Genomic DNA, 282,683 nt, shown 5'->3' with positions numbered 1-282,683 from the left:
CCCTGTTTATAAGCAGTGAGTGACCCTAAAAGGAGCTTCTCCACATGAGAGCGTGTTCACAGTGCCAGGCATGTCAGCTCCCTCAGTGGCCCCGCATTCCCAGGTCCGCCAGCTCATTTGGGAGGGATGGGCCAACAGCCGGGCTGTGATACAGGAAGACTCACAGCTCTAGCAAAGCTATTTTCGTGTGGCACAGGAAAATATTTCTTGTGGATTTATGAAAGGGAGTGAAGCCGCTGCACCGGAGCCACACCGACCCCGTGTGGCTGAGCCTGGGCTCCAGGGAGCGCCGGGCTGAGGGAAGGCGGGGCTGAGGGAGGGCCGGGAACCAGCCGGGCCGAGGCGGGGCCGGGGCCGAGGCGGGGCCGGGGCCGAGGCGGGGCCGGGGCCGAGGCGGGGCCGGGGCCGAGGCGGGGCCGGGGCCGAGGCGGGGCCGGGGCCGAGGCGGGGCCGGGGCCGAGGCGGGGCCGGGGCCGAGGCGGGGCCGGGGCCGAGGCGGGGCCGGGGCCGAGGCGGGGCCGGGGCCGAGGCGGGGCCGGGGCCGAGGCGGGGCCGGGGCCGAGGCGGGGCCGGGGCCGAGGCGGGGCCGGGGCCGAGGCGGGGCCGGGGCCGAGGGAGGACCGGGCCGGGGCCGTCCGTCCCGCGCGTGCGCGGAGCGGCGCGCGGTGTCCCGGAAGTGGAGGCGCGGCCGTGACACGTCGCAGGGGCCGCGGCGGCGGGAGCGGGGCCGGGCCGGGGCCGCAGGTGAGGCCGGGACCCGGGCAGGGAGCGGGACCCGGGCAGGGAGCGCGGGGCACGGACGGCCCGGGGCCCAGGGAACGGGGCGCGGGGCGCAGCGCGAGGTCCCGGGCCCGCGGCGGGGCCGAGCGGCGGGAGGGACAGCGGGCAGCGCCGCGCGGGGCCGCTCGGGCCGGCCGCAACCCGCCTCGCCGGTCTCTTGCAGAGGGGGCGATGTCCGGGTTCGACGGCTTCAACACCGAATTCTTCCAGACCAGTTACAGCATCGAGGACCAGGCGCAGCCCTACGACTACAGCGGGCGGCCGTACAGCAAGTAACTCGTGTGCCCTGCCGGGCACGGCATCCCGGAGCTCGGCTTGGGGCACCCCAGACCTTATCCCGTCCCCCCCTGCCATGGCAGACACCCCTCCTGCTGCCCCAGGCGCTCCCAGTCCTGTCCAGCCTGGCCTGGGGCACTGCCAGGGATCCAGGGGCAGCCGCAGCTGCTCTGGGCACCCTGTGCCAGGGCCTGCCACCCTCCCAGGGAGCAGTTCTTTCCCAATATCCCATCCAGCCCTGCCCTCTGGTACTGGGGAGCCATTCCTCTTGTTCTGGCACTCCAGGCCCTTGTTCAAAGTCCCTCTCCAGCTCTCCTCTAGGCTTCCTTAGGGTACTTCTGGGACAGTCTGTGTCTCCAGGAAAGTTTTGGCACTTCAGCCAGCTGCTGGTTTCTGGAAATGAGTCCCGGTTGTTCTGTTGGATGGAGAGCTGAGCTCTCTGTAAATGGAGATCTGAAGGAATTTTGTGTTCAATTCTCTGTCTGGTAGATTTAGAGCAAGTGTTAGAAGATTAAAGGACAAGCCCAATGAACAGTTTTAATTATATGAGTGATCTGCATGTCCTTGGGAGAAGAAATACTGTTCTTCTGCAGCTCCATCTCCAGCCACTCACTTGGGAACTAGGAATTAGTGTCACCTTAGTGAGCCTGCAGTGTCCTGGTGGCTCCCAGGCTGCAGCAGGGAGGTGTGGAGGGTGTTCCTGGGGCAGGGGGATCCTGGCAGCCCCGTGTGAACATCCAGCCTCGGGCTGAGGGCTTTGCTCCCTCCGTGTGATCCCTGAGATGGGTGAGCAGGTCAGTGCCATTTGTGACCTGAACAAATGTGCCCCTGTGCTGGACTCTACTGACACGAGGAGTTCTGCATTTTCCTTCTGTTTCCTAGTTAAAGATTTTGGAAGTGTTTATGGAAATCTCTGTGGTGAGACTTGGGATAGATTAGCGGCAGGAATACCTGAAGAGTTGTTTAGGGCAGAGGGTGGCTTTGATTGGGGTTTTTTGTGGAGGACCTATGGGACCACGTTGTGGAACTTTTTAACAGAGATGGAAGGGTTGGCTGTGACGTACTGACTGGAAGAAGCTTTGCCTTGCAGGAGGTGTTTCAGCAGCAGCTCTGGGTGTCCCTAACGTGGGGTTGTGCTTTGCAGGCCCTATGGAGGCTACGAGTACCCCCAGCAGGCTGGCTTTGTGCCCCACGACATGATGCAGCAGCCCTACACGGGGCAGATCTACCAGCCCACGCAGGGCTACACCCCAGCCTCAGCACAGTCTTTTTATGGAAGCAACTTTGAGGACGAGCCTCCGCTATTAGAAGGTATAACTTTGCTGTGGCCTAAATCCAGAACTCCTCCTAGTTTGGGGGTAAGTTGGTAGCAGTGTGTGCATTCCCTGCTGCTGCGACTGCTCGGTGCGTTTGTAATTCTCATTGAATTTTTTTAACCTGTATTTTGGCATGTGAAATCCTTGTTCTTGTGGGAACTTCTGCAGTTGGGAATTTGTGCTTTCTTGCTTCACACCAGATTAAATCATTTAACTGGGAGACCTGACTTTGTGGCAAAACACTCAATATTCCTCACGTTGCAAATAATAATTGTAACTGCCCACTTTGTAAAGTAAGTGCCTGCAGGTGCTGTGAGTTGATTCTTGGTTAGAATGGGAATGTTTTGTTGCTAACAAGGAGTGCTAAACACTGCAGAAACGCCTGTGTGGAGTACAGCCTGTGCAGAGTGCCAGGCTGGATATTCAGCTAAGGCTGGCTTGCTGGGATCAGATTCCAGCTTATTTCTGTTATTTTTCACTTCCAGCAACTGAATAAACTGTCCCTGTTACAGGGTGGAGAGACAGGCATCTGTCACACCTGTCACCTGTCCCCTGGCATGATACCTTCCACCCCTAGGGCTTTTTTATTAATTTATTTGCATCAATAAAACAGGATCAGGGAACTGGGCTGAAAGCACCTCTGTGAGCCCAGAGCTCTGTGCTTGGGCTCTTCCCTGCTCCTTCAGAAACCACCTGGGCCCTTCCTGGCACCTGAGACTGGGCCTGTGTGCAGGCAGCAGGAGGAGAGAGGGGAGGGCTCAATGCCCTGGTGCCCACCATGGATCTGGGGGAGATGGCAACTGGAGAGGCAGGGAACACAAAGAGGGGAGCAAGTGTGGCAGCCAGGAAGGGAAGAAATGAAATCCGTGTTGTGTTCCCTTGCAGAATTGGGGATCAATTTCGACCACATCTGGCAGAAAACACTAACGGTGCTGCACCCCCTGAAGGTGGCTGATGGCACCATCATGAACGAGACGGACCTGGCGGGGCCCATGGTGTTCTGCCTGGCCTTTGGGGCCACCCTGCTGCTGGTGAGGCACTGCCACGGGGGCTGCTGGGCACAGCTCTGCTGGGAAGGGCTCCTGGGGCTGGGCACGGGGCCAGGAAAGCTCCTCCTGCCCATGCAGTGTCCTGAGTGGGAAGGGACCCCCAGGGATCATCACGGGCCAGCTCCTCGCCCTGCACAGCACAGAAATTTGTGTGTGCATGGGAGAAGTGCTGGGGCCTCACACTGCTGGGGTGGGTGAGCTCTGTCACACCAGGTGGGATTTCAGTGTCAGCTCCCTCTGGAGCAAACCTGCTCCCACACTGCTTGTGTTGCTCCATGGGGTTGGCACTGCTGGAGTCTGGTCAGTTTTTCTAACTGAGCTTAATTGGAATAATTGTGCTTTAATGGCTCAAAGCTGACAGCAAACAGTGTTCCTTGGCATTGAAAGCTTCAGGGGTTTTAATCAGTTCTAGCTTTAAATGCTTCAGGCACTGCTTGTCATTTCTGCCTGAAATTTCACATTGCTGTGACAGTTAAAACACACTCTGGTACCAAGGGGCCTTCAAGCCTACTTTAATAAGTAACTTCTATTTATGGAAAGTAGGCCAGTCAAATTAATGAACATGTTTAGAATAGATACGTTTCGATTTTCTTTTCCTAAAAATTTATTTCTCCTGTGTGCTTTTTAAAAAAATCCATGGAATGTTGTGGAAGGAAGTGGGCTGAGCCTGGCTCAGAGGTTGCACAGTTGTGCTTGTTTCCTGTGCTGCTTGGGAAGGAGGAGAGCTGGGTCTAAGCACATCCAGTGAGAAGTTGTTGGAGGGGGACACTGGAAGCTGCACAGCCCCCTGTCCTGCAGGGTGCCTCGGGCAGGTGCTGGAGGGGAGGCAGCAGTCTCAGCCTGGGAAAACCAGGAGATGCCCTGAATACATGGACATAAGCCACCTGTGCGTCCCCTGTGCTTCTGAACAAGCAAATTTGGGTTTGGCTTTTTAAAATCTCCCTCAGCTAACCCCAAGTTCACACGCAGTGCTTGGCAGCTCAGCCTCAGCTGTTCCTGGGATTTTTAAAATAGTTCTCTTTGTGCCATAACTTTGTGCATTCTACCACAAATTAAAGGGCTTCAGCTCTGGGTTTGTCAAGAAGTTCCTGAATTACAGTTTTGTTGTTTTTACATACCAGTTCTGTAGAGATCATTATTGCAAATAATCAATCAGCATGAGAAGTCCTTGATAAACCCTAAACAGTTCCTGGGCTGAGATCAGGGAACAATAACCAGATCAGAACCTGTTCATTAAGGTCCACAGAGTCAGGAGGAATTCCAGGCTCCTGGAGCATGAGCTGTCTGGGACGCTGGGGGGAAACACTCCCTGTGGGATGGGAGTGAGGGAGCTGGGGCTGGGGAGCAGTGCCTGTGCCCACCCCTGCTGCGTTCCAGGGTGGGTGGGTCTGCTTCCCTGGGCCGGTTCCGTCCTGACCCCAGTCCTGTGCTGGGTCCGTCCCGACCCCATCCCAGACCCCGTCCTGTGCTGACCCCGTGCTGACCCGGAGCTGTGCCCGTGCAGGCTGGCAAGATCCAGTTCGGGTACGTGTACGGGATCAGCGCCATCGGCTGCCTGGGCATGTTCTGCCTGCTGAACCTGATGAGCATCACCGGCGTGTCCTTCGGCTGCGTGGCCAGCGTGCTGGGCTACTGCCTGCTGCCCATGATCCTGCTCTCCTCCTTCGCCATCGTCTTCTCTCTGCAGTAAGTGCTGCCGCGTGCCCCTGGGCACGGGGCCCTGCTGCCACGGGAGGGAATCTCTGCCAGGGGTTTGCAGCTCAGTGCTGCAGCTGTGTGTCGTTTGAGTGTGGCAGGAATCTTCAGTAAGGGCAAGAATTAATTATCAATGCCTTCAGGTATTTACTGGGGGAAGGGGGTGAATCCTGCCTTGACCTCTAAGTCATTAAACAGCTTTTGAATACCTAGGCTCCAAGAGCAAGCTCAGGTTTGTTTTCAGCTAGCTCTGAATCTGACAGGTCTCAGCACCTGTAAAGTCTGAAAATAATTGTTATTGAAGACACAAATTAGGATTATACAAATACAAGAAAATGAGAGTGATTTGTCTTGGCTTTGCAAATTTAGGGACTGAAAAGAAACAGCTTGGCACAGTTCTTGTACTCAGTGCTTTGAAATTTTCATATGCATAGAGTTAATTTTGAGGGGGCTTTCTACCGTCATAACTGACTGATACTCTTCTAAAATTCTAGAATCCCAGAATGGTTTGGGTTGGGAAAGCCCATCCAGTGCCACCCCTGCCATGGCAGGGACACCTCCCACCGTCCCAGGTGCTCCAAGCCCTGCCCAGCTTGGCCTTGGGCACTGCCAGGGATGCAGGGGCAGCCCCAGCTGCTCTGGGCACCTGTGCCAGGGCTTTCCCAGTGCTTTTAGTGGGAATATTTCATTTAATGCCAAATGCTGAAATTCATCCCAGAACCTACACAAGGTGTTGGCTGAGTCCAGGTGTGACTCCTGCAGGTGGACATTCCCAGGGCTCACAGGAATTCTGTTCTTTCTGCCTTTGCAGGGGGATGATGGGGATTATTCTCACAGCTGGAATTATTGGCTGGTGCAGCTTTTCTGCTTCCAAGATCTTTATCTCTGCCTTAGCCATGGAGGGCCAGCAGCTGCTCGTGGCCTACCCCTGCGCGTTGCTGTACGGAGTCTTCGCCCTCATCTCCGTCTTCTGAACAGACTCTGGGGGCCAAAAGGAAAATCCCAGCGTGGAACGTGGACTTGGACCAGAAACAGCTGCAAACAACTGTCTCGTGTTGCTATCATGAAACTTAGACCTGTTTGAATCACCTGGAACAATGGAAAATGTCTCGTGTTCACTTTTTTAGGACCTTGAATACTGTTTTCAATGACCTGGAGATTCCAGAGCTTTAATACGTGTTCATGCTTATCAAGTTCCTGTGATTTCTTTCCCATTCCTAGATATTTAGAAAAAGTAACTTTCAGTTGTTTATTTGAGGGTTGTGATTTTTGTTCGTTTTGTTTTGTTTTGTTTTGTAGGGGAGGGCGAAGGGTTGCAGTTGCAAATTGGTAGATTTTTATCCAAAACAGTTAAAGGAGCTGCCGTGGATTTGGGGGACTCTGGATAAATCTGCAGGAAAGATGAACCTGTTTCCTGACCCCTCTCACCAAAAATGCACAAATGAACAAAAGTAATTAGAGTATTTCCTGTATTTTAACCAATATCCTCCTAAGCTCTCCAGTCTCAATTATTTGTTCATTTGCTGTGAGAGTATTTCAGGATTTAAGATACTTAAATTATGAAGTAGAAAACAGATGCTTAAAAGTGAAAGGGATCTGTGATTCTGTCACACTTGAAACATGACCACATTGGGATGTCTGTAGCTTTATGTTAACTGGGGTTTCTGAAGGACGTGGGCAGAGGTTCCTTCCCTCATGGTGCATATTCTGCTGGGTAGATGAAGAGGAATCTCTCTCACAGTGCTTCCAAGGAAAACACCATTTGGAAAACGTTATGCTTGTCAGTATTGTAGTTATTGTAAAATAATTTAAGGTATATTGATTAAATTTTCCTTAAATTTTGAAAAAGGTGTTTGATTTTCCTAACCTTTATTTTTGATGTTTGCTTACTAAAATAGAGACTTTCTTGTTGAAACAAAATCGCATTTAAAATTGAATTCATTGGGTGGCTTTGGTGTTTGCTACAGTGAGTGAAGAGCAGGAGGGAGCTCCTGTCCTGTGTCTGTGCAATTCAATAGCATTGATTGCCAATGAGCCTAATTAAACACAGTTCTAGGGCGCAGAAGAGCTTCCTCAGCTGCTTGAGCAAGTCAGGTTCTAGCACTCTAATATTGTACTTTGAGAACAGCTAATTCAGCTTAGCCTGCGCATTCCAGAGGGAAAGTTCTTACAGCCTTGCAGTGATTCCATAGGTGCCTTCCAGGGTGATCACCTGGGTAATAAAATACTATAAATAATGTTTTCTTTCACCACAGCATGAGCAAACTTCAGTGCACAGGAAGAACAACACAGTGTTGCCCTGGCAATAGAGCTGCTGAGTTTGGAGGAACCATAGGAAAAGGGATTTATTTAGATTTAAATGTTCACAAAGTCAGCAGTGGAGGACACTGCACGTTCTCCTCCAGCAGTGAGGGCTGACCCAGGAGTTTCCTCTCACAGAATTTAGCAGTTTGTAACTGAATTTCTAAGTGGTCTCTGGGGAGCAGAGAGAAGCAGATGAGGGCAGGAAGTCAAACACTTGGCTTCGTGGAGGACTTGATAAAAACCAGTTATGTCTAGAGTGGTTGTCTTAAAGATCCCAAACTTCTGGTTCAGTAATTAATGTGATTGCCTCGACTCTTTATTGCCTTTCCAAAATCAATTCCATCGATTTTCCGTAATGAAGTTTTGTCCTAGTTCTTGCTTCAATTTTAGTTACATTTCAGATGATTCAGTCTCCCAGTCCCATAGAAAGGCAAGAGTGGAAGCTGGAGCTCTGCACTCCCACATTTGCCTTTCTCAGTTAGGACTTCTCTTTCCACGTCTGAGCTCCCCCACAGTCTGTCCCCACCCTTCTCACCTGGCTTTCAGCACTGCCTTATCCTGCTTTGGCTCCCTTTGTGTCGCTCAGGTTATAGCACCAAACAAATGCTGCAGTTGCCTTTTCAAACCCCTTTTGTTACTCTGCCAATACTGAAATCATGCCCTGCCCTGCAAGAGCTGTGAGTTGCCTTTCCCAGTCTGTCCGTGGTCGCCCTGGGCTGTTGGTGACAGTGACAGTGGCAGTGGCTGTGTTTTTCAGGTCCCCTGTGCTGTGGGGCTGCTGCTGCCCCCGGTTCCGTTCGGTTCCGTTCGGTTCCGTTCTTGTCCCAAATTCCCAGGCCCGTCCCGTGCCAGCCTGCGTTGTTAACGTGCTGCTGTGTCTGTCACCGCCGTGGGTGTGGAGCTGCGGAGGGCCGGCTGCAGGGACAGCGCCGGAGCGTTCCCCGGGGCTCTGTGTGCTGGCACCGGGCTGGCACCGTGCCCTGTGGGCGAGGGCTGGGCTGGCACGGCCGGGAGGGGTCACCTGCAGCTGCTGTCACCCGGGGCCGGCCCTGCCAGCAGCAGCGTTCAGGCTTGGTACCGGGTTTGGGGACTGCGGTGGCGACAGAGCCGCCCGAGCCTTGGCGCCACGGCCCGGCTGCTGCCCGGACACGGGGCAAAGCGAGAGCGGCTGTCCCGGGCTGGCCCGGGCTGCTCTGGGCCGGGCCGTGCGGAGCCGGGCGCTGCTGTTTGCAGCCTCTCCACTGGGTGGGTCTGCAGCACTCCCGATGTGCTCCGAGCCGGCACAGAGCCCTGGCATGGCTGGGGAAAACCTTCCCGGCCCATCAGCCCCAGCTGTGCCCGACCCCCGGCACAGAACCCCGGCACAGAGCTCTGGCACCGCTGGAAAAGCCCTTCCAGCCCATGGAGCCCCAGCTGTGCCTGACCCAGCCCATGGAGCCCCAGCTGTGCCTGACCCCATTGCAGAACCCCGGCACAGGGCCCTGGCATCGCTGGGAAACCCTCCCAGCACATCAAGCCCCAGCTGTGCCTGACCCCTTTGCAGAACCCCGGCACAGAGCTCTGGCACCGCTGGAAAAGCCCTTCCAGCCCATGGAGCCCCAGCTGTGCCTGACCCCTTTGCAGAACCCCGGCACAGAGCCCTGGCATGGCTGGGGAAAACCTTCCCAGCCCATCAGCCCCAGCTGTGCCTGACCCCTTTGCAGAACCCTGGCACAGGGCCCTGGCATCGCTGGGAAACCCTCCCAGCACATCAAGCCCCAGCTTTGTGCCTGACCCCCGCCTTGTCCCGGCCCCGAGCAGCGGGCACCACGGCCAGGAATTCCTTGGGCACTCCAGGGATGGGGATCCAAACCCCCTGCCGGTGTTAACACACTGTCCCTGCAGAAATCCCTGCTGGATGCAGGTCCGGGCAGTGCTGTGCAAACACCCGAGCACCACGGTCCCACTGCTGCACCCAAAGCTGCTGCTGGGCTGCAGCAAGACCTGGGGAGCCTTTCCCTCCTCCTGCCCTCCCTGTCCCACATCAGCAGCAGTGATTCCCCGTGGTCACAGCCCTGATCCAGGGGCTCTCTGTCCCTGGCAGGGGAAGGGATCCATTCCAGCCACGATGGGGATGCTGCAGGGCCGGGATCCCTCCCCATTCATGGGGAACCTTTGCTGTGTTTCATTCCTTGGGTAACAGGGAATTTCAGCACCTTCAGTCAGAATGCACTGATGCATTCACATGTCTGCACAGTCAAGATGACAATTCCAACACCATGGGGTAGTTTATTTCCATTCATTTATTTAATTATCTGCTTTAAATATCAAAGTCTGTGTGTGGGTTTTGTTGGTTTTTAATTGCACAGGCCTCTCCTCATTTCACTTCTTCATCCCTGGTGATTTCCCTGTCATTGCTGGATACACCATCAGAATTAAGTTTCCAGTGTGCCTATTGACAAAAGAGAAGATAATAATTACAAATGATTGATCAGTGCAAGCCCACATCATTGGATTAATTCTTCCCTCCTTCCCACCACTGTTAATTCAGAATAAATTTGTAGCAATCAAGAGATCTTCACTCGTGTGCTGATGATCTTCATGTTCTGCCTGAGCTTTAATTGAGCTTAAAAGGCCTAATTCTGCCTCAATTCTATTCTTAGTGCTGTTTCAGACCTGATGTAGAGTTTGAATTTGAAGATGATTCTCCTGCCTACACCTAGCTGGGGTTAGTTCCCCCCCCAGTCAGTGTTTCCATTAATTCCCCCATTCCTGGGGGGGGTGGGAGGATGTGGGGTGGCTGTGCTGGGATGGAGCCCACGGATGGAATGGGATGGGATTGCATCCCCCACTCCTCAGACCCACTGCAGGACACAGGGGCTTGGCCAGAGCGTGCCAGGGGGAGACAAAGCCCCAGGGCTGGCACAGGGGCCCGAGGGAGTCCTCAGTGAGCCCGGGGAGCTGTGGGGGTCACCCAGAGCACAGAGGCAGGCTCCCGTTGGGGAACAGCAGGGTTTGCCATCAGCTCTCTCCCTGCTTCTGCCTCTGCACATTCCCTGTTTGCTGCCTGGATTGCTGAGCAGGGGATGGAATAACCACGGGCTCCCTTTCTTGGACCCCTGTTATTTCAAACACAGGCACAATCCTAGACCCCAGAGGAAAGGCAGCAAACCGAGTTTTGGACCTGTAAAGCACTGGCAGCAGCAAGATAACACCCATTAAAGCCATCAGGCTGGAGCTCTGAAACCTCTGCAGTTTACCCAGTAATTTGTCTGGAAGGCTGTTCTGAGGGAGCGTTTTCCATGGAAACCTGCAGTGTGATCCCCCAAACAAGCCCGAGCGCTCTGCCGGCGCCGGGCTGGTGTTTAGATCCCAGCCAGCTCTGTTGGCCTGGTTGCCATGGCCCCGTTGTCTCCCCAGCCCCGCTGGATGGAGCCCTGCGGGGAGCTGGGGCTGGGCAGTGCCCGTTCCGAGGGGATTGGGCTGGGCAGGGGTGGGCTGCGGCTGCTGCAGGTGCAGGAACGCTGCCAGCCCGTGCCCAGCCCGTGCCAGCCCGTGCCAGTCCATGCCCAGCCCCTGCAGCCCCTCAGGCACTGACCCCTCTCCCTGCGGAGCAGCTCACAAAGGTGTTGGTTAATTATTGTTATAATTTCTGCACGCCAGGGGGAGGACAGGGGCACAGAGAAGGGGAATGTTTGTTGGGAGCTCACAGAGCAGGACCCTGGCCCGGGCCCCCAGGTCTGCTGGGAAACACCCCCAGCACAACAGCAGTGTCTTTGCCTTGTGCTCATCAATCCTGGTCTCAGCAATGCACCCGCATCATTCTCTGAACCAGGAGCTCCTGACTGCTTTGTTATTGCTGTGGTTCTCGATGCTCCTCACCGCTCCCAGGCTTTATCTCAGCACATCTCCAAGGGATTCCCTGCTCAGGCACAGATCCCTAGGGCACATGTCCCTATGTGAGTAACTCACCCCAGGCTTTACAGACGGCTCCTTCCTCGCCCTAAAGCCACGATGCCAGCTGGGCACCCCCTGTGCCCGAGCAGGGGAGCCCTGAGCACCCCTGCGGGCAGGAGGGGGCACGGGCTGGCAGCAGGGACAGCCCGGGCACTGTGGATGGCAGCGGCGGGGTCACGGCTCCGAGCAGCCCTGCAGGGGCACGGACCGGCCAGGGCCACCAAGGCTGGGGACAGAGCTGGGAGGGCGGCTCTGGGTGCCACTAGATGGCAACCGGCTCCTTGCGATGGGGCATGGCAGCCCGAGCGTGCCGGGGGGATGCGGGATGCTGCGGGGGGATGCGGGGGGATGCGGGTGCCATCGCTCCCGGCTGCGGGACTTGTGCGGGCTGGCACAGGAGCTGGCACAGCAGCGGGACCCGGTGCCCGGCAGGAGCTGGTCCCGGAGCTGGCACAGGAGCTGGCACAGCAGCGGGACCCGGTGCCCGGCAGGAGCTGGTCCCAGCCTGGCAAACCCAGCCGGGGCTGGGGCTGCTTTTGGATACGCCTTGGTGATGCGTTTGAGACATCTAACGTGTCAGAGCACAAGAGAGAAACCTCGCCTGCCTTTGATCTGCGAATTATCCAGAGCTTCCCCCAATGCACAGAACTCAGAATGACCAGGTTGGAGCTGGAAGAGACCTTCAGGATCACCAAGCCCAGCCCGCGGCCCAGCAGCTCAGCTGGTGCAGGGACTCATTGTGAGGAGAAGGAAGGAAAGGTCGGGGTTTCTGTTCCCAGGCTCTGTGCCTGATGAGCAAGCCCACGAGGCCTCTGGGTGCCCTGCAGCCCGCCCAGTGCCACCCCAGGTGCCACCCGGGGCACAGGACATGCGTGCACCCCGCTCCTCCTCATCCTCCCCACAGAGGCTCCCAATCCTCTGCAGCCACGCTAAAATAACCAGAAAGGGGTGGGGAGGATAATGGGTTCTGGCCAAGTGCCACTTCCCTTAGCAGGGAAAAGTTACTGGCTGTTCTAGTGACCTCCACAGTCATTTAACCAGCTACACTTAATTATGCTGAGTAATAGAAAAAATTCCTTAATTCTGCAAGAAAATTCCTCCTTGGTCGATGGAAACCAGAAATCCAACGGAGCAGGAAAATGCCTCTGCCTGACAGCGCTGCCTTATAATCTATTTTTAACTGAATTTCTCCATCTCCTTTGTAAAGAAATAACACTTCTTCATTGCCTCTGGCCATAATTAATGTGCCGTAACTCAAGTCCAAGAGACATATAAAACCAGACTTTAAACAGAGCATTAGCTTTCAAGCAGAGCAAATAATTCTGGAGAAAATAGTGTTTTCTGTACTTAAAACTTTTCCCCCTGGTTTTCATTAAGGCCCTTCAGCTGCTCAAACACAGAACGTGCTTCCCCAGCCCCGTGCTGGTCTGAGAACGTCCCTGCCCAGGGCTGAGGGATCGTCCCCGCTGCAGGGGCAGCCAGGGGGGCTCACCTGCTGCCCTGCCCTGCCCTGCCTTGTGGGGCTGGGAGGGATCTCTGCCATTGTCACTGCAGAGAGGGGACGAGCAGGGAACGAGGGGCACTGCCATCCTCACTGCAGAGAGGGGACGAGCAGGGAATGAGGAGCACTGCCATTGTCACTGCAGAGAGGGGACAAGCAGGGAACGAGGGGCACTGCCATTGTCACTGCAGAGAGGGGACAAGCAGGGAACGAGGGGCACTGCCATTGTCACTGCAGAGAGGGGGGCTCAGCAGGGAGTGAACCCTTGGAGGGGTTTGAAGGCCGTGCTCAGCGACCACGGGGCTGAGCTGGGCCCAGCACCCTCAGCTCCCTGCTCTCAGTCACCAGTGACAGGCGGCTCCTGGGAGCCAGGTCCTGCTGGAGCAGGAGAAAAGCACCCCAGATGCAGCACGTTTTGAAGAAGACCCCCAGATCCAGCACACTTTGAAGGAGCCCCTCATGTCCAGCACATTCTGCAGGAGCCCCCATGCCCAGCCCAACTTGAAGGAGCCCCTCAGACGCAGCCTATTCAGAAGCAGTGACAGCTCCCGTGCAGGACTAACCCCAAGGAGCTCTCAGGGGTGCTGGCAGCAGCAGCCCCAGCCAATGCCATCCCTGCGGGCACCCCTGAGCCCTGGGTGCCACAGCAGCACCACGTTCACTGCCCAGGTTTGCATCCTAAAGGTGCCAGGGGATGGGGTGAGGCCTGGAGCCAAAGTGCCCACAGGTGTTCCCAATGTGCCCAAAGTGCCCACAGGTGTTCCCCATGTGCTTGATTTGCCCATCACCACAGATGTTCCCAATGTGTCCGTTACTACAGGTGTTCCCAATGCGCTTGATTTGCCCATCACCACAGGTGTGCCCAATGTGCCCAAAGTGCCCACAGGTGTGCCCAATGTGCCCAAAGTGCCAACAGGTGTTCCCAATGTGCCCATTCCCACAGGTGTGCCCAATGTGCTTGATTCTCACAGGTGTGCCCAATGTGCCCAAAGTGCCCACAGGTGTTCCCAATGTGCCCAAAGTGCCCACAGGTGTTCCCAATGTGCTTGATTCTCACAGGTGTGCCCAATGTGCCCAAAGTGCCCACAGGTGTTCCCCATGTGCTTGATTTGCCCATCCCCACAGGTGTGCCCAATGTGCTCATTCCCACAGGTGCCCCTGCCCCGTGCCCCCTCTCCCTCTCCTGTTCCCCGGTGCATCCAGAGGGGCTCTGGCTGTTCTCTGAGGGTGCCTTTGCTGGCTGGGAGGGTCCTGGCTGCAGGTAAGGGCTGTGCTGGGCTGTGGGGGGCTCCAGGGGGCTGTGCAGTGACGGCTGCAGCGGGACAGAGCTGCTGGGGCTGTTTGTCTGTCTGTGTTCCCCATGTGCCTGGCCCCTGGCCCTGCTCTGAGTGACCCAGTGCTGGTGCTGGGGGTGCCCTGGGATGGGGAGCCCCCTCCCCTGGGGCTGGGCAGGTGGTCAGGGCTCTGCTGCACACCACGAGGGAGCCCAGACCCATTTCAGGATGTGCTATATGGTAAAATAAGTTGTTATGGCAACTCAAATTCTAAAAATAGACCAAGGAGAAAAAGATGATGTACATAAAAATGACCACATTTTATTTTAATTATGAGGGTTTTAAGTGCTTTCTGTGTGAGGAATTGTGAAGTGTCTGTGAGAGTTTTGCTGCAGCTCTGGGCCTGGAAGGGTCGGGCACTGTGGGGATGCTCCAGAGCCCCTGGGCAGCAGCTCTGGCCAGGCTGGGGCTGAGCAGAGAGAGGCTCAGACTGTGGGGGGTCCTGCCCAGAGACTGAATGTCCCAGTCCTGAAACTCCATCTGCGGGAAAACTTCATCTTTGGGCTGAGTTAACAATCTTCCTGAGCAAACCCTGCTGGTGGAAGCTGTTCCATGGCCTGGATTCTGTTACCCAGAGCAGCTGTGGTGCCCCTGCATCGCTGGCAGTGCCCAGGGCCAGGCGGGGAGCCCCTGGCACAGTGGGAGGTGTCCCTGCCACGGCAGGGGTGGCACTGGAGGGGCTTTGAGTCCCTTCCCACCCAAGCCAGTCTGGATTCTCTGATCTGCAAGTGCTGGGGCAGGACCTGGCTGTGGGCTGGTGCCTGTGTAGGCAAAGGGTGACAATCAATCATCTTTTGGCATCGTGGCTTCACAGGGAGCCTGCAGCCAGGGTTTGAGCTGCTCTGATGTGCCCCTGGCTGCCCTCGCCGTCCCTTTGTCACCCAGCTCAGGAGCTTTGACCCCTTTGCTTTTCCCACTCGTGCTGTGCTGGGAAAGGCAATGCTTGAGCCTGAGTCTGTTCTCTTAAACACAACGGCAGTGGCAGGACGGGCTCCCATCCTCACCCAGAGGGCAGAGCTGGGTCTGGCACTGCCGGGGCTGCCAGTTCCAGGGCAGGACGGGCGCCCATGCTCACCCAGGGACACAGGGCAGGGTCGGTGCCGTCCCTGCTGCCCCCTCCCTGCCCTGCACAGCTGGGGGAGCCCTGCACCCTCTGAACACAAACATCTGGCGAGGAAACCTCCCTGGGCACCGAGGGGAGCCGTGAGTGTCAGCTGCACGGCTGTGTGTACCAAATCGGTTTAATTAAATAACGATAATGTAAATAGAGATCTGCAGCGGCCCCGTGTGCCACGGCTGAGGGAGCTGCCAAGGAGCAGGAGCTCCCTGCCTGCTGCTCCACAGGAACAAACTGCCCGGCCGGGCTGAGCCCTCCCTGTGTGTGCAGACACAGAAATAGGCGTGTGTGTGTGTGCTGTAATTCCTCAGGTGCTGTAAACTTCGTGCCTCTTCCAAATATTTGAGCGCTCCTGTGACCTTCTAAGCAAAACAGGCAGAGTAAACTGTATGCAATCTATATGTGCAGGGGCTGTCAGGGAGAGCTAACATTTACCCACAGCTGGGGCTGTTTATACTGCAGCTGCATGAAAAATGGCAAAGCCAGAGAGAGAGGCTGCTCCGCCAGGAGGCCCGGGGGCTTCGGGGAGGGGATGGGCTGGGATGGGGACAGGATGGCCCAGGGAGTTTGGGGGTGATGGCCCGGGATGGGGAGAAACTGGCCAAGGAAAACAGGGAATGGGTAGGAATGGCTGCAGCTTTCCAAGCCCTGGTCTCAGTGCAGTGCCTGGAAGTGCTGGGCTCACTGGAATCTGCTCCCCCTGGACAGGAGAACTGATTCCTTCCCCTCCCTCAACTGTCAATGTACACATCTTGTCCTTTCTTATACATCTAACATCCAATTTACTGCCTATAAAGTGTCCTGGATCAGGCACCACCTCTGGCACTGCACAGGGGCAGAGCCACATCCAACCCAGCTCAGGGAGAGCCCCAGAGCTCCTGGGGGCTCCCGCAGAGCCCCCTCTGCCCCGGGGGCAGGGGGCACCCAAAATGCCCCTCGGGCAGCGCTTGGGACATAAAACTCCAATGTCACGCTTTTCCTTTGACTCAGCACTGGGTAATTGCCAGGGGCTCACCCTGGGGAGCCACGCTGGCCTTGCCTGAGCTGCCCAGTAAGCAGCACTGGGAGCACTGGGGGGCTTGGTGGCCACAGCACCAGCCCAGCCCTGGGGGCTCCTGAGGGACAGCACACGGGAGGGGAGCTTGGGTGGGCACAGCCCCTTCCCCAGGGTGGGCACAGCTCTGGGACCATCCTCCCCAATTCCCTGCGCCATCCAGCTCTTTCTTCCCCTCCTTGTGCTCCAGGCCCCCTCTGAGCTGCAATCCCTGGGGATACGGAGGTTCAGGTGCAGTGAGGAGCTGTACCCTGGTGCCCTGTGATGCCAGGGAAGCAGCCTGCCTGGAGTGCAGCTGCCAGCAGTGCTGGCCAGCACGGTGCTGAAATTAAGGACAAATAGGCAGGAGTACATTTTGTGCATGTGGTGTCTGCTGTTGACTCAATATTTCAGCCAAACATATTTACCTGAATATTCATAGTCACTCAGAGGTGCCTGCATCTCCTGAGCTCAGCTAATCATTTGAATTCTGGCAGTGGCCCTGCTTTGCTGCAGCCCCCAGCATTGTTCACGGGGTCCCTTTGGCTTCCAAAGCCCCAAACAGCAGCGTGCCTGCCCCAGCCCCAGCAGCCTGGCTGAGCCTCCCCTTTCCCAGGGCAGGGCCCAGATCCCGCCTGGAGCCTGGAGCTCCTGCGGGCTCAGGCCAGGAGCTGGCAGTGGGAGCTGGGACAGAGGCACCAAGGGCAGGGCTGGCACTGGGCTCCCCTGGGAGGGCCCATCAGGAGCTGATGGTGCTGCTGGCCCTCGGTGCCACCTCAGCCCTGGGGCTCCCGGGGGCTGTGGCAGCTCAGCCTGCTCTGGGGGCAGAGAGCCAGAGCCAGTGGGGCTCTGCAGGGACACACACAGCCCCAGGGCTCACTGCGGTGCTTTGTGCTGGGAAGGGAGCTCAGCTTCCTCAGAAAGCAAGAGGGAAAGTTCGAAATGAAAAACAAAGATAAAAGAAACCTTTCCCCCTCAAGTGAGCTTTTCCATTTTCTACACTAAGGAACAGGAGGATGTAGTCAGGTGGGGCTTGGCCTCTTCCCCAAGGCCAGCAGGGACAGGAGCAGAGGGAACGGCCTCAGGCTGGGCCAGGGCAGCTCAGGGTGGGCACAGCAGGAATTTCCCCATGGAAAGGGGGCTCAGGGCAGGCTCAGGGTGGGCACAGCAGGAATTTCCCCATGGAAAGGGGGCTCAGGGCAGGCTCAGGGTGGGCACAGCAGGAATTTCCCCATGGAAAGGGGGCTCAGGCACTGGCACTGCCCAGGGAGGGTTGGAGTGCCCATCCCTGGAGTGTCCCTGGAGGTGGCACTGGGGGCCCTGGGAGCAGTATGGGGATGGGCACAGGTCGGGTGTGATGCTCCTGGAGCTGCTTTCCAGCCCTGGGGATCTGGGATCCTGCTGTGTGCCCGGGCACAGCTCTGAGGGCGCATTCCTGCCCTGCAGCCCTGTGTGTGCTGCCGGCACAGCCACCCCTGGCAGGGTGGCACACCCAGCCCTGGGTCCCTGCTCTGTGTCCTGTGCACTGCACAGCTCAAGAGAATCCCTGAGAAGCCCGCAGGAAAGCTGGGCTTGGGCTTTCTCCTGCAGTGATATGGGATATGGCCGGAGGTGCGGGGTGTGGGGAGGGAAAAGGAGCATCATCTCCTCTCCATTTGCATGAATCACCCGTGTACCAGCACTGCGTTCTTCCTGCCCAGGCTGTGCCACCAAGGCAGATTTCCTTGGCTCAGGACTGGGCTTCCAGGTGTGTGCCCAGCATTTCCTAGAATTTAAACCCAAGGCTGATGAGCTGTCAAATAAACAATAATGCTGCTGTTTTAAACCTCTGTTCAGTGCTTGAATAGGGGCTGATTTCCACTGGTGCTGCTGACTCCAATCATCCCAGCTGGACCTCAGGCCCTCCCAAACCTCAAAATTAGAGATAAAATTTTCATTCTTCCACCTATAGTTAAAAGCTGTGAAAATCTTTGTGATTTCTGTCACTAATGACACTTTAACTATTGGATTTTTTACTTTTTTTAGCTGGGGAGTCCATTTTTAAATCCTTGCCTTTTCAATAGCTTCATTGCAGTAATTGCCCAGGAAAATCGTGTTGTAGTCGATACCAAAGTGCTCCGGAGCAGAGAGGGAACAGAGTGTCTGTGCCCTGGCTCTCAGCAGCTCCCCAAGGGCAGCCCAGCCCTGCCAGGCTGGCTGTGCCCAGCTGGCGCTGCTGGTGGCCCTGGCTGTGCCCGGGTGCCAGCTGGGCTGTGGGGAGGCCATGCCAGCCCCCAGCACACCCCTCAGGCTGTGCCCAGCAGCCCAGACCCTGCCAGGGGCTCAGGGATCCTGGCATCTCGGGTTTTGTTGTTCATTGCTGCCCGAGATGAGCAGGGTGTCTCTGCTCTGGCCTGCGGGGCTGAAGAACGAGTCTGGGCTCTTCACTTTTCGCTCTTGAGGTTGTTTATTAATTCTTATCTATAAAATTTTCTTTCTGCGCAGCCGAGATCTGCTCAGCAGGGCAGCCACAGGCACTCTGTGTGGTCCTTTTATACTACAAACTGTGTATAACATATTTACACTTAATTCCCAATACCCATCACCTGTGTTAGACAGTGCACCTCTACTCCAAACAATCCCAAAGTGCCAACATCACTGCAGAAAACGGAGAACAAGGAGAAGAAAGGCTGGACACACCCAGATTCCTCCATCTTGTCCCCATAACCCCCGCACCAAAAATCCTAAAATCTACATTTTCACCCTGTGATCATTTTGTTATTGCACTATTCAAACCTGTGTGACTTTCAGGTCCTCATACAAAGCTGGTAACTTGCTCCAGGGGTCAAAATCAAATCCCCAGGTGCTGTGGGCTGTGTGCCAGGGTCTCCGAGCCCCCCCAACGGGGTCCTGGGCAACTCTGGACACCCAGAGGGATGTGCTGAGTCCTGACACTGACTCAGAGCCCAGAATGCCCCTGTGGGTTTGATTATGACCCATGGAGCAAATTACCAACCTTAGATGAGGAACTGCAAGCCATGGCAAATTAAGCCGAATGGTATCACAGGGTGGAAAAGTAGATTTTGGGGTTTTTGAAATGGAGGTTCAGGGGGCAAGATGGAGGGATCTGGGTGTGTCCAGCCTTTCTCCTTCTTCTTCTTGGCCTCCATCTCCTGCTGTGATGGTGGCACTTTGGGATTGGTTTAGAGTAGAAGCTCACTGTCTAACATAGGTGATGGGTATTGGGAAGTAATTGAAACAGTGTACAAGTAGTTTTTAGTATAAAAATATAACAGAACCCTGGGGCAGGCAGAGTGCCTGGAACTGTCCTGCTCAGTGGACCTCCACAGGGCAGGAGAAAGAATTTTATAGATAAAATACAATAAGCAACCTTGAGAATGAGAAATGAAGAGCCCTGACTCTTTATTCAAGGGCCGGGCTGGGAAAAGAGACTTTGTGACACATCTGGGGGTCACTGTGAGCAGCAGAGCCCCCACCCCTGTGGGCAGGTCCCTGCTGGGAAGGCAAAGCCCCTGAGCCAGGGCAGGGGCTGGCTGTGGTTGGGCACTGGGATAGGCAAATACTTCCCTCCTGTGCACACTGAGCAGCTGTGATGAGCTCCTGTTAAACCCTGGCCACTCTGGTGAGGCCCTGGGTTGATCTCCATGTACAACCCATTCCCCAGCTCTGCTCTGAATGAGCTTAAACATTTGGTGAGGTCTTCAACTGCAAATATCTAATTTCTTATTCAATATTCAGAAATCCAAATGAAATAAATGATCTGTTTACATGCATCAGTCAGACCATCTGGTTCCATAGGAGAATTCAACAAAGAATCCATTAATTGTCACACATGTTTATTCATCGTTCTTAATTCATAATTCTTATAAATAATTAAATCAGAAAATCTTCTGCAAATAAACAAGCCAAGTGATTATTTTGAAGCTCCGACTTCCATACCTAAAAGAAAACAAAATTAATAGCTCATGTGAACATCCAAGAAAAGGAAAACATTCAATTTGGTGAGTACATAAAGCGCTAGGATTTTCTGCAACCAGCTCATCCCTTTCATCTTGCATTTAAAACCATAATTACCACTGCCAGCAGAACATGGAGAAGGCAGCAGAGGGAGAAAACAAAGTATGGAGAGAAAGTGGGAAAGGAAATGATGTGAGAGCACCAAGAAAAGACAATTTGTGTTCCTCTGCCTGGGCTCTCTCTCCCCATCTCTACCTCTGGGTATTTATAACCCTCTGCTGAGTTGGGAAAAGAATGAGCACAAATGTCCTCTTCTAAAGACCTGGGGGATTAAAAATAGAGGGATGGTCATGGTCTTTGGAGGAGATTTTGAGGCACATCTGCATAGTGTCCCTGCATCCCTACAGCCTCTGCATCTGGGCCTTTCCCTGCCACTCCAAGCATTATTTCTGGAAATAAAGAGTCCTTGGGCACAAAGTGCTTTCACTGTGAGTGACTTCAAGCTGGAAAATGTGATTCATTGGAGCTAAAATGTAATTTTCAGAGTAGTCATCTCTCTCAGCTTATCTTTGGGGAAAGAGACATCCTGGTGTGCCGGGGTGAAAGGCTGGGACCTGCTCTGCTGTACACAGAGTGTTTTATTACTTTCACATCTCCTATTTTAACTTCATTGTCTGACACAGCCATTACCTCTTCAAGGACAGGGTTTTTAAAGGTATTGGGAGTCTTGTACCTGGAGAATGCTGCAATGTCAGGCACAAAGGCACCTAATGCATCTCTGCCTCTCCTGCCAGTGACACGGCCGGGGCCATTGTGGCCTCTTGGTCTGGCTCAATTCTCCTGCCAGCCTGCTGCAGGTTCAGAAACTGGGGTCTTTATTCCCACAGCCAAGAGGGGCACAAAACTGGTGATGGTTAATGGCTGTGCTGCTCTGCTTTAATAACCTGAATGAGCACAGTGCCACACGGGTGTGACTGGAGGGGTCTAATTCTCACTAACCAATCTAGTACAAGATACAAATCCTATAGCATTTACATACAGCCTATAAGAATCATTACATTACCACACTGGGTTACATTTTAAACCCTAAAATCTCCTCTTTGGGCCCCTTCTGCCAAGCTGTAGGGTCTGCTCTGACCCTTGGGCCTGTCTGCAAGCAGAGGGTGTTGTTCCATCAAAGGGGGATCACCTTCAGCTGGCCATGCCATTGTTTTCCAGTTGTTCAGTAACTGAGGGATCTCAAAGCTTGCTTTCATTTCAGTCTCGATTATAGTTTCCATATTCTCAAAATCTTTTGCCAGACAATCATATTGATAAGGCTCTCCTGTTTCACCTTCCCCAACACCGGGGCTGTCCCGCTCCCAAGAGCCAGCAGTGATGTTGGCCTGCCGATCATCATCCTCCTCCTCCTCCTCCTCCTGCTGCTGCTGCTGCTCCCCCAGCCCGGCTGTGGCTGAGCCACTCGGGGTTCCTGTGCTATCATCGCTGCTCTCGGGGTGACTCATCCCGGGGCCATGTCGGCTCTTTACTCACCCTGCTGTTACTGGAAAGTTCTTTCTGCAGAGGCCGGGGATATAAAACTGAAAGCATTCTGGTTGTAAAGTGCCTCAGATAGCACAGAGCCCGCTGTCAAAGCAGGGCCTGCCTGTGCAACAGCAATCCCACAACTGCAGCGAGTGCTGAACTCCTCCTGCTCCCATGTCGGTGCTCTTGGTACTGCCAAAACTGATTGCCACCACAGAGGAGAGGGGAGGCTGCCTTCTCCTCACCTCCAATTCCTTTCCAGTTGAAAAACAGACTTTTAATGCGCTACTGCTGGGAGGTTTGGGTGCTTTCTCCAAGATTATGACAATCCCAGAATTTCAGGGATGTGGGTGGTTGTAAACTCTCCCTTGAAATGTGCCATAAAGCAGCAAAGGGAGCCAGAATTCACATTATTTCCTTGTTACACCCTACAGGAGCTGTCATCCAAGGGGTATGTGGCTGTTGAATTAAAGTTTAGCTGAAGAGATTTCAGCAGTGCTGGGGGTTTCTTTTTGTGGCTTTTGCATTGATTTTTCTCTTTTACCCCATTATGTTTCTGAGCTTTCCATCTTTGGCTGGCTGCACCCTCCTCCTCACGGACCCAGCTCCAAATGGGGCATTTTCCTTTAAGAAGGATTTCCCTGAGGAGCAGGTTTCTCTCTCAGGATTCCCCGACTGTACTTTTAATGTCTGGAGTGTTTTCCTTCTCCCTGCGAGCTCCTGGCAGAGCGAGCAGCTCTAAAACACAAATATTTATGGACGAGGCAGTGTTCAGATCAGGGAACGAAGACTCTGGATCAGCTGCTTTGCTTATCTGCTTCAGAGAAAGGCTCTGAGGAGCCCTGGGCGTGCTCTGGGACACCAAGCCAGCCTTGGTCCCTAAAGAGCAGCCCAGAGGCACAGAGGCTCGTTTTTCAGGAGGAATTTCTCCATGGCAGGGAGTGTCAGGCCCTGGGGCTGCCCAGGAGGGTTGGATGCCATCCCTGGAGATGGCACCCAGAGCTCTGGGCTGGGCACGGGCACAGCTGGGGCTGGTGGGCAGGCAGGGCTGTTCCAGCCCCAGGGGCTCTGGGATTCAGGGATTTCACAGCTTCCTGCAGAGATGCAGCATTTGGCACCATTTCCCAGCTGCTTGGCAACGTGGGCCTGCCTGGGAGACGAGGTTATTAGCGCAGGGAATGGTGAGGGAGTGATGGATTGAGGAGCTCTGGGCACAGCTGGGCACAGCAGGGCAATGGTGCTGCATCCCACCAGGGCCCAGCCAAAGCCTCTGGGCTTTAGGAGCTGATTTCTGCTTTTTCCCTGGGTAAACAGAGAGCCCAACCAGGCTCTGCCAGCCCAGCACCTTTCAGGCACAGTTAAATTAACTTTTAGAGAAATAATAAAAATAATGGCCCAGCCTAATGAATGCCTGAGGAATTCTATAGAAGGCCTTGTGACACCTGCATTAATAGCAAATGAGTTCATTGTGATTAATGTTATTAAAATAAATGTCATGGCGGTGAATAATGGCCTGGCCATTATTTTAAAGTGTTGCCACTGGATCTCTAAAAGCTCATGAGTCAACCCTGGAGAAGGAATTCTGCACTTTCATGTCTAAAACTGTGGGGAATTCAAACTTTTCTGCAGGAACAGCCCCAGAAGCCCCCGAGAGAGCTCTGTGAAGGACAGAGTGGGCCCTGGCTGGGGCTGCTTCTCCTGGGCCTCTGAGGTGGGGTGGGAGCGTTCCTCACCTGGGAATTTCTTGGTGCCTGAGGATGATGCTGGAATTCTCTGTGCTGGGTTGTGTTTGGGCTTTTATCCAGCCAGATTTGTTTTATTCTGCTGTTTTTAGAGGGGGATTTGTATTCTTGGCTTTCAAAGCACAGCAGAGCAGCTTTACAAACATTACAAACTTGTCCTTTCAAAAAAGAAAAGGCTAAGAATGAGAATATTTATATTAGTGACAGGTACAAATAACTATTTTCAGTGGGTTTTACCTATGTAAATCTTCTCAGCAACTTGTGAAGCTTTGGAGAGATGTTCTTTAGACTCCTGATTAAAATCTCAGCTGGAATAAAATATTTAGCAAAAAGCTGTTTCTCTACTCTTCAATTGCTCCTTAATTAATCATCTTTGTTAACTGGCTAGAAGACATCCTGCTTCATTTTTCCTTTTTGGCTTAGGATAATGTATGCAAATTAATTTGGTGTTGTATAATCCAATCATAAAACACCCCAAACAACCTTGGTGCCACTGGTGTTGCTGTCAGCAGGACAAAGGGAGCAGTGCTGGTCCTGGTGCTGGGGACAGTGACAGGCAGAGGGGTGGCACTGGGCTGGGACAGAGGGGCCTTAAACTGTGCAATGGAACCAATGAAACATGAGGAAAAATATTGATGAATTAATTGATTGATTGATTGATTGATTGATTGATTGATTGATTGATTGATTGATTGGTATCTGACCCCAGGCATTGCCAAAGCAGCACAGCAAAGTTTCTGAGGTGTGTTTTGCCAGGCAGTTAAAATCACCAGGGGTGCAAGGAAGGTAATGGGGGGAAATCTCTGTAATTCCTATAATTGTTTTTGAAGCAATGCATGTGCCCAGTCACAGAACTATTTTAGGTGCAGTGATGTAAGGTCCAATTAGCAGAATGACATTGGGAAGAGGTGTAAATCTCCAGGGTTAACATTTTATTGCTGCTGCTGCTGCAGGGCCAGAGGCAGGGCTGGGTCTGGGCTTTGTTCCCTGCAGGACCTCGAGGTGGACGTGGTGGGGCTGAGCTGACAATTGGCCCTGATGCTCTCCAAGGTCTTTTCCAACCTTGCCAATCCTGGATTCTGTCTCAGGGCTACACAAGGTCATTCCCAGCAATGCCACCTCAGAGGTGCCCACAAACCCCGCAGAGGTTGGGAGTGGGAAACCAGGACAGGATGAGGATGGAGCCCAACGTTGCTTTAACATCCAAACACACGTGTGCACTTTGTTGTTGCTAGGGCCTCCAACCTCCTAATTTCTGAGGAGGTGTTTAATTTATTTTCCTTTTAAATGAAGGCTGTAATGGGAATGAGTCATGCAGCCCTGTTTACCACGGGGCTTTGCTCTGGGCTGTGTTCTGGGGATGTCTGAGCTGTTACTGGTGGTGAGGGGATGCTGTCCCTGCTCTCACTGCTCTCACTGCTCTTTGGGACAGGGTGCTGTGAGGCAGCCTGAGCAAACCAATTGATTGCTGTGCACACCACAGGAGGAGTCCCAGCCTGAGCTGCTGTGAGAGAGCAGCAGGATGAGCCCAGGCTGGCCTGGGGCTGCGATGCAGGGATGTGTTTGCTGCACAGGGGTGCTGCCAGATCTGAGTCTCAGCTCCTCTCCTCCTGCTCCCTTGACTCTGCAGGAACGTTCAGCACAGCTCGAGGATGTGGCACCCCCCTGCTGTTGCTGCTGGGGTGTCCTGGTGCAGCAGAGGGGCCGTGCAGATGCAGCCAGCTGTGTGCGTGCCGTGCCCCGGCCGCGCTGGGAGCCAGGACAGCACAGGAACAAACCCTCACGTTCCTGGGGCAGGGCCAGGAGCAGAGGTTGATAATTTAATCTGTGGGCTCACAGCTTGAGAGCCTGCACAAACATCCCCCTCCCTGCACACAGGACGGATCACGCTGCCATGGGTGCTGGGAGAGCCCAGGGAATAAATGGGCTCCCTGCAGTTATTAAATGTGATGGTTGGCATTCAAACCCAGGTCAAGTATCTCATTCCTCAGCTTCAGCATTGTAGTAAATATCCCCAGTTATTTCTGATTTATGCAGCTGCCATAAGCACTCCTGCCCATGGGAACGTGCAGGAGTCACACCGAGCCCTTTGGCCAGAGCCATGGGTATTGCTTCAAGCTGGAGCTCTTGATGGAACACCAGGTCCCTTTGTGCCTCCTCTGGGAGCCATTTGTCAGCAGACCTGCTGTGAGGGTGCCAAGCCAGGGCTGGCAGGGCTGGTGGCAGCAGGTGACACCCCAGTGACCCCCAGTGTCCCCTGCCTGCCCTGCTGTGTGCCTGGGGACAGGGGGCAAAGGAAAGGGCTCCTTCCAGCCCAAATACAGCAGGGACAGAGCTGCTCTCTGCACAGCTGCACCTTGCAGGGAAATGCGCAGGAAACCTTGCACAGGGACAGAGCTGTGCCTTGCACAGGGACAGAGCTGCACCTTGCAGGGGGCACAGCTTCTAGGGCCAGAGCTGCACCTTGCAGGGAGTACAAATGCACCTTGCACAGGGCCAGAGCTGCACCTTGCAGGGGCAGCAGGAGGTGCCTGCAGGGCTGTGCCCAGGACCTGCTCCTGCCCTGAGTCCTCTGCTGGAATCAGATCAAACAAAGTTTTCCTGCCTTAACCCAGGGTATAAAATCTGGGGCTGCTTTTGTGCGTTCAGGGCTGCCTGGCTGCCTTTACATGGGTTTCTTTACAGTTTCTGGTCACGCAAGGAGCTGCATCATTTCCAGGCAGGATTGGCAGGAATGCGGCTCCGCCGCTGCCGAGCAGCTGGAGGACACCCTTAAATACAGCAGGATCCTCCCCACGAGCTGCTTCACGTTCTCACGAGGGCTGGGAGACAGAGAGAAATCATTTCTGACCCTGTGACCCTGCTGGCAAGCAGTGACAGCTCCCTGCTGGGCCTGGACAGGTTCTTTCAATGTCTCTGGACCTTGGGAGCATCCCTCCCTCCCTCCTTCCCTCCTGCGCACATGGCTGAGTACAAAGGGAATTCATCTCCCCTCACAGCTCCATCTCCAGGCTCTGGCTTTCATCTTCTCTTCACAGGCTGCTCCTGCAAGAGGCAGAGTGCTCTGCAGCCCCGGAGTGCCCCCAAAGGCACCCCCGGCGCTGCCTGCCAAGCCTGGAGCTGGCACAGCGGGACACGCGGTGGCATTCACCTGGAGCAGCTGGTTCTGAGCTGCCACCTCCCAGCTCCCAGGCGTCCTCAGCCAGGAAAGGGCATTTCCATGGCTCAGGGCAGTGCCCTGCACGAGTGCTGTGCCAGGCCTGCTCTTGTGCACCTCTGGGCTGCTGTGAGCCCAAGAGCCCCCCTCACCTGGGGTTCCCTCAGCCCCAGCTGGGCAGGGGGAGATGATGGGGTGCACTGAGAGCAGCTCTGGGGAGGTTTTGGTTGCCCCAGCCCCGATGTGTCCTCCTGGTTCCTCGGTGCTGGCTTTAGAGCTGCTCTTGTAGGGAACAACGGGATTTCCTCTGCAGCCTGGGCAGCACACAGAGCACAGCCCCTGGGATCCCTTCATTTGCTCACAGCTGCCTTAAGATGCTTTTTCAGAGGCAGTTTTGGGATTGTATTTCCCTTTTCAGGGCCCCCAAACTGGATGTGTCTAACCTCATATTCCAGCTATTGAACATTTAAAGGGTGCACAAAGACACTTTACAGGGGCAGAATGAGAGGAGACATTAACAAATCCATCCCCCAATGTTCTCCAAAGTGTGTCAAACTGTGGGAGCAGCTCTGCACGGGCTCAGCTCTCAGCTCTGCTACTGACAGGAGATAATGAAGAAATCATTGAGCTCCAGGTGGAAATTGAGGAAGGGGAATATTCTGCTGTAAGAGCTGGAAGTTAAAGATAAGCAAAACTAACTTTGAAATGAAGGTGTCCAGGCAGAATGAAGGCAAAAGCAGAGTGAGAAAAGGCTCCCACTCCAACAGCATGTGCAGCTTTGGGGCTGGTTTGACTAAATTGAGTTGAACAGGCTCTTCCAGACTCAGTAATTCAACACAGGCTGCTGCTGGTGCTTGGTAAGAATCCTGCCCTGAGCTGAGTAGGATGGGGATGCAGGGAAGGTGTGGAATGAATCACTCTGTATGCTGCACGTGGATAAGCAAAGAACAGCAGGGCTGGGAGGGCCTGGGTGAGGCACCCCTGCTCATCCCCTGCTCCTCCCCTGCTCCTCCTGTGCCCCAGCCAGCTCCTGGGACACCAGCAGGGCTGGATCTGGGCACGGGCAGCTCCTGGTGCCTCCTTCCTAAAACACTTCTGCTCCCAGAGCAGCCAGAGACCTTCCTCACGCCTCATCTTTGCCAAATTCAGTCAAGGATGGACGGCAAGTGTTCTGCTGCTCGCAAACCCTTTCACATACCTCTCCTTTTAGCTCTGCAGGGCTCTTAATGAAGTGCAATAGCAGAGTTCAAGCTTTTTGGAGGAGGTTTGGAGGTGCTGCTGCCAGCACGGAGCGCTCGCAGCGTGTGAGTTCGGCGATGCTGGGATCACATCTCTGAGGAGCTGCCCCAACAGCTGGGGGGGCACAGGGGGCTCTGCTCCCCCAGCACAGCCCCTGGGGGCTGGGGATCAGGAAAGGTTCTGATTTCCCCAGGGTGCTGGCACTGCCCAGGCTGCCCAGGGATGGGCACAGCCTCAGGCTGCCAGAGCTCCAGGAGCCTTTGTGCACCAGGGATGCACAGGGTGGAATTTGGGGGTCTGGGCAGGGCAGGGGCTGCACTGGGGGATCCTGGGGGTCCCTTGCAGCCCCTGTGATCCCCAGGGCTGAGCAGGGCACGGCCCAGGAGGGCTGGGACAGCCCCGCAGCTGCCACGGCCCCACTGTGGTTTGGCTGCTGCTGGGCTGTCTAGACAAGCCTTGGAGAGAGCCCTGCTCTGGTTCCTATTTGATTGAGACAGGCTTTTCATCTCTAATGTAAACATGCCCCAATAACAGAACTCTGCCGTGGCATTTCTTGTACAAAAGCCCCTTTTTTGGAAGGAGCCATTGGATTAATGCAGTTCCATTCCCCACTCCGGATATAATTTCATGTTTCCCATTTAGGCATTAGGTTTCCTGAAAAAAAAAAAAGGGTGAGGTGGAAATGCTGAGCCCCTCAGAAAGTGCTGGTGGGTAGCAGAGAGCTGCAGCTGTGCAAACACGGGGCTGTGCCTGGAGCAAGGGAACTGAGATCCACCTGGTGCCATCCACAGAGCAGCCCTGGGTGTGCCCTCGGGGGCACCAGAGAGCCCTGCAGGAGGGAGGGAGGGACAGACAGACGGACGGACGGACGGGTGGATGGATGGATGATGGATGGATGGATGGATGGATGGATGGATGGATGGATGGATGGATGGATGGATGGATGGATGGATGAGGGATGGATGATGGATGGATGGATGGATGGATGATGGATGGATGGATGGATGGATGGATGGATGGATGGATGGATGGATGGATGGATGGATGGATGATGGATGGATGATGGATGGATGGATGGATGGATGGATGGATGGATGGATGATGGATGGATGGATGGATGGATGGATGGATGGATGGATGGATGGATGGGTGGATGGATGGATGGATGGATGAGGGATGGATGATGGATGGATGGATGGATGGATGGATGGATGGATGGATGGATGGATGGATGAGGGATGGATGATGGATGGATGGATGGATGGATGGATGGATGGATGGATGGATGGATGGATGATGGATGGATGGACGATGGATGGATGATGGATGGATGGATGGATGGATGGATGGATGGATGGATGATGGATGGATGGATGGATGGATGGATGGATGGATGGATGATGGATGGATGATGGATGGATGGATGATGGATGGATGGATGGATGGATGGATGGATGGATGGATGGACGGACGGATGACGGATGGATGGATGATGGATGGATGGATGGATGGATGGATGCAGGGATGGATGGATGGATGGATGATGGATGGATGGATGGATGATGGATGGACGGATGGATGGATGGATGGATGGATGGATGGATGGATGGATGATGGATGGATGGATGATGGATGGATGGATGGATGGATGATGGATGGATGATGGATGGATGGATGGATGGATGGATGGATGGATGGATGGATGGACGGACGGATGGATGACGGATGGATGGATGATGGATGGATGGATGGATGGATGGATGGATGGATGCAGGGATGGATGGATGGATGGATGATGGATGGATGGATGATGGATGGATGGATGGATGATGGATGGATGATGGATGGATGGATGGATGCAGGGATGGATGGATGGATGGATGATGGATGGATGGATGGATGGATGATGGATGGATGATGGATGGATGGATGGATGCAGGGATGGATGGATGGATGGATGATGGATGGATGGATGGATGGATGGATGGATGGATGGATGGATGGATGATGGATGGATGGATGATGGATGAGGGATGGATGGATGATGGGTGGATGGATGGATGGATGGATGGATGATATTTATCCAACCTAGAATACAGAAAGAATTCTGTGAGATAGCTATAAATCCAAACAGAAAGACTTTTGTTGAGCAAGAAAGAGGAATTAAGGTTATGAAAGATCAGAATGAAAATTTTAAAACGTCTGTGGCATCACTGCAGGACAAGGAGCTGCTTCTCAGCTTCCTCACTCATAACTCAGAAATTGGTTTGAGGATTGAGATGCAGCACAACAGCAAATTTGCTGCAGGTGCTGTTTGTAAAAGCAACATTTAGTTACACAATTATTGGATCTTACCTGAAAGGGCTTTTACAGTATTTGTTACCCAGTCCTACCTGTAACAGTGTTGTCAATGTGCTTAAGTATCTTTTTCCATTAGATTACCCATGTTCATGTCAACAAACCCCAGAAATTGAAATTATTCATTGCACAGAATCCCAGGATGGTTTGGGTGGGGAGGGAGCTCAGAGCCCAGCCAGTGCCACCCCTGCCATGGCAGGGACACCTCCCTCTGTCCCAGGTGCCCCAACGGGGCCTTGGGCACTGCCAGGGCTCCAGGAGCAGCCACAGCTGGACAGAACAAGAACAGTTAATCTGTTTCTGGCCACTCACAAGAAAGGGTTTCAAGTAATAATAATAATAATAATAATAATAATAATAATAATAATAGTAATAATAATGATGATGATGGTGATGATGCAAAGCATTTCTCATCAGCAGGGCAGGAAATGGAGCTGTGTTCTGTCAACAGCAGCAATGCTCCAAGTGAGGAAATAACTCCCCAAGTGCCCCTGGGCTCTGAGCTTAATCCCTGTATTTGTATCAGGTTTAATAAGGAGATTTATATTGGGCACCAAATGTTAAAATTACCTAAACTTGAAAGGCCTGCCTATGAAATGAGTCGGAACAGATTCTCCGTGGAAGTTACTGCAGTGCCAATAAGGATTAATTAAAACTCAAATGTTCTTCATTGTGTGTTAATTGAGGAATTGTTATTCAGTCAACCTTCTTGGTTTTTCTCTGTGTTAAATAATCATGGCAGTATTTCACCTAGTCTCACTGTTTATTTAACCAATTAATTAAGGGAGGGGATATTCTGCATTTATTAGTATTTTAATTGGAGAATTTTATTCCCGGTGGCCTAAACATCTACATATGCTCAGGTTTGGTGTTTAGCTTTTTTATCTTTTAAATGACCAGTGTTCCTGGTTGTACACACTGCAGACTGGAGGGAAAAAGCTTTCAAGTGCTCTGCACAATTGAACTTCATTAGAGCAGGCAAAGCAGGGGCCAGGTTTCCATCTCAGCTGTGCTCATGTCAGACAGAGTAATTCCCCACTAAATAATGGATTTGCTTTGAGCTGGTGCTGGTGTGGAGAGGAGGGTTTGGCCTCTGTCACTTAAATAATTAGAGTGCACGCTGTGTAATGCTGTTTAGCAGTTCAAAGCATTTTATTTAATGATTATTAATTTATACAGGGTCACTTCATAATGTATTCACAGTTAAGTTGGGGCTACAAAATTCAAAGCTCCACAGAGAGCTCTCTTGTATGCAAAACGTGAGAGAATCCGCACCTTAGAGGGATAAAATTCCCAGGTTTGTGGGGTTTTTCCTGTGTGACCCTGCTCTAAGTGGCATCACCACTTGCACTGCATCCCTGGCAGTGCCCAGGGCCAGGCTGGACATTGGGGCTGGGACCCCTGGGACAGGGGACATGTCCCTGCCATGGCAGGGCTGGCACTGGGAGGGCTTTGGGGTCCTTCAACCCCAACCAGTCTGGGATTCTGGGATGTTATCAAAAAACAAAAAAACAAAAAAACAAAAAAAAAAAAAAAAAAAAAATCCCAACCTGTGGGGTCCTGCAAGATCACAGATATTTGCAAATCTGAAACGAATCCAAGTCCTTCAACATTCCTGTCTCCTTCCTTGCCTGCCTCTGCTGGGAGGCAGAAGGCAGCAGAGCCCAGCCCAGCTCCTGCTGACACTCCTTATTCTTTGTGCTCTTCCTTCCATTGCCAGCTGCACTCACCCCACAAACACATTTCTCCTCCTGACTTCACCGAGCCTCTTTATTTCACTGGGGAGATCAAGGCAGAGATATTACAAATAGAGTAAACCTTATCTTGCACAGGATAATATGAAAAACACAAAAGCATGTCCAGTATCTCTTTGTTTCTCCCCACCAATGCTGAGTGATTTATAGCCTCAATTCTTATTTCCCTGACGTGTGAAGTGCCTTTAGATTAAAAATTTGGCAAAACAAATGTATTTTTTCTGTAAAGTTAAAGATTGATGCAGATTTTTTAAAGCCCATGTTCCACTCATAGCGCCTGGTTTAACAACTGGGATGCAGTTCCATTAGAAAATCTGAGCCAGCCCCTGAGTGAGGCAGCCCTGAGGCGAGTGCTCAGCTCCCTCTGGATTTACTGCCTTGGGAGTGCTTGGTAGAAGCCAGATCAGTGTGATAAATACAAAAATTCAGATCAGAGGCGCTGCCCTGGTGGCATCCCAGGGGGAGGATGGCACTAGAGGTGCTGTCCAGGGCAGGAGATGGCACTGATGGGATTCTCCTCCCCTCAGCAGAGGGGTCAGGGCAGCCTTTCCCAGCCTGTCCCAGCTGGATCTCTGTGGAAAGCTTGTTCCTTTCCCCCCTGGCTGATGAGTGCCCACCCAGCAGCTCTGCAGTGTGAAAAATGTCTGCAATAATGCCGAGGGGGCTCGTGCCAGGCAGGGGAAGCCAAAGGGCAGAACGGACCTGGTGACAGACCAGGCAAAGGAGCAGAGAACAATTCCTGGCAAAATCTGGGAGTGCTTGGCTCTGCTCTGCTGCTCACGGCACCGTGGGGAGTCAAGAGCTGACACTGAGCCCTGGCAGAGAACCAGAGCTGAGCATCAGGGTGGGTCAGAATTGGAGGTTTTAAAAGAAAAGGAAGAAATAAATCATGTTCTATCCATCTCCCGGTGCCCATCCATCCAGATCTGCTCCTTGGAGACCACTCTCACTGCCTGGGTAATGGCTTTCCCTAAAAAACCCTCTTCCATGGAAACACTGCCAAAACAAGGACAAGTTTTGGGTCCATCAACCTTGACAATGTCCTCTGACATTATTAGCTGGATTCATCAGCTATTAATGACAGCAAGATATAGAGAATATACTCTGGTAGCACTGGGGAAGACTTTCAATTCTCTCCCAGCTCTATTTATTCATTTAGGCTAAATGGAGTTATTAAAGGTCATGACTTCATTTCCAGAGTATCAGGTGAAAATACTTCCCAGTGTGACAAATAGAGGACGCCACTTGCAATAAAATTAACTACTATCTATCAACTTTGATTTTAAAATATACTTCCTCAAAGTTTTACATGTATGAACTCAGAGCAGGTGGGGCCTGGAGAAGTGAATTAGTGCTTAGTGCCCAAAGGAGAGGAGTGGATGGCAGTAATGAATTCAGGGACTTTGGGTTTTCAGCAAAGGGCAATGAGATTTCCTCAGCCCTGAGTGACAGGGAAAACCTGGAGCACAAACCCCCTGTGCAGAGGCTTTCACAGGAGGCTGTGATTTCATTTCTGCTCTGAGATTTCACTGTGAAACATCATTGAGGGAACCTCCTGTGCCCTTCAGCTCCCTCAGGAGGGTCTGCCCTGGCTGCCCTTCCCTGTGGTGCCCCTGCCAGGGCTGGGCACGGGGCACTGCAGGGCAGGGCACACACACAGGGTTAAAGTTGATCCAAGCTGTTCAGGGCACACTCAGGGTGATGCTAAAGTTGATCCAAGCTGTTCAGGGCACACACACACACAGAGTGATGTTAAAGTCTGATCCAAGCTGTTTTCCCCCAGCAGGAACCTGGGAAGCCATCTGCAGCCTTGACTGCTGCCAGAGCAGGGGTCACCTCTGCTGGCCTCAACGGAGCTCCCAGCACCTGAATGCAGCCCTAAACCCAGCCAGAGTGGTGCTGCTGCCCTGGTGAAGATCCCAGCACCCAAACGAAACCCTAAATCCAGCCAGGCTGCTGCCAGGACTCCCAAAAGGAGATGGAGCAAGAACAGAGGGCTTGGTGTGCTGACCTTGCCAGGACAGACCTGGCCCCGGTGAGGATGATCTGCACAGGAGGAAATAACCCCTGTGGCCAGGAGGAGATGGAACAGCTGCAGCAGGACCCTGGCAGCACCGAGCTCATGGGTTTCACAGGATCCCTGAGGGATGGCAGACGATGTGCCTCCAGGTGTGATCAGGCAGTCAGGTAGGATTGATCTTAGTCCTGTTTTTGTGCTGAAAAGTGGATGAAGAACACAAAATGCTCCTGGGTCGCAGCTGGGTGAGGGTCACTCCTCACAGCCCCTTGGAGGGCTGGGAGAGCAGCCCAGGCTGGCAGGAGCAGCATTCCAGGGTGGCCACGTGCTGCACTGCCCGCGGCTCCCAGGGGCATCGCTGGGATGAATCCCTGCCAACCTGACCAGCACAGCCCCAGGATCCCCCTCTGCTGCTGTGAAAGCTCCAAACGTTCCCTGAAGAGTTTTGCTCGGGTCGTGTGAGAAAACCCTGGGTCCCCCAAAGGGAATGTGGAAGGATTGTGGTTTAACTCCAGTTCCTGCCCTGCTCAGGTGGTGCAGGTTGGACTGCAGGGTCCCCACCCCAGGCAGGCTCCTCCAGGGCTCACCCACTGCCCTCGGAGCTGCACAGCAAAAGTGTCTGTGTAAAACTGCTCTGGGAACACCCAGGCATGTGGGCAAAGCCAGATGTTGTGTGTGCTGCATCAGATTGGGATAAAAGGTGCTTTAGACACAAAACAGGTCTGAGATGAGCAGAATGCCAGAATAGCACAAAGGGCCCTTTGTGAGCCTTTATCCAGCAGGCTGGGGCTCTGTGCACCTCCATTGTGCTGGAGCTGTGTGTTCAGTTCTCCAAACACTGCCGAACAGAAATCAAGCTGTAATCAACCAGATCATCCTCCTGTAGCTGCTGCTCCCCATGGGGCATCCTCAGTTACTGAAGCAAGGAATTAATTGGGGAGGAGGCTGAGGGCTGGGGCTGTGCCTGGGCACCACGGGCACCTCACCGGGCAAGGCTGGTCAAAACCAAAAGCCTAGCAAGGGTGTCCTGCCAACAATGTCCTACCCACTGCTGGCAAAACCAGGCTCCCTCTGTTAGGAATGATGAGTTTAAATCCAGTAATATCCAGATGTTTACCTGGAAATAAGGCTGAAAGTGAAAAGGGAGGAGTAACAAATCTGTGGGGGTTTTCAGTAATTTCTCTGGCACAATAGGCAGTAACGTGTAAGGAAAAATGAGCTGAAAAGAAAATCTGGGGTAATTGATTTTTACCCCAGAAAAAGTAGGAGCTGCTATTTCTAGAGAAAACCCCAAAAGTTCAGGCTGAACTTGGCATTTTGAGATTTTTGTTCCGTGTGAGACTTTGAGGAGTAATTATTGCAAAGGCAGTGGTGGCATTACTGCACCACTGCTCCGAGGTCAGAACGCTTCATCAGATTAAGGGATCACAGGACTTCCAGAAGATTGGTTAGGGTCAGGTCAAAGGTTTAGTGATTGGATTTTATTTCAGGGATTGCTAAAATGAACCAAGAAGTGCTGGTGCTCCTGCACGGGGCAGCACTGGGATTTGTGGGGCTGCACAGATCCCACCTTGGGGTGTCCCACAGGGCCCTGGAGCCAGGGGGCACAGCCAGGGATGGTGGGGATCCAGGGGGGACAACTGGGACCCCTCTGGATCCTGCTCCATCCAAGGACAAGGGGGTGGCACCAACCCGAGTGGGTGAGAGGGCAGAGCCCCGGGGGGAACCGACTGCTCCCCATTCGGGGATTACTCTCCAATTCCCGCTTTCGCGTTCGGCCACGTAGTCCCTAATTAAAGTCAATAAGCGCATGAAAGGCGCGTTGAAAGGTGTGTGAGCGGCTGCCAAGGGGATGTGTGAGATCAGGGGCAGCAGTGCGAGCGCGCCGTGCTGGCATTCCTGTGGTTCCCCTGTGCACAGACTGGTTCGGGCAGTCGGGAGAGGAAACGGCCCGAGAGGGGCCGGGAGTGTGGGAAAATCCCCCCAGAGGGGCCTGGGCCGGGCTGTGCCGAGCTGTGCTGGGCCGGGCTGTGCCATGCTGGGCTGGGCTGGGCTGGGCTGGGCTGGGCTGTGCTGGGCTGTGCTGGGCTGGGCTGTGCTGGGCTGGGCTGGGCTGGGCTGGGCTGTGCTGGGCTGGGCTGTGCTGGGCTGGGCTGGGCTGGGCTGGGCTGGGCTGTGCCATGCTGGGCTTTGCTGGGCTGGGCTGGGCCGAGCTGTGCTGGGCCGGGCTGTGCTGGGCCAGGCTGCGCCATGCTGGGCTGTGCTGGGCTGTGCCATGCTGGCTTTGCTGGGCTGGGCTGGGCCGAGCTGTGCTGGGCCGGGCTGTGCCATGCTGGGCTGGGCTGTGCCATGCTGGGCTGGGCTGTGCTGGGCTGGGCTGTGCTGGGCTGTGCCATGCTGGCTTTGCTGGGCTGTGCTGGGCTGTGCCATGCTGGGCTTTGCTGGGCTGGGCTGGGCCGAGCTGTGCTGGGCCGGGCTGTGCTGGGCCAGGCTGCGCCATGCTGGGCTGTGCTGGGCTGTGCCATGCTGGCTTTGCTGGGCTGGGCTGGGCCGAGCTGTGCTGGGCCGGGCTGCGCCATGCTGGGCTGTGCTGGGCTGTGCCATGCTGGCTTTGCTGGGCTGGGCTGGGCTGGGCCGAACTGGGCTGGGCCGGGCTGCACCGGGCTGTGCCATGCTGGGCTTTGCTGGGCTGGGCTGGGCCTGGCCGGGCCGGGCTGAGCTGGGTTTTGCTGTGCTGTGCTGGGCTGTGCCGGGCTGAGCTGGGCTGCTGTGCCCCCGGGAGAGCCCAGGCTGAGGGCAGGGAGCTGCAGGGCAGTGCAGTGAGGTGCAGTGAGGTGCCAGCATTGGCGCTGGCTGTGCCCAGCTGTGCAGGGACAGGTCTGTCCCGCTGGGGCTGCAGGAATTCTGCCTGCCCTGCACGACTGTGCCGCACGGTAATTTACCTGTAATTTACGGCTTTTGGACAAAACCCAGAGAGGAAGAAAATGGCCCTTGGGACTGAAATGACAAAGCAATAAGAAGGGGTGGATGTGTGGGGTTGAAAGCTCCGTGATGGATCTGCAGAGAAATGAGCGCTGACCCGGGTCAGTAAATCCCTGCCAGCCCAAGGGAGCTGAGCTCAGCCCAGCCCAGCAGGAAGGACTCTGGGCCGAGCCGAGCTTAGTCCCAGCCCTGCAGGAGGAACTCTGAGCCGAGCTCAGTCCCAGCTCTGTAAGGAGAGCTCTGAGCTGAGCCCAGTCTTAGCTCAGTAAGGAGAGCTCTGAGCCCAGTCCCAGCTCTGTAAGGAGAGCTCTGAGCCCAGTCCCAGCTCAGTAAGGAGAGCCCTGAGCCCAGTCCCAGCTCAGTAAGGAGAGCTCTGAGCCCAGTCCCAGCTCTGTAAGGAGAGCTCTGAGCCCAGTCCCAGCTCAGTAAGGAGAGCTCTGAGCCCAGTCCCAGCTCTGTAAGGAGAGCTCTGAGCCCAGTCCCAGCTCAGTAAGGAGAGCCCTGAGCCCAGTCCCAGCTCTGTAAGGAGAGCTCTGAGCCCAATCCCAGCTCTGTAAGGAGAGCCCTGAGCCCAGTCCCAGCTCTGTAAGGAGAGCTCTGAGCCCAGTCCCAGCTCTGTAAGGAGAGCTCTGAGCCCAATCCCAGCTCTGTAAGGAGAGCTCTGAGCCGAGCTCGGTAAGGAGAGCCCTGAGCCCAGTCCCAGCCCTGTAAGGAGAGCCCTGAGCCCAGTCCCAGCTCTGTAAGGAGAGCCCTGAGCCCAGTCCCAGCTCTGTAAGGAGAGCTCTGAGCCCAGTCCCAGCCCTGTAAGGAGAGCTCTGAGCTGAGCTCCATCCCAGCTCTGTAAGGAGAGCCCTGAGCTCAGTCCCGGCCTGGCAGGAGGCAGAGAGGGGCCGTGGCACCAGACAGGGACCGGGATCTGTGTCTGCAGAATTCCCAGAACTTTCTCCCCATGGTTTCTGTTGTGCTCGTGGTTGCTGGGCTGGGGAGCAGCTCAGGCTTGGCAGATCTCGGGAGCTGTCATCTCACTTTCAAGTGCTTCAGTGCTTTGTAATTTTGGCAGAAGGAAGGTGCTGAAGGGGGTCTGTTCTTAAGTTTCCAATTCCTGCCTTTCCAGTGTCAATTAAACAAGAAAATCTCCTGCAAGCCTCTTCTTGTCGGATTCTTCAGTCCTATTTCGAGATCAAATAGGCTTTAAAACAGGTCTGGATAAGCTCACAGACTTAATCTGCTCGGGAGGAACAGATTGGGCAAGAGCCTGACGTGACAGCGGCTCCTGCAGATCACAGGTGCCTGCTCTGCCTGCAAGGGCCTCCTGCTCCTCCTGGACATCCTGGGCTTTCGGGGCTTTCTGGTCATTCTGGGCATCCTGGGGCTGGCCTGGGTCCGCCCTGCTCCTCCTGGACATCCTGGGCTGGCCTGGGACCCCCTGCTCTGGCTGGAGGGACTCCAGCACAGCTCCTGCCCCCTGAAGGCAATGCTGTCATGAAACACTTTGCTTTTCTCTGCTAATACTTGAGAGGCATCGGCATTATTGAGGCTAATTAGAATTCAGAGGGAACTGATTGTTCACCAGAGAGGGGGGAAAATGTTCCGTGGAGCCCTGGGTTTGGTGGAACTATTGCACATAATTAAGCAATTCCACATCTTGGCATTTTATTGCTCTTGTTATCGTTGCACTTGGTTAATAAGTTTTTAATTGCAAATCATCTCTGTGACACAAATTACGCTGTGTTTACTGATCAGCAAAAACGCCATGAGAACCATCCTGGGGCCAAGCCTTGCAGGGCATTGCTGCCAGGCCCCTCTCTGGCATGCTGTGGCACCAAAGAAATCCATTGCCAGTCCCAGGTGTTGTGAGCAGCTCAGATCCGGGCTGAAAAGGCTTCCAGGGGCAGGGGTTTGTTTGTGTGCTTAGAGCCGGGTTTATCTGTGTGCTCCAGATGTTCTGTTGTATCCTGCCCTGCTGTGTGTGCCTCAGACTGGGGAGAGGTGGCTCCTCATGCCGCTGTTCAGGAGTTAAAGTCACAATTGCCTGTGCAGAATTCATGTCAGCCTGAGCAACTGCCATGTACCCTGAAATTGATATTATTTGTTTGTCTGCAATGGAGTGTTCAGGCTGAACTGCTGGAAAACATCTGCTTTGTGCTGACAAGGAAAAGCTCAAAAAGCTGAGTGGGAAAGATCCTTCCTTGCTCTTAAAATCCCCAGCTATCCCCTCCAGGACAAATGGACAAGCCTGGATTAATTTTAAGTCATTTCTTCTATAATATGTGAAGGAAATATGTGAAAACCTATTCACTCTCAGGTAGGAAGTTTCTATTCAAGAGAAAAACCTGTTTGGGACTTAAGCTAGCAATTATTTTCAGTTTTATAAAAGGGGGATAAAACTTTCAGAAAACCACAATGAGGCTTGTATTTGTTTTAGAGAAGGATTTATCTTTTGAGATTTAAGAAAAAAAGATGCAGAAATCTATTTGGAAGTGGTTTACTTCCAGAGTTTACATGGATTTAGCCCATCAATCAGCACCTGAAATGAAAGAGAATTCCAACGTTTGATGTCAAATGAAGTATTTAATTCAAATTATAGTAAAACCCATTACTCAGCAGTGGTGAGAATTCCAAAGGCAGGAGAGCAGAGGGGTCCCTGTGTGACTGCCCAGGTTTGGGGGTCCCTGGGGGTCCCTGTGTGTGACTGCCCAGGTTTGGGGGTCCCTGGGGGTCCCTGCCCCTGTGCAGTCCCTGCCCCAGCCCCAGGTGCCCGGGTTAATTGGCAGCACTCATTAGCTGGGAGCAGCAGCCCAGGCTGGGGTTCCTCTGATCCCAGAGCTGACAGTGCAAGGAGAGAAACCTGGATTTCTGTGGGCTTCTGTCCCGAGCTGTTGATTTTTCTTGAGATCTGGAGCAAACATTTATCCCTCCCGGTTAAGTGACTGCAGCTGTAAAATGTTAAACATCACTCCAGGAGCCCAGGAGTTTGGTGGCTCTTCTCCAGGTTCATCTGCCTCTGCTGCTGGTGCCTTGGTTAAATGGGGCACCCTGTGACACCTGGGGCTCCCCTTGAGCTTGTGCCTCACCTTTACAGCCTTTGGAAGCAAATGAAATCACTCCAGTTTAGGTAACCTACACGCACCAGGGAGGGCTCCTCAAGGCACCTCTGCCTTTGTGTCACCCCGAATTCCCTCTGGGTCCCTGCACCAAGGGGTTTCCCTGGCCAGGGCTGAAAACATCCCCTTGGGAAATGTCACTTCCCAAAGCTGTGTGCATGTAAACCGAGCACAGACTGCTCCAAAATCTAATTGTAATTATTGAACAGCAAGGGCAACAACATGAGCACAGATACAGTCTCACCTCGCCTAGAAATAAGTAATGTCTCTGGGTCCTCAGGCTGGAATATTCCCCATGGGTAATTCCTTTGAAATCCAGACTTTGAAATCCCAGCCACGGCCTGGGAGAAGAGCTCATGGCAGGTACAGACAGCCAGCTTAGCATTCCTAGAAGGCAAAATAACTGCAAAGTGCAGCTGCAGGGTTTGGGTCCATTTAACTGGGTGTGTTAATGGCACCAGCAGTGAGAACAGGGCTGAGTGTGGGGTGTTGAGGAGGGAGAGCCCCCAAACCATCACCATGTGCCCCAAGGGACCCTGAGCAGGGGCACTGTGAGAGCTGCCAGCACTGGCAGTGACACATCAGGAATTGTGTGTGCAACAGGAGAGGAACTGCCCACAGCCCATCTGAGAGGACAGCCTGGGTCTGTGCTGTGGGGAGACCACAGGGAATAAAACACTAAAAAACCTCCAGAGTCAGCACTGGGGAACGGGGCTGCTCACAGAAATCTTGTATTGAGGCAGAATTCATGAATATATGGGAGAGGAGAGGAGAGGAGAGGAGAGGAGAGGAGAGGAGAGGAGAGGAGAGGAGAGGAGAGGAGAGGAGAGGAGAGGAGAGGAGAGGAGAGGAGAGGAGAGGAGAGGAGAGGAGAGGAGAGGAGAGGAGAGGAGAGGAGAGGAGAGGAGAGGAGAGGAGAGGAGAGGAGAGGAGAGGAGAGGAGAGGAGAGGAGAGGAGAGGAGAGGAGAGGAGAGGAGAGGAGAGGAGAGGAGAGGAGAGGAGAGGAGAGGAGAGGAGAGGAGAGGAGGATCAGTGTCTTTCCCTGGGGCTGTGTTGTACCCCTGGAGTGCAATAATGTGACTCCTGCAAACATCTCCGTGCACTGGCAGCTCAGCTGAAAAGCAGAGTAGCAGGAAAAGCCCCTGCAAGGCACCTCTCCTCGGGGAAGGCCAGAGTGTGCATTTCCCAGCATGAATGGCAGCGTTATTTGCCCGTGTTAACACAGACAGCAGTTGTTGTTGGCACGGGGCTTGTTGTAGTTGCTGCAGGATTTTCCTCGCCGCCCCTGATGGATTGTCAGCTGGGAGCAGGGAACAGAACAGACACTTGAGCATGCAGCTTGGCAGCTGAGGTGCTAAGAGCAGAGCTCCTGGAGCAGGTTTGGGTTGCTCAGTGCCCAGAGGGGTTTCTGTCAGTGGTTCTGTGTGGGACCCTCTGCCCGGGGCTGGGTGAGCCCCCAGGGCTGGCGGGGTCCCAGCTCCCCACAGGGAGTGTGTTTCTGCTGCAGCCAGGGGAAGGCTCCCACTCTGGCTGCTGTATTTGGATGCTGTATTTTCCCTGGATCGATTGGCTTGCCAAGGCATGGAAATTTCAGAATGTTTCACCACGATGCAGTTGAAAGGAAAACGTTTTCTGCCTGCTCAGGCACAAGGATACAGGTACAGGCTGTTTCTTCAAGGAATGTTCTGGACTGAAATATTGAGTGAGTGCAGGCTCCCAGAGCCTCCCAGTGCTCAGGCTCTTGATTTCTTTGAATCTGCAGAGTTTTTCTGCCCAGTCCAACTGCGAATGGAGCAGCACAAACAGATGGTTCTGTGTGTGAATCAGAGCAATGCAGAATCTTGCTCCATGCAGAGAGAAGAGCTAACTTCAAATGGAAGTTAATAGCGAGGATACGTGGAAAGAATTCATTAATTGGTATTTAATGATGCATTAGTATTTATTTAAATTTTTGCATAGGGATTGTAGCCATAAACTGGAGCTTTAAATAACTGTGCTGTAACGAGAAGTGGAAGCAAAGCAGCAGCAGAGAGATTAAAAAATTAATGCTGTGCAAAAGGAAATGAGTTCACCTGAGCAAGTCTGTTAAATAAAATATTTTCTGTTATTTTTCATGCACTAGCACCTTATCTCCATCCAGGGCGTGTAGTCATTGTGATAATGGAGGCTGCTGCCATTTCTCACCATGGGGAGCTGCACTTCTGTCCCTGCTGCTCCTGAGAGAGCAGGCTGGGGAGAAAGCCCCGTCCTGTTTCATTTGTGCACACCCAGCCTGCTTTCCTCCCTGATTTCCCAGCTCGTGGCACTCAGCCTGTTTAAGCATTAAACAATCAGGAAGGTCTTGGAATGCCCTCAGGTTCCTTCCCCCCAGTCCCTCCTGTCCCTGTGGCTGGGCCACCCGCTCTGGGACGGCTCAGAGGCGTCCCTGATTTCAGTGAATGGACACCAGGAGCTCCACCAGAGGTGGGAACACTCTGATCAAACCTAGCCTGAGCATGAAATGCAAAATCTTCATTAACTTTCAAAGGAGTGAAACCATTTTTTTCAACTTCTCTCACAAAATTATGAGGCTGCAGCTTCAAAGGCAGTTCCTGGAGCTGGATGGTGCTCGTGCAGGATTCAGTGAGAATGAGATGCAGATGTACTTTGTGTTCCCCACAGGCTGCAGCTCTGAGAGCCTGGCAGGGCAGGTGACAAACCCAGGACAGAGCCTGGGGTGGCACGGTCCCTTCTCCCCCAGCACTGTGCCTGTCCCATGGGATGGGGATGCCCTTCTGCACCCTCTGCACCCCGGCGAGGGTGAGGGATGGCTTTGGGTGCTGTAAATGAGGCTGCACCACGTGGGGCTGCACAGAGCAGCGCATTAGATCATCCCTCCTTCTGCAGAATTGATGCTGTGCCCATTTATCACCTCCCACATTCACACTCAGCTCATCCCATTTGCCTTTTCTTATTCTTCAGATGTGCATTTTGCACCATTCAAGAGATGCAGTGCTGGGGGAAATGAATAAACATTTCAGTGAATCCCAGGGGTTTCACTGGCAGCCCTGAGCCCAGGGGGTGGGAGAGCAGCAGGAGCAGGGGCTCAAAGCCTCTGGCTCTGTGAATTGACATCTCTGGAGCTGGACGTGCTCCATTCTCCTCCTGCCTGAGAGTGCAGGGATTTCTCTGCAGAAACCAATGGAGCTTGGTCAAAGTAAAAATGGAAACAGCCTGTCTGAGTTATAAATGGCACTTGCTGCCAGGAGGATGGAAACCATGAGGAGAGAAGCTCCTGCCATGGAGAGCCAGGAGAGAGGAGTCTGTGGAGTGAGAATGGGGAGCAGCCACGGCTCTGCCATGGCACAGATTTGATCTCTGGGATGTTTATTGAACAATAATCCATTTCTGATCATTTCTCAGATCCCAGCAGGGTTTATGGAGAATTCCCTTTCCAGCCCTGCACGCTGGGTGCTCCTAGCCCAGAGAGGGGACAATGAACACAGGGCAGAGCAGGGCAGGGCAGGGCAGGGGACACTCCCTGGGGTGCCCTGAGCAGCTGACCTGGCCTGGGGGTGTTCTGGTGCTCAGGGGAGAGGCTGGGTGCTGGGGCTGGGTGCCCTCTCCTGAGGATGGCACCGTGGTGGGCAGGGATGGAGGACACGTCCCAGGGCAGCAGGACCAAGCTGCTCCTTCCTCCTCCTCTTGTTCCTCCCCCTGCTCTGAGGGTAAAATAACTGGGGTGGCAGCTCTGTTTGGTTTTGTCCCCCCTCCTAGTGAGCTGTTATTTCTAATTGTGGCCCTCAAAGAGTACTCAGTACCAGGAAAAGAGCAGGGTTTGTTTTGTCTGAGTGAAACAATGCCAGTCCCGTTCCTGCTCTGGCCTTGGGGCAGGTGAGGTCCTGCTCTGACGGGTCCCTGTGCCCCTCCAGGGGCTGTGCTTTTGCTGCTCTCCTGGACCATTTCCCTGGGTGCCTCCCCCTCCACAGCCTTTCCCAGACTGGGAATCTCTCCCTGCTGCCCTGGGACTGTGCCTGCCCTCCCAGCAGGGAAACCCCCAGAACCAGGGCCAAGGCACACACAGGGGCATCGGTGGGGAAACTGAGTGTGTGAGAGGCACCTCAGCTCTGCTGGAGCCATAGTGCACTGAACAGGACTTAAAAATGCATTTCATGAAAGGATTCGAGGTAATTCTGACTTTTGCTCTGTGTGTTCAGAGCTGGAGGGTTACAATGGGCACAGCCTGTGCTGTCAGAGGTGACTGTGCTGAAGGTTCGCCCATTTTGTTGCTGGATCCTTGGGTTGGAAAGGGACTTTCTGAAGGTGTTTTTGGTCCTTTGGGAAGAGGGGAAGGGAATTTGATGTTCCTGTGGAGCAGGCAGGGAGGAGGCTGGAACTCACTTCCAAAAACTCTCCAAGCTGCAGGACTTCCACCCTTCATGCTCCTGAGCACGTGTCTTGTCTTCATTAGCCCCAGATAAATGGCAAAGCGGGGTTCCTGGGATTGTTGGAGAGCTGCAGCCTCCAGGGCTCTGAGGGCTCTGCAGGGCCGGACCCTGCTGGGGTGCTCTGGTCCCAGACCAGGGGCTGCAATACTGAAACCCAGTGAAACAGAGAGCTGTAACCACCGCAGGAAATAACATTTTGCCGTAATGTACCTAAGTACAGGTATGGGGGAGTGCAATGGGATGATCTTTAAGGTCCCCTCCAGCCCAAACCCTTTGGGATTCATTGGGGAGCCTTTGAAGGGATGGTGCCGTCCCCGGTGAGGTCCCGGCTGTGGCTGGAGCCTTGCTGGGCTGCACTGGTGGAACTGCAGTGAGGCAGGCCGTGCAGTGCTGGGCCCTGTGAGGTGTGAGGAGCCTCTGCTGCAGCAGCAGCTCCCAGCAGCAGCCTCTGCAGGAGGGTTTATTTGAAGTTTAGAGGTGGTTTGGTGTGCCCACATGAGGGGCAGTGATGCTGGTATATTTGTATCCGTGTGGGATGGCTCCTGTTTTTAAAAATGCTGACATTTCCAGGGCTCCAGAACACTCAGCAAATGGAAACTCCATTGCCAGGGCTGACTGGAATCAGTACCGGGCTGTGACCAGACATTTGCCTGCTACAGAAGCACGTTTTGCCCAGCCTGCAATGAAAACCCTTGCAAATGGCCCAGATATGGTTATCAGGCATGAAAACAGAGCAAGAAGCTGCTAAGATAAAATTGACCTGAGGGGGCCCACAAAACTGTTCTGTTTGGGAAAAAAAGTGGCATTTTCAGCAATAGCTCTGAGCTGTGTCCCCCTCTCTGAAGGGAGCAGAGCTGCCCAGTGTGCAGAGCCTGCCTGCAGAGCCCAGCACAGTTGTTGTTCAGAGCTCTGGTTAATGCAGAGCTGTTAATTGTCTGACCATTAAATTACTTGGCTTCTACTTAGTCCCCACTGGGGACTAATTTTAAATTCAATTAGCACAGAATTTAAGGGATATAGTTGAGGGATTCCAGAAAGCTGTGGAGATATGAAATCGTGTTTGATAAGATGCAGCCGGGAAAGGGAAGCTTTTAATCTCCATTTCAAGCTTTTAAACCAGGAGAAACTCCAAAAGAGAAATTAAATTCTCTTTGAATACGTGTGCACAAGTGACATTCCTTTGTGTTAACGTGCTGTAATTTCTACCTATTTTGTTCTTTCTGTCCGACTATTGATCAGCCAGCATGTGAACAACCAGGGAAGCCTTTGGGAGCTGGAGTCACAGGGGAGTATTTGTGAGCTCAGGCGTTGTTGGATTCTTTAGGTGCTGGCTGAGACTTCACAGTGTCAAACACCATGCCAGGCTTTTCACTGCATCTGAAGCAAGAGGGATGAGAAATGGGAAATCCCACTTGGGGCTTGGATGTCTGTGGGGCTGTGTGTGTTGTGGGTGCTCTCCATGGGGCTGTGTGTGCTGTGCTCTCCATGGGGCTGTGTGTGTTGTGTGTGCTCTCCATGGGGCTGTGTGTGTTGTGCTCTCCATGGGGCTGTGTGTGCTGTGCTCTCCATGGGGCTGTGTGTGTTGTGCTCTCCATGGGGCTGTGGGTGCTGTGCTCTCCATGGGGCTGTGTGTGTTGTGGGTGCTCTCCATGGGGCTGTGTGTGTTGTGTGTGCTCTCCATGGGGCTGTGTGTGTTGTGCTCTCCATGGGGCTGTGTGTGCTGTGCTCTCCATGGGGCTGTGTGTGCTGTGCTCTCCGTGGGGCTGTGGGTGCTGTGCTCTCCATGGGGCTGTGTGTGTTGTGGGTGCTCTCCATGGGGCTGTGGGTGCTCTCCGTGGGGCTGTGTGTGTTGTGCTCTCCATGGGGCTGTGTGTGTTGTGCTCTCCATGGGGCTGTGTCTGCTGTGCTCTCCATGGGGCTGTGGGTGCTCTCCATGGGGCTGTGTGTGTTGTGGGTGCTCTCCATGGGGCTGTGGGTGCTCTCCATGGGGCTGTGTGTGCTGTGCTCTCCGTGGGGCTGTGTGTGTTGTGCTCTCCGTGGGGCTGTGTGTGTTGTGTGTGCTCTCCATGGGGCTGTGGGTGCTCTCCATGGGACTGTGTGTGCTGTGCTCTCCATGGGGCTGTGTGTGTTGTGCTCTCCATGGGGCTGTGGGATCTGTCCGAAGGGCTGCGGGCGCTGTCCATGGGGCTGTGTGTGTTGTGGGTGCTCTCCATGGGGCTGTGGGTGCTCTCCATGGGGCTGTGGGATCTGTCCGAAGGGCTGTGGGCGCTGTCCATGGGGCTGCCCAGGCTCAGCAGAGCTCCACGTGTGCCCTGCACAGCGACTCAGTCCCTGCCCTCTGCTCCTGCAGGACACAGAATATTCCCATTTTGGGGTAAATGTTGGCAGAGACAGAGGCTCTGCTGGGAATGGTGTGGTGGGAGCCCGAGGCTCTGCTGGGATGGAGCCTGTGCCCAGTGCAGCTCCCAGCCTGGGCAAGCAGCAGGGACAGGTCCCTGCCCTGTGCCAGGGCCAGCTCCTCAGAGGTGTCCCTGATTCTCCTTTATTCTCTTGCCTTTATTCTCCTTAACTCCTCTCCATTCCATTTCACTCGTGCTGTCCACTTTCTTTTCTATTTTGATGTCTGTGTATATTTTTGGTAATAGAGCCCTATATAAAAATAGTTCCAATTAAAAAGAATAGTTTTTAATAGTACATTAAAAAATATCAAAAACCAAACCGCAGAATAATTACAATTCAATTTAAAACTTTTTAAAGGATGGCAAGTTTATTTTTCTTCACTTTTCTGGCACAAATCCATTCGGAAACAGAGCCTGACAACCCATCTTAATTTTGGATAATTACATTTTTGCGATTTCTAATTTGCTAATCTATAGTAATTCTCCTGTGATTTTTAAAAGGCAGAAGGGGGAGTATGGAAAGCTGATTTCTGATCAGAGTTCTCCCTGCTATAATTAACTCCATCTAAAAACCCATAATTGATGCCTATATAGCTCCCCAATAGCATCCCTGGGACTGGAACAGGCTGCATTGTAAACTGTGCCTGTGCTCTGCAGAGATTGATTTGCAGCCACCACCAATCTGTTGCTAAGCACTGGGTGACGGCACACGCCGAAGTCCTCAAGGACAATACAGAACAGCCAGAATGTTTTTCTCAGTATCAAACCATTTTCCCCCTGTCTCCTGAAATATTGCATCAGTTGCTCCTTAATCAAAGCATAAAAAATGTTGCCAAGGCAATGCCAGGGCCGGGAGCTGCACATGTGGGGCTCTCAGCAGAGCAGCAGGGCCAGGGGTGCTGGAACCGGAGCTGGGCTCAGTCAGGGATGGAGGGATGGAGGGATGGAGGGATGGAGGGATGGAGGGATGGAGGGATGGAGGGATGGAGATGGGCTCTGGGGGCTTCACTTCTTCAGCTGAGGGTGGGCACCAAGAGCAGGAGGCCAGGCAGGTTCCTTTGGAAGCCAGGCAGGTTCCTTTGGAAGCCAGGCAGGTTCCTTTGGAAAGAAACAGGCAGGATCCTTTGGAAAAGCCCTTTAGGTTCCTTTGGAAGCCAGGTAGTTTCCTTGGGAAGGAGCAGGCAGGTTCATTTAGAAGCCAGGCACGTTCCTTTGGCAGGAGTGTCTGTGCTCAGCAGCAATATCCATCCCAAACAGCCCAGAAACAGAGAATTCTTCCCCAATCCTGCTGTTCCTTTGGGAGCATGGGGGACAGACAGTGGGAATGTGCATCTGCAGCAGAGACGTGATTCTTGCACACCAAAAACCCAAATCCCTGTGCCCATCCATCTGTGCATTTTCCTTATGTACAGATGCCAATTGAAAACCCATCCTTAAAAAGAGATCCTAAGCCATCAGGTCAGGAAAGGCTCCAAATGCTGAACTCTCTGCTTGCCTGTTCTACTTTGTTATGAGATTTTAATGAAAAGGCAGAGAAGAATGCCAGCTGAGCTGGCACAGCTGACATTTTGATAACCTCGTCAATAAAAGTTATTTTATTTTAAGCAGCTGCAGAACTTTGCCTTATTGTTTAGCTGTCTGTTCATTCTATTCCTGTCTTGTTGATAACAGTAAAAGGATGATGAGTAACGGTGGCAATCAATAGAAAGGCATGTTTCTTCCTCCATGGTCATGAACACAACTCTTCAAATTGCATCTTCAGATTCCAGGGTCTCTATTTCATCATAAATAGATACACAGGGGGAAAAAACATCTGAGTTTCTAGATGGTTTTATGAATGTTTGTTCCTAGGTTTTCACTCTTGTGCACCAACTTGAATTCTTTCAAAAGCCAAGCACAATGTTTGTTCATTGTGCAGGACAGGCGTTTAGGCTGCCTGGCAAACATCTGACGGGCAGGTGAGCACGGAGTGACCTCCCCGCAGTGCTGCAGCCCAGCCAGCCCTGCTCCTCCCCGGCCTCTCCTGCCAGGAGAGCTCCGCCTGAATCTGGGGTTGAAACTATCACGGCTGCAAAAGTCAAAATGAAACCAAATGCTGCTCTCATCAACACTTAATGGAAGTCTGGGTGTCGAGGGTGTGAAACTGCAGCTGGGAGCACAGAAATGGAGGTTCCTGAGCCACCAGCAGCTCCCAGCTTGGGGCAGCTCTTCCATGGCTATGCATGGTTAGTTGTGTTTTGTGGCTTTACACATGGAAGGCATCACACCAGAACAAAATCGGAATTATTGCTTTAAAGTGTTACCTTTTGCCTTCTGAAATAATTTTAGTAAAGTTTAAAGGCCCAGCAGCAGGATCGGGGATGGATAAATAATGCAGGGCCTGGCCCATCCTGGTGGGAATGGGAGCACAGGGTCCAGGCTGGGAGCTGGGGCTGGCAGCAGCAAACGGGGAACAGCTGTGAATGTTCCTTTCAAATGGAAAGGAATGGTTCTTCCCAAATCCCTCTGTGCCCCTGAGCCCTGCCCTCCCCAGGAAGAGACCCAGGAACAGACCCAGGCTCCCCTTGCAGCCACAGCTGGGCAGGCAGGGGGGCAGCAGGGCTGAGACCCTCGGTGGGCAGCACCAGCTCTGGGCACAGCTGGGTAAACAACTGAGTGAGGGCACAATGGGCACAGCTGGGTAAATAACTGAGTGAGGGCAGTTCTGGGCACACCTGGGGCACATCCCTGAGCCAGGGCACACCTGGGGTAAATAACTGAGTGAGGGCACACCGGGCACACCTGGTGCATATCTCTGAGCCAGGGCAGTTCTGGGCACACCTGGGGCACATCCCTGAGCCATTCTGGGCACAGCCAGCCAGGCTGAGGCACAGAAGGCTCTGGGCTGCCCTGGTGCTGCCCCGTGGCTCTGGGGGCAGCTCCCAGGTCCTGTGGTGGCACAGGAGCTCCAGCCCCACCACGGTCCCTCCTTTAGCCCAGCTCTTCCCCTTTTGGGGACCACGCTTCCCCGTGGGCCGCTGCAAAGGATGGTTTCTGAGAAGAGATGATCACAGTGCATCTCCACAGGAACATCATCGTTCAGCTCATCCTTGGGGGAATTTTTTGTCCCTGTTTGTGTGTAATTAGAAATTGAAAATACAGGCAGAAGGCTTGTTGTACATAAATTGATGTGCTCAGCTCCAGGAGCACATTTGAGTAGAACAAAAGGGACTGAAAAGAGTAAAACCATTCACCTTGTGTGGAATAAGGGCAGAATGTACTCAGTGAGAGGGAGAACCAACCAAACCAAACCAATGGGAAAGAAACCAACTGTTCCAACCTACACTGCTGGGTCCTTTGGAATTTAACAACTGGAAAGTGTCTTCTAGAACTAACCTATGGAACTTGATCTCTGTTGCTCCAATTTTTCCAATTTAGTCTATTTTCCTCCTCCTGTAATACCAGGATAATATTTTTCCCTATTTTTATTTCCTTGAGTTAATTCAGAGTATTTTTCCGTGGTTATTTAATATTTGCTATTCAGACTGTGACAGTTCTGCCTGTAGTTGAAAAAACTCATGTTGTGTTGCCAAAAGCAGCAAGAGAAGCCAGGCTGCTTGTGTTAATATTTGCATTTGAAAGTGCAAAACTGAATTTTCTCTAGCACCAGACACTTCTCTCCTGGTAAAAGTGCTGGAGAAAAACATTTGCTGGGTAGAGGGAAAGATGCAAAAAATACTTATGGAAAATACCACTTATTGAATGATATTTTCAAAATAGAGGGTCCTTGGAAATGTCAGCAATGTGTGGAGCAGCAGTTGTGGTTCTGTCCCCTAGAACAGTTTCCTATTTGCCTTTAATGCCACATTCAGCCCTTGGGAAGGAAATCCCCAGCTCCATAATGGCTTTGGGGACTCTGGGAGCCCACGTTGGTTGGGTTTGGGGTTTGGTTCCAGCCTTGCTGAGGGATGATGAGTTTGGACGTTTCACCCTCAGCCCCTCAGTGGCCTCCCCAGCCCATCCCACACTGGCCAAGGGGCTCTGCTGCCTGTTCAGGGCCCAGGTGTGCTCCTGGGGCTGGCCAGGGTGTCCCTGCACACAAACAGCAGCCCAGGATTGATGGAGAGCACCAGATCCTCCCCAGCCCGTCTCCAAACCCATCATCATTGGCCCCAAGTGTTTCTCACTGGGACTGGTAACATAATAATTGTTGCATGATTTGCTGAAATCCATGTTCTTTTTTAAAGATGTCATTTATTTGACAAATGCTTCTTTGCACGCTGTCACAATAACGAGAAGAAGAGACTTGCAGGGTGAAACTGTGCTCTGAGCAGCATTGATTTAGTGATTAGTGTCATGTTCGTCTTGGATTTTGTAATTCAGACTCATTAACCTGAAAACATTCTTGCAATTTTCTTCTCCTAGACTGGTTTGAAAGTACAAAAGCAGCCTCTATTCATTTCCAAGGAATTCAAGAGCAACTGTCTCTTGTAAGGCGCTGAACAAGGAGGGGGCAGGCTGAGAGGCACAAAATGGTATTTAAAGCATTACTTTCAGCATTTGGTTCAAATCCTGATCAAAATAGTATTTAGCTGCTTTGCTTTGGTAGTTTGAACAAATGAGACTAAATCATGTGTTGGGGGAAGCCCAGCCCCTCTGTCCTGCCCTTGCAGAGCTGGGGTCCCACTGGGACCTTCCCAGTCCCCAGGCTGGGGGGAAACTGCTCTGTGCTTCCCAGGGAGCAGAAATTCCCTTTGCTCTATCCCACCCCCTCTTTGGGGCCAGCTCATAGGCCTGTCTGTGCAAACAGAAACCCAGAACATTCCAGAGTGTGGAATGGAGCCCTTCCATTGTCACTTGTAAGCACTTTGGCTCCCTGGACCCTCAGCTCAGTCCTGGCATCAGCGGTGCAGCTCCCTGGTTCTGCACCGAGCAGCTGTGAACGCTTTTCCTGATGGAACAGTTTCCTACCAATGCAATCTGTAATTTGTGTATGCAGATCCCTTTTAATAGAATCAGGCTCTTTATTGAAGCGAGCAGATCTGATGAAACATCCCATTTCAGCGAGGGCAGTTTAGGCCAGACAGCAGGAAAACCTTGCTAATGATTAAAATGGTGAGGCAGGGCCTGGGCTGCCAGCAGAGCTTAAGGAAACTCCATCATGGGAAGTCTTTAAGAATAATTTTGGCAGTTATTATCAGGAATGATTTAACTATAATTGATCTTGACTTGGAGCAAGAGAATGGACTGCATGACTTCTTCTTTCTTGTTTTGCATGATTTCCAAGAAATTCTCAAAAAATAGAGTTGCATTTAGATGGTTCAGTATTTCCAAATGTTCCTTCCCCTCTTTCTAGGGGAATTTTTTACTACATTGCAACTGAGCGTGCTAATAGTTGGACACAATTTGTAATTTTGCACATGTCAAGGTCTGAACCTCTTGGAGATGTAGCTCCACCTCTCTAAACATTTAAATATTTAAGTATTTAAATCTTTTTCCCTCTCCTGTGTCTTGGTGGGTTTGTTGTGCTGCAAAGAGTGGCCTGGAGCTGGTGTTTCCCCAGAGACGCCAAACGTGGGGATGGGGGTGGAAGGAGGAGCTGCAGCCCCCGGGCAGAGCCAGCCAAACCCTTCAGTTCCACAAATGAGAGTTGGAACAGAGAGGGCTTCAAGCAAATACTGCTTAGGTTAGGTCAAAGGAAGAGCTGAGCATTCAGAAAATGACTCAGTGAGCAGCGAGGAGGGGGCTCTCCTTGAGCTCTTGTCTCAGGGCTGCTTCATTAACTCCTCAAGTGAAGTGACTAACAGCACAACTGATGCACAGTGCTGATAATGGGCTTGACCTTAAAAACCTCCATGGAACGTATCATTTGCTCATTTTCTAATTTAACAAAGCAATTATATTAGTCACCCTTTACATCTGCTTCCCCGGGCTCTAGGGAGATAGATGGTTGATATAGATATAGATATAGATATAGATATAGATATAGATATAGATATAGATATAGATATAGATATAGATATAGATATAGATATAGATATAGATATAGATATAGATATAGATTAGATGTAGATGTAGATGTAGATGTGGATGTGGATGTAGATGTAGATGTAGATGTAGATGTAGATGTAGATGTAGATGTGGATGTGGATGTGGATGTGGATGTGGATGTGGATGTGGATGTAGATGTAGATGTGGATGTAGATGTAGATGTAGATGTGGATGTAGATGTAGATGTCACATTTCCCATGTTCAGAATGGGTGTTTCAGCCTTGTGTATGAAGCTGTTGCACGCTGCTGGGGCTGACTGCAGGATGGCAGAGGACACCCAGCAGTCTGGAACAGCTCCTCACACCCAAAGCTGCAGGCACAGGGACTGAAGTGGTGGCAGTGGCCAGATAACCTCAGATCACAGCTGTGTGTCATCTCTCACACACTCTGTGACTCCTTTCAGACATCCCACTTCATTCAAGCTGCAATACTGCAGTGGCAGCAATCTGCAGCCCTGACAGCAGATACCCCAGTTCACATTCCCTGACAGAGGTGGGCCAAAGCTGGAGTTGCTTTCCAAATCCCTGTGACTTTGCAAGTTGGAATTAGAATATTTAGGCAAACCACACAAGTGATTTTGGCTTCGGGACGTGCAGAACTTGCCTGGTGAGCTTTAGCCAAATAAAACCACTCTGGGTTTTATTTCCCGGCAGCTTTTCCAGGCGAGGATGCTTTTCAGAAAATGAAACCCATTGAGCCAGGCCAGGCCAAGCAGAGAGGGAAGGGTGTGTAAAGGTTATAGCCAGTAACACTGGGAGGGTTCTGCTCCACTCCTCTGTGGCTGCACTGAGCCCAGCAGAACCCAGCCCTGAGAGCTCATTCCCACCTCAGACTGCCCCAGTCCTGACAGGCTGTGAAACACCTGAATGAGGTAAAATGTTCTGCACAAAACCATTGTGTCCTCTTTAGTGAATGGTTGTGCCCAGTTATTGCCGGAAAAGCTTTGTGCCCCTTTCCTTCTTTCTAGAGTGAACACAAAAAGGAAAAGGGGACTGGACATTTCAGTGCCCTTTCCCATTGCCAGGGGAAGAAGCAGGGGTGACCAAGGCCAGGTCAGCGCCCTGCCTCTCTGAGATGGGCTCAGGCATCCCAGCAGGGCTCAGGCACTCACATATGGGGACAGAAACGATGGAAGCAGGAGTGAGGGGATTGAAACCTGCCCTGACTCACACTGCTGATGGATTCTCAGCCCTGGTGTCCCAGCACTGTGTGTTTCCCCCTGGAATCCATCATTCCCTGTGTGTGTGACCTCTCAGCCCCCAGCTGTGGCAGTGGTTGTGCTCTCTGGACCCATAGGTGAGAAATGGGCCAAGGAAGAGAGAAAGAATTAAAGGACAGGAGTCTGTGCTCATTCAGTGAGCACACAAAGGAGTGAGACCCTACAGAACCACGGGCTGAGCTCCCAAGGGCCCTGCTCCATCCTGCTCTGAGGGATCAGCCCCTGCAGGGCACAGGGATCAGGGCAGAGGGATCAGGGCACAGGGATCAGGGCACAGGAATCAGGGCACAGGAATCAGCCCCTGCAGGGCACAGGGATCAGGGATCAGGGCACAGGGATGAGCCCCTGCAGGGCACAGGGATCAGGGCACAGGGATCAGAGCACAGGGATCAGGGCACAGGGATCAGAGCACAGGGATCAGGGCACAGGGATCAGAGCACAGGGATCAGGGCAGAGGGATCAGCCCCTGCAGGGCACAGGGATCAGGGATCAGGGCACAGGAATCAGCCCCTGCAGGGCACAGGGATCAGGGATCAGGGCACAGGAATCAGCCCCTGCAGGGCACAGGGATCAGGGCACAGGGATCAGCCCCTGCAGGGCACAGGGATCAGGGCAGAGGGATCAGAGCACAGGGATCAGGGCACAGGGATCAGAGCACAGGGATCAGAGCACAGGGATCAGGGCACAGGGATCAGGGCAGAGGGATCAGCCCCTGCAGGGCACAGGGATCAGGGCAGAGGGATCAGAGCACAGGGATCAGGGCACAGGGATCAGGGCACAGGGATCAGAGCACAGGGATCAGGGCACAGGGATCAGGGCACAGGGATCAGCCCCTGCAGGGCACACGGATCAGGGCACAGGGATCAGGGCACAGGGATCAGGGCACGGGGATCAGCCCCTGCAGGCTTTGCCCAAAGTCCTGCCCTGCAGGTCTGTCCAGCATCCCCTTGGGACGCTGAGCTGCAGGGGCAGAGGGGAGGCTGTGCAGAAGTGCTGAGCTGTTCCTCCCCGTCCTGGGCTCAGAGCTGCCCAGGCAGGCAGCATCCTGCAGGAATTCTCTCCTCTATGGCTGAGCTTGGCTGAAAACTTCACGAGCTGAGAGGAGTTTGGGTTGGTGATCATATCCAAAGTGGGAGATGTTTTGCCAGGGGGTTGCTATGAAAATTGCTCCCAGCTCCATTGACTGCCTGGGCTGCCTCTGCAGCATCAATTCTATCCCTGGCTGACACCTTGGATTTTGGAATTGTCTCCATTTTCCAGAGAAAAGTATGTACATCAGCTATTTTTGGATGGCGTATATTTAATCTCCTGCAAGAAATGGAGCAAGTCTCTTGTTCCTTATTTCCAGAGCCATTACATTTCTCTTGGTGACAGCTCCGAGGGGCAGAAACCCTTATCCTGGCTAATGCCTTCATGTGGGTGATGCAAGGGCACTGAACCAAAGATTCCCGGTGTGCCCCTGTGGGGTGAGCCCTGGGCAGCACCACGCAGGTGAGGCAGCTCCTCCTCAGCCTGGAGAAGGGCAGTGTTCCAGAGGAGCCAGGCTCTGGGTGGTTCTGGGCCTGCCTGGGAGCCAGTTCCAAATGCCACAGGCTGTTCATCATCTGCCCTGGCCATTCCTTCCCTTCATGCCCAGCTGAGGATAAGCTGTGCTCCCTGCACCATGCACAGTGTGCTTGGGCTCTGTGCTGGAGTGAGGAATGAGCTGTTATCTGTGCCAGCACTGGGGAGAAATGTGGGACAGCCCCGGGGCTGCCGACGGAAACAAGCTGTGGAAGATGTGACTGCTTTAATGGCAAACCCAGAGCAGAGGCTCTCACCGAGGGCTGCTCCTTGCCCAGGGCTCTGAGCAGCTCCAGAGGGGCTGAGGGACATCCTGGGGGCTCTCTGGGCTGTCCCTGCTTCTGTTCATGTGTGACAGGGGAGCTGGGCCGAGGAAATCAGGGAAGGGTCAGTGCTGCCAGGGCTGGGGGGATCACAGAGCCCCCCAAAGCTCTGCCTGTGGAGGGGCTGGGGGGATCACAGAGCCCCCAAAGCTCTGCTCTGCCCATGGAGGGGCTGGGGGGATCACAGAGCCCCCCAAAGCTCTGCCTGTGGAGGGGCTGGGGGGATCACAGAGCCCCCCAAAGCTCTGCCTGTGCTGCCCAGGGCTGGGGGGATCACAGAGCCCCCAAAGCTCTGCCCATGGAGGGGCTGGGGGAATCACAGAGCCCCCCAAAGCTCTGCCCGTGCTGCCCAGGCTGGGGGGGATCACAGAGCCCCCCAAAGCTCTGCCTGTGGAGGGGCTGGGGGAATCACAGAGCCCCCCAAAGCTCTGCCCGTGCTGCCCAGGGCTGGGGGGATCACAGAGCCCCCAGAGCTCTGCCCGTGCTGCCTCTCCTGCCGTGCCTGGCACAGAGTGAGGTGACTCCTAGAAAGGTGACCCAGCAGTGGGACAGGGCTGTCTGGGAGTTTTGATATTGAATCTTTTCCCAAAGGATGGAAAAGCACACCAAGGCATGCGTGGCATCCCTAGGGAGGTGCCATCACCTGTTCAGAGCTGTGTTCTGATGGGGACTCACAGGAGGGGACACCAGCACTGCAATGAGGAGGGCTTGGATAAACATTTACATTGCTAAATCCAGCCCAGCTGGCAGAGGGGTAAGTGCTGATAAATCGATTCTGTTTCTGACAGGACAGGTGTTCCTGCAAGGAACGTGGAGCTGGGCTCCTTATGGGTCCCTTTCAACTCCAGATATTCCACTGTTTTTCCTTCTGCCTGATCTCCGGTTTGCTCTAGGTGCACCTCATTGGGTAAAAGCTCCCCAGATCCATCAGGCTGCCATTTCCCTGGTGTTTGCCAGCCCAGCTGGCACAGCTCGAGGCTGGCCCACGTTGTTCTGTGAGGAGCAGCTGCTGGGCACACACGGGCAGAGCCCTCTCTCTGCTCACCCATAACACTTTCCTGTGCTCTGAGGGCACAAGTTCAGCGCTTTGGCCGTGACAGCTTTGCAAACTGTGCTGCTGAAGCTGCTTGCCTCTCACCTGCCAAGCTCCCAGCGTTGGGCCAGGAGCCTTGCCAGCCCCTAGGACAGGGTGAGATTTGTGCCCAATGCCAGCCCTTGTTTGCAGGGCTGGGCTCCATTCTCTGGGATTTCTGTCACTGAAAGGCACAAAAAAATTATTTCTTGCCAAGAGATGATTCTGAAGTCTCAGAGGAACAAAAGTTAATGGTCTGAATTTGTAATTTCCTCTCATGTAAAAAGCTACAGCTTATATGAACAATTTACAACAAAAGGAGAAAAGCATCACACACAAACTCTTATAAAAGACCCAGAACACCCAGAATTCGGACCTGAGTAAATTTTTGTTAATTTTACTCGCATAGCTTCTCCTGTGGCCTCAGTGTGGCTGTACCAAAGTGGTGGTGTTGAGGCTGGAGCAGATCCTGCTCAGAGAATCTGTCAGGTCACAGACACTTTCATTGTTGCCTTGCTGAAGGGCCATGGGAGGGTTTCACGGCCGGTCTGATCCTCAAGTGAAGAATTTTGGCCCAGAAATGAATGTTAAGTAGGAGAAAAGGCTGGCTCTGGAACAGGGATCATCTGCACAGGAAGGGAGGTCTGACCCTGCTTGGCTCGTGCCTCTGACAGTGAAATCTGGGGATGCAGAGGAGTGCAGGGCACAGCCCAGCACGGGGGAATCACTGCATGGAGAGGGGCTGCAGGGGAATCCCTGCATGGACAGGGGCTGCAGGGAGCTGGGGAATCAATCCCTGCCCGGACAGGGGCTGCAGAGGATGGAGAATGAATCCCTGCCCGGACAGGGGCTGCAGGGAGCTGGGGAATCAATCCCTGCATGGAGAGGGGCTGCAGGGGATGGAGAGGGGCTGCAGGAGCTGGGGAATCAATCCCTGCCCGGACAGGGGCTGCAGGGCAGTGGAGCAGCAGCTCCTGCATTGCCCTGCTGGGTCACAGGGATGTGGCTGCTCCTCCCCGTGCACAGAAGGGTTTGTCCAAGGCAGCACCTGGAATGTGTGGCCACGGTTCCATCCTCTGGAACTGCTGCAATTCACACACAAAGGTCAAATTAACAGCACCAACATCTCCCAGCCTCTGCTTTGACTTAATTAAAGGGAATCAGATACTAATTAGCATTCTTAATTGGGCTTGTCAATCCCAAATGAGCCCAATGGAAACCAATAAAATCTCAGTTCTGGCCTTCATTACCAGAATGAGAAGCTGTTTATTTTTCTTACAAAATAAAACAGCCTCTCAGAATTTCCATCTGTCTTTGCTGGAAGGAAGAGCTGTCTGAGAATCCCCCCAATGGTTTTGGGAGCCTTTAGGTGTTTTATCCTCAAGAGTCTGAACTGGTACTTCTGGGTGCTTTTGGGGTTTGCTTTCCCATCCTATTTTATTAGCAAATACATTTTTCATATCTTTGCTGAAAAATTACTTCACAAGTGACTTCCTTGTCATTTTTGACATTGAACAGTATTTATTTTTCAGGAAAAGCTGTTCTGCTTGTCCAGACAATGTTGAGGGTTCTTAAACAGATGTTTTATTCCCAAATAAATGCTTGTGTGGCATAGCATAAGCTGTGCAACTACAGGACAGAGCTTCCCTTGTGTAAATATTAATCTTTAGTTGTGACAGATGTCTTTTGTGACAGCAAAGCCAAACCCTGAGCCAGCTGTCTGTGTCCTGAGCACCACTGGCCACTCAGGTGTGCTCAGGTGTGTCTGGGGCAGCTGGAAACACCTCCCTTAGGTCCCCTGAGGAGACAAAGCTCTGGATAAGCCATTTGTCACTGGGTGCTGCAATCCTACAGTGCAAGAAGCTACAGCTGGGGATGGACCTGGGATCATGTGCAGGTGGATCTGGGTGATGTGCAGATGGATCTGGGATCTGGGATCATGTGCAGATGGATCTGGGATCATGAGCAGATGGATCTGGGATCATGAGCAGGTGGATCTGGGATCATGTGCAGATGGATCTGGGATCTGGGATCATGTGCAGGTGGATCTGGGTGATGTGCAGGTGGATCTGGGATCATGTGCAGGTGGATCTGGGATCATGTGCAGATGGATTTGGGATCTGAGATCATGTGCAGATGGATCTGAGGTGATGAGTGATTGCCAGAGCTCAGGGGACAAAGCCAAGCTCCTCACTGCTCCCCATGGACAGCCTGGAGCTGCTGGAAGGGGTGACCCTTTCCCTCCACCCTCCAGCTACATCTGCATGTATTGAGGAGTAAGAGAAGAGGAAAAATAAACTGACTGTTGAGTAATGATTTCTGTTCACCCTTTCTGGTTCAGACTCACACTTGAGGCTCAGCTGGGCTCTGCCTGACCCATGGGCACCCCAGGCACCCCCAGAACCCTGGGGCAGGCTCTGGGCCAGCCCGGCTCAGGGAGGGTGGCCAGGCTCTCTCACCAGCAGCGCTGGCCTAGCAGGAGCAGGGGGGTTGAAAATATGGAAGAAGAAATTGACTTTTATTTTCCTTGGAATCCTCTAAGTGTCTTTGACAACCGTGGCCATAAAGTTGTTTATACAAGCAGAGGTACCAATAGATGAAGGATGGAAATGTTGCCCCAGTGTAAACATAGGCTGGGCTGGGCTGAGACCCTCTCCATATCCATGGGATGCTGCCATGCTCCTGACATATGGTAATGCTTTCCCCAGTCATCTCCTGCAGAAGCAGTTCTGGGCCAACCACTCATACACTCAAATTCCATAAAATATCTAGCAGAGTTTATAAAGTTATTAGAACAGAAATGGCTTTGGAGCTCTCGTTTCAGTGTACAGTGTGCAGCTTCAGCAGAAGAAATCTGTAAACAGCTATTTTAGCTGACTACAAAACTCTCTTTAATATTTGCTCTGACAGTCTCCGTGGTGGAGCTCAGCCAATGTCTTTATGCAGCTCCATGCCTGAAGGTTTCTGCTCCAGCTTTGCAGCTGAATGTTTTCCTGTGTGATGGACACTGATTCCAAACTCTCCCCAGCCCTCACATCCAAGACAGTTTGTGTTGTGAGCTGTAATTTCAGTGCAGAGGCAGATTCCACACGGATTTAATGTCAGTGTTTTACATGAGGAGCAGAGCTTGGAGGTTCTCTCTGCAAAAGTGACAGAAGAACAGAATCAGGTCCCCCAGGGTTCGGTTAAAGAGTAATAAATAACATTGATGTGCATCCTCAAAATAATTATGTCTGCTAAAACAAACTGAAACACTGTGCCAGAATCTCTATGGCACTTAAAATTCAACATTAAAATTGCTTTTTGCAGTTGTTGCCTGGACACCCAGCACTGGATCAAGCCTGGGTAGAAGTCAAATGGAAACAGCTTTGTTTGGCTCTGAGTGCTTGTTACTGCCTCCCAAACCCAGGGATGCTTCAGCAGAGAGACACAAACAATTCCCCAGTAACTGGCTGGTCGATGCAGAGCTAATCAATGCAATTAGCTGAACTGGCTGAGTGATTGGCCTCGGCTTTGAGCAGACCCCTGTCACAAGCTGTGTTTGCAGCCCTCTGCCATCAGCAAACTCGTAACACCCACAGCTCTTGCCCATCCTTTGATGCCAGTATTAAATTACCTCCTCTTCCATCTGCACAAGCCAGGCCGATACAAAATGATGTGAGAAGTGTGCAAAGAAATAGGTTTTTAAAGGTAATTTAAACAGAGTACCCTGTGAAAGGCCTAAGGAAATGCTACTGAGCACTGGGGAGCAGTGGTGTGATAATGGAATAGAGGCAACATTATGGAAATTGCTGTTCATTGAGCATTTATTCTGAATATAAGCCAGCACTCTGCCCATCTGCAGGAGGTGTAAAGCAGAGTTCAGAGTGGCTGGGGCACCTGCACTGCTCCTGTTGCTTTAGTGACTGATGGTGAATTTAGACCGAGGCTGGAATTTCAAAAGGGCTCTCTTCCATTTGCCTGTTTATATTTAGTGTATGTCTAAATAGAGAAGCAATCAAATGATGAGATTAACACAAATTTTGGTGCACTTTTACTGATTGCCACTGTATGACCTTCTAATTATCCTGTGCCTCCAGCTTAGGCACCCTGAAAAACCCATGATGGTATTAATGGGGATCCTTCTCCTTTCAGAACATCGTTCCCTGAGCTCCTTCAGTTTCCTCCCAGTTCTGCAGCCCCTGGGGCTTGGCAGCCTTTGGTGCTCAGTGCCAATAAAGGTGACAAGAGTGGCAGCAAGGGCACTGCATAGAAATGATGGCCTGGGGAGGAGGACTCTCAGGGAAATCACACATCCCTCTGTGCAGAGCCTGTAGGAATCAGGAGGGAATAAAAAACCCCAATTATATGATGAATTCTCAGCTCTGCAACTCACATGTCAGTAGCTGCACTTTGACTGCAAACACCAAACTGCTCTAGGTGGAGGTTTTGCCTCCACGCTGTTGTGGACCAGCTGCAATTTTGGGCATTTGGACTTGACAGATGAAGGGCTCAGGTGAGCCCAGGGTGCCTGGGCTGGCCCATGGGGTGGCTCAGAGCTGAGGGCTTGGCAAGGGTGTCAGGAGAATGGGGCTCCAGGGGGTTCTTCCCTGGCATGACTGAATGCAGTTTATGTTCAGTGAATATCTTCGTGTGTTTTATCCCAGCCTCTGTAACCAAACTTCAACACGACCTTGCCCAAGAACATGTCTTTTGGTTTGGTTCCTAATTTTAACTCCTAGATAAAGCTGAAGAGGTTTGGCTTTTAGCACTGCTCCTCATTCCGAGCTGGCATCTGACCTGGGTGAGTGAGAGCGGCCTGGCTGCTCTCCAGGAGCTCCCTGATCCGGGCCAAGCTGAAACATCTGATTATTATTATGTGCCCTTATTGACACACTGCTTAGAGAGCCCCTGAACTGAATTGGAAGAGACAGTTTTAATATCCTCTGCAGGAGAATTTTCCAGGAACAGAGAGAGGTGTGTGTTTGGGCAGTGAGGGCTCTGCACATCACCCGACAGGAGGCTCCCAGAGCCCTCCTGCCAAGCAAGGCCAAGCCCGGCTGGGCAGCCCTGGCTGAGGAGGGGGCTCCATCCTCCTCGCCATAACCTGGGGTAACTTGGGCTCCTGGCACGGCTGGCAGCAGCCCGGGCTCCTGCTCCTGCCCTCTGACCTGCCTGTGTGCCCCTCTGGCCCTGGCACGGGGCTGGAGGCACCAGCAGCCAGTTCTGTGTGCAGTATGAAACACGGTTTGTGGTTCCAGGCATCTGAGCTGGAAATGTATTAACTTATGAGATTCTGGCTTTCATAAGTCTGAGGGTTTCTGATGTTTTGGGACTGTTGTCATCTTGATTTATTTTCTGGGCTTGAAAAGCTTGAACTTGGATATCCATCTTTAGGTCTGTGCCTGTCTGCTCAGCACTTCCCTGAGCTGCTCTGGTATTTCATCTTCCACGAGGATTACTCTGCTGGAGTAAATGTAAGGATGGCAAAACCCTCTGGAGGCAGTTTGGGCTGGTTTATTTAGAAAGAAAAATGTGGTGGATTTTCAAAAACGCTGCCGTGGGAAAGAAGGGAGCGGTGTGTGTTTTGGCAGTCTGTGCTCAGGTGATCTGAGGGGTGTGATCAGTACCCTGCTCCCGTGGTGTGCTGCTCCCACTGGAGCCTGCCCTGCTGGCACCTGGATGTGGGAAATCAGCACTGGAGCTGAGCTGGTTTGCAAAGGGGGAGAGATCCCTGCCCTCCATTGCCACAGGATTTCATCTGGAAAAGCAGGGAGGGGGCATGAGGGGGGCACGGCCCTGCTCGGGCACAGTCTGCAGCTGGGCATAGTCCTGTGCAGCCTCAGCTCTGCTTCCCAACCCTGCCCAGGGCACACAGAAGGTTCTGGAAGTGCTGGGCTGGGGCTCAGGGAAGGTTCTGGAAGCACTTGGTTGTGGCAGACAGAAGGTTCTGGAAGCTCTGGCCATGGCAGACAGAAGGTTCTGGAAGCTCTGGCCATGAGGGCTGACCCAGCGTGGCTGGGCTGTGGCTGCCATCACTCTCAGGGCACGTTTTAAACCCAGACTTTGGGACCTGGTTTGGAATTTTTGCAACTGTCAGATTTGCTTTAATCCCCGTCCTCTTTGACCAACAAAGACTGTAGAGAAAAATTTATTTCCTTGTCTTTTTCTCCGCAATGTGTTTGATGCTGCTCCAGCACCAAGCGATTCAGACAGGCCAGGCCGAGGGGGGAAGGAGCCAGATCTCCCTCCTTGTCTTCGCAGGAGCGTTTGGGGTCAGCTCTTGAGCTGTGCAGAAATGCAGCTCAGGAACACTGCCGGGCTCCTGCGCCAGGAGAGCTTTGTGGCAGTCACTTCAGAGAGCCGGGGGAACTTTTCTGTGAGATAAATCACCAGCACGGCTTTGACAGCAAATATCCATCTTCAGCCCAGAGCACTTAATGGCCATGAGCTAATCTTCGTCATAAATACCAGTTCCAATTTTGCTTCAAACAGGTGGAATGTCAAATGGTGAGTGTTGGCCAGCTGAAATTAGTTTGATCTTGATCAGAACTACAGTGGGAGCTCTGGCTGTGAGGGCAAACACAAAGATTAAGTGTCACCCTGCAGAAAAATGATGGATTTGCTGCAGGGGAAGAAAGAAACCAAACTCCTCATTTCCAAGACCCCTTGTTGGAATTGCTCCAAGCGGACTTTGCCTGCTCTGTGCTCAAAGGTTCTGAGCAGTTGAAGCAGAGATGTGCATTTTAGACAGATGAGAGAGGGATTTGCAGCTCTGGGGATGCAGACTGGGTGCCCAGCTCCTCACCCCAGCCTTGGTGCTGCCCTTGGCTCTGTGGGCACGGGCCTGGCAGGGACTGTCTGGGGGTGCTCAGTGCCACCAACATCACCCCTGCTCCCACCCCACAGCAGGGCACACAGCTCCTGCCTGCCCCTCGGGCAGCCCCTGGGCTGCTGCCTCAGTTTCCCTGCTGTGCCAGCTGTCCCTGCCTCAGTTTCCCTGCTGTGGAGGTTGGGGCAGCTCTGCATGGATCCAGCTCCAGCATGGAGGGGGCAGAGGTGCCCATGGTGCCCTCGGTGCCCACGGGGGACAGGGGGAGTCCCCAGGCTGGGCTGGGCACAGGCAGCTCTGCCATGGGGACACAAAGCCCCAGTGCCCAGCCCTGCCCTGCCCGAGGGTGCCCACAGCTGTGGAGGTGCTGCAGCTCCTCCAGCCCAGCCCAGCTTTGTGCCATTGCATTTTTATATCCTTTCCCCCAGTTCCCTGTGAACTCCTCCCAAATTAACCGGCTCTGTGTTTCCAGCCTTTCACCAGCTAGCAGAGTGGCTTTTTTCCCTTACTAAAAAAGACTTCAGAGCTTCCCAAACACCATCATGCGCTGGAAGCACAAAGGAAGGCGCAGGCTGTGCTAGGGGGACTTCACAGGCTGATGTCTTTGTACCAGTGAACAGCTTTGAATCGAGCTGCAACTGAGCAGTGACTAACACGGAGTGCAGAGATTTCTCCTCTTATTTAGATCTCGTGCATCACTTTTCAAATCGTGCTGAATAATATCACCAGTGCTGTACTGTGGCTTCTCCAAGGATTTCAGTGTGTTTATTGAAATTGCTGCACCAGTCTGTAGGGGCTCTTAGGAAGGCAGGATGCTCTGGGGGATCCAGCACTCGGGATTAGACGGTGTAAGGGAGAGCCGGTGGGACAGAGGGACAGAGGGACAGTGGGATAGAGGGATAGAGGGACAGAGGAACAGAGGGAGAGTGGGATAGAGGGATAGAGGGACAGAGGGACAGAGGGATAGAGGGACAGAGGAACAGAGGCAGAGTGGGATAGAGGGATAAAGGAACACAGGGACAGAGGGACAGAGGGTCAGCGGGACACAGGGACAGAGGGATGCTGCCCGAACAGGTAGCTATCTGTGCCCCTCCCCTGCCCGCTGTGCCCAGGTGTGCACCCCCAGCACCCCAGGGAAGGGAAGGGGAGCAGGGAAAGGACCAGGGGACAGAGCCATCCCCGGGCACCACCGGGACCGTGCATCCATCACCGCCCAGGGCGGGAGGGGAGCGCAGCGGCACCAGAGACCGCTCTGAGCCGAGCGAGGGGGCTCTGCTTCCCGCAGATGTGTTGTTTATAAATACGTGCTGTACTTAGGAAAGTGCCGTTCAATTTCCCAATATCGCCGGATTTATTTTTCCCAGTTGTCTCCAGTCTCCAAGCCGGAGCTGCGCAGCCGATTGGCTGCCGGGGATGGTTTCTCAGGAAACTGGCAATTAAGGAGCAGGAAAAACGTCTGTGAGTCACAGATACTTATAAACAAGGCGAGGGGATTGATCGGGCTGCTGGGGAGCCATCGGGCAGTGCCGGGTCCCGTCCCCAGCGCCGGCGGTGCCGCGGCGGGCTGCGGGCACCGCTGGCACCGCTGGCACTACTGGCACCGCTGGCACCGCTGGCTGCGAGCAGCGGCCGCTCCCCGTTCTGGTCCGGGGTTATCCGGCTGTGGTGCCCGGCTCAGCGATGTGCCCGGCAGCGGCAGCAGCACTGTGTGTGCCCTGTGCGTGCCCTGCACCCGCAGCTGGCACCGCTGGCTGCGAGCAGCGGCCGCTCCCCAGTGCGCTCTGGGTTATCCCGCTGTGCTCGGGTCCATCCGCACTCCCGGTGTGTTCACTCCGGGTGTCCCCAGCAGCAGCAGCAGCAGCAGCAGCAGCGCTCTGTGTGTGCCCTGGGCGTGCCCTGCACCCGCAGCTGGCACCGGCTATCCCAGCGCGAGGGGACACGGGCACACTCAGGGTCCCTCGGCCGTGGAGCTGCACTGGCAGGGCTGGGCTGGCTCTGGGTGCTGCCCTGGCACACCCGCTGCGGGGACACTGGGCAGGGAGCTGGCCTGACAATCCTCGTGTCTCTCCTCTCTCCAGGGCTGGGACCCCTCCGGGCTCAGCGCTCGGAGCTCCGATTTTGGGGATGGCCTGGGCTCGCTCTGTGCTCCTGCAGCCTCTGTTCCCAGCTCTGCAGGGCCTGTCTGTGGGGTGCCCCAGCTCCCCAGCACAGCCTGGGCACCAGCACCCTGCTCACAGCCCTGGCACAGCTTCCCTTGCTCCAGCCATGCCTTCTGCTCCCTCCACCCTGCTCCTGCTCCAGTGAGGGGCCAGGAGGGCACGAGCAAAGCCAGGGGCCTTGCAGAGTCACCCAAACCAGCAAACCCGAAAGGAGAGACAGAAAAGACAGATGTGAGACCTGTGCAGAGCCTGCCAGGGGAAGGGGCATCGTGGGCAGCCCCACCTAAGGGCTGGCCATTGGCACCTGGCATGGGTGGCCATTGGCTCCTGCAGGGGTGGCCATTGGCACCTGGCACGGGTGGCCATTGGCACCCTCTGGGCAGCACCTTTGGCACCGTTGGCAGTGGCCCCCAGACCCATGGGGTGGCCCCCAGCCCCTCGTGGAGCTGTGCTGGGCCAGGGGCACCCTGTGAGCAGTGAGGCACTGCAGAGGGTGAGACAGGAAACAGCGAGGGCTTCTCAACAGCTCTTTTTCTATTTATTCCGTATCCATTGGAAAAGCGATTGTGTCCTGAAATAATTCCTGTGCTGTCATACGGGGAGTTGATGATAGAACCAGAAATAGCTTCCCCCACGGTAATGCCTCGTGCTGTGCTGCTCTGGGCGGTGCTGCCGACACAGCCCTGCTCTCTTTTCTCCTCTCTTATCCCCCAGATCCACAGAAATATTCAGAAATTTGGGGAAATTTCTCCTTTTCCTCCTGAACCCGTCTCTCGGTGCCGCACAGAACTGAACTCCTGTCAGCGCTCCCATTATCGCTTTCGTGCATTCTGACATACATTAGTCTGGAATATAAAAATCTTCTTTCATATTAAAGCTAATCTAGAATTTTGATTTAATAAATTGGATCATGCTCAAGGAAATCAGAGTGAAATATCAGCTTGTTAAGTTTCATATCACCAGCTCTCTGATAGGTATAATACGGCAATTTCTGGTGAATAAATTATCAAAAAAGTTTTATGTGCTGTGTCTAATCTCAATTTCCATCAGATAGAAATAACCACCTACCTCCCAAAGGATTTTTATTATTATTCTTCTGTACAACAGCAAAATTAATTATGCTGTTTGGGGTGGGAGTTTATGAAAAAGACACAGAGGGTGGTTCTTAGGGAATTATCTTATTAATGTTACTTCAGCCATCCAAATAAACACGAGGGATTTGCTTGAGAGGGAGGCAGAGTCATCAACTGCTTTGATTCAGTGGATCAACTCTGTCCCACTTCAAAGTCCCATCTTCATTACTTGGCACCAGCTCTCAGCTTTATCAGTTTTTAAACGCCCTCCTCTGCTCAGCACTTTGCAGATATTTTCCTGAGCGGGTTGTTTTTTCCACTGGCCCTGGTTGAGCTGCATCATTATTCCACATCTTAACGGCGCTCTAATATTCCTCCTAATTACATGTAATGAGTATTTTGGAGTTGACAGAAGTACATCAAGACATAATAATAAAGAAAATTACTAAATTGAGTCTTCCAATTACATTCTATTAGCTCAGATGGTTGGCATCTAGTAGAAATAAAAATAGGCATTATTAAAATCCTTCAATTTTCCCTTGGTATTTTATCCTGGCCCCACATGGTGCTTCCACAGTCACATCAACAGCAGCTTCTCTGTCCAAGCCAGAGCCTTGCAGAGGCAGAGCAGGGTCCTGGCTGTGCTGGAGAGGCCAGAACACAACTGGCTGCCCTGGAGCAGCTCCATGCCTCACCTGGGAAGCTCTGGACCCATTAAATGCCCCAAAATGGGTGAGGGTGCTGTAAATGGTCACCCTCAGCACAGCAGGAGAGGGCACTCAGCCCTGCTTAGGATAAACTCCAATTTTTGCCTGTTGCTCATTGAAGGAAGCAAATTCTGTTCATTCTCTGACTGAAGGGTGGAGGTTTTGCTCTTGTTTTCTCACCACATCTTGTATTATTTATGGCCTCTTTCCACAGTGCTGATTTTAGTGTAAATAGAGGAAAGGTCTTAATTATCACAGCTCTTCCATCCCCGCAGCCCTTCTGAGTTTTCTCACCTGGTGCTGCAGCTGTGGGTCAGTGCAGGGCGAGCACTGCAGCATCTGCCCCTGGGACCTGCACAAACCCTGCAGCATCTTCATCCCAAATCCTTGATCTGATGCTGAGCCCAAGCCACAGCACCTGCACCCAAACTCTCTCAGGGTCGGTGGTTTGTGTTGAACTCCTCTGGCTTTGGGGTCTAAATGCAAACCCTAGGGTTTGTGTCACCCCAGGGTTACCTTTAGGGTTTGTGTCACCCCAGGGTTACCTTGAGCTCACCTTTGTCACAGCCTTTGCTTCTCTCCATGGGCATCCCACTACAGAGGGGTCGAAGTTTTGGAAAAGCCCTTCCCAACAGAGAGAGAAGAGCTAGAGAGGAAGATTTCAATATTTGATCATGTCCATAAGTGTGTCTGTGCTTTCAGGACAGTCTCGGGGTCTCCCGTCCCTTCCTAGCCAGGGGAAATCCTGCCAGGCTGCTTTCCCTGCTCCCCCCAGCGTGGCCTCAGCTCCGGTTTGGAACGGATTAGTTAAAGTCAGAGTTAAGCACAGTCAGGCTGCAGCTCTGTGTGTGCTACGGCGCAGCAAACCACGCAGACACGACGGGCTCTGGCCCCCCGAGCTGGCAGCTGAGCCCCCGCTGTCCCCAGCTGTTCGCTGGCTGTGCCCCACACAGAGGCACAGGCTGTGCCCCCACGGCCCGGGGTGCCAGCCCTGACACTCGCACTCGCTCAGCCCAGCAGCCCTCGCCTGTGAGAGCCATTCCCACAGCCGGGCTGCAGGAGCAGGCTGCATGGCAGGCGCTCCCTCGTGCAGGGCCATTTGGAAGCAGCAGTGTGATCAGACTGAGGGATTGCCCATTAAGTGCTGGAGTGGTGGAAATGAAACCTGTGAACAGCTCGGCTGTTCCTCCAGAAACGGCCCCGCTGCGGCTCAACCCAGCTGATCTTTCCCAAAGACAATTACAGCATGCAAATATTTATAAATCACCCTGTTCTTTTGTGCCCCTTGATATGTTAAACACAATCTCCCTTTTTCCAGTGAGGCCTGAACAAACTCTGCCCCTTATCCATCGTGCCTGAGCAGGGACACAGGTGCTGCTGGGGCCTCAGGTGTGTTCTGGGAGCCTGGGGAGCCAGGATCACATCTCCACATCCCCATGTACCCCTATCCCCACATCCCCACATCCCCATCCTGCTCAGCCTCTGGGATGGGGGCTGCAGTCCCCACTCTGCCTTTCAGAGGAGCACGATGACATCCTCCTAAAATTTCCTGTGATGCACTGGGAATGTGGAACTGACAAAAAGAAAAAATGTCCTTTCAGTGCTGCAGGTGTTTAAATGCAATGGAATCAGAGGCATTTGCCACTTCCCAGTGCCAGCAGTGCCATCCTCCCCCTCCCTCTGCCCACCCAGCCCTAACCCTGTCCCCCAGCCCCTTTTTGCTGCAGTTCCAGCCACCTCTCTCTCAGCCTGGACTGTGGTGTGGCCCTACGGGATGGGGTGGCTTTGCCTCTCCCCGCTCTGAAATGTCACCGTTGGCGGTGATTGTCAGGAGCTGGCTGTGGAAGCCAGAGCTGCAGCGGCAGCGTGTGACTCTGCTGCCGCTGCAGAAAGCCCCGGCCCCGGCTGAGAGCCCCCAGCCCCATCCCTGGCTTTGGCAATGACCCTTCCCTCCCTCCTCCTCCTCCCCAGCCCAGCTCCCGCCTCGGGGCCGGCAGCCAGGCCAGGGCTGGGCTCAGCCTCGGGCTGCGCTCATCACACACGCCGTGATTTACACATCCTGTCCCAAGTAATGGCTCCAGCAGAAGAGAAGCACCGACTGCAATTGCTGCTGTCACTTGTGCTTCCTGTTTATGAGGCAGGATTGGGTTACACAGATGTCAGCGGTGGCACCGCGAGCGCCGCATCTGCCCTGGCTCAGGTACGGGCAAAATGAGGGAACATGAGCTCTCAAATCGCATTTCGGTGCCAATATCTTCCTTAGCAGTAAGGCAAAGAAGAAAAACAATTTCAGGAAAAGGCAGTATATAAGGCCTGGTGGCTCCTGAAGCAGAACAATTATTGCTGCCATAAAGGAGCCTGTGATGCATCATCTGCTCCTCAACAACCGCTGCGAGAGAGGAGGGTGAGAGGGGGACTCGGGGGGCAGATCTCTAACCCCAGCCTTTAATAAAGAGCTGGAAAGAAGTCAGGAAATTATACACTTGTAGGGTTGATCTCAATGGTAAATGCGAGTCTACAGAAATTAATAAAGGATGAGGTCACCCAACAGCTGGAGGAGTTCGTGTTGGTTTGAAAAAAATGCTCCAGATGGCTTTTCTAATTTATTTTTTAAAGGAATAAGGCCTTACCTGACAGAGCTGTAAGAATGTTCTCAACAGCTGGCAGAGGGAACAAGGTGATTTGGGCAGTGACAGCCCCTGGATGCAAAGATCCTCAATGTTCCTGAGGGCAAGGGCAGAGCGGCATCCCCGCTGAGGGGGCACAGCTCAGGGCCACAGAGCCCTCCTCGAGCACTGCCACGGAGGTTTAACCAGCCAGGGGCAGTCACACAGCCATGGTAGGGTGACCACAAGGAAAAGCCCTTCAGTCATCCTTTTGGGGAGAAAACCCTCATTGCTGTCCCCATCCCTGCCTGTGGCAGCCAGCCCAGGCCGTGGTGGGCATGGCAGAGGGCACCCCCATCCCTCTGCAGAGCTGGCCGGGGAGCCAGGGGCTCCTGCACTGGGCTCTCAGGGGTTCATGCAGGGCCAGAGGACACCAGGGGCTGCCCAGACGTGGTGAGGAGCTCCTGGCTGGCTCCCAGCACAGTGCTGGGCTCCCACAGCCCATCCTCCTCTGGATCCCAACCCAGCACGGGCTGGCCTGTGAGGCTGGAGCCAGCTGGGCTGGGCTGGGCGCCTTCCACCAGGGCTGGGAGCAGCAGCAGCAGCCCCAAGCTCAGAGCACAGAGAGAAATCGGGGCTGGGGTCAGTGCTCTGCCTCCTCTGGGCACACTGGGACCCCGAGTGGGCATGGGCTGCTCCTGGGCAGGCCTCAGCTGCTCTTTGGGGCACATTAGAGGGGCACGGGACTGGGGATCAGCAGTGGAGACAGGAGGCTGCCTGGGACCTGCCTGGAACCCTCAAAGTCACTGCTGAATTCTGAGAATGAAGAGGAGAGAGAATGCTGAAAGAGAAGTGCCTGACCGCATGGTTTCATTGCCTGGGATGTCCCGTGGGATGTTCAGAGGGAAAGAGAGCTCTCAGCATGCAGGAACCGGATCTGCCCCGCGGCAGAGGCCCCTCTGAGAGCAGAGCTTGGCCCTGGGGCCGTGGGTCTGAGCAGGGACGGTGCCTGCAGCTGGGGAATGGTTTGGCAGCAAGGTGCACCTCTGTTCTGCAGCCTGACGCTGACCACGCTCAGCCTGGGGACGGCCAGCCTGGGAGATGCTATCAGGAATTTCATGGCAGGGTTTCCTCAGCTGACAAGACTTTCTTCAGCTCCCCTGCCAAGGCTCATGCAGCACAGGGATTTATTTTGGTTTTACTACAACGTACCATTTTAACCTATTACTTCAGCCCTTGAATAGCAGTAAAACCCCTGAGAGTGGGAAATGCACAGAGAAGAACCTGTGGGAAGTTTGCCCAGCTGGGTGGTCTGTCTGTCACTCCTGCAGCTCCCACGTTTTCCACAGAGACCTTCTGGTGAACTTTTAGCACTGAGCTAATCCTGAGCGGGTGGATGAGAACAGGGTTTTACAGGCCGGGGATTCTCTCACAGCACTCTGCTGCCCTTTCTCTGCTGAAGGACCATCTGACTGCTCAGGGCGCCAGAAGTGGGTCACCCTCACCTCCTCCTTGCTCAGCTATTGAAAGGGATGTGATAAGTAAATAAACATTTCAGCACTGAGTGAACAAGATGTCTCTGTGCTGGGGAATCATAGCAGCCCTGTGGTAAGTGCAGAGGCTGTAATTAGTCAGCAGGAACCACTGGAAACCAGCACCTGACACTCTGTGTGTGCAGGCCCTGACACGCTTCTGCCCACCCAGCTCTGCTGCTTTTGGAAAAAATGTGTTGTTTTTCATCAGGTTTCTAATGCCTTATTAACTTCTGCATCACTGCTGTGTGGGGAATGGGCTTTGTCCTCTGGCTGTGCTCAGCTGTTTGTGTGACTGGTGAGCTCTGAGCCACCAGCCCCACGCTCTGACACATTTCCTGGCCTGTGCACCAACACACGCACTAATCTGTTTACTAATTCATTCTCCAACACATTTGCTAATGTGTTTACTCATTTATTAACTAGATATTGGTAAATATTCTGACTGATTAGCTGGAAACTCCTTCTGCTGGGCTCCTTCTCAGTTCCAGAGTGCTCAATCTGCACATGGACAACAACCAGAGCTGGGAGCCACCAGCCCAGGAGCCACCCAGCCCTGGAGCCACTTTGGGTCTCCTTGTCACCCCTCCTGGAAAGATTCAGACTGTGTCCATGTTATGTTTTGTAATCAAAACCATAATGTTGGTCATTCATTTGGTCTTTGGCTCCTAATGCCTGGTAATGGATACATAGGGTGGGAAAAGGAGAAAACTTCAATATTTGAGCAGTCTCAGAGATTTCAAATCAGGGTGACTTTGATGCTTATAGGAAGAAACTTATTTAAGAGTTTTATCACTTTCATTTCCATTAAAAAGCTGACATGCAGGTGCATGTGTCCACCCATTGTCATCTTTCATGTCTTGGCTCTTTTTTATTTCCCTTTTATTTTTACCCCTGCTTTTATTCTTTCTCTACTTTATTCAACAGTGACAACTTAAACAACCTTTATTTGAAATGCATTGCCAGGTCAGTAAATCACAATACACACTTTTAAAAGTTAGGCTGCAATGTGCACGGCCATAAACAGCCAATAAATAAATTTATTGGCATCAAAAGGTGTCCTCTCCCAACAGACTTTCTTACAGTCATTTCCTAATTTTCCTGCTGACTGACTTACCAAAGTCGTTCTTTCCGTGCTTAGGAGGAAAAGGAGAAATCCTAAAGAATCATTTCTTTCCAGTGGCATCATCCATTGCTGCTAAATCAGTAGCAGGTCACGTTGGCTCAGGAAGAGCTCTCCTCATCCTTCCAGCCAAAATGAACCTTAGCTATGAAAAGCAGCGTGGTTACCGTGTGATTTGGGGATGCTGTTAAAAATAAACAGGGATCAGGGCAAGGTGGAGCCAGAGATGTGGCTCATCCCCCTTCGTGTGGCTGCAAATGCCTTTTTATCCGCCATTCTGGAGGAGATGGAACAAGGCAGGAGTTATTACAGTAATGTCCCTGCCACTCTGAATAAAACATGAACAAAACTAGTTACTCTTGCCTCAGATTGAAGCAATTATTCCATGTCTCCTTGCACGAGGCCATGTGTAAGGATTGCCAGGCGCTGCAGACGAGGCCGTGAAGGATGGAGAAATAACAGCTGGGACTAATTGGAATTGTGGTGGCTTGATTCACTCCATTTATTTATTTATTTATTTATTTATTTATTTATTTATTTATTTATTTATTTATTTATTTATTTATGTGTGTGCAGGGAGGGGAGGGAAGTTCCCCTCAGTTTGCAGAATATTTAAAGGGAAAGGAGCCGTGGCAGGTCTGCCGGTGAGCTTGGCTGCTTTAATTAACCTTTCCACAGAAGCTCCAGCTTATCACCTCGTTAACACCCGCTCTGTGCCCTGTCGGTGCTCCCCAGCCCTGCACCAGGCTGGCACTGCCAGCTTGTCCCCACGCCTGCTGGGATGGGCACACGGGGCAGCTTCCAGCTGGCACCCACGGGGCTGTTTGCAGGGAAAACCTGTTCCTGGGCAAGCTGAACCTCCTGCACTCCTTACCCTACTGTGCCTGATTATTCATGGCATGAGGAGGCAGCTCTGAGACTATTCAGGTAGCTCAGGCTGAAAATTCCGGGTGCCTTGGTGGAGCCCCATGCCCAGCCAGTCTTTGGGAGGTTTGGGGGGTCCCGTTCTCAGGGGAGCTCAGGGGAGAGGGCAAAGGGCTGAGGAGCGTGTGGAAAATGTCTCGAACCCAGCAGGTTCCCCCAGCCTGTTTGGGTTCTGACCCAGGGATGATTTCGGCCCAGGCTGTGCTGTTTGTCTGCAGCCCCAGCCCCGGGATCCATGAGGGGCACTTGGGCCCATCACGGTGGCACCTGGGGTCTCTGGGGTGTCTGTCTGGGGTGCCTGGGGTCTCTGGGGTCTCTGGGAATCAATCCCCATAGTCTGTAAACAGCAAAATGCTGCCTGGCAGCACTGGGGGAGTGCAGAGGTGGAACGTTTGCAGGATGTCTCAGAAATGCTGTAGCCTCCTGGCTATAGATAGGCACAGAACCCACCGAGGCTGTTGGGAGCAGAGCACAGCTCATTTTGGGACACTGTGGGTTAATCTGGTGGTTTTTCTGCCCTACTTTTTTTTTCTTAAGATGGGGCAGGATGCTGCTGAAAATGTGTAACTCAAGGCACTGGAAAGAATCCTGTGAGTTGCAGTGAATAAATGCAGAGCAGGGAGTATAAAATATATGTGTTTTTAATATTTATTCATAGATTAAAAAGCCAATATGGTGGCTGAGATGAATGCTAAAAACTTTAATTAAAACCAAAACAACAAGGCTTTATTTCAGTTACTGTGGCAGCAGAGAAAATGTAGGTAAACATCCTTCTTTCTGAAAAATGATCCTGTTCCTAGCAGAGCCCCCCACCTCCCTTTCCCAATAGGAATGTATCATCCTGCTGAACTGAACCATGAAATGACACCCTGCAAAGTCCTCAGAAGTCAACGTGAGGCTTTTTGCTGATCTTGCTGGACACCGGATCAGGAGGTGGAAAATTATCTCATTTCATTAATTAGTTGGGAGAAAATTAATCATCTTCTGGTGCATGAAATGTTGAATGCTGATTTCCCCTCTCCTGGGCTGTCTGTGCCAGGCTTTGGGGAGCTGTGGCTGCCTAAGGCCAAGCTCAGTTCAGCCTTTTCCAGGGGGCCGAGGGCTGGGACCCAGCCTGGGCCTGCAGGGACCAGAACCTGAACCCTGGTGTGCTCCACGGTCCCATGGAACCGGGGAACACTGAGACTCATACAAAAACCACATTCCACCAAATTGCAACTCCATGAACACTAATAATGTAGTTCAAGATGGGGACAAGCACAGAGCAGCATCTGCTAATTTGGGTTCCATTGCTGGGGGGCTTCTCCCACTGCCCAGGTCCATCTCCCACCACAGAGTGGATGGATGGATGGATGGATGGATGGATGGATGGATGGATGGATGGATGGATGGATGGATGGATGGATGGATGATGGATGGATGGATGGACGCAGGGATGGATGGATGGATGGATGGATGGATGGATGGATGGATGGATGGATGGATGGATGGATGGATGGATGATGGATGGATGGATGGATGGATGAGGGATGGATGGGATGGATGGATGGATGGATGGATGGATGGATGGATGGATGGATGGATGGATGGATGGATGATGGATGGATGGATGGATGGATGGACGCAGGGATGGATGGATGGATGGATGGATGGATGGATGATGGATGGATGGATGGATGGATGGATGGATGGATGGATGGATGGATGATGGATGGATGGATGGATGATGGATGGATGGATGGATGGATGGATGGATGGATGGATGGATGGATGGATGATGGATGGATGAGGGATGGATGATGGATGGATGAGGGATGATGGATGGATGGATGGATGGATGATGGATGGATGAGGGATGGATGATGGATGATGGATGGATGATGGATGCATGATGGATGGATGATGGATGATGGATGGATGAGGGATGGATGAGGGATGGATGGCTGGATAGATGCAGGGATGCAGGGATACAGGGATGGATGGAGCTCCCTGCAGAGCTGACACCCAGCCCAGCAGGTGCCTCTGGCTGCCCCTCTCCCACTTTGGGCACTTGCAGGGATGGGGATCCACAGCCTCTCTGGGCAGCTGGTGCCAGTATCCAAAACAGGAACTCCACTGAAGCTTTCACCAGCCTGTCCGGTGCCTTCAGGCCTGGCATGGGCACGGTGAGCCCTCGCCACCCCGAGGGTGCAGAGAGTAACTGACACCTGGATTGAAAGGTGCTTTATGAGCTGTGGGGGAGACCTGAGCTCCTGCATGTCAGAATTAGAAACCATTACTGCAGAGTTTGACAAAAATCAACTCAACCTTGACTGTTCATAAACATGGCCTGACATTTCCCTCGCTGCCTGTGCACACTGGGCAGGCTTTTAAAGACTCCAACCCTATATAAAGGCTCACTGTTATGAGAAATAATTTACATTGGTTCCTTTCCCAAATACATCAATTACAACCTCAATAAGAGCACACGGTGTTTGCATTTCCACTTCCCACCACGTGTTCCTGTGAGAGTGCACTGGAATAGCTGGAGCACTTTATTCCATCCACACACCTTGATAATCCAAGCCCACAGGGCCCTCCTTATGGAAAAATCACTTTCAAAATCAGTTTTCCTTCCCAAGAGGAGACAATACAAATAAAATAGTTCAAACACTGCTAATGTCACCCAGGATGTTGGCAACTAGAATGGAATAACAGAGCCACAGAATGGTAAGGGACCTTAAAGCCCATCCAGTGCCACCCCTGCCATGGCAGGGGCACCTTCCACTGTCCCAGGCTGCTCCCAGCTCCCAGCCTTGCCTTGGGCACTGCCAGGGATCCAGCAGCCACAGCTGCTCTGGGCATACAATATAATAATAATAATAATGTAATAATTTAGCTTTAGGTTGCATTACATATCAGCAGGTGAAATACCTATTTGCTCATTTTACCTTCAAGTCATGAAGAAATGAGCACTTAATTTACTTTCTTCATTTACTTGTCAGCTCTATTCATTATAGATGCACATTTTCTAAGTTAAGTATCCAGATTTCATGTCTATATTATAATCAGGACTGGGAAAATGTAATGGGTACAGGTATCATTTAGCCCTCCTATTCAAATTACTCCTATTTTCAGCCAGTGGTTCAGGGGGAGCATTTCCAGCAGGATCCAATTTGCTGCATTTTCCTGCATGCCCTGTAATGGTGCTAAAAGATATCTGGCCTTCTGCCTTCCACGGGCAACAGAAACTTGGCTGGCTAAAGCAAAAAATCCTTTAGGGCTCAGGTTTGTGTCCTGCTCTGTGAAATGGGAGGAGCTGGGGCTGCTGGAGCTGTGACCACAAGGAGCAACTCCCAAATAGTCATGGTGGAGGTGGGAGTGTGGAGGTGGAGGTGGGAGTGTGGAGGTGGCACTGTGGAGATGACAGAGTTATGATGGAGGTGACAGCATGGAGATGACAGTGTGGAGGTGACAGAGTCATGATGGAGGTGACAGCATGGAGGTGGAGGTGACAGTGTGGAGGTGGAGGTGGTACTATGGAGGTGGCACTGTGGGGTGGCAGGGTGAAGGTGGAGGTGGTACTATGGAGGTGGCACAGACGAGTGAGATGCTGTTCAGGTGGGTGAGATGATGTTCAGGTGGGTAAAATGATGCTCACATGAGTGGTATGATGTTCACCTGGATGAGATGATGCTCAGGTGGGTGAGATGGTGTTCAGATGGGTGAGAAAGATGCTCAGGTGGGTGAGATGGTGTTCAGATGGGTGAGAAAGATGCTCAGGTGGATGAGGTGCCATTCAGGTGGGTGAGGTGCCATTCAGGTGGGTGAGATGATGCTCAGGTGCGTGAGGTGCCATTCAGGTGGGTGAGGTGCCATTCAGGTGGGTGAGATGATGTTCAGGTGGGTGAGATGATGTTCAGGTGCGTGAGGTGCCGTTCAGGTGCGTGAGGTGCCGTTCAGGTGGGTGAGGTGCCGTTCAGGTGCATGAGGTGCCATTCAGGTGGGTGAGGTGCCATTCAGGTGCGTGAGGTGCCATTCAGGTGGGTGAGATGATGTTCAGGTGGGTGAGGTGCCGTTCAGGTGGGTGAGATGATGCTCAGGTGCATGAGGTGCCATTCAGGTGGGTGAGGTGCCGTTCAGGTGGGTGAGGTGCCATTCAGGTGCGTGAGGTGCCGTTCAGGTGGGTGAGATGATGCTCAGGTGCGTGAGGTGCCGTTCAGGTGGGTGAGGTGCCGTTCAGGTGGGTGAGGTGCTGTTCAGGTGCATGAGGTGCCATTCAGGTGGGTGAGATGATGTTCAGGTGGGTGAGGTGCCGTTCAGGTGCATGAGGTGCCGTTCAGGTGGGTGAGGTGCCATTCAGGTGCATGAGGTGCCGTTCAGGTGGGTGAGGTGCCGTTCAGGTGGGTGAGGTGCCGTTCAGGTGGGTGAGATGATGCTCAGGTGCGTGAGGTGCCGTTCAGGTGGGTGAGGTGCCGTTCAGGTGGGTGAGGTGCCATTCAGGTGGGTGAGGTGCCGTTCAGGTGGGTGTTTGGGTGGAGCAGCTTGGCTGATGTTGCTCCATGGGCCGCCTGAGGAGTCGCTGGTGCAGCCCAGCCCGGTGGTGGTGTTGAGGGGAGGTGGGAGCGCTCCCACCCTTCCCTGGCTGAGGGATGACTGAGGGACTGGCTGTGTGTGGCACAAGCCCCAGCTCTGCTGCCCCTCCCTGCCCAGCAGGCAGCACCTCTGCCTTACATCAAAGTCTTGCACGCAGCTCAATTACCACAAATGGTGCTGAGAAGGAATATCAAAGGAAAAACAGGATAACAGCCCTGAAATGATGTAAATAACTGATTGAGGAGTGTGCTAAAGATGAACTTTTTCCATTTGGGTATATTGAGTATTTGATTGTATTTATTGCTGCGGAATCGCGGCCTCTCCTGGGGCTTTTCTAACGCTGTGGTTTGTATGTGCTACACTCCAGCCTAACCAGCTGTCTGCATGCCAGGGACATTTTTTTTCCCATTATAAATGACAAGATTTTGATTTCACACCACAGTTATATCAATATTCCAGTCTCCCGAGAGCCTCTACATGCGATGACAATCGCAATATTAGTTCAGGCTGTTAATCCCAGGGCTCCTGTATTTCAGCATCTCCCCAGTCTCATCAGAGTTATATTCTTTCAAGAATATATTGTTGTGTTTATCTTCATATGTATGCCATAAATAATGCTGATGAGCATCCAAGCCCAGAAGTTTCCAGGGGAGTGTGAGGAGCTGTGGTGGTACATTGGCACCCTGCATCCATCCAGGACGGGCTGTTTCACAGGCCACCCCTACTCTGCTTCTCCATGTGGATTTCTGTTATTTTACACAGAGGAATTGCTTGGTGTTCTTTGCAGTCTCCAGAGGGAGCCTGAGGGGAAAATCCTCCCTGTGCTGCAGCCCCTCAGGTGGGAATGGTTTGGCTGCCTCCCTGAGAATTCCTGGGCACAGCAAAAGCATCCTGGTGTTATAAAACATGGGAGTTACTTTTGTGCTCTGCTTGTTGTGGTTTGGGGCTTCTTCCAAAAAGTGCTTTCTGTGAATACTTTGTGTAATTTTGAGTCTGCCCAAGGTGGGTTTGTGTGGCTGAGGCTGAGCCATGGAGAGGCTGAGGGCAAGGCTTTCCTGCCTGCTTGCTGTATTTCTTTCTCACAGGAATAGCTGTGATTTTATCATTAACCAGATAAGGTGGTGTTGCCTGAAGCTCTATGAATAATCTCACCTACCTTGCAGTGCCTTCTTGTCTGGTATTTAATTAGCCTGATTTTTTTATGCTTCAGGCAGAGTACAGATCTGGCTGTAACTTCAGGAATACTGTGTGTAACCCCGGGAATAACACTGCTGAGGCTGTTATGAGATGGTGCTGTGCCACAGCTCCTCTGTGCTTCTGGGAATTTCACCTCGACCTCATGAATTAGGCAATAGCTTGAGGAAGGTAGAGTAGATATTGCGGCATGTTGGCAAATCAGAACCAACACACACGGCTGTCAGTTCATGCTGTCTTCATTTTCTGGCTTCAAATAACTTGCTTGTCACTTAGCAGAAAAGAGGGAATGTCCCCAGAGGAGCAGGGTGGGCAGGAGCTGGCACTTGCCCTCTGTCCAGCCCTGCTGTGGTAACTCCAGGTGTGCTCCTCTCTCTTTCCCGCGGGTCATTCTGCAGGCTGGGTCCCCTCCCCATCCCCTGCAGCCCCCGGCTGCTCCTTTCTCACCCACGGCTCTCCCACAGCCCTGCTCATCTCCCGCTGCCCCCTGCAGCACCCAAGGGAAGCACAAAGCCACTCTCCTGGACAGACCGTGCCTCGGAGGGCTTCACTGTGTCTGTCAAGAGCAGGAGTGTTCCCTGAAGGGTCTGCTCTTCCTGCTGGTAATGGCCTTGCAGAGCTGGAAACAACTTTATTTATATCTATATATCTATATATACACATATACATACATATGTTTAAAGAAGACTGAAAACCTTCTCCCATACTCCTGCCTAGGTCTGTCAGAAACTCAAAATATTAACCATGCCCAGGGCCAGAGGAGCTTCCAGGGCTTCCTCAGCTGGATGTGGGGCCCTGGCAGGCAGGCAGGCAGCTGGGTTCCCTCTCCTGGGCAGGAATTTCACTGTATTTACAGCTCTGCACTGGCAAACAGGCTCTGGATGCATCGTCCTGAGCCCATGCATAGGAAGTGGCTCCTCTCTTTGCACACAATAAAAGCTGCAGCCTTCTGCTCAGACTGGAGTCTCCAGCACAGAACTGCATCTCTTTAGTTTAGAAAAAGGGATTGATGCCTCCACCAGAATGGTGATGCAGTGAAGCCTTTTGTCTGCAGAAAACCCCACAGAAATACTTGCAAAGCTCTTCAGAAATTCTGCAAGTGGCCCAGAGCTTGCTTTGTCAAAGAATTTAAACATGTAGTCCTGACATGTAAATATTTCCAGAAATATTTCCTGAATAAATAAGATTCCTTCCAAGATGACCTCAGCCCTTGGCAGCAGTGAGAGCTGTACTGTACATCTTCCAGAAGGTTTCATCTGCTGTGCTGGAGCCCCTGGAGCTGCTGCCAGGCGCTTGGCATCCCTGCTGGGATGGGCACGGCAGCCTGCAGTGTGTCACCCCTGTCGAGCTCGCGGCTCCAAAGTCTCCTTTTCTCTGCTAATCCCGTCCTCCTCCCCGGTCTGCAGCACCTCTGATCCCCACCATGTATAGCCAAATGTGGGGAGGCAGAACTGAGCATCCCTGGCCTTTATGGGCCATAAATCTTTTGGGTTTTACAGTTTCTATAACTCATCCTGCATTCCAGATAAGCAGGGCTGGGAGTTGGTTTGCCTCCAGTTTCTGGGGCAGGTTACTGGGGGCCCTGCAGAGCTGTTCCCACTGATCTGACCTTCCAAAGCCCATGTGGGCTTTTCTCCGTGGTATTTTTGGAGCTTTCCCTCTGGGTGAGCACCTGTCCTGCAGCCTGTGCCAGCTCCCACCTGGTGTGCTCACAGGTCCCTGAGGGGCAGGGACAGCGTTTCCCTCCAAACCTGGTGGGGATGTGGGGACAGAGCAGGCAATGAATAACTAAATAAATGTTCATCACAGGCCTCTCTTAGTGCTTAGAGCTATTTCCCACTTCTGCGGCTGGGAATTTCCCCCGCCCCTTCTTTTTCCCAGCCCATCTCCTCCCCAGCACTGGGATTTCCTCACACCCTGGCTGGGGCTCCACCTCACCTCTCTCCCTGTCTCCATATCTGTGACCTGCAGCCAATTTCTTGCTGAGCTGAGCAGAGCACAAACCATTCCTGCCAATTAAATCTTTATCCAGTGATCTTCAGTTACTTTTCAGTTGCCCAGAGAGCTGCAAAGCCTCAGTTCCCCCTCCTGTGGGAAGGCTGGTGAAGGAGCTCTGAGGGGAGCAGTTCTGCTCCATAAAACACTGGTTTTTCTCTCTGCTTGTCTAAAGTTATAAAAGTGATAAAAAACTCCACTAATTTCTTCAAGTTCTAGGAGCCCATAAAGAGTTTCCCAAAGGGCATCTCTTCAGAAAGGGGGATTTTTAAATCAGTTTCATTTCTTGGCCAATTTGTTGCTCAGCCCTCACTGTGTTATCAAAATACTGAATTTGCAGAAGTGAGCAGGGCTGGCTGGAACACAAGAATGTCATTTTTTTGGAAAGCTCTTAGACAGAAATTTGTTTGCAATGCACGTTGAACACAACCAAATGCTTTTTATGGGGGGGGGAAGGAAAATATGGAATCTGTGCCTCCTGGCTGGGCACAGGCATCCCAGACGGCAGAGTTTGTGCTGCTGTGCCCTGGCCTGGGTGAGAGCTGCTGGGTGAGAGCTGCTGCTCCTCGGCCCAGCCCGCGGCCAGGGGGGCTCTGTGCTGTCCCCGGCAGTGGGCGCAGCTCCCATCTGGGCACACAAACGCCCTGGGCAGGAGGGTGGCACTGTCCAGGCTGGCTGTGGCCCCGGGGACGTTGGGAGGGGACCCTGCCCTGCCCTGTTCACCCTCAGTGACTCCACACATGGGCCTAATCACGGCTGAGCCCATCCGCACGTGAACAGCTCCTGACATGTCGCTCGCTGAGCCCTGAAACTGTGCCTGGTGCTCCTGCAGAGCACGAGCAGGGCTGGTCCCTCCGAGGACACGGGCTCTGACGTTTGTTTTCCACCTAGGGCTCCGTGGCTTTTTCCCCTCTTGGCTAATTATTGCAGTTCTTTTTAAATGATGCATTTGGTATTGAACTATGGATTTTGAAAAGTTTTTATGCTTGTCTTAGCTGGAAATATGTTCTGGCCTGACTTGTAATTCCCTCTGCAGCCTTGTTGGAGTCAGGTAATATACCTCAAATATGAAGTCAATAAAATTGTACTGTAAGTCACTGCAGATTTAAAGATTCTTTTTTTTTTTTTTCCTTTTAATGAACAAGAATCCCAGGCAGCCAGAAATAATTTCAAAAAATTCCAAGCTCTAATTAAAAAAAATCATTTAAGAATATCTTGGGATTTGAAAATATGCCAAGGGCTTTGCCTGCACAGGGCTGTGATGGGCAGGGGGCTGAGCACAGGGGCTCTGGCCCCTTGTCCTGCTGGGGTGGGAGTGGAGCCAGGGCAGTGCTGAAACTGCTCTGGACACAGGTAAATGGGTGCAGTGGATTTTCCTGCCAGCAGGAAAGCAGAGGGGGAACATCCATCCCTTTTCATTAAAAAAAAAAAAATGGTTAATTCCACCTAATTCAAAGTTTCACTGACCTCAAGCACAGGTAAAGCCTTCCTAAGGAATGGACGACATTGGCTGTGGTTGGAAGCATCTCTCGTGTTATGTTTAACCTGGAAGTATTTGATTTTGGAGATAATTTGAAATCATGTATTTTGCTTTAGAAATAACTTGGAAATAATAATTCCAGTAAAAGGATCTGTGGTTACAGCACCAGGCTTGTTTCTTCACAGCTGATGATACTGATGGAGTCAAAGCTTATGCACTCTCATAAAGCAAATGAGTGATTCACAGGCTCCATCTCTGCACAGCGACTCTATTTATATGATCCCAGAAATTATATAAATACTGTGTTAATCATACATCTGCATTCGCTTTGATGGCAAGGCAATTATTTCTGCCTAGCACAGTCCCGTTCAGCGACTTCCTAATGCTCCAGAGAGTATTTATTTCAGAAAAAAATGCTAAATGCACTTTAAATGGTCAACACTGCGCTGCCCATGCTGTCCCTGTGACCCCCCAGGCAGGGACAGGCGTGTCCCTGCAGCTGGTGCTGCCAAGGGCTGGCACCTCCAGTTCTGCCAGCTCAGGGACAGCAGGGTCCCAGCACTGAGCTCACACTGAGGGCTGCACCTGGGCAGGACAAAGGCAGCCGGGGCCACACCTGCAGTTCATTGTCCTTTTTCTGCTGCCCCTGTCCCCTGAAAGCCCAAACACTGATTTAATGCCCCGTTTTCCCCCAGGCAAGGCTGTGACTGCAGTCTGGGCTGGCAGAGCCCCGCTCCCTGAGCAGCTGGGCGCTGCAGCCCTGGCAGGGACGCGGCTGCTGTCACTGCCGTTGTCACTGCCACTGCCACTGCCAATGCTGCAGCTGGCCCAGCACGGCTCCTCCTGTCCCTGTGTGCAGCCAGAGCAGCCCAGGCTGTGCTCCTGCCTCCCCTGTGCCGCAGGTGCTGCCAGGGCTGAGCTGCCTGCACGGCTCCATCACCCCCACACACGGGCTCTTCTTCCCTAAAGATGAAAAGAGCAGCTTCTTTAGAAGTTTCTCATTAAATGCATTATCTTGTTGAGCAAAACCATCTTGCTTTTAACTCGTTTTAAGGGCCTTGCATCGCATATTTGCTCATGCTTGATCTGCAAAGTGCTTTAACTCGTGCAGAATTCCGTGGGTGTTGAGGGTTGTTTTCTCAGGATTTTGTCTTGGGGAGATTGGAATGGGAATTATTGCAAAGACAAAGCAAAGTTCCCAGTGCCAGGCAGGTTCTTCAGGCGTTTGTGGCCTCAGACTTTGCTGTGTTTCCTCCTCACAGTAAATGGCTCAGGGCAGTCCCCAGAACCTGGGGTGCACATGGGACCCCATCTGTGCTGGACTCTGGTCAGGGAGGAGGACTGAGAGCTTCAGGCTGTGTTTTATTGGAAATTGAAATGTAGGATCTGGAAAAGTGTGGCTCCCAAGCAGTGAGGATTGCTCCTGCCTCCCCAGTGCCCCTCCAGGAGCGCCCCTTCCCCAGCTGAGGGCAAACCCCATTGCCCTGCTGTCCCTGGGCTGGCCGCATTCCTGAGCTAACTGCACAGCCATTAAACAGTGCCCTGTGCCTGAGATGTTGCAGTTGGAATTCTGTCTCTTCTCGTTCACCGTGCCAGGATTCATCCCAACTCCGTTTCTTGGAAAAGATCTCTGCAGGAGTGGGAGCCACGCACCGGGGCAGGCTCAGGCTCCCCATCACAGGGGATTTACTGACAGCATCCTGCTTTGGCAAACAGGAATTTCAGTCTTTGTAGCTCCTTAAAGGAAAAACAGAGCTGACGCTTAGATCAAATATCTAGGCTCTGTCAAATATTAAGTTTGTTCAGGTACTAACCTAAATTACTTAATCTTTATTCCTTTTTTAAATTTTTTCTCCAGCACTAATTAATATTTCCCTAAACCCTTGGAATTCATACAATTTCATATCTATTTTAGCCAGGCAAAAACCTTTAAAAATACTCTCCTGCTATGTTAGGGAAGAAAAAAAAAGAAAAAGAAAAAAGAAGAAAAACAATCTACCAAAGGAAGGCTGTTGTTGGATTACTTCTGCAGCCAGAGACCATCTTGCTCTTAAAATATATCAAAAGCCCCTCTCAGTGAACTGTGTACATTCCGTCCCCAAAGATCTCAGAGCAGCAGTGACCTCAGAGGGTCTCTGGAAGAGAAGCCCTTTATGTCTGAATGGGTGTCCTGACATATGATGAAGAGATTGCCATGGCAAATCTGCATTTCTTGCTGTAATCAGAGAAAATAAGTGAATAAACCACATAAGTCTGAGTCATAGTTATTGCTGCTCAAGGCTGTGGTAAGCCCTCGCTCCTGTTGCGTGGCCAGAGCTTTTCTAATTTAAAAAAAAAATAATAATAGATTGTTAAATTCAAATAAGGCCATTTCAATCCAGTTGTGCTCCCTTTGCCTTGCAGGTTTAGAAATGTTCAATTACAGCACAAAGGAGCCCAACCCCAAGAAGCTGCTCCTGCAGCTCCCAGCACACACAGAGCAACAGCCACAATGGGCCCCTGGTGCTGAGCCCCCTTTCCAGGGGGAGCAATCCCCCTTGTGCTGAGCCCCCTTTCCCAATCCCCTTTGTGCTGAGCCCCCTTTCCAGGGAAAGCAATCCCCTTTGTGCTGAGCCCCCTTTCCCAATCCCCTTTGTGCTGAACCCCCTTTTCCAATCCCCTTTGTGCTGAGCCCCCTTTCCAGGGAAAGCAATCCCCTTTGTGCTGAGCCCCCTTTTCCAATCCCCTTTGTGCTGAGCCCCCTTTCCCAATCCCCCTTGTGCTGAGCCCCCTTTCCCAATCCCCTTTGTGCTGAGCCCCCTTTCCCAATCCCCCTTGTGCTGAGCCCCCTTTCCCAATCCCCTTTGTGCTGAGCCCCCTTTCCCAATCCCCCTTGTGCTGAGCCCCCTTTCCCAATCCCCCTTGTGCTGAGCCCCCTTTCCAGGGAAAGCAATCCCCTCTCAGGATGAGAGCAGCCAGGGAGCACTTTGCCCTTGGCTCTGGTGTGTGATGGTACCCACAGCAATCTCCTGCTGGTGTCCCTGGGGGTGTCCTACCTCCACAGCACAGCCTGCTTGCAGCAATTTGCCCCCTCTGGGATGAGCCCCTGCAGAACTGCTGAAAACTGGTTAACCCTTGGAGCCCTGGGGCACCAGGTGGAGAGAATCCTTGTGGTTTTATCTAAAATGCTGGAGTTTTATTCCATTCTAATGGTCCAGTCCCAGGAAATGTTAAATCCAATATCCAGCTGAGGATACTCCATGATTCTGTGGTTCCAAGTGCTCCACAGCAGGGAAGGCACTGCTGCTCCCCCCTGACCTCAGAGCTGCCCCCAGTTCTGGCTGTCCCTCCCATCCTGGGGCTGCTGGGTGTCCCTGATTTCCCTGTGCACAGGGATCCTGCAGGATCCAGCTGCAGGGTTGCAGCTTCACCCTTCCCCTGCATGGTTGCAGTGGAAGTGCAGAGCTCTGCTCTCAGCTGGGACAGGGACCGAGGGATGGGGACGTGGGCAGGGGCTGGGCGAGCTCTGCCAGGCCAGAGGAGCAGCCTCACCTCATCCAGGAGCTGGGAAGGTCTCAGAGGGCACAAACATTCCCCAGTGAATGGCAAAAGTCAGCCCAGCAGAATGATTGGGAGGCTCTGGGTAGTGGCAGATTGTTTCTGGAAGCGGAGAAGTGGCAGTGGAATGGGAATGGCAGGTTTTCCTGGAATTCTGGATATTGTACAAAAACAGCTCCTTTCAGACCCAGCAGACAGAAGCAGAATAAAATAGGGGTTTGGAGTGGAAAACTGCCAATTATTCCAGATTGTTGTGATAGTTTAGTGATTCACACAAGACTTTCGTAGACTGCTAGAGAGAGCTCCTTCTCCAAATGCTCTTCAGGCTACAGAGCCTGTTTGGGAATAATGCACATTTGGAAAGAACTCTTCCATGCAGTTCTTCTGCTCCCAGAGGACTTTCAGTGCATCAGCAGGGTGGGCAGGGGGTGGCCACCAGTTCTGTGGGTAACCCCAGGGGACAGGACCAAGGTGGGGTTGTGGACAGCCCAGGTGTGCTACTCACACCCAAGGCAGGCTGGGAGGAGTTTTACCTGCAGCTCTGTGGGTAAATGAGGGTAGTAGCAAAAAAGAAGCACTATATTGGCTCATTTTTACCTTACTTAAACTTCTCACTAAAATATGTGAGTGATAGAATGTGCATGTGGCATCAATTCTGTTCTAAATGCCAAAAAATTTCTATACAGTTTATAGAAACCACAACAGATCTTTAAAACAAATGATTTTGGTGTTTTTTCTTTACAATTTTGCAGTGTTGGCAGTTTAAGGAATCTGAAAATTGAATCCATCCATCTGGCATTGGGAAAACAAACAACATATTTGTCTCTGTTCTCTCTTCACTCCAAAGCTTAAAAATGTGAAACACAACCAAGTAAATGTGACACGGGAGGGGAAGGGAGGGCTGAAATCCCTTACCCCTCAGGCTGTCAGCTTGAACAGGTTCTAAAGACAAGATTTGACTCATTTACCAAAATTCCTCCTTGCAACTGAGACATTTCAGAAGTTACAGAAGATCTGAGAAGGGCAGGGAGTGTAAATTCCCAGGAACTGATCCCACAGTGCTGGGGTCAGAGCTGTCCTCTCAAAGCAAAGCTGTGTTCCCTGGCATGGAGCCACAGGGGGCACATGCGCCCACCCTGGCAGCCTTGGGCTCCATGGAGGCTTTTCCAAGCAGGGCAAACAGCAGCAGAGCTGCTCCCAGGTAATGATGTGGGACACAGTGACCTGGAGCTGCTGGCTGAGGTGTCCTGGGTGCTCCACAGCAATGCCCTCGCTGCAGCATTCACCACTCTCCTCCCACACCACGCAGGAATGACAGGGGAGGAGTGATGGTGTCTCACCAGTGAGTCCAACTGGTCCCTCCACGAGTTGTGCTTATCAGGAAAATGCCACAAGCCACAGAGTCTCTTCTTCCATGCGCAGAATGATCCACTTCCAGAAATTCAGCTCCCCGTGAAGTGATAGCTCCCAGACTGCCTCAGGGCTTTGTGCACTTGGCTGTCCCTGCTTCCAGAGGTGATTTCTTTATTTTTTCTGCTCTGGGCTCTAACAGTTTAAGTCCATCAGGAAAGCTTTGGCTGTGGAGAGCAGGTCCTGGGGCTGTGTGTGCCCTGAGCTGGTGAGCTGGAAATCTCATGGACTGGGCTGAAGATGTAGCATCCTCTCAGGGTGAAGGATAGCCCCCATACTGCTTCCCTCTGGGAAGGTGTTCTGGCCTTCCACAGAAGGAATCACATCCTTCAGACCCTGATTACATTCCAAGGACATCAGGCGGAAACTGAGACTGTCAATTCTCCTTCCTGGGTTCAGGTCAGTCAGGAATGGATCTCTGGGCACTTGCTAAATGAGAGAAACTGCAAAGAGTTAATCTTTATCAGAAAAGCATAAGCACACTTAAGTACACATCATGGCCACATTATTTCCATTAAATTCCCTCCTCCCATCTATAACCTTGGTCACATAATCAGGAATGAAAATCATTATCTATTTCATTCACATCTGTTAGTAATTTTTTTGAAACCTACTTTTAATCTGATTAGAACGTCTCCTCTAAACCAAACAAATTCTAAACTCAAGGCTAAATATCAGGTTAGCTTAGTAATCCACGTAATATTTTCATTTTCTCTTCCTAATTGAATTTTCACATTGATCCACGTTACTGTTCTCCTGGCCATTGTTATCAGCTGTTTCCAAATGCCAGAGGTGTGTGATGCTCTGACTGACAGTACACTGCTTTTCCAGCCCCTGCATCCCTGCCCCTGCCCTGCTCTGCCACTCCTCAGCTCTCAGAGGATTCTTCTCTGTACCCCCTGGGAACCTTGTCTGAGGGCAGCTCTTGGGGTGAGCCTGGCTCAGGGCTGAGAAGGGACACCCCATCCCTGGCTGGGGGCTGAGAAGGGACACCCCATCCCTTCTCAGGGCTGTGAAGGTGCTGTGAACAAGGGACACCCCATCTCTTCTCAGGGCTGTGAAGGTGTTATGAACAAGGGACACCCCATCCCTTCTCAGGAATGTCAATGGACACCCCATCCCTGGCAGTGCTCAAGGCCAGGCTGGATAGGGCCATCTTGGGCCACCCTGGGACAGTGGCAGGTGCCCGTGGCAGGAGTGGAACAGGATGGGGTTTAAGGTCCCAAACCGTGCTGGGTTCCCTGGCTCTAACTTTGGGATTGTTCTGCCTGGCAGTGCCAGTACTGGTAGAAAGAGAAGGCAACTCAGGGCATTGTCTTGCCCTCCTCCGAGCGTCCCCATTGCTCCGCAGGGTCTCAGGCTCAGCAGGCAGCAGGACACTGAGGAGGAGCAGGCACAGGGACCGTGTCCATCCCCTCTGCAGGGCTGTGGTTTCCTGTTTTCCCTGCCGCTTATTTAGAGATGTCTCCCTCTCTCAACAAAAGCACCAGCTGTCCCTCTGGGGCTGCTCCTGGCCGGGCCTGGCCTGGGCTGGGCACCGCGGGGCCCGGGCGGCCGTGCCAGGGCCCGGGGGCACGGCCCGGAATCACCTGCGAGTTTCACTTTCGTTCCGCCTTGCAGAGCGGATGCTGCCAGGCGGTTTCGCTTTGTAGAAATGCCTCGGTAGAGCGGCTGAGGAGCCCGGTGGGAGCTGGTGCGGCCCTGGGAGGGCAGCCCCGAGCCCCGGGCTGCAGCTTGCTCTGCTCTGGCCTCCGTCCCGGCCCTTCGGGGGCTGCAGCCGTAGCAGAGGCTTGGCACGGAGACCGCGCTGTAAAGCTTTTATTTGCCTTTTGCAGTTGTTTCGGGTCCTGTTCCTTGTTAAGCAGTAATGGAAGAAGTCAAACACTGACCTTGCGTGTAAGCACTAAAGAGCCTTTTGGGGCACTGTAACAACCTCCGAGGACTTCTGTAGTTCTTCACAAGTCTCTATAAAGTTACTGTTCATAATCTGCTTTTCCCCTCCTCTCTGATGATGACTGAGTTATTTTAAATTAGTATTTACCAGTTTATTAGTAAATATTTCTCTGTCCCATCCATTCATTGGGGAATAGCCTCTGACACTGCTCATTTAAGGTGCAGGTGCCCTTGACTATGGCAGGGGTTGGATCAAAATCATCCTTTCTGGCCTCCCAGCCCAAACCAGTCTGGCATTCCCTAATTCCCCAAACATTTCCTTTGGCCTTCCCTAAAAGAAATGCACACTGTGGCACTCAGAACGCCCTGAGGAGGCTGTGCCCATGGACCTGGTGGCTGTGCCCATGGATGCAGGGCCATGGCAGGGATGCTGACACACAACAAACCCCCCTGTGATGGCAGACCCTCTCGTGCAGACAAACGATGCTGCAAGGCTCAATACTGGACTGCTCGCAGCACCCAGGGAGCTTCAGCTCCTGAGAGACGTGAGAAACTTTTGTAATAATTCCCAGCGAGTGCTGGGCCCCGAGTTCTCTTCATCTCTGCTAAACCCTATAAATCATCCCACCTGCAGGACTTCTGCCATCACGCAGCCCCTTCGGCTGTGACAGCAGGGGTGTGGTTGGCTCCTACCTGCAAATTAACGAGGAGTTCCACACCATACCTGAAAAACCAGAGAAGACTTGTTTCTCAGGAGAAACTTTTTTTTTTTAGGAAGTTTTGCATTGATACAGGAGAGTCCAAACCTGCAGCTTCATTAGTGCCTCTAAGCCAATTAACCTCGCTCGTGTTCTCCTGGGGAGAAGTTTGCAAACTGAGGAGTTTAAATCCTGCCAGCGAGTCTGTGCTTGGGCAAAAGCCCTGGCTCCTCCTCGCTGCTGCAGCTGAGGCTTTCTGTCTGCAGGGTGAGTCAGGCTCTTGCTCCTCTCAGCAGGAATCTCTGATTTCCTTGTGCTGACACCCACAGCACGGCTGGGCCTTCATCTCTCTTTGCTGGGTTTTAATAAAAGGTCAGGCTCCTTCTCTGCTTTCTCACCCCTTCAAGACAGCTTTTGTGTCACACAAATTGAGCTGCCCAGAGAAACAGAGAGGATCATTTATAGGGTCAAAAAGTGGTTAAAATGTGGAAGCAAAAGGTAGGAAGAAATAGATCATTTCACAGCTAAGTGGAGTCCCACAGAGATCTCTGCCATTCCAAATACTCATAAATGACTTGGAAAGGGAGAGGAGGTGGCAGGAGGTGGCAGGAAGTGACAAAGATGTCTGCTGAAAATAAATTATTCAAACCCAAAATGTAACTGTAAAGAGCTGCAGAAGTAGCTGACCAGTGTCCAAGAGAGCGAACAGGCTATCAAATGCCAGGCTGAATTTACTGAAGATTATAAGGCACACAAGGAAAAGCAAGAAAAACAAATGAGTGTGTGCCATGACAAGCTGTAAATTAGATATTGCCACCGGAGGTATGGAGCTCTTCTGAGACAAACTCCTCTCTGGCTTTCAGAAAAATCATCTGGAATGTTCAGAATGATGAGGGAAGGGAGAGAAAAGAGCTTTGTGTGACCATGTCTCATGTCGTGTGTGTGCTTCTGGTCGCCCCTCTCAGCAAGTGTATCTTCGATTTAAAAGGTGTGGAAAAGACCAGGTGATAGGATTGGGGTAAAACAGCAGCTTTGGAGAGCACACACTCCTGCTGGACTCGGTGGTGCTGGAGCCGGGGCTGAGGCTCCTGTCACCGTGCCCTGCCCCTGGGAGCTCTGTGACATGAGATGTGGCATGGGACACACATCCCCCTGCTCCCAGTCCTGAGCCCAGCCCCAGCGAGGGCTGCAGGGAGAGCAGGAGCTGCAGGGGCTGCCTCCAGGCCAGTTCTGAACAAGTGCGAGAGGCCCTGCTCCTTGAAATATTTTAAGTGAGGCTGTTTCTGACAGAGCTGCTGCTTATTTACACTGAAGTGCTTCAGAGCCACTCGCAAGTCTGGGTTTCAGCGCTGCTGGCAACACAGAAACTCTCAGGTGGCAAAATAACCACCTGTTCTGGAGAGCCTTGTGTTTCCAGACTGTTTGGGCTGTCTCTAAACTCATCTTTAAATAAGACAATATGATTTTCTTTTTGTTTGTTTTCTCTTTTCAGCTCCAATTTCTGTGATGTCAGTCTGATGACAAGCACAATCCCACAGAGGAAATACCTTAGTAAGTCTTTTGGTTTTTTATAATATCTCCCAACTAAATCACAGAAAATGCCCATTATAAAACAGCAGTGCTTTGAAAGTTATATCCATGTAAATATTGGAACAACAAAACACAGGGAGTAGAGAGGATGGAGCTCAAAGGATAAGGACAATTAAGCTCTTTTTCCATAAGAAATTAAAAGATCGAGACCTTGCATCAAATTAATTTCTACCATATTCCCTTCTTGTCTCCAGAAAAAGCATTTTAATTTTTTATGTCCCATCTCCTTACCTAACTCCCTTTGAATTCTCCCATTTTGGGTTTGTAATAGTTAGGAAAAGGTTTAAAAATCCTTTCTTCATACGGCACTCATGCTGCAAGCCCAAGAATCCTTCCCCTTGGCCCCAGGGATTGCCTCAGGCTCTAATTTAGGAGCCATCCAGGCTACTAAACATGGCAGAGTCTGGAATTATGGGTTCAGTTTGAAGAGGCACTATATCTCTTGCTGTAAAGGCAGATGTTTTAAAAGGCAAGTGGCGTTTCATAAAACATGCTTTTAGTGGTAACATTTTTGTTTTGTTCATACCTTTGCTTACATATTTCACTCCTGAGTCCGAGCTGAACACTCTGCCAGTGTCACAGCTGAATTTGTTTCATTAGTGAGCCCAGCTGCACATAACTCTGCTTTATTGCTGACAAGCCCTGGATTTATGGAACGTGCTTTGGAATCACCAGCATGGGGAAGTAGAACTTGCTTTAAAACAAGAGGTGTCAGCCTGCTGTGTGGTGAACTTCTGCACTGGCTCTGCCATGGTGGAATCAGGTGGGAATGCAGTTCCAGAGTCCCTGGGAGCACACAGCTGTGCCCACGCTGGTTCAGCACTGCCTTGGCACTGGTGGCAAACTGCCCCTTTGCAGCAGCAGCAGCACCACAACATTCCCAAACAAACAAAGGAGCTCCCAACACTGCTGTTCGTGGTTTCTGCTTGCCTGGGCTCTCTGCACGTGGCAATTCATGGAACTGCTGAGCCACATCAGGCCTTCACTTACCTGTCCAGGTAACTCCTCCCTGTCCCCAAGGACAGCTGAGCCGAGGTGACCCCAGGAGCTGCCTTTGGGTCTCAGTGACACAGGGAGCCCCTACAACCCCCCTGCACATGAGGGGCTGCCCTGGCAATGCCACAGAGCCCAGGCTCCACTCAAATCTCTGTGCCGCTGGCTACTGGATTTCAGCAGGCACTGTGCTGCAGGAAAAAAATAGGGCTGCAATCAAAGGTGGCTCTCTTCTTGCAGGCATCCTGTAATTAGCTCAAGTTTTCTTTTTTCATAGAGAGGTCTTGATGCATAAACCAAAGCTTTCCTTTTCCTTGCATGTTGTTGCCAGATGTTTCTGCAAAGCTCCAGAACAACAAAGTTGTTTGTGTGTACTTGCACATGACTTCACCCCATGCCTGTCACAAAGTGCTCCTCCTCCTCCTCCTCGTCAATTAACCCAGTTAATTCCTCTCCCATTCTCCCCTCCATTTCTGACCCAGCACCTTGGAGTGTCAGCCCTTTGTCACAGATCCCACAGGAATGGGTTGAGCTTCAAGGTCCCTTCCAAGCCAGGCCATTCCACGATCCTTTAGGGGAAGGAGCAAAGGGATTCAGGATGAAGCAGATCAATACATGATAAGAGGAAGGAGGTGGGAAGGAGAATGTCACAGGGGGAGAACTACAGAGTGGTTCATGTAGAAGTGAAGGACCTGGTGGGAAATCAAAGCACAAAATAGACCCCAGCAGACAAGGGCTACCCTGGGAAATACAGGAAAAAACATGGTAAAAATAGGAAAAATACAGGAGTTATTAATGCGAGGAGGAGTTAGGAGGGCATGGCCCAGCCCCTCTGTGCCTCTCTGTGTCTGACCACAGCTAATGGCAAAAGCACACAGAGTGAGCTGAGAGCCAGGAGCCTCCCCTGACAAGGAGGATGCTGTGATGTCCTGCTGGTAAAGCAGCAGCTCCTGAGCCGTGGGAGCCACAGCTGGGGAACATCCTTATCCCATTCTGGCTTCCCTGCAGAGCTATTGACAGGCTGCAGGCACTGCCTGAGCCACTTTGATGTATGCTCAAGAATTAAACAGAATTACTCTCAAGCTGATAGGAAACAAAATGCAGCTCCTTACAAGGCAACTGAGATCTTCAAAGATTTGGGCTTGAGAAGAGCCTTAGACACTGGGCATGTCACTGCCCTTGTGGGAGAGAGCAGATTGCAGAGGGAGGAGCAGGATGAAACTATAGAACTCTGCTTTACATGAGCTGTCTGAGGCACAGCTACGGAGCTGGCATTTCATAGGAAAAGGCAACACAACCCTTGCTTTTGCAAGTACTTCCAAGCAGGCTTAAGGACTTTAGGATTTATTATGTGTGGAGTCCATACAGCCTTCATTCTGTAAATGCAATCTCTGATCTTTCCCCGTGTGACTCCGCTCCGAGATGCTTCCTGTGGCCCGCGTTCTGCACGCTCCCTTCTGTCAGATGTGACAGGATCTGCTTATCTGCAGGTGCCCCCATTGTCCACGCTGACCCCAGGCAGATTTATGGCAGCATCTGGCAGCCATAGGAGTTCCCTTCAGATGTTCCTTCTGACCTTTGGAACGCTCCACACAAAGCTCAAAGTGCCTCCTGCTTCCATGAATTGCCTGATCTCCTCAATGAAAGCCGTAATTATGTTTTAATGATTTAATAATATTCTCCACTTCTATATTTTTAAGTCTATATTTAGTGTTTTTAAGGTCAAGGCTCATTATCTCTGCAGTATTATTACATTGTGGCATAGGAATGTGCAGCCATTTATAGATTTTTGAAATCTGTAGTATGACAATTGGCACCACTGTCTCTGTGATTCCCCAAAATTCCTGGGGCTCTGGGCTCCCACCAGACCTGCACTTACTTGAAAAAAAAAAAACCAAGACTTTTTAAAGCCTAACTTACTTCATGCATTTGTGTAAACTAGCAAAGATGAGTTGTATTTAACTCTGACCATCATCACATAACACGTTGGAAGTTGTTCTGCATTGGATTCACGTTAATGTGGTAAAACAGCCTGAACACACAGCCTATCAGCTTTTACATTACATTTATTTTTACAGTGTAGGAGTGTCCTAGGGAACACTTGTGTCCCAAGGAGAGCGAGGGGAGGTGGTTTGTGGGGTGGTTGAGCCCCAGAGGACTGTGTGAGAAAGGTCTGTGCAGCTCCAGGGGAGCCTGGGGCACAGGAGCATCCATCCATCCATCCATCCCCGGTCACTGTCACTGCCCCTGGGACGCTCCAGGCTGCCCCTGCCCCGGGAGCACCTGGAGAAGGGCAAGTCTGTAACATTCTTTATCCTGTGCCAGGGCCTACCCACCCTGCCAGGGTACAGTAAAATTCTGTGTAATAACTGAAATCGGGTTCTTTTGGATCAAAATGACATTAAGATAAAGGATTATTCATTAGAGAAGGAGCGTTCTCCCCATTACTGTACAAACCCAGCTGTAATTAAGCATCTGAACCGGTGTTTATAAACAGATGTTCTCATCTAAATGTCTTAGAAATAAACAGCTTGGTTATTCCAGTTTCCCCAGACTACAGAAGGAGCTACAGCTCTCCCCCAGGCTGGTGTTCTCCCACACGTACCCGAATATTTGAGTTCCCCAAATTGCAGGGGTAAGAGGCGTCCCCAAATGCAGGACAGTTTCTGCAGCAGGACATTCACAGAGCAATAGTGTAAATTTCCCAGGTCCCAGCAGCACTTTGGGATTTCATGCTTTGAGAGACGTCATTGCCTTTATTGAACAGCCAGAACCTCTGCAACAGCCTACACTGGTGACAGAGCTTTCACAGTCTCTGTGAACGCTCTGACTTCTGCTATTCCAGTTCCCTTGCATGGGAAGAAGCGTTTCCTGCGAGCTGTAAATCCATTGCATCATTCAAAATGCACCGCAAGACAGTTTTGAGGGCTGCTTTAAACACATCTTTCAAAAATGGGGAAAAGCTACAATTTTTAGAACCATTTTTCATAACTTGTGGGGGGAAAATAATGTTAATGTAACATTTTGTGCATGTGTTTTGCATTTTAAAAGTAAAACAACTGCTTCCAAAAGTCAATGTGGCTGAAAAAAACTTATAATTTAAAAAACACCAAGAAGGTATATAGTTGTGCTGTAAAATCTCAACCTTGTCCAAGCCTCTGCCAAGGCAGGGTCCCCTGGGGGTGACACAGGAACGTGTCCAGGTGGGTTTGGGGTGGGTTTCCCTCTCTTTAGAGAGGGAAACTCCAGCCCCTCCCTGGGCAGCTGTTCCAGTGAAGGAAGTTCTTCTTCATGTTGAGGTGGAACTTGTGTTCGAGTTTAATGCTCCTTGTCCTGTCACTGGCACCACTGAGCAGGGTCTGGCACCATCCTCAGCCAGCCCTTGGAGATGTTTGTATGGATTGATGGGATCCCTGTCAGTTTTCTCCAGACCAACCCAGCTCAGCTCCCACAGTCCCTCCTCGATCAGAAAGATGCTCCAGACCCCTCAACATATTCGCGGCCTCTGCCGGACCCTCCCCAGTCGTTCCTTGTCTCACCTATAGAGCAGAGCCCAGAGCTGGAAACGGGCTCCAGCTGTGCCATGCCAGGGCCGAGCAGGAGCATCTCCTCTTGCCCCGCTCTGCTGTGTCCTGCCCCATTCTGCCCAGCCCTGTCCACTCTGTCCTACCCAGCTCTGCCCTGTCGTGCCCGCTCCGCTGTGCCCGCTCGGGGCCGGGCCCGGCTGCACTTTCCCGTCTCGGCCAACAGGTCGCACCGTTCGCCCTCGGCTGGGGCTGCCCCGGAGCCGGGCGGCGGCGGCGGGGCCGGAGCGGGGCTGGGCACGGCACAGCAGAGCCGAGGCGAGCCGGGGCGCGGAGCAGCTCCGGCCGCGGCCGCCCCTCGCCGAGCCGCTGTCTCCACTCCCTCTCCACGTCGGGGAGGCGGAGGGAGGGAGGGAGAGAGGGAGGGGACGGGGAGGAGGCGGCCGCCGCCGTCCTCCATTTTGTGGCGGGGGCAGAACCGCCGAGCGCGGCGCTGCCCGGCGGAGGGACGGGGCGGGGAGCGAGGGGGGGCGAGGTCCGCCAAGGCAATTAGCGCTAATTAACGGAGGGGGCGCCGCGGCGGCGGGCGGGGACGGGTCAGGGTCTGGGGCCCGCGGGAGGAGCGGCGGCAGCGGCCGGAGCGGCATCAGCGGCGGCGGGGGGAGCGGTGCTGCCGCCGCCGCGGCCCCGAGGGGCGGCTGTTGACCCCCCCCAGCCGGCTGCCGCCCCCGCCGCGGGGCGCCATGGCCGTGGGCGGCTGAAGGAGCCCCAGCGCCCTCCCCCGGACGAGGTAAGGGCGGCGGGGGTCCCGCGGGGCTGCGCTTCCCCCCGGGAACTTGCCAGGGGGGTTGCGGCGGTGCCCGCAGGAATGCCCGGGGCGGGGGGAGCCGGGCCGAGCCGCCCCCAGAGGAGCTCCGGGCGGGACGGCAGCGGGAGCGGCGGCGGGGCCGCCCCGGCGGGGCGCGGGGACCCCCGGGCCGGGCCCCCGGTGTCCGTGTCCCGGGGGAGCGGGGGGCGCGGGCGGGGAGCGCGGCCGAGCCCCGCGCGGGGCTGCTGCTGCTGGAGTGGGTGTGCCAGGAGACGGCTCAACAGGTCCCGACACATTTCTCTGAAAACTGTACTTTGCAAAGGCGATTTTATTGCAATCCGGCGGTTTTAAGTATTTGCAGCGTTTTCCGCCCTTGGGCAGACTCTCGCAGCTGATTTTTGACACGTTTCCTACGCTGGATGATTCGCTGCCTTGTTTTTTTTGGGGCGTTGGGGGAATTGTCAAATGAAATAACTACCTTTTCCCTCCCCTCCGTGTAAAAAAGGAAGAAGGCAGCGCTGGAGGTATTCTTGTGTTTTCTGTGTTTTTTCCGGTCGCTGTGGGGTGTCCACCTTAAGCAGCGGCGGTTCGGGTGCCCCGCGGGCCGCGCTCCGGGCTGCGGCTCTGGGGCTGCGCTCGCCGGGCAGCGCGGACGGGACCCGCGGCCCCGCTGCCCGGAGCTCCCGGCGCTCCGCCGCTCCCGCCCGGCACCAGCTCGCCCGGGCCACCTTAAGGTTTTCCACGTGGGGCCTTTTTGCCGCTCGCAGCCTTAACTTTGCGCACAGAAATAGCGGCGGGGCCGCGGCTGTGGCGGTGCCCGGCGGGAGGGGACAGGCTGGCAGTGCCCCCCGGACTGCGGCAGTGCGGGCTGGGCGCTGCCGGGGCAAGGCCGGACACCGTGTCGGAAGTTTGCCCAAGAATTTACAGTATTTCTCCAAATATTTATGCTCTCCGCTGAAAAAAAAAGAAAAACGAAAACAAAACCAACAACCATGTAGCAAATACAAACATCTGAAACTTACGAGGTTTGTTTTCAGCGTCGGGTGTGTTTGGAGAGCAGCAGTGAACGGGTAGGGTGCTGTAAGCTAATATAAATCCTGCTTTATTTTTAGCTAGATTTTATTTATAAATTTGAGATGTATTTAAAGAATTATGCGGGGTTTACTGCGAGGTAGGTGGGTTCCTTTTTAAGACTGAACCCGTGCAAAGGTGGCAAACGCTGTGTTTTGTGGTGGGGAGGTTGAGTCCTGGGGAATGCCAAACCACAGAGGTGCCACCTCTGGGAGCTCCAGACCTGCTCTGCAAGGGGAGAGCTGCCTTGGAAAGGTGGCAAATGTCCTTTTCCCCTGCTCAAGCTGTAGTTACGTATCAGAGAAATTTACTTGGCAAAATTTGTAAACTGGGTCCTTTAACAATTCTTACACTTCCTTAGTGCTGGGATGGGTGACAGAGCTGGAGAGTGTGTGCACAGATGTCACGTGCTGTAGCTTGATTCCAAGTTGTGTGCAGGCAGACTTACCCCTTCCTCCAGGTTTAGCAAAGCTTTAAAATACAAAGTTCCTCCTCACTAGACAGAAACCAAAACCTAAAACCCCCTGAAAACAAGTGCAGTGTGTCTGAGAGACATGGCATGTGTCAGCCCAGAGCGTGGTGTGCCGTGCCTTTGCTCTCAGAGCAGCTGAGCCAGGTTTGCTAGGCAAAGGATTTAGACTTTTCATTTTAAAGCTTTTATTAATGTGTCCTTGCTGTGCTGACTTTGACTGCTTCTCATCTTTTTATAGTTAATGGTAAAGTAATGGATTCCAAAGAATTGCTTAACCCGTTGGATCAAGATGAAACCAGGAAAAATGCACTCATCAGTACCAAAGGAGGGATCGTGATGGACTTCCATCCACCCTTCAGGGGTGGAGCTACTGTCCAAGCCCCTGTGTCTACATCTCCTCTCCCTGCATCTTCTCAGTCAGATTCCAGTCAGCAACCTGCTTTGGCTGACTTTCCAAAAGGATTAGGAAACAATGTGCCTCCGCCAGACCTTTCCAAGGCAGTGTCGCTCTCGATGGGACTGTACATGGGTGAAACAGACGCAAAAGTGATGGGAAACGACCTTGGATTTCCGCACCAGGGCCAAATCGGCGTCTCTTCTGGAGACACGGACTTGAGGCTCCTGGAGGAAAGTATTGCGAGCTTGAACAAGTCCTCGGGCCTGGCCGAGGACGCCAAGGGAACCGCGTCCTCTGAGGTGCCGCTCGAGCCGGATTTCCCAGGCATGGCCGGGCGCAGCGTCCCCGCGGAGTTGGGAGCTGCGGTCCAAGGCCAGGTGGGCTCGAATGGCGGCAACTTGAAGTTGTTCTCTGAAGACCAAAGCACCCTGGATATCCTCCAGGATTTGGAATTGCCGCCGGTGTCGCCGGGCAAGGAGCCCAACGGGAGCCCGTGGCGGCTGGACCCGTTGCTCGACGACGGCGGCTTGCTGTCCCCCATATCCGCGGACGACGCCTTTCTCCTGGAAGGAAGTCTCGGCGAAGACTGCAAGCCTCCTCTTTTATCTGACACTAAACCTAAAATTAATGACCGTGGTGACCTTTTACCCAGTTCCAAAATGCCAATGCCTCAAGTGAAAACAGAAAAGGAAGACTTCATCGAACTGTGTACTCCCGGCATCAAGCAGGAAAACATGGGCCCGCTTTACTGCCAGGCCAACTTCTCCGGGTCGAACCTGCTGGGTACGAAAGTCTCGGCCATCTCCATCCACGGTGTCAGCACCTCTGGGGGACAGATGTACCACTATGATTTAAATACTGCATCGCTCTCTCAGCAGCAGGATCAGAAACCAATTTTTAATATCATTCCATCTCTTCCTGCCGGGTCAGAAAATTGGAATAGGTGCCAGGGATCAGGGGACGAGGCATTGGCTCCACTGGGAACGCTCAACCTCTCTGGCAGACCTGCTTTCTCTAATGGCTATTCAAGGTAATTAGTTTGTGTTGCTCTTTATTAAAACGCTACAAGCGTGTTTAGCACAGCTCCATGCATGCTGGTTTGTTGCCTGGGCTTTTTTTCCTTTTCCATTTGGTATGTGTGGATGATCAGAAATCACTGGGGAGTGTTTATCCCACAGTACATCAGCTTTAGGCAACTACTTAATTATTGGTATTAAAGGGAAGAAAACTTGAGGGGAGCTGGCATGGTCTAAAAAGTAAATAAATAAAAATAAAACTTCCAAGATACAGCCTAGAGGGAGAATCGAGTATGTGGTAGCAGGATCCGTACACAGGCAGTATGGGAGGAAGTATTTAAATGTATACAAAAGCCCCTTCGTTCCCAGGGGTCAGAGGATCAATCACTGTGGGCTTTTTTTCTTTCCTAGCATTACTTAAATGTTATGCACAAAAATAACTTGGTTGCTGGGTAAATTTCTAGAATTACATTTAAGCTGAACTCAAGTTTTTGCTGTGCTTAAATGTAAGGCATTTACCTTACATGGACAAGAAGATTCCGAGTGGGGAATACTCAGCAGCTTGTTCAATAACTGCCTTTAAAGAGATAAGAGTATTTGCAGTCGGGCTTAAACAGAGCTGGAATTTAACTCCAAGTGGAACGGCAGGAGGGGTGTGGGGAGCTGGGTCCTACCTGCGGCCGGTGCCTTGGTGGGTGTGTTTCCTGCAGTAATGCAGAGGTGCAGCTGTTGCAGGGGAGCGCTGCTGGAGGAGCAGCTCTGGGACAGTTCTGGGACAGCTCTGGGATAGGTGTGCTGCTGGAATGGTTCTGGTTCCAGGGGAACACCCAGCTGTGTGTCTCCCTCAGCTGCTCTGTGCTCAACAACTCTGCACGGGCAGCGTGTGGCTGCCACAGAAGAGGGGGATTTGTTAGAAAATGGCCCTGTAAGTGCCTATACAGAAACCTGGCCTTTGTAGGCTTTTCATGCAGGATCTGGTTTAACGTTGTGGGTTTTGCTGCTCTGCTGACCATCCACTCCCCAGGGTGTTCCGCCAGTCCCAGGGCTCTCCCTGCGCGATGTTTGCTCCATTTTCCCATGGCTGGAATGAAGTGTGCGAGGATTCCTTCTTTGTTTCAGGAAGACAACTTCTAGCTTGCTTTCATTCTCAGTTTCTTTTATAGGTTTTGATTTCTGTTGTAAGTGTTTTCTTTTTTCTTTGGAGTGTTCAAAGTTTTGGGTTTTTTTTCTTTAAAGTATTTAAATTTCTAATGTAAGAGATCCAGAAAAGAAAATCACAATCTGTGATTGGACTCCACTTTGATACGTGAATATTGAGCGTGTCTCACCATTTATTTCAACAAACTAGAAAAGCTTTTTGCTAACCTTTTGCATAATTTGTCCGATTCCGTGTTGTGTTCAGTTTGTTTCGTGGGCGTTTTTTTGAGTTTATTTCCTCTGTTCTCACTGTATCTTTAATGATAATCATAAACTTTGTGTCAAAGCAAGAAATGTCTCTGCTCTGGGGAGGAGGCTTTCAGGGACAGTTTAAATAAGCAGGTTCCCCCGAGGTGATGGAAATGTCACTAGTGAGGGTAAATCCGAGGAGGTGCTGCCCGGCTGTGCTGTGCAGGGCTGTGTGGGCAGAGCCCTGTGCCCTGGCGTGGGTGACAGGACATGTGTGCCCAGCCCTGGGGTTCAGCAGCGTGTCCTGTGTGTGATCCTGGAGGGATGGGCAGATCCTCCGGGCTGTGAGCGTGGCAGAGCTGTCCTGGAGGGATGGGGAGAGCAGGGGGAGATGTTTTGGGCTCTCTGGAGCAGTTTGGGGCAGTGCAGGGACCGTCCTGGAGCATCCCAGCACCAGCTGCCTCCTCCTCTGCCCAGGGTTATCCATGCTGGGGCTTCAGCACTGACGTTCTTGCTTCCTGCAAGGTCATCTTACATTTTATTGCTTCCTTTTTGCTGTAAGATAATGCCTTTTTATTTTTTTTTCTTTATGGAATGTGTAAAGAATTTCGAGGTGGCTCCTAGCTGAGCTTTGCATAAAAATGCATTATTCACAAGTTTGTGGAAGCTGTTCTTACTTCCCAAGGATTTTTATACACTTCAACTATGAAGTCCATTTCTAAAAACAGCATTGTTTGGGTTTGCTTTATTATTTTTGTTCTATAACATTCAGGCAAGTCCATCTTCCTTTTACAGTGTTTGAGGTATTAATGAGCCTTGGGTTTGAAGCAGGAATTTTTTTTCTTCTTGAACCTTGCCAGAAATATTTGGTCTAAACTGGGTTAGTTTAAGGTGATGTATTGTGGATTTGTTTGTTTTTCTTGCAGAAGGCTTAACAAAATTGGCATTTGTTTTAGAAACAAAGGAAGGACTCTCTTGCCAGGTTCCCGTGGTCTGTTTTTTTTTAGGTACTAAATGTGAGAGGTGGAGGCTGGGATTTTGAGAAGCTTCAGTTTCCAGGAGGAAGTACTTTCTGGTGTTTGTAGAATTATTTGTCTACTAATAACATATTAATTGTGGACTGAACATAGGGGAAGAAAGGCTGCAGTTCAGCCCTGGTGCTCAGGCTGTATTTAATCTGCCTGTTTAGTGCGAAACCTGGAATGTTGTTTTCTGTCCACCCAGGCTGGAACTGATGTCATGCCATTTCTGAGCGGTTCTGCTCCTCCAGGTAGCCCAGCACGCTGGCTTTAATGAGACAAGTGATGATCAGGCCCAAGCAAACCAGTCGATTGCAGTGAACTGCAGGAGGGATCCGGAAGTTAACGAGCAGAACGCAAACTTCAGGAGTTTGATTGATGGCAGTGAATTGGCAATAATCAATAGGCTGCTGTCGGTGGAAGAGCCAGCTGGGGCTTGTGCTGAGCAGTGAAGCTCTGAGCTGCAGCTCCTCTGGCTCCAGCTCTGAGCAGCAGGGAGGCTCTGGCCAGCAGGACGGCTTTGCCTGGGATCCCTCAGGGTCTCCCCTCTGAGCAGCGCAGCCCATGAAGAGGGTGGACAGAATAAAGGGGAGGAAGAAGTAGGATAACAGACATTTTACCTTAGATTGTCCTCAATGGCAGTGAGACAGCAGCTGGAAGAGGAGCAGATCGTGCTGCAGCGCTTCTCTGAGGAGCTGGAGGGTTTGCTGGCGTCTGTCTGCGATGGGATGTTGCTGTGATTTATTGCACAAACCCAGGGAAAACCGTTCCATTTCATGGAAATGGTTTTAGCAACGCACACTCGTGGGGCTCTTGCATGGTATATACATTAAATCCTTCCCTCAGCTCCTATTGCTCTGACTTCCTGGAGATGTGGCTTGTTGTGGGGGGAGTGAAGGATGCTGAGAAGCAGCCCAGCAGTGCAGGGTTTGCTCCCACAGCCAGAATTCACAGAAACTGGGCCCCACTGGCAGTGTTATGGCTTCTCTTATTACAGTTGAAATTGTTCCTAGTACTTAAGCTTGTGGGGGATAAGGATCATTAAGGAAGTTTAAGAAAGGGCAAGAGCTGAGAGAAGCCATTAAAGAGGAGGAGAGTCTGGAAGGAGAAGTTTCTCTGGTCGGTCCCAGTCCAAAGCCTTGCTTCCAGAAGTTACCCTTCTACCCCTGGCTCTTTAGCTGGGCTTCTTCTTGGGCTCAGGTGCTGTGGGAAGGAAGGGAAGGCCATGGTTGTTGCCAGCAGTGGTAAAGGTCACTTGTCCGTTTGTCTTGCCGCTTTGTTTCCCTCGGCTGCTGGCCAAGGCCGGTGGCTTGGCAGGGCTGGCTGCAGGGCTCTCAGTGCTGCCTGACTCAGCACGGGATAATGTATGGGACATCCGCAATCGGGGCTTTTTTCATCGTTCTGCTGTGATAGAAAACCCAGGCGTGGTGTTTGGAGTGCTCGGGGTTCCAGCGGGCTGTGTTGTGATTTGTCAGCTTAATGCAATACTGTGCTCGGGAAGCACATGGTGAAAAATCCAGTTGTTTTGGCAGAAAGGGGTGGATCAGGAATGTCCTGCAGAATGTGCTCTAAGGTGCTGTGGAAAGGTAACTAGATAAATGAGAGGTCATGTGAGATGTAATCCACTTTTCCCAGTTTTGGCTGATCATTCCGCCAGGCTCATAGCCAAGGAGGTTGCTGTAAGTCCAGTGCAAGTGGTTAACTTCTGCAAATTTAGTTCTCCTGACAATGATCTTTGTTTTAAACTTAATTCTGGCTTATAAAGCAACCTTATTTTTGTTATCCATACAATTTTTTTTAATTTATCTCTATGGTTAAACCCTTGTGCTCTCCTGCTGCCAGTGAAGGCAAAGCTGTGGTTGAATGAGTCCCACTCACGAATCTTCCCAGAAATGTGAAATACAGGTATTATCCAACTCCTACATTGTATATTTACCATGCTAAAGATTACTTTTACAGTGAGAGCAATTTATCTTGGGGGAAGCAAATTTCCCTTCTTCCCTTATTGCTGCTCATTTTGGAAGTGAGCAAGTGGTGCATATTCTGTGTGTATATGTAACTGCAAGCTGGAATTATTTCTGCACTGTAAAAGATTCCCAAGTCCTCTTTGGACTGGCATTCATTTTTGGGGTGGTTGGAGCCAGCCCAAGCTGCTCTCCCACCCCAAGGTGCTGCTGTAGTGTTGTGTGTGCGTTCTGCAAACAGTCCCCATGGCATCAGTCTGGGGGAAAACACCATCCCAATAAAATCCCGTTTTCAATCCAAGTTACAGGCGATGGGAAAAGCTTTGTAGAGCTGTAGTTACAATTACCTTGGGTTTGTGCTGTTAAAATAACTGAGCATCACCTCTGGTGTAGGGAAAGGAACCTGGAAATGCCTTTGTGAAGTGATCAGCTTGGAACTCGGGAGCACAGAACAAGTGTGTGTGCAGCAGGGTGGTTTCTGGGCAGAACACTTGGATGTGCTGAGTGCTGTGCACCCAACCCAGGCAGTTTGGGTTAAGCTCTCTTTGGTTTCCCAGCCTTTGTCTCCCAGAGTCTGAAGTATGCACAGATTGTAATCTTATTTGCTGAAGAATTAATGTGTGGCACTGTTGCGAGCACAGATGATTGTTCTCATCGCAGGGATTTTCCGGCTGATTCAGAGCAGTGTGAGATCCATTGATAACCATTAGTAACAGCCCCTGGAGAGTGAGCTCCAGTGATGCCCTTCTGCAGCACAGCCCTTGCTCAGCCAGCCCAGGCCCTGCAGAGCAGGAGTTAATGCTGCTGCCTCTGGAAACGCTGGTCAGATGCTGTCAGCGGATGGCCTCGTCCCCCGGGACAGGAGTGAACCAGTACAGCTGGAAGGGATGACACACGCAAAAAAAGAATAATTCCATCTCATTGTCTTGGCTCTGACTCCAGAGCAGCTCTGTTGGGCTATCTGTGGGAAAAAAACAAAACACAAAACTGGCTGTTTCTTTGCCCCTTTGTGAGGTGTGACCGTTGTGGCTGTGGCATTGCTGTCACCTGCAGAGGGATGTCAGCAGAGGGTCACCTGCACGGAGTGAGCTCCATCCTTGGGCTGGAGCGCTGGGTACCACAGCCTTGGGGGCAGCTGGGGGGCTCTGGCCGTGCAGCTCTTGCTGCCTGTGGGCAGGAGAAGCAGCAGGGGTGGGCTGCCCCCATGTGAAACCAGTGCAGCACCCAGCTCCTTACTGGGGTGTGAGGAGCTGTGTTCCCAGGAGTGCAGGGTTGGGCTGGGGGTACAGCTCAGTGCAATCACTGTGTCTCATCTGGGGATTTTCCTCCTTACTTCACCTTCACTCCAGAGAGGGTGTTGTGCCTGTGCCTCCCATGTCCTGGTCTGACTCAGCTCCCCAAACCTCTGCCATGGGGTTTCCTGCTGGGATTCCATCCCTGGCTGAGGCAGCGTCTCCCTCTGCTCAAGCCATGCCTGTATTGCTTGAAATAGAACTACAAAACACCTGAGAAAGGGATTTTCTCCCTGTCCCGTGGCCTGGCCTGCTGGCTGTGTCACCTCCGTGTCCCAGAGCTGGAGCAGCTGCAGCTCCTGGGGCTCAGGGAGCCTGGAGCTGGGCTTGCAGTGCAGGGGATGGACATGAGGTCAGGATTTCTCCCTGCTTTAGACTCCAGGACACGGTGTTACTTACCCAGGATATCATGTAGAGTTCTGTAGCCTGGTGCCTTAAATCAATAATCACCACAATTGTCTGGGTTTCTGGAGGAAGTTGTGCTCTTCAGAAGTCATCCTGACATGGTGTGTGGAGAATGTTTCTGTACCAGCCCAGTGTATTTCAATCCAGCCAGTGCCAGTGGGTCACCATTAAACCTCCAGGCTCCAGCTCTACCTGTGGAGCTGCCAGTCTGTGCTAAATCTTCCTAGAAAATGACAATCCTGATTAATTGGAAATTAATACCCCACAGACTGCTGATACTTGCTGTGGGGATGCAATATCATACACAAGTTCCCCTTTTTGATTAAATATGTTGGGTTTTGTGACATTGCAAATGCAAAAGTACTGTTGGGGAAGGAATTCTAAAATAATGATCATGTCTTTCTTGAATTCAGTTCACTGCTACTGTAATTTAGTAAAGAAAACTAGTTTCATATTGGATTTTACAGTAATACATTCTTCATACTATTTGTAATATGTTTGTACAGTTACTGTGTGTCAGAAAGCAGCTGGAGATCATCAAATTTCTGCACCACGGTCACACAAGATTTAATATGAAACTTGTGAGCAGCAGGGCACCATTTACTCTTGTCTTGCTTTATTCAGACACTTCTTATTTCTCATTACTTTTATTTGTGTAACTGAGTTTAAAGTTAGCAAGTGTTGCTCAGGATGGGAATTTTTTATGAGGAAATGAGGGCACAAATGAGTAGTTTGCCTCAAAATACTACTTGAGAAACTCCGAAATGCGCTGTAGAGTCAAGGAGGAGCAAATCATGAAGTATCATTGAAGTGTGTCATCTATTCTAGAAGCAAATAATGGAAGTGATTTCACAGCTCCCTGGCTTGGTTTTCTTTTTTCCAAGAAACCTGGAAGGGGTCCTGTCATTGTCCTTACCCAGAGGATCCCTTGTGGTGCACTTCTGGGTGCAGCAGGGACTTCAGTCTTTCCTTACGAGAAGCTTTGCAGGCAGGGGTGATTTGGGGGGTTTTGGTGTGTGTCCCTGTCCCCGAATGTTTGAATCCCTGTGTCTGCTGGCAGTTCCCATGGAGGAGAGGGGCTGGAAGGTGGGTGACCTCTCTGCTCACAAGTGGGCAGCAGCTTGGCTGCATCTCAGTGGTGAGGGGGGTGTGAAAACAGGATATCTGGGGTTAGACATTCTGTGAGAGTGTTACAAAGTGGGGTTCTGCTCTTAGATGAGAGTCCTGCAGGCATTGCGCAGCTCCTCTCCAGCTGTGTGAATCGGGTGTGACCAGAGGGTTTCCATGGATCTCTTCCTTCCCAGCTGCCTTTGGGAAGGACAGGGCTGCTGTGCGGTGTGTGCACCTGGCCTTGCTTTGGGCTTCAGCCTGCGTGGTGTCCCCTTGCCTTCCCCTGCCCTCCCCGCCTGCTCTGAGAGCACCACTTGGGCTCTGGGGCTTCTCAGGGCCCGCCCTGCCCTGAGCCAGGAGTCTGGAGTCTGTGACACAAACCAGCAGCTGATGCTGTTTATTTTCGCTGTCAGGGCTCGGAGAACCTGCTCCGAGGTGTGGTGGTGTGGAGGGATGTGGTAACGGGGTCTGGGAGGGCTCAGCGTGGCCGGGAGCTGTGCCAGGGCCAGGCTGCCCTGTGGGAGCACCTCTGGCCCTGGGGGGGCTGGATGGGCAGGGGGATCCGGGCTGGGCTGGGCTCAGGGGTCTGTGCCAAGCTGCTGTGCTGTGCTGAGCTCCTCGCTCATGCCCACAGAGCTGAGTCTCAGAGCAGTCTCGCTCAAAAATGAAGGGTGAGGGTGGCTGTGAGTACAGCTGTGATGTATTAAATTCAGCGTTTTATTTGGGATTTCAGCAGCTTTTCAGTTGGCCAGATACTGTCAATTCAGAATGATGTTTTAAACCAGCGCACCTATCCACAGGCATGCTGTCCATTGCTGTGTACCCATATATTATTTCTCTTATTTTTTCCCTCCCCTAAGAGTTTCTGTTACCTTTCTGCAACAACTTCCTAAAGCCATCAGCAAGGTTTTGGATAAATCCGTGCTGAAAACATGCACGTTCTGCATGCACATGTGTGGATTTGTTGTGCAAGAATGCACTTCAGGCTTGTTAACTTCAAAAACAAAAACCAAAACTAAATAAAGAAAAGAACTGACAGACTTGATAGTTTCATGTGGATTTCAGTTTGCATGTGGATTTCAGTTTCCTACCACCCGGCTGTTGTTTCCTCTCTTGTATTTTTCTTCTGTGGGTTACTTTTGCTACTAGGATGTTTGATGGTTTATTTTGCCTGATGAATTTCTGTTCATCTTGTGTTCCATACGAATTGCTCCCAAATCAATTGTGCTGTCCCAATATGAGAGTGATACAGGTATAATTAGACTTTTTTTTATAACTGACTCTGCATCTTGGTTCTGTTAAAACAGGGACTAGATTAGCACATTAGCCAATATGTGAAAAAAAGTTGTATCTGAAAACAGACTTTTAAAACAGCTTTAACAATTAGAAATCTTAAACTTCGTATGCAGAATAGTTTTTGGATGCTGAAGATGTGTGGAATTTCATTTCATTCCACACCTTAATTTTAGTAAGATAATACACGTTTATCACATATTTATTGAAATAATACCATACTGGGGGAGGTACTGCCTGTTGGTAAGGATTGGCAGTGACCCCAGTGATGGCACTGGAGTCACCTTTGGGGTTTCCCAGACCTGGCTTTTATTAAAAAGTCATTTCCAAACAGAATCATTTTGCTTGGAAAGGCCCTTCTGGACCATTGAGTCCAAGCTGTGCCCAGTCCCCCCTTGTCACCAGCCCAGAGCACTGAGTGCCATGTCCAGGTTGTTTTCTGTGCTTTGCTGGAATTTCCAGACATGAATTAAAATTAGTTTGTAGAGAATGATCTTCTATCTTTGCCTTTTGATTAAAAAGTTATGTAATCCCACTTAGGGGAAAAGGGAGACTTGGAACGCTTTTGGGGTTATTTGCTTTGACCCAACAATCCTGATAAGCTTTAGGGTTAAAAGAAAACAGAAGGTTGAATTTATGCGGCTGTTTGAAGCAGCACAAAGTGCAGCCATGATCCTGGATCACAGATAGGCCCTCCCAGCTGGAATAGCAGTGCTGCTTTAATCCACACTTCAGCAAAGGCTTTTTCTCTGACCTACTTTGGCCCAGCCCTTTGAGAGCTGCCTTGGCCACCCTGGCTGTGGGGAGGTTCTCTGGTGCAGGGTCTGAGTCCTGCTCTGGTGTGAGTTCCCTTGGTTTCATTTTCGTGTCGCTGTACCAGTTCTGCCCTTCCTGGACACGTGTTTCTGCTAAGCCCTGCACATCTGCCATTTTCTGAACTGAAAAGGAAGCTTCTCTGACACCTTCTTTTTTAACAAAACCCATCTAACAAGTTCTGTACTGACTTGGTTTCCATAGCTGGAGAAGACAAGTCTGTTCTCATGCAGTGCCAGGTGATTTGCAAGTTCATGGTTTGATAAAAAAATCTAGTGCTGAAACTCCCTCATGTGAAATGTAAGTGTTGTAAGAACCCGGGTGCTTGGAATTCTGTATTATGAGTAGCAGAGCATTCCTTTTTCAGCCCTTATTGAGGGGAGCAGTTAATATTAGGATGCCTGCACGACAACATCCTGAGTCATCGAGATACTTGACAGCTACTTTCCAACCAGAGCAACTGGTTTGACAAATGAGCTTGGACTTATTTTATCACTTTAAAGATAAATCTTTAAAGACTCTTTTAACACGTTAAAGGTTGGGACATGTGATCTTTCATTAAATAACAATCTGGAGGTTTCTGAGTCCCCTTATTTTAGTATTTTAGTGCCTGAGCTCGTTCCGTGTGGCAGATCAAAGCCCGGCCGAGGCTCAGGCATACCAGTGGGGAGGAGGAAGTGACTGGGTTTCTATTCCTGGCTGACCCCAGCCTCAGAACCGAGGAAGAGCTTTAAAGGAAATGCAGCATTCGGCTCTCTGAATCTTTCCAAGTATTCAGAAGTGCTGCCATCACTGGCTTCCTGCATGCGGCGCTTCAAGGCGTGGACATCTTAAAACTGTCCTAATTTCAGAATGAAACAGGGCTAACAAGGGAAGCCCTGAAATCCATGGGAATAGCAAAACTTGCCGTTCCAGATTTTATCAAAAACTTCCAAACCATCCCATTTTTACCTGGCAGGCAGCTCTGCAAGCCCAGGCAGGTGGGAGGTGGTGAAGGAGGTGGATGGGAAGGGATGGCCAGAGCCCAGTGGGGCTGCTGGCACAGGGTCTGGGCAGGGGGAGCTCTGTGGGGTCAGTGCAGTGCCAGCCATCCCCTGGCCAGGCTGGCTTTGCCCAGCACACCTGGAGGAGCTGCCAGCCCTCAAAGATGGTGTCTGCAGTGAACCAGCACCGTGATGGAGCACCTGCAGCTGCCCAGGAGCTGCAGCACGGTGGGTTGGGAGCCCAGCTCTGCCCTTGGCTCAGGGCAGCCTGTAAACCTGCAAGGGGCACAGGTTGGGAGCCCAGCTCTGCCCTTGGCTCAGGGCAGCCTGTAAACCTGCAAGGGGCACAGGTTGGGGCCCAGCTCTGGCCCTTGGCACGGGGCAGCCTGTAAACCTGTAAGGTCACGGAGCACGTGGAGGCTCTTGCGAAAGAGCTGTCCTTGCTCCTGGAAGGAACACATCATTTCTGATACTGGGATACTCACATCAGTGTCCTGGGCTGCCCTGAGGATGGCGGTCAGCTGGAAATCCAGTCCACCTGTATCGATTGGATTTGCTTTTTCTCCTTCCTTTAAGTCTTTGACATGATTCCTTGCCAGAGGCCATTTCAAATGACAGAACCAACCCAACACCCCCCCAGGCTGTCACAGAACTGGTACAGCAGTTCTTTGTGGGCTGGGCAGGATTTGGGGTGCCTGGTGAGGCTGGGGAGTGGTTCCCTGTGTGTCAGCACTGGGCTGGGGAGGGAGCATGCACAGGGGGGTCTGGGCTGGCTCATCCTGAGCTGTTTTGGGTGCTGGGTGCCAGGCTGGACAGCTCTGTGAGCACAGAGCAGAGGGAGCTGCAGCTGGAAATGCAGGGCTGGCAGCCTGGGCAGTATTATCTGTGCATTGCCTGCACAGGATGGAGCTCAGAGCTGGGGCTCAGGAAGGGTTTGGGTTGTCCCTGATCCTCTGGGGATGCCCTTAGCTCAGGGTGCAGGTGGATGAGGGTGTTTGTCACCAGGGAGGATGGAGGAGCAGCTGTGGCTGTGCTGCCATCCCAGCACTGCCCCTTCCCTCCTGCCTGCTCCTGACTGGCTCCCAGAGCACTTCTCTGCGTGGCTTTGGCTCCAGTGCTTTAGAAATGGTCCCCAGGTGCCACCAGATAAGCAGCCAAATTGGAAGGAGGCAGTGACAAATCCAGGGTGGTTATAGTGATGTCTTCCTGCACAACACTTTTTCCTTTCCTCATTTCTGATATCGGGATATTCACATGTTTGTGTATTCCCCCCACCCCATGTGGTAAATTTCATACTTCATTTTGTCTTTAAAATTTCAGATAAATCAAGGTGATTATAGGAAACAGGCTCTGCCAGATGCTGCCTGGGAGAATTCCTAAGGGCTTGAAAGCCATCCTTCACTTCTTCCATGCTGTAGTCATCGTTCCAGAGACATCTAGGAAATTAAAATCTTCTATTATAAAGATGGGTTACTCTGTCACACATATTGCTGTCAGTAGTTTCCCTGGCTGTCCCTGTTGTCCCCATACGCTTTGGGTTGCTGTACCAGCTCTGAGAAATGTTCTTTTCACTCCTGTGCTGCTGCCACGGATGTGCCACCAAAGCAGCCGGAGCCCAGTTTGCCAAAAATCAATTTTTTTGCTAGTTTAACTGCAGGGAGATTGTAGTGAATAGAATGAATATCAATTTAATAGAATTAATACAGATTTGTAACTGAAATGTAAACTGTCAAAGTATTTTGTACAAACGCAGCAAGGGAGAGCTTTAATTGTTCAAGAAAAACGAGAACTTGACTGTGTTCTATCCATTCCAGCAGTTTATTTTTCTTTACTTTCTAACTGCCAAGGATAGAGCTCGGTGCTCTCCTCTCTCCAATCATTCTTTCCCAGGGAAGGTAATTATGTGTGTTGCTGCTGTGTTAACAGTGTGCTGTGGTAGTTCAGCCTCCTGGTTTCAGGGTGCATAAAATTAATTAAAAAATAAAATTTGAGGGGGTTTCCAAGGTGAGAGGTGAGCTGCTGGAGAAGCTGCCCCTGCTTTGGCTGTGCTGGGGTCTGCAGGGCAGGGCTGGGGATGCCAGGGCGCACATCCCTCCTCAGACACCCCGTGTGTGCAGTACATTGTGTTTCTGCTGCACATTTCCCAGGGTGATGATGAATCTCAACCGTTTTCCCAGAATTGTAGTTTCAGTGAATAAAGCTGTTCTCGATGCCGGAGCGGGGAATGGTGTTGGGAATCCTTTGCCTATTTCTGCCCTGAGGGGGTTTCTAATTCTTTCCAGTAGAAAGTCATCGTGCAGATACTGCAGAGCATTAATTGCTTGGACTGAGCCTCGCACAACATGTGAAAATTAGCAGTAATACAAACAAGCTGGCGGTGAGACGCTGCCTGGGAGGCGTTGTGTTAAAATGACAAAATGACAATCACTGCTTCTCCAGCCTGTGCTTTGGAGACCTTTGTGTGCCCATGAGTGAGACCAGGCAGCTAATGGCTCCATCCTCCGTGGCTGCTGCTCTGCTCCAGGGCACGTTGCTTTGCTCTTGCTTCTGGAGCTCAGCCTTTCAGATCACTTCCAAAGCAGCAGTTGTTTGGTTTAAGTCAGTCTTTGGGCAGTGCTGTCCTCGCTGTAGGATGCCACAGTTGGGGCGCAGAAGTGGAAGAGCAGAGCTGTGTCACTGCACGCTGGAGCAGTTTCTCAAGGAAGAGCAGTTCCACTGTTCTCCCTGCCCTGGACCACCTGAGATGCTTCCTCTCACAGCCTGTCTCTTGAGTTCCTTTGGACTCTTTGGAGCTGCTCTAAGCAAACCTGCTGGCTTGTTGCTGTTATTTTCCGTTCACGGAAGATCTGCAGAACGTTATTCCTTTCCTCTTTCTGCAGGTGTCTGAGCTGTCACCTGCCTTTATGAACGCCTTTGCAGCGTCAGGCTCATCAGGCTGCTGCTGTCTGGGGAGGGGCTGTGTCTGTTACCATCCTTCATCTCAAAAAGTGGAGTCAAATATTTGATGATAATTTTGTAGCACTCCAGCACTGACACATTCACCTTTTATTTTGGACCCCTGAGTTGGTGAAGTCTCTACTTTCTTTTTTTATTGTTGTCAGCATGGTGAAGACAGGATCATAGTTGAAAAGGACCTCTTGGGTTGAAAAGGACCTCAAAGCCCCTCCAGTGCCACCCCTGTCATGGCAGGGACACTCTCGACTGTCCCAGGTGCTCCCAGCCCTGTCCAGCCTGGCCTTGGGCACTGCCAGGGATCCAGGGGCAGCCACAGCTGCTGTGGGCACCCTGTGCCAGGGCCTCACCCAAAATCCCTCCAACCCTTCCCTCTGTCACCTCAGAGCCTTTCCCCAGGCCCATGTAAAAAAGGAAAGCGCCTTTTTTCTCCTTCTAAGTAACCTTTTGCCAGTCCAAATTTCAGTTTTCAGGCCAGCCAGTCTGGGTTTTGCAATTGCCTTTGATAAATAAGCAGTGTCTGGGTTTGCATTTGACAGGAGAGGCATGTTGGAATGCACTTGGTGAAGCCTTTTGCCCAGTGAAAACTGCTTCTTCTCCCTAGTGATGCCTTTTCTGCTAAATCACCAGCTGTGATTATATCTCTTACCATATGCAAATTTTAAATTTTCTGTTATGAAACTTGTATTTACTTAGATATCTACTTAGGTATCTACTTAGATTAGAAGGCACATGTAGCAGGTCTATATTTGCTGTTTAATATTTTTAGAGAAGTAGCGTGCCGGTTTTGTCTCGGGGTAGACATGCAAATGTCAGACAAGCAGTTTGAGTCGCAGCTCTGAAGGCTGTTGGTCAGCCCCAGCCTGTGGGACAAGATTAGGGTGTCTGCCTGTGAGAGATGGTCAGGGACCGAGGCTTTTTCCTAACAAACCATGGCGTTTGCAACTGTCCACGTAAAGGCAGGGGAGAGCTCAGCCACGCTCCCCTGCCAGCTCCTTATCAGCTGTGCTGCAGCCTGTGCCTCTGGAATCACAGAGCAGGATTAGCTGGGGCTGACGTGCAGCTGCAGACCCAGCCCAGCAGCACCTGGGCTCAGGCACCTTCTCCTTGTCAGGGATCAGACACCTTCTCTGTGTTTGGGGTCAGACACCTCTCCCTGTTAGGGATCAGGCACCTTCTCCTTGTCAGGGATTGGACACCTTTCCCTGTTTGGGATCAGACACCTTTCCCTGTTTGGGATCAGACACCTTTCCCTGTTTGGGATCAGGCACCTTCTCCCTGTTAGGGATCAGGCACCTTCTCCTTGTCAGGGATTGGAAACCTTTCCCTGTTTGGGATCAGACACCTTTCCCTGTTTGGGATCAGACACCTTCTCCTTGTCAGGGATTGGACACCTTCTCCCTGTTTGGGGTCAGACGCCTTTCCCTGTTTGGGATCAGACACCTTTCCCTGTTTGGGATCAGGCACCTTCTCCCTGTTTGGGATCAGACACCTCTCCCTGTTTGGGATCAGGCACCTTCTCCCCAACTGGTGGCGCAGCCCCTGCTGTCCATGCGGCTCCCAGGGCTGCTGCTCAGGCTGGGATTGCAGCAGCCACTCCTGCAGTGCTCGGGGTCAGCAAGGGGCTCAGCCCAAAGCTTCCTGCTCTGTATGACTGCAAGGGAGGAGAAAGGGCTTGGAAAAGCCACTGCTCCCTGTTAGTGAGGGTCAGAGGCATTGCCAAAGCCGTGCCAAGGCTCCAGCTCCCCTGGCACGTGGCTGGTGAGGCTGGGACCAGCCACCAGCACTGTGACTCCCAAATGGAGGTGCTGTGGCAGTGTTCTGTGTACACTACAGGACTTGGCTTGTGGAATGTTTGCCAGCACTCATCAGCAGGGTTTTTCACTTGAATCACAAGATTAAGCTTACTCTGAAATAACTGAGAGCTCCTGGAAGGAAGCAAGCATCTGTGCTGTGTGTCTGCTTCAGGTGTGCATGTGCTCTGTGCTTGTGCTTGCTCAGGAGCAGGGAATCCTGAGAGCTGGGGTTCCGCATGGGGGGCATGTACGCAGCAGCATTATTCCTCTATAATAGTATAATTCCTGCTTGTATCTAAATGCTCTTGCTGGTTTGGTACATAAGAGTTTTAATTTGACCCTGGACTCTTTCATGGCTGTATATATTCAGAAGTGAGTGTAGTAGCCATCAGCAGTGAGTATTTTTGTTGTTGTCTGCTTTGTTCTTCCTTCCTCTGTGACCAGAAAACTTGGTTCTCTCTTGGATCCGTGGATGCACGCTGGAGTTATCAGTGGTTAGACAACAAGTAAACACGTACTGTACATGGGCTGCTGGCCAGCTGGCCCTGGCAGCCGGCAGCTCGGGACTTGCTTTCAGCCCCAGAAGAATGCCTGTTTGCTTGGTCATTTCCTTTCCTTTCAAACACAAAAAATAAAACTTTTTTTCCTCCAATTAAATTGCTTTCCTGGCCTAAATATTGAAGTTAGGGAGAGAGCTCCTCAGATATTGGGGCTTGGGCAATTTGGGAGGAAACTTTTGAGTTTGCACAGAAGCCCTTGAGGAGCACTCACAGGGATGGGAAGTGACCAGGCTTGAAATTCATCTCTTTTTTCTCCTTTCTTTGTGGGGCAGTTCAACACTGAATTTCTCTCCCTGGCTCAGGTCTGCCTTGTCTGTGGCAGCTGTGCTTGCCCCCAGAGAGGTGTTGGGGCACACAGAGCCCTCGAGGGGCAGTGCCCTGATCATGAGCTGTGTCCCTGAGCCTGAGGTTTTCCTCTGTTGGAAAATCCCCTTCCACAAGGGTGTTTTCTGCACAAGGGTGTTTTGAACTCCTGGGTGGAGAAGGCAACTCAGAACATGACCTGCAGCACCCTGGGACATACCTGGCCACAGTACCCTGGTGTTTGCACCACTGTGACTAGTTTTCATCCAATATTTGAGTGATCACATTTCTGTCATGTGCAGTTAAAAATGTCTGTGCTGTAAGCTGGAGAATAATTAGACTGAATGCATGCCTGTAATTGATCTTTCTGCTGGTTATTATACTAAAGACCTGCCAGGAAATTTGCTTCCTTTCCCGCATCCCTTTCCTTCTCCCCTGAAAATGTGCTCAGAAACTCCAAAGCAAAATCCCTGTTTCCCTGAGGCTGGGAAAGCCTCAGCACGTGAACTGAGCCTTGTGGCTGTGGCCCCTTCTTTGACCTGGGGAGGATTTTTTCAAGGGCACCAGCACAATGTGTGCATTATTCCCTGCAGCTCAGGGGTTCTTCAGCCTGGGATCAGGTATGGGCAGGTTTGGAGGGGCTGCCCAGGGAGGGTTGGGGTGCCCATCCCTGGAATGTCCCAGGAAGGGCTGGAGGTGGCACTGAGTGCTCAGGGCTGGGGACAGGATGGGCGTGGGGCACAGCCTGGACTCAGTGGGTTGGGAGGTCTTCTCCAGCTTAAATGATTCTGTGATTGTGATGGCATCCTTTCAGCAGGGTTACATATACCAAGGAGTTATCGTTGGGTGTTGGAGTAAATCTGCTTTTGCAGGGAGCTTCACAGTAATCGTTTCTTCCACAGCCCTCTTAGAGATTATCTCTGTTCTTGGCTCTAGTTTGAGGTGAAAAAGAAATCAGAGGGTGCCTTGGCAATGGGATTGAAACAGCAGCACAGGTGATCTTGGGGTTGATTTACTTATTCCACAGAACCCTCTTCCCAGCTTAATTTTATCCCTCCCTCCGATCTGGTGCCTCTGTCCATGCAATGCTGTTTTGCAATAGCAGTTGCATTTCTGGCGACTCCTGGGTTGGTTCTGCCTCCTTGGGGTGACAGAGCTGCCCCCACACAGTGACAGCTGCCCCTGCTCGTGGTGCAGTGCTGAGGAGACTCTGGGCTGAACACATGGATGTGTCCTCTGAGCTCCTGCAGAGGCTGGAGAAAGGCTAAGGAGAGACCCAGCATTCTGTATCTTGGGAAATCACAATTGCAGAGGCTTTCAGGAGAGTGAAGGCTGATGATAGGAGCCACCTTCTTTTCCAGCTGCCTCCAATAAATGTCAAATAAAATGCTTATTTTACACACCAAGGGTGTGAGGGAGTTTGCCTTTAAAAACTTTCTTTTCATATTGTAATTGGGGACTGAATTTAATTGGGGACTGAATTGGGAACTGACTGATTTTGAAATCAATAATACTTAGTGGAAACTGGTTTTGAGTATTTTGAATAGTTGTCTTCATTATTAATTTCCATTTGAGCACTTTGAAGCCTATCAAGTCCATTTCCCGTCTCCATGATCACATTGAGATTACTTGGTGGTTTCTCTGATCTTCTCAAGGCCTTGCTTTCTGTAAATGACAGTCCCTGTGGTATTTATAAAACTGTTTTTTACTTGGTGGTGTTATTAAAAAATGCCGAGCAGAAAAAGTGGCTCTGGGAGGAATGAATTTGGTTATTTGTGCCTTTGCAGCACTCCTGGGTGGCTCTCGCAGGGGGAAGGAGGAGCTGGTTCTGAGCAGAGAGCAGTACCCATGGGTTATTCTGAGCCCTGGGAGCACATTCCTGGCTGCAGTTAATGCTGTGAGGAGGCCTCTGCCAGGCTGCCATGTGCAGTCCCTGCAGGGCTTCAGGCATCTGACCACGTCACATTCCCACTGAATTTCTGGAGAAAACCTGCCCGTGCACGTAGGGCTGTGGGCACAGCCACAGGTCCTGAACCTCCTGCACCCTGGGAGCAGAGGATATGGAGCTGGGATTTGGCACCTGCTGTTAGCACTGAGCCATGGAATCTGCTCCTTGCTTCATCAAAGTCCATAAAACATCTCAAGTTTTTCTTACAAAGCTTAAAAACAGTACTGGGTCATGGTTCGAGGTTCAACCTAATCGTGAGATTTAGTTGTAATTTCCTTCAAATGCAAAAAGTAAAACTTTTTTTCCTCCAATTAAATTGCTTTCCTGTCATAAATATTAAAATTAGGGAAAGAGCTCCTCAGATACTGGGGCTTGGGCAGTTTGGAAGGAAGCTTTTGAGTCTTTGAGGAAAGGTTGCACAGATCCCAGAATCACTGAGGTGGGAGAAGACCCCCAACAGCAGCGAGTCCCAGCTGTGCCCCATGCCCACCTTGTCCCCAGCCCAGAGTGCCACCTCCAGCCCTTCCTGGGCACTCCAAACCTGCCCACACCTTATCCCAGGCTGAGGAATCCAGGAGCTGGGAGCAATAATGTTTTCTTTCCCTTCTCTTTGTGCAGCAGTTTAAGCCCATTTTCTGTCCCTGGTTGAAATCAGAAGTGCTGCTTTGTTCTTTAGCTCTTCTGCACATACATTTCCCAGCCCAGAACAGATTTTCTGAGAAAAGACAGATTCTCTTAATTGTCAGCCCTTAAGTGAAGCTGAAGGAGAAGTGCCAGATGCTGCAGGATTTGTGATGAAAGTTGCAAGAATAATCAGTCCAGGGAAGCACTCATCATTGTCTCCTTGGAAAGGCTGGCCTGCTCATCTCCAGCTGAGTGAGGAGCTGCAGCCTTTAGCCTGCATCTGGTATTTCCTTGTGGGTTGTTGCTGGGCAAAATGGGGTTAACTTGTGGCTTTTCCAAGCTTTCTGAGGCACCACAGCTTCTGAAACACTGAGAAGCAGCAGCAGTGATGGTTGGTGGGTCTGCTCTTGTTGTGTTATCATCTAGTGTAGTTCTCTCATGGTGCTTCCTGGGTTTTTCTCCCAGGATCAGCTGTAGGTTCCACATTCAGAATAGGGTGAGAGGAATATCTGTATTACAGGTAGGAAGAGCTGTAGATAATGATGGCGTGTTCAGCATCACGAATAAGAAAATACAAAACTTAAAGCATTCCTTCCTGTCACTTTGATGATAATTTATATTCAGGCGTTGGTTAATCTCATCTAAATTCAGATGTGCTGAGGACTCAAATTTAAGAGCATAATTATCCATCGTTCAGTTTTCTCCATGAGGCAGTGGGGAGGAGAAACAGGCTTGGATTGTTCTTGGCTGTTCAGTGTTTCTCTGTATTGCCAGGTAAGTGTTCATTGTAGCCATACTTCTAAAATTAGTACCTCTTTTGGTTCCTGAAGTGAGGTGAAATTAATTTGGGGGAAAAAATGACCCTAGATTTTTTGTTAAATATTTTGTTCTTAGGATGTATTGTAGTTCTTTTATTTTTAATTTTCTGTGGTGGTGGTATATTTGTTGATAATCTTAATTATACTTTACAGATTGAACATTGGGACACTGAAATGTTATGACTGTATCATCCTGCATGATCCAGGTGTTGTCTTAACTTTTAACCTGGTTTGTCTCTCAACCAGATCCTCTATTGCCTTGCCACGAGTAGATTGGATAGTGGAAGCTTCCCTAGGCAGGGTGGAAAGGAAAAGCCGTTTGTGTGGTGGGGTGACTCCATAAAAACCAGGGGCTCCTATTCTCCTGGGAATCAGTGGATGGCTCCATAAAAACCAGGAGCTCCTGTTCTCCTGGGAATCAGTGGGATGGCTCCATAAAAACCAGGAGTTCCTGTTCTCCTGGAATCAGTGGGATGGCTCCATAAAAGCAGAGGGTTCCTGTTCTGGGAATCAGTGGGATGGCTCCATAAAAGCAGAGGGTTCCTGTTCTCCTGGGAATCAGTGGATGGCTCCATAGCACCAAGAGCTCCTTCCCCCCAGCAAGGGCCAGCTCAGCAGATCCATCTGACACCCTCTGGTCCTGCTGGCTGCCCTGCACCTGCAGCCACCAACCTGTGCCAGGTGAAGCCCTGTCCAAAGAGGGCTTTATGTGCAGGTCCCAGCAGAGCCCTCTCCTCACAAAGAGTTAAGTGTGCAGCCGGAGCTGGGTTTGTTCCCGTTGTGTTTGCCAGCGTGACCTTTGTTTAATGTTTCTCAGACAGAACATGCAAGTGACATGACAGCAGTTAGGGAGGGGTTCTAGCTGGAAGTACAGCAGGCTTTGGGCATACATGTGTTTATTGCTCCTTGCAGATACTCCTGGGTTAGCTGCCCCTTCTGGGGGTGCTGGGAGCCTGGGTGGGAGCCTGGGTGGGAGCCTGTGCTGGTTCCCATGCTGGTCCCAGCTCTGCTCTCGGAGCCCTGGCTGTGCTGACGTGTCCGGAGCCTCACGTGCTGCTTTGGAGCACTGCTAAAAACAGGGAAAGATTAACCCCTCTGCTGTTTCCTAAAGGTGGTTTGTTTCGGGGTTAATTCCTCTGAAACCCCAGGAATCTCAGAGAAGCTTCCCAAGGGTACAAAAGCTGTTTTTCTGGGGGAACCTCATCCCCATTGGAGTTGGCTGAGCCATTGGATCAGTGTATCTCAAAGATGCAGCAGTGGAACTTATTGTATGGTTAAAGCAATACAGAAATGCTTGTTGGAACCAGGATGTTGTGTTTTAGATAAAAGCACCTCCATGTGCTTTTCATTTGAAAACTTAGGGCTTTGTGAATGTCAGCATCCCCTGTTATTTTGGAGTTAAAAGCTTGTTTGGTGTGTGTGATTGCAGCTGTATGGGGTCTGCACCCTGGGAGTTTCAGTGCTGCTTTGGTTTGTTTCTCTGGTACTTGCTGCTGAAAAAGCTGATTATAAAGCTGGGACTGAGGTAAATGAAGTTGTACCCCAGTGAGGTCTTCTCAGTAATGTCTGATTGAAATGGATCTTTTTTTCTCCTTTGCTTTATGTTAATATTTTTTAAAGGTGAGATTGTTGGATTTACTGATCATCTGATGGGTTGAAAGGATTGGCTGATGAACTTTTATTTTTTCCTACCCTATCCTGGGTCTAGCTTTGTCAGATTTTAGTCTCTGATACATTCTGTTCAGGTGCCCATACTTTGAAACCCTTCCTGGCTGCAGCTCAAAAAACATTTTTTGATATTTTTATATTGTTTGATTTCATCAGTAATATGGGAAACTGATTGCCATACCTGTTCTCTCACCTCCTGTGTAATTATGCTTATGTAAGAATATAAGGACTTAGGGACTAATGCATAGTCTTAAAACTGAATTAAGCACCTGTTTTCTTCAGGTGCTGAGCAGAGTGAGCTCACCTCCCAAACCCAGCGTGCAGTGAGTTCTGCCTTTCCCACATTTCAGTAGTAAACACCCAGTAATTTTCCCATGAGGAATACTACGGCTCTCCTACTGGAACAGTCTTCAGATGTCTTCAAAACCTGTTGCAGCTGTGAATGCAATATATACTCCATTGAGTAAATCTTGAGTAATGACCACAGTTAAAATGTTGATCTGAGCTGTTGTGACATGTTCTAATTCAGGAAAAGAAAAGAGTTTGCCATCAGGAGAGTTTTTAATACTTTTCAGAAGGAGTGTTGGGGTTGGTGCTGTTGGACACCTGCAGTCAGTTCAGCCCTGAGGATGCAGGAGGTGCTCTCGGAGGAGAGGGATGGTGGGGAGGACTCGGGGTCTGTCTGTGTGTCTGTCCCTGTCGTGGTGGCTGTGGCAGAGAGGTAAACAGCCCATTAATGAAGTTTACAGATGGAGTTTAATTGGGAGGGGTTCCCAGCGCTGCTCAGGAAGACAAAATACACAAAGAGGCAGAGACGAACAATGCGGCCAGGAAACAGCGCGGGGTTCAGCGAGGAAGGAATAGAGCTTCCTTCAGCTGGCAGGGAGGGGAGAGGACAGAGGAAAGTGCACAGAAAATACCAGGAGCCCTGAGAGGGAGAGAACGCGAGAGCTAAAAGTGTCATGGGGGGAAAAAAGCACACCACAAAGCCCCAAGGTGAGAATTGCCTGCGAAGGCGGGGTGTGGGCAGCAGGAGGGATGTGGTGAAACATCTTTATAGTCTTGTGTGACATGGTTGCCAAGTGGAAATAAAAGCAGGTAATAACCTACTGTGTGTGCATGTTATAGCAGAAATTGTATCTGTAATTGCTTAACAGTGTTGACAAAAGTAATTACAGCACTCTTCAGGATAATTCAATAAAGTTGACTTAAAATGCCTTGGAAATGACATACAATATACACGTCATACAGGTCTGGGGTGCTGCTCCTCGCTGGCCCTTCTGAGAATATTACACAAGTTTCTGTGGCTGATTTCGTGTCAATAAACAAACTTAGGACGTGCTTTTCTTCCTGTTTGTGCAGGGAAGAGTGGTTTCGTATTTGTTCTTTGCATCCCCTGTGTCAGGGGCCAGTTAAAGTTAAGTGAGATTTTGTTCTGAAGGGTGCTAAAAGTGATGGCAAGAGTTTGGGAAATGCTTTTTAAAGAGATTCACTCAATTTTAAACTCAGTTATGTAGACACACAGATCTGGATATGAAAGATAAAATGCACCATGAACTAAATGTGAAACAGGAAGAAAAGCTTTTGTTGGGTTTGGGGGGAGGCCTCAGCCTCTCCCTCGGGGCCCTGAGCCATCACTGTGCTCATGCGTCAGCAACCTTCTGATTTTTGAATTTTGAATTTGCTCCTTGTCTTTCCTGCAAGAATTCCTGTTCCCTCTGTAAGATGGTAAAAAGGAATTGCTACCCTTTAAAGTGACGTTGGTGCTCATGACTAAACAGGGAGCACAATCCACGCGAGCTGGCACTGCACCTCGGCTCGGGCCCGTGGCGCTGACAGCAGCTTGCAGTCGTCATCCCTGTGACTAAGATCTCAAAATCATCACCAGTATTTCTGTTTTCCAGCAAAGTACCCAGGATATGATGTTTTTATGGGGGTTTGTTTGTTTTCCATGCTCTTGGAAGCCGTCACAAAAGCTGATTCTGTCCTGGCGGGTTTATTGTAGCAAAGCCCGGTCTCCCTTCCCACTGCTCTTCTCATTAAAGCCAGCTCAGGCTCCTCCTCCTCGGCTGTTTCTTTAGCTGATGATGAAACTAAGTGGCTATAACAATGAATTTCCCTCTCAGGGGATCAAAACATACTGAATACATACCTGAAATGAGAGTGGAAACACAGTGAGTTTAGTAAACAGTGTGAAAACAACAGGAATGAACCTTCAGTACAGATTCCTGTTGGTAAATGCAGATTGTCCGTGTAATGAGTTTATTTCATGTCGCAAACCACCACAGTTTATGGGCATCTCTTCTGCCAAACAGAAGGGTGCCTTCAGTACTGAAGCAGTACCTTCTGGGGGTTAAATCTTTTCATTGTCACTTGTAGGTTGAGCACTGAAGCAAAAGACCAGTGTGCCCATTGCCCATCCAAAATCTCAGGAATATGCTGCTGTTAAAAATACAGTTCTCATTCGCCAGTTGATTTATTTTGGGGGAAAAAGTTTGCTTTCCTTCCTACATATACTGGGAATATAACAGACGCGTTTTAAACCACGAGGTGGATTTTGATTTCTCAGTAGTTTCTGCTAATAGCAAACGTCATTTGAGAGTATTTTTCTTGCTTACATGCCTTGTTTAAACTCTGTTTTGGCTGCTTTCTTTTTGGTCCACTGGTGTTTTTTGAGCTTCTGGACTCCTGTTCAAAGTTTAAAGAACAATAACCAGTCAAATGTAAAATAATGTCAATTGAACCAACTGATGACTCAACAGTCAACCAAGTCATTCTGGCCCTGCACCAAATGGACCGAGGCCAAAACCTAAAGTTGGCACAGGTCCCCATCCCTGTTCTCCATAGATCTGCACTGAAGCAGAGCCCGGAGTGCAACACGCTGGTTAATATTCCATAATGAAGGGCTGCATGTGTGAGAGTGTGCCTCCCATTGAGGGAGCCCGTGCTGGGCAGGACCTGAGTCTGCAGGGCTCCCTCCAGAGGGACAGGGAGACAGGGAAATGGGGAAATGGGGTTTGTGCTCCGGGGAATTCAGCAGCCTCACCTGCTTCAGTATCACCTTCCCTCTGAACAGAGCTTCCTGGAAGGGCTGGAGAAGGAATGAGGGAAAAACATTCCTTTCTGCTTCTCTTGCCTTCTCTTCATCTTTCCCTTCTCCTCTTCCTCTTGCTCAGAGTTAGGGTGTTATTTCTGCTCTGTTATTTGTGTTGCATTGCTTTTAGTTTCTTTTTTTTGTATTTCTGCTGATATTTGTTGTTGTAAAGCAGGAATTAGCTCTGCAGTGCAGCTAAAAGCATGAGCTGGTAAATCAGTGTGTGTGTCCACATTGATACAGCTCCAGGTCCAGACCACTATTCCACTGGCAGCAGGAGAGTCTTGATTTTATTGTGTTTTATTCAGAATAGAAGAAATGAACTTCTTAATTGCAGCTCTAAATTTATTTATGTCTTGATGGTTATTTGACTATGGAAGGACTATACTGCAGCTTCGAGGCTTTTGGAGAAGAGAAGGCTCCAAGGGACCTTGAAACCCCTTCCAGTGCCTAAAGGAGCTCCAAGAGAGCTGGAGAGGAACTTTGGACAAGGGGGAATGGCTTCCCGCTGCCAGGGAGCAGGGTTAGATGGGACATTGAGGGTGGGCAGACCCTGGCACAGGGTGCCCAGAGCAGCTGTGGCTGCCCCTGCATCCCTGGCAGTGCCCAAGGCCAGGCTGGACAGGGCTTGGAGCACCCTGGGGCAGTGGGAGGTGTCCCTGCTCATGGCAGGGGATCTTTAAGGTCCTTTCCAATCCAGACCATTCTGGGATTCTGTGATTCTACTACAGTTTACTTTAATATTTGACTGCCTTTCTTTCTGTATCATTAATATTTTTCCGTGTATGTTAGAATCAGCTTTCCAGACGTGTCTCTCCTTTCCTAGCAGCATCGTTTGGCAGCCTGCACACAGTCCTGTGATTGACACGAGCACTGGACACGGCCCATGCTGAGGTCATTAATGGAACAAGTCCTGTTTAATATTTTAAGTTCAGTTCCTCTGGTACAACATTAATGTGTGCTGGAATAAGGGGTCAGATCCGATCTATGCTGACTGTGGAGGAAGAGCCAAAATGCTGGGGCTGCTCTGAGCTCATGAATCTCTTGTGATCACCATAGAATGTCTCAGTGCAGTTCCGCTGCTGTTGAATTCCAAGTGCTGGCCCATGGAACTGGTGTGTTAAAGGGTCAGTGTTTAGACAATACATTTTTGGGCAGTTAGTTTGACTCTTGGTTAGTATGCAAGGTTCAGAAAACTAAAAACCTGCTTTTAAGGAAGATAAAGCATCTCTGAGGCTGCTGAGATCTGAAACAGAACCCCAGAATCCACAGAAGTTGGAAAAGACTTTTAATGTTACCAAGTCCCAGCTGTGCCTGATCCCCACCCTGTCCCCAGCCCAGAGCCCCAAGTGCCACCTCCAGGGATGGGGATCCAACCCTCCCTGGGCAGTTCCAGTGCCTGAGCTCCCTTCCCATGGGGAAATTCCTGCTGTGCCCACCCTGAGCCTGCCCTGAGCCCCCTTTCCATGGGGAAATTCCTGCTGTGCCCACCCTGAGCCCCCTTTCCATGGGGAAATTCCTGCTGTGCCCACCCTGAGCCCCCTTTCCATGGGGAAATTCCTGCTGTGCCCACCCTGAGCTGCCCTGGCCCAGCCTGAGGCCGTTCCCTCTGCTCCTGTCCCTGCTCCCTGGGAGCAGATGCCAACTCCCACCTGGCTCTCCCCTCCTGTCAGGAGCTGTGCAGAGCTAGAAGATCCCCTCTGAGCCTTCTTTTATCCAGGCTGAGACATTTCTTGGGATGCACTGAAAATTAAAAAAAAAGAATCTAATTTTACTCAGACCTTAGCGCTCTATTGTAGAGTGCATTATTTTTCAGTTGTCCCGGTCCTGGCTCACCTCAGTCTGTGAGCACAGAACGTCTCCCTGTGCCTGCAGGTTTGAGATGATCCACAGGCTGTAAATACAGCTAGATCAAATGGCTATTTTGTCATCCAGCAAAGCTTAAACAATTGGTATGGCCCAGGATGATTTGATTCCATATTTTTATGCAAAGTTTGTATTTGAGTATAGAGGTCCTGGCTTGTGTCTGGGTCTCTTTTTTTGCTGCCTCTTTATTTAGGGAAAGAAGGGTGAACAATGGAATTTAAAAAGCAGCACAAAGCTTTGGAAAAGTATGCCTAAATTGATTCATATAGAAATGAATTCTACCCTTGAAGGTAAGACTTTTTGGCCGCTTTACTGGAGCACTGTAATAAATATAAAAGTTTAGAACATATAATTTAATTATCATATTCTGGCCATAAATGCTTTAGGTCTGTAGTACATTTGAAATCCCAAGAGCTCTGGCTGAGGTTGCAGCTGCAACATCAATTACCATTTATCCATTCCAAGAAAGCTTTGCCTGTGCCCTTGAAGCCTTTACGCTCTGGAGAGGCTCCAGCGGGAGCGCGGCCGCTGCTCCGGCGTCACTCCCGGTGATGCCAAGATGGGAGCGGGCGCCATTTCACAGCGCTGGCCTGGGGCTGGAGCCTGGGGAGCTGCCAGCAGCCCCTCCTGGTGCTCCTGAGAGCTGCAGTGCCCTGGGCAGGGTGGGTGCCCTGGGCAGGGTGGGTGCCCTGGGCAGGGTGGGTGCTCCTCAGGGATTGGGGATGCCATGGTGCTCCCTGAGAGCTGCAGTGCCCTGGGCAGGGTGGGTGCCCTGGGCAGGGTGGGTGCCCTGGGCAGGGTGGGTGCTCCTCAGGGATTGGGGATGCTGTGGTGCAGGCTGGACACACCGCTGGCCCTGGGGAGCCCTGGCTGCCAGGGCGGCTTTGCTCCATGTGTTGTGTTGGCAATCTGCAGATTCCTGCCCTGCTTCCGTGCTGCTGGCGTTTGCCAGCACTGTTTGTCTGACTGTACAAACCCACAGATCCTGCAGCCAGCTTTGGTTGTGTGAAGGAATGGTAAAAGGTGTGTTCTGCAGGTGGGGATGATCCCGAGGCTTTGCTGCTTGAGGGGTCTCTGATATTTTACATTTTTCTGTTAGAACCGTGGCGTGCCCTAGCAGCATTTACTGTGGCAGGGTCAGGGGCAGGGAGAGCCCCTCTCCCTCACACCAGGAGCTGCTGTGCCATGAGTTTGTGGCTCTGGCAGTGAAGGAAATTCGGCAGTGCCACATCCCTCCCGGTGCCATTATCTTGGCCGTGTCACAGATGTGCTGCACAGAACGAGGCCGTTAGCTCAGCATCTGATTTCCTGGCTTATCAGGGGTTTTTTAATACAGTGTTTATCTGGGTGTGCGATAAAGGAAACCGTGTTAATCGTCCTGGTTCTCAGAGCAGCTGGAAACCAGAAATGCTGGGGGCTTTTGTCTACAGGCTTTGGTTAAATACTCCAGAGTTGATTTTTCATTTATTATGGCATCATTGAGGACATGGTTGTTGTCAAGACCTGCACTCCTACCAAAGCCATCCAGATCTCCATTTTAAACAAAAATAGGAAAGAGAGCTGGAGAATGGGTAGGTCTGTAAGGGAGCTGTGTGGAGGGAGGATTTGTGGCTCTGTGAGCAGTCAGCACCCCAGGACACCTTAGCCTGGGGTCTGTCCCATGGCAGTCTGTGTCTCTGCAGTGGCTCTGTGCCCCCTCTGTGGCACCCGGCCAGCCAGGGCTGGCTCTGTGTCTGCAGAGCTCAGGCCTGGGAGGAAAAACTGGGCTCTTACCAATTTGCAGTCTCTTCAGAATGAAGTGAAAACATTTCAAGAGACAGAAGAAGCCAATGGTTCAGGTTCTCAGCAAAAAGGCCTTTCTGGAATTATTTCCAATTGGCAAACACACTCCTGTTTTAATAGTCATGACAAGTCTAGTGTCAACAGTCCTGGATTGAAATTTCTTCCTGCTTGAACTCAAAACTACTTCCCTGCCTAAGAGGATATAAAAATAATTAATAGTTTCTCTAGTTAATGAAGAAATAAATAAACAGCTCAAAAAATGTAATCAGGCAGTGTCCACAGCCTAGTGTTTACATTGCTCTCATTGCTGGAAGATAAGGAGGAGACCCAGATGGCAATGACATTGAAAATGGTTTCTTTACTCTTAGTTTGGTGATACACTTACACCAATAAGTAACTTGCTTTTAGGAATCCATTCCCAGTGGTTGGTTCAGTGGAGCTGCAGAGCCAGGGTGTGTGGTGGGCCGTGTTTTGGTGTCTGGAGGTGTGAGGAGTGACCTTCTGTTTGACAGAATGTGGTGCAGGCTGGCTATTGCTTTCGCACACTGGTGAAAATGGGTGCAGGCTGTAGGCTGGAAATGGTAATTTGGGTTCCTGGAGGTGTTCTTCCCCTCGCCATTGTCCCATAGAGCTGTCCTCCATAGGGTCAGAGAAGCGTGAGATGGTTTGGGTTGGAAGGGATCTTGAGGATCAACCCGTCCCGCCCCTGTGTGTCGATATGTCCAGGTCCGTGTGTCCCTGTCCGTGTGTCTGTGTCCATGTCCCCCCGTCCATGTGTCTGTGTATCCTTGTCTTTGTTTTCCTGTCCGTGTGTCCATGTCCCCCATCCATGTGTCCGTGTGTCCCTGTGTGTCCCTGTCTGTTTGTCCCTGTCCGTGTGTCCATGTGTCTGTGTCCCCCTGTCCGTGTGTCTGTGTGTCCATGTCTGTGTGTCCCTGTCATGTCTGTGTATCCCTGTGTGTCCCTGTCCGTGTGTCCCATCTGTGTGTCCCTGTCATGTCTGTGTATCCCTGTCCGTGTGTCCCTGTCCATGTGTCCGTGTCCCCCTGTCCGTGTGTCCGTGTCCCTGTGTGTCCATGTCCGTGTCTCCCTGTCCGTGTGTCCCGTCTGTGTGTCCCTGTCTGTGTCCATGTCTGTGTCTCCCTGTCCATGTGTCCCGTCTGTGTGTCCCTGTCTGTGTCCCATGTCCGCGTCTCCCTGTCCGTGTGTCCGTGTCCCTGTGTGTCCATGTCCGTGTCCCCCTGTCCGTGTGTCCCGTCTGTGTGTCCCTGTCTGTGTCCCATGTCTGTGTCCCCCTGTCCGTGTGTCCGTGTCCCTGTGTGTCCATGTCCGTGTCTCCCTGTCCATGTGTCCCGTCTGTGTGTCCCTGTCTGTGTCCCATGTCTGTGTCCCCCTGTCCGTGTGTCCGTGTCCCTGTGTGTCCATGTCCGTGTCTCCCTGTCCATGTGTCCCGTCTGTGTGTCCCTGTCTGTGTCCATGTCCGTGTCTCCCTGTCCGTGTGTCCCGTCTGTGTGTCCCTGTCTGTGTCCCATGTCCGCGTCTCCCTGTCCGTGTGTCCGTGTCCCTGTGTGTCCATGTCCGTGTCCCCCTGTCCGTGTGTCCGTGTGTCCCGCTGCCCGGGCTGTGTCTGTCCATCCCCCAGCAGGACCCAGGACAGGAGCCCTCCCCGGCCGTTGCCATGCCCGCCTGCTGCAGGTGACCCTTGAGCCGGGGTTGAAGTCCCTGGTGAATGATTAACCCTGGAATGGCTTTATTTAAACACCTCCATTTCTGCACAGCTCGTTACTGGGGCGCCATCTTCGTTAAGCCTTTCCATTTTCCCGCTTCATTAAAATTTCCTATTTCACCCCCTTCATTAAGGTTTCCCATTTTGCCCCCATATGTTCAATTGAGTAGAAATGATAATCACATCTATGCAAATAAATAAAATCAGATTGTGTATGAATAGTTTCTGAAATATACATGGGAATGTACTAAGTTTAGTGCCCCATACCAATGCCATGTCTCCCAAAATGAAATTTAATCTAAGTTTTTACAGATTTGAACGGTGACAATTGGGAGGTTTTTTCCTCTCTCGTCTATGCTGCTTGATTTTTATTTTATCTAGATAGGACTCATAGTTTATTAGGGTTTGTTGAGTTGAAAGTAGTTTCCGTAAATACTGAAAGCTGTTCCATTATTATATTATCTCAGAGTGTAATTTCCCTGCCTTACCTCTTCCTTAGGAAGTGGTCCTTTGCCTTTTGCTGTGTATAACTGTGTAGGTGAGGGATTTATACTGAATGTGGCTGCTGTAACTGTATAGGTGAGAGATGTATACTGAATGTGTCTCCCATAATTGTATAGGTGAGGGATTTACACTGCATGTGGCTGCTGTACCTGTACAGACAAGGGATTTACACTGAATGTGGCTGCTATACCTGTACAGGTGAGGGATTTACACTGAATGTGGCTGCTATACCTGCATAGGTGAGGGATTTACACTGAATGTGGCTGCTGTACCTGTACAGATGAGGGATTTACACTGAATGTGGCTGCTATACCTGCACAGGTGAGGGATTTACACTGAATGTGGCTGCTGTACCTGTACAGATGAGGGATTTACACTGAATGTGGCTGCTGTACCTGTACAGGTGAGGGATTTACACTGAATGTGGCTGCTGTACCTGCGCAGGTGAGGGATTTACACTGAATGTGGCTGCTATACCTGCACAGGTGAGGGATTTACACTGAATGTGGCTGCTATACCTGTACAGGTGAGGGATTTACACTGAATGTGGCTGCTGTACCTGTACAGGTGAGGGATTTACACTGAATGTGGCTGCTATACCTGCACAGGTGAGGGATTTACACTGAATGTAGCTGCTATACCTGCACAGGTGAGGCATTTACACAGAATCTCGTGCAGAGCCCTGCAGTCCCTCCTGGTGCTGTTCACCAGCAGGGCTGGCTGGCAGCTCTCCACACGGTCAGTAAATATTGCCCTTATCTGATACAGCCAGGCTGGGAAGATATGCCTGCAGCCCGGATTAGATTGCTGGCTACTGCTGTATTAATCAATGTAATCATTTATTTTTAGCTTTAGAAGTCATATCATCTGTTTTCTTTCTCATATTACATTTTCTGTGGGGCTAGTACAGAAAATGAGCCCCGTTTAAAAATTAAAGGTGGCTGAAAAGTTTCAGTGGAATATGTTTGGCACTGTCATGGTTTCCCTGACAGCTGATGAATGTTTCCTTAAAAATGCTTTTGTCAGAAGTGTGAGAAGTATAAAGAGTTTTATTTTTGTATCTAAATTAGCTGTCTTCAAAACTATACATAGAAAGATGTTTCCATCTTCTTAATAATTTTAATGAAGCAAAGTTCTCAAGTGCTATATTCCTTATTTAAACTCATAGCTCCTAGCCTGTACTTCAGTGTTTAATCTGAGATATTTATTATTAGAAAAGGAGCTATTGGCCTAAACTTTTAGAGAAAATAAGGCACTGACTGCTGCTTGTAGAAGTGGTATTGCTTGGTTTTGAGGTAAGTGTTGGGGTTTTTATGTGGGGGTTTTTTGCATATGACAGTCTAAAAGTAGAGAAACAAATTTATTTTTCCAAACGTATCAGTAAGCTGGGGAGAGAAGAAAAAAAAATGAAAGAAGAAAGTAATATGTGCATCACATGAAAGGAAGCAAAGCTTTGAGGTCAGAATTACTTGTCTGATGGTCAGACAGGAAGGCTGTGAGAGAGCAGAGAGCCAAGGGTGGCTCTCAAGGCTGAGGTTCTCCCCGTGTGTCTGGGCTCCTCCTGGGATCCCCTGGAGCAGCAGAGCTGGCCAGAGCCAGCAGGGCAGGAGCAGAGGGGGATCCTCAGCTGCCTCCCCGGGATGTGTGAGCTCCTGCAGCCCCACGAGCTGCAGCTCTGTGCTCAGAACTGGTGCGTGGAGTTGGTGCGACCGGCTTGGGTTCCATGCTGCCGTGGCTCCAGTGCTGCGGGGTGCATTGTGCAACCAGAGGGGCTTATCAGAGCTCTTTAAAAGGAGATTCATTAATGGGAGAAGCCAGGAAAGCCGTGCCAGGGGTGATGGGCAGGGATGCAGTCCCTCAGTGAGCCCTCTCCGGCTGACAGACACGCTGTGGGGGCTGGCAGCCTCGTGGCAGAGCCACGGAGGAGAAGTGTTGAGCATTCCAGAGATGCTTCTGAGCGCAGAGCAGCGATGTGACAGATTTGAGTTCTTTTCCAAGTTCTGGAGAGAAGCATTCTTCCCTTTGGGAAAAGAGGGGCCTTTTTCTTCCCTTTTTCCTCAGGTTTGACTCATTCTCCTCCATTCCTGCTGCCAGCCTTTGCTGCTGAGGGCTCTGCGCCACCCTTGCTCTGCTCTTGCTCTGCTCTCCCCTTCCCACTGCTCTTGCAGCACCTTGAAGCTGTTGCTGTGCTCCTGTCTGGTGTTTTCTCTTCTGCTCAGCCTCTCTGCTCTGAGACACAGCTCAGCTTCTCCCCAGCTCAGACTCTGCTTTTCGGGGCTCTGCACATCCTTAGGTCTTTGCTGCCTGTGCTGTCTCATTTTTTCCCCCTAACACAAGTAATTTTCACTTCTCTCTGTCTTCTGGTTCCATTTTTGTCAAAGTGAGAACTTCATTGACACATTTATTGTGGTTTGACTTTGATCCCTCCGTGTTTGAGTGGGAGGATCCTGCTCCTCGTCTTTTGATTGCCTCAATCCATCCCTGTAGGAAAGGACCAGCACAATGGCAAAATCCTTTGGATCAGTGGATGGGCCATTTCTGGGGATGGGACATATGGACCTGTGCAAAAGCAGAGCTCCCAGGTGTTGGAATGTCTTCATTTGGGATGGAATTTTAGGGTTTGCGTGAGCGTGTTGGAGCTGTGGGTTTTTTTTAAATGTGTGACCAAATCTAGTCAGACTTCCTTGAGGAGGGGAAAAGGAATTTTCCATGCAAAAGCCATCCCACATACAAATGCTAAACCCACATCAGGGAACGTGGATGGTCTGGAGAGTTTCCAAGGCAAGGCACCAAAACCTTAAATAAAAGTGTCATTTTTCTAGCTTCATCTGGAGAGTGGCTGGAACCCTGGTGAACAGGACTTTCTGTGAAAATCAGTTTCAAGTGAAGCAGGCAGTATAGAAATCATGTTTTAGGCGTTTCAAGCTTAGTTGGGAATCACAGAATGGCTGGGATTGGAGATCATCCAGTCCAACCTCCGGCCCGGGCAGGGTCACCTGGAGCAGGGGAGACAGGAGCGTGCCCAGGTGGGTTTGGGATGTGTCAGAGAGGGACACTCCGTGACCTCCTGGTGTTCCAGTGCCTGCCACCTCCATGGAAGGACGTTCTTCCTCGTGCGGATGAACACAACAGCTGGGCCTCTCCAGGGCTGTGGGGCCGTGCCTGCTTGGTCTGTAGGATCAGGGTTGGTCTGTAGGAGTGCCATGCAGCTCCCTTCAGAGCAGAGAAGATAAGCCACCCTGAGAGCAGCCCCTGAGCCCTGGCCCAGCACTGCTGGGTCAGCCCTGAGGATTAGGAGCAGCTCCAAGGTGATTAGGATGGATTGTTTGTTGTTAACAAACCAATCCTTCATTTGTAGCAGGGCTGGGTGTTTACATCCAAATCCTGAAATGAGGGATATTTCTCACTCTACTCCCAAACTGCTGGGGTGAAGCCATCACTTGTTACTGTGAATATTTGTTGCTATATGGCCCAGTTTGCACAGCTCCTTGCATAACAGCATCCCAGTGGAGCAGCCGGTGGTGCTGCTGGGAGGGAGCCCTTGTGCAGAGTGCAGGGAATGTGGCAGTAATGGAAACAATATGCAGTAAGAGCGTGTTTAAAGAGTCAATTTTAAAGGCTGGGATAATTGTGCAAGAAACTTGGCTTCAGAAACGTGTAAGGGAAGGAATCTTGATGCAGCCAAATAGGCCGTGAAAAATCCTTACAGCTTTTCTGGGGTTTTACAGAAGTCCTTGTTTAACTATTTCTGGTGCTCTCTGTGTGCAGAGCTGCCCCACCAAGCTGTTCCTGGCAGCTGTGCTCCCCTCCATCCCAATTAAAGGTGTTTCTCTGCTTTGTTTCAGCCCTGGAATGAGGTCAGATGTAAGCTCTTCTCCATCCACAACCTCAGCAACCACGGGACCACCTCCCAAGCTCTGCCTGGTGTGCTCCGACGAGGCCTCGGGGTGCCACTACGGTGTCCTGACGTGTGGCAGCTGCAAAGTCTTCTTCAAAAGGGCAGTGGAAGGTAGGACCTCCTCATCAATACGAGATCCCCACACACACCATCCATTTTCAAACCCAGCATCCATGGCGTTGCCAGAGTCCTGCTGAACAAGCCACCCATTAGATCACTGATCTTGTCATGGTAAATCACATCGATAATGGTGCATTATCCAAAGCATGGATTCCATTCACATTGGTAAAATGCTCCCATTCACTCAGTGTAAAAGAATTTATTGTTGTTTTGGCTTTTGTCTCTTTCATGTTCTTTCACTGTTGTTTTTGTTTATTTGTCCTGGTTTTATACAGATATTTGTCTGTGTGGAATAGATTCATAAAGTTTGTGATTTTTCAATTTATGGTTAGTTGGTTTGTGTAGAAAGCTTACATGGAACTTGGTAAATGTGTTGTGTGTGAGGTTGTTGTAGTTTTCCTGTAAACAACGTTGGTTGAATTGCATCCATGTCCCTGGGTGTTACTTGCAGGGACACGGGGTACCAGGGGTGTGTGTGGGATTGGATCACTGAGATTTCTGTCCAGTTGGGATTAGAGAAAACCATTCTGGAAAACAGAGATGATGGAAAACTAATGTGAATGAGGGCTGTGTGGATTTTGGGTGCGTCAGTAGCCATTTGTGAGGGACTAGGTTGTACCTCAAGATCTGACTGTGCTGCAGTATCACGTGCAGAAAAACCGGAGCGTATTCCCAGTGTTTCTGGGAAAGTGGCGATTCCTCAGGTCTGAGAACATCATTCCTAGTTCTGGCCTCAGGGTTTCCTGTCCCGTGCCTGCCTCGTGCAGCCCTCTCTGAACCGGGCTCTTTCTGCTGACATTTGTGCAGCTGGGGTCACTGGAGGAGAGGGAAGGCTCTTTGTCAAAGACAAACCACCATTCAGCCCTCAGCAGCAGCACTTTCCCCAGTTCTGGCTCACAGGTGCCATGGGGAGCTCCATGGAAGGGCAGAGCCCCTCGGAGGGACAGCAAAGTCAAGTTCCTGTCGTGATTTCTGCTGGTCACAAAGGGCTGTTGGCTCTGTGGCGGCTGAGGTATAACAAGGCAGCATGAGCTCAAGTGCAAAGCAAATAATCATCTGTACCTTTGATTAAAACATGGTCACCAGAGATCCCTCAGAAAACAGTTTGTAAGGCAGCTGGACACGTGCCATAGCCATGGGTTTGCCTGTTCTCAAGCTTAAATAAATCACAAAAGTATTGATACAGGAGAGAATCACCCCAGTGATTCCTTTTGGGTTTGACACACAATAAGTCAGCTGTCTTGGTATTAAAAATGTAAACAGGCTTGTGGCAATAGTTCCTCAAGGCTCACCTCTGCCTTCATTTTGACTGTGCCACAAATTATCCCACTTCTCACAGAATTCCAGAACCATTAAGGTTGGAAAAGACTTCCAGGTTGATCAAGTGAAGCCTTTGATGGATCACCAGCGAGTCAGCTGGGCCACAGCACCAAGGGCTGAGCACCCTAAACCCTTCCATTCCATGACATGGATGTGCTGGACTGTTCCAGGATCCATTAGTCCTAGTCCTCACTTTAAGGAACAAATAATTCGGTTTTGTCTTTTATAGGCATTTTTCTTATTAGGAACACATGTAAAAAGAATTTGTTTCTGCAATATCCTTTTTATTAGTGGCTGCCAGGCACCTGTTAGTGCTCAGATCAAGCTGACTCTGCACACTCATTATCCGGCCTTCAGCCAAAGCCCTTTTTTCCACCTTTGCCTCCAGGCCTGTGTACTGGGACAGAAATAGTCACAGAAACTGGAAGTGTCAGTGTCTAGAAGTCAGTATAAAGTGCATTTTTTCAGCAAAGAGTAGAACCAGAGGAGAAGAGGAAGGGTGAAGGTGGGACAGCAGCTGTCGATTTATGTGCAGTTCTTCAGGCTCACAGGTCTTTCTGGGGGAGCCCAGGCTGGCCAGAGACAGCTTTTTGTAGTTCTGATTTCGTGGTGTTTCCGAGCCCAGAGCCCTTGTGGCTGAGTTTGTCCAGCCCCAGCCCTGCTCAGCTCCCAGCCCTTCACCCAGTGTGCCAGCCTGGATCCCCCCAGCTCCTCACACCTCCCTCCTGCTCTGCTCCAGATCAGCCTCTTCGTCAGCACTTTCCATTCCATCCTCCAGAGTCCTTTGTCTGCAATTCCCAACCTTTTTTGGGCTGCTGTGCCCAAATGGGCCCAGAGCTGTTGGTGCCACAGTGCGTCAGAGCCCCGGTGCCAGCGGGGCAGTGGGTGGGATGGGAATGGGGATGGGATTGGGATTGGGGATGGGATTGGGCATGAGGATGGGGATGGCATTGACCAGCCTCCGAAAAATGCCCCTGTGTGCCCCAGATCCCCCTGGAAACTCCTGCCTTGGCTCACCCCTGGTTTTTAGCAGAGTGTTTGTGGAGTGCCTGGGTTTGAGCAGCAGAGAGAACTGGAGCACATTCCACAGCCCTGGGTAGCAGGAGGATGTGGAGCACCAACTTCCCTTCATTCTCCCCCAAATGGTCATGGGACAAGAGGCTTTGGTGTAGTGTAATAGAAAGAAATAGTGTAGCTTGGTCCTAGGAAAGGCAGGAATAGGTGAGCAGTAAGAACAAGAAACCAAGCATTTGTGGAAATAGAATGGAGCAGCTCAGGAGCAGCTCAGGACCCTCACCTGAGTGCCTGTGTTGATGTGTGGAACTGTGATCTCATCAGACAGGAGGGACAGGGAGCTGTTGTTGTCTCTGCTGCTCTGCAGTGCTGGCACATGGGCATCAGTTCGTGTTCTGTGTGTGTCTCTGTGTGTTAGGATGCTAATGGCAACAGAATGGTGAGTGGAGGATCTGTTGTCTGCATTAATCAAACACAAAGCTGGCACAAGGGTCAGGAAGGCTCCTCTTCCCTGAGTGGAAGAGGTGGGGCAGTCATTCAGAAAAACATTCCTTGGAATATCAGCTTGAGACGCTTCACAGGAGAAGTTTGGCCAAAGCCATAGGAATGAACTCTGCATGCCCATAATTTTCACAGCTGACTTGTAAGAAATTCCTTCTCCAAGCTGTTTTCCTGTGAGAAAACTCTTGGACTCTGTTGTTAATAATTCAGTGTTTGGAAAATCTGTTTGTTTCTCACAATGTTGTACTGTCAGTACTTTGCAATACAGAGTAAAAGCGCAGGCTGCAGCTTTCTGCCCTCTGGAAAAACGTGCTCCTTGACCCCTGTCTGGGAGAAGGATCTATTCTTTGGTAATACCTTTCCCTAAATAAGTTACATTCAGACATTCATGCACTCACATAACTCATATAATTAAGAATAGGTACTTCTGTTGCCCTGCTCTAAGCAGCTAAGCAATACAGTTATTTTAATTTATGTACTTCAGCTTGTTGTGTTTTCAGGGCCAGTTTTGCTCTGAATCTATGAATCCATAAAAATGTCAGAGAGTTTGGTTTGTCCAGGTCAGGCTGTAAGTTCCAGGAAGGTTTCACGACTGTCCAGCTGATGAAGCTGTGTCTGTGCTCTGTAGAAACGTTTACAAGTGTTTTCTCAGACTGTGTTTGTGCACATTATTTATGTTTCTTGTCAAACTATTTACAGAAATGGGAAACCCGCTGGAGAAGGCGGCTTTGGTAAATGCAAGGGGAAATAGTTTTAAAAATAGAAGTTCCCTGGTGTTAACAAATAGAAAATAATGTTTTTACCTAAATGTATTGACTTTGAGATCTAAACATGAGAAATGCTTTGGATATGTGAAATCAGTGGGTACCGATGTTTTTGCAAGGCAGACAGTGCAGCAAGGGAAGGTTTGCTGTGCTCCTCGCTGTCACTGGGGCAGGGTCTGTGCGTGGGGAGCTGATGTTTGTCTGTCTGTGTTCGTGCCAGGGCAGCACAACTACCTGTGTGCCGGCAGGAACGACTGCATCATCGACAAGATCCGCAGGAAGAACTGCCCCGCGTGCCGCTACCGCAAGTGTCTGCAGGCGGGCATGAACCTGGAAGGTAACAGCCCTGCCGGCCGGGCTGCTGGGGCTGCTGCTGGGGAAATGATGGGGAAACTGCTGGGGAACTGCTGGGGAACTGCTGGGGGCAGCTTCAGTCCGCGCTGCATTCTCTGGGCATTGTACGGCGACACAGCAGGGCTCGTGCTGCGCCTTCTCCTGTGTGTGCTCACTTGCTGGCCCTGTGTGTCCAGCACAAATAAGGCACGCACACAAACAGGGGCTGTTCTCCATCCCTGTCAGCACGTCTCGTGGCTTTTTCATGGAATGTGGGACAGCAGAACTCCAGGAGAACACCTGGAGGGAGGGGTGACACCTGTGGGAGGGTGTGCTGTCTGAGTGACCTGGCTCTGAGACCATGGACAGGGATGGGAGTGGGGATTGCATCTTCCAGCTTAGGAAAATTGAAATACTTCTGTTCATGCTGTGGATGCTTCTTAAATATCTGACAAAATCTATCTGGAAAGTGTTGGTTAAACATTTCAACATACCGCCACATCATTGTTCTCTGCTGAGTCCTGAATGACTCCTGAGAATCTGAAGGCCACATCAACCAGAGATTTAGCAGCACTTGTAAAAAGGCATAAAGCACTTTTATTAGTGTCAGCTTCATTTTATGTTTGCTATTTTTCCCTGAGCAGCAGAGATTAACGGAGCACTTACTGGTGCAGTTATCCTGGTGTTACGTGTGTGATCAAAATTGTCAGATAAAATAAAAATGTCAAAGATGTATTTGTCAGCTCCAAGGATGAACAGAATTTCATTTCAGTCAGTGCTAACATCCTTGGTGAGGTGTAAGTGATAAGTTAAAGAGATCAACGAAGCACAGACTGGTGGGGAGAGGGAAACTTTTATGACTGAGAGGGAAAAGGAATCTAGAAACTCAGGAGCACAAAATGGAAGAACCCTGAGTAATGTGATGAAAACAGTAGTGTTTGTTTTCAGTAGTGAACCCTGAAAACAAGGATTTTTGGGACAGATCTGAACAGATGGAGAAGTGGTCATGCAGAAAAGCAAACTGGGAGGCAGCATAAAGTGCAGAACAGACTAAAATCCAGTTTATCTTTTCTATTTTAGTGTCACAGTTTAGGAATGACTGATGTTCCAAAGAGAATTAAATTTGCATGTTTTTTAGACAGTAATTTCTTTCTGAAAAGTCCCCAGCTGCATCCCCAGTGCATGAACAATGGTTGAAGCAAACCAGTGGAAGGTCAGAAGAGACCCCAGTGTCCAGCCCATCCATCCTTGGGCCCCATGCACTCTCCTGGCTTCCTGCTGGACTTTTTCCAGGAGCCTGCCCTGTTTTGGGTTTCTCTCAGTTTCTGGTGCCTGCAGTGGATCTCACTGTTAGCTATTGGGTAGAAAATGAATTTATATTTAAATTAATTCATTCATTCATTCTATCATGCAGTATTTTAATTGACCCATTAAAAGTGGCTCTTTCTAGTCACTTGATAATTTTCTATTTGTGTTTTTTATAATCATTAAGGTTGGAAAAGACCTCGGGTCCATCAGTCATCCTTTTAGCCCTGCATATCATCCTTTTCTGGAACTTTCTTTATTCTATTGCATGGTTTTTGGGGTGTAGGGGACTGGAAAAACATCAAACTGTCAGGCTGCAGGTACCAGAGATTTACAGAGCACAAAGATGATATTTTGTACTCCAGCCTTTATTTCCTTGAGTTCTCATTTCCGCTCCCACTGTTAATTGGTGTTCCTTGGCACCCTCTCCCTTTGTGGTGTGCTGGAAGAAAAGATTTATTGTTAAGTTTTATGCCTGTAAAAAAACAGTCTCATAATTTTTTTGGCTTTTCATGCTGCATTTTACAGTTAAACTTGGCAATTAATTAGTTTTTTCTGCAGTCTTCGCTTGGAATTTGTTTCAGTTTTTTGAGGAATTTTTATATTTTTCCAGTTCTTTGCCCTGCAGCGGGCTGGCTCTGGCTGCCAGGGGAGGAGGGCAGTGCCTGGGGGCCCTGGGGTGGTGGCAGGTCCCTCGCCCACCTGGCTCAGGCGCTGGGGCCATCTGCCCCCAGGCAGGGAGGAGGAAGCCTCTGCAGCCTGGTGGATGCCAGACTGCAGGAGCCTGGGGCTTGGGGGGGTTTTGTTTGTTTTGAACAGAAAATCTTGGATGCTTTTCTCTCCGTGCTGAGCTTATCTGTGGGGGTTATCTCCTGTAAGGTGCCCTAAGGAGCTGGCTTTAAATTAGTGGTCTTTTTATTATTGAAAATTAATTGCAAAGAAATACATTATCTCAACCTTTTTTTTTTTTTTTTTTTTTTTTTTGGGAAGTACAGCTATATATCTAAGTCAGGACTGGTAACAGCCTGATAAAAAATTCTTGCATAATAGTTTGTCTTATCAGATCTGTTTATTTTGATTATAATTTTATCAGGCTTTCTGGGCTGGAAATACTCCATCCAGGTGTCTGCAGGAAGCTGAAGGCATGTGCTTCTAAATTTAAGTCAAAGCAGTTCATTTGCTCTTCAGAACACGGATAAAGGGGCAAAAAAAAGCCAGAATATGAAAGGATTTTGAAGCAGCCATTTCAAAATTGAGACGAGAATAACAAGAAGCTCTTTGCTCCAAGGAAACAACTCTTGCTATTCCCTCATGGCAGGCTTGGCACATGTGGCCAGTCTACAAAACTTTGGGAAAAAGCAGTTTGTGCAAGGTCTGTGGAGGATTCCTTGTCGTTGGCAGTTGGTTTCTGGAGGCTCTGCTGCAGCCAGAGGTGGGAGCAGGTCCAGGAGGGGGATCTGGGGCTGCCTTGGTGCCTTTTGGGGATTCTGAACAGCTCAGGAGGGACTTGGAATGCACGACCACGTTACCTGATGCTTTTGTGGGCTGCAGATTTATCCTGGGAGTTGCAGAGCAGAAATGAGTTGATGAGCTGAGGCACCCAGGGCAGGGGCTGGGCTGGTCTGGGCTCTGTTGAACAGCGAGCGCCTTCCGTGTGGCCGCCTGCATCCAGGGAGCCAGAGCCAAGCAGGAGACTCCGTTAGGGACAAGATGCTAGTAAAATTGTTGCTCCAACTTTTTGTAGTTTACAGTTAACATCTCTGTGTGATGTTTTATTTATTTGGCGAATGAGTTTTATGGTTTAATTACGCAGCAGTGATTTATATGCAAGAGAGCTGGCAAGAGAAAAAGCTCCTCCTGCCCAACATTTTAGAAAAAAACCATTTTCCCTGGCTCAAAAGATCCAGTAACTTCTTACCCATTAAATATTTTTTTTTCCTTTCTTTTGCCTAGTTTCTATGTTTGCTATTTAAAGGAACTTTTAAAGTGTGCAGTCCTGCAGATCTTTCCAGTGGTGGCATTGAGCCTTGTATTTTAGGGTCAGCCTTGCATTTTAGGGTCAGCCTCGTAAGGTACCTGCAGACATAACTGGACATTTTGAAGCATTGGCATAAACGTGACTTTTATTAAAATGTAAGGCATTATTTTCCCTGGGAGTTTGCTTGGAACGAGTGTGAAGTTCCTGACCTTGCAAAGCGGTGCCGTGCGGGTTCCGCTGCCCTGCTGCCAGCCGCGTGAGGAGGAGAGCAGCATCTCCTCTGCCGTGTTTATCTCTGCGTGGCCGTTTGCAGCCCTCACCTGTGCCTCCCCTCCCTTTGCAGCCCGCAAGACCAAGAAGAAGATCAAGGGGCTGCAGCAGGGCGGCGCGGCGGGCGCGCGCGAGGCCCCGGAGGCGGCCGGCAGCAAGAGCATCGTGCCCGCCTCGCTGCCCCAGCTGACGCCCACCCTGGTGTCCCTGCTCGAGGTCATCGAGCCCGAGGTGCTCTACTCAGGCTACGACAGCTCCCTGCCCGACTCCAGCTGGAGGATCCTCTCCACGCTCAACATGCTGGGCGGCCGCCAGGTGGTCGCTGCGGTCAAGTGGGCGAAGGCGATCCCAGGTGAGGCACAGGGAGTGCTGCCTGCTCAACCTAAACCTGCCTTCCTGGCCTCCTGCTCAACCTAAACCTGCCTTCCTGGCTTCCTGCTCAACCTAAACCTGCCTTCCTGGCTCCCTGTCCAACCTAAATCTGCATTTCTGCCCTCAAAGATGTGCACGTGAACTGTTGGTAGTATCGGGGCTTCTTCACGGCTCAGGTGCTTCCGGAGCAGAAAAGCGGAAAAACTTGCAGATGCAAACATTTATTTACCACAAATTAGGTTAATTTATTTGAACACTTTGAATATTGAAATTCTTATTTAAATGGATATTTGTTGTAAAAGTATTACAGAGAACTATTTGTATTAGCTCTGTCTCCACCTCAGATTAACAGAATGCCAGAATGCTTTGGGTTGGAAGGACCTTAAAGCTCACCCAGTGCCATGGCAGGGACACCTTCCCCTGTCCCAGGCTGCTCCAAGCCCCAATGTCCAGCCTGGCCTTGGGCACTGCCAGGGATCCAGGGGCAGCCACAGCTGCTCTGGGCACTAAATTATGTATTGAATACTTCTAGTAATGAGGTTCTCTTGACTTCTGCAGCCCAGCATCACTGTGCTGGCTCATTGGCTCTGTGTTCATGGGTCGGTCTTTCCTGACTCCCCATCACTGTCCAGCTCCAGGGTGGAAGTCAGGGTGTTATTTTCTCTCCAGCTGTGCTCAAACTGAGTCCTACCTGGGCAAAGAGGGAGGTTTGCTGCTGTTCTAGCTCCCACCTAAAGATGCAGTGGCACACAGAAGAAGTGATGTCAGATCTCAGCCTTGGACGTGACACGTGGCACGTGTCTTGGAGAGGCCAGGGCCAAGGGGAGCTGAAGGTGTTTGTTCCTACAGAACAAAGGGCAGTGTTTATCTCCCTCTCACCCCTGTCAGTGCTCTTCACTACCTGTTCTCAAAATCCCTGGCAAAAACACCTCCGTGACGCATAGGTTGCCCAAAAATAACATCACAGAACAGGTCTGCCAAAAAAAAAGAAAAAAGCCTGATAATGAGATTTATGAGTCATAACTGTGTCTCTTTGAGCAGGGGAAATAAATTAACAGTGGGAAAGAAAGGCTGGAAAACTCAAATACTTCTGTGTCCAGCAGAGATGTGATTGGAGAGTTGTGTGGGTCTGGTGGACAAGGTGGGGCAGGTTGGGCTCAGTGATCCTGGGGGACTTTTCCACCCTCAGTGATTCTGGCATTCTGTGTCAGGGCTCTTTGCACTGGGCACTTGTGCTGAATTAGCTCAGTCTGCTCCAGGAGAGGCTCACATGCACACACTTCCTTCTGGGACAGGTTTTTGGGAGGCCATCTGGTATTCCCAGGTCCAGATTTAGATTCCATTTTATAAAACACTTCTCTGTTCATCATCTCTGCTGAGCAGAGATGTTTGTAATTAGCCAAGCCCTTCAGGTTAGGGCTTATGCTCTCAATGAAAATGCCAATCTTCTCTTTAATAGCTACATTAATAGCAACTATTCTTATCATTTTTATCTCTTTTCTTTTGTTTGCTGAGGTGGTTCCTCATGAGTGTTTAATTTGTATATCCTGCTCCCGTTGTAGCCCATCAGCCATGCTGACAGCACGCCAGCATTCCTTGCCAAACCCTTTAGCTGGGATTTCAAAATAACCTTTTCCTGGGGAGGGTTTGCGCACACATTTCAAGGTTTGACCCAGAAAGACTGGAGTCACTTTGAATCCCTTTCTTTGTCATGTGGAGGCAGAAGCTGGTCATTGCTGGGCTGTGTTTGGACCCACCAAGTCACTTACACGTTCATCCACTGGCTCTGTCTGTTGGCACAGCTTCAGGAAGCAGCTCTTCAGATGTTATGAGCTCTTTAGATGTCAGATGCTTAATAAAAATAGATAAAATCAACTTGTATTCAGGCTCTAATAATGGCTCCGTATGGCACGATGGTTTCTTGGTAAGTGTAGGCTGGATCTGATATGAGCTGGTGCTGCAGATCCAAGGCTGGTGGCATTTTCAGACTCTTTGAGGAACCAGTTGCCAGGTTTTACTCATTTCCTCCCTCTTCAGTTGGCTCTGTTCGTGCTACATGTGAGATTAGAAGCAGTTCATGCTGGTAACTAGCGCAGTGCTTATTTTGTAGGTTCAGTGTGCAATTGTTGTTGAATAAGAACAACATTTGATATTAAATCATTTATTGTCTAGCAGGCTGCTCTTGTGAAAAGGAGCTAACCCTGTTATTTTTGGAAGGCAGCCCAGGGAATTACAGTGTGTGTGAACTATAATTGTTGCCTTTGTGATGTATCTGACTGACCATCAGCTCCAGATAACCACACACATATCTACTGTGATTTTTTGTAATATTACATCTCTTTTACTCCCTGCAGTACGTGTGCACTGATAACACAGTTAACTGATAGCAGCAGTTGTGCTGCTCACAACCCTGCTCCCTTTCCAAGCCATGCAACTTTTCTGTCCTTTGTTGCCTTTTTGCAGCTGACACCCTGATCCCCCCTCCGTTTGTATTTCCCCAGGTTTCCGAAATTTGCACCTGGATGACCAAATGACCCTTCTGCAGTACTCGTGGATGTTCCTGATGGCTTTTGCTCTGGGCTGGAGATCCTACAAGCAGTCCAATGGCAACCTGCTGTGCTTTGCTCCAGACCTGATCATTAACGAGTGAGTGGGAGCTGGGCTGTGCCTGGGCTGGGTGGGGGCTGCTCGGTGCTCACAGACACCCCCAGCACCTCCCCTTCCCCCTGGTGTTCTCCAGCAGCCTGCTTTGCATTTCCCTCTAAGTCAAACGGAAGGTAATTGAGATATTAAGTGTATTTATATCCAGAAGTTTTTGTGGGAGGTGTTTGTGCTTTAAGGTTCCATATTGTGACTGTTCCTGCACCATTCACTAGAATCATTCATTTTATCAGAGCCAACACAGTCACAGCTAAAAATATGCCTGGGATGGAGAGAAAAGTTTGGCAAATTGCATAATGTTCTGTCTGTTTAGTGTATCAAAGTGGCAATATGGCCCTTGGAGTTTGCCAGAGTGAAACATTTCTGTCTGGTCTGATGGAATTAGGGCTCAAAAGACAAGCTTAAAGATGGAACAACCTGCCTGATTTATATTTTCTTGTTGAACTGTGTTGTCAACTTTCAGCAAAGCTGAATTTGGTGGAATGTTTGAACATATATTTCACCACACATCGTTTTTCTTGTACTTTTCCAGGCTTGTGTTGTGCAGTAATTCTGTGCTGTGGAAGAGGGGAAGAGGGAATTTGAGATTGTTGAGGTGGTTGGATCTTATTCGTCTGTCTCTTTTCTGGTTTTGATATGGAGGCAGTACTTTTAGCCTGCTTTGGCACAGATTAATATTTTTGGTCGTATTTCACTTCAAAATCCCAAATATTTTCTGTGTTTTAAAAAAATATAATAATTGTTACATTTTCTGTGGGATCAGCGATTTATAGTTCATCTTTATTTATTACCTTGCTTTTTTTAATTGTAAATATTTATCCAGGCTTTTATAAACTGTAATCATTGCCTCATAGTAATATTTTTTTTTTAAAAGCTAAGGAGGAGATGGCAGGTGAGGGCCCATCTGTGTCCTTGTGTTTATTAAAGTGCTAAGAATGTGTCCCTGGAGTGGAATAGTCTCTATATGGTGGAATTGAAATAATTGATGTTGTCACTAAGTGCAATAACATCTAATTTGCTGTAAGCCAGAGGTCTCCTGCTGTTTTATCAGTGGGTCAAAACCACAGAGCTTCACTGCTAGGTGTTGGAACTCTTGAAAACCCCCAGAAAGGAAAGGGTAATGCTGTTCCAGCAAACAGCAATTCCCAGATTCCTTCCAGCTACAGTTTGGTGAATCGTGGATCAGAGTGACATTTGTTTTCAATAAAACACTGAGCTGCCTGAGAGCGCTGCAGCTCCTTCCAGTGAGCTACAGGTTCTCCATAAAACTCTCTGGTCGTAACTTTTTATGTCCCATCCCTCAATAAAACAGAGCCACCTCGGGTCGAACCTGACAGACACCAAGGGAGACCTCGTGGGCAGGCAGACAGAAATGAATCCCTTGGGTTGGGTTTGTGCCCGCGTGGGGAGGTGAGCTGAGCGCTGGGGACACGGCCATGGCTGCAGAGAGGGGCAGCTGCTCCTGCCCAGTTCCCTTGGGCTTTTACAGGAGTTTAGAAACCATTTCCTGTGTTCCTGAGCTCTCAGGACTTACCCTCTTGTTCAGTAGAGTTCAATGTCTTCAGCTTCACAAAGGGAAACTCCAAGACTTGATGGTTCAGTTGGACATAACTGCACTTACTGATTGATTTCTTTATGGGATTAATTAGGCTTTCTTTAGCCTCAATCAAGCATTGAGCAGCATCAGTCCTTCGTGCATTTATCCTGGTGCCAGCCCTGTCCCAGGTGTTCCTGTGTATTTACTGCTACTTACATGGAGCAGCAACATACAGTAGCTCAGAATCTGTGGTAGGAAAGAGGATTAAATTCTCTTCTTATGTTTTAAACTGGCATATTAGTCATTTGCTCAGTCTTCTCCTAAAAATTTAATATTTATTGAATATTCCACTTTTATGTCTGTACTCCTAAAATTTATTTATTTTTTATGGAGGTATGTCTATACTAGCTGGCAATTTTATATATGTTATACGTGTTTTTATACACATACACATGAAACTTGATTCAAGCTGTTGAAAAGTTTGGCAGCTGAATAAATCTTAGGCTTTAGGCCATTATTTAGTACTTGGAAAGGGTTTAAACCTGTGATTTTGCAGTATTGTATAACTGTTTCCCCAGTTTGTGATTGAAAACATGCCCTGCTGGAGCTGGCACTGCTTCTGTCTCAGCTTTCGTCCTCTGGGTATGTCACAGGGTGCCCAAAATTACAGTGAGCACAGTGGCCGAGCACAGTGGTGTTCTTCGAGTAGCAGATGCCATTTAATTGCTGTCCAGCTGGAGACACAAGTTCCTGGAAGTCCTGGGCCCCAGGATTTGTCTCTGGTGCTGTGCTCGTCACCGCAGCTCCTTGCTGGGGGCAGTGAGGGCACGCGTTTGTGCTGCTGCTCTCGTGTGCCACGCAGGGTGGCTGTGCTGCTGCCCGGGAGCAGCAAAACAACAAGTGAGCTCACTTCTGGAAGCAGTGCTTTGGCAGTTCCCTTTTTCCCCAAAGATTTTCCCCCAGCATTCTTTTGTAACTCCTTCTGTGGAGTCGGTGCCATCTGGTTTTCAGAACAGCAGCATCTTGTTTGCTGGGCTTTGGTGCTGTGCAGCTTTGCTGAGGAAACTCAGAGCAGTGCAAAATCCCTGCCGTGCTTCCCTCGCCCACGTGTCCATTGCTGTGCCCACTGCTGTGCCCACTGCTGTGCCCATCCCTGTCCCCACTGCTGTGCCCACTGCTGTACCCGTCCCTGTGCCCACTGCTATGCCCATTGCTGTGCCCATCCCTTGTACATTCCCTGTGTCCATTGCTGTGCCCGTCCCTGTGCCCACTGCTGTGCCCACTGCTGTGCCCATTGCTGTGCCCATCCCTGTCCCCACTGCTGTGCCCATTGCTGTGTCCATCCCCATGTCCATCCCTCTGTACATCCCCCTGTCCATTCCCCTGTGTCCCTCCCCCTGTCCCTCCCCCTGTCCATCCCTCTGCCCATCCCCGTGTCCCTCCCTGTGTCCATCCCCGTGTCCATCCCTCTGCCCATCCCCGTTCCCCATTCTGCCGGGCCTGGGCTGGGCACAGGGCTGGGCATTGAGGGTGCCAGGGGGGTTCAGCTGGAGCAGCCTGCTCAGTGGTGGTGCCCAGGGAAGGCAGATGTGTGCTGTCCTCCCCAGCTCTGTGCCTGCTCCATGAGCACCCCGTGAAGGGTTCCCTGCTCTGTGTGGGACCTGTGGGGCTGGTGAGTGCCCTGGGCAGGGAGGGCAGCTGGCATCTGTGCAGGCAGAGCCCTGGGCCCTGCCCTTGTCCCAACTGTGTCCCCAGGACAGCTCCCCGTGCCAGCTGAGATCATCTGATGTGCCCTGGCCAGGATGGGGCTAGCTGGGAGCTGTTCCCAGAGCTGTGCCAGCGCTGGGACCTGGCACGGGCTGGTGAATCACCTCCTTGTGCTCTGTCAGTGGGCACGGGGCAGAGCCTGGCTGGGCACAGGGGCCGTGGCTGTTCCCATGCTCCGGGAGCTGCAGCTTGTGCAGCCTTGGCCCTGCCCAAAGCTCTGTGCCTTCCTCTGCATCCTCAGCCTCCTGCATGGGCCTGCATTCCCAGCAGGCAGAAACAAACAACAGGCTGACCCCCCTTCATAATGTTTATTTTAACCTTCTGCCCAGAAGTGGACGCAGTTTTACATGAGGAAAACTGCTGAGCCCTGGCAGAGAATGGGTTTAAATTGCTCAATGTGAAGTGTGTGAGATGCCCTTCGGTACAGCCCCGAGGGGCCAGGACAGCGTTTGCCACCTGGCTAAGTGTGGCTTTGTGCCAGGTGCCCTGAGAAATGTCCCAGAGCCCAGCAGGGCCTGACTCCTGTGTCCTGCAGCATCACTCGTGTGCTCTGCTGCTCCGTGGGGGTGGAACCCGAGCTGGGGCTGGGCTGTCCGGGCTGCTCTCAGTGCCCACAGCTGCAGCTGCAGGGGTGGCCCAGCTCCGTGGGGAAGGGATTGTCCAACAGCTGCATTTGGAAATGCTGGGGTTTTACCCTAGGGCTTGGTCTGCTTCAATGCCGTTTCAGTAGTCTGTGTTTCTATCTTTCCAAAGCCATCAGAACCCCCCTGGGTTTCGCACCTTGAGAATGGGCAAACCCTGTTCTCACTCGGGAGATTGTGAGGGAACATTGTATAATCCTCCTGAAGGTCTGAGGGAGAGAGAATGGAAGAGTGATCAGCTTTGGAGGAATTGTTGTTTCATAACCAAATCTTACTCGTAACTCCCACAGGGATCCCATTTTGTCTCTGTGTAGGTTATAATGCTGTATAGGTGACACCAAGGAAAGGTGACACGTTATTAACAAAAAATGAGGTGCTGGCATCACTGCAGAGAGATTGTGTACTCATTGCATGGAGTTTTTTGCTTTTCTTTTTCTCTACAAAAGAAAGCCCATGGAAAATCATAAATCTGTCTTATACTGTTCAGAATTAGTCTGTTCTTCATTTCCCCTCAAAACTAATTCTGCAATATTCACAGTAACCAGCGGTAAGAGCACAGATAAGCAAGATTGTTGTGTCAGATGAGGTATTAGATAAAAGCAGTTCCTGTCTTGATGCAAGGCTTCATTGAAATAGGAAAACAAAATACAAAAACATAATGTTTGTTATTCTGATTCCAAGATTTGCCTTTGCTTGTCAACATGATTTTCCATTTATGGTTAGAAACAAGTTTATTACAGTACAGAGATAATGAAGTTTAATTGCGGTGCTGGTCATTGCTTCAGGAACACAGATGGGCACAAGTATAAAGTCACTTTGAAAACTGAGGAGTTACAGGAAGATACTCCTAAATACATAAACATGCATTAAATTAGGTGCACATTTCAAAGGCATTGAAAGAATTAGAGAAATCCCAGCTCTAGTGTGGCACTCCATCGTGTTTCCCTGGGAACATGGGAGGGGAGCTCGGACTGAACTTGATTTCTGTGCCGCCTTGGTGCTGGGGCTGCTGAGAGCAGAGCTCGCTGCTGGGTCCCTGGTGCACACAGGCTCCCTTTGTCAGGGTGCCACAGGGCTCCTCCTGCCCTCGGGCCAGCACTGATCTGTGCCACCAGGGCAGCCACCTCAGGGACACCCTGGGAATGGAGCCTCCTTGCTGTGCCCTGGCTCACGTACAGCTCCTCATCTGCAGCATGGAAAACCAGAGCAGAGCGTGCAGATAGCCTGACCTTGCCCTAACTGCTGTGCTTTTATTCCTCAGGCAGAGGATGAATCTCCCATGTATGTATGAACAATGCAAACACATGCTCATGGTGGCCCGAGAGCTGTCCCGCCTGCAAGTCTCCTACGAGGAGTATCTCTGCATGAAGACCTTGCTTCTCCTCTCTACAAGTAGGTGAACAGCTCAATACCAAGCTTTTTGCTTCTGCACAAGTATGTGGTGGGTTTGCAGTAGGTATTGTGAGATAGATTTGTACAGTATGCTACATGCTGGTTTTATCTTTAGGTAGGGTATGCTGGAGTTAAACAAGTCACAGCTTAGTAAATTCTGTCTGTACTGCATGGAAGTTCAAAGGGCAGCAGCAAAAATAGTGCTTTTGGAATATACAGAAATAAACTAACCTAATCTAAGTGATTATGTGTAAATACCTTTCACAGTGTTGTTTTTCCCCTCTGTTGATAGCACTGGTAGCCAGTGACTTTGTTCTCCCCTGCCCCGTGGGGCTGCAGCTGCCTGAGGGTCTGAGCTCAGCCCAGGCTCAGCTGAAATCCAGGGACTCACAGGGCAAGGAGAGAGAGAAAGAGTGTGTGAGTGTGTGATTGTGCTGGGGTGAGTGTGTGTGAGTGTGTGTGTGTGCTGGGGTCGGTGTGAGTGTGCTGGGGTGAATGTGAGTATGTATGTGAGAGTGTGTGAGTGTGTGTGTGTGATTGTGCTGGGGTGAGTGTGTGTGTGAGTTTGTGTGACTGTGTGTTTGTGTGGGTGTGTGGGTGTGTGTGATTGTGCTGGGGTGGGTGTGTGTGTGTGTGTGTGTGTGTGTGAGTGAGTGTGAGTGTGTGTCAGTGTGCTGGGGTGGCTGTGAATTGGGCACCCCGCTCCAGCACAGCCTCTGTGTCCTGGGAAATCCCATCCCATCCCATCCCATCCCATCCCATCCCATCCCATCCCATCCCATCCCATCCCATCCCATCCCATCCCATCCCATCCCATCCCACACTCCAGGATCCCCAGGGAGCTGCTCAGGCAGGGACTGACGTGTTCCTGCCCCTGCCTGGCACGAGGGCTTTGCTTCAGAGCAGTGACAGAGGGGCCAACAGGTTTGAAAGGCAGTAGCAGAGCAAGTGAGGATTTGTCAACAGACTTTGGTACTTGTGCATCATCCTCATCAGCTGCCTTGGCTTGGAAGGGACCTGAAATGTGATGAAAAGTAAATATTGTTAAGTTTATTACACTGAAGGTGTAAGCATTCCTTATCTTTAACGTTTCCAGTGAATAATAGCATTGATTCTCATACAAAAGGCAAATTTGTTCACCTTGGGTTTTTTCTGGGTAGGAGCAGGAGGGTTGGGAGCCCCAGCACTGCTCCCATGTCAGGGCAGGGTGGTGGCTGTGGGCAGTGTGAGGGTGCCATGGCCAGTTCCCCCAGTGCCCCACCAGCCTGGCAGTGCCCAGCCCTGCCTCGCTGCCAAGCCCAGAACTGCACAAGGGCTCTTTTCAGAGGAGACTTTCAGCCTCTCATGGCCGTGGGCTTTGTAGGAACTTAAAACTTCCCTGAAACTGCAGATTTCAAACAGTTCCTGTTTGATTCTGAAATCTCTCCCAAAAATTCCTCAAGTGTTTTGGGTGTGGTGTAGGCCAGCTTTCCTCCCAGGAGCTGGAAATTTCCATGGCAGGAGTGGTGAGGAGGCAGCACTGGCAGGACTGAGCCCCTCCAGCAGCAGGGCTGGGCACGGCTGGCACTGCCCAGAGGCCTCTGCACTCCATTTCCAGTGGGAGACAATTTATATTCACGGTGCCAAGCACATACATTGTGTGAGTGGTACATCAGGGAGCTTCTGCAATTGAATAGCTGAGATTTCTATAGCTCTTTAATCCACGACTTGACAATCTGAATTTGTTTATTGTGTTTCTGTGTTAAGTTTTCCAAGAGAAGAGAAGAGGAGGAGTAAAACAGGAATCCCACACAGGTCTAGACTTGTAGCTCACGCACAGACGTAGCTCAGAGACCTTTTCCACGTGAAATATTGAAACAGTTGACAGGTTTCACCTCCTGTGTAGGCAAGACAGACAAGAGACTTCATTCCAGAATCTCTCAGATGCTGACAGTGCGAGGCAGGTTGGATTTCCTAAGGAAGGCAATGTGCTCTCTGTCCTGCTCTCCTGCTTTTGGTCACCTTTGTCTCAGCTCTTTCTCTTCTCTGTCTTCAACTCTTTCACTTCCCCAAGGTGATCGGAGGCCTCAGGGGAAGCAGCTGAAGGACCTCTGGAGTCCCCGTGCTCCATTAGTCCAGGCTGGCCTGTGCAAGGACCATGCCCACAGGAGGAGATGGGCACGGGGACTTCAGCTGGGTTTGAATGCCCAGGCTCTGATTTCTGTCCCAGCTCCTTGCCTGCCCAGCCCTGCCCCAAACAAGCTGTGTCCATGCCCAGTTTCCCATGGCTGGTGCAGTGTTTGTTGTCCCCTCTGTCGCTGCCTGGCCTCGTTACTTGATCCATGTCAGGAGGCTCAGAACCAGATGATCTTTCAACATCCTTTCCAAGCCAAGCCATCCTGTGATCCTGCCCTTGCTCTTCCCTGGGCACACAGAATTTTTAAGGAACCTTCCCAGTGTCACATTTCCCCAGGCCTGAAGAGCGCAGGAGCTCCAGCCTTGGTGCTTCTCCATCAGGGTGCTTCCAGGGCTGGGTGTTGTTTCCTCCATGGTCCAGTTCCCCTCCTGCTGTTTTTTGGTGGAATACCTTTGGAGGTTATTTTTTGTTTTGCAGCAGGCCTGTGCTTTGTGTTCAGCTGGTCGCTGTCCCACCCTGCTCTCTCCTTGTCTCTCTGCTGTCATTTCAGTCAGTCCAAGTCCTTTTCCTTTTGCTCATATTTATAGAATCACAGAATAGTTTGGGTTGGAACGCACCTTAAAGCTCATCTTATTTCATCCTGTTCTTAAAACTTCCAAGGATCCAGGAGCAGCCACAGCTTCTCTGGGCACCCTGTGCCAGGGTCTGCCCACCCTCACAGGGAAGAATTCCCTATTTTACCCTAAATTTCCCCTCTTGCTCCTTGTCCTGTCACTCCAGCTCCTGATGAAGGTTCCCTCTCCGTGAAACTAATGTAAGAGAGCTTAAAGAGCTTAAGAGTTCAGTTTGGCAGTGTTGTAAAGTGGGTGTCCATGTTGCAGTTCCCAAGGAGGGCCTGAAGAGCCAGTCCCTGTTTGAGGAGATCCGCATGACGTACATCAAGGAGCTGGGCAAGGCCATCGTCAAGAGGGAAGGGAACTCCAGCCAGAACTGGCAGCGATTTTATCAACTGACTAAACTGCTGGACTCTATGCATGATGTAAGTCCTGACAGGAATGCTGCGGGCATTCCAGAGAAATACGTTTGGGGCGGGGACAGCGAGCTCCTCCAGCTCTTTTTATTTAAAGAGATGAATATCAGGGAGGAGGAGGAGGAGGAGGTCATGCTCCTCTGCTGTCTCACGAAGGGCAAATTGAGAGCCTTGAGCATGGTCCTCTCAGGCTGCCTCTGCAGTGCAATCCACAGCAATTAATTGTATAATTAATCTCATTTTCAGTCTCTGCCGTTTTTAAAAATCACATTGCTTTAAAAAGGAGGAGCTCAGGAGCTGTAACTGACTTTGCAGTAGAAGCAGAAATGTGGCATTTAAAAACAGTCTTATCTCAGAGCCCAAGAACTAAAGAGTTTATGGAATAGTTGGAAATTCTATTAAAACAATGCCTCAGCAGTATGTGTGGTGTTAGCAATGATCTAATTTTGAAGGAATCTCCAATTCAGACCGTCTCCTTTGGCAGTTTAATACTAATTACACATGTAGCACAAAGCAGTGTTTAAGACAACGGTAACTTTGAGACCTCAAAATTACTGTTTTTTTTTTTTTCTTGTAACTGTACCAAGCACCTGGAAAGATCTCATTTAGCTTACCCATGTGTGCGTTATTTATCTGCTGGAATGGGAATTGGTACCAGATCTCCTCAGCATTTGTAAAGCCTTGCACAGTCTGTTTGGCTGGTTTATATCAGAGTGCCACGGACAATAATTAATGAACTAAATGAGGATTCCTGTGCACGTCTTGCCTGAGCCCCATCCCGTGGGCAGGAGCTGGGGAGGAGGGAGGTGGATGTTCTCTGAGCGTCTTCATCTGCAAGTAATTCTTTGTCTTGTCACTCGTAGGTGGTTGAAAATCTTCTGAGCTTTTGCTTCCAGACATTTTTGGATAAATCCATGAGTATTGAGTTCCCAGAAATGTTGGCAGAAATCATCAGCAATCAGATACCAAAATATTCCAATGGAAATATCAAGAAGCTCTTGTTTCATCAGAAGTGACTGCCTTAACACAAAGGGTTGCCTTAAGAAACCGTCACACGATAGCTTTGTTTTGTAAAGAGAAAACCTACAGAACTTGTTCCTTTTGTCCTCGCAGGTGTTTCTTTTGTAATTATGCACTACATGTGGTTTACAGAGGGCCAAGAGTTAGGCTGGAGAAGCAGCGGATTTCTCGCGTTGGGGAAAGGATTGGGGAGAAAGGAAAGGAAAGGAAATCGTGGTTGTGGCAGAAATTCTCTCTCTCCCCTCGTGCACCATCCCTGGATGCATCAAACCACCAGTGACAAGCTCTGAGGCTGTTACGAACATTCTGCTAATTAATTAATTAATTGCTGCAGTTGGCTGGAGACAATTTTTTAGGCTTTTTTTTTTTATTTTAGTAAAGTGTTTTGGATTTTTTTTTTAAAGTTAAGGTAGTATTTTGGTTTATGCATGTAACCTGAAGAAAGTTTACAAGTGTATATCAGAAAAGGGAAGTTGTGCCTTTTATAGCTATTACTGTCTGGTTTTAGCAATTTCCTTTAACTTTATATACCGTGAACTCGGCTTGTTCATTTTTTCTTACATAATTTTTTTGTAATACTTCAAGATGCCTATTGTACAGCTGGTTTTTTAAGGTGGGGCAGCTCGTAGCTTTCCTAAATGACCTCTAGACAGTAAATACTCAAGTAGATTCATGTGAAACCGGGTTGGGCTTTTCTAACCTAATGCTTTCAACCGGCAAAGTGGCCATAAAAATTGGGTTTTTTCTAAGGGCCCGGGTGGGTGGGAGAACACTCTCAAATCTCATTTCAGTAGATCCAGATTAAACAAATCCTTTTGGTACATTGCAAAAGCATTGGATATGCAGATTCATAGAAAATTAACCCAGTCCTAACTGGATGTAAATGAGCAGGTTATTTTATATATTGAAAAAAAAAGAAGCCTGATTTTTGCATAAGATGCAACAGCCATAACGCAAAGAGTCACGGGCTGCATTGATGCCAAGAAGATCAGTCCTGACTGCCCATCAGGAAATTTTCAGGAAAATATGCATAGCTTCAGAAAAGTTTACTTCTGTGTGGAGAAACTCCGTTTTCTATACACTTAAAGCTGCCATCACACAAGAATTTGTGGAGACCCCAGGGACAGGGGAGGACCGAGCGCACCCAGCGGCTGGGGCCGCTCTCCTGTAGGGTTCCAGGATCCTCCTCTCCGGGGACTTGTCCACGCAGCTGGGATGGATCTCCCAGCTCCGAACTCCCCTGGTTAGAGACCCAATTCCACATCTCCACCCTTCACTGACTGCTCCATCCTCTTTCCTGGAGAGCAGGAGAGCTCCGCTACTGAGTTCGTGGTCTTAGAGTTGTCCGTCAAACTTTCTGTCTTTGTAAGGCTGCAGCCCTTCACATTGAATTCCTGGCGTGCCATAAATTCCCATAGGCCTTGTGGATTTCTCCTTGTTGCCATTGATGAGGATATTTTCGACATTTAGAAGCTGTAGTAGCCTTTTCTACGTGCACCTTAACAATTTTCTGTATCTCAAAACTGAAATATTTACTATGCCACTCTAAAATTTGATTTATACTCGAAGTGGCCAGATCGTTTGTGTAATAGAAATGAGAAAGATCGTCTGAGAAAATACAAAACCTAATATATTTTTATATTTAGTTATAGTTTCAAATATGTATAATCGGTATATTCGCTGATCCAAGAAAAAAAGGGAAGGGCTACTGCAGCTTTAAAAGCAATTTATTAAATGATTGTAAAATAGCTTGTATAGTGTATAATAAGGATGATTTTTAGATGACAGATTGCTTTATCATGATACATGTAATTATATTTTTTGTAGGGGTCACAGATATGCTGAGTGGAAACCGTCGCGCGTGGTTTGGCCGGAGGCAGCACCGGGGCTGTCGGTGCTGGTATCCAAAGAAATGCTCTGTTGAGAGGGGAAACCTGTGCTCCTGGGTGTTTGTAGGGTTGGGTTGTGTTCATGGAATCACTGTGTACAATTCCCGTTGGTTTGGGGGGGATACTCCTATCTGTATGGTCGGGAGCCGCTCCCGAGGCACGGCTGAACCAGACCCCGCTGCAAAACTGTCACAGCTCTGACAGCAAAAACAGCTTAGAAATTGGGCAATAATCCACATCCAGGTGCCAGCAATATGTAAATACGGAGCGTGGGGTGTTCACAGCACATTTCTACATTGAGCAGACCTTGGTTTCCAACTGAAATAGGAAACTCAATTCTCATCCTTTCTTAAAGCTCTTTTTGAATGTTATACCTATTAAAAAAGATCCTATATTCAGTACTTTGGAGTAAAATAGCATCTTTAATAAAAGAAAATAATCACTCTCTTCTTTGATCTGTAAGGAATATGTACATTTTGTAATAGATAAAGGTCAGGATTTTAATTACAACTTCCAGCCCAAGTCATTGGGAATCGTCCCGCGCCCGTTTGCGATACAGATAGGAGTTTGTACTGGTGGGGCTGGGGGGTCCTGGGGAGGGGAAACCTGCTCTTTCTTTGGAGAATGTTTTATAAACTTGCATCCCCAGAGCCCTCGGTCAGAGCCTGGGGACAGCGTGTGCGGGTCGGGGTGCAGGGACCCCAAATTGTCGTTTTTGCCAGCAAAAGCAACTGCAGTGAACTCCAGCAGGTGGTGGAGTCAGGGTTGGAACTGGATGAGCTTTAAGATCCCTTCCAACCCAAATTCTGGGGTTCTGTGATCCCCCCGTGAGAGAACCGGTCACATAGGAGGAGAGGCTCTCTGCCCCTTGTGTCTGTTTGCCTGTATATTCATTTTTAGTCTCTGGATTTAGGGAGAGTCAGAGGAAACTGTGATGTTTGAGGAAGAATCGTCCTGTACATGCTGTTCAGTTCAAACTTCACCAGTGAGACTCCGTAGTGCTGTAGCCAGCAGTGAGAAGTCCGTGTCCTGTTATCCGTGGTCCGTGTAGCAGTGGGGAGTCCCTGCACTCTGGATAAAGCAGGGAGAACTCGGCCTTGGCCCTTCAGTGCCTTATCACAAAGTGCACGGATCCGCCCGCCGGCGGGGGCAGCTCAGGACTCGCAATGGCCTTAGGGGGACACCGGGACGGGGACAGGGACACGGGGGGGGCGGGGGGCTGGGGACCGGTGCCAATCGATGCTGAAAAATGACCTCGCCGTTTCCACAGGAAAAGGTAGGGAAGGAGGAAGTGCCTGGATGAACACGGGCTGTGGGAACATCCTGCGGCCAAACTCCAGAGAGGGAGGACTTCAGGGACATGTCTTAGAGTGAGGTTTTATAAAGATTGTATTATTAAATCCCTGCAAGTGTTCGAGGCCTGCCTGGACGGGGCTTGGAGCAGCCTGGTCTGGTGGAAGGGGTGGGTAGAGGAGCTTTAGGGTCCCTTCCGACCCAGTTCAGGCTGGGATTCGTGGTCGCAGACCAGGCGCGCTCTGCCCCGTCCCAGTCTGCGGCCAGGGCTTGCTGAGCCATCGATGTCTCATAGGAACCAAATTTTCCGTGAAGGTCGAGGCCTCTCCAGAGACCTCGTGTCTGAGGGAAGGCTGGGAGAGAGTGGGAACGCCCCACCTCCAGCCCCCTGCCCACAGCAGAGGCAGCGATGGGTCATTACTCTATTTTGTATATTAAACAAAAAGATATATACTGGGGACAAATCCTATATCATACCAGTGTATGGCATTATTAAAAAAATCATTATTTTTATCACAGCAATTTTAAACAGCATTAAAAAAAAAAAATTAAACCAGTGACTCCTGTTTAAAAATAAAAGTTGTAGTTTTTTATTCATGCTGAATAATTCTGTAGTAACAAGTCTGTAGTTTTCACCTACTCAGTGAAATGTTGGACTGTAAAAGCTTGTGTGGAATTGTTGAACATTTATTTTTTCATTTAAATTTGCTGTTCTGGTAATACAAAGCCACACATCTGTACAGAAGTTGCAGTAAATGTGAGCCATTTACAGCAATGCCGAATAATGGACAGAAACCATATAATAAAATTCTGCTTTTTTCATTAAATGGCTCCAAAATGCTTTTGTGGAGTTTTTGTTGTGGTCTCGGAGAGGGTTGGCTCTGACATGGCAGGAGAGGAGCTCTATGAGTTTATGGTCCCTTCCAACCTCAATCCCTCTTTAATTCTATGATTTTAAATGTGTTTTGTCACTGCAGTGGTTCCCAGCTGTCTGACACTCATCAGGATGTGATAAAAGCTCCCTCCAAGGCAGGTGCCAGCTGCCAAACATCAGTGATAGAGGGAAATAAAATGCACTGAAAAGCCTCAAGTGTGGGCTGGGGATGGGTGTGGGGGCTGAGTTGCCCTGGGGTCCTGTGCAGAGACAGAACTGAACCCAGGAAAAAGGGAAGAGGCCTTGGTAAATCAGCAGGGCTGAAAGGAGCCTCTCTGGCTGGGAAGATGCTGCCCTCGGGTTCAGGAGGTCTCAGCCCCGGAGCAGAAGATGCTGCCCTGGAGCTCCTTCCCTGCCCCGTTGGAGTTTCCGACCCCTCAAACCGCCGCGGTTTTTCCCCAGCACAGCTCAGCCTTCCCCCCGAGCCACAGAGCCAGGCCTGCTGTAATAAAATCTCATTTAACTGCGGCAGAAAAGGCCGAGTTCCCAGCAGGGAACGATTTCTTTGAATTGTTTGCAATTAAAACAAAGCTTACATAAATTTCCCTTCGGTAATTCCCGAGCTGGATGGCTGCGGATGGGGGTCAGAGGCAAGGCAAGGATGGGATTTACCATAACTATGTTTATTTGGGCCACACTTATGGAAAGATGCTTTAAGGAGAGCCATCAGACACTCAGATAAAGAACTGCTCAGTGCCTGACGGGCTCCAGCCTCATGGTGAGTGCACCAAGTCCTCAGTGTGGTCACATTCCACCCAAAATCCCCTTTGTCCCATTGCATTTACAAAAGCATTGATAGCAGAAGCATCTGTGGGATTTCTGCCCCTTCCCTGTGCAGCCTCCCGTGCTCCATGGCCCTGGGGTGGGTTGGGATGGGGCTGCTGCCCTCCCTCACCTGCCACCTTGTTCTGCTGTTCTTTGCTGTCTTGGGCTCCATCCTCAGCTTCCAAGAAATTCGGGTGAAGCCCAGCATGCGATTGCAATTTATTATTTCTGCTGTGTTCACATTGTCCCAGTAAAATGATGGCATTTCAGACTGGTTAGAAGATGCCATTAAACACCATTTTTACAGCTCTGACATTTAAGATTTGAGCTTTGGAGTTGGTGTTTGCCCCCAGGATGGTCCCCAGGGGGCTGGTTTGTCCCTGGCTGTGTTCCCTCTGCAGCCTGAGCTCGTGTTGACCTCTGGGCACACGGAGCTGGTCCATGTCAGGCACAAATCCTGGGGTTTTACACAATAAAAGACTCCTTGGCTGCATGGTACTGCTTATCCCAAAGGGGCTCCCAGATGTTCTCAGTGCTCTTGCCAAGCTCCTGCCAGGGTCCAGCAGGTTTGGTGCATTTCCTCACCAGGTTACTGATAACTTCAATTATTGGTGAACCTGGAAATATACTGTATATTATACATAGTACATTGACATTTCAAAATAAAGAAGTGTAAATGTTGAACTTGTCAAAGTCTGGCTGGAGGAGCAGCACAGAGAGGAACCCTCAGAAGGGAGTGCACTGATGTCCAGTGCCTGAGCCCATGGGTCAGCTGATAAAATCCAACCTGGAGGAGGGGGGTGGCAGTAAATAGCCTTATCCAATCCATCACAGGCCTGGCACAGCTACAGTGCACAATGAAGGATATTCCCTGAGGGCACAACAGGGAGCCTTAGGTTAAAAAAATAACAAGTGGAATACTTCTAATGAAGGGATCTGTTGATTTGAGATCAAACCACATTAAAATATTGGGCCAAACTGCTGAGGCAGCATTAGATGTGGGCACTAATTGTGCTCCTGATTCAGGAGATGGGGTGACACTTCCTGCTGAGGAAGGTGACCTGATGTGCCCAGGGGGATGTGTCCCCAAGGAGCAGAGCATGGAGGGGAAATTATCTCCAGGGGCTGGACACGGGGAGCTGCATCCTTGAGGAGCTGAGAGGGGACACAGGGGGGGACACGGGTCAGGGGGGCTGTTCTGCCATCCTGTCACCCTGGGCTCTGCCCTGGCCCCAGCACAAACAGGGTCCCGGCAGTGACACAGGTCAGGGGGCTGTTCTGCCATCCTGGGCTCCTGCCTTGGCCCCAGCCCACGCCTATCTGGGCTCCTGCAACAACAAATCCAGAATTAAAACCCAGCATTTTTAATTCCTCATTTCTCTCCTAGCCTTTTCCTTTTTACCCTTTTTGGCTCGCAGGCAGAGTTCCTGCAGCTGGCTGCAGCCACGCTGCACGTGTTCCTACCCCAAACAAACACAGTGCTGGCCTGCCAGCCTCAAACACAGCAATTACTAAAAATAATTTCTAAAAATCCACCCAGCCCAGCCCAAGCCCCGGCGAGCCCAAGGGAAGCCTTGGAGGGATGTGCCTCTCACAGCCTCCCCTCCTGCAGCCCCTGCCCGGGGCAAGGATGGGTTGGGGGTCCCTGCTGGGGTTCTGGGGGCTCCTGCTGCCCCTCGGCCACTGCTCACTGCTGGCTTTGCTGAGCAGAATGGGGCTGAAACAGCTCAAAGCTCTCGGGCTAAATATATCCCCGTTGCTGGGGAAATAAATAATAAACACAGTGTGACGGGGATGTCATTGGTTCTGCTGGGGCTGGGGCTGCAGCGCTCCGGGTACCACACAGGGCAACAAAACTCAACAAAAACTGGGCAAAACCAACAACAGCAGTGGCTGAACAAATAGCCCAGCCAAACCCAAACTGGCAAAAAATAACCAGCAGTAAAACAGAGGCAAAAGCAGCATGTGCATCTCCCAGACTCAGAAACATTAATGATAACGGCTTCAGCAAAATTAATGAGCTTTAAAAAGGAACAAAGCATCTCCAGGATCTGTGGGAGTGGGAGAGGGAGGGCAGCTGGCACAGGGCAGATGGGGCTGCCCCATCCCTGTCCTCATCCATGGGGCCAGCGGAGGTGGCACTATCCCAGCCCGGTGTCACTGAGGTGCCACTGCAGTGCCACGGGCAGGGCTGGGGCTGGCTGAGGTACCCAGGGCAGAACTTGTTTGCTCCAGAGCTGGGGCAGCCTTGGGAAAAGCTCCCTGCTGGCTGCCAGGACAGCAGGGACATGGTGCCATGGGCTGGAAATGAGCACTCACTTCTGTGTGACCATGAGAGGGGCTTTGGACAAGGGATTGAGGGACAGGACACAGGGAATGGCTCCCAGTGCCAGAGGGCAGGCATGGATGGGATATTGGGAATTAGGAATTGTTCATGGTGGGCAGGCCCTGGCACAGGTGCCCAGAGCAGCTGTGGCTGCCCCTGCATCCCTGGCAGTGCCCAAGGCCAGGCTGGACAGGGCTGGAGCAGCCTGGGACAGGGGGAGGTGTCCCTGCCATGGCAGGGGTGGCACTGGATGGGCTTTAAGCCCTTTCCAGCCCCCTGTGCCAGGGAGATGCTCGCCCCAATGGAACCTTCACTGCCAGCCACATTCCAGCCCTTCTGGGGCTCATCCCCAGAGCTCTCCCATCCCCTGTCCCTCCTGCCCTGCTCTTCACCCACAGCTAGCTGTGAGCAAGAGCTCTGAGCACTCTGCAGATATTTAGTTATGGTTGCTGGGGTAAGCTGGTCCTGGGGCAGGGCAGGCCTGGGGAGCAGCTGATGGGGGCTGTGGGGGCTCCCAGAGGGATGGCAGGGACACAGCAGGGACACAGAAATCCCCCGTGGAGATGCGATTGCTCCAGCCCCAGACCCTGCTCTGCCATCCCCTCCTAATCCAAGCCGGGCTGGTCTCCGGGGCACCCGGCCCCTGCAGACATTTTCCCTTCCTGCCTGCGTCAGTGAGTTTAGAGCCCAGGTGTGATTTTCTAGACCCTTTTGTCTGAGCTTTAGAAGCAGAATAAGCTTCATTAGCAAAGGGAGGATTTACAATAAGTAATAGGTAGGTGCTACCTTGTGAGCTGTCAGCCTCGTGCTAAATTACCTGCAAACAATCAGCTCCTCACCCAGAGAACAGAGCTTTAAACGGCCATTTCTCTAAAAACCTCTGCTTTTAATCGTTATTTTCCAAAAGCTAAAAATCTGAATTAGCCCAATTGTACAAACTGTAATTGCTTTGACGTTTCTGGTTTGGAACACACACTCACTAACATGTCTCTCCACTCTTGGGCTCTGGCTCTGTGCAGGTGATTTCCCCTTCATCTGCCCCAGATCCATCCCGTTCATGCTCTGCTGGTGCCCATGAACCAGGGCTGTGCTCTCTTCTCCAGGCAGCCAGGGACAGGACAAGAGGAGATGGCCTTGAGCATCCCCAACCCCAGTCCAACTGCAAACCAAACCCAACCCAACCCAACCACAACCCAACACCGAACCCAACATCAAACCCAGCCCAACTAATCCAACAGGCCAACCCACTCCCTGCCCAAACGCAGCCCAACACCAAGCCCAGCCCACCCCAATTAATCCAACTGCCCCCAAACCCAGCCCAAACTCACGGTGTGTTTGTGGAACATCAGCCATCGATGTGAAACATGGCAGGGCTGCACCAAGAGACTCTTCTGATGCCAGCTCCACAGCCACCATTGCACCTTCTCTTGTTTTTGTGACTGACCAGAGGCCACGAGATAGTCTCTGCCATTCAGCAGTGTCACCACCCACCTTTCATTTCATTTTGACTGATTTCTTTAATAGGAACCATCAAATGCTGTGTCAGGCTGGTTTAAAAAAATATTTCCTACCTTTAATTTCTCTTGGAATAAACCAATGTTTACTACAGTGTTAAAGCTGGCCCAAAATGGGAACATTTAGTAAGCGTTCCAGACAAGTTTTTCTTGTTGGAAAATTTTAATTAAAAAAAATATTCCACTGGCTGTCCTGTAAGAGCAATAACTTCTGCCTCGGTTTGATTTCCTTTCCTCCAGGAGACATCTCGTAAATACATGTGTGTGGGACTTTTGTTCCCAGAAACCCTCTAGGTAGCACATCCAAGAGCTCCCAAGTGCCTCTGAAAAGGAATTTACTGTGGTCTCGGAGTAACCAGAGTATCCAAGGAGCCAGAGGGGGACCCTGCACAGAGAGGTTTTGTGGGGACACGGCGGGAGCAGCGTGGTGCAGTGCTCACACAGCATTGCTAAGCAGGTCCCAAACACCCTGTGCCCAAATAATGCCTTTTGGAGGGCTCTTGGCAGGTTTGCAATCCCTGTTCATCCCCAGCACTGCTCCAGCAGCATCCTGGCAGGGCAGGAGGGAGCTCGGCACAGGACAGTTACAAACACACACAAACAGTGCTGACAGGTGAAGGATGGAGGGTTTTTAGAATCCTTTCCGTCAGCCCTCCCCATCCTCTCCCAGCCCCAGGGAGGGGCTCTCACACCCACCCCAGGCACCCCCAGGTCCCAGCCACAGCCACAGAGCGATGCTGGGGCTGGATAAAGCCTGGCCTCAGCCCAAGCCAAGGCTGGATACAGCCCAGGCCTGTCTGATGCCAGGGCTGGATAAAGCCTGGCCTCGTCCTTGGCCTCAGGAAAGCCAAGAAATAGCACAAAAGTTGGCTATAAAATCCAAGGATGGAGATGAACCAGCAATGTGCTAGGGAAACACCAGATTTTATCCCTACAAGCCCCTGGCCCTCTTCATCCAACACCTGAGAGCAGAGACCATGAGGCAGTTTGGGGACCTCACCCCTGCCCAAGCCATACCAGCCACCTGAGAGTGCTCCCCAAGGGGTCAGAGGGCTATGGAGAGGGGGTGATCCCATGGGAATGAGCTGTGCCACCCACCCTGGAAAGCAGGAAAAAAATTATTGCCTTTTTCCTCTTTTTTTCCCCAAGACAAAAGCCCAGGAAGTTTAATTACTGTGGACAAAATGTGAAGAAGGCTGAAATTTCAGCTGCCTTCTCTCTAAGTGACACCACGGAGCGAAGGAAGCAGCAGCTCCAGGCTGGGGGTCGGGGGCTTTGGAGCCTCTTGGTGACCAGCCTCAAATGTCCTCTGCTTCTCTCCTTACAGCTCTTCTAAAAATATCAAATATAGATCTTTTCCTCATAATATTTTAAGATACTCTATTTATACATTAATCCTTTCAAAAATAAAAAGTGACACATAGAGCAATTCAGTCACTCAGAGTCTTTAAAACTGTTACAAAAGCCACGACATCCATCCCCAGCGCCACGGCCTGGGGGCCGACACTTTCTTTATATAAAATATGATTCCAGCTCTCAAAATCCTGGCTCTGCAGCCAAACAGGGCTCCTTGTCCCACCCTCCCCCTTCAGCACAACCTGGAACGATGAGGGGTTTGCACTCCCACCCTGCCCAGCCCTCGTGGCATGTCCATGGAGGCAGGAGCTGGGCTGGGGCAGCCAAAGGCTCCTCCTGGCTCTGCACAGCCCCACCTTGGCCACTCCAACAACAAGGATGGCAATAATTCACCTGGCACAACCAGCACTGCACAGACTTGGCACACACGAGGCTGCAAGCAAGGGGAGGGCTGGAAAACGAGGCTGGAGAGAGGCAGAGGCAGCTCCAGCAGGGCCTGGGCACAGGTGGGAGCACGGAGGGGTCTGTACAGTGGGATTTGGGAAGGGCAGGTACCAAACAGCCAAACAACAGGAGTGGGGTTGGCCTGGGGCTGCAGCAGGAAGGCAGCACGGGCTGCTCACCTCACACAGACTGAGGGCTACCCCACAAAATCAAAATCCTGGAAATATAAAAGAAGACTTTGAGAGGTTTGGTCCAAAGCATCCTCTCTGCAGTGAGCAGGTGCCTGCTGAGCCCTGCCAGCCCTGGGCCCTGCAGAGCCCACCCAGGGCTCACTCTTGCCAGCAAGAGCCACCAGCACTGTGGTGGCATAAGGAGGGGACACCTGCCAGGGCTGCCCGGCCACCACGGGGGCTCAGCCCCCCTGCCCTTCCCCTGCCAGCACCGAGGGCTGTGCCTGGGGCTCCAGGGAAGCACGGGGAGCACAGGACTCCTCCTTGGTGGGACCCTGCAGGGTGCAGCCAGGGAATGTCCCCCTGCAGGAAACCCCCCTGGGGCAGCTCCCGCCATTCCCAGTCTTCAGCTGGGCCTCTCGGAGCACTCGGCTGTCCCTGGGCTGGTTCTCCATCGCTGGGATGGGCACTGGAGTCTCTCCATATCCCCAGGAGCGCTGCAGGACGAGAGGCGATGTCTGACGCACACAAACATCCACAGCGGGCACAGGGCTGTCCCCACCCCGGTCACACGGGGGCACAGGGGCCTGCAGGACTGGCCATGGATACCATGGAATGCTCAGCAGCGGCTCTGTGCACCCCACAGTTATAGGAACTCCACGTAGTTCTCGGGGATCAGTCCTGTCTTGCCGTTGAGGGTCCCTTCCAGCCAGCCGGGCTCCTGGGATGGGTGAACTGCAGAGACAGGGGAAGGGCACGTCAGACCTTTCATTTGGGCTCATTTTTAAGGGAACTAACAAAGTTAAAGATCATCTTCAAGGTCCCTTCTGACTCAAACCATTCCATGGCTCTGTGAACACACCAAGGGGCTGAGGCAGCTCAAGTGCTCTGTCCCCGCCTGCTCCCTGTGGGACTCCTTGGCCTTTCCTTCACCAAGTGAGCTGCAGACTCCAAATACTCTCTGGGGCTGCTGGGCTGAGGGAAGCGAAGCATTTGGGCTCAAAACTTCCTCTTGATTTGAGCTAAGATCTCGTGGAAGTTGGAGAGAACGTGGTTAGCTCCATCACAGGGTAACTCTGCACATCCCGCCTTGGCCTGGGCCCAGGCTGGGAGGGAAATTGCATTAGGGAACAATCCCAGGGGAAAATTAAACCCTGCAACCTGATTGTGCGCAACCAGAAACCTGATCAGTCCTCAAAAGCCTTTCCTTATTCAATCAACCCCCAAATATTTGCTGATTGTGCAGGAGGCAGGCCAGGGCTACGCCTGCAGGCAGAGGAACATCCCCCCTCCCACAGCCACGGTGGGAAGCCTGTGCTCCAGAGCTCCTGGAGCTCCCTGGGCTGCTGTGACTCGGCAGCTCTGCCCTCACTCCCTCACTCGTGTGTGGGTCAGGGAACTGGAGCTCTCAAAGTGCCACTGTGCCCTGTGGGTGCTGCTCAGCCCCAAAGCCCAGCTGGGCCAAGCTGCTGCTCAGCCACATGCCAGCCCCACAGCAGCTCAAAGTGGAACCTGGCTCCAAGTATTGCCAAGACTCCTTTGCCTTCACTGGGGTTTGAAAAGGCCTTGATCACAGCAAGAGTCCCACCAAGCCAGGCTGGTTCTACCTCATGTCCCCCAGCCAACGTGAGCCCTGGCTGTGCTGCTGAGTGACTGGAACACGCTGTGTACTTTTTCCCTTGAATAATCCATTGATTTTTATCAGCAAACATAATGTATTTAATTCAAACTTGTTCCCCTCCTAGCTGCTCTGATTCCCACGGGCCCTCAGAGGGGAGACCATGTTTATTTATAAGATGACTATGGAGCTGCTTCAGAGAAGGATTGTCTTTAATTCACATGTATTCATTCTCCTCCCCTTTCTGCTGTGTTTGCCTCTATATCCCTGGGCAAAAACAGTGCATGTGGTAGCAGCTTCCCAAATGACAATGCTTAACATTTAAAAGCCAAGAATGACTTGGAAAGCAGTAAAAAGTCTTCTCGTTACACTGGGATTATAACTAAGCCAGAGCTGCTCAGCTCCATGGGGCACAAACTTGGTGCAGGAAACATCAAATCTGAGTTCATTAGCATGGTCTGAGTGAGCAAAGCCCACCTGCTCCAGGGCTCATATCCTGAGGGAAAAAGCACACGTGGCTTTCCCATCTCCTGCACAAAGCATTACAGCAGCTACCCTGAGTACTTCTGGTGCTGATATCCAGAATCTCATCTCCCTTGCACAGAACAACTCAGGGAATGGCAAATGCTGAGGCAGGCACAGCTCACCAGGGTCTCCCTTGAGCTTAGAGGAGGGGTTGGGAGGCACAGGAGGGTTTGGAGGAGGCCAGGGGGTGTGCAGGGCCTGTGGGACAGGTTGGGAGCAGGGCTGGCCATGGCGTGAGGGGCCCAGCACTCACCGTTGTCGAACACGGTGCCGGCCGTGAAGGAGAGCTCGGAGTCGTGCTCGGCTTTGCAGGCGTAGAGAGCGCGGGCCTTGCGCAGGGGGGAGCTGCAAGAGAGGCACCAGAGTGGGCACAGGGCCCCCACACCCCTCACAGGGCTGGGCACCCCACGGCCCTCACAGGGCTGGGCACCCCACACCCCTCACAGGGCTGGGCACCCCACGGCCCTCACAGGGCTGGGCACCCCACACCCCTCACAGGGCTGGGCACCCCACACCCCTCACAGGGCCAGGCACCCCACGGCCCTCACAGGGCTGGGCACCCCACGGCCCTCACAGGGCTCTGCCGCTCTGCTGGGGCTGCTGCTCTGCTGGGCTACCTTGTTGCCCAGGAGGGAGGGAGACACCAGCAGAGGCTGAAGGCTCTGGGGATGAGCCACGTTTCACCCCAGTGCAGATCCCAGTCTGAGCCCAGCTGGACTGGAGCCCACACTGGTGCCCAGACAGCACCAGCCCAAGCCAGAGGTCCCCTCGTCTCCTCCAGGCTGGAGCTGGAATGTTCTGTATCTGAGGGGCCATCACTGGCCAGAGGCTGGCACAGAGCAAAGGTGGCAGCAGGTGCTGGCACTGACCCACTGCCCCTGGGCCCGCTCTGCCAAACCCATCCAAGTGCAGCTGCAACCACAAGGACAATTTCACAAGGAAGAATTAGCACTTGGGGAAGGTTATTTCAAAACACAAAGACAAGCAGGTCTGTGAAGAATCTGCTGCACTTCTTTAGAGCCTGTACCTGAAGGTAGAAAAGATTTAACAGCCATTAGATTTTGCTGGAAGTGTCAGCGTGCCCACGCTGCAGGGGAGGGAATTGGAGCAGCGAGAGCCAGGAATGGAGCAACTGCTGGCAGAGAGAGGAAAATGAGGGAGCTCAGGGCTCCCCAGGCACAGCACAGGCACACAGAGCTGTCCCTGCACCTGGAATTCCCACCCATCCTTCCCAGCTTTGGGCTGGAGCAGGGCTGGTGGAAAGCTGGGCCACTGCCAGGCTGTGGTGACAGTGACAGTGCCAGCCAGGCGCTGGTCATTCGAGCAGCCAGACACATCCAGCACTGCTGCTCAGCTGGGACATGGCCACGGGAAGGGATGAAGCATCCCAGGAGCTGCTGGGGTGAGGAACAAGGTGTCACCATTCTCAGATCAGTGATTTACCAGTTTTTATCTTTCCAAGGACTTGAAGTTCCTGAGTTCCTCGGATGAGCCCAGGGAAGCAGCAAGGCAAGAGCAGCTCCCCTTCACACCAAACTCCCAGGAGCTGGGAATGGCTTTGGCTTTGCTGCTAAGAGATGGAGATCTCTCTTCTCCAAATTCCAGCTGCCTGACACGAGCAGCTCCCAAACACTTAAAAACCAGGATAGGCAAACAATCCTCCCACTCCAGAGGGTCCTTCACTGCCAGGAGGCACCGCTCACATGGAGTGCTTGAGACCATCAGGTGGAAAACAAAAGGAATTTCCAGGCTCACGGTGCACTCAGGGCATGATGGCATCGCTGGTGCCAAGGGCATAGGATCCTGGGCAGTGCCAGCTGTGGTGCTAGCCCAGAGCACACTTATTACCTGTTACAGAGCAGAGCAAAGCCAGCACAGCACTGAGCTGAGCTGGGCCCAGCAGTGACACCGAGCACAGCCCCTGCTCCCCTCACCTGGGGGCAGGCTCCAGCCTGGCTCAGGGCGCTCCAAGGGGCTCTCCTGGGAGGGTTTGAGGCTTTGAAAGCTCCCCTCTTGTTGAGTGCAGACAGTGCTTGGGAGGGTTCGAGCAGTATGCCAAGGGAAAGGGAGGTGAAGTGGGGGAAATAAGGGAAATCCAACAGAAGCAGCAAAAGCAACAAGAAGCCAAGCGAATTGTGCAACAGACCTGATGGGGGATGAGTCGCTGGACGTAGAGGAGGTGGGCATAGGACTTGATGGCGCAGAGAACATGGGCCAGGACGGTGAGAGGGGTGACGTTGGGCTTGGATTCTGAGGGCTGCAAGACATAACCAGAGACCTTATCAACGTGCCAGCACAGCAACAAACAGCAACCGAGAGACACACAGACGGCAGCCGACGATAGCGAGTGCCTTGGGGATATTCTGAGCGTGAGACACAGCTACAGAATGAGGTGCCAAGACCTTGGGGAGTGTTTCAAGGCTGAGTCTGCATTCATCTGGACAACAAGAGCTGGATCTTCCAGTCAAACCCCACTCCATTGCCCATCCATGGCACCTGGCACCCTGTGTGCTGCAGCACAGCCACTTACCTGCCTGTGCTTCCCCCAGAGCTCCCAGAAAGAGCTGCTGGTATTTCTGGTCGTTAATGATGCCTGCGAGCAGCCTCCACCCCCTCTGTCTGTCACTTGTGGTGCTCACACATTCAGTGTATAAAAATGGCATTGATTTTGTTCTCCGTGTTTTTACATCCCTTTTTCCCCTCGTGATGATTCCTGAAGCCACAGCTGTCAACTGGAGCTGAGTCGAGTTACTGAACTGGTAATTGCACACAGAAGTTTTTGGGTCCTTCCAAACTGTTCAATTCAGGTCATTCTCAAGTTCACCAAAAAGCAATTATTGTACCAAAATACCAGCGTGATTAATTTACTGCTTCTCTGCTTAGCACTCATTGGTATTCCCTATCCAATTCAGATTAGAAACTCCATCCCTGATAAAACACCAGAAATCTCTCTCCACACTGCAAGTGCCTCTGTAAAAACAAAAAGTTTTGTAAAAGCATCTTGACTTATGTTTCCTCCTTGAGAGAGGGACAGTACCTCTGATCACACAGGTCTGATGAGGTGGGGACAGGGCACAACCCCCAGAATTGTGTCCTTATCCCTCAGCTGGGGCCTCCTGGGGTAGAGGGAAGGGATTCAGGGAATGGTGGCTCCAGAACACGTGGAGAACCTCAGCCCTGCAGGAGCTCAGACCAAGGTTTAACCTTGCCCAGTGTCCTCTGGCTGCCACCACAGGGGGATATTTATGACATGGATGCTTTCCCCATGGAAATTGGACCACCTCTGCTTAAGGCCAAACTCTTGGCTGGACTCCTTGCAGAAGCTGTGTCACTGGATTCAACAGACACTGATTAATTCCCTCTGAAATTACAGGCAACACCTTTATTATGTCAGAAGATTACACATATAGAGAAATGGATACAGCAGCGTGTGCAGCATGACTTCACCAGAGGCTGGAAAACATGGAATGCTGTCAGGCAGGCTATCAACGAGATCCTCCAAATGTTCTGCTAATAACCATCACTATTTAAAACAATCCTTCAGCATTCTATCATAAAAACTGTCCATCTTTTGAAAAATGAGCTTTCCTTGGTCTTTACCAAACCTGATAGCCATTGGTACTTACCAGATGCTCCATCTATCCCCACCCCCTAATGGGAGGTGCTACCAAGGTCACAAATAATCCCAAACTGCCAAAATTAACCCTTTAAACACCACTTCTTTCAAAGTGATAGCTTAGCAATTCCCCTTCTCCAAGAGGAGCCTGCCCAAGGTGGGACTAGGAGGGGCAATGAGCTGGTGACCAAAATGTGGCTGAGCCTGTCCTGCTGAGAGTGGCCACCAACACCCACCAACCCTCTCAGCACTGTGGCTGTGGGCAGCAGGCTCGAGGTGCAAGAGGCCATGGCACTGGGTGTGCCAGCACAGGATGGGCACCGTGACATGGCACTGGTGTGCCAGTGATGGGATGGGCACTGTGACATGGCACTGGGTGTGCCAGCACAGGATGGGCACAGTGTCTGCCACCAGCCCTGGTCCTCTCCATTGCACAAAGGAAGGAAAATCCAGTGACAGAGGGCTCCAGGACTGGAAATTGCTACTGCACTTTTTGAGATGAAATCATGGCAAAAGAATGCAGCTCTCATTTCTCCTCAAGGCGCTGTCACTGCTCCACCACTGTGTGCCTGCTCCGCTCATGCCAGCGGGGAATGCGACCAGCAGGATCTCAGAATTATCAGGGAAAAAAGCCTGAAATTGGCCCAGCCTCTGCCTGAGAAGTTACCAGTAGTTTGGAGCAGAATTTTGGTGTCTTTGGATCCTTGGTGCCACAGAAAACACTCTGTGCCCAGCAAACCCACAGAGAGAGCGGGTCACTAATTCCAGTGTGTGCATTGGGGTGTGCAGAGCACCCATCGGGTGCTCACAGAGGAGATGAACATGGTCCTATGGTGACCAAGCTGCTCTGCAAGTCCTTCCAGAACATTTCCTCAAGAAGAACCCATGGACAGCTCAGGACTCACCAGAGCTGCTGCCCAGCACCGACAGACCCTGGGGTATGATGGGTATGAAGGGTTCACCTCCCTCCCATGAAACACAGGTATTTATTTTCAAGCTGCTGCTTGAGTTTCACCTTCCTGAGCTTTTGTGACTGCCAGACCCAAGTCCTGCCTTGCTGGAGATGTCAGTACACAGGAGGGAACGGGCTATCCCGAGGTCTCTGGCGTTTTGGAAAGCAGTTTTCTTGTAGGATCCAATTTCCTTTGTTTCTCACAAAAAGAGCAGAGATGGTGAGAGGCTGAGGGGAAGTTCTGGCAGCTGCCTGCAGGCAGCAAATGTCAGCTGGACGTTTTTTTCTTCTTCTTACTCAGGAGGGCTTTGCGAGGGGCTCTTCCTGTTGGGTGCACAGTGGAAACAAAACAGAGAAAATTGCTAAGAACCAAAACCATCAGAAGCAGGAAACAAAGCAATGGCTCAAATTAGTCTTCCAAGGTGAGAATGGACCTTTCCCTAGCAGAAGCAGCTGGGGGAACTCCACAAGTCCGTAGCCCAAGGCATCTTGAGGCTGGTCTGACTGCACCTCGGAGGCAGTGGCTGTGATCCCACAGGGAGGGAGCTCTGCTGGGCACGGGCTGGGCAAGGGGGGCACCGTGCCACAGCACCTGCAGGGGGCACCTGCATCTTCCACTCCATGTGTCCCTCTGGCAATCCCACTCTTCCAGCAAACACAGTACTTGGAAACGAATTTAGGAGCTAAATCCTCCTCCCTGCTTCCCGTGCCGGCCGTACCACTGCCTTTCCCATGCAGATGTTTAGTTTGCTGTCCAAACATGTGCAAAAAAGCAGTAACTCTTGTTTCAAGACTCCGCTGGAGTTGTTGGAGGTAAAAAAAAAATGTTTGTGCTCTTTTCTCCTAAGCTGCCTCTTTCATTGCTCTTCCTCCCCCAGTTGCCTCTGGCGCTCCTCGGCCGGCTCAGGCCCCCAGGCATGTGCAGCTCTCAGAGCCCCTCTCAGCAGGTCTCCAGACAACTTCTGCTGCTTTGATCTCCTGGCCGAGAGGACATCAGCTCCACTTCAAACATGTTTACAACCTGTTTATTTTTGTGGAACTCAGGGCTATTTCTGCCACAGAACATCTCATAGCTATGGACGGGCAGAGCCCACTGATGCATTCCAGCCCTTTCATGAAATCACCTCAAGAATAAACAACAATATTCCCCTTCTGACATGATCAGTACCTGACTGCAGAAAAATACATCAAGGACCACCCAGCCCTTTGCTCCCTGATCTGTTCCTATAGAACAAAGCTGCGGAACATAAGGTTCTTCTCAAAGGTAACAAGAAAAAAGAAAATTACAGCTTTATGTAATGCCAGAGCACTTCAGCTCTGCTGAAACAAGGACAAGACTGCAGCTCACCAGCAGCCATGGCTCTGTTGCCTAAATGAAATGGAAGGCAGCGTGGGTTTGGGAAGCTGATGGAGCTCAGGCAGTGCAGCAGGTCCCAGCAAAGCTTGGAGTGATGGATGGGCTCTAGGAAGCAGCTCCTGGGCACCCCTGGCAGAACCCCAGACCTGACCACCAGCTCACAGGACTCCAGTATGGCAGGGCTCTTCCTGTGCTTGGTACTTTAATGCAAAAAAAATGATGTTAAATTTTCTGCAGTGTTACTCTCTCAGAAGCAATGCTGCTGCATGCTCGTTTGGGTGGGAAAAATTGAAAGAAATTTAAAGAAATAAGCAGCTGGAATGGCCTGTGGTCAGCATCACTTGACCAAACTGGTCCAAAAAGCCTCAAATTCTTCAGTACAGACCTTCCCCACATCTCCATTTACCAGTTCCCCATCTCCATCAGCACAGATTTCAGAATCTTCTTTCCAACAACACGGACGTGTCCCTCTGTAATCCTGATGACACTTAGCACATGGGTTTGTCTTGTCACTTTGCTGCTTGGCTGATTTCCCATGTGTGGGAATATTTCCCTGCTTTAGTCATTTCAGAAACCATCCAAAAGCTTTTCCACTTGACTAGGAGAGAGCCCAGGAGGAGCTCTGGCTCTGGGGAGGAGCTGCTGTCCCACATTCCCATCTCCAGGCGCAGACGGTGGTGCTCGATGGTGCACAGGGAGGAGGTGACAGGTACAGAATGCTGGCACGGAGCTCAGGGCCTGCTGCTAGTGCTGGAGACAGTCAGGGAGCAAGCAGAGAGTCAGCAGTGGGAGAGTTCTCAGCATGAGCAAGCGCTGCAGGCACTGCAGGAAGGAGGCTGCAGCACCAGCCTGGTGCCGGCACAGGTGTCCTCGGCCAGGTGAGCTCCAGGTGATGGGACATGGTGACATCTTAACAGGGAACAGCATTTCAGTGACAGCTGCACAACTTGATTGAACCAGAGAATTACCAGTACCACCAGCAAGCCACAGACCCAGCAGTGGCTGCTCTCACATGGTCCCAGCACTGGGACAGGCAGGGGAGATGGGCAGGGCAGGGAATGGAGGCAGCCACAGCTCCTCATGAACCTGCCTGGACAGGACCTGGAGTCACAGAATGGCCTGGGGCTGCAAGGGACCTTAAAGCCCATGCAGTGCCACCCCAACCTTCCACAGTCCCAGGCTGCTCCAAGCCCCGTCCAGCCTGGCCTTGGGCACTGCCAGGGACCCAGGGGCCGCCACAGCTGCTCTGGGCACCCTGTGCCACCTGCCCACCCTCCCAGGGAAGGATTGCTTCCCAATATCTCACTCCACCTTTTGCTCAGCAGCTGCATTTTCTGCTCCATCAATACCCCCCTCCCTCTTCCTCTCTGCCCAAAAGGCTCTCAGCTGACTCAAAATCAGGCTAGAAGGTTTTATGTTGAACCAAGTGCTTTCAAACTGTGTTAAAGCTCTTAATTATTAATAGAAAAGTTGTAATGTGGCAGCAGGGAGCCAAAGCGGCAGTTTAGGAGGGAAGTGTTGGTAAATCAGGAGCCAGTGCCTTAGTCATGGCTTCTCCATCGTGCCACAGCTTCTAACATGAGATAATGCTGCAAGGCTGGGTGCATTAGTCACCAACAAATTCTGTTTGCAATTAAGCAGAACTCAACAGCCCTCCAGAAATCTCACTCCTCTCTGGCATTCAATGCACTGCAATCTTACATCCCCCTGAAAAGAAAACTCTCCCATCTGCCACCCCAACAGCCATATGGGATCCTTGGAAAATGAAGGAAATTAAAGTCCCTGTGGGATCACAGCTCCCAGCTCAGCTGTGGGGGGTTTGGGAGGATCAAATATTTGAGCTAAACACATCCTGTGCCCCGGGCGGCCCCACGGCACTGCCGAGCTGGCTCTGCCAGCCAGCAGCAGCCAAACGGAGCTGTGTGGCTGAGGGTGACCTCCTTTTGGGAGCTCAGAGCTGCAGGGAAGGGGGGGACACAGAAGGATGCTGTCCTTGCTGCCAGCCACCACCACCTGCCCCAGGGAGGGCAGCCCTGACCCCTGCCCAAGGCTCCGGTGGGTTCAGCCCTGCAGCACCCACCCCGTGCTGCCCCAGCACCCTGGGAGCCTGGCTTTGGGTGCAAAGTGAGGGAATTTGGTCCTTGTTTCCCCAAGCTGAGCCCTGCTCTGGCTGGCAGAGCTGTTCTGCTGCAGGAAGGATCCTGGATGACCCAAGGCAGGCGATGGGGGATCCCCTGCTCTGCCCCACAAGCTCCCAGGGGGGAAAACACTGCTCTGCCACCCCCCAGGGAGGGCACAGACCTCGGGATGGCAGCACAACTCCCCCCAGGACTGCACTGTCAGCTCTCCAAAGGGAGAGAGGCTCCTCTCACTTTTTAAGCTGTTTCTGGAAACAACCAGAACAGTTATTCCCCACTGTAAAAAATTCATTCCTGGCTAAGGAATATTCCCAACATAACTTGATAGGAGGCCACTTCCAGGCTCAGATCCTAACAGAAAACAAAGACAGCTCCTCTGAGCCTCATTAGCACCACGGGCTCAAACTCTCATTTTTCAGTGTGTAAATCTCCTCCCTGCACGAGGAGCCAGCACTGCCCACGGAGAGCACACGCAGTGGGAAAAACAATGGGGATTACTTGGGCCTGAGAAGGTGACTTAAGAATAATGGATGATTAAAGAGAATGCATAATAATTTTCTGCATTTTCTTGGTTTCCCTGATTTCGTTTTGTCCGTTTGGCTTCATGCTGCTTTGCTCTGCAGCATTCTGCACACACCAGTTACAAAAGCTGATCAGAGCTTTTCTCTGCAAACCCCACAGACCACAACACTGAAACAATCCAACTTGATCATATTTATCAAAAGAAACACCATGTTAGTTCTGTTCTTTCTTTTTCCATCTTTTTTTTCAGTTAAAACCACCAAACTGTAATAGCATTTTTGCCTCAGCAGCTCTAACCAGCACAACTCTCCTCCTGCAGTCGCACAGCTGGGAGGTGTGAGCACCACAACCCTCCCAGTTTACTGGCCCAGCCTCAATTTCTCTCTCTGCCATCAAGCTGGACATGTAGCCTTGGAGAACCTTCCCAGAAATCAAATAGAGCAGAGATTAATGCATTCAATTGACTTTTTCATGGTTAGCTATTTTTCCACTCCTTTTCCTGTGTGCTTTGCCCAATCTCCCTGCGCTGCACCCACTGCTGTGATGTCCAACCCAGCTCCCCAGCAGTTCCCTCCCCTGTGCCCAGCCAGGACACCTTCCCTGAGGATCCCCCACTGCCAGCCCAGGGCACGGTGCCAGCCTGGGGACAGGCAGGGGCTGGGACAATGTCCCAGCTTAGCACTGCCCTGTCACCGGTGTCTGCACAGCAGCCACGGGATTGGGTTACCCCCAGGTGAGGGGAAAGCAGAGGCCTTGCAGCTCCAGCTAATTTAGGAGATTAATTAGGCACAAGGATCCCCTTTCAGAGGAGACAGGATGTCTCTGTGAGCAGCAGCCCTGCTCTGCTCAGTCCTTTGGGGGCATTGTCAGCCTTCTGCTGGGGAAGGGGAAATGGGATGGGGTGGGAGGGGTGGCCCATGGGGTGGTCCCCATCTGAACCCTGCTCACGTCCCCTGTGCCAGCCCAGTTCCCTCCAGCCAGGCCACGGGGGAGCTCTGGGATGCTTTCAGCACTCCAGGGCTGTGTGCTGGGGCTGGAGCCCAGCACTGCCTCAGAAACACCCCAGAGCTGTCAAAAGACTTACAAGGGAGAGTCTGGGCCATGTCCCCGGTTCTGAATTTGACCTCTCTGCAAAAAGAGGAACCAAAGAATGCACTTGGCCGTTTCTCCACTATATTTCACCTGGGGTGACATTTATAGGTGGCAGGAAGACCTAATGTACCATCACTCTGCTTTCAGCAGGCTCAATGAAAGGTTTGGCTGGGCTCACACTTGAGATTCTGCCCAAAGGAAACTCAGACACTGACTGAGCAATGGGGCTGGGAGCAGAGCTGGATGGGGGGCTGAGCAGGCTGGGGCAGGCAGAACACCCCAGGACCCCAAAATCAAAGGGGGGAAGGCAGGCAGGGGAGGAGAAAGAGAAAAGGAGAGTCCTGGCCAGCACGATGATGATCCTAAGCTCCACACAGCAGCCCAGCACACAGAGTGCCTGTCACTGCCCCTGGGAAGGCTTTGGTGGAGCATCTTTGATTCCTGCATCCATCCCCCCACAGTGACTGGGACAGATTTCAAATCCTGCTCCATTTGAAAGTAAAATTTCCATTAGCCAATATTTGTCTGAGGCAGTTTCTTTGAAGAAGATGCTGCGATCTCCACACTAATTACAGGAATTAGGAAAGCAAGTGCAAGATCTCTTTTTTTTTCCAAGGCTTTCCAGAAAGCTGCCTCTTAAGCATCATGTGCTGCTGAAGTTTAAGGTGCATTTTTAGAACTCTTGCAAGGAAATCTAAATTAATTCAGCTTGCGAGAAGCACCCTTAGATGTTCCCAGAGCATCACCCAAATAGAACAGCGCTCTTCAAAGGCAGAAACATCTGAGGAGTCTCCTGAGGGGCAGCACTGGGAAAAGCTGGGATGGTGGGAGTCAGGCTGCAGGAGCTGCGGGGTGGCCTGGAGTGCAGAGCCTCTGAAGTTCATCTGTCCATCTGTCTGTCCATCTGCAGCCTCTCACACACCCCTGTGCCACCAGAGCCCATGGCCAGGGCCAGGCAGGGGATTCAGAGCCACCCAGCTCCTCCTGCTGCCGTTAGCAGAGGGCTCTCAGCCTGACACATTGCCATTGTTTGAGGGGATGGGATGGAGGAAATGTTTTGATCTGTGACCACTGGGTCACATGGGGCTGCCCACAGGGCTGGAGACTCCTTTTATGAGAGTATTTGCCTCCACTTTCAAGTTCAATTTGTGGAAAGTTTCTAGACCAAGAGCTGACTGAAAAGTGAAGGAGCTCAAGCTTTGCACAGCTGCTGTGCCAAACTCCAGGGCCCGTGGAGAGCCCACACAGCAGGAAAACACAGCCCAGCTTTCCCCAGCACACAGAGATGCTGGGGCAGGCAGGATCCCACTGCTGGGGCCTTCTCTTGCCCAAACAGCCTGGAACATCCCACCTCAAAGGGAAATCCACCTCTGTCCTCCCCAAACTGACCCCTGCTCCTGCAGCCCACAGGCATTGCTCCTTTCCACGCATCCTAAAATTCCTCCTGGAAGGATACAGATGCTCAGAAAATACATTATTTAAGCACAACAAAGGAAGGAATTCATGGAATCGCTAAGGTTGGAAAAGACCTCCAAGATCATAAAGTTCAACCTTCTACATGGAATCTGTACATATACATGCATATATGGAGATATAGATATAAATTTAAAGATTATGTGGCCATCAGCAACTAAGCCTCAAGTATATTTATCTGTGGAGTCTACTGAGTTTGCTGCTTGTGTTTCCATGAGCCAGGTTTGAGGACATTTGCCAGAGCCCTGAATCACTCTGGTTTATGGAGCTTTCTCACCACAGGCATGATCTAGGGCTCCCAAGCTAAAACTGCTCTAAAAGAAACAAACACACAGACACCCTCACAACAGTCTGCACCAAAAAAAAAATAAATAAGTCACAGGATAGTTTGAATGTTATGTCATCTGGAATCAGCCAAGCAGCAGACTGGGAATTTTAGGAGCTTTTCTCAAGTATGAGGATTGGGAGATAGGCAGGTTCTGTTCTAGCCTGGCAGCAATCTCTGCTCCTCCTGAGCACAAACCAACCCCATGTGAGGCACAGAGGATGCCAACCCTGAGCAGCCACACAAGGAGGTATTGAGGGGAGGTGAAATAATCGAGTACCCTGACCCTGCCTGGAAGGCAACACTTCAAGCAGCAAAAGCCTGGGCTGGGGATCAGGGCTGGGAGCCACCAGGGCACCTCTCGCACCAGCTCCAGCCATCCCACCCTGCTGGAACCACAGATATTGGGTGTAAAACCCCCTGTCCCAGCCTGGAACCACAGCTGGGAACTGGTCTGCTCCTCTTAAAGAGACATTCAGATAAGGCTGTTCTGGAGCTGCTCTGATGACAAGATTTTACCTAATCCCCCAAAAATGCCATTTATTGTTTGGCAGCTGAAGATCCGCCCCTCGGGGCTGGCCCCGGCGATCCAAACCCAGATTAGAGCAGAGTTTTGGGGTCTGCGCTGAGCTTGAGTGGCTGCAGGGAGCAGATGGGGGCACGCACTTGCCCCAGCCCCAGCGTCCAGCTGGGTCCCTGCAGCCACCCAGGGGTGCCCGGCACACCCGGGGTGCTCAGCCCCAGGAAGGGCAGCAGGGGACACGGCAGCAGGGGAGGGTCCCCAGGGAGCCCCAGCCCTGCTCTGCTGGCCCCAGCACGCCTCTCCCAGCTCTTGGCTTGCTCCAGGGCCGCCGTGGCTCCCGGCCAGGCGGCCACAATGCACTGGAAGGAAGAAGAAACAGCTTTGTTTTGCCCAAAGCCTCACAATTAATCAAGTTCCTATTTCCTCGCAGTTCCATGGTCCCACCCCAGGCAGCTCCCAGCCATGGAGAGCCCCTGTGCTGAACACAGGGTTTGCAATTCCATGTCAACAGAGAACCAGAAAACAAAATTAACGTGAAATAGAAATGTGAAATAGAAACGTCTTTGCTACAGCGAGAACCATGCAGGGCCCTGAGGGTCCAGTGTAAAATGCGAGCCTCTGGAGCAGGCTGGCAGCACCACCCCTGCCAGCACCATCCCCTGGCACCCCCTGGGCACCAGCTCTCCATCCAGGAGGAACACACAGAATCCCAGAGCCATTCAGGCTGGAAATGACCTCCAAGAGCATCAAGTCCCAGCTGTGCCCGATGCCCACCCTGTCCCCAGCCCAGAGCCCCGAGTGCCACCTCCAGCCCTTCCTTGGGCACTCCAGGGATGGGCACTCCAACCCTCCCTGGGCAGTTCCAGTGCCTGAGCCCCCTTTCCATGGGGAAATTCCTGCTGATTTGGACCCCTCTGAGCACAAGTCACTGTTTATATACTGACACACAACAAAACAAAACACCAGTGCATTTTCCTGGCCTCTTTCCAAGATAAAGTGGGGCTGAATATCAGGGTGGGAGGAGAGCGGGTGAGAATCCAGACTCCTCAGGGACAACAGCAGCTGATTTATGAGTAAATTTCTTAAACAGAAGTCCCAGAGATGCCATTTCAGAGGGACATTCCCAAAGTGGCTGCCGGGAAGGCAGGATAAGGGTGGGACCTGTGCCTCTGCACCTCTAATTGCCATTATTCTTCAGGAATATAAACAACAGGAGCCACCCAGCAGAGCCATGAAAGCTCAGCAGAAAAGGGCCTGGGAGCACAGGGACAGGAACTGCAGGTCAGGCAGGTGAAGGACTCATTCCTGGCTCAGCGCAGCCCCTCTGCTGAGCACAGATGGGCAGCACAGCCCAGCACAGCCTGCTCTCTCCTGCAGCCCTGCCCAGCTCCCCAGGACAGGCACCAGCAGCAGGGAAAGGTCTGTTTGCCTGACCTCACGTGCTCCTGCTTTCATGTGCCCCAGCTGATAACTGTCAAAGAAACCTGCATTTTTAAGAGACCATTTTTCCAAAGAAACCCTAACCTCCCCTGTTTGATCCATTGCCCCTGGATCCCTGGCAGTGCCAAAGGCCAGGCTGGACAGGGCTGGAGCAACCTGGGACAGTGGAAGGTGTCCCTGCCTGTGGGATAAATGAACTTGAAGGTCATGCCAAGCCAAAGCAGTGTGTGTTCCATGATGCTGGGATGCTGAGGGCCTTCAGGGCAGAGCACAGGAACGGAGCAATAGGAGGAAGGTGCAGCATCACCCCAGCCCCACAGCTCCGGTGTGCTGTCCCCTGTCCCCCTGCCCCACAGCTCCCTCCCAGCCACCTGGAGAAGTCCCTGATAGAGACAGTAATGGTTGAAATTTCTCTCATTAGAAGTCATGGAAAGAGAAATGTTCAATTTTAACTGGGATGCCTAATGAAGATTTATTTATGTGGGAATAACCACTCTTCCTTGGAGTAACTGGGTTATTTTTTCATGACCACTAGACCTTAGATCTGCTCCTCATTTCTTTCCATACCCACAGAGGGCAAGAAATAGCCATACTTGGTCAGTGAGGAAATGAAATTAAATGCAAATAGACATGCACTGACTAAATCTGAGTTTCCCAAGGTTATTATTTCCCTAAATGCCAAGTCCCTGGGGTGAAGGAGGGGCAGCATCAGCCTGGGCCAGGGCTGGCAGTGTGGGGGCTCAGCCTGGCCCATGGCCCCATCTCCAGCAGTGCCCTGGGCTGAGGATGGGCACCAGCACTGGGAACACTGGCAGGCCTGGAGGCACGGATGAACATGGGATGGGTGTTAAACTGGTTCTATCTCCTGGGCTGGAACCATCCAGTGCCCCCCCAGCACAGGCAGGGTCACCTTCCACTGTCCCAGGTCACTCCAAGCCCTGACCGGCCTGGCCTTGGGCACTCTCAGGGATGAAGCAGCCCCAGCTGCTCTGGGCACCCTGTGCCAGGGCCTGCCCACCCTGCCACGGAACAATTCCTGCCCAATACCCCATCTAACCCTCTCCTATCAGTATGAAGCCATTCCCTTGTCCTTGCCCTGGCTCAGCTAAGGACACGTCTCTGCCAGAGGCACACTGCTTTCTGCTTCATGCTTGGCTTTTCCTAAGGAAGATGCTCTCTGCAGGGCAGGACAAAGACACCCAACGGGACACACAAACCTGCTGTGAGACCCAGCAGTGCTTTGGGCACCATCCCTGCCCAGGCTCTGGTGCCCAGGCAGCTGCAGGCACAGTGACAGCTCCTGGCACGGGACAGCAGTCCTGCTGACTCACCCAGTACAACTCCTGCCCAGAGCAGTTTTTCCATAAAAATAAACCCAGCCCTAATAAATAAATGCATTCCCATCGTAAAAGCCCGATTGGTGGCTGGGAAGGAAGAGCCTGAGCCCGGCAGCAAAACAATTTCCCTCTGGATTGGAGACTGTGGCCTGTGCTCCAGGGAAAGCACTTCAGAAGGAGCCCATTTCCCTGGGGAGGGGACAGGGGGACCAGCACCGAGGTGGGGGGACCCCAGCCCAGCACAGCCACTGCTGCAGCAGCTGGGAAGGAGCGACACTCACTCACCAGGGGGATTTAGGAGCTGGCCCAGCTCCTGGCAGAGCAGACCTGGGGGACACACGAGCATTTAGCAGGGAGCCAAGGGCTTTTGTAAACAGAAGCTCAAACAAACATCTCTCATTTCACAGATGGTGCTCACAATTTACAGCTGGCACATTTAAAGGCCACCTCGGACACATCAGTGCTCACGGCCGCAAATGGGACACAAGAAATGCCCCAGGCCTGCAGCCTCAACATTAGCACTCCAAGGAGCCTCCCTCTGAAATCCACAGGAGTTATTTCTACAGGAATGTCAGTAGGATATTCTGAATCAATATAGCATCAGAATGATCCAACTCCTTTCCCTGCAGCTTCCCAGTTTGGGTGGGCACAGGCTCCCAATGGGCTCATAGGGGCTGCCAGGAGAGATCCCCTCCTGAACAGCTCCCCAGCACTGCAGCCCTGGTTCACAGCTAAAAATCACAGAACATTGTGAGGAACACAAGGAAAACCCCAAAGTCCTGAAGGAGAGCTCAGGAGCACAAACCCCGAGGCAGCTCCAGACCCTCCCACGGCCACAGACCCTAAATGTGGGCAGGTGATTCCAGGGGAGCCCCAGAACCCCTCACAGCAGCAGCAGCTGCCCCAGCCCGGGGCACAGTGCGTGGCTGCCCGGGGCTGCCTGCAGAGCCCACATTTCTCAGCTGCCTGGCCAAACAGAAGTGGCTTTATGGACACAGGATTTGGGCAGCCCGCGGAGCAGGGCCGGAGCTGCTGGACACTGGCACCATTCAGACACTCTGCCCTGGCCCAGCCTGCAAACACAGGGCAGGGCTGGGCACAGACCCGCTGCTGGCAGCCTCCTCACCCTCCTCATCCTCACCAAAGCCAGCCCCACCGAGGGCAGAACCCCATGGAGCTCTCACAAACACAGTCCCTGCTCCTGGGTAAGCCAGGCGAGTGACAGCCACACACACTTAGAATAAAATCAAGATAGCTGCTTCATTGAAAGACTGGATTAAAGACATTTGATTTAAATATTTGGGGTCACAGAGAATATTTGCCCTGTGGTAGCCCCCTGAGGATCCATATTTCAAACTTCAGCCCAACACAGACCAAAACCCTGTGTGCTCCTGCATGTGCAGAAATTATCTCACAATCACTGGGCTTGTGGAAAAGCACCAAATGCCACCAGCACTGTCAGAGCCACGAGTTGCCAGTGCTGTCCTGCTCAGCCCTGTTTCAGCTCACAGAGCTAAAGGCTCTGGAGCTGGCACAAACACCTGGTTGAGTGCCAGCCTGCTCACCTAATCCCTGGGGAACAGCACGGTGCCTCTGCTCCCCAGAGCCTCACATGGCTTTAACTCACTTATGCTGCTGAATTCCTCTGCAACTTCCCCTAAGAAAGAAATCATCAGGAAGAGACAACTCTTGGAATCTGAAAAACTGTGAATTTGGCAGCCAATCCTTGTAAGGTCTCAGCAAGACCCAGGCTCACAAACCTCATTCTGTGACAAGACACACCATTTTTTCCCCCTTGAAGGATAAACTAAAGCCATCCTGTTGAGGAATGGGAGGTGACTGACTGCAGAGCTTCAACCAGGCACAAGGGAGAGAAGCATCTTTGCTCTGTATGTATCATATGTAAAGCACAGCCTTGATTTAGAGGTGTCCTACCTTTGGGAGGTCTGTCCTGCTGTGGGATGATCCCCATGGAGCAGGCACGGCACAGGGTTGGGCATCCCTGGATGAGGACAGGCCACTGTGGGGCTGCTGCAGCTCAGGGTTTAGTGGCAGGAGGAGGATGATGGAAGCAGAGCAGATGGTGAAGCTGGATGAAGCCTGTGTCTGTTCCACACTTACCTTCCTGCCTGGAGAGCCTGGCAGGGCCTGGAGCCATCCCGAATGCCAGAGAGAGAGCTGCACCCCAAACCCCAAACCCAACCCAGCCAAGGCAACAGCTCACCAGGCCCACAGCTCCTCTCCCAGCACCCACTGGCCCCCAGCTACCCCTGGCATGGCCCAGTGGGGACTGGGAGCATCAGGGACTACGGGAGGGGTGCCAAGGACAGTGTCCTGCTCTGGGAGAGATGGCAAGGACGGTGTCCTGCACTGGGAGGGGAACAAGGACAGTGTCCCTGCTCTGGAAGGGATGGCAAGGACAGTCTCCCTGCTCTGGAAGGGGAACAGGGACAGTGTCCCTGCACTGGGAGGGATGGCAAGGACAGTGTCCCTGCTCTGGGAGGGATGGCAAGGACAGTGTCCCTGCTCTGGAAGGGGAACAAAGACAGTGTCCCTGCACTAGGAGGGGAACAGGGACAGTGTCCCTGCTCTGGAAGGGGAGCAGTGCTCCCACTGCCCAACCCGGGGATGCACCGGGCGTGCCCAGAGCTCCAGGGGAACAGGCTGCATCTCCTGGAGATGCGAGCAGATCCTCCCGTGGTGGGGAGGGGAGCTGCTGTGGGAAAGTGCTGCGGGGCTGGCCGGGGCTGGCAGGAAGGAAATTCCCCCAGCGGAGCCGCCATGGCCAGGGCTCCGCCGCGGCAGCTTCAGGGACTCAGAAATAACCCGGCCCTCCCCAGGGAGGCACGGCTAAGGTCACTGCTTTTCCCCTTGAACTTTCCAGATGAAGGAAGCAATAGCTGAAGCAACAGCACAGATTTGGCCGGAGATCAACTGTACTGACAACAGTCACAGGATTGAACTCAGAAGAAAAGTCCTTTGTGTGTGTTGGAGTTATCACCAGATGGGCCGGGCAGCACTGGAGAGCTCTGCTCAAAAATATTCCACATGGGCAAAGCCATCAGAGCTGGAACCATGGCAGATGGAACCCACAGTAACTAATTCCACTGCTTAGACCGAGTTAAAAACTGAGGCAAATGTTTGGTGCCCATTAAAATTCAAATATTAAACTGTATCCTTCAGCAGACTGCTGAAGTTGAGAATAAGAAACAATTCTGATTAAGGATTAAGGATGGAGAGTCTATAAAACACTAATTACCATTGTACTTACAGGGAATTTGGCCTGTTGGGCTTAATTACTTCTAGTTCAAGATCACTCGAGTTCAGGCTGGGCTGGGGAGCGCTGTTGGAGTTGAGGAAGCTGTTTGCATTTGAAGAGACGACAGATTCCAGGCTGGAGTTGATGATGCTGTTCCTATTCTCCTCTAAAAAACACCAAAACCCAAGAATCATCAGCTGCCACTGCAGCCAAAGTGAAGAGCAAATGGCTGGGAAGGCATTGAGCATTCCCAGGAAAGCCTGTGCCAGTGCAAACAGGGACATGCCCCAGAGCTCAGTTAGTTACAGACACATTATACACTAAACCACAAGAAATACCAGGTACCCTTTGGCTCCTTTGGGCTCCAGATGCAGTGAGCACTGACAGCACTGTGCTTCTCAAAGAGCCACCGAGCCCAGGCCCCCTCCTCAGCTCTGCCAGGCCACCCAAAATCCCATTAACTCATTTCCAGGAGCTGCCTTTGCCACTGCAGCAGTAATTGCACTTGTGAGAAGCAATTAGCAACGCTGATGGCACGAGAGCAGCCCTGGGCAGAGAGTGGCTGCTTCTGGGATGCTGCTTTCCTGAAAGGCAGGCACCAGCTGGAAAACACACAGTCCTACTGCAAGGATACCTCTGTCCAAAATTATTTTTGTGGCGCACAATAACATGGACAAACCACAACCCAAAAGCATGTAGTGAGAGGGAATCCTTGCTCCCAATCTCTTTCAATTCCACCTCTTTTTGAGTGAGGAGAATGTGCAATATTAATTTGTGTCCTGTGCACATACAAAGGAGGGTAAAGGAGTGCAAGAGGAACTCCTGGGTGGTGTGAAAGGTTAATCCTGAGCACACAGCAGAGAGGAACTGCCATAAAACAGCCGGGCAGGAGGGTTGTCCTGGGGTGCTGGTGCAGCTCTGCCATCACCCCAAAGGGAAATGCCACATCAGCCCTGGAGCTGCTGCATTTCCCAGGCACCTGGACAGAATGAGCACCTGCAGGGCAGGAGGACAGGGCTTGGTTTAGCTCAGGTTGAGCTTCTCTTCCAGAGGTGAGCCAAGGATGGGTGACACTGATACATGTCAACGTGTTCTGAGCGTGGATTTCATTAATCTCCATCTGCAATGAGCCACTATGGGAACAAGCAGCACAGACATTTCTCTGTCCCCAGCTCTGCAAAAGTTCAACCCTCAGGGCACCAGCACCCTGGGATGAAAAAGATGATCCATGCAGAAGACAAAGAGGGAAAAGTGAAGAAAAGCAGAGTACTGACCTCCACACAAATACTGACAGGCAGATGTGATAGCCAGCAGATAAAGAAACAACTAAATTAAGTTGTCTAAGGACTTAAAAACCTCAAATCCCTCTGTTTTTGCATGTGCCAGAGGAAGTTTTAGGCAGGCCATGAGAGGCCACCTTTACACAGCTGGGCAAGGCCAGGAACTGCCTGTGCTGAGCCCTGAGCCCCTGGAGCGTGCACTGACACCAGCTCATTATTCACAAACATCTTCTGCCCAAGGCTGGAGGCTGGGAATAAGCTCCATAAGCTTGGCAGCTCAGTGTGGATTGTCCCTCTAATCTCCAGAGCAGCCACCAGCCAAGAGTGGAGTCCTTGTCAGCCACAGAGCTGGGAGTGCCTCAGCTCAGGGGGATGAATGGCAGAATCTGAAATTCCTGCTTCATTTTATTTCCTCCTTGTTAAAAGGCTGAAACTGTACCTTGCTTCATGTTTTTGGAAGCTCATGTGAAGGATTCTTAGCTGGAAGATTTGATTTGGTCTTACAGCTGCAGGAGCAGAGCTGCCCATCAGCTCAAGAGCATTTCCAGCCTGCAGAGAAAAGAGCCTTTCACCCCTTCCCCAACCTTCCTGTCTCTAGTGGGAAGTCAGGCAGGCAGAGCCACTGGAGCCTCCCCAGAGGCTCTGTCTCCAGGAACCCTGACAACTGACCCAGGGCACCTTGGTGACAGTGACCCCAGGGAGCAGAGAGGGGATGACAAAAGAACTGATAAGGAAATGGTGTTTGCTGTGTTGGTGACACTCGTGTCACAAGAGCTACTCCCTGGGTCAGATGCGGATAAAAATGTAAATGTTTAACAACAAAATAATCACTAGAATCATAGACTAATCATGATTATCTAATCTGCTCCCTGTTGTGCTGAACATGATAATTTTTGACTTAGACTCAGCTTGGTATGATGAATGCTAGTGAAAATAGAAAGATACTGGACTTGGATGAACAGGTTTCAAGTGATGGAAAATCCACTGTCCCACTCCACTTCTTTTTATGTCAAACTGCTCCCAGTCTTAAAAACTGTGCACCCTGCTCCCATTTAGAACACTTCTAGCTTCAATTTCAACTTTCAATTTCTGTGCTGCTCAGCTGGGCTTGAGCTGCTGCCTAAGCCCTTGTGTTTCACCCTGACTTCAGAGCCTTGGTCTGTCTCCAGACCAGTAAGAAAGGAAAGGAAGAAGAAAAGAAGAAGAAGAAAGGAAACCTCACATATTTCTCGTGATGTGGAGCAGGGAAGGCAAATAAAACAGCAGTGGCTTCCCAAAGACACAGGAGGTTATAGACTGTCAGGAGGAACACCAAGAAAATGTTGTTTCACATGGGAATAAATAAATGCAGAAATAGAGAAATTAGCTCAGTTCCTCTCCAGGCATGGGGAGGATGGCACATGGAGAGCCTGGAGGCTGACAGGCCACTGCTTAGTTAGCAGCAGATGAATTACTGGGGCTGAAACTTTTCAAAAGCAGCGTTTGATATTTGAGGCTTCACCGAGAGTCGTCCCACACCATTTCCAGAGCACGCTCGGGGCACCTCTGCTTCCTCAAACCCACGCGGATCTTTCCGAAAGGAGAGTGCCTGCTAGTTAACAGTAACCTAAGCAGACAAACCCACGTGTCTGGGGAGTCAGCAAAGCCCACAGCAGCCACTCTGTGCGCCCTGGGGAGCTGCCCATCCCCAGCCCTGCTCACCAGGAGTCTCTCCTGCTTTTTTACCAAACTGGGAGAGCTCCCTGTGTGCAGCTGCCTGGCTCCAGGAGCACACGGGCAGGAAGGACCAGAGAGCTGGGAACTGGGTTTACTCTGTAACATGAAACAACAGCCTGAGCAGACACATTTCTGCCACCCCATGAGCAGGGCTGGGGCCTTGGCTCTTTCACCCAAATATCTGGAGCATCAATTAGTGACAGAAATGGAAAGATGAGCTCGAACACTTTTAAACTGCCACGGTACATAATCCTCAGGAAAATGCCGAACCTCCTGGCCGAGTTTTCCTGTCTGTAAAAGGCAAAGTGCCCGAGGGCATCCCAAAAGGGCCGCCCTGTGGTGGCTGCCCTTGCCAAAGGTGTGGCACTGCGTCCTGGCAGCTGATGGCAGCGATGACGGGCCCAGGAACATGAGAAGGAGACACGCAGGGGCCCGTCAGGTGGGGAGGGGACAGCAACACTTTATCCTGTGCTAAGGCAGCCTCATGCAGAGCCCCAGTTAAGGGCTTGGATGCCAGCAGAGATTCCACTCCCCACCAACACGACAGCAGAGGAAACCAAAGCCTGACCCTGTTATGGAATCAGCCCTTCCACTGACAGCAGGAAAACTGCAGGGGAATGGCAGGGGATGGCAGGGCAATGGCAGGGCAGTGGCAGGGGATGGCAGGGCAATGCCAGGGCAGTGGCAGGGGATGGCAGGGCAGTGGCAGGGCAATGCCAGGGCAGTGGCAGTCTGTGAGGCACAGCTAGGGCACAGCTGGAGGCAGGCAGGGAGGCACTCACGCTTCTCGTTGGGCTGGGCCGTGTGGAACAGCGTCAGCGGGCGCTCGCTGCACGAGGGAGGCTTCGACTCCGTGCTCTTCTTGCGCGATAACAGCAGCTGCGAGTTCGACGCCGGAGCCTCTGGCACCGTGTTAAATATCTGTCAGAAATAATAAACAAGTTGTTCTTTGGCATCACCCCGTGGAACAGGACAGCTGCCCACCTGCCTGGGCTGCACCGCTCCCCAGCGCAGCCTCTGAGGAGGACATGCACTCAACAGGGCAACGTTTTGGGGACAGATTCCTAAAGTCCACATTTCCACTCTGCCTGCACTCCTCCTTTTTTCACCCAAGATGCACATTGCAAGCTGTTAAAAACTCTGGCACTCCGCTGACTTTTTGGGGGTGCAGGTGATGATGGGCAGCCCAGACAGGGCAGCAGTGTCCTCCCTGTGCCCCACTGCGTGACCCCGGCGCCCGCGCTCCCACGGCTGCAGACCAGCTTGGGAAAGTCTTTGCAACTTCCAGCTACAGCTGTCAGAAAACTGAGTAATCACATTTTTCTCAAGGGGATGAAATTTTAAAACTGCATGAGCCCAAAGGGCAGCAGCCTTGCTGGTTGCTGATATTTGGTTGTGTACTGCTCCTTTTCTAGATCCCGCAGGCTCAGAGAAGGGCAGTGACCCCTCCAGACCAGCTCTCTCAAAGCCTCTCTCTATTGCTGGGAGTCCATTAAACCCATTCCTCAGTGTCCTTCCTGCTCTCCTGCCCCTGCCAGACAGACAGCTGGCACAGCCAGGCTTTCCCAACAGGAAAAGCACACGTTGGCACAGCTCTCTGCTCAAGACAGAACTATGTGGACTTGGAGCCGTGATGCCACCCCAGCCAGGCCAAGCTGCTTTCTACTTCTGCCTTTGCTGCCCAAATGCACAGATCCGTTACTCCTTTCCAATCCAAACCAGACTAAGAAAAGATCATAATCAGGGAACTGGCTGCATTTAGAAGAAAATGGCATTTTTTAAAAAGCACATGTAGCCAGGGAGGGCTGGCCAGGACCTCAGCCCCACTGAGCCACCACTGCAGATCTCAACATCCATGGCCAGCAAACACAAATGCATCAGGATTCAGATCAGCACTGTGGATAAAGCCAGTACTGGATAAACCTGGATTTGGTCAGCAAAGCAGGAGCCAGCTGAGGTGTGCATCTCACTGGTTTGCTTTAGTACTCATCTCTCTTGACACCAAGGACAAATTCCCATTAAACAGTGGGAAGGGGGAGAAAGGGAATTTCTGTGATGGAATCACAGCCATGCTGACACACAGGGATGATCATAAACAAGGCTGGCTACCAGCAGCACTGGTTACACAACCACAGCCCAAGAATGAGGTGCCAGCTGCCCCCTCCCCAGCACAGCCCCATCGTGGGAGAGAGGGGGCTGCCATGGGCAAAGACAGGCCAATTCCTGTCCATAAACCCCTGACATGAAAGAAGCAAGGGAAGCCATTACCTTCTCGTGGTTCTCTATTAAAATCTCAATCACAATGTTCTGGAATTTGATGTCCATAATGGCAGCCACGGTTTCCTCTTGAGGTCGAAGCAGCGTCGGCCCAAACACCACACCCAGATTAGCAACAGTCATCAGGTTCTGCTTGTGATTATCTGCAACTCTGGGAAAAAAAGAGAAGGAGAATGAAGTAGGTGATGGAACTAATCCACAGGGAACCCCCTCCCTGCCTCGTGGCTGGCACAAGGCTCACAACCCTGTTTACATTTTTCACGCTCCTGGTGAGCTCCTTGAAGGCTCAGCCATGTGGAAAAGTACAAATTTAACTGTTGTGTTCCTGGGGACCTCTCAGCCCCCATGAACTGACTAATCCCATAAAACCTCAGCCCCGCGCCAGCCACTGAGCCTCATGCTGCAAACCCCTCCCAGGAAAACATCTTGAATCATTAATGCTTAAAACCCTTCTGAAAACAAATTGTTGGACCTCTGACACATGCTGCTCTCCAACTCAACGAGTGACCTCATATGTTCCAAAGGCCAATTCCTTCCCAGCCATTCCAGCACCAGAGGTCAGTCCCCTCTGGCCCAGCCAGGCTGCTGGGAGGCCAAGATGGGGCTTTGCCCCCAGATCCCCATGTGTTCCCTTCTCCTGGCACAAGATGGGGACCCAGGGACACCCAAGCCTTCCTCCTCACCACCTCCACCTCTTTCAGCTCACAGGAGGGCTCAGAGCAGCTCAGCAAATGAAGCAGCTCACGCTGAGGATGAGGCACCCTGCTCGTGGTGTTTGAGGGGTTACCCTGGAGCAGCTGCAGCTGGCACCTGGTCTGAGAGGGGCAAAGCCCCAGCAGCCTAATGGGACACGTCCTGTGCTCTGCCTCACCCCCAGGGACACAGCAGCAGGGACACAGGCAGGCATCCTTGGGCACTGCTGAGTCACACCTGTGTGCCTTTTGGGCACTGCTGAGTCACACCTGTGTGCCCCTGGGCACTGCTGAGTCACACCTGTGTGCCTTTTGGGCACTGCTGAGTCACACCTGTGTGCCCCTGGGCACTGCTGAGTCACACCTGTGTGCCCCTGGGCACGGCTGGGACACCTGTGTGACTCTGGGCACTCCTGAGTCACACAGGGACATCTGTGTGCCCCTGGGCACTGCTGGGACACCTGTGTGCCTTTTGGGCACTGCTCAGTCACACCTGTGTGCCCCTTGGACACTGCTGAGTCACACCTGTGTGCCCCTGGGCACTGCTGAGTCACACAGGGACACCTGTGTGCCCCTGGGCACTGCTGGGACACCTGGGGGCCTTTTGAGCACTGCTCAGTGTCACCTGTGTGCCCCTGGGCACTGCTGAGTCACACCTGTGTGCCTTTTGGGCACTGCTGGGTCACACAGGGACACCTGTGTGCCCCTTAAACACTGCTGAGTCACACCTGTGTGCCCCTTGGACGCTGCTGGGTCACACAGGGACACGTGTGTGCCCGTGACCTGCAGTGCAGCCCTGCAGCCCCAGGAGTCTTTCTTGTGGTTGGCTCCTGACCTCTTCAACCAGGAAATGTGGTGGCTTCAGGCTGTGTGCTCACACAGTTGTAGCCTGAGGGAGTTTTAGTGTCTTTTCATTTTCTTTCTCTCCTGTTTCCCTGGACAAATGCAGCAGGCCAGCACACAGTGAGGTTCACACTCCCTTGCTGGACTGACCCTAATATTTACAGCCATGAGTTTCTAACATTGATCTTGGGGTCAAGACATTTGTGTGCAAGCTCAGCATATTTCAGCTGGCTAAAAACAAAAGATGCTTTCCATCCTTTTCCATCTCAATCTCACCTGAACCAGCAAAGAACTCATCCCTACACACAGCTCCTCAGGCAGCAGGCAGGGGCACATCTCAGGGGGGCTCAGGGCTGCTGGTTTAGCTTCCCCAGCAGCAGCACCAGCCCTACCCACTGCCTGGGCAAGGAGCCTCACACCGGTGCACATTTCACCCCTGGGGAACATGCTGCTCACACCCAGCCAGGCTGGCCATCCCCAGCCCTGGGCAGGCACAGAGCCTCTCCCCATCCCCATGCCCATCCTCATCCTCACCACAGCCAAGAGCTCACCCAGCTGCTCATGGCCATGCCGGCACTGCTGAGCTGGGAGGGGAAACAAACTCTCCTGAGGGAGTCACAGCCTCATGGAGCAGCAAGAGAGGCAGAACAGGTTCAATAAAAAACAATTTATACTAAATAATACTTAAATACTAAATAATACAAATAATACAAACAATAAATAATACTAAATAATACAAACCCACCCCCCACTCCCACCCACATCACTCACAAACCCCAATGACAGTTTTGCATTGCAAAATTGCATTTCAGACACACATTCACATGCTCCTAATTGGATAGGGAAAAACGCAGCTGCAGTCCAAATGGCTTTCAGAAGCATTAATAAAATAATAATTTTAATGATCTTCTGTGGTTAGTAAAACAATGTTCATTTATAAAAAAACAACTGAATTGATCTAAGTCGCACAAAATTAGGTGCCTCCATTTCTCATTACCGTTACCATGTCCTACATCACTCTAATAAATTGCACTGTCATCAGCTCATTACAGGGAGGCAGCTGAGCGTGGTCCTGGCAATTATTTCAGACTGGGCTATTAATGGCTTCCCAGGCAGGACATGGTGCCACAGCACCAGCCCAGGGCTGCCCGCTCACCCGCGGGTGCTGCCCTCGCCTCCAGCACCACCCCCTGCTCAGGGAGCTTTGCTCTGCCCCTGGAGCTGTCCTGCAGCTGTGCAACCCAGCTCCTTTCTGGAACAAACCTCAGGGCCACACCAACTCCTGCTCTGCAGCCCGGGTACTTTTCCAGCAATAGCCATCCCTGTACCAGGTCAGCACAGCCGTGCTCCAAAACATGATTCACCTTTCACATCCTTCAAATTCCCCATCCATTACCCACAGGATAATTCACTCTAAATTATAGCTCTTCATCATCCTTTGTACTAGGAAATAACGCTGCAGTTTCTAAAGACGGCTGTTCTCAGCCCAAAGTGGGCTTAATGCTGGGGCTGCTCAGCAGGGACTGTCAGTGCCATTCCTGAGCTGCTCTTTACAAGTTTTCCAAGCAGGCACTGTATTTTCCTTTTAACCTGCTGTTTCCTTCCAGCCCTTGATGCACTATCATTGATTTCTATGGGTCCTTTTTCTGCTCCCCACTCTACAGGAGGACCTCCAGCACAGGAGAAAGCAACAACTGATGGAGGAATGAGCAGAACCTCCTCACTTCCCTCCTGCTCACCGTGGCTTTGGGACTCTGGGCTGCTCCTTCTCCTGGCAGCACATGATGGTTCTCTGGGGATCAGGGGAGATCAGCCTGGGGGTGTGGGACAGGCAGAGCCCCTTTGATCTTGGCGTCAGGGGAAGGTCTGTGCCCAGCACTGCCTCCCCAGCCAGCAGCTCCACCAAGATCGGACCCAGATGGTGCTGCTGGGACAGAGCCCTGCCATAGCCTGGGGACACCCAGCCCAGGGAGCACCATCCATCCCCAGGCAGTGCTGGGCACTGGCAGCACCCAGCTGGTGACACAGGGACAGAGCCCTGCCCAGCCCAGGCAGCACCATCCATCCCCAGGCCATGCCGGGCACTGGCAGCACCCAGCTGGTGTCACGGGGACAGAGCCCTGCCCAGCCCAGGCAGCACCATCCATCCCCAGGCCATCCCCAGGCCATGCTGGGCACTGGCAGCACCCAGCTGGTGTCACGGGGACAGAGCCCTGCCCAGCCCAGGCAGCACCATCCATCCCCAGGCAGTGCTGGGCACTGGCAGCACCCAGCTGGTGACACAGGGACAGAGCCCTGCCCAGCCCAGGCAGCACCATCCATCCCCAGGCCATGCCCAGGGTGTCCCTGCACACCACTCACTTCTCACTCCCTTCCAGCACAACAAAGGCGAGCAGCAGCCGAGTAAATCCATGTTGGGTGTTAAATTAGATTATGCCCGGGTTGCCTGGATACTGTGTAATCACTGCCATGACCAAACACAATTTAATACGGGGTAATTGGTAGCCAAGGTTCAGTGCAGGGGAAGCAGGGAACAGAAAATGTTCCAGTGTGGTCGGAGCTCCTGTGGGTGCCACAGGGGCTCCTGGCTCTGCTCCCACAGAGCTCCTGCCTCCCATGGCTGGAATGACTTCCTACATGAATTTTATAGATGTATTTATATGTATGTATAAACTACCGTCTGTTTATTTTATATATAAACACGTATTTTATATATAGAATGCATGTATCTGAATCTCAGCCAAAAGTGCCATTATTAGTTCAAATATCTTCCCTGATTCAGAACAAAACTCCTGAGCAAACAACCATCTGAAGGGAACAAAAGGAAAGTCTGGAGTGTTTCTATTTCCATGCCTGGGACAAACATTTGCAATCAAAGTGCTTGTTGTGGCTGGCCTAGCAATTCCTCATAGGACAGAAAATAATGTAGCTCATTCCACTTGCTACAGGTGAAAATCCATCCCCTGTCTGCCACCACCACAAGAGCATCTGTTTAATGTGAAAAGCCAGTCACACAGCCAGCAATCCCCAAAATTATTGAGGCTGTTTTGGGCAGTTTGATAGAAATTGAACACCTTTGACTCTGGACATACAGGGAAGGTAAAAAGCAGAGGGAGTAGAGGCAGCACAGTGGGTGGAGAGGCACCTGTGGCACCAGAGCCACCAGCCTGGCTCCCATAAAAGTATCTGCAAAAACTCATGGAGTCATTTAGGTGGGAAAAGCCCCCCAAGATCATCAAACCCAACTGTTCCCCAGCACTGCCAAGGCCACCACTAAGCAATATCCTCAGGTGCCACATCTGCACAGTTTTAAATCCCTCCAGCAATGGTGACTGCACTGCTACCCTGGGCAGCCTGGGACAGGGCTGGACAACCCTTTCAAGGAAGGAATTTTCCCTAATATCCAACCTGAACCTTCCCTCCTGCAACGTGAGGACATTCCCTCTTGTCCTGTCACTTGTAAGCCAGGAAAAGGCTGAATGCCACTCACTTGCCTCCAGCCTCCTGTCAGGAGTTGTGCAGAGCCACAAGGTCCCCCCTGAACCTCCTTTTGTCCAGGCTGAGCCCCTTCCCAGCTCCCTCAGCTGCTCCTCATCAGCCCTGTGCTCCTGACCTTCCACAGCTCCCTTCTGCCCCTGGGGAGGCTCAGCAGGGCTGGGCTTTGTGCAGCACACACAGCTGGGACCCCTGCCCTGGCAGCCCCCACTCCCAGCCGTTAACCTCACCAGGAACGGACAGACAGACGGACATGGCGGCCTGAGCACACGCAGCTGGGGGTGTCTATCAGACAGCAGCCCTCACTCCCAGCCCGTTAAACCTCACCGGGAATGGACAGACAGACGGACATGGCGGCCTGAGCACACACAGCTGGGGGTGTCTATCAGACAGCAGCCCTCACTCCCAGCCGTTAACCTCATCAGGAATGGACAGACAGACAATGGACACACACAACTGGGGGCATTTATCAGATAGCAGCCCCCACTCCCAGCCTGTTAACCTCACCAGGAACAGACAGACAGACACGGCAGCCTGAGCACACACAACTGGGGGCATTTGTGGGATACAATCCAATGAGCTCTGGGAGATGTCCTGGGTGCATTTTGCACATTACTGGGTTTAACTGGGCTGTGACTGATGAGTGCAGAGGGGCTGGGTGGGCACCCCTCAGGCTCTCCCCTCTCCAGGGGCTGCTGGAGCCTGTCCCCAGAGATGGCAGCCCTGCAGCTCCCTGGGGTGTCTCACTTCTCACCCAAAGCCACGGTGGGTTCCCAGCTGGGAATGTGTCTGATGGCTGGGACTGCAGCAGGTGTTTATTGCAGGAATGTGTGACTGGCACCCAGCACAGAGCTGGTGAAACCAGTGATGCAATTCCAGCTGCAGCAGCACCCACTGGTGTGCCTGGCAGCTAAATCAGTCAATCACACATTCCTAAAAGGCACATGTGCATGGCAGGAGGTGACAGGGACACTGGTCTGCAGTGGCTGCTGGCAGACAGCCATGGAGAAGCAGGGAGCACAACCAGCTCTGCTTCATCTTGTGTTCAAAAGCCACGTGGATGTGGCACCTGGGGACACGGGGTAGTGGTGGCCTTGGCAGTGCTGGGGGAACGGCTGGAGATGATGATCTTGGTGGGTTTTTCCAAATTCAAACATTGCATGATGCCCAAGGCAGAGCACACAGGCACAGAAGGCCACACTCCCACCCTGCACCACCATCCCTCCATCCTGCCTGCTTATCCAGCACATCCCTGCCTGCCTCAGGCTGCTCTGGAGTGTGGACAAAGCCCACTGGGACCATGGGGAGTGTGGGCAAAGCCCACTGGGACCATGGGGAGTGTGGACAAAGCCCACTGGGACCACGGGGAGTGTGGACAAAGCCCACTGTCTGCAGGCAGGTTTGAGCTGTGGGCTCACAGCTCTGCAGCCTCCCCAGCCCCACTGCTCCAGAGAGCAGAGCCAAGCCTGAGCAATGCACATGGAGGCCAGTGGATCCAGAAGGAGGACAGATCACCAAGGAATGACAAAACCTCTCAGTGAAGACAAGGGGAAGCTTGCTGAATGCAAACCCCTCACTGCTCTCGGGCTCCCTGCTCGGCTGGGACAGAGCTGTGCCTGCGCTGATCCTGGGCGCTCTGACTTGCTCCAACAAGACTTGCTCTTTCTCCTGGGTGGATCTGGCCACAGCTGGATGCTTGGGTTCACTCCCAGGGAAAAAAAAAAGGGCTCGTGTTGCACTGAGAAGACACGGAGGCCAAATGTGAGGCTCAGTATCAGCGAGCCAGATCAGCGTGAATACCAAACGTGCTGCGACTTGCAGGGAAACACGCAGGGAGCTCAACGCTGCTGCGGCTCAGGCATCCCAGACTGGGCCACAGGGGTTTCCAAAGCCATCCTCTGCAGCTCTGGGCAAGCTGAGCTGGAGGGGGGACCTCAGAGCGAGCCCAGCCTGCTCACCAACCCTCAGCCCAGGGCTGAGCAGCACCGGGCTGGCAATTCCCTGTGCCCAGCAAGGCAGCACTGCAGGTTTCCACTGACAGCCTGGTGAGAACACAGGCACAGCCAGAGCTGATGTGAAATGTCACCATGGTTTCCACCTGCACAAACACAGCCAGCAAAGGGGCCTCAGGCTCAAACACCCCAGGAGGGGGCTGGAACAGGGCCTGCCATGGCTGCAAACCGTGCCACTGTACCCCAGTGCCAGAGCCTCAGCAAAGCCCTGCTGCAGGGGCAGCTTTTCCACCAAAACCAGACCTCAGTGGTGCTGTGACACTGCAATAACAACCCCCCCCGGCCAGCAGGGCAAGCAGAGCCCGACAGAGCAGCTCTGGGTTAACAAGGAGCCCTTTGAAAGATGTGCCGGCACGGCAAGTGCCACACCAGAGCTACAACCTGCTGCGTGGAACAGAGCCAAAGCAAACGGGCTCCCAGAGAGCCTCCCGGCAGCAGCAGCACTGGGGTGAGCAGTGCAGCTCCCACATCCCCACAGAACCATTCCAAGCCACAGGCAGTCACAGGGCCACGTGCAGGAGGTGCCAGAGCACACCTGCACCTTCGCACGAGTGCAGCAAACAAAGGAAGAGCAGCAGAGGAGGGCTGACTTGTCCCTTAGAGGTATTTTGGAGCTCATTCACATCACAAATGCAAGGTTGGAGCTCATCCCTCCACAATACTGCATTCCTAGAAGATAGTGCTGGAAGAAAGGGAATGTAGGAATAAGGAGCTTTCAGAATTAAGGATGTGAACAGCAGCAGGAAAAATCCTTCTCTCACCTTCACCAGTGGGACAAGGTGTTGCCCAATGACTGGAAACAGCCCTCACTCCCCCGGTTCTGAGCCCCCTGCCACACACACATGGGCTGGAACGAGATGGCCTTTAAATGTCCCTCCTAGCCCCAACCTTTCTGTGATTCTGCAAGCCAGGGATCACTCAAGCATCCTGGCAAAAACTGCAGCTCAAAGATATCTTGGCATGATAAATGGTGATTTCCAGTCTCCTTTCTTCTGCTGAAAGACTGTCTGACTAAAATCTCTCTATCTGAGTTTGGTTCTGGGTCTGCTCATACAGAGCCATCAAAGGACGTGCTCATGAAGCATCTCCATCCCACTCTGTCTGCGGGGACGGTGCAGACACCACCAGGGAGACTCCAATCAGTTATTGGAAATCTTTTGCTCACTCTCAATTCAATCTCTTTCCATATCCAGTTTCAGTTTCACTGTGATAAGCAATTAAAAAATTATGTGCTATCAACAACTTCTACCCAACAACACCAAGCTCAGGCACAAGCCCACAAGAATTCACACTTGAGAAATGCAAAATGCCTGGTGCTGCTCCTGGAGATCCAGGAGGAGCTCAGCAGAGATGTTAAACCACAGAAACTCCCCAGCAAGCCCAGCAGGTGCTTTGTTATGAGCTGCTGAATCATCATGCCAGGCTGGTGATGCCAGCTTTAGTCCAAGACCCCATTATCCCATCTCCAGACTTGAGTCCTGTGCAGGATGTGGGTGCAAAAGAACCCAACAAGGGACTGCAGGCTCTGGGGCACATTTCCCTCCAGCTAAAAGCTGAAGAGCCTGCATGAAATACAAGGAGCTTTTAGAGAAGCGTGGAAGGAAAAACTACCAGCACCCACACAGCTGCTCCAGGGACAATCCAGACAGAGGGGGTTAAAAGTTCATTTGCAGAAGCAGAACAAAACCTTTAGCTAATTTACACATTACAGGAAGCCAAGCCCAAAAAACCCAGCGTACACCTACAGGGCTTTTTGTGGTGGTTTGTAATTCTGCAGAATCCAGTATCTTATATTAAAAACAAAAGCAGAGGAGTGAGAGGGAGGCAGAGCTGGCAAGGGCAGGCACAGAGTCCTGCAGGGCTGTCTCGCCTCTGCGGAAGCATCAGCGACTCCTCCACCAAAACACCTGAGGGAGAGGAGAGCAAAGGGGAAACCAAAGGTGCTGCTGCTCCCCACAAGGCTCTGGCACCTCCAGCTCCAGAGCACAAACCATAGAATTGCGGAACAACACAATGGGTTGGGTTGGAAGGGACCTCAAAGCCCAACTCGTTCCAACCAGGGAAAAATGAAAAGGGGTAAAAGAGCAGAGCATGAACCTGACCCAGGACAGGCAAGCCCCAGGCAGGATTCTCCCTGCCCTGCAAGGCAGCATGTGCCTACAGGGAGTCTCCCTCCACATCACCTCCCTTTTACCACCCACAGGAGCACCCAGGTCCTTTGGGTCACTTGAACTCCATGGCTTTGCCTGGATCCAGCACTGCCATGACCCAAAGGGAGCAGAAACAGGCACTGGGCATAAAAATGGCATTCCCAAAGGCAGCAAGGAGGCCCATTGCCTGGCCCAGCCACACCAGCTCAGACACAGCTCCCCGTTTGCTTCTGGCAGCCCACGAGAGAGGGGCATCTCAGAGGCCTCAGCGGCTGGTGGAAATTTCCAGAACGTCCTGGACAAGAATGACTTACTGGAAGCAATACATAAATCAAGGCAATGAATAGTTACCAGCCAGCAGCATAAACAGCTGCCACGGGGATGAAATCAGACCTGCTGTGCCAAGAGGTGTCCGCCTCCTTGCTGCTGCACCTTGGGGGAAAGCAGCCCAGGGAAAAGCACATTGCTGGGGGAGAGCAGCCACCCTGGCCCTGCACAGGTGCCCCGCAGGCTCCTGGAGCTGCTGGGCACAGGGGCAGCGTGGTGGGCACTGCAGCAGCTCCTGCAGGGCAGCACGGCTCTGGCACAGCGCGGAGCTGCCCACGCTGAGCAGAACAAACCCTGCTTCATTTCCAGGCACAAGACCTGGAGGAATTTCTTCTCCTCCTCCTTTGCCAGCAATCCCTGGTTGAGCAGCGAGCCCTCCAGAACACGCCAGGCTCCATGTCCAGTCCCTGCCCCAATGAGGGTTTTGCTGGATCCCCATGAGCAGCTGCCCTGCAGAGCCCATGGAAACCAAGGCCCTGATAAACAGCAAACAATTTGTGCAGGAGATAACAATCGCTGTCATCTTGGTTAAAACACGTAAACTAGAAAACCCTGCCACAGCAAAACCAAAGGGAACCAGCCAGGGTTGGCCAGGCCACAGCTGGGAGTGATTAGAGATAATTAATTCTGCTAAACACACGCACACCCAGCTCGGCTGCAGCCTCCTCCATGGCCTGACCTTGGCACAAGAGCAGGGGGTAAATGGATCAGGGGGTGTGTGGGGCAGTGATGCCAACCCACAGAAGGGCCTGGGAGCCCCACAGAAGGGGCATGAGCCTGGCACCATCTGTGCTGGGGAACCCGGACTTGCTGCCACAAGAACAAAGCAAAGCTCAGGTGTCAAATTATGGCCATGCATGAAAAATAATTCCCTAAATGCTTGAAATATAATCAGAGTGAAATCCCCCTGCTCTGCACCTCCACAGCATTGACTCCTGGGTGAGAAAGTACGCTACAAAAGAAGGAGACAGGGATGATATTGCAGCTCCACTGACAAAAATGGCAATTTTCTGCAACCAGCTCCACTCCAGCAGCAGCCCTGGCACAGCAACCACCAGCCCAGCAGCACCACAGGCACCTTGTTTCACTTTGACTTATCTGGCATTAAAACAAATTGGTTTAATCACAGAATCCCAGACTGGCTCAGGCTGGAAAGCTAAAGGAGCAGGGATGGGGACAGCTCCTGCTCCCTGGGCCATGGTGAACAACTGCCTGGACATGTGGGCATGAGGCAGAAGGCAGCACAAATGGGCTTGGAGATGCAGTAAGAGGCAGAAATTGAAATAATTGTCTATCAAAAAGCTCCTCTTCCTCTACCCTGTCTGTGCCTGTTCCTGAGATTTGTCCTCTCACTCCTCTGTGCCCCTCTATCTGCACCCCAATTCTGTGGCCCCAGCTGCCATGGGACCCACCACATGGGGAAGGGCACTGCTGAACCACCTCCAAGGCACTCATCCTGTCTGACACTGGGCTTAATAATTGCTATTTTTGAACATTTCAGTTTTCTTACCAGTTTCATTACTGCTAATAAAAACTGCAGCTTCATCACATGAGGAGCCCCACATCCCCCACCAGTGCAGCAGAGCACGTACACCCCAAAAACAGAAGTCAGAAACCACCCAGGACAGGCTCCTTCTTTACTTGACCGACTCAGCCCAAGTTCTGGTTTTAGTGTCAGAAATCTCCACAGCAAGACTGTGAGAAATATTTTTTTAGCTCATCTGATAAACATGCAAATCTTGATTATTCATACATTACTTAAAATAAAAAACCCAGACAGAAACAGATGAGACAAACCCCTGCAAGCAGGGCAGCCCAGCTTGGCAGGGGCAGCCAGAGGCCCTGGGCTGTGCCCCTGCTGGCTGTGGGTGCCCTGCTCTCAGCAGCACCAGACCCAGCAGGTCCCACCCTCTGCAGCATCCCCGGGGCAGCACGGCCCCTCCCTGCAAACATCTGCTGCAGATGTGAAGCTTTCTCTCCATTCTTGTCTGGAATCTGGCTCAGTGGCACTGCAGCCTCAAGCAGCTCTTTTAGAGAGTAATGGACACAAACCCTGGCCCTGGCTGCCCCATGGGCACTCCTGGATCAGGGCACTGTCCCTGGACCAGAACACAGCTCCTGGGTCAGGGCACAGCTCCTCGATCAGGGCAATGCTCCTGGATCAGGGCAATGGGCACAGCTCCTGGATCAGGGCAATGGGCACTCCTGGATCAGGGCAATGGGCACAGCTCCTGGATCAGGGCAATGCTCCTGGATTAGGGAAATGCTCCTGGGTCAGGGCACTGTCCCTGGACAGAACACAGCTCCTGGATCAGGGCAATGGGAACAGCTCCTGGATCAGGGCACAGCTCCTGGATCAGGGCAATGTGCACTCCTGGATCAGAATGCTGCTCCTGGATCAGGGCAATGGGCACAGCTCCTGGATCAGGGCAATGGGCACAGCTCCTGGATCAGGGCAATGGGCACAGCTCCTGGATCAGGGCAATGCTCCTGGATCAGGGCAATGGGCACTCCTGGATCAGGGCAATGTGCACTCCTGGATCAGAATGCTGCTCCTGGATCAGGGCAATGGGCACTCCTGGATCAGAATGCTGCTCCTGGATCAGGATGCTGCTCCTGATCAGAGCAGGAGCTGCAGGACCAGGCCCAGAGGGATGCTGTGAGCCCACACCTGGGCTGGCTGTGTCTCTGCCCCCCCAGCCCAGGATCCCCCAGGAATGGCACCAGGGCTGGGGAGCTCAGCAGGCTCTCGCTCCTCAGCTCCCTGCCCTTCTCTGAGATAATTTTTTTCCTATTAAATAACACTATGAGCTGTTTCTCTTCCTAAAATAGCACACACCACCACACACACTGTTTGTTTGGTTTGAATTCCTTCCCCACTAAAGCAGCACAAACCCCACTGTAAACCTGACTCCACATCTCTATTCCATCACCAGGTTTTTCTTTAAATGGAAAACACTGAAGCAATTACAGATTCCCTGCACATACAAAATCACCCACTTTGGGTGGGAAGGGACCTTAAAGCTCACCCAGTTCCACTCCTTGCCATGGGCAGGGACACCTCCCGCTATCCCAGGCTGCTCCAGGCCCCATCCACCCTGGCCTGGGACACTTGCAGGGACCCAGGGGCAGCCACAGCTGCTCTGGGCAATCCCATCTGGCTGATGGGTGCACCGGGAACCATGGGGCCTTGGCTTCAGGCTGCAAATGCAGAAGGTTTGAAACCAACACCTAAAGCAGCCATTTGGTTTCTAACAGCCTTGCCAGGACCCCATGGAGCAGACACAAGATCTGGTGACGAGAAAGCATCTGGAGTTGTGTTTAAGCCTATTTCAAGCATCATCTGTTATTTTTTCTTTAAAACAGATAACTTGGATTCTTGCAGATCTCCTCCTGAGCAGTTATCCCAATTAAGTCACTCCCCAGCTCTCCCAGCCCTGCTGCTCCTGCAGCACTGGTGCAAACAGCAAGGGCAGGTCCAACCCTGCAGCCTTGAGGCTGCCACAAACACCTGATGATGCTTTCACTTCTAAAACACTAATCAAAGGTTTCCATGGGAACCTGCAGGAGCAGGAAGAAGATGGGAAATTACAGGTCAGCTCTACCACCGAAAGAAAAAAAATTATCCCATTCCTTCGCCCTCGCAAAGTTTCAAGGCAACACAAAAATATTGATTCATCAGGGTGCAGAAAGGCAGAAAATACGCCCCAGAGCAGTCATTTGTTGCATAAAGAAATCACTTTTAGTCCTTCAATGGCAGGTTTGCTCTGAAACCACGTGAGGAGCTTCAGCTCCGCTCTGCCTCCTGGGCAGCCTGGGGAGCCAAACCCAGTGCAGGCCATCCAAAGCAACACATGGTTCCCAGCAGTGAATGGGTTCCTGGTGCTGCCATGGGGCTGGGGGGCTGGCTGGGCAGCTCCTGTCCTTCATCCCTCCCTCCCTCATCCTCCCTCCCACCCCTCTCACTCTCTCGGCCCTCGGTTCGCTCACACACGGGTTTCCCGTTGCCAACCAGAAATGACTCAACACCACACACACACAAGGAAACTTTTCCACCACTATTAACTTTCAGAGGAAATGGAAAAAGGAGAGAAAAACACATCAGTCATAAACGTACTTTGCCAAATGGTTCATGAGCAAGTGCAGCATCTGCCTGTTTTTCTCTGGGAGCCGATGAACGAGGCTGTGGATCTCCGACACCCTGGACTCCTGATTCTCTAGCTCTGCATGGGGAACAGAAGATGATTTATCTCCACATTAGGGGGCTGTTATGGGAAGAGGCCTAACACCGTCCCTGACAGACATCCCAGGGAGCTTCTCCATCCCACAGCCAGGCACTGCAGATGCTGCAGGGAGCTGAGAGCAGACACCACGTGAACAGCATGGTGAGCAGGGCAGGGCTGCCTGCAACCAGGGCGATTCCAGGGATGGGAATATGGGCACATCCCCGTGTTCAGTGTGCCCAGTGCAGGCCAGGCTGGAGCGTCTGCTGCTCCACAGGCTGCTTGGGTCCATGGTGCCAAGTGGGAGCTGCTGGAGGAGGCCAGCGCTGCCGTGGCCATGGGTGACAGGGCTCTCCTGACATCCCACTCCGATATCCACAGGCTGCACAACTGCCAACAGAAAATCCCCTGCTCCCAGCAAAGCCCCTTCCCCTGGGCAGTGAAGGAGGCATGGCCCAGATGTGTGAAGCAGCAGGGAGCCCCTCAAAGCCCCCCAGACCCCATGGTGCAGTTCAACAGCAGCCAATGGTCCCAACCACAGGAGCCTCCACCAGCACCACTCCTGGCACTGCCCGCGCTCCCTCCTCTTCCTCTGTCACCCCCAATACCAGGCTGCCCCTGCTCCAGCCCTGCTCTGCTGGCCAGGACCAGCCCTGGGGAGGCAGCAGGGCAGGGGTATCACAGCCACAGGCAGAGAGGCTCCTCTGTGGGAGCCACAAACACCAACAGACTCACTCGCTGCTTTGATGAAGCTCCTTTGAAACTGGTACATCATCAGGGGCCCCGGGAGCATTCTGGAAGATAAAAAGGAAACAGGCACAAAACACATCTGAGGAACACAATCCACACTGAGAAAGCTTTGCCCCTACAATAAACTCAGCTCCGTTTTGAAAAGGGCAGAATTAAGCAACACCAACTCTAATTAATTCCCCCATCAGAAGGAGTAAGATCTATGCAAGGACCTTTGATTTATTCACCACTAAATTAATCTTTAATTTTAGCATTCCTTCAGTAACACAGCTTCAGTGCATTGCTGAGCCCATGACTTCCAAGGAACTTTGAAAAGAAATTGAAAAGATAAACAAGCCTAGCTGTAAAACTTTCCCAATCCCCATTCCCATTGTCCCCTCCCACTGCTGCATCCCTTCAGAGGGACACACTGGTGCTGCCCACATTCCTCTTTGCTTAGCCAACAGTTCAGACTCTGGAGCAAAGGTTGCCAATCATGCAAAATTCTGTGATTTTCTAGGCTGAGATCCACCAGGCCAATTACCCTTATCACCCTAATTGGATTTAGGCTCTCTCTTGTGCTCCCTCAAACACAACCCTGCACACAGCAGTCGCTGAGAGCGAGGAGCTGCGGTCACAACAGGTAGGAGCACGTTGTGGATAATGAGATGCTGCTGCCTGCCAACACCCAACACTGTTGGGAAGATCCCCAGGACGATACTGGCCTGCCTGACACACACAAATCAGAGCTACAATAAAGCTCAGCACCAGTTCTGGAGAAGCTCCTCAGCCCCTGCCCTTACACAGCACGGCCCTGCCCTTCTGCCACGTGCTCAGAAGGTGGGAGTCCACTGGGAAAAGCTCAGGGAAAAGCTTTAATCAAGGCAGGGGATGCAAGAATGAGCTTTTTAAATCATGTCTGTATAATATGTGTATCTGTCAGAGCTGAGTGTGTTCTCCAGATCCTACTCAAACATACTGGAAAGCCAGGAAAAAGCCAGGGAAAAGCCAGAATAAATTCCCTAAGAGCAGTTTCTGCTCTGTTTCTATAAAAGTGCTGTTGTTAAGGGTCTGCAATAACAGGCAGTAAAATGCCAGGCCAGCACCAAACCCCTCCTGAAGCCAGGTGAGGCTCTTCTCCTTACCTCAGGTACGTTTTCAGTGCACTGGTAATGGTCTTGATCTCCCACTCTGCACAGATCTCTGTGTCTGTCTCTGTGGCTGTCTTGGGATCTATGGAAAAAGACCAGAAAAAAACAGTAACTGAAGGAAACTGAAGACAATTCCAGCTGGTGCCAGCTCAGCTGTGTGGGGAGACCATCACACCCCATTTTATTGCTATTCCCAGCTCAGGACACGTCTGCAGGGGTGTGGAGCTGCAGGACAGGCCAGACTCAGCGACACGGGACAAGAGAAGGAAAAGGGAATCCTCCATCCTGAGCAAGGACAGTGCAGTGTGGCTTGGAGTGTGCAGGACACCGGGCACAGCAGCAGTGACAGCCAGGCACAGACACAGGGACCAGGGACCCTCCTCCCCACAACGGGCAGCACTGTCACCCTGCAGCCACCGCGCCACCCAGCCCTTGGCTGGCAAACACAGCCACAGCCACCTGCACAGCCACCTGGGTTAGGGTTAGTCACCTGCACAGTCACCTGGGTTAGGGTTAGGGTTAGTCACCTGCACAGCCACCTGGGTTAGGGTTAGTCACCTGCACAGTCACCTGGGTTAGGGTTAGGGTTAGTCACCTGCACAGTCACCTGCAGAGCCACCACCAGGCCAGGGACAGTGGGCTCAGGCACAGCATTGACACCCAGATGGTGACAGCTCCCAGCCAAGGCCAGGAGCACCAAACCAAGGCCAGGAGCACCAAACTGAAGCCAGGAACACCAAACCAAGACCAGGAGCACCAAAAGGCAAGGCCAGGTACATCAAACCTAGGCCAGGAGCACCAAGCCAAGGCCAGGAGCACCCAACCAAGGCCAGGAACCCCAACCAACGCCAGGAGCACCAAACTGAAGCCAGGAACACCAAGCCAAGGCCAGGAACACCAAGCCAAGGCCAGGAGTGCCAAAATGAGGCCAGGAACATCAAACCTAGGCCAGGAGCACCCAGCCAAGGCCAGGAGCACCAAGCCAAGGCCATGGAAAGCCCAGCATGGAAGTGCCCCATGTGCTGATCTCTCCTGCCTGGATGCTGCTCCAATGGTCTTTGCTGACTCCATCTGGAAACTCAGCCAGGATCCTGCTCCCAGCTGAACCTCCCTGCGGGGGTCCCTGGCGTGGGTCCCCCCTGTGCCAGGTGTCCCTGGGCAGCCTGGGAGCCAGGGCTGCCACTGTCCCCAAGGCCCAGGGTGACACAGCCCCAGCTGCCAACACCACCTGCTCCCACGGGCCCAGCTCAGGGCCTTTTTGCCTCTCCACACGCACAAACAATGTACTCCTGAGTTTTAAAGCCCCGTGTAAGCATTGGGCAGTTTTTAACCTACTTAAAAGAATGCTGCGAATAGAGCTCAGCTTTCCCTCAGGGCAAAGGGTTTATTTTAATTTAAAAAAAACATCAAGAGGCAGCTTGGAAAGGTAAATACATAAGAAATGTATATTCACACAAAGATCATGCGTGTCTCAGCAATCACACAAATGACCTCCATCCTCCTGACTCAGTGCCCAGGAAACTTCCTACAGCACTGCCTTTGCAAGGAGAGAATTTTAAGATAAGGAGTCAAGATAAGTTCGGCATAGTAAAAAAAATAAAAACGAACAAAACCCCCCAGAAGTTCCGTCTTTTTTTTACAAGAAACTTTTTACCCAAAGCAGAACAAACAGTGTGTCTTTGCAAAGGCTCAGGCAGCAGTTTCTAGGCAGGATCACTGAACACGAGGTGAAATTCCACAGTCGGTCCCATGAAAGGGCTCAGAGCAGTTAATCAGCTCCCCTTGACCTTCACATTTATGAGGCTGCAAGGAGCTGCAGCAGCTGCAGCATCTGTCCCAGGCAGGGGCTGTGCCAGCCCTGCCTCCCACAAGGACACACTTCCACAGGAACTGGGGCACGTGGAACCAGGGCTGGAAGAGCACCCACAGCCAGGGGCAGCACTAACCCTGCAGCTGCTTTAACCCTGCTGCCAACCCCTGATCTGGTGCCTCCCACTATTTCTCCAGGGTGAGGGGCAGCACCTCATCACCCCAGTGGGATTATCAGGGAGAGATTTCCTAAATCCCAGCGGTGAGGGGCTGGAAGGAGCCCCACTCCCACTCACGGCCCACGTGGCAAAGGAGCAGGAGCAGATCAGATGCTGTAACTCACCCTCTGCAGAGCTCAGCCCTGCTGGGGCCCCACAGTGCCACAATAAACCCTCTCATGGGAGCTCCCACTGGTGAGAGTGTGGTTATTCGTGGGGTTTTGTCCCATTATTTGTCCTCATTTTGGTGGCACGCGGTACCAGTGAATGCTGGGGAGAGGATCTGCCCCCACCAGCCCTGGAGCACCCCCAGTGCATCACCCCAATCCAGACCCCGACACGATCTGCCCTGAAAGCCAAGCCAGGGGCTGGGGCTGCCCCTGGCCCAGCAGTGCCCTCCTGCAGGACCCCCTGCCAAAGCCCCTCCCAGCAGTGCCCTGACAGCAGCTCAGGGAAACTCGATCTTTTTGCCATTTCAGCTCTATGTGCAGCAGCGAGGCTGCCCACATTCATTTCTAAATATAAGGGAAACCTGACAGTGGGAGCACAGCTTGGCTCCTCCATTCACGGGGAGCCCGAGGGCAGCGAGAACAGATGGGTTTGACAAGGGACACGTTTCCTGTGACACTGACTCCACACACAGCCCAAACACCGAGGGTGATGGAGATTTAATCCCCCACAATTTGGAGAAATTATGGACTTGTGGGTTTGCAAAGCAGCCCAAGAATGGACACCATGGGGGATTCCCAAAAGGGGTCCCATGCCAGCCCTGACTGCCTCCAGCAGGGCTTCCAGCCCCAGCAGCCAAGGAGGACACACCAGGACAAAGGAAAAGCACCAGCCATTTATCACCTCCTTATGAGACACAGGGGCGACAGCTGAGTGGCTTCGGTGGCTGAGGAGATAATGGATGCTGGATGCTGTCCAGAACTGAATCGCTCCCAGCTCGGCAGAGCTCCTCACCCAGGCCAGTTCTGCCATCTGTCACAGCCTGGGGGCTGACACCAGCACTGGCACCTCCGTGACAGGAGAAGGGGTCCGTGGCCCTGCCACCTGCGGGATGTGGTGATGGGCATCACTGAGGGCCTGCCTGTGACCTGCCAGGACCTGTCCCGGGGCACCAAGCCAGGCCGTTCCTGTCAGCAGTGCTCCTGGCGCTGTCCCCGTGCCCACCCTGGGTGCCACAGGACACTGCTGGCTCCCCACAGCCCTGCAGGGCACCTTCACATCCCCAGCCTGTGCCAAACTCCTCTAATAACAGCACCTGCCTCCAGTCTCGTGACTGCAAATGTGAACTTTCCAAATGCCACGAGAGCAAAGAGGTGCCCTGCACCCCGATTTGGAGCTGTGCCCTCCCACTCCAGTGACCTGCATTATCTGTTTTCCACAGGTTAACACTGACAGCTGTGACAGCCACCATGGGCTCTGCTCACTGAACACCTTAAGGGCGGCAAAACAAGGAGGAATTGGAAAAGGAAAAGATGCTGAAACACAACAGATGAAAACCTTCTGCGAGAAGAAATATGCAGAGAAAGGAGCACTGGAGTTTTGTGAGGACAAGGAAAAGGAAATCATGTAGAAAAAAAGATAATAAGTGCAGGGAAAGAAGATGACCAGAAATGCCACACATCTTCCCAAGGAGTAACAAACACATTCAACAGGGCACTAACAAATTAGTGAGCATTTGTTTCCCTATTCCTGCAGCTATTTCATCTGTGCTTTTGCCAAGTCTGAGCAGCACCACACAGGACTGGCCAAGGGCAGCTGCCCTGCTCCAGCCCAGCTCTGCTCTCTCCTCCACTGCTGTGTCTCAGGCATGTCTGGACAGACGGACAGACTGGTCCAGGGCTGCAGCTGTGGGATGGAAACGCTGCCTGTGAGGTCAGGGCTGAAATGGTTCTGTCCCCACAGCCAGAGCAGAGCTCTGCTGTGCCAAGAGCCAGCAGCTTGGAGCATCCAGAACTGCAGGATCCAAGGCCTCAGTCACGAGGGAAACATGCTGGAAAACTCTGGGCAAGGCTGAGATAAACAGGCACAAGAAAGTCCGTGGGGAAAGCAAGAACAGCCACAGGCAGCATGCAACATCCAGAGAAAATCATTTCAAAGGGTGCTGAGAACAAGGGGGCAGATAGGAGATGAAAAGCCAAAGCTTTCAGCTATTTCTTTGAAGATCTGGGTTTGCATTTGGGAAGGCTGCCAGAGCCCAGAGCATGTGTGAGCAGGACACCAGTGACTGCAGCAGGGCCTGGTGAAGCCAGTCCCACACGAGTGCTGTCCTACCTTCACACCTGCCCGCGGTGCCCAGCACCTCCTGGCTTCAACACGGTCCTAAGGGCACAGTCACCACCATTAGGGACCCTGAGAGGAGCCCCTGCTCCCGCTTGGCAAGGCCTCAGAGCAGCACAGCCTTTACAAATTCCATCCACTCACCCATCAGGATGCTCAGCAGCTTCTGCACCCGGGAGTTCACCCCCACGATCCGGTAGAGCCCCTGCTCATTGATCCCTGGGGAAACAAGGAACCTGTTAGCACAGGGTCACAAGGGCTGCTGACATTGCTTCCACTCCTCTGCCTTCTCAAACAGCAAAGCCCATGAAACCCCCTCACCTATCAAACACAAAGCCACAGAAGATGGTAAAATTTGGGGTTGATATCAAGGTTTTCACATATCCTTTCATTAGAACTGTTACCCCAGTTAGCTCAGGAACAAGCATCTGAGCACTCTTTTCCTCCTTCCCACAGCCATGGCAGCCCCAAGCAGGATCTGCACTTAACCAGGGTGATCTGGGAACATTTTACTGTGCCAAGTTCTTCAGGTTGAGGTCTGAGCCCTCTGCATCTGACCTGCCCCTGCAGGGCTGGGACAACCCCACCTGTGCCCAAGGAGCCTCACAGAGGTTCTGGGGACACAATCCCACACGAGAGGACGTGCTTGGCAGCATTCCTGCAGGAAGGATGCTGAGGTGAACACCCCCTTGGTCCTGTCCCAGGGTGTTATTGGCTCACCCTGCCCCATGTCTGTGAGTCCTGCTGGCCCAGCCGTGGGGCAAACGCCTCTCTCATCAGCCCCAGCATGTCATGGGCTCATCTGATGTGGGTCCCAGGGCTCATGAGTCATTCTGTCCATGGAAAGGGCAGGAAAGCAACTGCTCCCCTGCCAGCAGCTGCCCCAGAGCAAGCCCAGCCCGAGGCTGCCCTACCTCTTGTTTCCACAGCGTGGATGCACTTCTTGATGATGCTGAAGCCGATGCTGTCCAGCTGGGCAGCTGCAGGAAGGGCAGAGAGCAGGGTGAGCAGCTGGCAGGGCAGGGCAGGCCCTCACAGGGAGCACCAGGCTCCTGCTGAACCATCCCAGCAATGCACCACTGCCCAGAGCAGCAGGAGATAAATGAGGGCAGTAACACAAGTACAGCAGATTGTACCAGCTGTAACCCGGGCAAACACAACCACTGATCTGCATTCCAGCCTCCACATCCCTCTGAACCAAGCCCTGGGCTCTGCCAGGCAGCTACCACTGCAGATGGACAAAATTAATTTAGGATCAAGGTGAGATAACCCAAATCTGTCTGGAAAGTTGACAACGGGCTGCTTGGAAAGAAATGAAATTGGACATTTGGACACAACAAATCCCTGAAATGGCACATGAGGTGTCTTGCCTCTGCCCAAGAGTGAGAGCTAAAAAATGAGAGTTAATGGGATGTACCACTCAATTCACCTGTGCCAATGCAGGATTTCACTTCTAAGTTCAAGGAATTACTAATCCAGGGACCCCAACAGCTGCTGGAAGAATTCACCCCACAGAGAGCTTTCCACCACTGCCTGGCAAACACTGCCCAGCTATTTGTTATGGAAAATTAGTTCCTCCCTAGAGAAAGGGTTGGAAAACCTTCCACAGGGGAGGGAAGGGTGGGCAAAGCCACCCCGGGCTGCAGAGCCCATGGAATGCTGTGATGGGAGAGGGCAAAGCCATTCCAGACCCCAGGGATGCTGTGATGGGACAGACACAGCCCGTTCAGGGCAGGGCAGGGCAGGCAGGGAGCAGAGCCCAGGCTGGCAGTGCCCTCTGCAAGGCACGTGCTGCTCCCCTCCCTGGCATTCCCTGCCTTTCCCCTGCCCCATGGGCAGCTGCCAGCTCCAGCCCTTCCTAATCCCTTGCTCTGAGCCCCGTGCTGGGGCTGGGCTTTGTCTGGTGAGTGGCACGGGGACCCACAGCAGTGCAAAGGAAAACAGCTCCGTTCTGTTTGTCTGGGCAAGCAGGCTGCAGTGCTGAGCCAACACAAGCACGGAGTGCAGACGGCTGTGCCACAGCACGTGAGGACAATGCAGAGGCTGCAGGGCCCTTTGCTGGGCACCCTCAGGGCTCCCAGCATGGATGCAGCACCAACCCAGCGTGCCATCCATCAGCTGGCACAGCTGCCATTCCCAAAGCGCTGACAAACACGAGGGTACCTGAGCAGCTCAAAGCCATGCTGTGGAAGCTGTCCTGCTGCAGCAAACCCAGCTCAGCAGGTCTGCTCAGCCCTGGCACGGCGTGCCCCTGACCTGTGGGCATCCCTGTGTGGTGCTGACAGTCTGGATCACTGCCTCAGGCTCTCTGCCAGCCCAGCCCACAGAGCAGCAGCTTTCCTTTAGCCCCTTGCCTGCTTGGGCCCCCAAGGCCAGGCTGGACAGGGCTTGGAGCAGCCTGGGATAGTGCAAGGTGTCCCTGCCCACAGCAGGATCTGGATCAGCTTTAAGGTCCTTTCCAGCCCAACCCATTCATGACTCCATCACCCCGCAGGGCCCAGCACCCCAGGGCCAGGCAGGGCTGGCATCCCTCCCTGCAGCAGGAGCAGGAGACCCAGCAGTGCCTCTGGGTGAAGTGACCTGGCACAATCCCCCTGAGCAGAGGAACAGGCTCCTCCACCCACTGCCATGCTCTGCATCAGGAAAGATCGGGATTTATTTGCAGTAGTTATATCCAGAAATAATATCTGATTAAGTTTCCAAAGTGCCTTTATTCACCCTTAAACTTAACTTCTGATGAGCATTGTAAAAGCTTGGCTTCCCCTCTCTCAGAGCATCTGCTCTTTATCCCAGCCATTTACCACATGACTCAGTTCAGCAATGGCCCACACCAAAGGCAGATCTGGACCTGCTGCTGTCCAGATCACAGATCCATGGAACCATCTGGGATCACAGATCCATGGAATCACCTGGGATTCCATCTGGGATCACAGATCCAGGGAATCATCTGGGATCGCAGATCCAGGGAATCACCTGGGATTCCATCTGGGATCGCAGATCCATGGAACCATCTGGGATTCCACCTGAGATCACAGATCCATGGAATCACCTGGGATTCCATCTGGGATCACAGATCCATGGAATCATCTGGGCTTGAAAAGCCCCCAAGGTCATCAAGCCCAACCATTCCCCCAGCACTAAGGTCTGTCCCCAGGAGCCACATGGCTGTGGAACCCCTCAGGAATGGGCACCCCCTGCCCTGGGCAGATGTGCCAAGGCTGGACAGCCCCTTCAGAGAAGAAATCCTCCCTGTGTTGCAATCTGAGCTGTCCCTGCCTGGCCGAGGCCAGGTGGACGAGCCTCCCTGGAGCTGTCCCTGCCCAGGGCAGGGGTGAGGCTCAGCTCCAGGCCCCCACACGTGTCTCAGGCTCTTCCTCCAGCAGCACCCAGTGCCCTGCCCAGGCTGGACCCCTCCAGGAACACTTCACATCAGCACAGGGGACACGCACACCTGCACAGCAGCTGTTCCCACACACCCCCAGCTCACCTGACCTTCAGCAGCATCACATTCCAAGGGCTACTCAACTGCTCTCATCCCGTTCTATTTTTGCCTGGCAGATTATTTCTATTTAATCCATTAATTCCCTCCCTTTACACTGGTGTGACATCAGGGTGCAGGGAAGGGGGCAGGGGCTGGATCAGCTCTGTCAGCCTGGCTCCAGCCGTGCCAGGGCAGGGCAAGGTCAGAGCAGCTCCTCTGCCTCCCCACCACACTGGGCCATGCAAACACCTCGGGCTTGAACTCTTTCAGAGACATTTTGGAAATAAGAACCACAGGGGAGGGGGGAAATCATGAAGCAGAGACCAGAGGAATGAGCTTTCAGGTCTCACCAGAAATGAGTTCTCAGGGCTCTGACTACCAGTGAGCTGCCAAGATTGGGAAAGGAAGAGTGAGGGTCGGATTAGGTTAGAGAAATGGAAGAAGTTTTTTACAACGAGGGTGGCAGGCCCTGGCACAGCTGTGGCTGCCCCTGGATCCCTGGCAGTGCCCAAGGTCAGGTTGGACAGGGCTGGGAGCAAACTGGAACAGTGGGAAGTGTCCCTGCCATGGCAGAGAGGAGCTTTAAAGCCCTTCCAACCCAAAATACTCTGTGATTCCATGACTGTGATTGCTGGGAAGGGCCAGAGCACCCAGACAAGGGCACAGCAGACAGGGCAGGCAAAGGGACTCAGGAGTGGATGTGGAGGATGGAGAGTGAAATGCTGGGAAGGCAGGGAGAGGAGGAATTTTGTGCTGTTCCATGCAGTGAGCACAAAAGGCCTGGAGGATTTGTTTCCATGGAGCAGGGCAAGTCCTTCTGCTGAGCAAAGTAGAGCATCTCAATTCCCCTGGCTCTGATGGCTCAGTGACAGCCCTCAGCCCCTCCACAGCACACCAGATAAATCACCCACAGCCCCACGGCCATCTGGCCACACAGCAGGACAGCAAACCCAGAATCTCTGCAAAACCACAGCGTCCTGAGAGTGCCTCCACAGCACCGGGAGGCACTGCCAGGCTCCAGAGGTGCAGGCAGGAGGCAGAGGTGTGGAGGGTGCATCAGGAACTGCATCCAGAGCCCTCCACCCCCACACCCACTGCAGGTCCCTGCAGGAAAACCCTGCATCAAGGGCTGCTGGCAGCCAGGCAGGAGCTGGCTGGATTTCAGAGTGCCTGGGAGGCAGGCAGAGCTCTGAGCAGGGGTTCAGTGGGGCTGGAGCAGCCAGCCCTCTGCTCACACCAGCCCCAGCAAAAGGTGCAGAAACACCTTCAGCCAGGGGCCCCAGCCTGCTCCCAGACCCAGCGAGGACACACAAGGACACACAAGAAGGATCATTCTCATTTTTAAGAAAGCCCAAACGGTCTCCTGAGCTAAACCAGCAGGCACAGAGCTGGCAGAGCTGTGTGCAGGCACAGGGAGCACTGACAGCTCACGGAGCTCAGTCACCCTGGGCTCTGCACCCACCAAACTCCTCCTGCCCCCAGGAGAAAGGGACAGGGGAGCTGTTCCAGCAGGGCTCCCAGTGACCAGTGACCACGCTGCCCTTCCCAGCACAGCCCTGAGCTCTGCTGGGTCACCGGGAGGCACAGAGCAGGAGAACAGGGAAAGGAGGGATGTGCAGCTGATGGCAGAGGGGCTCAGAGGGAAGGGGAACCACAGAGGGGGCAGAGACTGCTCTGTGCAAGGGCTGGAATGGGTGTGAGGAGCATCAGCTGCAAATTAAACCAATTACTGAGAGAGAAATGCTGGGGCTGCAGATGGAAATGTCATGTCTGAGGCAGCACCAAGCACTGAACAGCAACCCAGGCCTGGCCCTGGCTCTGAGGGAAAGGACTGGGGCTGCAGAATTGCAATTATGGCAAATCCAACCTACTGGGAAATGGCTCAATTAAGGGTTTTAAAACACAGGACATAAGAGGCAGGACCAGGTGCAACTGCTCCTCTAGGAAGAAAACAAGTGCTTTCCTGACCCAGGGCTTTGATTGCCTGCACCACAATAAAAAGATTTTTATTTTTAAGGGCTCTTGTTGACAATCTTGACAAGGCAGGACCTCCTTACTCCTGTACTTCTGCTCCAATCCCCCCTTGGAAAGACTCAGTCACCCTGCACATTCTGGCTCAGAGAGAAGAGCTGCCTGGTCCCAGGTGTCACCTTCAGGAGAGGTCCCCAGGCCACCCTGCAGTGCCACTGGGGTGGGGACACGGTGTGGGGCAGGAGGGGACACACCCTGAGGGATGCAGGGATGCAGGCACAGCCCCAGGCCCCACCAGCAGCTTTCTGCCCCTGGTCCCTGCTGGGTGCCACCCTGGGGTGCCCACACTGAGCCCTGCCACCCCCCAGCCCAGTGCCACCAGCATCCCCTGCTGACCCTCCCACAGCTCAGCCACCTTCAGGGTCAGGCTGGAGCAGAAATACTCACTGCCTTCGCTCTGGTTGTCCTTGTTGGAGTTGTACACCTGGAAAACACAAGCAGAAAGCCTTGTGAAGACCCTGGCACAGCTGGTGCCACCACAGAGTGGCTGCTGCCAGACCTCCCCCAGCAGCCAGGTCCCCAGACACCACCACGACCTCTGCACACAAATGCTGGGCTGGCCCAGCTCTGGAGTTATTTAAAATACTGCCCAGGACAGCTCTTAAAATAAAGAATGCAAATGGGATGGACCAGGTAAAAACAGAAATTAGAGGCTTCTAAACAAAATGGAGGTGGGGTTGGACTGGATGAGCTTTAAAGGTCCCTCCCAACCCAAACTGCTCCATGGTTCTGACTCCTCTCCTGAAGGACACACACAGAGGATGTGAACTCAGAGCAAAGCAGGCAACTCCCTGATGGGCATTGCAGGAACCCCGGGCAGGTGCAGCTGGGGCAGGGAGCAGGCATCCCCTCCTCAGGTACAGCCCGAGCAAAGAGCCAGGCAAAGGGAGGCAGAGGAAAAGAAACGTGCTTGATTTAGAGAGCACGAGGAGAGCAGCAGGGTGAGGCACTGAGTGCACCCAGCCCTGCTCCCAGCACAGCCACCACCAGGGCTCCATCCCAAACCTCTCCAGCCTCCCAACATCCACACTCTTCCTCCCACCCCATCACCATCACCACAGCTTGGCTGCTGGAGAGCAAAGGGACACCTCAGTGGACACAATAAAAAGGGAAAACACTGGCACAAGGTTTAATCACCACGTGAGGGCACTTTAAAAGCCCAGGATAATACCAACAGCAGCTGTAAGAAGATCAGCCCTCAGACAGGCGGTATTTCCCCAGCCCAACAGAGTGAAATGCTTTAGGATAATCCTTCAGTGCTCACCAGGAGCACTCCCAGCCAGCCCAGAGCCCCAGCAGCACCTGGATGTGGCAGAGGGGCACAGGAACAGCACCCGGGCTGCTGGGGCTGTGGGGAGCAGGGCTGGGAGCCCCTGCAAGGGCAGCTGCCTGCATCACATGCTGCCTCCCAAAATAGCCAGCAGGGCAAGCCTCCAAAGGCCGTGTTGATAGCAACACCAGCAGCAACAGGGCAGGGCTGTGCTCCAGCATCCCAGCCCCGGCACCAACAGGAGCCCTGGTGCTCTGTGCTTCCCCAGGGCCCCTGCTGGGGATGTCCCCCAGGAGCTGCAGCTGCAGGACCAGCCTGGGGGGCTGCTGGGAGCCTCTCAGAGGGTCAGAGCCAGGCCTGGGCACTGCTGGCACTGCTGGCACCCCAGCACCAAAACCTCCCAGCAAGGCTCTGTGCCACAGGGCGTGTGTCACAGACATGTTTCATGAAAAATCCTTTTGATAGGATTCTTCTCCTGAGAAGCTGAGAGGCCTCAGGAACAAAATGTAAACATTGATTATCTGCTGCTGTGGAATGCAACAGGTGCATCTGGGATTGGTCTCATGGGGTTGTTTTTAATTAATGCCCAATCACAGTCTGGATGTCTCGGACTCTCTGGTCAGTCACAAGATTTTATTATCATTATTTTCTATCCTTTTATTATCATTCCTTCCTTTCCTTTGCTAGCCTTCTGATTAAATCCTTTCTTCTATTCTTTTAGTTCTAATGTATCATTTTCTTTTAACATAATATATATGATAAAATAATAAATCAGCCTTCTGAAACATGGAGTCAAGATTCTCATCTCTCCCCTGCTCCTGCGAGCACCACCCCAGGCATGGCAGCAGCAGGGCACACAAACAGATCCCTTCCCTGGAGGTGACCCAGACCCAGGCCATTCCTGAGCTGGGCACTGCAGGACACCCTGGACCAGCTCCACCACCCAGGACCTGCTCAGGGAAGCACAGACCCAATGGAGCAGCTCAGAGCTGGGCTTTGGGCAGGTTCTGGCCCCTCCAAGGAGCTCCTTCCCTGTCCCCCTGCCAGGACACCTGGCTGTGTAACCAGCCCGAGCAGAGAGGATTGTTTGCAGAGAAAATCCATCAGCCACATCTGGCAAGCGGGGGATGATTCAGCAGCAAAAGCAGCTGCAGTCAGCAAGAGAGTTCTCCTCTAGGAACAGTGTTGATATCAAGAAAATTGAATAAGTGGAAAGGGGGAAGGAAAACACCCGCGGGCTGCCCTGGCAGCAGTGCCCACCACAGCCAGCCTTCCCTGGGGACTTCTCCCTCCAACCTCAGAGCCTCTGTTGGGGGGTCCCAGCAGGGACTGGGCTCAGCCTGTCACCCAAAGTCACCCAAACCTGGGATCACACAGATTTCATGCCCTGGTTCACACACAGGTAACACTAAACACAGCCAAGGGTCAGCCTTGGAGCACCCTGGGACAGGGTGGGATGAGAGGAGCCTTAGGGTCCTTCCAACCCAAACCATTCCAACTTGGGGTGCACAGCAGCTCCAGGGACATCCCCTGCCTGCACATGTGCTCTTCCAGTCCGGATCCATGAACCAGCAGAGGCTGTTATCACCAGAGACTGCTCTATAAAACAAGGGAAAAGGGCAGACAAGGAAACACAATATGCCTTTGCCATTAACTGCAAAGTGTGCACACAGCAAGAGGCAAGTTTCACACAAAGGTCAACGGCAGCCATAAAACACAGAGTCACTGCCACCCTACACCCATCTTATCAAGGACAAACCTTTTATCCCTTGTCTCTGTTAATCCACTAACACAGCTCCACACCAGCAGGGCTTCAGCCAAGCCCCAAGTCTGCAATGTCCCTTCCTTTTTCAAAAATACTTCTCCTATTCTGTCTCAAGTCTTTTAGAGGGAGATTTTTCTGGATAAGAGAAAGTTTCCAAGTCTGAGGAAAGGGCTGCTGTATAGAGCTCCAGGAGTGAGGCTCCTCCAGTGGCCCAAGGGTCAGCCCTGCCCTGCTGGAGCCCTTGGGCTCGTGCCTTGGCAAAGCTCCCCTGCCCAGCCTGGCCCAGGGATGCTGATATTCCACTCCTTCAAAACAGCTCTGATAGCAGGCAGGGCTTAAAGCAGAAGATGCACTTGAAGACTGAGCCTCACACACACGTGAGGCAGTTCATGGACCAAGGGTGAGGGAGAGGGTGCACAATTCCACAGAGGTTCCTGCTATTCCCACACCACACACAGCACCGAGCCCAGGGCTGCAGCACCTCTGTCCTGGCAGAGATGGGCTGAGAACACCTTGGAAAAGCTCTCCTGAACCCTCTTCCACACAGCTGCCAGTGCTGGGTTTGATCTCCCTGCCCTCAGCCCCTCTCTCAGAGGTGCTTGCACCATTGCCACGCCCAGGCTGTGGCCAGGGGAGCACGAGGGGACAGCCCAGTGCCACTGTCACAGTGACAGCATCCAGCACAGGGCAGGCAGGATCTGCAGACACACACATCACCCAGCACGGGCCAGACAATAAAACACCAATAAATACACAATAAAACACCAATAAATGAGTGTATTTTTATGCCCACACGCTGTTTGTCCTGTTGTTAACACACTCTGGAGGAAACAGCCCCAAACCCAGAGACTTTCTCGTGAAATGAAAAGCTTCTTTCACTTTGCAGCATTAGTCACTGACAAGGGGTGAGAAATGAGAGGGAAGAAACATTGCTGGGAGGTGAAGGGGCTGTGGCCCACGGACACGTGTGGGAACAGGCTGGGTTATAAAACTCCCAGAATTGGGACCAGTGACTAACGTGGAGACAAATCCCTGCCCTGCAGCACTGCCATGCTCCAACGTCTCTCTCGCTAATTATTCCCTTTTGATTGTATTTCCAGAGCCAAAATATCCTCCCAGGCAGTTTCAGAAATGATGTGTATAGAAAAAATATATATAGAGACAGTACAAAACTTACAGAAACTTACAGACCTCCATGTCTTGTATTTAGTTTTCTAAACTCCTACTGTAGATGGTAAAATATCCTGAACAAAACCAGATTGTATAATTTTTTTTTAGCAGAAGCCACTGCTGCTTCATTCCTGCAGGATAATTGCTGTCTGGAAGCTTAAAGAAGACCTTTGCAAGCTATTATTGAAAAATTCCAAGATGCATCTGTAAGTAATCCAAAAAGATAAATTTTATGAGCGCAGTTACAACTCATGACTACTTTGACACTTGCACTATTATGAACTTGATATTTAAGATAATTCATCAAAGAACCAGTTATTTCCTTTGCTGAGACATTTCACCAAACGCATGCTTTGTTTTGCAGAGGAAATGGTTTTATAGGGATGATTAAGAGCTCTGAGATGTTGGAGGGTGTGGTAGAGGAGCACAGGGCCCAGGAGGAGCTCCCTGCTCCATGGCGCCCAGGGATGAGCTGGGCTCACCCACCCACACTGCTGGCTCCTGGGTCCATGTCCCAACCTCTCATGGGCCACAGCCTGCAGGTGCTTTGCCCTCCAGATTCAGCCCTGCCACTGCCACACACCCCACACTGGAGCTGTGCATCATGCAAGCGTCAGCTGTGGATTTTCCTCATCAGAAACCCTTTGAAAGACACCATCTGGAGCCTCAAACACTCCTACAGCCACTGACAGCCACCATCTGGAGCCTCAACCACCTCCACAACCACTGATGGCCATCACTGAGAGCCACCATCCAGAGCCTGAAACAGCCCTCAGACACATCCAGAGCCTGAAACAGCCCTCAGACACCATCCAGAGCCTCAAACAGCCCACAGACACCATCCAGAGCCTGAAACACCTCTATAGCCACCAAGAGCCACCATCCAGAGCCTGAAACAGCCCTCAGACACATCCAGAGCCTCAAACAGCCCTCAGACACCATCCAGAGCCTCAAACAGCCCTCAGACACCATCCAGAGCCTGAAACAGCCCTCAGACACCATCCAGGGCCTGAAACAACCCTCAGACACCATCCAGGGCCTGAAACACCTCTACAACACCATCCAGAGCCTCAAACAGCCCTACTGCCACTCTCCATCACCTGATGCACTTCCTGCTTGTGCACAGATAAATCAAGAAGAATTCAACCCATCAGATTTCCAACCCGATCCTAACCGAACTTTGCACACATGACGTGCAAAGAGCAAACGGGTCTGTGAATGGTTTGGGATGACACTGGGCTGTGGGAAAAGAAAAGGAAAAGGAAGTAGCTGGGGTTGGAAGGGGAACTACAAAAAGATGATGTTGCGTAATTTCATTTTTATTTCCTCATTTCAGAGGTCACGCTGCTGCCCATGGTGCTCATTAACCCCCACACAACACGGGCTATGATTTCCTAAGGCACTTGCTTCATTTTAAGTTTCATTCACTTTCCTTTAAAATCCAAAATGGCCCAACCTAAGCTGCATCCCTTGGAGGCTGCACAGTGTTCAGCACAGTTCCCAAAAACCTTCAAATTCCAACACTGGTGTGAGATTCTGCCTGATGGCTAGAATCTAGAGGAAAGGATTGCCCAGCTGCTCAGAGGAAAGAGGGATTTCAGGAAAGCTGGAGAGCAGGAGGCCAGCAGCCCTGCTTTGCAGAGAGGGGCATCTCCATGCAAGGAGGATTTCAGCTCCATGTCCTGCTGTGGAAGATTCCACCTCACCCTCCCTTCCCTGGTGCTGGGACCTTCCCTCCCAGCCAGAGTTTCCATTTGGACTCTCAGAGTGGGCCAGTCCTGCCAGAGTTCCCGGGGCTCCCTGGGGGAGAGGGGTGTTTGCAAGGTCCACAGCAATGGGAGGAAATGCTGCAGTGTTATGCAATTTCCTTGTGATTCATATTCAGAAATCCTCAAAACAGCCAGGAATGAGTCTCTCAACTTTCAGCTCCAGAGATGCACAAGCCCAAGGGGTATAAATAGATATGACATTCCCTCAGAACTGGTAGCCCAAGTGGCTTTCCAGCCACACTGGGCCAGCCTGGGGAGCCATGGGCAGAGGAGCACAGACATTCCACACGAGTGTTTTGCAACCCTTTTATAAGGGCAAATGGGCTGGAGAGCAGAGCTCCAGCTGGAGCCTGGCCACCCTGGCTGACTCAGCTGCTGCTGGGTGTCTGCAGCACCCCCAGCACCCCAGAGAGCCCTGCCTGAGCAGGGAGAGCTGGGGACCCCACACTTCCCTCTCCACACCTCAGCTGCCTTTCCTCTTGATGCCTTCCCCACCAGAAGCCCAGGGATGCTCCTGACCGTGTCCCCACAGCCCCCAGCCTGTCCTGCAGGGCCCTCCATGGGCACAGGGGTGGCCAGAGCAGGGCTGGAGCTCTGGCACCCAGAGATGGCACCGGCCTGGGGCAGGGGGCACCCTGTACCTTGTCCCTGCAGCAGCAGGAAGGGCTCAGAGGAAGAATGGAGAGAAGAAAGAAGAGAAAAGGGAGATGGACCCTCCAAACCTGCCCCTGAGCTCGGCACTGGGACCTGCTTCACTGGGACACAGCCCTGGAGCAGCATCCCAGCAAAGCTCATGTACAAAAAGCCTGTTTCCTTGTTAAAAGCAGGACACCTGGCAACCTTGATGAAATCAGCCCTTGTTTCTGGCTCTGCCTTATCAACCCTGTTCTATTTCTGTCTGAGAGCCAGGTTTTCGTACTACAAGCAGGATTTTCAGAGCTAGACTACACTGTGTTGTGGTTAGAAATAACCTGCCCCGCTCTGAGAGCCAGAAGGATATAGATAGGAGTATGATCTCTCCCAGCCCACATCCCTGCAAACCTCTCTGCAGCAGGAGGGGAGGGAAAATTACGCCTTACTTTCCCAAGTGGAGAACTTGGCAGGGCAGCAGAACCCCACTGTGAAATGCTGGTTTATGTCATGCAGACAAAGCTGTTCACTTGGAAGAGGGTGGCCAGGGACCCTGGCAGCTCCTTCCTTCCTTCCTTCCTTTCCTCCCAACCTACTGTTCATCACAGTCAGAGCCACCTCCCACCTCGTGTCCCCCTTTCTCTCTCCTGCTCCTTCCTTCCAACACAAATTCCAGCTTCAAACTTATACCCTGGACCTGATCAAAGGACAGAAAAGAGAAATCTATCACAAACGCAGCATCTGGGGGGCTTGAATCCCCTACATGGGTCTTGCTCCTCTGTCTCTCGGAGCTGAGCTAAAGGATGGTTCTAATTAACAGCAAGCCCACATTTTATTACAAGTGCAGGCATTCCCAAGGGCCCCCGGAGCCGAGGCCAGCCGGGCTCCCCGCCAGCCAGCTGGGCTGCTGAGCTCAGCGCAGTTATATAACCCCGTTTGTCACCCAAGGGAGCAATCACCTGGGCCAGGATGGGGAAACCACCTGGGTGACACTGCCAGCTCCCCACGGCTCCCCCAGAGCAGGGAATGCAGCAGCAGCAGCCACGCTGGGCCGGGTGGGAGCTGAGCGTGTCAGATACGCTGCAGCCTGGAATAACCCAGCTAAAGGTCAACTGCTCCAACAAAATACATTTCTGGAATAACTAAAGCGCCTAAAGTTTCCCAGAGCGGCATTTCTAAGCGGGCCCAGCGAAGCAGACATGTTGGGATCACGGAATAACTGATTAAAAGTGAAAACTTGCACTGCTCTAAGCTTCCCCCAAGTTTTCTGGGATGCTTGAGCAACAGCTCGCACATCCTCCTGCGGCAGCTCTGCCTGGAGCCCGGCCAGCACACACGCCCTTCCTCCTCCCAACGTCTGCTGACGAACACGGGCTCTCAACACATCAAAACCAGCCTAATTTTAAATGACAGTGTCATCTTTATTTTTAAAACAACTGTAACACAGCCGTGCCTGGCGCTCCTCCTCTGTGAGAGAGGTTTGACACTGCCCGGGTGGCTCCGTGCCAGGACTGGCTCGGGCACCGCTGCCTGGAGCTTTAAGGACTGGGACACCCTGAGCTGAGACCCCTTTCAATGCCCCCTTTGGAGCTGGGGACACTGTGGGAAGGCAGCAGAAAGGGACACAGTCCCACCCCTCCTCTCCCACAGAGACTTCTCTAAGCCCAGGGTGGCTGCAGAGCTTTCTTGGCAATCCTGGGATGTGGCACAAGGTTCTTTCCTGGCCTTGGGAGCCAGCCCAACGGAGCTTTAAAGGCTCCTGGTGTCCCTGTCCAAAAGTGCAGCAGCACGTTTATCCCTCCCAGACAGGACCTGAAATTCCACAACACTCCCAACCTCCCTGGGAAACCCTCAGCCCTGCCTGGACCCACCCAGGGGCTGCCAGCACTCCCCACCACCATTCCCACCATCCAAATAATACTGGTGAGAGACAGCGCGGGACACATCCACCCTGCCATGGCCTGCTCCTGATCCCAGTCCTGCTCCTGATCCAATCCTGATCTCAGTCCTGCTCCTGATCCTGCAGAGCCCAGCTCCACACACAGATCTGCCAGCAATGACAAACCCAGGGTGAACACAGAAATAAAATTATCAAAATAACAGAGTCCAAAGACCTTCTTCTGGGGCTGCAGCTGGGAGGAGAAAAACCCCTGGGTGAGGGATGGTAATGGGGCTGCAGCAGGACAGTAAATCACTGCTTAAAACCAAATGTAAGACCCAATAAAGGAGGAAATAATGGAAGAGGCTGGCTTTGTGAGTCATTGTAGCATGAACCATTTACTTTAATTTTTAATTTAAAGTAGGAAACAATACTCTAATAGTCTATTTAAATTGGCAGGGAAATTTGTTCTCCCAACATGGAGCTATTCCCTGAATTTCTACATGTTTGTTGAATTGCCTGATCAAATAACTCGAAGCAGAGGTGATAAAGAGAGGAAAGGAAAGTGAGTGTGCTCTCTTTGGTGTGTCACTCCCGCTGAGCTCTGTGCCTCCCTGCCGAGGCTGCCAGCATGGCTGCAGGGTGGACAGCACGTTCCCACCAAACCATGACACCAAATCCCTGGGTGCAAGCGCCCTGCTCCCTGCCCTGGGGCTGGCTCACCTCTCTGGGCCCAGGCTCACAAACAAGTTGCTGCACGCAGCTGCTCCATCCTGTTCCACATCTGTGCTGCAATCCAGGTTCGATTATCCCCGTGGCCCAGGCACCCACAGACCCTGCCCACCCTGAGCACCACGCTCACCCCAGCCTGAGCCCAAACCCACCTGAACACACCTGCAGCAGAGCTGGTGGCTGTCCCACGTGGGAGATGAGTGCTGTGCCATGTCCTGTGCACCAGGACCCACAGCCTCGTCCCCAGCCCTGACCCTGTGAGCTCCTCTTGGCGTTATCAGCAGTGACAGAAGGAGATCAGTGGCTGTCACTGGGTCCCCACCAGAGACAACCAAAGGGAGAGCAAAACCCCACTGGTGTCCTGGGACCAGCCAGCCCAGCATCCAGGCAAAGCCAAACTTCCACAGCCAATTTCTGCAGCACAGGCCCCAAGGAAGAGCAAGGAATGCATTACAGCCACGGTGAGGTATTCACACCAGAGACAGGAGCTCTGCTCTGCTCCTGGACACCCCGACAGCACAGCTGCAACAAGAGGTCACTCACTTGCCAGAACTGGGTGGGACAGCACTTTTAGGTGTGTAAGAGCAATCCAGAGGGCTCTTTTCTCTTTTAAAAATTATCCATAATGCTTCTCTAAGTATTTTTCCCTGAAACTGCTTCTTAAGCAGAGGACAAACCCCAGCAGCCACAGGACTCCAGCTGGGCGAGCCGTCAGCCACTGCAGCAGCAGTTGCTGGAACCAGGAGTAAAAGCCTGAAGTCAAGGCTTAAGACCTCGCTGGCTTAAGTGCTTTAGAAGCAAAATAAAAGCTTACAAACTCCATGTAAAGTTAGTGCTATTACAGGCTTAAAGGGTTACCAAACAGGAGAGGGAGAGGGAGGGAGCAGCAGCAAGAGCACATGATCTGAGAATAACACGGAACATGACATGGACCGTGCTTCTCTGAGGATCCCCTGCTACCATCTTGTCCCCAAAAAGGACAAAGCATTTTTTGGGGAAACAATATTGAGCTGTGGGATGCAAAACAAGCCAAGCAGGGGCTGCCCTGGGCCGGTTTGGGTCCCAGGGGGACTCACCATCACCACAGCTCCCTGCACTGGGGGGTGGCACCGATGCTGCCCCCAGAGCATGGAGAGACTGAGCCCCAGTTCAGGGAAGGTTGTCTGGGCTGGGCAACAGAGTGGAGGCAAAGAGAAGCAGCAAACAATAGAAACTTACACACAGGAGTGGGCAGAGTGGGGAAAAAATGTTCTGTTCACTAAAGAGAGAGACAGGGAGATGGAGAAGCAGCAACAGGGATGACTCAGGTCATAGAGAACAACAAAAGAAATCTGCTGTAAGCAAACAAACTCAGGCAGGATGAAGGCCATGAAAACCTGCAAGACAGAGTACACAAAAAAACATATTTTCCAGCAAACCGACAAAAACACGTCTGTGGGACTGAGAGCACAATCAAAGCTGAGCATGAAAAGGGCTGTGAGGGAAGGCAGAGCAGAGCAGAGGCAGGCAGGGAGCAAACCCAGGGAGAGCAGAGCAGGAACAGGAACACGGCCACCACCCGCGCTCGCCCACGGGCTGCCCCTGCTCAGAGCTCAGGCCACAGACACCGCCTGTGCCCACGGGTGCTCTGGGTGAGCCTTCCTCCACCATCCCTGACAGCTGAGATGGATTCGCAGCACAGAGCGCATCTGCAGCTCCAGTGAGTGCCAGGGCAGTACAAGGGCTTGGGAGGAGAGCAGGGGGTGCCTGTCCTTCCCCCTGCTGCAGCCACACTGGGACTGGAGTCCTTCAAGTGAATTTATTTCTTGAATGAGCCAAAATAACAGGAATGCCGAGGTTGAAAGCACTGGAGTGAGTTCAAAGGACAGCGTTTCCACTGGGAAATAAATCTCTCACCATTTTGTATAATTAGACAAGGAAAACGAAAAACTATTTCAGAAAGAATTCCCAGAAGAAATATCCAAGGAGGAGGTGAGAGGTGTGCTGGGCAGGAATGCGGGGCTGGGCTCTGCTGCCAGTGCCACAGGAACACGGGTGGCATCTCCAGCAGCAGGGCTGGAGGAGCTCCAGGACCACTGAGAGATGTGCCAGGACCACCGACAGGTGTGCCAGCAGGGACACCGACAGGTGTGCCAGCAGGGACACCGACAGGTGTGCCAGCAGGAGCACCGACAGGTGTGCCACCAGGAGCACCGACAGGTGTGCCACCAGGACCACCGACAGGTGTGCCACCAGAACCACCGACAGGTGTGCCAGCAGGGACACCGACAGGTGTGCCACCAGGACCACCGACAGGTGTGCCACCAGAACCACCGACAGGTGTGCCACCAGGACCACCGACAGGTGTGCCAGCAGGGACACTGACAGGTGTGCCACCAGAACCACCGACAGGTGTGCCAGCAGGGACACCGACAGGTGTGCCAGCAGGGACACTGACAGGTGTGCCACCAGAACCACCGACAGGTGTGCCAGCAGGGACACTGACAGGTGTGCCAGCAGGGACACCGACAGGTGTGCCAGCAGGGACACCGACAGGTGTGCCAGCAGGAGCACCGACAGGTGTGCCAGCAGGAGCACCGACAGGTGTGCCAGCAGGGACACCGACAGGTGTGCCAGCAGGAGCACCGACAGGTGTGCCAGCAGGAGCACTGGGGCAGGGCACGGGCAGCTCCAGAGGCACATCCAGAGTGACACCCAGCCCGTGTGGAGGAGCCAGCACACACTGAGGGGACACACTGCAGGAGGGGGAGGCAGAGAACAGAGGAGGGACACGGGAGGTTTGGGGCTGTGAGTCTGGGGACACAGCCGGGAGGTGAGCGCTGTCCCCACTCCGAGCAGCCCCTCAGCCCCTGGGTGTGGGCCGGGGTCACATCACGGCCCGGGGGCGCGGGTGCGGTGTCACCCCGGGCACAGGGGCCGATAGTGGCCGGTCTCAGCTGCCATCTAGTGGGGAGCAGCCACGGCTCCGGCACTGCTGGGGGAAAAGCCCTCCCAGCCCATCTTCCCCACTCTGTCCCCAGCCCAGAGCCCCCAGTGCCACCTCCAGCCCTTCCTTGGGCACTCCAGGATGGGCACTCCAAACCTCCCTGGGCAGTTCCAGTGCCTGAGCACCCTTTCCATGGGGAAATTCCTGCTGTGCCCACCCTGAGCCTGCCCTGAGCCCCCTTTCCATGGGGAAATTCCTGCTGTGCCCAGCCTGAGGCCGTTCCCTCTGCTCCTGTCCCTGCTCCCCAGAGCACAGCCCAACACCCCCCGGCTGTGCCCTCCTGTAAGGGAGTTGTGCAGAGCCACAAGGGCCCCCTGAGCCTCCTCCTCCTCCTCACTCATTCACCACAACCTTACCTAAACACTTACCTTGCCCTTTGCCACAAGACACAGCCTAATTTGTGCCTCTCCTAAACCCACAGCCCAGCACAGCCACCATCAGCCAACACAGCTTTTATTCCTGACTCAGGTTCCAAGGAAGTTTCAGAATCGCCCTGGCCTCCACCACATACATTTGCAAACTGCATCAGCAGAGGAGAAAATCCATAAGAAACTGATCCTGAGTATCTTAACAAAACCAAACACCGCTGCTCCGTCATGGAGTTAGCAGTTTCTCCTGTTTCCAGCCTCTGCAACATGGAAGAAAACCCAAAGTCAACACGGGGGCTTTATCCAAATGAATAACAAGTGGTAAGAGTTAACGGCGTGATGAGGGCTGTCTGGAGCTGCTCTGACTGGGAGACACAGTGTAAATCTTCTCAAGTTGTGACAAATGTCTTGGCTAATGCAGCCACATTCTATGTTTAAATCTCACTAAGATGTAATTTGACATTTGGGTTTACTTTTTTCATTATAATTAAGACACAAACTCCAGTCCGCGCTAATCTCTGCACAGGCTGAATTTGCTCATGGAATTACCATCCCCACCGTGCCAATCCTTCCCCACACTCTGCAGTCAAATCAAAGGCAAACCAGACATTCTTTCCAGTAGGGTTCTGGTTACAGAAGTACAGTCAAAGCACAGGATGAATATTTCTAGGAGTCCAAAGGTCAAACTCTCATCTCTTGCTCAAGGAAATCCCCACGGAATAGGTAACACGAAGATAACACGCTGCAGCCCGGTGTCTGTCGTAAGATAAGAACCCAAACAGAACAGCCCACAGCTGCATTTTTGATGGATGGAGGAGGATAGCTGAGGACAGGGAGCTGCCTCATGTGTCAACACACTCCACCTTCAGCAGCAAAGTGTGTCCTGGATCCCTTTCCATGCAGGCAGCATTCCCATCGCTCCCACTCCACACCTGCAAGGGCAGTGTGAGCAATGAAGCGCCACAAGGTGTGGCATTAATGCACAGCCACAGCCCTGACACCGTGCTGGGTGAGCCAGCTGCCCTCAGCTCAGCCGATGGGCACGACAGGGGAGAGCAGCAGCACACAGGCGGCTTGGAAGGAGCTGTCATGACCAGATTGTGGAACAGGATAATCCAGAAAGCCCTGTCCTGGTTGCTCCACAGAACCTTTGGCATGCACAGCTCCTTGCAAGCACCCAGGATGTGTGTCTGCACCTCTGCAGAGCGGCTCTGCTCCTGTGCTGCCCCTGGCACCATCAGCAGCTCACACACAGCTGGGTGAGCGCTTTCCTGCAGCTCCCATGGCAGCTGAGTGGCTTTGCCATCCCTGCCACGGCAGCTCCCAGCACGGGTGGGCAGTGGGAGGCAGGGGAGCAGGCTGGAGGAGCACAAGACTCCATTCAGATGAGGAGCAGCAGTGCCCATTTTGTTTCTGAGGAAATGGTGCCACCAGAATCAAGGCAGGGGGTTGTTTAGGAGGGTTCAAGACAGCTGGCACCTGCAGCTGGAGAGGGTTGTGCCACTATAGCTGCCTCAGGGATAAAGAGCCAAAGGTGGAGGAGCAGGCTGGGCCCTTTCCAACAGGTGACAGAAAAAGGGAGCAGAGGCTGTCACAGAACCAGAGAATCATGGAATGGTTTAAATTGGAAGGGCCCTTAAACCTCATCCAGTCCTACCCTCTGCCCTGTTCAACCTGGATCTGGACCAGGGATGGGGCAACCACAGCCTCTCTGGGCGGGTGTAAATTGGAGCAAGAGAGGTTCAACCTTGGGGTCAGGAGGCCAGGGCAGCAGCTGGGCTGGAGCCCAGGCAGGCTGTGCCCTCTCCTCCCTCGGATGCTCTGAGCTCCTGACCTGAGCAACCTGCTCTGAGCAGGAGGCTGGACCAGAAACCTCCTGAGCTCCCGTCCTACCTGAATTACCTGATGGATCCACAGCTCCAGGCTGGGACCTGGCTGCAATCCACCACGCAATCCCTTCCCTGAAATGCAGGGCAGCACCTCCCACACGCAGCCTCCTGCTCTCCCAGCTGCTGCACGTTCCAAAAGCGAGTGCCTGACCAGGTCCAGCACTCAGAACAGTCTCGTGTGTCCATGCCTCACCTGGCTCCAACGAACATTTCTCCTGACAAACAAGAACCTTTCCAAGGATCTGGGGGGGTCTGCTCAAACCTGCTCAAATAGCCCAGGCTGCTCTGGCTCTCCACATGGCTTCTCTCCATATCCCAAAACGCTGTTGGCCACAGGCACAGAGGCCACAGACTGTCCTGGCTGCTCAGCAGCGCTGTAAATGCCACAGGAGAGTCACCCCACAAAGCTGGGACGTGCCACACCGTGACCCCAGCACCCCCTGAGGGACCTGCTCAGAGCCAGCCAACGCTCCTCAAGCTGGCAGCGAGGTTCGCAAATGCATTCCAAAATAAAAACTAACAACAGCGAGCTTTCTGCAAACGTCCAGAATCCCTTCCAGAGGTGAGGAAGCCTTTGGCACAGCAGGAGCAGACACGGGGAACGGGGGCCGCGCTCCTCCGCTCACACGAAAGCTCCGATCCTCCAGCAGCCCCAGGAACGGCTGCCAAGGAGCCGCGGGACTCCAAAAGCCCTGCAAATCTGCAACGCACTTTCTTCCACTGCTCTTTTTGCCATGTTTTCCTTTCAGCACGGCAGAGCAGCATGTTTGTGCTGGCCAAGCCTACCCTCCTCCTCTCCACCGCACCTCCAAGCAATCCAAGCACGGGAGATACAGTATTACCTCAAATATTTAACCAAGGGATTAAAGGATTCTCTTGGCAGGAGGCAGAGGCTGCCCCACGGTTACAGCTCCCTGCCTGGCTGGCAGGCTCTGCAGGGAGCGCTCTGCCCAGGCTCCTGAGGGATCACCACGACTCCGCTTTGTGCCCCAAAATGGCTGCTCACCGGCTCCCGGCCGTCCATGGCCTCCATCCAGAGCCGCCGGTCCTCCTCCGAGAGCGCCTGCATGGTGATGACCCCGGGCCTGCGGAGAAAGGGGACGCTGTCAATGAACTGCAGCATGGGGAGCAGGGTGGCACAGATGAAGGTTTCATGAGAGGGAGAGGGAAGCGGGACAAGCTCCCTCCCAGGCAAGCCCCAGCGCAGGAGGACAAAAGCCATGGACACCCCTGCAGGTGCCGGCCAGGGTCAGCAAGGAGCAGAGGGCATCTCCAACAATCAGCACACCGTTCCAGTGGTTTTGTGTGAGAGCTGGGTGCCAAGTTCCTCCTCTGGCCCCCGGCCAGCCAGCTCACCTGCACTGGGTAGAGCACGTGCATGCAATGGCAGGAGAAGGCAAGGAAGGTAGGCAAGGAAGGGAAGCAAGCAAGCAGAGCCCCACACATCCCAGCCCGTGTCTCAGCAGCACCCCGAGCACCAGGCTCACAGAGGAGACCTTCTGCTGTGCCAAGTGCTTCATCCCCGAGGCGCCTGTGCCCTCATGGCTGTGCCCTCATGGCTGTGCCCTGTCCATACCCTGCTGCAGGACACAGCAGTGGCAGTGACACGATGCTGGCCCGTGTCCCCCTCCAGGAGCAGGGCAGCAGCCCCAGGGTGTCCAGGGTGCTGCTCCTGCCCCCAGCACTGTCACACACACCACAGCCCTGGGCTGCCCTGCCAACCCAGCCTCCAACAGGCAGCCCTGGGACTGCTCATTTACTGTAATGAGAGGGGAAGGGACAGGCCAGGGTGCTGCACACACGGCACAGGAGCGGGGACAGCAGTGGCACTGCCCTTGCCCGAGGGCCAGCGCCACCTCCATGCTCCTCAGTGGATGCTGTGCCTGCTCCTGGACCCCCCTTTCCAGCAAGGAGTCAAAGCTCCATTGCCTGCTCTGTGACCTGCAGGGTGAGGGTGGATTTGACCAGACACAGTGTTTGCACAGCCTCAGGTGTGGGGACACAGAGGGTGGGAGCCGTGACCCCAGCCCAGGGCTGCCATCCCTCTGTGCCCTGCTTGGCTGTGAGCTCCCAGGGCTTCCATCCCCACACCCCGGCCCATCCTGCAGCCTGGATCCCAACACGCTCAGCTGGCCAAGCCTGCTCCTCCCAGCCTTGTGCCTTTGGGCTGGTCTGCATCCCCCCAGGGCTGCTCCCAGACAGACAGACCTGTCCGTGTGTCTGTCTGGTGCTGCTGCTCCCAGGCTCAGCAGAGCAGGGGCTCTGGAAGGACACGGGATCACTGCTCCAGTGCTGCAGGGCACAGGGAAGGAGGGAAGGGGATTAAACCTCAGGAGCTGCCAAGCACCTGCAGAGTGAGCACTGAGCACGTAGGCTCTGCTCAGTACTCGACCCCTAAACCTGATAAAGGTGGGCAGAGGGGTGATTTCTAACTTGAACTCCCCAAGGCTGGTTCAGCCGGAAAACGTGAGCTGCACCAACGCTCTGCAGATGCCCTTTGGTCCTTGATAAGAGCCTGTAAGAAAATTAAACTTTAACAGGGGCTCTCAAGAGGTGGGCTTGGCCCCTCGGCTGCTGCTCTGTGGCACGCACAGGGCAGGGACCGAGGATTAACCCTTCTCCTAACTGCACTCCCCATGCAGCCAGCCCAGCTCTCAGCAGGCACACGGCAGCTCAGCCCTGTCCCACCAGGGGAAGCTGTGCCCAGGTCCAAAAACCAGACATAATGTGCTTGATCTCTGCTAATCCCACTGGTGAGTCAGTCAATACTCACCAGCTTAGTGGTTTGGAAGTTTACTCACTTAGGAGGGAAGAGGAAACCACTTAACCATCGCCTCATCTGCGAGGGAAAATGCTCCACATCCAGCAGCAAATATGCTCAAAACACTGCACAAAGCTCCTTGTTGTGCAGGTACAGAGTGACTCAAGAGCAGCCCCTGGTACCTGGGGAGATGCAGTGGCCACTTGAGCCAGGCCTTAGGTCTGACTTTAAGCCAAGCTGCTGCTGAAGGCACAGACACCTTAGTCAGAAAGCCCTGGAAGGGTTCTAGCTGAGCTAGGGACACACAGGAAAGGAAATACTGGCATTTCTGTCTCTTTAGCCAGAGAAATAGAGAAATTTAAGCCCTCCATTCATGGCATGCTGGGCACTGGACTCCAGCAGAGCACGGTGCCTGAGTGGCAGTGCTGGTATCTGGAGTGCCAGCTTCCCTCAGCACAGGGCAGAGAGGTGATAACAGCAAATGTTTGTTCTGCCTCTGAGCAGATAACAACTCCTCGGGCTTCACTTCAAAGTCAAACTTCTTTAACAGCATGAGGGGAGGGGCTGTGAAACTGAATCAAACCCAATTTCCATTGCAAATAGCCCTGCATTTCCTCCCCCAGTGTTTATTTGCCAGGGCACCCATTGCATCACTTTCCTGAGCAGAACCATCTTCCTGGCTGTGATAAATTTAAAATGCACCCACACATTACTGCCTCATCCATTATGGATGGGGCCGAGGCCCACGGGGTTCTGTGTGCTCCCAGCCAGGTCGGGTGTTTGGCACTGGATCAGCCTCCTGCCAGCACTGGAAACACAGCTCCATCCTCACCAGAACCAGGAAACACTGCTGGGAACACAGCTCCATCCTCACCAACCCTTCTGGAAATACAGCTCCATCCCCACCAAAACCAGGAAACACAGCTCCATCCCCACCAACCCTTCTGGAAATACAGCTCCATCCCCACCAAAACTAGGAAACACAGCTCCATCCTCACCAACTCTTCTGGAAACACAGCTCCATCCTCACCAGAACCAGGAAACACTGCTGGGAACACAGCTCCATCCCCACCAACCCTTCTGGAAACACAGCTCCATCCTCACCAACCCTTCTGAAAACACAGCTCCATCCCCACCAAAACCAGGAAACACTGCTGGAAACACAGCTCCATCCTCAGCAGGAAACACTGCTGGGAACACAGCTCCATCCTCACCAACCCTTCTGGAAATACAGCTCCATCCCCACCAAAACCAGGAAACACAGCTCCATCCTCACCAACTCTTCTGGAAACACAGCTCCATCCTCACCAGAACCAGGAAACACTGCTGGGAACACAGCTCCATCCCCACCAACCCTTCTGGAAATACAGCTCCATCCTCACCAACCCTTCTGAAAACACAGCTCCATCCCCACCAAAACCAGGAAACACTGCTGGAAACACAGCTCCATCCTCAGCAGGAAACACTGCTGGAAACACAGCTCCATCCTCACCAACCCTTCTGGGAACACAGCTCCATCCTCACCAGCACTAGGAAATTCTGCCTGCACACAGCTCCATCCTCACTGAGCCTCCTCAGGACCAACCCCTCTCACAGCCATGGCAAAACCCTGCTCTGCCCTCCTTTCCCAAAAGAGCAGCAAAACTGATCTGTCCTTGTCCCTTCACCCAACAAACAACCCCGAATCCTGGGGGTCACTTATGCAGATAATTATTTATAAAATAACACACAGTAAATACAGATTTTGCTGTGGGCAGCTCCCACCTCCTCCCAGCACAGGATGTACCTGTGCCCAGGTGGGGCCAGCGCACCCCAGCCGTGCCCCGAGGGCAGCAGGACACCCTCCTGGACCTGAGCTCTTGTGGCAAACACACCAAGGAGCTGCTGGTGCACTCCCAGGTGCTGCATCCCACACCTCCACCTGCACTCCACACTTCCCACCACAGCCCTCTGCCTTTTTCTGGGACACAGGGAGGGGAAGGGACATTTTGGGATCAGAAGAAATCCATTTATAAATGGGGTGAGTGTAGGAGGGTGAGACTAGAGCAGAACATGGCAAACACTTAATAAGAAAGAATATTTTCAATATGCTACAATCTAAAAATGGAAGATTTTTCCATATGAGACAACACAGGAAATTTGAATTTTCTCAATATCTCAGCTTTTGTGACAAATGGCCTGGCCTTAAGGAGCTGTGACTAAGCACACTGAGAAAATGAGAAACTGCAATAGCTTTTCCTTCTTCCAGGAAAACAAACAAATAAGGAAAGCAATAGAAACAGATAAGAACTTCCAACTGCTGTAGCAGCTTATCACAGCGAGACAATCTAAACTGCTGATGAAAACACACAAGAGTGCATTAATAACAGGGGCTGAGTGCACTGAGATGTTCCCAGAGCAGAGCAGCCCTGACAGGAGCCCATGGCCACGGGCCTGGCACCAGCAACCAGGTGCGACCCCAAAAATGCTGGGGAGCAAAGCTGGAATTAAGGGGGAGATTGACCCCCAAAATACAGGTGTGGTGCCAGTCCCCCTGGGGGCACCCACAGGGCAATGGTGGTGCCTGCAGAGCTCACTGCTCTCCTGACACACCAAACCCTGCATCTGAAGGGCTCCTGCTCCCCTAAAAGCCAGCTGGCACTCAGAGCAGTTTGCTTCTGGCCCACAGCAATGACCTACATTATCCTAAATGACACAGCCTTTGTCATCACTCAAATGAGATCCTCCTCCTCCTCCTCCCCAGGGTAAGACAGTGCCTGACATCCCTGCTCACCTTGTTTACAAACCTGATTTAATGTGCAGAGACTACAAACGAGTTCAGTTAATGAGAAAAGAGCATTAGCAGTAAAACACAGTGTCCATCACGCTGGGGGTGTATTTCAGGCAGACCCAAAACACCATTTGGGGTTAATTTTGCTGTAACAACACTTCTAACTTGCTATACTGAACATGAGAGCCATTTGTAAATGCCAAGGCCAGGCTGGATGGGGGTTGGAGCAACCTGGCCTAGTGCAAGGTGTCCCTGCCCATGGCAGGGGGTGGGATGAGATGGGTTCTAAGGTCCAACAGAAACTATTCTGGGATGCTGAGACAAGGAAGCAATGCTGTAATAACAGACCAGGCTCCAGATTTTCAGCTTGGTTGTGCTGAATCATCTTTACAGGAGAAAAACACACTTTTTTTCACACCTAGGAAGGAACAGCTCTTGGCTGGTGCTATTTAGGGAGTTCCTGCTGAGCTCCAGCCCTCAGCCTGTGCTGTCTGAGCTCCCAAAGTGCAGGGCTGTCGAAAGTTTCTGTGGTTCAGTGTGTGAAGCAAGGCCGAGGCTGCCACCTCCAGGCTGCCTGGGAGCTGTGGGACAGCCAAGGCTGGAGCTGGCAGGGCGGATGGAGGTGATTTCAGCACAGCCTGCACTGACAGCAGGACCCAGATCTGCCCCAGGGACAGGGAGACAGGCTGGGCACAGCACAGCAAAACTTCTTTCCTCTTCCTCTTAAGTTTATCCAATATTTTAGACATCTAATGACAAATTCTGATACCAATAGAATGCAGAGCTGCCTGTATATTGGGGAAAAAACAGCTTTTTCCTTCAGGCGTGTCCTGCTCTCCTGCTCTCTCAGGCAAATCCCTGCAGCAGGGACGTGCACATGAGAGGAGAAATTCCCCAGGTTTCCCCTTCCTGTGCTACTCCACTGCCATGATTTACATGGAGCATGCAGGTTTCTGGAGCAGCTCCTGATCCCATGCCTGGCAGGCTCCAAACATCAAGGAAAGCTTCAGCTGCCTCTGAACACTCTAAAGAAAATTATTGAGGCTCCACTCTCCCTCTCCCGCTTTTTCGTTTGGTTTTCACATTATAAAAAAATATCCTCAGGGCACAGCAAAAAAAGATTTTCTGTGTCAGCAGAAACACTGGTGGTTTCTGGAGAAAAGCACAGCCCCAGAGAGTGGGAGGCAGCCCCAGGTTATCTCCAGCCTCAGCCAGCACAGGCAGGGCTCCATCACCCAACCCTCCCTGCCACGGGCTGGCACCGAAACGCTGCCCAAGGCTGGACAGGGGCCATTCCAGCATTATCCAACACCCAGATTTCAATGAACTTGGGTTTTTCTGAGACCTCCAGGAATTCCTGCAGATGGGAGGAGAGCTGGACAGGCACACAACTGGGAGAGCACACTGAGTGCCTTTGGAGCAGGGAACTCCTGCAGTGAGGAGACCCCAGGCAGTGACTGATTCCTCTTGGAACAGCAACAGCAGCCTGGCTTTCCTGTTTGTGAGTGCAAGCCATGCATGATGCCAGCTGGTATGGTACAGCTCCCAGTCCTGGTGCCAGAGATTGAACCCAACCCACACACACCTCTGGTCCAGCTGCTGTGGGATAAGTCACAGCTGAAGTGTTTTCCTTCTTCAGGAAAAAGGAATGGAAGGAGGCACAAGCCAGAGTCCATTATCAGCATCCATGATGAACCAGTAACAGCCAGCCCAGCAGGAAAGCTGACACTGTTCCAATGCTGGAAGAGGCAGCACATCCCTCCAGCACAGCCACAGAGCCTTCTCCAGGCTGGCAACCCTCACCTTGTGTGGCCAGAGGCTGCAGAAGTGCTAAAACACCCTCAAAGCCAGAGAGACTTGAGTCAGAGAGGCTTGTAAACCAAAGCACTGACTCAACACACGGAGAGCACCTGGCTGGGAAAGGTGTGACTCCTTGGATTAATGCTTTCCACTCACTGAGGTGTGACTGACAGAGAGGAACTGCACAGGAACTGTCCCACAGCCAGGAGCAGGAGCACAGGAACAGGAGCACAAGGAGCACAGAGCACAAGGAGCACAGAGCACAAGGAGCACAAGGAGCACAAGGAGCAGGAGCACAGCCTTTCCCTTCCCTCCCCAGGCCAGCACAGCCCCAGGAGGCTCCTGGCAGCACCCACCGATCCACAGCCTCCACATCAAAGCAGAACCTCTTCTCAATGGTGTCTGTTTTCCGCCGGGTGCAGGATTTCAGGGTGACAGCTTCATCTTCCCCCTGAGAAGAGACAAAATCTCAGCTGAGGCTGAGAGCAACCAGCAGCCACAGGCCTGTCCCCAGCTGTCAATGAGCAGGTTCAGACCTGGGGGATCTGGCAACAGCACCCTGCTAAAAACATCCATTTATATCTCTGACAGGAGGACTTGTCTGTTTACCCTTACTTAGTCCAAAACCTTTCATGAGGAGCCTTCCCTTCAGGATGCCCACCATTCAATCTGTGCATAAAGCACCACACAACCCATTCTTCATGGGGCAGGTACTGCTGGACCATGGGCAAAATCAGCTTTATTTTCCATTGCTGCACACACTCCTGCTGGCAGTTTGCACTCCACGCTGCATTTTTGGCAGCACTGTGCACACGAGGACTCCTAACAGGAGCAAACACGTCCTAAAATGTTTATTGTATAACAAAGCAATGACAAAACCATTCTCCCAGCCCGTGAGTGCCTCTCTGCATCCCAGCCGAACTGGATTTCCAGAGGGCTGAGCTCAGGATCTGTGAGCACTGCTGTCCTCTGCTGGAGGGAATCCTGCCTCAGCCCCTGCCAGCACACACACTGCCCCTGCAACTGTGAAATTCCACTCATGACTTAAGAGAAAATGAATTCTGAAGGAGTTCCTGGAGACAGACACTTTTCTGGGCTCCCTGTGCTGTTCCTGATGACACCTTGGCTGACCACCCTGTTCCCTGACATCACCATTCTTCCAGGAAACACATTTAGAATCACTTAGATTGGAAAAGACCTCAAAGATCAGAGTGTAAAAGCTGCCCAGAACAGCCAAGCCCACCACTGATCCATGTCCTCACGTGCCACAACCACACATCCATTAAATGCCCCCAGGGAGGGTGACTCCCTGGTTCCTATCCATTAACTCTTCCCCAGAGCCACCACCACTCATCTCCTGGCACCCAAACCCTCCCTGGCACTCAGTCCTGCCCATCCCACAGAATCCCCAGCCCCAAGCCCCAGGGCTGCTCCATGCCCAGATGTGCATGGTGGTCACCACTGACAGACCCTGGAGCCCAGCACGGGCACCATCTCATGGCAGGGTGGTGCCAGCCACAGGTGAAGCACAGCCCTGCACAGGGGCTCAGCCTGGCCCTGCACAGCCCTGGGTGCTGGGAGAGCCCTGCGAAGGGAAGGGACCAGACAAAACACAGTACACAGCCACTGCTGATTACAGGGCTGGGATATGTTCATGCTGAGCTATAATGAAGATGCTCCAAGGCAAGAGGAAATTAATTTTAGAAGCTTCCCTGCCCACAGCTGGCTCCCTGTGCCAGCAGGAAGCCGTGTGAGAGCCTGTCCAGGTGCCCCAGGCTCTCCCCAGCAAGGGGATTGTGCTTGCAAACTGTCCCAGCTGGGAACTCTGTGCAGGGGCCTATTGTTCCTGCTGCACAGAGCAGCAAAGCCAGCCCTGGATACACCCTGGGAGCTGGGACACAGCCCTGGGAGCACTGGGACAGCCCTGGAGCACTGGGACAGCCCTGGAGCACTGGGACACGGCCCTGGAGCACTGGGACACGGCCCTGGAGCACTGGGACACGGCCCTGCTCCCAGCCAGCACCCACTCACCCCTTTCCCTCCTGCTCCCAGCCCTCACTCACCCCTTTCCCTCCTGATTTCTGGTCAAAGGGCACCATGGTGATGCGCTTGGATTCCCTCTGGTAGGTGCAGTAATGCTTCACCCAGGAAGTCCCAAAGTGACCTGCAGAGCAAGCACAGGGTTCATGCCCAGAGCAGTTCCAGTGCCCCCCATCAGACCCTGCTGTGTCTGACCATCGTTTCACGTGCCAGGCTCCTGTACCTAACAGAATGCTGGCAGGATTCTCCCTGGCTGCCCCATGCCCACTGCCAGGGCTCTGTGCCTGCTGGATCAGCCTTTGTGCCCCTGTCCCCCTGCCCAGGTGCACCCCCAGGCCCCCAGCCCTGCACCTACGCTTCTCCTGCACGTAGAGATAGCCCTCCATGGTGTAGGGGCTGATGTTTTTGTGCTCGTGGGGATTCTCCTTCATCTTCTTCATCAAAGCTTCAACCTCTGACCTTGTTCCTTCAAAGCGGTTTCTTGTCTGCAAATTAAAACAGGAATGTGTTCTCCAGTGCAGGGACCTGAGCCTGGCTCTGCAGGACATAGCTAGGGCACTACAGCCCTGTGGGGAGCCCAGGGGTAGCCACGGGGCAGGTTTGCTTCCTGGGCCTGCATTTAAGCTAAAGCAAAAATATTACAACAATTGGCAAGGCCTGCCAGAACTATAAGGGGGCTTACACAAAGAGGGAGAGTGATTTTTGACATGGGTCAATATAGGACAAGGGAAATGGATTTAAACTCAAAGAGGAGAGATTTGGATTGGATATTAGGAAAAAATTCTTCCCTGGGAGGGTGGGCAGGCCCTGGCAAAGGGTGCCCAGAGCAGCTGGGGCTGCCCCTGGATCCCTGGCAGTGCCCAAGGCCAGGCTGGACAGGGCTGGGAGCACCTGGGGCAGTGGAAGGTGTCCCTGCCACAGCAGACGTGGCACTGAATGAGCTTTAAGGTCCCTTCCAACCCAAACCAGTCTGGGATTCTGTGATTAAATACACCAGAAGGTGAGGTGGCTCTGGAGACCCTGACAGCAATGGGCACAGGGCACAGGGACACCCTGGGCACACTCACATTCTGGATGCTGATTGTCAGCTCTGTCTTGAAATCACTGAAGTCCTTTGCAAGCTCATAGCCGTGGTGGTAGAACGTGAAGAGCCCCTGCAGAAAGGCCAGCAGCTGCATTGGGGAAAAGCAAATGGAGATGGTCAGTGCAGAGCCAGAGCTGCACCCAGGGCCACCAGTGCTGAGGGGAGGGGTCCTGCAGCCCCCCGGGATGGAGGGGCTCCCTGGTGGGCTCTCTGTGAGAGGGGCTGTGGGGTGAGGGCTCCCCATGACCCCGTTTCACCACAGCCCCCCAGCTTTGTGCAGGCTGAGCCGGACTCAGAGCTCACTTACAGGTTCCACAAACTCAAACATCTTCCTCTCCTGGACCTCCTGCACCTTGAAGACATATTCCAGGGACACCTCGTAGAAGTGCTGCCGAACCAGGTCCACCTGGCTGTCTGCCTGCAGGGGGTGCAGAGGAAACAGAGCTCAGGAACCACCAGGGCACAGCAGGCTCTGATGGGAGCACCCCCAGGCACAGCAAACCCAGCTCCAGCCCCAGCCCAGGGGCACAGGAACACACATAAACCTGATCCACACCAGCAAGCTCTTCCTTCAGCTGAGGAAAACGGGTGTGTGACTCGTGTTCTCACCTCCCCAACAGCTGGGTACAAAACATGCAGCAGAGGTGGGAAAAACAGAAATCGCTGTGAACTTGAGAAGAAAAGGCAACTCTCCCTTTTCTGGAAATCTGTGAACCTGACAAGAAAAGGCAACTCTCCCTTTTCTGGAGAGCACTCCCCTCGCCAGGGATGCCACATCCACAGTTCACAGCTCCACACCGAATCCTCTTTCTAAGGTAAGCCCTCCCTCGGGGGTCTGAGCCACACAAACCACGGACACTTCCCTGGCACGGGGGAACAGGAGCCGGCCCCTGAGCCGGAGCTGCTCCCAGCGGGCTCCTCCTGCCTGCCCGGCAGCGGCCCCAGCCAGGCCCGGGTGGGAGATGCCACCAGATGGCACCAGCAGGCAGCGCTGCTCCAGCGCACCGGCACGGGCCCGGCATCCCGCACTGACCCGCACACAGCCCAGCTGAATCCCGAACAGAATCCCGCACCGACCCCGCACACAGCCCAGCTGAATCCCGAACAGAATCCCGCACTGACCCGCACACACCCTGTGCTGAATCCCGAACAGAATCCCGCACTGACCCGCACACAGCCCAGCTGAATCCCGCACAGAATCCCGCACTGACCCGCACACACCCTGTGCTGAATCCCGAACAGAATCCTGCACTGACCCGCACACAGCCCAGCTGAATCCCGAACAGAATCCCGCACCGACCCGCACACACCCTGTGCTGAATCCCGAACACATCCTGTGCTGAATCCCGAACAGAATCCCAAAGAGTTCCCAAACTGAATCCCAAACTGAATCCTGCGCTGATCCCCTACACATCCCAAGCTGAATCCCGCACTGATCCTGCACACATCCCGTGCTGAATCCCAAACTGAATCCCAAACAGAATCCCGGACTTATCCCGCACACATCCCCAGCTGAATTCCAAACTGAATCTCAAACACATCCCAAACAGAATCCTGAACAGAATCCCAAACTGATCCCGCACACATCCCATGCTGAATCCCAAACTGAATCCCATGCTGAATCCCAAACACATCTTGAACCGAATATCAAACCGAATCCCAAACTGAATCCCGCACACATCCCCAACTGAATCCCAAACAGAATCCCACACACATCCCACTCTGCATCCCACCTGCGCCCCATCTGGCACCTCCAGGCAGCCCCCAGGGCCTTGCTCTGCCCAGGGCACAGATCACACCTCTGACAGCCACGAGTGGATCCTTCCCTGCCCAGCCAGAACTCCTTCCACTGCCTGCCCCATATCAGCATCTCAAACACAAACTAAACCAGGGCTCATTTAAAGGCCACCATTCCCTGGGACACATTGCTGTTATTTACACACATGGGTGTTATTTACACACATGGCTGTTATCTACACACCCCAAGGACAAGGCTGGCTTGCAGGCACACCTGCCCAGATGCTGAGCCCTCCTCAGCCCTGATTTGCTGGAGGATGACCACCTGTGTCCCAGGTGTTTCTGCTCTGCTGGGCATGGTCCCACCACCCAGGTACAGGAGCCCAGCAGTGCCCCCGGTAAGGGACAGGCAGCACACCAGCACCATGCCCAAGGGCAAGGACACACACCCTGCAGGACCAACCCACCCTGGGCCAGCACAAGGAATTCCAGACTTGAAAGGAGTGATTGAAAACTCAGCATACTCATTCAGTGGGAGCACTTGTCACCACAGCTAACCACGTCCTGAATCACTGAGGGCTCCTAAAGGGTTTAAGGCACTAAGCCTGCCCCCTCCTCCCCTGGAGCACAGAGCAGAGCAGCCACTTGCAGAGAAGGAGACCAGACATCCATGATTTGTGCTGGCACATGGGAAGCCTGCAGCAGAACCAGTTCCTTTCTGTTACACTCTTTAATTATAAACCCTCTCTCCTTTTTGATTGCTATCCATTTTGGGATCTCTCTGTTTTACTCACCAAGAAAGCTCCATATCCTTTCATTACAGGAAAAGGGGAAAACCCAGCACCCGCAGCCAGAATGAAGGAAAAAATTAGTTTACAGCCAGCACAACCATTGTTATAAACAGTGTGAGGCATTCAAAAAGCTCTCCACAGTCACAGCCAGACATGGAAACTCAGAGGTCGCTCTCACCTCCTGAAGCTGGGATTCTTTCTTCTTGGAAGACAAGTTCAAGTGCTTTTCTAGGACACCACAGTATTTCTCAGTCTCCTTGTCGTATTTCTTTTTGGCATCCTACAGAACAGGACAAGAAGTGTGACCCTGAACACAAGGGTCCCGGAGCAGCTGTGACAGCATCCCTGTGGCACTGGGCAGGGTGGCAGTGCCAGGTGGGAGCTACCATGAGCCAGGACCTGGGGGCAGCAGCTGGAAGCAGGTGAGGCTGCTGTTATCTGCCAGCATCAGCAGCTACAGGAAAGCAGCTTGTGCTGCCAAACCCCAAGGCTTGAGGGAACCCCTCCTCTGCTCCTGGGGCCCAGGGCTTGGTAAAACATCCAGATCCAGCTCCAAAAGCAACAGAGCGAGGAAAGTGCTTTCTATGCAGAACCTGGTCACAATTCCACATCCCAGCTCTACCACCACTTACAAGAGCTTCTCCTCTGTGTGACGTGGGACAATGACACAGCACCTCAGCTCTTTGTGGCAGCAGCATTAAGGACACCAACTTCACTTTCCTTTGCATCCTGTCCCAGCCTGGCCAGCCCAACACCAGGCCTCAGGCCATGCCAGCAGCTACAGGTAAGCAGGTGAGCTCTGCAGGACTCCTCTCTGTGTTTATAAGCAGGTGTGTGCTGCAGGACCCCTCTCTGTGTTTGCAGGTAAGCAGGTGTGTTCTGCAGGACCCTCTCTGTGTTTATAAGCAGGTGTGTGCTGCAGGACCCCTCTCTGTGTTTGCAGGTAAGCAGGTGTGCTCTGCAGGACCCCTCTCTGTGTTTATAAGCAGGTGTGCTCTGCAGGACCCCTCTCTGTGTTTGCAGGTAAGCAGGTGTGCTCTGCAGGACCCTCTCTGGGTTTCTGTGTTTGTTTCCAGCTGCACTGGGCACTGCTGCCATGCAAACGCAGCCCGGGGAGCTGGCATGAGCTGCTTGCAGGCAGCAGCAGGTTGTTATAACAACAGGGGAGCCACAGACAGTGGTTTTCATTTCAGAACAAAGGCAGGAAAGGAAGGGGGGGCCAGGCTGTCTCACGGCTGCCCTCAGCCACAGCGGCGCTTCCCCGTCCTGCCAGCAGCGTCCGGGCTCCCCTGCAGCCCCCAGCCATCCTTGGGCTGGGGAGGGCAGCCTGGGGGACTCGGGAGAGTACGAGCCCCTCCAAACAATCCTAATTCTTCCTCGGAGTAAGGAAACAAGCTCACTTTGGTTGGCATGCTGTTTTTGCCCTGGGCAGTTGTTTGGCTGTGGGTGAACTCGGAACACTGAGGCATTTCCCAGGAGCTGGATCACCCCGTGCCCATCCCAGAGCAGCCACTGCCCCCTGCCATGCCCGAGCCCACCCTGCAGAGTGCCAGCTCCTGCCCAGCCCGGGGGCAGTGCCCGGGTTACCTTGGCAGCCCCGATCTGCTCCTTGCGGAACTTCTCCAGCGGCGTGATCAGCACCTCGCTGGCGTTCTCGATCTGGGGGCAAAGACAGGCACAGCTCAGCTCTGCTGCTCCAGGGCAACCCTCCCACAGCCCAGACACCCCCAGGCTTCACCCCTCTGTCTCTGCACACCTGTGACCCCCCGGCAGCAGCTCGGCTGCTCTCCAACAGCAAGACTCCATTCCTGATGCTTTCCAAGTGTTTCCCCACCAAGCCGCCCTCTCCTTCCTCTCTCTGCCCTCCCCTGCAGCTCCACACCAGCGAGGGCAGCAGTCACTGTCACCACAGTGCCCCAGGTGCCACCACCCCTGCTCCCAGGCCAGCTGGGCCGTACCATGCGCATCCGCTCGTCCTCCAGGTTCCGCAGCACCGTGGCAAACTCCTGCAGGGACTTGGCTGGAAGGGACACAGGCAGCATTTCACACTCAGTTGTCACAGAAAGGAACTGCACAGAGGGGTTTTGTCTGTCTGTGTTTTGGGTGGGGAGGCTGGGGTTTTTATTATCCTTGCTCTTTCCCTATAAAGGCTCCTGCTGCCTACAGCTGGCAGCAGAGCATCCCCAGCACCAGGCTTCCTCCTCCAGACAGACACATCTCACTCAAACCTGCTCTGCCCAAGTCACCAACCAGCCCCACACCAAGCACTGGCCTCCAGCCATGCCCAGCACACCAGGGGCAGCTCCCCAGCACCAGGGAGACCTGGATGAGGAGCTATTTCTGCTGAGAGACTGGGCACCAATAAACAAGCAAAGTTAAATCAGGGCTAAAGCTTCTTTGCTCTCCTGGCTCCAGACAATGTGCACAATAAGCTCTGAAAGTTCAGCTGGGGCAGGAGGAGAGAGGGAAGAGGCTGAAGCCACCGCCCTGCGCCAGGAGAAGCTCAGGCAGAGCCAGGCTTAGCTCAGAGAGCCTTGCCAGGCTCAGCACTGCTGATTCCCCCCGGTGTGACTCTGCTGCTCCTCTGCTTCAGAGCACAGCCCCTCACAGTGTGCCCAGCCACAACCACCTCCAGAGGCTCCTCCCCAGTGCAAAGCACCCAGCTAACCGAGGTGGTTTCAGACACAGGCAATCTTCTCCCTTTCCCATCTGGCAGGGACAGATTTAGGCCAAGAGGCAACAGGTGATTCCCTGGGGGAGGCTGTGCTCCTGGAACCAGGAGGAATAAGGCATTTCCAGAGGGCACCCAGACAATGCCCTGGGTGTCCTGGTGCGATTCCCTCGGTGCCCTGCGCGGGGCTGGCTCCAGGAGCAGCAGGACTCACCTATGCAGATCTCATCGTCGGTCTCAGCGTCACCAATGCAGCGGAACTTGAACTCGTTGAGGGAATCGGCGAACTTGCGCTTGGCGGCCGACAGGTCTGTGGGAGCAGGGACACGGGGACGTCACCAACGGGAAAGGGCCCCAACAGCAGCATGCAGGCATGATCCCAGCCAGGAAACACCCACAGAGGGACCCCTGCCCCAGGGAAGCCCCAGAGCGCTGCCCTCCTGCACCCACCCCAGGGATGCTCTGTGGGGTCCCTTCAGCACCCCAAAATAGCCTTCAGGAGATGGCGTTTCAGAATAGCCAAAGAGCCACCCCAGAGCTCAGAGCCAGAGCCATGGGCACAGTGACACACAGTGACACTGCCCCCAGGAGATGGCCCCTCTGCCATGCCCCTGGCATCAGGGAAGGCAGCAGCACAGAGCTTTGGTGCTTCCCCAGCTGCAGATTCCCTCTGAGATCTGCATCCTATTAAGTTCTTACTCACAGTGACCTGAGTGCATCCAGGATTGGCTTTTCAGGCCAGCCCTGTTAACCTGGCACACACAGACAGAACTGGGGCCACCGAAGGCACCGTGTGGCTGCAGCCCTGCCCGTGTGAGAACTCACAGTGCTCACTCCCCAGTGCATTTCTTCACCCAAAACCCAAAACTCCAGGGTTTTTCCCTTTCCCAGCACTGGTGGAAAATGTGTGTGCCCGCAAAGGCCATTTCCTCCTGTCAGGCACCACAGCCAAGAGATAACCACAGCAGAGTCCTGGTGTTTTGCTTTCCCCATGGGATAAGGGAGCTGGCAACTTTCTCCGAGCATCAAAGCTGTTTTCCCAGTATTGCTGCTGACAGCCTGGGGTTAATCCTGCCCGGTTCAGTCCCAGCTGCCTCCACACAAGTGCTTCCTAAGGCAGCAGGAAATCACCCAGCCAAGGCAGGCAGGGACAGGGAAATCCTGGGAGCCTTCCCAGTGGAAAAGTACAGAGGGGGCTTCTTGGAGGAGAGGGCTCACACATAGCAGGATTTGCACTTTGCTCCCTGGAGGATGGAACGAGCGTGGATTTACAGCTTTTACCCCCTTCCTGTGCCTGGAGCTGCCAGCAGCCTCCACTGGCACCCACAGAAACAGGACACACGTTTTTTGGGGAAGCTTCCCCAGTGCTCCTGGGCAGGACTGAGGAGAGGGATTCAGGGAGGGTTTGCTCCAGCTCAGCACAGGGCTGAGCAAAGGGCACTGGGACAGCCCTGGGCAGGACCCCAGAGCTGGAGAGGCCCCTGCAGCACAGGGATGGATGGACACCCGGGGGGCTGAGCTCCCCCAGCCAGGGACAGGCCTGTCCTGACCTCCAATGTCACCTTCTCCACAGTCACCTCTCCAGGGTCACCCTCTGCTCCACCTGAGGGTGAGGAGCAGCTCAGGGCTCTGGGACCAGGCAGGAGCCAGAGCAAAGCCAGGAAGCCCCTGGAGCCAGCAGCACTGACAGCAATGGTGCTTATAAATAGGCAAGGGAGAGGCAGGGGGAGAGGGAGATAACTCCTGCAGTGACAGTGATAAAGGATAAAATTAGCAGCAGGATCAGCCAGAAAAGGAGAGAGGGGCACCCATGCCCACCCTGGGGCCCCACTGTCCTCCCCAGGCCACTGTCAGGCCACCCATGCCCAGCACCCCCTCTTCAGGAACCCCTCAGCTGCATTTTGGGACAGCAGCCCTGCAGGGGAAGCAGGAAGGCACAGGGAGAGCAGGGCACCCCCCTGACAATCCTCTGGGTTGTTCTTCCCCAGGGCTGTGAACAAGCAACCCCAAAATCCTGCAAAGGCTCAACAGAATCTGCTGCTTCCTCTGAGGCACGAGCAGAACACCCAGAGCCTGCACATGAGTCACACCAGGAGCTGGCAAGTGTTCCTCCCAAGATCTCTGCTGGCTTGATCAGCCAACCACCACAAAAAGCCTGAAAAACCCACCTGCCTGGGCAACCCAACCAGCTCAGGCTGCAGGTCTCATCATCAGCAGCAGCAGCAGCAGCACCATCATCACCTCCATGGCTCCCCTTTCCCACCTGGGCTGGTGAGGATGGGACAATCCCCTCAGGAAAGTGCCCTTGATAGAAAACTGGCACACACACAGGCCCACCTGCCCAGCTCCAGCAACCAGGGATCTGAAATAAATGCCCTTTTAAAAGCAACGCATGCCCCCCTTCCACTGCATCCTGCACACCCACCCAGGGACAGCAGGGGCAGCTCCCAGCAGGGCAGAGGGCAGCAGCCTGTCCTGGAAGCAGGCTCAGATACCCAGATAACCCCTGTGGCCGTCCCTGCTCCCTCACAGCCAGCCCAGGCTCACCCCGCTGTCCCCCTCCCTCTGCAGCCAGGGAATCGCTGGCTGAATTCCATCCCAGGCACACGCTGCAGCTCCAGGGCTCCCCAAACCTGCCTGAAGGCAATTCTGCAGCCCCAGGAGTCCTGCAAGGATCAGCAGCAAGGGAGCAGCTTGTGCTCCCCATGTCCCTCCTCCTCCTCCTCAGCTCAGACTTTCTGGGAAGTGGCTGCTGTTACCACAAAAGTTAAACTGAAGTGGTTGCTTCTGACATGAAAAGCCTCTTCTGAAGGAATTTGGAACTACTGAAGAAGGATTTGTGGAAGGATTGTGTCCTGGTTTCCCACCCCTCCTCCACGAGTGCAACACCCTGGGGTGACCCCACTGAGCCAGGTCTGCAGCCAGCACCCCAAAACAACAGGCAGGAACCACAGCCCATCAAACTGAGATGTCAGAACACAAACATCCCCCCTGCCTGGCCCTGCAGCCTGGTGCCACGTTGGGAAGCTCAGGGCAGCCCGGGCACAGTGACCCTGCTGGCTCAGAGGGGATGGGGGCTCTGCCCAGAGCTGGCTCTGCAGCCACTCTGTGCACAGGCTGCAAACAGCACAAAGCTCTGCCTCAGCACAGGGCCAGCAGCAGCAGCAGGAGGGGTGGCTCAGGCTGGAGACAAGCCTGCTGCTGAGTGTGGCCGTGAAGGGTTAATGTGCCACAGAGGGGGAGCAGAGGATGCTGCTGGGGCTCTGGGCTCACACGGAGCAGGATTTCTACACTTCCTGCAAAGAAAACTGCTTAATAGTCTGTATTTACTGCTCAAGTGGACAACAGGAACTGAGACTCCTGCCCCTTCCTTCCCCCACAGCAAAGAGCAGCAGAACAGCAGCTCGGGCTGTCTGTCTGTCCCTGCCAGCCCCAGGGAGGGACAGGAGGACAATGCCAGCCCCAGCAGCAGCCCCTGTGCCCCAAAAGCAGGGCACACCTGGGGCATCAGCACTCCCAGCCCTCATTTGGCTGCAGGGAGCAGACACAGCTCCTCCCAGCTCCCAGGGCCCAGCCAGGATGGCTAATCCAGGGAGCAGCCGCTGTAATCAGCACCGGATTACAGCCTGCCTCTGAGGCTGCTCCCCAAGCAGCAGCATGGTGTCTGTGCCCAGCGCCAGCCAGGGCTCAGCACAGCACCCCTCTGGGCTCACACTGCCCTGCTGCAGCCCAGGGATGCCCAGGGAGGGGCTCTGGGCAGGGTCAGAGCTGGGAAAGGCCAGCTGGGCCTGGCCAGGGATGCTCGGAGCACCCTGCACGGGACACCCACCCAGCCTGGGCCTGTGGTTCCTGCAGGAATCCAGCAACGAGAACCTGGTGCCACGAGAACCTGGTGCCTGAGAGCAGCGTCTGCAGCTGCCTGTTTGCAGCTTCCCCCAGCCAGCCCCAGCAGCACTGGGGTCAGCACCAGCGTCAGGGCAGCATCACAAACGCTTCACTTGCTGCAGAAGGTTTAAATTCCCTCTCTGAGCTTCATAGCAAGGTCAGCAAAGCCCTGCTCCCGTGAGACAGCGGCCTGGCCCAGCCCCAGAGTCACCTCCGTGCAGAATTAGCACAGATCTGTTCATTTAACAACTTCTCCACCAGGTGGTTGGAGTAATCAGTGATTGAGGATGGGCTGGCAGCTGCTGGCAGGTTCCCCCTCTGAATCATCATGAGCAAACACATAAAACCAGATGGGCAGAGCCCACCCCACCTCCAGCACAGCTTCTGCCATCGTGTTCTGCACAACAGCCACGGAGAGGCTGCCACAGCTTGGCACAGATGGAGGTCAGGGGGTGCCAGGGACAGCAGGGTGACCCCAAGGAGCAGGGCCATGGGCACAGTCCCTGCAGCCACCCCAGGCACGACCCCCAAGGCCCCCAGAGCCCATTTTGGTGCCTTTTCCACACACACAGCCTCCAGCTGGGCCTTGCCTCAGCAGCACACCCAGGGAGGCCAAAGCCCAGCACTTCATTTTCACCGAGTTCACCAGCACACATTCCTACACAGCACGCTTCGAGCACAAAACCCAAAATCGCTCAGACGTGCTAAAACCTGAAGCTCTGTCCAGGATGCCCCAGGAGGGCACGTCCAGGAGGTGCCCCGGACCTGCCCTGCAGCCAGGGCACTGCTGGGCACTGCTGCCAGCCCAGGGCACTGCTGCCAGCCCAACATCCCCGTCTGCCCGGACCCCAGGCTCAGCTGGCCCCGTATGGCAGCGCTGGGCACGGGGACACAGAGCCCTGTGTGTGCTGAATGGCACCATTGACAGGCCCCAGCAGCACACCAGAGCTCAGCAACACGCTCAGGACACGGAGGGTTTCACAGGGTTTTAAGAGATAAAGGTTCTGCACGTCCTGAAAAACAAAGCTGGCCCTTGGAAGGGCTGCCTGGCTGCACAGCTAAAATTATCCCTGCTGCCCACCAGCCCAGCACCCCGGGCACCCCCAAATCAATATTGCTCACACTTGTATGGCAGCTTTGCCAGGCCAGGACGCTTCTGCAAAGCTTCCCAAGCTTCCTGATGGAAGGCACTGGAGACCCAAGAGAAATGAAGGCAGAAGGAGCAGCAGGGCCAGCCCAGTGTGCCCAGTGTGCCACCCTGCAGCAGGGCCAGCCCAGTGTGCCCAGTGTGCCACCCTGCAGCAGGGCCAGGGCTGCAGCAGCTCCTGACTCAGACACCACTGTGGGGACTGGACAGAGGTGCAGATGCCAGGTGGGATGAAGGGCACTGATGGCAGCTGCAGGGCCCAGGAGCTCTGGGGTGTGCACCACAGGTGCCAGGCAGCACAGCCCGTCCTGCCTGCAGCCAGGACACACAGGAAACCCAGGAATGATGTAAAGGACCCTGGAAAGGCTTCCCATTCCTGGAGCGCCTGAGCAGACAGACGTCTGCAGCTGCAGGAGGCACAGCCCAACGAGTCCTCACTCCCAGGAGGGGCTCAGAGAAACACGGGCATGGCAGAGCCCTCCTGGCAGCCCCTCCATAGCCCAGGATGGCCCTGGAAGACAAGGGGCCCAAAGCAGCACCCTGGCAGGCAGCCCCCAGGCTGACCATCACCATGCAGAGATACAGCACATGGATCAGCAGAGCCCTGCCAGGGCCTTCCTGGTGCTCTGCACGAACATGGCACATCCCAGCCCTCCCACAGCCCCAGAGCATCACTGCCTGCAGCTCCTGGAGGGCTCAGCCCACCCCAGCACAGGGCAGCATCCCCCGGGTGCCATCCCCAGGCTCTGTGCTGGACACGGAGCGTTTCGTGCACTCAGCAGCAAAACAAAATGAAACGGCATTTCTCCACTTCCCCACCCAGCTCCCATGTCTGGCACTTCTCCCTGTGCTTATTTTTGCTCACATCCTGGTGTTGTTTGATGGCAGAACCCCCGGCCTGTCCCAGCCTGCAGGAAAGTCTGGCAGGCAGGGAGCCAGGCATCAGCCACAGCAGCTCAGGTGGGAGCAGGCACGGTCCCTGAACAAAATCAAGGGTCAATATTCACCACTCCAACACAGAGCAGGGATGCATCCAAACAGCAAACACAGGCAACAGCCTAAGTGCCTGGAAAACATCAGGGATGTGGTAATGAAATGGAAAATTCCCACCCTGGCTGGCATTTCCACGGGCAGCCAGCTGCACCGGCACACAATGTGAGGAAGCTGCAGTGAAAATCCATCCCTGTGTCCCAGCCAGGCCAGGGATTTGGGCACAGTGCTGGCTCAGAGAGAGGTGTCAGAGCTGCTGAGCACAGCTGTGCCACTGCACTGAGTGCTGACCCTCAAACCCCAACCCCTGACTACTGATCCCAAAACCAGATTCTGAGTGTCACATCTCCCTCTACCTGCACACTGCCCCTCTGCCCCAGGCAGGTCATGTAAACGCCTCCAGCCTTACCCCTGTGAGTAAAGGTGCTCCTGTGTTACTCACAGCTCCCCAGGGCCCCAGTTCCCTCACTGGGAGTGCAGGTCAGTCCCTACCAGCACAGCACTGCTCTAGTAATTGCAGCTCCTCCTCCAAGCAAAGGTTCAGGTTGGCATCAGGAGAAATTTCCTCCTGGAGAGAATGGTCAGTCATGGCAAGGGGCTGCCCAGGGAGGTGGTGGAGCCCCCATGGCTGGAGGTGCCCAAGGAAGGGCTGGATGTGGCACCCTTGACAAGACACTGATGGCTCACAGGCTGGACCTGATACTCCTGGAGGTCATTTCCACCCTCAGTCATGGTGTATCTCTGTGATTCCCCTCCAAAGCCTGGCACGACCCACAGGAAGGCTGCAGATGACTTTACCCTTGTCACCACAATATTTCATCGACTGGAGCCTGGAATCACATTTCATTAGGACAGAACGCCCTGCCCGAGACAGCTAATCGATTTAGAGGACACTAATCCAGAAGAAATTTGCTCCTGACCCAGGCAATGCCCATTAGTGGAGCAGAAGGGGGTCTGGCAGGGGGGGCTGAGGCACAGCCCCTGCCAGACCAGAGCAGATTGCCTCAGGCACTGGCCCTGCTTCTGGATTAGTTAGTTATTACATCTAATTAGCTAATAGGTGGGCCACAGGGAGCTCCCTTGATTTCCCAAGGGGCAGGAGCAAAGCATTGGGGTCCCCAGGGGATGATGGGCCCAAAACCCCACGTGTCCCAGGTGGGGAGGGGACCAGCACCCCGTCCCTGTGGGCAGGGGGACAGGAGACCCTGCTGGCACCTGCCAGCCTGGCCATGGCACGGGGCAGTGCCTCCCTTGTCCCCTGTCCCCATCCCACAGCCAGGGCAGGGTCAGCTCCTTAGAACTGCTCTGCTCAACCTCCTTCCTCCTTCCTCCTCCTCCTCCTCCCAAGGAGGCTGCGGAAATCCTTTTGTCGCCGGTGCTCCTCCACCTCAGCTGCAAGAACAGGAAAAATCCCACTGTGCTCGCAGGAACATCAGTGGCCAGTGAGTCAATTTTTCCTGCTCGGGCAGGAAAAGAGAAATATAAATTAAAATCTCTAGTGGAGCCTAGGGAGGCACGCAGGGTGAGGACGGGGATGCACAGCCCAGGGTGTAGCACAGAACCACGGAACAGTTTAGGTGGGAAAAGCCCTCCAAGATTCTCACATCCTGCTGTTCCCCCTGCACTGCCAAAGCCAACAATCACCATTGTCGTCACCTGTAAAACCCCTGCAGGATGGTGACTCCACCACTGCCCTGGGCAGCCTGTGCCAGCATGTGACCACCCTTTCCAGGAAGAAATCACTGCCTTTAACCTGGGCTTTCCCCTGGAATCCATGGGAGAGACACCCAAAGCTCTGCTCTGCAATGGCTGGGATTTTGTAAAACATTGCTTAGCAACCAGCACTCAGCGAGGGCATCGCTCTGGCCAGACGCCGCTTCAGCGAGAAAAAGAATGAAAATCCAGCACAGGGACAATGTAGCAGTGAGAGGAAAAGGCACACACCAGCTCTTTTTACAGGTCACTTGGCCCAGAGAGCCCTTCACACCTCCCTCACTGTGGATCATGGAATGCCAGACTGCTCTGGGCTGGGAGGGACCGCAAAGCTCATCCCATTCCATGGGCAGGGACACCTTCCACCGTGCCAGGCTGCTCCCAGCCCTGCCTGAGGCTGCAGGGAGGAAGGCTGAGGAGGCAGCCCCAGCCCCGGGCTGTCCCTGGTCCCCGCGCTGTGCCCACTGCTCCCCGTGCCAGGGCCAGATGGTCTGGAGGCTGCTGTGCTGGAAACCCGCCTGGCACCACAGCACAAACACCCCTTCCCCCTCAGTCCCCACAGCACAGAGCATCCCAGCACACCCCCTGCACCCTGGCATGCCAGGACCCCCCAGCTCCCATTGGGAGCCAAGGCAGAGGAGCCAATTCCCAGCTCCTCCAAGCCACGCTGGAGACCGTCCTTGCCATGAACATCCTCGCCATGAACAGCCAGGGTGATGGAGACCATCCTTGCCATGAACAGCCAGGGTGATGGAGACCATCCTTGCCATGAACAGCCAGGGTGATGGAGACCATCCTTGCCATGAACATCCTCACCATGAACAGCCAGGGTGATGCCCTAAAGCTCCACCCTTATCAGAGCCCACGGGCCCAGGGCCACCAGCACTTGCACAGAGCAGGTGGAAGCACCTTTGGTGTAGGGAGTGTGCCACGAAAACAGAGAAAACATCCCTGTCCCAGGAAAACATCCCAGGCAGACAGGGCGAGCATCCCTGTCCCAGGAAGAAAGGAAAGCACCCCTGTCCCAGGAAAACATCCCTGTCCCAGGCAGACAGGGTGAGCACCCCTGTCCCAGGAGAGCACCCCTGTCGCAGGCAGCCATGGAATACACCCCTGTCCCAGGAGAGCAGGGAGAGCACCCCTGTCCAGGAGAGCACCCCTGTCGCAGGCTGCCATGGAACACACGCCGTCCCGGCGGTGACAGCCGCTGGCGTGCCTGGGGGAGGAGGAGGGGATGATTCACAGCACACTGAACAAGCTGTGCAGGTTCCAAGCTGTGCAGGTTCCTACGAGCTCCCCCTCGCTCTGCCTCCCCTCCCTCCCACCCACCACGGTCACGCTACAGCGACTCATCACAGCCAGGAAAAGGGGGGATGAAGTAACCCAAACCAGCCAGGGATGCCTGGCACAGCCTGTCCCCTGTCTGTCCCCTGCCTGTCCCACTGCTGGATGCTGCAAAGGAGCCCAGAATGCCCAAACCACATCCACAGGGTTGGCTTGGCACCACTGGCACTGCTGCCCCCAGGCAGGGTGGGCGACTGAAGCCCCTCTGCCACGTGCAGGAATGCCGACCCCTGAGCACCCCTGCCCTGCTTTGTGGCTCCTGGGCTCCAGGGAGAAGCACACCCCAATTTTAGGGTGCAAACAAAGGGGTTGGGGGTCCCCCTGTGCCAGCCAGGGACAGTCTGGCACACAGCAAGGGCAGAACCAATTTACCCCATGCCATCCCTGGTACTGAATCAGCCACGTGTGCCAGCCTGCACAGAGCACAGGGACAGCACAGGGACAGCAGGCACCTCCCAGCCTCCACAGCAACCATGGGAACAGCATCTCCTCACTCAGATTCCCAACGTCACTGCGAGCCGCTACTGCAAAGCAAAGGGAAAAGGGGAAACCTGAAGAGCCCACCCGTCCCAGCCCACATCCAGGGCACACAGGTGATGCCACACAAACCACAGGTGATGCCACGCACGCCACAGGTGATGCCACACAAACCACAGGTGATGCCACACACCTCTGGGTCTGGCAGCACTGCAGACACAAATGCAGACAGATGATTCAGGCTGTGCCAGCACACCTGCAGCCCTGGGAAAACAGCCTCCTGACCCAAATCAGGCACATCTGCTCCGTGCTGGAGGCACGAGCAGGACACAGCTTGTGGGTGACTCCTGGTCACACAGGGACATCCAACCTGGCCCTTCACAGCCCTGCCCAGAGTCCCTCCCTGCACACAGCTGGGCACTCTCAGCCTCCTCCAGCTCTGGCAGTGCCAGCCCTGCCCCTCAGAGCTGCCCTCTGTCCCAGGCCATCCCCTGCCATCCCAAAGGGCTGGGTTTAGCCTGGCACGGCACAGAGCTCAGCACAGGCCCTGCAGCTCCTCCGGGCTCTGTCCCCAGCCCAGCTATGGGGACACGTGCCCAGAGGTGCTCTGTGGCATGCTCCCCATTACAGAGATCCCCCAGCCCTGCTAACCAGCCCTCTGTCAGCACAGTGTGAAAGATGGAATCACGAACACAGCCTCTCCTGCACACCCAGCCCTGGTGCTCATGGGGCTCTGTCAGTGCTGCTGGCAGCCAGACCCAGCCCAGCCCAGCCCCACAGCACCCACCCAGTGCCTCCTGCAGGAGCCCAGGAGCCCACCCTGCCCTCCCTGGCTCCCTGCAGCAGTCCCCAGACCTGCAGGCACTGTGGGATCCCCTGGGAGATGGGGCAATGTTCCCTGGGGATACAGGGAATACTCCTGGGTGTGAGGATCCTCCTGCATGGACCACAGCCATGCAGCATCCAGCAGGGAGAGCTCCCTCTGACACTCGGGCAGAGCTGGGTGGGATAAGTGTTCTTCCCTCAGGAGCCAGCCCTGCCATGTGGGATAGGGGTGCAGACCCCAGAGCCAGCCCTGCTGGTCCCTCCAGGGCTCCCAGTGCAGACCCACCATCACCAAGAGCACCTCCCAAGCAGGAATTTGTCCCTGCTGCTGATTTCCACTGGGGAGGAAGAGGAGGATCAGCTTGTGCTCAAACTGAAGCACACTATTATCACCTGTCCTGTCCCTCGTTTGAATAAAATCCCAGACAAGTTATTAAAGATGTGGCTGCACAAGCCACACGGGTCATGCAAAGGAGGAGAGAGAAGTCCTTGGTGCCTCTGGCTCTGCTGGTGCAGGACTGGCTGAGCCATAACCATGTCCCACCTCCACAGCCCCAACATTTCCTACAGGAATGAAGAGGGAGAAAGGCACCCTGGCAAGGAGAGCCTTGTTACTCATTACACCCCAGCTGGGGGAACAAAGCAGGAAAAAATCAAAGTCAATCATTTTAGCAGCCAAACCCAAAGCCACGTGCTTTCCCTGCGGTTTGCAAGGCAGAGGGAGAGCCCAGGGGGGCAGGAAGGGACTTTCCTCTGCCCATCCAAGCATGGAACCAAGTGTCAGAGCTCCTTGGAAAGGCACGGATGTTCCAGGAAACCCTCCCTGTGGCAAGGCAGCAGCTCCCAGCGCTGAGCAGGCACAGGGAGGCTGGGCAGGACAGGAGGGTGCCAGGCTCAGCCCTGGGCAGGACAGGAGGGTGCCAGGCTCAGCCCTGGGCAGGCACAGGTGACTCACTGGGCTGCCCCCAGCACCATCTCTCACAGCACAACCCAAGCAGGACAAGTGCCAGCGGTCAGGGTAACCCAGCCAGGTGCTCCCTGCTGGTTCTGCACCCTCCAGCAAGCACAGGGCTCCCTCTCCTCCAAACTGCAGCCTGCAGAGCCCAGCACCCTCCTGCCTGGGCAGGAGCGCAGCTCTGGGCACTCAGGTTTGCACCTGCACAAACAGGGGCTGCTCCTGGAAAGGCCAGACCTAAAGCTGGGCTCCAAGGTGGTGAGAGGGTTTGGGCTGTGGCTGTTTTTTCAGGGACCAGAACAGCAAGAAGGATGAAAATAACGTAAGATGGGCTTTGGATTCCTTCTCCCCATCACCAAACACCTGGGCAGGAGGGCCTGTCACCCCAGATGGCAGCAGGTCACAAAGCAGCCCCGGGCTGGGACCGTCTCAGCACACCCCGGGGTTTTGTCCCTGCAGGGGCACACGGGGCCCTGCAGGGCACAGCAGCCTGTGCTCCACCTGCCCTGTGCCCACCCAGCCAGGGGCACCAGGTGAGCTGGACCAGGCCGTGGGGAGCAGGATGCAAAAACAATGACAAAGTGGCAAAGGGGGCAATCCCCGACAGTTTCCTTATCGAAGCCAAGCCTTGTTTGTGTCAGTTGAACTGAGTAAACACCGGGCAAAAGTTTCACTTTCGCTTCTGCTGCAGATCCAGGGGCAGCTCCGTCCAGGACAGGCACTGCCACCCCACAGCCAGGGGCACAGACACCCCATAAGGGCTCAGTGTCACCAAGCAGCTGCAGAGATGGGGAACAGAACGCGTGAGCAAGCACATCCCTGAGTGTGGAGCACCAACAGCACCACCAGGAACCAGCCCAGCAGCCAACTGCACGTTTAGAGGTGCACCAGAGCAGGATGTGTCCCAGGAAACACCCCAGGGCTGCAGCAAAGCCCTGCTGGCATTCCCGTGGGACAGCACAGGGTGCTGCAGGCACACAGGGGGCAGCTCACGGAAATCACACCCTGCAGGCACAGACGGAAGGGACCCCACACCTCTGTGACAGCAAACCCCAGCTGCTCCCCACAGCCACAGGGGACACGCTGGTGGGGGCAGAGCTGGCAGGGCACCTGTGGGACAGTGCCCAGCATGTGCCCCAGGAAGCCAGGGGGGCCAGAGGGGTTCCCAGGCACTGCAGGACCCAGGTCCAGCCCAGCATCACCCCTCAATCCCATCCCTCCTCGCTGAGCCCTGCAGTGACCCGGCCAGAAAAATGACCCAGAACCCCAAAGCAGCCCAGCTGTGCCCTCCCCATGGGAGCCCAGGGCATGGCACAGCCCCACTGGGACCCAGCCCCTGTGCCCTGTGGGGAGGGGGCTCTCAGAGCCGCCCCAGCCCAGCCCCAGCACACAAATTGCAGTTTGTGCCATGGGAGCAGGGCAACAGCCAGGGCGGGGACGGCTTTGGTGGCTTCAAATTAGTGCCTGGGAGTTGGAAAAGGAAAACAAAGCAGCAGAAACGTGGCAGGGCACCAGGCTGCAGGCAGGGCCTGAAGGGGACAACAGCCCCATGGCCACTGGGCCACGGAGCCCGACAGCACAGGGAGGAGGAGGAGGAGAGGAGGAGGAGGAAGAGGAGGGTGCCAGGCTCAGCCCTGTGCCACAGCACAAGGGAGGCAGTGGCTGGCAGCCCTGCAGCCCCACATCCTCCATCCCCAGGTGTGCTGCTGGCTTCCCAGAGCGAGCTGTGGGCATCTCCCCATCACCCTCTGGGTGCCCGGGCTCAGCTCCCTCCGTGCCAGCACGGGGCTGGAGGTGATGCCAGCACAGGGACCAGCCTGCCTGCCCTCACACGGGCACAGGGACATGCAAAGGGATGAAATCCTCCAGCATCCCTGCTCCTGACGGCCAGCACAGCCCCTGTGCTGGATGGAGAACGAGTTTCATGGCATCCAGGCTTCCAGTTCATTATTTATGTCACACTTGAAGTCTCTGCATCTGCAAAACTTTCTGAATAATTTATGGATGGTGGATCAGGGAGGAAGAGGGACACGTTTTGCTGAAAACCAGGTCACTGAATACCAGCCAAGCAGCAAAGGGAGACAATGGAAACAGGCACAGAAACTCGCTGGGGAAAAAGATCCAACAGCATTTATGTACACACAGACACACACACACTCCAGAGATGCCCTTGGCATCTGAGGATATTTAGCAGGACCAGCCCTTCAGCAAATGAGGATCATTTTCAACCTTCTGAATTTATTCTTTCTTCTCAGGGAAGGAGAAAGTGTTGTGAATCATTCCTGTTTCTCTCTGTACCTACACCGAGGGCAAAAGCAGGGCAGAGCAGCCCTTTCAGCAAAGCCTGGCAGAGACTTTGTTCATGTCCTCACTCCAGTCTCACCATCCCTGCGTGCCCGTGCCTTGCTCTGCCCAGCTCTGCAGAGGGCTCTTCCTCCCTCCTCATCCTCCTGCCCTCACTGCCCAGCCCAGCAGCCCCACAGTCACACGCTGTTCCCAGCCTGCCCTCAGACAAAGAGGATGTGAAACGTTCAGCCAAAGAGGCAAGAGGAAGGAAAAGGAGAGAGGATATGGCCAAGCCCTCACGTAACTCTGGCAGGCACTGCCCCAGGGCCCAGAGACCCCCAGAGCCCCTCACTCACTCACTCACAGTCCTGAGCCTGGGGTCTGCTGCCCCGGCCTGCCCAGCTCCACAGCCACGAGGCACAGCAGCAGCTGAGGAGCAGCACGGGGACAATGACAGCGAGACAAGGCCACCATGCCCAGCCATGGGGACACAAACCAAAACCACCTGGAAACACCACTGAAAAATAAAAGCTGGCTTAGAAAAGCAAGTCCCTGGTGACAGTCAGGAATGGCCCCAGATGGGCACTGGCTCAGGGGGTGACACGCCAGCCCCTGCAGCAGTGACACAGATACAGCAGCCAGCAACAGGCAGCACAGCACCTCCATCCCTGCAGCTGGACACTGGGATGGGCTGGAAGGGCTCACACAACACACCAGACCTTGGAGCTGTCACACGGAGGGTGACACAGGTGGGGAGAGCCAGCCCAGATCCCAGCCAGCACCAGGGATCGGTCAGAGCCATCACAGCCCCCAAAGTGACCCCCAGAGCAGGAGGAGGATGCACAGAGGGCCCAGAGCATCCCAGCCAGGGAGGGGACACCCCTTCCCAGCCTCCCTGGCCCACATGGCCCAAAGCCTCCCCCAGAGCACCCTGGGGTCACCTCGGTGCCACACGTGCCAGGGAGTGGCACAGGGCAGGCAGGGCGGGCACTGATTTCCCCTGCAGCACAATCAGCATTATTGCTGTCCCTGCAGCCTGGGCACCACTGGAACTCCCCCAGCCCTGTGCAGGAATTAAGGGCTAATCCAGGAACACATTCAATAGGAGCTACAAAACAATTCAGCCATAAAAACATCCTTATCTCCGGAGGCCAGCAGCGCTCTTCCTGCCCGTGCAGCACAGCCATGGCCATGGCCAGGGGACAGGAGCCCACAGGGGCTCACAGCACACCCCAAAATCCTGCACACAGCATACCCAGGTCAGACACAGCCAGCACCCCAGCCAGCACCTGCTGCAAGCTAACTGAGTAAGCCAGAGACATCTCACGACTCAGCAGCTCACTCCCAAAATGTATTTTCTGTGAAGAGCAGCGCTGTAGGATTTGTTCTGGAGTAAAATGAATGCTACAGGCAGGGCCAGGCACTGCTGCCTTCAGCAAAAGCTCCACAGCAGAACACAGCCCAGACCTGCAGAACCGTAAATGCACCCACAGCTGTCGGGTTTGAGATTCTTTTAACCCCAAATGCCAAGAATTGTTACAATGGGAGTCCCTGTAGGCCAGATGTTACCAGCTGCTATTTCAGCACAGAGGAGCTACACCCATGGGGCTCGCTGTGAGACCAGAGGGGAGGGAGCAGGACCAGCCCTTCTGGGAATGGACAGGGTGCTGGGAATGCTTCACCTGCCCGTGCACCCCGGGGTGACCCCGCTGTCCCACAGCCCCACAGTGACCCCGGCCAGGCTGGCTCACGGCAGGTGATGCTGCAGAGGCTCCATGGCACCTGTGTCTGTGACGTGCCCCTGTCACCCCACGGCACAGCCTGGTGACAACGTGTGCTGCCAGCGTGCTGGGTACTGGCACACCTGGATAGAGAAACGCCCTGTGATTTGGGTGAAATAAACGCAAAAACAGAGCAAACCCCAATGACCCCATGAGGGAACAGCAGAAACACAGCTTGGGGAGCACAGCGCCCAGCACAGCACCCGAGGGCACAGCCCAGCCAACGCTGGCAGCCATGTAAAGATGTCCCCAGCCCCAGCCGTGGGGACATGAGCAGCCCAGCCCGGGCATCAGGGAGGAGCGGGACGCTGCCAGCCACAGGTGAGGGTGTCCCCAGCCCCGGAGCCACAGCTGCACCGCTGCATCCCCCTCCCACCCGGTTTGCAGCTCGGCAGCCACCTCCGCTTCCCCTGGAGACAGAGAACAGCCCCGGAGGGGTCCCCTGGTCACAGTCGGGAATGGCCCTGGAGGGACCCTCTGGTCACAGCCAGGAATGGCCCTGGAGGGGTCCCCTGGTCACAGTCGGGAACGGCCCCGGAGGGATCCCCTGGTCACAGCCAGGAATGGCCCTGGAGGGACCCTCTGGTCACAGTCGGGAATGGCCCTGGAGGGGTCCCCTGGTCACAGTCGGGAACGGCCCCGGAGGGGTCCCCTGGTCACAGCCAGGAACGGCCCTGGAGGGGTCCCCTGGTCACAGTCGGGAACGGCCCCGGAGGGGTCCCCTGGTCACAGTCGGGAACGGCCCTGGAGGGGTCCCCTGGTCACAGTCGGGAACGGCCCCGGAGGGGTCCCCTGGTCACAGCCAGGAATGGCCCCGGAGGGGTCCCCTGGTCACAGTCGGGAACGGCCCCGGAGGGGTCCCCTGGTCACAGTCGGGAATGGCCCTGGAGGGGTCCCCTGGTCACAGCCAGGAATGGCCCCGGAGGGGTCCCCTGGTCACAGTCGGGAACGGCCCCGGAGGGGTCCCCTGGTCACAGCCGGGAATGGCCCTGGAGGGGTCATCCCGGGGGCTCCGGGCATCCCCACCCTGGGCGGACACGGGACAGAGGCCAACCGGGAGAGGGGCAGGGGAACCAGGCACCAACGCATCGCCCCAAAAACCGCTCCCAAAGGATGGGACCCTCGAGGGCCGCGGAGCGGGACCTGCTGGGGCAGGACCAGAACCAGAACCACGCACGTGCCAAGGGACGGCGGCCACGCACATCCCGATGGAGCAGGGCCGGAGCCCGGCACGTCCCGATGGATGCCCCCGATGGAGCACACATGCCTGCATGGACCGGGGCAAGGCCGTGCTTGTGTGACGGACCAGAACCAGGACCGCGCTGTGCCCACGGACCACGGCCGGCACATCCCGGGCACCGCGCACGTCCCGCTGGACCGGACCAGGACCGGGAGCGGGAGCGGGCACGGCCCCAGGCCCGGCCGCAGCGGGGGCTCGGGTGGTCCCGGATGGAGCAGCCCCGTGCGGGGGCAGCGCGGGCCGGGCGGGGCTCGGCGGGCGGGCAGGGCCGGGGCCGGGCGGGGGGCGCGGGGTCCCGCAGGGCCGCCCCCGGCCCCGCACTTACTCTTGAGGGCGGCGACGAGCGACTTCCCGTCCTTGATGAGCTCCTTGATGAACTTGTTGGTCCTCTCCAGCTCGGCCTCGTGGAAGCGCAGCCGCTCCCGGAACTGCGGACTGTCCAGGCAGCACTCGCTGAACTCCAGCGCCGGCAGCCCCATGCTGCCCGGCACGGCGGGGGCGAGCGCGCAAAAATCCAGGCAAGATGCAGAACGGAAGGGCTTTCGGGGCGAGGCGCGCGGCCGCCGGTGCGGGCGGGCGGCGGGAGCGCCGTGCCGGGCCAGGCCGAGCCGAGCCGAGCCGGGAGCGGGGCCGGGGAGCGGCGGGAGCGGAGCCGCGCGGGGGCGGAGCCGCTGCGGCCGCGCTGGGGCCCCGCCCGGGCCGGGCCCGCCCGCTCCACGCCCCTCGCGCTGCCGGCCAATGGGCGCGCTCCGCCGCCGCCTGTCCCCGCCCTCTTCGCCCGCTAGACCAATCAGCTGCCGGGGCGAGGCGGGGCCGTGCCCTCCCCGCCGCTCCCGCACCTGGGCCGGAGCCGCCGCTGCGGAGCCGCCTCTGCCCGGGGCGGGCCCTGCCCTGCCCTGCTCCGCTCCCCGCGGCCCTGCCCCGCTCCCGTCCCGCTCCCCGTGACCCGGCCCGGCCTCGCCGCGGGGAAACCCGCGCCCGGCCTGCGGGAGCGCCGCTCCAGGCCGGGAGGCGGCTCGCACGTTTCTGCTCCCATCATCGCACATCTGTGTGGGAGATTATCGCCCGGGCTTAGTGGTGTGATCTGGGAGAATGAAGCCGTAATCTCCTGGAAGGGCTGGATGTGGAGCGGCCGCGGCAGGAGCTCTGGGGCCCTGTCCCCGCACCGTGTCCCCAAAAGCATCGGCCCCGGTGCTGTCACCGCTTCCCTCCATAGAGGACGGATGCCGTCACTGCTCCCCCAGCCGATGCCTGTCGCCACACACACAGCCCCGGTGGCTTCTCCGCACAGCCTTGAGGAGCACGCCAGGAATGCGGCCCGGGCCAGGAGCCTCCTCCTTGCCCGGCCTGCAGCTGCCCCTCCCCGCGGGGCCGGGGAACCGATCCAGGACAGCGGGACACACCGGCACCGCCACCGCCATCGCCATCCCCCGGGCTGGGCACACCCCAAAATAAACCCCAAAATAAACCCGGCACCAGCACCGGCATCCAGGCGGGAGCGGAGTGCCCCAAGCCCCGGGCCGGAGCCGCAGGGATGCCGGCGGTGACCTGTCCCCCGGGTTGTGACCTGTCCCCCGGGCCCTGAGCTGTCCCCCGGGCTGTGACAAACAGCCGCACCTGCGGACAGTCCCCGAGGGGCTGCGATCCCCGCTCGGCCGCCCCGGGGAACGCGAGCCCCGCTGGCCCCGAGCATTCATTGCTGCCAGCCCAGCCGTGACCGGCACCGGGCCAGCGCTCCCGGAGCTCGGTCCGACCCCAAGCTGGGCTGGCAGCGCCGGCTCCGGCCACTCCTGGTGCTAAAAACCTCATCCACCTGTGTTTTGCAGCGGGTGGGCGCAGGCACAGGAGCCTGACACCGGCTCAACCTTTTGTCCCTGTTTTTCAGTCCTCTAAAGCACGATCCTCTTCATCCTCACAACACAGCCTAATTCAGGCTGAGTCACCGCCTTCAAATATGGCTTGTGAGCCACATTTTTTTGGATGAGGCCTCCTAATTATAAAAAAGGATGTAATACTAATTACATGCTTATCTTGTAGGCAGGATATAAAGTTTAATGAGCTGTCATTTACGCCATATGCACCCATAAAAGCATGAGATGTTATTATTTGGATTATGCTCCCTAATTCTACCCTGCACAAAGCCACGGGAGCACTATTTTGGTTTTATCCTTCTCCATCATCATTGTTCATATTTAAAAGTGCTCCAGCACTTACTGCTAATAGAGAAGAACCTGTAACTAGATTTATAGGACACTGCCTTAGAGGCTGCAAATATCTGGGGCTCGAAATTGAATTTTTTTCAGCACTTTTCCAGTACCACAGAAAATGATGATGCTCAGACTGTCATTTTCTGATGAGGACAGAATCGAGGCCATACAAAGCTCTGCCACGCATACCACTGGAAGTGAGGCCTCAGGCAGGCAGCGAGGAATCTTCTCCCCTTTTTCTGGCTGCATTCAGCAGGAGACACTCGTTGTGTTTGAGCTCCAAATGTGGGAGCAGGGCAGCAGAACTGGGGAGGAAGAGCCAGGGATATCTTCCAGCCCCATTTCCCTGGGATTGTGCATCCAAACTGCAAAAGAATACCATAGAATATCCTGACAAACAGCAGTCATCGAGCCCAGCTCATGGCCCTGCACAGACGCCCCACGAATCCCACCACATTCCTGAGATCGTTTATCACTGAAGGGAAAAATAAGCAAACAAACACCCCAGACTCGCACATCCTCCTGCCTGTGGATACAACAGCTTGCATCCCTCTGTAATCCCTGCCACGTTTGCCTGCTTTGATTTATTGTTCCGAGCAGCTGGGCCGTCTCACCCCCAGCTGGACACGGCGAGGGGATCCAGCAGCACAGGACAGAGCCCCGGCCACAGGCAGCCCTGCTGCCAGCCTCGGCAGGGCTGGGCTCACACACCCTCCCCACAGAGCTGTGGGAGCCGTGGCTGCCCTAATCCCACACTCCCACCCCTGAGCCGACCTTGACCACGCATTAGCACATTCTCCCTCGCTCACCAACCCACATCCCACAGGTCGCTCGCCCAGGGAACATCTGCAGAAAACTACTCCAGCATTAAAATAAAAAAAATAAAAAAAATAAAAAGAGAGAGCAGTTTCTACCTAGATTAGACAGCTCTGGATCAAATAACTGCTGGGGCAGGGTTGGATGGGATATTGGGAAGAAATCCTTCCCTGTGAGGGTGTGAGGCCCTGGCACAGGTGCCCAGCGCAGCTGTGGCTGCCCCTGGATCCCTGGCAGTGCCCAAGGCCAGGCTGGACAGGGCTGGGAGCACCTGGGACAGTGGAAAGTGTCCCTGTCATGGCAGGGTTTAGGACTGGGTGATCTTTGGGGCCCTTTCCATCCCAAACCAGTCTGGGGCTCTCTCCCTGCAGTAGCATCAGCCCCAGCAGTTCTCCCCAGCGTTATCTCTGGGTGGGTCCCACAAGCAGCTGGATCCAACCGGTTTGTTTGAAAAACAGCAATTCTTTCCAGAGCGAGCTCTCGGCTGGATCAGCTCCCTGATCTGAGCGCAGCATCCTCCCACCTCCGCATCCCGTCCTCACGGCGCAGCCCTGTCACCGCTGCCGTGACACATCCGCGGCTAACGCGGCACGAGGAGCCCCTTCTCCTCCGGGAAAGCGTTCTGCCACTCAGGTTCAGCCATCGGGGAAAGCTGCAGTGGCAGCGGGAGCGGGAGGTGAGGAGCAGCTCCATCCCCGTCCCCGTCGGCAGCTCCGAGCCCCGCGGCATCTCCCGGCTCCGTTGGGCAGCTCGGAGCCGCGGAGCCCCATGAGGGGCTGCCCCGAGCCTTGCCAGGGAGATAAACCCTCACCCCTGGCTCTCCTCGGGGCATCTTGGAGATAAACCCTCACCCCTGACTGCCCTCGGGGGATCCTGGAGCCTCCCTCCCCTGTCCCACCCTGCAAAAACCAGAACCCGTGTTAGAGGGGCAGGGAGAGTGGAAAACCACCCACTCGGGCACTAATGCATTTCATGAAAGCCCAGGAGACAGCAGCAGCAGCAGGCATCCCGACTGCCAGAATGCAGGAGCTGCAGCAGAGGATTCCTGGAATTGCCCTCAGGCAGCAATGTTCAAGGTCTGCTTGTTATGTGGCTGTGTATCACACTCACCTCTTCCCTGCTCCCAGGACTCTTTTTGTTGGGCTAGACACAGATGAGGCATTATAGATGGCAAAAATAAAACAGCCCTGCTCCAGATAACCCATCAGACCACCATAAGGCATGCCCTTGAATTCCCCATTGTAGAGCAAAGGGTGTGTGCTGGCCTGTGGCACTGACAGCCCTCCTTGAGGGCTGATCCCTGACCTTGGGCCTTTCCCTGGCTGTGAATGCAGCTCTGGGGCAGACACCCAGGGCTTCCCCTTCTCCTGTGCTACCCTGAGATGTGCTGTGGGGATATTCTTGTCTGAAACTCCTCCATGTGACTGCAGCAAACAGCCTCGGTGACACCTCCAGCGTGACAGTCCCCCTCCGCCGAGCGCTCACGAGTAGAACATGATTTCAGATATCGCTATTTCAGAGTGGAACAGTACTTTTCCTCGCTGCGTTGCACCTCTCACAGTCACACATGAATTTCCACCCCCTCAATTCCTATTTTCCCTTCTGCAGCTCACTTCTCTCCCTGCGCTCACTCCTCCTGGCCTCAGGCAGATTTGCAGGGGTGGGCGAGACAGACGGGAGACGGGAACAGCAGTGACACAGCTGAGTGCCTGCAGGGGGACAGCTCCCCTGAAACGAGAAGCAAACCGGGCTGGGGTCTCTGCTCCCAACCCCTCTTCAATTCCCAGCTCATTAACCTCCCATGAATTTTTGCAGGACTCATCATTGCCACCCGTGCCGCCAAGCCTGCCCAGACACCACAGGTTTGGAACTGGTTTTGGAGCTGGTTTCCCGTTGAATGGAAATATCAATGCCATCTCCTGTTAGTCAGCCCGTGGTGCCACAGCAATGCCCACATCCAGCTCCTTGCAGCTCCCTGAGCCCGCGTTCACACCCTGGGCCATGAGTTCCTCTCCCTGTAGCCTCAGCTGGGCCTGAGCCTCTCCTCTTCCAGCTCATTGGCTTCACCTCCTGCTCGTGCTGTGCCGCTCTCGCACCCGCCTGGCCATGCCCAGGTCCTGGCTGTGCCAGCTCTGCCAAGCCTGGAGCTCCAGGGAGAGCAGGAGCCCCAGGACGAAGCCCCAGGCTGTGCACCGAGGGGAGCTGTCTCCAGAAGAGGCACGTTCCTCTCATTGCCCTGGCAGGTGTCAGAGCACACCCAGCAGGACCCAGCTCCGTGCAGGAGGCACAGGGACACTGCTCAGGCTGGAGAGAGCTTCTGGTGCTCTCAGCCAGCGGGGAAGGCTTGTTTCCTTGGATTCCTTGTTTAAAATAGGAGAAAACTCTTGACTGTGTGTACCCCTGGCCCTGGAGCTGCCCTCAGCTTTGCTGCCCTGCTCCTGTCACCCTGCACGGGTGGCACTTCACCCAGCTCTGTCGATTTTGGGCACAATTCCCCAGAGTGCTGCTTCTCTTGCCCTTCTTCAATTTCAGGGGCAGCTTACTTACATTTTCACTACTTCATTAAATTCAAGCTCTGCTCCAGCACCTGCAAACCTCCATCCTCCTGTCGGAATATTTGACCCCAGCCCTGCCTGCTGAGAGAACCCCAAACCAGGATCCTCCTCAGGGCACAGGGTACTCACAAACCTCTCTGGCTCTTCCCAGCCCGATGTCAAGTTTGACTTTTGTTTCCAGGATGATCCTCGGGGTGCTGGAGCCTGGCTGCCACTCTCAATGTGTGCTTTGTGTCCCCTATTTCAGTGCTGAGACACAGCACACAGAAATACAGAAAACCCACCACACCTCACTGTGATGGAAACGTTTTTGAAAAAAGAACTGGTCAGAGATGTTCTCTGAATTCCCTAGGAGGAAAAGAAAAAGCCTGACAGGTGCATTTTGGGCAGTGACAAGGCATTGAGCAGCTGGCCAAGCTACAGTTAAACACACAAAGTCAGAAACAAGCTCTCAATTAAATGGAAAAGTGAAATTAGTCACGCCCCTGGGAGTCACTGCAGTGCAGGAAGCTGAAATGGAAAAGTAAGGGAACCAAGGGCTATGAAATTGTCAGTGATATCCATGGAAGAAGTATTTAAATAACAGGGTTAATTATAAAGATGACAAAGTTTCATTGTCAGGAAAGGCTGAATAGTCAGCCTATTCTTGCTCTCCTTTTTGGGAGAAAAATACAAAATCCCCCCAAAGGCCCAGCCAAGCAGCTGCCACTCATTTCCCCTCCAAACATAAGAGATCAGCCTCTCTCCACGTTCTGCAGGGGAGCTTTGGTCTGGTAATGCTCCATGGGCGAGCACTCCACAGGTTGGCACAGGGGCTGTGGGCAGGACAGGGACCCCGAGGATCCAGGGCTGTGAGTGCCTCATCCCATCCCATCCCATCCCAAAAACCTCCCCTGGGTCCCTTGCAGATGGAGCAGCAGCAGGCAGCGCCCAGAGGGGCACCAGGCCAGAGCCAAGGCAGGAAAGCTTTGGCCAAGCCCTGCATTGGACACCCCCGTGTCCCACCCCAGTGCCCTGGGCCTCACAGGAGCTGGAGACACGGCCCAGTGGCTCCAGAGGGGATCCCAGCAGGTCCCAGTGGCTCCAGAGGGGATCCCAGCAGGTCCCAGTGGCTCCAGAGGGGATCCCAGCAGGGCCCAGTGGCTCCAGAGGGGATCCCAGCAGGGCCCAGGGCCCCCAGGCTGGGCAACCAGCACAGCAGCCCCAGGCAGGAGCTCTGCAGAGCCAAAGGCACCAGAGCAGCAGCATTTATAGCCCACCCCAGGCTGGATCCACCAGCACTGACACCCTGCAGCTGCTGCCCCTCCCAGCAGCACCTGTGCAGAGCTGGGAGCCCCTGGGAGCCCCTGGGAGCCCAGAGACACCAAAGGCATCCAGGAACATCCCATTCCCACCCCTGCCATGGCAGGGACACCTCCCACTGCCCCAGGTGCTCCCAGCCCCAGTGTCCAGCCCGGCCTTGGGCACCGCCAGGGGTGCAGGGGCAGCCTGTGCCAGGGCTCAGCACCTGCACTGTAAAAAGTCTCAAGGACACCCCATGCCCGAGGATTCCTGTGGCTAGGGAGGCAGGAGCCATGCCAGGCACATGGGGGCTGCTCCTCACGGCCCCTCTGGAGGGGTGTGAAGCCATGTGAAACCCCCAGCCACTTAACTGGGGTTATATTATCACAAGACAATTCCAAGGAGAGGAATGTTTTCCCAAAATTTGTCTAACCACTGGAAAAATGTCACAAACCACTGTGAAATTGAGCTGAAGCTGTGTTTCCAGGAATTAGAAGCAGAAGTTCCCAAACCAAACTCTAGTTTCCTTTCTGGAGGGGCTCCAGAGGTGTCTGCTGTGCATTAGCCCTGGTGCAGCCCGTTCAGAGATGGAAGCTCTGCCTCTCCCTGTGTAAATAGCAATTTCCTCTGCTGCTGCTCAGCCCTCTGCGCTCCCTCTCTTTCTGCCTCTGCTCCTGGAATCTGGATGGGGATTTTCCTCTCTCTCCCCAGCACCCAGAGACCAGCCCTACACATGGGCCACTGTACAGCAACTCCCTCCTGTCAGCTTCAGCGCAAATCGCTTTAATTCTCATAATTAGGCAAGGCCACTGCCTTTCCTGCATAAAAATATCTTCAAACAGCTTCTCGAAATTCCTGTGGAAATCCCCACCAGCTATCCCAGCCTGCCCGGAAGCCCAGACAAAGGGATTGTTCCTGGGGCTGGGGCTGGAGGAGCCAAGTCCTGGTACCCCCTGCCTGACCCTGCATCCCCCTGGTGTCACTGCACCCTTGTGGTGTCACTGCACATCCCGAGTGTCACTGCACCCCCTCAGTGTCACTGCACCCCCTCAGTGTCACTGCATCCCCCTGGTGTCATTGCACCCTTGTGGTGTCACTGCACCCCCTCAGTGTCGCTGCATCCCTCTGGTGTCACTGCACCCTTGTGGTGTCACCGCACATCCCGAGTGCCACTGCATCCCCCTCAGTGTCACTGCATCCCCCTCAGTGTCACTGCATCCCCCTCAGTGTCACTGCATCCCCTCCCCAGTGTCACTGCATCCCTGTGCTGTCACTGCATCCACCCAGTGTCACTGCACCCCCTCAGTGTCACTGCATCCCTCTGGTGTCACTGCACCCCGTGGTGTCACCGCACATCCCGAGTGTCACTGCACCCCTCAGTGTCACTGCATCCCCCTCAGTGTCACTGCACCCCCCCAACGTCACTGCATCCCCTCCCCAGTGTCACTGCATCCCTGTGCTGTCACTGCATCCACCCAGTGTCACTGCACCCCCTCAGTGTCACTGCATCCACCCAGTGCCACTGCACAGCCCGGTGTCCCTGCACCCCCGTGCTGTCCCCACCCTCTGTGCCCGTGCTCCTCAGCCTGTCCCAGGCTCTCTGCACATGCCCTGTCCCCTGCCCTGGGCTGTCACGGCACACGGAGCGGTGCCACGGCCGAGGGTGACCGGAGGTCCCCCGGCCGGGATCGCTGGGGAGTCCCCGCAGGGCCGGGCCAGCCGCCCTGGAGGGGCAGGAAGGGCCGGGACGGAGCCGCTGCGGCCCGCCTGACTTACAAGAAAAGGGAAGAAATACCAGAAAACATTTACATTTTGAAGTTAATGATTATAGGAAGGGAAACAAGAGCCGGGAGCTGTGCCAGGCTGTCCGGCAGCCGCAGGACGGGCACTGCGGCTCCAGCGCTGAATTCAGGGCCGCTCCGTCCCTCCCGGCCAGGGCCGGCTGTGCCCGCAGCCCCGGGGGCTCTGGGGGTGGGACACGGCCCCCGAGGAGCGGCGTGGGGTGGGACACGGCCCCAGCGACACCAGGGACTGTGCAAGGCGGGCGGGTGGCAGCGCCCAGGTGTGCGACATCCCTCGGTGTTGGTGAGGATGGGCAGTGCCCGTCCAGCCCTGCTGCAGGGGAGGCACGGCCAGGTCCTGGTGCCTTGTCCCGTGTCAGCACCGCGGCACAGCCCCGGGCCAGGTCCTGCCTGTCCCCCACGGTGCCCTCTCCGGGCTGGGGACGAGGGGACAGGAGCTGCAGGTGAGGCGGCAGCTGCGGGAGCCGCAGAACAAAATGACCCTCATCATCTCTGTTATTTTCCAGGGACAGATTTCGCCTGCCCAGGGTGGGTGTGAGGTGTCCGGCGGGCTGGGGCAGCCCCGGGGTGGGCACAGAGCCAGCCCTCGCACCCTCCTCGCTGGGCAGAGCCAGCCCGGGCACTGCCTGCCTTGGCTTTCACAGCGCTGCTGCCAGAGGACGTGCCCTTGAAAGGTGCAGATAAGATAGCAATGATGGGCAGCAATTCTGTTTGCTGTTAAAAACACCCGGTGCCTGCAGAGCTCCTCACTCCATACCTGCTGCCAGGGCACTGCCCCTGAGCTGGGCACTGCCCCTGAGCTGGGCATTTCCAGTGGTCCCGAGGTGCTCCCGGCTCCAGAGCAGCCCCGGGGGATCCCACGGGCACCACTGTCCACTCTGCCCATGCCCAGCTGAGGGCCAGCTTGCCAGGGCCAGCATGGAAATGCCCATTCCCTCACAGCAGTCTCCTCTCCAATCCTGCCTCGCAGACAGCAGTGGTTCCTTTGCCTGCAAATCTGTCCCCAAACACCAGTCACAATTTCCAGTTAACAGGTCTGGCCCTGTCCATTCCCCTCCTGTCCTTGGCCCTTTGCTGTCCCCATCCCATGGCAGATGCAGGTGGGCTGAGGCCTGAGCTGATCTCATTCCTGTTTATATTCATGTGGCTTCTGAGATTTGGTTTGGAACCATAAAAATATGTTATTTACTGTACCATTAAATATTTGTTTCCTCGTGGGTTGGACTTGGGTGAACTGCAGTTTCTACAATATCCTTTAAACATGACTTACACTCTTCCTCATTGCCTTCCTTTTTGTACTTTTAATTCCCTCACTCTTTGTGCCTTTATCAGCTGCAGGGAGGTTTGCCAGGGGCTTTACATAGCAAAAAATTAAACAAAAAAAGTTAATATAACAACCCCAAAACACAAATGCAGACTATTCCTTAACTACTCAGGAGTACTTCCCCTTGCACATCCACCAGCCCAGCCTGGGCACCCAATTACCGTGTTGATAACGGTGGTGGCAGTGCTGTGACACACGAGCAGGCTGTCACAGCCTGTGCCTGCACATTATCTGCCTCGCCAGCCCTCCCCAGGGCGCTGTGTTCAGCTCTGATGGCTGCTGTGTCCTGGCAGGGCAGGGCTGGGCTCCCCCTGGCACTGCCGTGTCCCCAGCAGGGTGGGGATGCTGCTCCACGGGCATGGCACCAGCTCGGGGCTGCTGTCAGGCTGCCCAGCTTGGTCCATGGTGTGGTGGGTGGGAATGTCCTGTGCAGGGACAGCAGTTCCTTTCTGCCCACGTTGGTCCATGGTGTCCTTGGTGGGAATGTCCCATGCAGGGCCAGGAGCTCCCTTCTGCCCACATTGGATCCATGGTGTCCTTGGTGGGAATGTCCTGCGCAGGACCAGGATCTCCCTTCTGCCCACGTTGGTCCATGGTGCGGTGGGTGGAAATGTCCTGTGCAGGACCAGGAGCTCCCTTCCAGCTTCTGTCAGGCTGCCCACGTTGGATCCATGGTGTTCCTGGTGGGAATGTCCCATGCAGAACCAGGAGCTCCCTTCTGCCCATGTTGGATCCATGGTGTCCTTGGTGGGAATGTCCCATGCAGGACCAGGAGCTCCCTTCTGCCCATGTTGGATCCATGGTGTGATGGGTGGAAATGTCCCATGCAGAACCAGGAGCTCCCTTCTGCCCATGTTGGATCCATGGTGTGGTGGGTGGGAATGTCCCATGCAGGACCAGGAGCTCCCTTCTGCCCACATTGGATCCATGGTGTCCTTGGTGGGAATGTCCCATGCAGAACCAGGAGCTCCCTTCTGCCCACGTTGGATCCATGGTGTCCTTGGTGGGAATGTCCCATGCAGGACCAGGAGCTCCCTTCTGCCCATGTTGGATCCATGGTGTGGTGGGTGGGAATGTCCCATGCAGGACCAGGAGCTCCCTTCTGCCCACATTGGATCCATGGTGTCCTTGGTGGGAATGTCCCATGCAGAACCAGGAGCTCCCTTCTGCCCATGTTGGATCCATGGTGTCCTTGGTGGGAATGTCCCATGCAGGACCAGGAGCTCCCTTCTGCCCATGTTGGATCCATGGTGTCCTTGGTGGGAATGTCCCATGCAGGACCAGGAGCTCCCTTCTGCCCAGGTTGGATCCATGGTGAGGTTGGTGGGAATGTCCCATGCAGGACCAGGAGCTCCCTTCTGCCCAGGTTGGATCCATGGTGAGGTTGGTGGGAATGTCCTGTGCAGGGCCAGGAGCTCCCTTCCAGCTCAGGCTCTTCCATGATGCTCTGGTTAGGTGACTGCTAATTCTTCTGCTTTTCAGAGCTCCATCTCTTAAAGCCAGTGCAGAAGCCCAGCAGATTTCCCTCCCTCCCTCCCTGGAAGCAGAGGGGTTTCCATCCATCCATTCACCATTCCCAGCCGGGGCAGGCCCTGCACAGCCCCAAACTCAGCCCAGGACAGCCCAGGCTGCAATTCCCCGGGTTAATTGCCAGGATGCCAGTGCAGGGGAGAGACAGAGATTCCTTTGTGCCGGCTCCAAATGCCTCTGTTCCAGGAGAATGGCTCACAACCGACCTTGCTTTGTGCGCCCAGCCCTGGCTTGACAGTGTTTGCACAAGTAGCTGGGCTGACAAAGACAAAATGAGGAATTCTTGGAGATTTTGGGCAGTGAGGTATCCCCTGCAGCAGCCCTCAGACACAGCAGCCCCAGTTCTGTTTTCCTCATGGGTTCAGACCAGAAAATCCAGTGCTTCAATGAGCAATGACATTCTGAGTGAGCCCCCATGCCGGGGTCCTGGGCTGCCCTTCCTGCCCTGCCTCACCCAGGCAGGGAGCAAAAACCTTCTGGGGCACAGAAACATCCCCAGGGGCACTCAGGGAGAGCTGGGACCCTCCAGGCCTGTCCATCCTTGTTCCAGCCTGTCCCACTGTCAGTGGGAGTCAACACAAATAGATACATGTAAATACAAATATAAAAACACAAATACAAACAGTGTGAGCTGTCCCTGCCCATGGCAGTGGCTGGAACAAGTTGGGCTTTAAGGTTTCTTCCAATCCACACCATTCCATGGGTCTGTGATCCTGTGTTTGGCAGGTTTTGGAGGACTGTAATGAGGGAATAGCAAACCTGCCCATGGGATCTGAGCAGCTTTTGGGACAAAGCTGTGGCAGAGGATTGCTGCTGGTCATGATGGAGCAGGAGCTGCAGGAGGAGACATCTCTGGGAGCCAGGGCAGGAGGACAAATGGATTCTGTCAAGCTAACTTGATCTATTTTTAGATAAAACTGTAATTAAGGCAGTACTTGATATCAGCAGGACTTTTAAGGTAACGGGGCCTCTGGTACATATCTAAATGCAACATGGCACATATTAAATGAATCAGGAGATGTCTGTTTTCCCTGGAATGTAATTACAGAGAGGCCTCCTGGTCAGGGTATCCAGGAGAGCCCTCTGGGAGGCAGCTCCTGACTCTGAGCTATTGCCCAGCGAGTAAACAGCGCTGGGGTCAGTGTCCCAGGTCAGCTGTTGAAACACAAAGGCTGGGAGTCATTCCTCAGGAGGGGCTGCTCCCTCCTGGGAAACACGACTGGGAAACTCCGGAGGGATCCTGGCCAGGGAGCCGGCACCGAGAGCCGCGTTCAAGACCACGGCAAAGACAGAATCACTGTCCTGTGTCTGCCACCGCCCCGCCTTGCCCATCCAGCTGTGCCCGCCCATCCAGCTGTGCCCGTGCCCATCCAGCTGTGCCCGTGCCCATCCACCTGTGCCCGCCCATCCAGCTGTGCCCGAGCTGTGCCCGTCCCCATCCAGCTGTGCCCGCCCCAATCCGGCTGTGCCCGCCCCATCCAGCTGTGCTCTTTCAATCCAGCTGTGCCCGCCCCAGTCCAGCTGTGCTCTTTCAATCCAGCTGTGCCCGAGCTGTGCCCGTCCCCATCCAGCTGTGCCCGCCCCAGTCCAGCTGTGCGCGCCCCATCCAGCTGTGCTCTTTCAATCCAGCTGTGCCCAGCTGCGCTGCTGCGGTTCCGCGGTGCCCTCTGGCGGCCCCGGAGCCTCCCTGCGCCTCCCTCCCTCGGCCACGGGGTTTTGCCAGCTCATTTTATTCACCTTTTCCTTCATTAAAACTTCTGTTACCTTTATAAAGTGGATTTCCCCCTCTTCCCTATTCAAAGATCGCTGAAGGGAAAAGTGGCTCCGTAGAAGTTTCTGGTCACCAAAACCCACCTCTTTAGGATAAAGAACCCAATTTGGAGAGACTGCAAGAGGAAAGCTTTGGCCCTGCTGAGAGTTCCCCCAAAAAGAGAGCACTTGGTAAGTGTCAGACATCAATTCCTTATTTCACATAAAACTGCTTAATGGGAAGCAGGAATAAGAAAACAAATAAGTCTTTAATACAAACCATACAATTTAATGGCTTTACATATTTAAACTATATTTAATAGATTTGACATATACTTAATATATGGAATATTTTTTTTTCTAAAGTAAAGACTCGGAAATAGGCAGAAAAAATAAGTGACATTTAATTTTTGGACCTGAATTTTTCACATCTGTAGCCCAGCTCTGAGATGACCCATTTCTCTGTGACCCAAATCTCACCCACCTCTGACTGGAGGCTCTCGTGGTGGGTCGGTCCTTCACCTGTCCCCTGGTGCCACGTGTCACCTGCCCCTGGTGTTGTGCAGTCAGTGCCAAGCCAGCCTCTCCCGGATCTGAATCTCCTGAGACTCATCACAGGGACCTTTAATGAGTTTTAGTCATGCAAAGACTCAGTTTAGGCACCCACTCCTCCCACCACCGCCGTGGAAGGACACGGTGTGCCCGCAGTGACACGTGGGGACAGCCAGATGCAGTGTCACATCCCTGACATCTGCCCCACACCTGCACCCTCTGAGCCAGGCTGCCCCTTCCCAGTGCCCCACTGGGCCCCTGCAGCTTCCATTCACAGGGGCAAAAGGCACAAATTGGATAGAAATAGGATTAAAATGGCCAGCACTGAGCTTGTGGCACCAAGATGTCCCCAAGGATGTCCTCAGAGGAGACCCCGGGGCAGGCAGGGCAGGATCTCACAGGATCGGGACTGCTGCACATGGCATGGAGGGGCCCGCAGAGCCCCCCTTGTCCCTTCCTGTGCCTCTCCTGCGCTGTCCCCTCCTGTCCTGCGCTGTCCCCTCCTGCGCTGTCCCCTCCTGTCCCACGCTGTCCCCTCCTGTCCTGCGCTGTCCCCTCCTGCGCTGTCCCCTCCTGTGCCTCTCCTGCGCTGTCCCCTCCAGTCCCTCTCCTGCCGGCCCTGGTGGCACCGGGGGCTGATGGCAGTGCCAGTGCTCGCCGCCGTTCACTCCCAGGCTGCCGCACGCTCCGAGCATATTTTTAATGCATTTATCTGCCGCCAGCTTCCTGCCAGGCTGGGCTGCGGGAAACGGGCACCAAGGGGCAAACGCTGCTGGGACACTCCGGGGCCGGGGCCGGGGCCGGTGCCAGCCCTGGGGATGTCGCAGGGCGGGTGACAGGGCCGGAAGGGTAACTGGGCTGGAGGGGTGACCGGGCCGGTGTGCTGGGCACAACCGGGCTCCATCAGCCCTCCGTGGCTTCTCAGGGCAGGAGGGGGCAGGAGGGGACACAAAGGGCCCTGCAGCGGGCAGGGATGGTGGCAGGGATGGCGGCGGGGATGGTGGCAGGGATGGGATGGCGGCGGGGATGGTGGCAGGGATGGTGGCAGGGATGGTGGCGGGGATGGTGGCAGGGATGGTGGCGGGGATGGGATGGTGGCGGGGATGGGATGGTGGCAGGGATGGCGGCGGGGATGGTGGCAGGGATGGTGGCGGGGATGGGATGGTGGCAGGGATGGTGGCAGGGATGGCGGCGGGGATGGTGGCGGGGATGGTGGCAGGCTTTGTCCCCGTGCCGCGGGGGGACGGGCAGAGGTCCTGGGAAGGCCTCCGGGAAGGGGGAGGCTGGATTCAATCCTTGTCTTTCACCTGGGCTGGAGTCCAGCCCCAAAATAGCCGTCCAAAAACAAGATCACATGAGAGGAAAAAAATAGCAAGGCTCAGGATTATCCATCCATACTTCCCCGTCTGCGCGGGTGCGGAGCCGCGGCGGCAGCGCCAGCCCCGGAGCCGTTCCTTGCCGGTGCCCTCCCGGTGCCAGCGGGCCCTGCCCGGCTCGGGGGCTCCGCGGGAGCCGCAGGGGCCGGGCTGTGCCCCCGGCAGGCCCCGGGAGCTGGAGCAGGGGCAGGGTGAGCCCAGCGCATCCCTGCCCGCCCCGCTGCCCCCAGCCCAGCCCAGCCCAGCCCAGCCCTGCGCACCTGGAGCCTGCTCAGGTGAGTTCCTGACCCAGCATCCTGCGCTCCCTCCCCGGCACAGCGCACACATTCCCGGGGCTTTGCGGTGCTGTCCCACGGGTTCCTGAGCTGCCGGCCGAGCTCAGCAGCTCCATGTGTGCGGTGCTGAGCAGCAGCTGGGTGTCCTCTCCTCTGCCCCGGCTCTGGGAGCTGCAGGAGTAGGATGGGCCTTGCACCTCGGGGCTGTTCCAGCTCCTTCTGGGCTGAGCCGTGCCCGCCGAGGGCTCCCAGGATCGTCACAGGAGGGGTGCAACCAAAGCAGGACTGGAGGATCTCGAGGGTCTCACTCTAAACGTGCAGGAAGTTTTGTTTAAGTGGTCTCTGCTGCGGGACCGTGGTTTGGGGGGTGAGGAGGCGCCAGGACAGCGGGGCTGGGGCTCAGCTGCCCTCACAGGCACTGCCTGTGCTGGGGCCAGGCAGGGCAGCGCCTGCAGCTTCTTCCATGGTTAATTATTCACTGAGCTTCCCAACAGACCCGGGGGCTGGTACTGCTGGGACTCGGAGCCTAGGGGGCTGGTGGGCACCAGGTGAGCAGGTTCCTTACCAGGGACAGGGACAGGAGAGGAACTGCAGCAGCAGCACCCATCAAATCCATCCAGAGAAACTGAGAAATAGCACAGGCACCTGCTGCAGGTGCTGCTGGCACTGCCCAGGCAGGGCTGCACTGGGGAGGGCAGGGGAGAGGCAGAGCTGCTGCCAAGCAGTGCCCCCATCCCTGTATTAACCCCATCCCTGTATTGATCCCATCCCTGCAGTGTCCCCACCCCTGTCGTGTCCCCATCCCTGCAGTGTCCCCATCCCTGTGGCTCTCGGGGCAGGGCCCAGGGTCGCTGCAGCACGGTCGGTGCCCGGGTTTTGGCCGAGCCTCCTCTCCCTCGTGCCCGGCGCAGATCCCGCTGCCCAGGTCCATGTTTGCTCTGTGTTTGCGTCGCTCTGGCTCTTGGCCCCATCCCGGAGCCACAGCCCTGGGGACAGGCACAAAGGACACAGGTTTGGCAGGACACCGCCTGCAGAGCGCCGCACCGGGGCTGCTGAGTGCCAGCCACGGCCAGGGCACAGCCGGGCAAGCGGGGAGGGCTGGGCTGCAGGGAGGGAGCAGCCCCGGCAGCTCCGAAACAAGGGAGAAAATGGACCAGCATTTCCTAATCTTCACCACATCCTCACAATCCCCATGCCTTTAGTCCAGGAGAGCCTGAGGCAAAGCCAGGCCTGCTCCTCTGTTAGATTCAGGAATGTTTGGTTATACCTATTTTTTATTTTCTGAAAAAGCAAGACGAAATCTTGGGCGGGATTATTAAAAATAAAAAGGGAGAAAAAAGTCTCTAGCTATGTCGGGAAAGCTCGGGAGGCACCTGCGCTGTGGGAGCGCTCGGAGCTGTCCCCAGCAGGCGCCGGTGACCACGGCCAGCTCGGGAATGTTTTACCCGAACGTCGGGGCCGCGGGCATCGCCAGCCGGAGCGCCCGTCCAAACACGCTGGCTCCACGTGAGCCGCCGCTAAAAAGCCTGTTCTGAGCGAGCTTTAGATAACGCAGCCCAAGCAGCACCGCGTCAAAGGCTCGTGGAGCCCGGCCAAGCGCTGAAATCATCGCTCGGGCTCCGCCAGTCCTTCATTAGCGCTTCATTAGGGGTTCATTAGGGCTTCATTAGTGCTGCGGCAGCGACCTCGCACCCCGCACAGCCGCACCCCGACCTGCACCCACCCCGTGAGCCCCGAGATCACCCCTGGCACCCCCGAGCCCCGAGATCACCCCTGGCACCCCCGAGCCCACCCGTGTCCCCCAGCGCGGGCAGAGCCCGCACGGCCCCGGGCTCCAGCGCCGTCCCCGGGGACTCGGAGCTGCATTTCATCCGCCTGACAGCGCTCCCGAACACTTCGGCTTTTAAGGCCAAGCTCTGCCGGTGCCAGCGGAACGCGGCCGTGCCCGGCACAGCCCCGTGGCTGCCCCGGGCCCTTCCTGGCAGCTGCCCCCCGGCGAGCGCAGAGACACCCATGGGGAGGGCAGGGACCCTCATGGGGATGGCAGACACCCCCCTAGGGATGGCAGGGACCCCCATGGGGAAGGCAGGGATCCTTGAGGAGAGCAGACACCCCGTCCCCGCTGCCCGGGGCGCTGGGGCTGCCCGGGATCAGGGAGGTCATCGCGCTCCCGCGGGGCACGGAGACACCCAGCGCCGCAGGAGCGTCCCGGGCCGCGGGGAAGGGCAAGGCGAGGGGCAGGGAGGTTTGCCCGCTCCTGGCGCCCCCCTCTCCCGCAGCCGCGCCCACTGCGCTGCCCGGGGCTGGCAGTGCCGCAGGTCCCGGCCCCGCTGCGGCTGGATGCGAGCGGCCTCCCCTTCCCCCCCCCGCGTCCTCCCGCCGCTCCCCCGCCCCAGGCAGCTCCTCCTCATCCTCACCGTCCCCGCTCGCTCCGCTCCGCTCCGCTCCGCTCCGCTCCTCCCCGCGCCCTCGGGAGCCGCCGCCGGGAGCGCCGCGCAGCCGCCGGTAGGTGCGGGCGGGGGGCGGCGGGAGCGGGGAATGAGACCCCCCGAGGGCCCCACGGAGCCCCGCGGGATGCTCAGACACACCCCGGGGCATGGACTGCCACCGGAGGCACCGGGATCCCCCGGGATGCCCGCAGATGCCCGGGGGATGCTCTCTCAGCCCCACAGATCCCCCCAGGGCACAGGGAAGCTCCGACAGGCAGGGTCGGGCTGGGATGTGCTGAGACAGCAGGTTCCTTCCCCAGGGACAGCTTTAGGGGGGCAGCGTGATGCTCGCCCCAGCTGGGACAAACCCCCCCAAACCCTGCAGGTGCCCCCAAATCCTGGGAGGGAGGAGTGGCTCAGTGATGGCAGCATCATTCCAAATGGCAATCTCCAAATTACTGCAAATTCTCAATACAAATCTCCAAATTACTGCAAACTCTCCTGAGGCTCTGGGTAGAAGCAGAAGCCCAGATCAGAACTTGAATAGAAATATACTAAAACCCAAATATTTAAAATGGCAAAACACAATATTTGGACAATTAAAAAAAACCCAAACCAAACAAACTAAAAAAACCCCAATCAGACAGAACAACAAACAGAAAGGAAAATCGTTGCAGTGACACAGCACTATAAATGGTTCATTTTTGATGCAAAATAAATAAATCACAGAACCATAGAATGGTTTGGGGAAACCACAGCTTCTCTGGGCAGTTAGGTATGATTAGAGATCCCCAGACCAGGTTGGGCAGGGGATGAAGCAACCAGGATGGTGGAAGGTGTCCCTGCCATGGCAGGGGATGGAACTGGATGGGCTTTAAGGTCCCTTCCCACCCAAACCATTCTGTGCTGATTCTATGATTTATGGCCAAAACAACGTCACAGGGATTATCCTGATGGGCCTGACAGCCAAAACTCCTCATCAGCAGCATGCTCTGAGCTCTGAGCTGCTCTCAGCCAAACAAAGATGCCAAACACAAATTTCTGCAGGCTGGAATCTCCCTGGCTGGGGTTGCAGGTGTCAGGCTGAGACTCTGGGTCCACATGTCCCCATTGCCCCTTCCCTTGCCAGTACCTGCAGCCTCCCAGCTGCTTTGGGCCTTTTGGCAAAGGTGAAACCCCTGACAGGGCAGCAGCAGCTCCCTGTCCCTGTCCCCAGGGTCCTGGGCTCGATTTGGCTCAGCTGGTTGGGAGTAAGGGCAAGGAGGCAGAGCATCAGGAGCTGCCTCAGCTGGGAGGAAGATCAAGGTCTCAGCAGTGGGAGGAAGGCCAAGGTCATTTAGGGAGCTCAGGAGGAAGGGTTGATCCCCTGGGCTGGGTGGAGCTGGAGGAAAGTTTATCCAGAGGGCTTGCAGAGCTCTGGGTCTGGCTGGAGCCTCAGCAGAGCCCAGCTCTGTCCAACCCCAGTGTGAGTTCCTGCAGAGCCCAGCTCGGTCCAGCCCAGCCCCAGTGTGAGTTCCTGCAGAGCCCAGCTCTGTCCAGCCCAGCCCCAGTGTGAGTTCCTGCAGAGCCCAGCTCTGTCCAGCCCCAGTGTGAGTTCCTGCAGAGCCCAGGCAGGGGAAGCAGGGCTGACCCGGTGTGCAGGAGAACAATTGGACATTGTGCTGCCTTATCACCACCAGGGAGCCTGTCCTGACTGAGGAAC

General features: G+C 53.3%; 4 protein-coding genes across 7 annotated transcripts in view; 3 read left to right on the top strand and 1 right to left on the bottom strand.

Moving 5' to 3' along the window:
• Nucleotides 1–662: 662 nt before the first annotated feature.
• YIPF5 (Yip1 domain family member 5) lies at nt 663–6,964 on the top strand. Of its 2 annotated transcripts, XM_063169113.1 has the most exons (6): nt 663–744; nt 944–1,052; nt 2,201–2,367; nt 3,258–3,403; nt 4,926–5,107; nt 5,928–6,964. In XM_063169113.1, exons 2-6 carry the CDS (start codon nt 952–954, stop codon nt 6,088–6,090), a joined length of 759 nt encoding a protein of 252 aa, XP_063025183.1. In that variant the 5' UTR covers nt 663–744; nt 944–951; the 3' UTR covers nt 6,091–6,964. The 2 variants fall into 2 exon arrangements, with proteins under 2 accessions (XP_063025183.1, XP_063025184.1); XM_063169114.1 differs by lacking the exon at nt 663–744 and having other exon boundaries at nt 2,147–2,367.
• Nucleotides 6,965–97,729: 90,765 nt separating this feature from the next.
• Nucleotides 97,730–158,751, top strand: NR3C1 (nuclear receptor subfamily 3 group C member 1). Its single transcript, XM_063169112.1, has 9 exons — nt 97,730–97,823; nt 99,623–100,811; nt 134,549–134,712; nt 138,541–138,657; nt 142,280–142,558; nt 145,080–145,224; nt 150,446–150,576; nt 153,574–153,731; nt 154,586–158,751. Exons 2-9 carry the CDS (start codon nt 99,637–99,639, stop codon nt 154,736–154,738), a joined length of 2,322 nt encoding a protein of 773 aa, XP_063025182.1. The 5' UTR covers nt 97,730–97,823; nt 99,623–99,636; the 3' UTR covers nt 154,739–158,751.
• A 5,030-nt stretch (nt 158,752–163,781) lies between these two features.
• ARHGAP26 (Rho GTPase activating protein 26) lies at nt 163,782–263,674 on the bottom strand. Of its 3 annotated transcripts, XM_063169109.1 has the most exons (23): nt 263,411–263,674; nt 246,657–246,752; nt 245,730–245,791; nt 245,359–245,430; nt 243,950–244,051; nt 241,551–241,661; nt 241,227–241,331; nt 240,515–240,644; nt 240,183–240,283; nt 238,476–238,570; nt 231,795–231,873; nt 216,718–216,754; nt 211,733–211,798; nt 210,963–211,037; nt 206,500–206,587; nt 205,361–205,419; nt 204,520–204,625; nt 190,875–191,034; nt 189,389–189,527; nt 185,623–185,776; nt 169,723–169,833; nt 167,830–167,921; nt 163,782–166,168 (listed from the first exon to the last, which is right to left on the bottom strand). In XM_063169109.1, the coding sequence occupies exons 1-23, from the start codon at nt 263,562–263,564 to the stop codon at nt 166,080–166,082; spliced, it is 2,283 nt and encodes a 760-aa protein (XP_063025179.1). In that variant the 5' UTR covers nt 263,565–263,674; the 3' UTR covers nt 163,782–166,079. The 3 variants fall into 3 exon arrangements, with proteins under 3 accessions (XP_063025179.1, XP_063025180.1, XP_063025181.1); XM_063169110.1 differs by lacking the exon at nt 169,723–169,833; XM_063169111.1 differs by lacking the exons at nt 163,782–166,168; nt 167,830–167,921; nt 169,723–169,833 and adding an exon at nt 169,841–172,468 and having other exon boundaries at nt 263,411–263,673.
• A 14,815-nt stretch (nt 263,675–278,489) lies between these two features.
• FGF1 (fibroblast growth factor 1) overlaps nt 278,490–282,683 on the top strand; it is a 20,146-nt gene continuing 15,952 nt past the window's right edge. Inside the window, exon 1 of the mRNA XM_063169108.1 lies at nt 278,490–278,552. The gene's annotated coding sequence lies outside the window, so the exon portion shown is untranslated. The remainder of the gene's footprint in view (nt 278,553–282,683) is intronic.

The sequence above is a fragment of the Melospiza melodia genome, chromosome 14 (genome assembly GCF_035770615.1).
Source record: "Melospiza melodia melodia isolate bMelMel2 chromosome 14, bMelMel2.pri, whole genome shotgun sequence".
NCBI lineage: Eukaryota > Metazoa > Chordata > Aves > Passeriformes > Passerellidae > Melospiza > Melospiza melodia.
Note: the sequence above shows the minus strand (reverse complement) of the source record. Positions and strands in the feature narration are given on the sequence as shown.

Excerpts from the sequence above, each read along its gene's own strand:
- YIPF5 (XM_063169113.1), top strand. The coding sequence starts at position 952 with ATGTCCGGGTTCGACGGCTTCAACACCGAATTCTTCCAGACCAGTTAC. Across the intron at positions 1,053-2,200 it reads AGCGGGCGGCCGTACAGCAA|GCCCTATGGAGGCTACGAGT; the intron begins GTAACTCGTGTG and ends TGTGCTTTGCAG. Across the intron at positions 3,404-4,925 it reads TTGGGGCCACCCTGCTGCTG|GCTGGCAAGATCCAGTTCGG; the intron begins GTGAGGCACTGC and ends GTGCCCGTGCAG.
- NR3C1 (XM_063169112.1), top strand. The coding sequence starts at position 99,637 with ATGGATTCCAAAGAATTGCTTAACCCGTTGGATCAAGATGAAACCAGG. Across the intron at positions 134,713-138,540 it reads CTTCAAAAGGGCAGTGGAAG|GGCAGCACAACTACCTGTGT; the intron begins GTAGGACCTCCT and ends TGTTCGTGCCAG. Across the intron at positions 138,658-142,279 it reads GGCGGGCATGAACCTGGAAG|CCCGCAAGACCAAGAAGAAG; the intron begins GTAACAGCCCTG and ends CTCCCTTTGCAG.
- ARHGAP26 (XM_063169109.1), bottom strand. The coding sequence starts at position 263,564 with ATGGGGCTGCCGGCGCTGGAGTTCAGCGAGTGCTGCCTGGACAGTCCG. Across the intron at positions 211,799-216,717 it reads GGACAACCAGAGCGAAGGCA|CTGCCCAGCTGGACAGCATC; the intron begins GTGAGTATTTCT and ends CCCTTCCTGCAG. Across the intron at positions 167,922-169,722 it reads AGCGACTCATCCCCCATCAG|CTCCCCCCTGCGCAAGGCCC; the intron begins GTCTGTTGCACA and ends CCTCTCTTGCAG.